At 46.5% G+C, this 288,358-nt stretch overlaps 1 protein-coding gene across 2 annotated transcripts; it reads left to right on the top strand.

Annotated features, from left to right (window-relative positions):
- Window positions 1-78,412: 78,412 nt before the first annotated feature.
- Window positions 78,413-228,509, top strand: DHCR24 (24-dehydrocholesterol reductase). 2 transcript variants are annotated; one of them, XM_086952662.1, is made up of 10 exons: window positions 78,432-78,530; window positions 78,574-78,815; window positions 99,550-99,705; window positions 151,735-151,840; window positions 158,902-159,020; window positions 159,113-159,376; window positions 185,030-185,173; window positions 200,194-200,391; window positions 203,443-203,621; window positions 225,743-228,509. In XM_086952662.1, exons 2-10 carry the CDS (start codon window positions 78,585-78,587, stop codon window positions 225,894-225,896), a joined length of 1,551 nt encoding a protein of 516 aa, XP_086808788.1. In that variant the 5' UTR covers window positions 78,432-78,530; window positions 78,574-78,584; the 3' UTR covers window positions 225,897-228,509. The 2 variants fall into 2 exon arrangements, with proteins under 2 accessions (XP_086808784.1, XP_086808788.1); XM_086952658.1 differs by having other exon boundaries at window positions 78,413-78,815.
- The last annotated feature ends 59,849 nt before the right edge of the window (window positions 228,510-288,358 follow it).

Below are 288,358 nucleotides of genomic sequence, written 5' to 3'. Positions count from 1 at the left end.
CTCTGAATCTGCACTCTGAATCTGCACTCTGCACTCTGAATCTGCACTCTGCACTCTGAATCTGCACTCTGCACTCTGAATCTGCACTCTGAATCTGCACTCTGCGCTCTGAATCTGCACTCTGCATCTGCACTCTGCACTCTGAATCTGCACTCTGCACTCTGAATCTGCACTCTGAATCTGCACTCTGCGCTCTGAATCTGCACTCTGCACTCTGAATCTGCACTCTGCACTCTGAATCTGCACTCTGAATCTGCACTCTGCACTCTGAATCTGCACTCTGAATCTGCACTCTGCACTCTGAATCTGCACTCTGAATCTGCACTCTGCACTCTGAATCTGCACTCTGAATCTGCACTCTGAATCTGCACTCTGAATCTGCAGTCTGCGCTCTGAATCTGCACTCTGCACTCTGAATCTGCACTCTGCGCTCCGAATCTGCACTCTACACTCTGAATCTGCACTCTGCACTCTAAATCTGCACTCTGAATCTGCACTCTACACTCTGAATCTGCACTCTGCACTCTGAATCTGCACTCTGCACTCTGAATCTGCACTCTGCATCTGCACTCTGAATCTGCACTCTGCACTCTGAATCTGCACTCTGAATCTGCACTCTGAATCTGCACTCTGAATCTGCACTCTGAATCTGCACTCTGCACTCTGAATCTGCACTCTGCGCTCTGAATCGGCACTCTGCACTCTGAATCTGCACTCTGCACTCTGAATCTGCACTCTGAATCTGCACTATGCACTCTGAATCTGCACTCTGAATCTGCACTCTGAATCTGCACTCTGAATCTGCACTCTGCGCTCTGAATCTGCACTCTGAATCTGCACTCTGCACTCTGAATCTGCACTCTGCACTCTGAATCTGCACTCTGCACTCTGCACTCTGAATCTGCACTCTGCACTCTGAATCTGCACTCTGAATCTGCACTCTGAATCTGCACTCTGAATCTGCACTCTAAATCTGCGCTCTGAATCTGCACTCTGCACTCTGAATCTGCACTCTGAATCTGCACTCTGAATCTGCACTCTGCGCTCTGAATCTGCACTCTGCACTCTGAATCTGCACTCTGCACTCTGAATGTGCTCTGCGCTCTGAATCTGCACTCTGCACTCTAAATCTGCACTCTGCACTCTGAATCTGCACTCTGCGCTCCAAATCTGCACTTTGCACTCTGAATCTGCACTCTGCACTCTGAATCTGCACTCTGCACTCTGAATCTGCACTCTGCACTCTGAATCTGCACTCTGCACTCTGAATCTGCACTCTGAATCTGCACTCTGAATCTGCACTCTGCACTCTGAATCTGCACTCTGCACTCTGAATCTGCACTCTGCACTCTGAATCTGCACTCTGAATCTGCACTCTGAACTCTGAATCTGCACTCTGAATCTGCACTCTTCACTCTGAATCTGCACTCTGCACTCTGAATCTGCACTCTGAATGTACACTCTGCACTCTGAATCTGCAATCTGCACTCTGAATCTGCACTCTGAATCTGCACTCTGCACTCTGAATCTGCACTCTGAATTTGCACTCTGCACTCTGAATCTGCACTCTGAATCTGCACTCTGCGCTCTGAATCTGCACTCTGCACTCTGAATCTGCACTCTGCACTCTGAATCTGCACACTGAATCTGCACTCTGCACTCTGCACTCTCCACTCTGAATCTGCACTCTGCACTCTCCACTCTGAATCTGCACTCTGCACTCTGAATCTGCACTCTGAATCTGCACTCTGCACTCTGAATCTGCACTCTGAATCTGCACTCTGCGCTCTGAATCTGCACTCTGCGCTCTGAATCTGCACTCTGCGCTCTGAATCTGCACTCTGCGCTCTGAATCTGCACTCTGCGCTCTGAATCTGCACTCTGCACTCCGAATCTGCACTCTGCACTCTGAATCTGCACTCTGCACTCTGAATCTGCACTCTGAATCTGCACTCTGCGCTCTGAATCTGCATTCTGCACTCTGAATCTGCACTCTGAATCTGCACTCTGCACTCTGAATCTGCACTCTGAATCTGCACTCTGAATCTGCACTCTGCACTCTGAATCTGCACTCTGAATCTGCACTCTGCACTCTGAATCTGCACTCTGAATCTGCACTCTGAATCTGCACTCTGAATCTGCACTCTGCGCTCTGAATCTGCACTCTGCACTCTGAATCTGCACTCTGCACTCTGAATCTGCACTCTGCGCTCCGAATCTGCACTCTGCACTCTGCACTCTGCACTCTGAATCTGCACTCTGAATCTGCACTCTGAATCTGCACTCTGCACTCTGAATCTGCACTCTGCACTCTGAATCTGCACTCTGCACTCTGAATCTGCACTCTGCACTCTGAATCGGCACTCTGAATCTGCACTCTGCACTCTGAATCTGCACTCTGCACTCTGAATCTGCACTCTGCATCTGCACTCTGCACTCTGCACTCTGAATCTGCACTCTGAATCTGCACTCTGAATCTGCACTCTGAATCTGCACTCTGAATCTGCACTCTGCGCTCTGAATCTGCACTCTGCACTCTGAATCTGCACTCTGCACTCCGAATCTGCACTCTGCGCTCTGAATCTGCACTCTGCGCTCTGAATCGGCACTCTGCACTCTGAATCGGCACTCTGAATCTGCACTCTGCACTCTGAATCTGCACTCTGCACTCTGAATCTGCACTCTGCATCTGCACTCTGCACTCTGCACTCTGAATCTGCACTCTGAATCTGCACTCTGAATCTGCACTCTGAATCTGCACTCTGAATCTGCACTCTGCGCTCTGAATCTGCACTCTGCACTCTGAATCTGCACTCTGCACTCTGAATTTGCACTCTGAATCTGCACTCTGCACTCTGAATCTGCACTCTGCACTCTGAATCTGCACTCTGAATCTGCACTCTGAATCTGCACTCTGCACTCTGAACCTGCACTCTGCACTCTGAATCTGCACTCTGCACTCTGCACTCTGAATCTGCACTCTGAATCTGCACTCTGAATCTGCACTCTGCACTCTGAATCTGCACTCTGAATCTGCACTCTGCACTCTGAATCTGCACTCTGCACTCTGAATCTGCACTCTGAATCTGCACTCTGAATCTGCACTCTGCACTCTGAATCTGCACTCTGCACTCTGAATCTGCACTCTGAATCTGCACTCTGCACTCTGAATCTGCACTCTGAATCTGCTCTCTGAATCTGCACTCTGCACTCTGAATCTGCACTCTGCACTCTGAATCTGCACTCTGAATCTGCACTCTGAATCTGCACTCTGCACTCTGAATCTGCACTCTGAATCTGCACTCTGCACTCTGAATCTGCACTCTGCACTCTGAATCTGCACTCTGAATCTGCACTCTGAATCTGCACTCTGAATCTGCACTCTGCACTCTGAATCTGCACTCTGCACTCTGAATCTGCACTCTGAATCTGCACTCTGCACTCTGAATCTGCACTCTGCACTCTGAATCTGCACTCTGAATCTGCACTCTGCACTCTGAATCTGCACTCTGAATCTGCACTCTGAATCTGCACTCTGCACTCTGAATCTGCACTCTGCACTCTGAATCTGCACTCTGCACTCTGACTCTGAATCTGCACTCTGAATCTGCACTCTGAATCTGCACTCTGCACTCTGAATCTGCACTCTGAATCTGCACTCTGCGCTCTGAATCTGCACTCTGCGCTCTGAATCTGCACTCTGCGCTCTGAATCTGCACTCTGCGCTCTGAATCTGCACTCTGCGCTCTGAATCTGCACTCTGCACTCCGAATCTGCACTCTGCACTTTGAATCTGCACTCTGAATCTGCACTCTGAATCTGCACTCTGCACTCTGAATCTGCACTCTGCACTCTGAATCTGCACTCTGCACTCTGACTCTGAATCTGCACTCTGAATCTGCACTCTGAATCTGCACTCTGCACTCTGAATCTGCACTCTGAATCTGCACTCTGCGCTCTGAATCTGCACTCTGCGCTCTGAATCTGCACTCTGCGCTCTGAATCTGCACTCTGCGCTCTGAATCTGCACTCTGCACTCCGAATCTGCACTCTGCACTCTGAATCTGCACTCTGAATCTGCACTCTGCACTCTGAATCTGCACTCTGCACTCTGAATCTGCACTCTGAATCTGCACTCTGCGCTCTGAATCTGCACTCTGCATCTGCACTCTGCACTCTGAATCTGCACTCTGCACTCTGAATCTGCACTCTGAATCTGCACTCTGCGCTCTGAATCTGCACTCTGCACTCTGAATCTGCACTCTGAATCTGCACTCTGCACTCTGAATCTGCACTCTGAATCTGCACTCTGCACTCTGAATCTGCACTCTGAATCTGCACTCTGCACTCTGAATCTGCACTCTGAATCTGCACTCTGAATCTGCACTCTGAATCTGCAGTCTGCGCTCTGAATCTGCACTCTGCACTCTGAATCTGCACTCTGCGCTCCGAATCTGCACTCAGCACTCTGAATCTGCACTCCGCACTCTGAATCTGCACTCTGAATCTGCACTCTACACTCTGAATCTGCACTCTGCACTCTGAATCTGCACTCTGCACTCTGCACTCTGAATCTGCACTCTGCACTCTGAATCTGCACTCTGAATCTGCACTCTGCACTCTGAATCTGCACTCTGCACTCTGAATCTGCACTCTGCATCTGCACTCTGAATCTGCACTCTGCACTCTGAATCTGCACTCTGAATCTGCACTCTGAATCTGCACTCTGAATCTGCACTCTGAATCTGCACTCTGCACTCTGAATCTGCACTCTGCGCTCTGAATCGACACTCTGCACTCTGAATCTGCACTCTGCACTCTGAATCTGCACTCTGAATCTGCACTATGCACTCTGAATCTGCACTCTGAATCTGCACTCTGAATCTGCACTCTGAATCTGCACTCTGCGCTCTGAATCTGCACTCTGAATCTGCACTCTGCACTCTGAATCTGCACTCTGCACTCTGAATCTGCACTCTGCACTCTGCACTCTGAATCTGCACTCTGCACTCTGAATCTGCACTCTGAATCTGCACTCTGAATCTGCACTCTGAATCTGCACTCTAAATCTGCGCTCTGAATCTGCACTCTGCACTCTGAATCTGCACTCTGAATCTGCACTCTGAATCTGCACTCTGCGCTCTGAATCTGCACTCTGCACTCTGAATCTGCACTCTGCACTCTGAATGTGCTCTGCGCTCTGAATCTGCACTCTGCACTCTAAATCTGCACTCTGCACTCTGAATCTGCACTCTGCGCTCCAAATCTGCACTTTGCACTCTGAATCTGCACTCTGCACTCTGAATCTGCACTCTGCACTCTGAATCTGCACTCTGCACTCTGAATCTGCACTCTGCACTCTGAATCTGCACTCTGAATCTGCACTCTGAATCTGCACTCTGCACTCTGAATCTGCACTCTGCACTCTGAATCTGCACTCTGCACTCTGAATCTGCACTCTGAATCTGCACTCTGAACTCTGAATCTGCACTCTGAATCTGCACTCTTCACTCTGAATCTGCACTCTGCACTCTGAATCTGCACTCTGAATGTACACTCTGCACTCTGAATCTGCAATCTGCACTCTGAATCTGCACTCTGAATCTTTACTCTGCACTCTGAATCTGCACTCTGAATTTGCACTCTGCACTCTGAATCTGCACTCTGAATCTGCACTCTGCGCTCTGAATCTGCACTCTGCACTCTGAATCTGCACTCTGCACTCTGAATCTGCACACTGAATCTGCACTCTGCACTCTCCACTCTGAATCTGCACTCTGCACTCTGAATCTGCACTCTGAATCTGCACTCTGCACTCTGAATCTGCACTCTGCACTCTGAATCTGCACTCTGAATCTGCACTCTGCACTCTGAATCTTCACTCTGCACTCTGAATCTGCACTCTGAATCTGCACTCTGAATCTGCACTCTGCACTCTGAATCTGCACTCTGCACTCTGAATCTGCACTCTGAATCTGCACTCTGAATCTGCACTCTGCACTCTGAATCTGCACTCTGCACTCTGACTCTGAATCTGCACTCTGCACTCTGAATCTGCACTCTGCACTCTGAATCTGCACTCTGCACTCTGAATCTGCACTCTGCACTCTGCACTCTGCACTCTGACTCTGAATCTGCACTCTGCACTCTGACTCTGAATCTGCACTCTGCACTCTGAATCTGCACTCTGAATCTGCACTCTGCACTCTGAATCTGCACTCTGAATCTGCACTCTGCGCTCTGAATCTGCACTCTGAATCTGCACTCTGCACTCTGAATCTGCACTCTGAATCTGCACTCTGCACTCTGCACTCTGAATCTGCACTCTGCACTCTGACTCTGAATCTGCACTCTGCACTCTGAATCTGCACTCTGAATCTGCACTCTGCACTCTGAATCTGCACTCTGAATCTGCACTCTGCGCTCTGAATCTGCACTCTGCATCTGCACTCTGCACTCTTAATCTGCACTCTGCACTCTGAATCTGCACTCTGCACTCTGAATCTGCACTCTGAATCTGCACTCTGCGCTCTGAATCTGCACTCTGCACTCTGAATCTGCACTCTGAATCTGCACTCTGCACTCTGAATCTGCACTCTGAATCTGCACTCTGAATCTGCACTCTGCACTCTGAATCTGCACTCTGAATCTGCACTCTGCACTCTGAATCTGCACTCTGAATCTGCACTCTGAATCTGCACGTTACGATCTGAATCTGCACTCTGCACTCTGAATCTGCACTCTGCACTCTGAATCTGCACTCTTCGCTCCGAATCTGCACTCTGCACTCTGAATCTGCACTCTGCACTCTGAATCTGCACTCTGAATCTGCACTCTGCACTCTGAATCTGCACTCTGCACTCTGAATCTGCACTCTGAATCTGCACTCTGTACTCTGAATCTGCACTGTGCACTCTGAATCTGCACTCTGAATCTGCACTCTGAATCTGCACTCTGCACTCTGAATCTGCACTCTGAATCTGCACTCTGCACTCTGAATCTGCACTCTGCACTCTGAATCTGCACTCTGCACTCTGCACTCTGAATCTGCACTCTGAATCTGCACTCTGAATCTGCACTCTGCACTCTGAATCTGCACTCTGCACTCTGAATCTGCACTCTGCACTCTGCACTCTGAATCTGCACTCTGCACTCTGAATCTGCACTCTGCACTCCGCACTCTGAATCTGCACTCTGAATCTGCACTCTGCACTCTGAATCTGCACTCTGCACTCCGAATCTGCACTCCGAATCTGCACTCTGAATCTGCACTCTGAATCTGCACTCTGCACTCTGAATCTGCACTCTGCACTCTGAATCTGCACTCTGAATGTGCACTCTGAATCTGCACTCTGCATCTGCACTCTGCACTCTGAATCTGCACTCTGCACTCTGAATCTGCACTCTGCACTCTGCACTCTGCACTCTGAATCTGCACTCTGAATCTGGACTCTGCACTCTGAATCTGCACTCTGAATCTGCACTCTGCACTCTGAATCTGCACTCTGCACTCTGAATCTGCACTCTGAATGTGCACTCTGCACTCTGAATCTGCACTCTGCACTCTGAATCTGCACTCTGCACTCTGCACACTGAATCTGCACTCTGAATCTGCACTCTGCACTCAGAATCTGCACTCTGCACTCTGAATCTGGACTCTGAATCTGTACTCTGCACTCTGCACACGCAATTTTGGGAGACAGGTAAAACAAAGGCATTTTGGCTTAACAAATGGGAGTCTCCCACCCAAATCGGGTATGGTGGTATGTATGCTATTACCAAGGCTGTCTAACCTTGATTCCACCTCATATCTCTTTCATGAACCACCATACATGTCCTGCCCATTTATTTCACTCATGCATGGGTTTTTTTAATCCCTGCTTTCTCCCTTTGTCAGCGTTTTACCGTCATTTTCTTTATCTTTATCTGCACTCTGCACTCTGAATCTGCACTCTGAATCTGCACTCTGCACACTGAATCTGCACTCTGAATCTGCACTCTGAATCTGCACTCTGCGCTCTGAATCTGCACTCTGCATCTGCACTCTGCATCTGCACTCTGCACTCTGAATCTGCACTCTGCGCTCTGAATCTGCACTCTGCACTCTGAATCTGCACTCTGAATCTGCACTCTGCACTCTGAATCTGCACTCTGAATCTGCACTCTGAATCTGCACTCTGCACTCTGAATCTGCACTCTGCACTCTGAATCTGCACTCTGAATCTGCACTCTGAATCTGCACTCTGAATCTGCACTCTGCACTCTGAATCTGCACTCTGCACTCTGAATCTGCACTCTGCGCTCCGAATCTGCACTCTGCACTCTGAATCTGCACTCTGAATCTGCACTCTGCACTCTGAATCTGCACTCTGCACTCTGAATCTGCACTCTGAATCTGCACTCTGTACTCTGAATCTGCACTCTGAATCTGCACTCTGCACTCTGAATCTGCACTCTGCACTCCGAATCTGCACTCTGAATCTGCACTCTGAATCTGCACTCTGAATCTGCACTCTGCACTCTGAATCTGGACTCTGCACTCTGAATCTGCACTCTGCACTCTGAATCTGCACTCTGAATGTGCACTCTGAATCTGCACTCTGCATCTGCACTCTGCACTCTGAATCTGCACTCTGAATCTGCACTCTGCATCTGCACTCTGCACTCTGAATCTGCACTCTGCACTCTGAATCTGCACTCTGCACTCTGCACTCTGAATCTGGACTCTGCACTCTGAATCTGCACTCTGAATCTGCACTCTGCACTCTGAATCTGCACTCTGCACTCTGAATCTGCACTCTGAATGTGCACTCTGCACTCTGAATCTGCACTCTGAATCGGCACTCTGCACTCTGAATCTGCACTCTGAATCTGCACTCTGCACTCTGCACTCTGAATCTGCACTCTGAATCTGCACTCTGAATCTGCACTCTGCACTCTGAATCTGCACTCTGAATCTGCACTCTGCACTCTGCACACGCAATTTTGGGTGGGAGACAGGTAAAACAAAGGCATTTTGGCTTAACAAATGGGAGTCTCCCACCCAAATCGGGTATGGTGGTATGTATGCTATTACCAAGGCTGTCTAACCTTGATTCCACCTCATATCTCTTTCATGAACCACCATACATGTCCTGCCCATTTATTTCAGTCATGCATGGGTTTTTTTAATCCCTGCTTTCTCCCTTTGTCAGCGTTTTACCGTCATTTTCTTTATCTTTATCTGCACTCTGCACTCTGAATCTGCACTCTGCACTCTGCACACTGAATCTGCACTCTGAATCTGCACTCTGAATCTGCACTCTGCGCTCTGAATCTGCACTCTGCATCTGCACTCTGCACTCTGAATCTGCACTCTGCACTCTGAATCTGCACTCTGAATCTGCACTCTGCGCTCTGAATCTGCACTCTGCACTCTGAATCTGCACTCTGCACTCTGAATCTGCACTCTGAATCTGCACTCTGAATCTGCACTCTGCACTCGGAATCTGTACTCTGAATCTGCACTCTGAATCTGCACTCTGCGCTCTGAATCTGCACTCTGAATCTGCACTCTGAATCTGCACTCTGCGCTCTGAATCTGCACTCTGCACTCTGAATCTACACTCTGCACTCTGAATCTGCACTCTGCGCTCCGAATCTGCACTCTGCACCCTGAATCTGCACTCTGCACTCTGAATCTGCACTCTGAATCTGCACTCTGCACTCTGAATCTGCACTCTGCACTCTGAATCTGCACTCTGAATCTGCACTCTGCACTCTGAATCTGCACTCTGCACTCTGAATCTGCACTCTGAATCTGCACTCTGTACTCTGAATCTGCACTGTGCACTCTGAATCTGCACTCTGAATCTGCACTCTGCACTCTGAATCTGCACTCTGAATCTGCACTCTGCACTCTGAATCTGCACTCTGCACTCTGAATCTGCACTCTGCACTCTGAATCTGCACTCTGAATCTGCACTCTGAATCTGCACTCTGAATCTGCACTCTGCACTCTGAATCTGCACTCTGCACTCTGCAGTCTGCACTCTGAATCTGCACTCTGAATCTGCACTCTGCACTCTGAATCTGCACTCTGCACTTCGAATCTGCACTCTGAATCTGCACTCTGAATCTGCACTCTGAATCTGCACTCTGAATCTGCACTCTGCACTCTGAATCTGCACTCTGAATCTGCACTCTGCACTCTGAATCTGCACTCTGCACTCTGAATCTGCACTCTGCACTCTGAATCTGCACTCTGAATGTGCACTCTGAATCTGCACTCTGCATCTGCACTCTGCACTCTGAATCTGCACTCTGAATCTGCACTCTGAATCTGCACTCTGCATCTGCACTCTGCACTCTGAATCTGCACTCTGAATCTGCACTCTGAATCTGGACTCTGCACTCTGAATCTGCACTCTGAATCTGGACTCTGCACTCTGAATCTGCACTCTGAATCTGCACTCTGCACTCTGAATCTGCACTCTGCACTCTGAATCTGCACTCTGAATGTGCACTCTGCACTCTGAATCTGCACTCTGAATCTGCACTCTGCACTCTGAATCTGCACTCTGAATCTGCACTCTGCACTCTGAATCTGCACTCTGAATCTGCACTCTGCACTCTGCACACTGAATCTGCACTCTGAATCTGCACTCTGAATCTGCACTCTGCACTCTGAATCTGCACTCTGCACTCTGAATCTGCACTCTGAATCTGCACTCTGCACTCTGCACACGCAATTTTGGGTGGGAGACAGGTAAAACAAAGGCATTTTGGCTTAACAAATGGGAGTCTCCCACCCAAATCCGGTATGGTGGTATGTATGCTATTACCAAGGCTGTCTAACCTTGATTCCACCTCATATCTCTTTCATGAACCACCATACATGTCCTGCCCATTTATTTCACTCATGCATGGGTTTTTTTAATCCCTGCTTTCTCCCTTTGTCAGCGTTTTACCGTCATTTTCTTTATCAGTCTTTACCCCGTTTCTCTCTCTTATTTTGGATGGAAGGCTGGTGTTAAAACAATAATAAGTGCGGGTTTTCAAATACGAGTGCTGGTGGACCCCTGCAACCAGCTCGGCTGCTCAAAGTAAGCACGGTATAATCTTCACATTAGAGAGTGTTGCGTGTTTATCTAGGTTCCTGATCGATACTGTGACCTTATGCCCCTATTCAGCTATAAATCCCTTTATTCCCTATATTGGCATAACCGTTCAAGTGTGATTTTCTGAAAAGTCATCTCTGGCCTCACACGAACAGAGCCACATTCCAGCATAGTTCCCTCTGCCACTTCCTTTGCGACCAATTAGTGCAATAACAGAGCAGTAGTCACTATCTGATATTCCTAGATAACACTCCGAGTTCTTCAACAAGATAAAAACTTAGCAAACCTGGAAATCCCCGCTTGCTATGTTTTGATTAGTAATGGAACTCTAATGAGCAACTGATAACTATCACTTCCTAGTGACATCTTTAATTGACGTCTGTTGGACAGGCCACATGAAGGGCTGCTCTCCCCCGGCCCGACCAGGCCCGAGCCCGGTCACGCAAGTACCACACACCACCATTGCACGTCCTCCGTCCCCTCAGGGACCCCTGCCTTCGAACATATCAACCTCGTGGGCCCGATCCACTGCTGGCCCGCGCGCCCATCCGGGACGCCATCTTGGACACTCCACCACGAGGCCGCCTGGCCCCCGATCGACCTCAACCCTGGGCCTAACCAGGCCTCAGACATCCCGGCACCACCATCCACCCAGGAGGTGAGCGGGCTACTTGGCAAGTCAATGGGAGAAAGAGGTGTCGATGGCTCTCCCCCGCCAAGTGCCGCTCGGCCATCGCCTCCCCGGGCGCTGGCTCCACCCCCCTGCTGGGTGTCGGGACACCCTCATCCCGGACCTCCCGACCTCCAGGTGCGAGGGTCCGGACATCAAAGAACATCAGCCCTATAACTGGGGCAGCTCCAGAGCAGGAGGGCAGTTGTATCTTGGAGTCGAGAGACGCAAAGAAGAACTCATCCTTGACGGACTACTGGCGCTGCCGTAGCTCTGCCTTGTGCACCTTCGCCTTTCCTGCTGGCGCTGCCGCAACCTTCGTAACCTTCCGATCCTTCATCGTCGTCGGGACCTGCTGCCGTGGCCGCGGACCGTTTGCAACCATCATCTCATCGGGACCTGCTGGCTCCGCCGCGGACCGTCGTTTCCTTCGTCCATCTCGGGACCTGCTGGCTCCGCCGCGGCCCGATCATCTAGAACGCCGAGCTCGAGGATTGAGAGCTATTTCCACCTTTTGGTAACAAGACTGTCCCGCTACCCTTTCCCCCAAACCAGAGACCAGAATCGAGGGGACCCCTGAGTCCAGACCTCCTTGTATCATTCCATCGTACTTAAAGAATTGCCTATAAAGTCTCGTTGAACTTTACCCTTGTGTGGTGTCCGTCTGTGGGGGGGGAAGTTACTTGTCTGTACGATCGCTGGAGACGGCTCTCCCCGGAGACCTCTCCCCTTATCCTCGGCCGACCCTCCCGGTCCGTCTAACATTGGTGGCAGCGGTGGGATCCGAATCACCGCATAATCGTACAGAGAGTAGCTCACCCCACGACGAAATCACGATGACGACTAAAGAAAGCGGAGCAACCGAGAAATTCCAGATGGAGAAATTGGACGAGTACAGCCATCGTGAACTAAAACAATTCTGCATCGAACTAGGTATCGCTACCACCGGACTAAGTACCAAAGACGATTTTAAGCATGCCCTAGAATCTTGGGCAGAAACCGGGGCTGCCGGAACCCCTGATCAAAACATCGCAGCAAAAACCACCACGGCCCCTGAAGAGCGAAGAACGGGTCTCTCGCAAGACGAGATCCAAGAACGAGAAAAAACCCGACTACACGAGCTGGAAATGGTCCGGCTCAAAATGGACATTGAACTTAAGTTGGCCGAACAAAAAATAAACTTAGAGCACCTGCGTCTCCGAGAAGAAAGAGAGGAGAAACAGAGACAAAGGGAGCTCGAGGAAAAGAGACTGGCATATGAACACGAGCGAAAACTAGCTGAGATCGACCTACGCAAGCAGAATAAAGAAATAGGGGTGTCCGAGCAACCCCACACCCCAGGGGCAACAGAGAAAAAAGTACACATCCCCAAGGATGTCGTTCGAGAATACTTCCGAGAGGACGACATCCAGCAATGGTTTAAGGCCTATGAAATCGCTATGACTGCACACCGGATCGATAGAAGCGATTGGGGAGCCGGTCTATGGGGGAGATTCCTCAATGAGGGCCGCGACGCCCTACTACAGCTCCCGGACCACCAGATGACCTCTTATGACCATATGAAAGCTGCACTCCTCACTCGCTATGGCCTCACACCCGAGATGTACCGTCAGAGGTTCCGAGACTGCACCCGCATCCCGGGTACAACTTGGGTGGACTATGTAAACTACTTTAGCCGAGCCTTCGAGGGCTGGATCAAAGGAAGCAAGGTCACAACCTACGAACAACTGTTCAATCTTATGGTATGGGAGCACCTGTCGAACAATTGCTTCATTGAACTCCGCCAGCACCTCCTCGACAGCAAGTTAACGGATCCCCGGCAGCTCGCAGCCGAAGCTGACCGGTGGGAAATCACCAGAGTGGGCCGGAATGGGTCCTACGAACAGAACCGGAACAACAACGGTCAGCACCGTCCCCGAGGAGGAGGAGGGGGCCAAGGACGAGGAAGAGACAACGCCCCGGTCGCCCCCGCTACCAGCACCACCCCCCCGGCCAACCGGGGCAGCACCCCGGCGCGACCGGGGTACCGAGCCAATGTTACGTGCCATCGATGCCAACGAGTCGGCCACTATGCAAACGACCCAAGCTGCCCCCAGTACCAGAGCCCCAGACCCCGCCAAGTAGCAGCTGCTGCTCTGGGGGAGGAACAGATCTCAGAGGAACAAGAGGAATATGAACAGGAACATCAAGAATGGGAGCCAGCCGCCATGGCTCTAGCCTGCTTAGGGGGGAAAGACATGGTCCCGCGGGTCCCCCTACCCGCTAACACCCAGAAGTACAGCCAATGGGTGAGCATCAATGGACGCCGGGCCGAAGCCCTTCGTGACACCGGGGCCAGTGTAACAGCCGTCCGCTGTCACCTGGTGACCCCAGAACAGTATCTACCAAACATTCTCTGCCCTGTACGTTCCGCCGATAACTCGGAAAGTCTGTGCCGGATGGCCTGCGTCCCCTTCGAGTGGGGAGGGGTCACCGGCATGTTGAAGGTAACGGTCCAAGACGATGCCCCCGTAGACTGCCTCCTGGGGAATGACCTTGAAAGCTCTCCGTGGGCAGCCGTAGAACGAAGAGAACACCTGGGGATGTTAGGCGTCCCGGACTGGGCGTGTGTCACCACCCGGTCCATGGCCGCCCGGGCCAACCCCCGCCCAGAGGAACCCGAATGGCCGGCGCCGCCGCCTCCGGTCGCCCCGGCCGAAACCACCGACCGTGACGTCCCCCCAGACCTCGCTAACCTCGACCAGTGGCCTCAAGAGGGGGGGCCCACGCAAGAACAATTTCGCCAAGAACAGAAGACCTGTCCCTCCCTCGAGGGACTCCGCCAGCAAGCGCTCGCCCAAAGAGCAGGGGATACCTCCGGAACACACTGGATCTACTGGGATAATGATCTGCTGTACAGTGAGCAAAGAATCGCGGAGCTGGGGGCCAGCCGAGTACTAGTGGTGCCCCTCCGTTTTAGAGACTTTCTGCTAAACCTGGCCCACGATGTCCCCCTGGCGGGACACCTGGGTCAAGATAAAACCTACAGTCGTCTGGTGACCCACTTCTTCTGGCCCAAAATGAGGAACGATGTACACCAGCATTGCCGATCTTGCCCCACGTGCCAAGCCAGCGGAAAGAGCGGCCGCAAATTAAAAGCCCCCCTGCAACCTTTTCCCGTGGTCACCACCCCGTTCGAGAGGGTCGGGATCGACATCGTGGGGCCCCTGGACCCGCGTACAAAACAAGGCCATCGATTCATCCTGGTGCTAGTGGACCACGCCACCCGCTACCCCGAGGCTGTTCCCCTGCGAACTGTGACAGCCCCGGTAGTCGGCCGAGCCCTAATGGGGATCTTCTCCCGTGTGGGCTTCCCCCGAGAAGTCGTCAGCGACAGAGGCACGAACTTTATTTCTAAATATATGAAGTCCCTCTGGCAACAGTGCGGGGTTACCTACCGATTCACGACCCCCTATCACCCTCAAGGAAACGGACTCGTTGAGCGGTTCAACCGCACGCTCAAAGGGATGATCGGGGGGTTGGAAGAGCCCCTCCGTCGCCAGTGGGATGTGCTGCTGCCGTGCCTCCTCTTCGCATATCGAGAGGTCCCCCAGAAGTCCCTGGGCTTCAGCCCGTTTGAACTGCTGTATGGACACCCAGTACGGGGGCCGCTCAGCCTAGTCAAGGAAGGCTGGGAGATGCCCCCTCTCAAGAACCCACCAGATGTTTTCCGGTACCTCCTAACCCTCCGCAACCAGACCCGGCGGTTCAGAGAGCTGGCAAAAGCCAACCTAGAGGCCAGTCAAGAGGACATGAAAAAGTGGTATGACCGGAATGCCTCCTCCATCGAATTTGAACCTGGGCAACAGGTATGGGTGATGTCCCCCACCGAGCCCTGCGCCCTGCAAGACAAGTGGACGGGGCCCTTCAAAGTAGTCGAGCGCAAGGGTCCTGCCACCTATCTCATCGACATGGAATCTTCCCGGAACCCCCTCCGGGTCCTCCACGCTAACAGGCTGAAGCCCCACTTTGTGCGTTCAGAACTCAGCCTCCTGATGGCCACAGACAATGGGGCCGAAGAAGACTCCGAGCCCCTCCCTGACCTCCTACGGACTCGGGAGAAAGACGGCTCCGTGGATGGGGTCCGACTGTCAGAGGCCCTCACCCAAGAGCAACGCCAGGAGTGCCGAGTCCTCCTATCACAGTTCGCCAGCCTGTTCTCCCTCACCCCAGGTGTCACTTCCTGGTGTGTGCATGATGTGGACACGGGGGACAGCCCCCCTATCCGCCACCGGGCCTACCGCTACCGCGTGCCAGATCGGGTACGGGCCTGCGTCCAGGAAGAGGTAGCAAAAATGCTCACGCTCGGGGTCATCGAGCCCTCAGACAGCCCCTGGGCCAGCCCTGTAGTACTGGTCCCCAAAGCGGCCGCCCCAGGCACCACACCGGAACTCCGGTTCTGCGTTGACTACCGGGGCTTGAATGCGGTCACCCGAACAGACGCACATCCCATCCCCCGGGCAGATGAACTAATTGACCGCATGGGAGCTGCCCGCTACCTCAGTATTTTCGACCTGACGGCGGGCTACTGGCAAATCGGCCTCACACCCCGGGCCCAAGAACGTTCTGCCTTTTCCACCCCCGATGGCCATTACCATTTCAAGGTCATGCCCTTCGGCATGAAGAATGCCCCCGCAACATTTCAGCGGCTCGTCAATCAGGTCCTAGCGGGGCTCGAAGGGTTCAGCGCCGCCTACCTAGACGACATCGCTGTATACAGCCACCATTGGCCCGAGCACCTCCACCACCTCCGAGCAGTGCTACAAGCCCTTCAGCAGGCTGGCCTCACGATCAAGGCCAGCAAATGTCAAATTGGTCAAGGGTCTGTAACCTACCTCGGACACCAGGTGGGAAGCGGCCTGGTGGCCCCTCTGCAGCTCAAAATTGCCGCCATCCAGTCCTGGCAGCCCCCCATCACCCAGACCGAGGTACGAGCCTTCCTGGGCCTCACGGGCTATTACCGAAGGTTTGTGAAAGACTATGGTACCATAGTGGGGCCCCTCACAGAACTTACGTCCAAAAATCAACCCAAGAAAGTCAACTGGACCGCAGATTGCCAAACAGCATTCGAACAATTGAAAGCCGCCATGTGTTCCGCCCCTGTGCTCCAGGCCCCCGACTACAGCAGAGAGTTCATCGTCCAGACGGATGCCTCCGACCATGGCATTGGGGCAGTCCTGTCTCAAGTGAACACCGAAGGCCTTGATCAGCCCGTGGCCTTCCTCAGCAGACGACTCCTACCACGAGAGCAACGCTGGAGCACCATAGAGAGGGAGGTCTTCGCTGTGGTATGGGCCCTTAAGAAGCTCCGGCCCTACCTCTTTGGCGCACACTTTCGGGTGCAGACCGACCACCGACCCCTGCAGTGGCTGATGCAGATGCGGGGGGAAACCCCGAAGTTACTACGTTGGTCCATCTCCCTGCAAGGGATGGACTTCACTGTTGAACACCGGCCTGGGCCAGATCACGCCAACGCAGATGGCCTGTCCCGGTTTTTCCGCCTCGACGAGGAGAGTCCCCAAGAGGATGGGTAACTCTCCCCGCCTTCAGCTGGGGGGGACGCATGTTGGACAGGCCACATGAAGGGCTGCTCTCCCCCGGCCCGACCAGGCCCGAGCCCGGTCACGCAAGTACCACACACCACCATTGCACGTCCTCCGTCCCCTCAGGGACCCCTGCCTTCGAACATATCAACCTCGTGGGCCCGATCCACTGCTGGCCCGCGCGCCCATCCGGGACGCCATCTTGGACACTCCACCACGAGGCCGCCTGGCCCCCGATCGACCTCAACCCTGGGCCTAACCAGGCCTCAGACATCCCGGCACCACCATCCACCCAGGAGGTGAGCGGGCTACTTGGCAAGTCAATGGGAGAAAGAGGTGTCGATGGCTCTCCCCCGCCAAGTGCCGCTCGGCCATCGCCTCCCCGGGCGCTGGCTCCACCCCCCTGCTGGGTGTCGGGACACCCTCATCCCGGACCTCCCGACCTCCAGGTGCGAGGGTCCGGACATCAAAGAACATCAGCCCTATAACTGGGGCAGCTCCAGAGCAGGAGGGCAGTTGTATCTTGGAGTCGAGAGACGCAAAGAAGAACTCATCCTTGACGGACTACTGGCGCTGCCGTAGCTCTGCCTTGTGCACCTTCGCCTTTCCTGCTGGCGCTGCCGCAACCTTCGTAACCTTCCGATCCTTCATCGTCGTCGGGACCTGCTGGCGTGGCCGCGGACCGTTTGCAACCATCATCTCATCGGGACCTGCTGGCTCCGCCGCGGACCGTCGTTTCCTTCGTCCATCTCGGGACCTGCTGGCTCCGCCGCGGCCCGATCATCTAGAACGCCGAGCTCGAGGATTGAGAGCTATTTCCACCTTTTGGTAACAAGACTGTCCCGCTACCCTTTCCCCCAAACCAGAGACCAGAATCGAGGGGACCCCTGAGTCCAGACCTCCTTGTATCATTCCATCGTACTTAAAGAATTGCCTATAAAGTCTCGTTGAACTTTACCCTTGTGTGGTGTCCGTCTGTGGGGGGGGAAGTTACTTGTCTGTACGATCGCTGGAGACGGCTCTCCCCGGAGACCTCTCCCCTTATCCTCGGCCGACCCTCCCGGTCCGTCTAACAACGTCTTATGTCCAGCAAACTTGCGTCAAACCCGGCACCTGTCAGGTATAAATATTACCAACGTTGCCTTAAGCAATGAGAGAGCTGTGAGCTGTGAGCTGCACGACCCCGTGTTGGTAAATCTAGCACTCTGTCGCTGCAGCCTGCTATCCTGTGGTGGTGAAGCTGCTGATACCATTATCGCCGCTAAAGCGCGAACTAAGGTGCAGTACGCTTAAGGAGCTGAACAGCCGTCCCTCTGCGAAGACATCCAACAGATTCCAGCTGCCCGCGGACGCTGTCCCCCCTCCTTCCTCGACGCGCTGAAGAGAAGCCGCTGCCTTTCTCGTGCAGAGAAATCCAGTCCCGGCGCTTCCGGTTTACCCTCGCGGGTGACTGGGATATCGAGAGAGACCCCTGAAGGAGATACCAATCCTCCATCATTCTATTCAGAGGTATGGTGTTGACTAAACCCTTAGACGAGAATTCTTGAAACAAACCTTGGCAAAACCAACTTAACTTCAGCTACTTACTTACTCCCCTTTTCACGTGTTAGGCTTAGGTCAGGCACACTGGGGTAGGCTTAGTTAGAAGCACCAGTTGAGTATGTTAGCCTTATGTATATATGACTGTATATATATGTTTTATTACTTTTAAACCATTGTATGGCTAAGAAACCATATCAATGCTTTTACAGTTCTATTTCGCAATACTTATCTTACTGTACGTACTTTTTATAATAACAATTATTGCAATTGTGGCAATACATTTCTCTTGTACGAGAAGAAAGACTTTTCAATAAATGTTAACCCTTTATTGACAAACGCCCGTCTCTCTATTCTCTACATCTCGTGAAAGTAAACTGCACTAGACTGACTGAGTGAAATACATGTCTATTGTTTCACACGACCCTAGAGATTGACTCTTGATCTGAGGAGCAAAGTTGTCATGTTGCACGGTTGTTGGAAAGCTGAATCCCTTCTTGTCTGTGCCAAGGAAGCTGATCACTTCCTATGCAGAGAAGAAAGTTTCCAGTGACCTCTGAGCTAGTTGGTAACACAACCCAATTAAGTTTAGCATAGTCAGTGGAGGCCTGGAATATCTGCAGTTCCACGTCGATACTACTGTTTATGTTATTCCAATGCGCAGGGCCTAGTGGGAAACTAGGAACTACACTACATGGCGCCCAACGTTTGGTAAGGCGATAAAGTAACGCAAGACAGTAGAGTAACTCAGTCGTGCATATTTCACACAGACCCCTTTCTCCCGTAAATACTCCAATAGACGTCTGGAGTGGGTGAAAGGTTAAAAATCCGCCCGACCTTAGTAGGAAGAGATTCCTATGTAAAGCTCCGGTTTATTCAACGTTGAAGGATACAGTGTTCCAAAATATTGTGCACCTAATCTTTGTCTCCTTGGAGACCTACTCTGCAAACCTTGCATTTTTACAAATGCCAGAAAATAACGGAACCTCTGGGGCCGCAGTAGACGCGACTCAGCAAGGTCCCGAACAAACAGACCCGGATGCTATAATCATCCCGGTCAACTTAAGAAGATCTATAACTTTAAAACTTATAGAAAACGGACTGACACCTCAAGGTGGTACAGTAATTTTCGTGATAGAGGCTCACGAGTATCGGCAGACAGAGGTATTCTATTCATGGATAAACTTTCCAGCGGCAAACGCTACAACACAAGAATTTCACTATTACAAAATAGAGGAACCTCCGGGAGAGTACGCTCCTTTCGAGGACATTGAAATCCCACTTAAATTTCAAGAGCACCTGCTCTGGTTTGATGGCGCCCTAAAACACAATGATCACATAACCAGGCTCGGTCCTCTAGGTAGACCAGGAGCCACGTGGCCGGTTCTAGCCAGCTACACACCACATCCTGACATTGCAAAAATGTCTAGAGAAGAGCTGTTAGTACAGCTAAACACATTAATAAAAATACATAGGCAATTAGTCCAATATGTAATGCGGACTGCAACAGTCCAGCCAGCTGTTAATTCACACCAGCTGACCCCTCATCAGGGGAACACAAATAAAATTACACCACAGAACATACAGTCATGTCTTGGTAAAACACCCGTAAAACGGGAACAAATTCCTTTCTGGTTAGCACAGAAAATCACTCAAATAGAGGCAGTATTTCCTGATACTACCCCTATTGAGAAACACAGAATCTTGACCATCTGCCTTCCTATGGGAATCGCACCACACGTGGAGGACTGTGACACTTGGGGTACAGTCTTTGCTTCCATTTACACAAAAACACACGGTGTTCCGTCTATGGCGGTAATACCAGAAGTGCTAAAACAGATTCAAAATGAATTCGGTCCAGAGCCCGCTTTAAATCTAGGTATGAAATTACTGAAAGACTTCAAGCAGGTCTCGGCTATATTATCAGCCAATATAAGAGGAGAAGCAGCATCTGTGGCGATCCGCCAGAAGTTGAGGGAAACAGATATAAAAGATCCTGTTGAGCTTGCAAAAATCATAGAAAAATGCTATGAAGAATTAGGTAGAGACAGCTTGGGTGGGAAACCAGTAAAACCCCAACTGCTCGAAAGTCCTGAAAAATTATTTATTAAAAATAATTTAAACACTCCTAAAAAGAGTTGGGATGGAAATATACAATCCACTCCCAAGGAAAAAGTTTTCCAGTCCAGAGGAAGGTCTCCTCGACGGAGGGAAAGAACTCCGACTCGAGAACGCCAGTCTCCCCAGAGGGAGCCCTCTGAGAAAAGATATAACCTTAGAAATAGGGATAATCTGAAAAAACCTGATAGATATCAAAGTATTGATACACGTCCCTCTCGATCTCTTCCACAGAATTCGGAAAGAAGAGGACGGTCAGACCCAGGAGAGCACACCAAGTCCAAAGACAAGGAACCTGCTCAAAATAAGAAATCTCAATTTCAGAAAAAGAAGGTAGCCAGTATTAGAGTAATCAACCATGCCGAGAATACTGAGGACACAGTTGAAAAACGGGGAGTGGGCATTGACAATGTTGGACAGTGCAGCAGAAATCAGTATAGCGCGCAAGATCTTGATGAGTCATCTGGAGACAGTGGACACGAATGAATACATTCAAGCCGAAACTGCCGACGCCAGACTTAGCGAGCCCCATAAAATATACGAAATAACATTGCGTATAGAGGGTGATAAGACTAGGAAAATTAAGGGTCTATTTTGGGATAAGCTCTCAAAAGGCTATGATATTCTGTTAGCTGAAAAAGATTGGCCCCCGGAGTTTGTCAGGGAGTGCCCTCGTGGCGAAGAAGTGATTATGCCTGCCTTCTCGAATCACATTCCGATTCACAAAAAATACACATATGCAAGGAAATGGGCTGTGGCCCAGGCACCTGCATTATATAAAAATCATGTAGGATGGGATGAGGATTCACCTCCTCACAAAATCCAATTAAAAAGTGAACCAACTGCCCAACGGCAGTATCCCATAAAGCAAGAAGCTAAAAAACAAGTCAGGGAGATCTTAGATCAACTTGAGTACCAGGGGGTGATTGAAACATGCACCTCTCAAATGAACAATCCTTTGTTTCCTGTCTCCAAGCCAGACAATTCATATCGTCTAGTTTTGGACTACAGACATCTTAATACATGTTGCAAAACTTTTGCAGTACAAAACTCGCATAGTGCAGCCCTAATGAATAATATAGTTAGGAAAAAATATAAAACGACATTAGACATTTCTAATGGTTTCTTTTGTCAAAACATTGCACCAGAAAGCAGATATTTGACCGCTTTTTCCGCATTTGGGTCGCAGAAAAAATTCTGTCGACTCCCACAGGGGTTCAAGAACAGCCCAGGACTATTCTCAGCTAGGGTAACAGAGTTACTACAAATCTATGATGATGAAGCATTATCTTACGTAGATGATATTTATCTCACAGGCGACGACTTGGATACTCACTTGAAAAGAGTGAACACCATTATACTTGGGTTCGCAGCAGAGGGTTACAAATTCAACTTTAAAAAGTCCCGAATTGCCCATCTGACAGTACTGTTTTTAGGGTACGAATTATCGAGTGAAGGGAAAAGCCTAGCGGACAACTTCTTAGAGAAGTGCGCTGTACTCCAAGCTCCAAAAACGCTGAAGAATTTACAATCCATACTAGGTTTTCTGAATTTCGGAAGAACTTACATTCTAAATTACGCAGAGAGAGTTAAACCTCTCTACGAACTAATTAAACCTGATTTTAAACAAATCAATTGGACTCAAAAACACACAGAAATTTTGAGATCACTGCAAACAGACATGTTAGCAAAAACAAAATTAGATACACGTGACAACACACGTGATCTTGTAATCCGAGTCATCCCAGGAAGATGCGGATTCACATACCTAACCTCTAATGAGGGAGAAAAGGTACCAATTTCAATTAAATCTCACTTGTACACACAAGCAGAAAAAACATTCAGTCACACAGAAAGAACTGTGAACGCAGTGCAAATCGCATTAGCAAATGAACGAGAACTAGCACACGGCAAAAGGATTAACATCCTCACAGCAGAATCCGCCTTCGAAGCGCTATTCAGCCCAGTAAACCTGCCTACAGTGTCACTGGATCCGAAATGGATACAGTGCATAGATTCTCTAGGAGCGGAAGACGTGAAATACTATTTCGCCCCACAATACGAAGAACTGAATGATTTAGAGTATGAAGAAGAATATCCTCTGCCAATCGAGATTCTGCCTCTCCCACAATATGCCTGTATAATCTATACAGATAGCTCTGTACAGCATTTCAACGTAGAGAGAAAATCCTACGATACAGCATGTGCGATCATTAAATGTCGTTGGCTGTGCGGTAAAATCAGACCGAAAGTAACAAAAACCGAATCAGTAAAGTACTGTTCGGTTCAGAGAACTGAAATTAGATGTTTAAAGATGGCGCTTGAAAATGCAGAACGTGAATTCCCGACACTTATCGTGTGCGATTCTCATTTTTGCGTCAACTCTTACAATAACAAACTGCAGAGTTGGATTGAAAACGACTACAAAGATGACACAGGTGCCACAATAAAGCATAAATTGCTCTGGAACGAGGTAGCTCTTTTAAGTAAAGAACTACAAAAGACTCACGTGATTCACGCACAGAGTCTTCAACGTGATGGCGTTCACGTTGCAGGGAATTCATTGGCTAATACAGCCACCGCGGAAGCAACTAAACCGGCTTCCGTAGCCACAAAAAAGCGTACAGATAAGTATATTGACGGGGAAACCATGCTGGCAGTAAAAACGACCGTAAAAGGCGACTGTGCAGCACTACCCGTAAACTATCCACTCAATTATGCATACATAATCGATGCAAACTCCGTTCCTTTTGCTCGAATCCCTGGAGTGGGGGACAGAGTAATTCCAAACACGAACAGGAGAATATTTTTAATAGCAGACGCACATATGGGTTTGGGTCTGAGACACCAAACAATTAAGGTTTCTCTGACTGAATTACAATCAGTATACTGGTGGCCGGGAATGAGTGTAGAACACCAAATATATGCAAACAACTGTGAAAACTGCAATAGGGATTGCAGTAGTGAACCATGCTACCGGCTACCGATCAGAAACAGCGTAACGCTGCCTGCACCCCAACCTGCGTCCTATTAATCAGTTAAGGCTAAAAGCACTTAAAAAATGAGGCCCCCAGTGCTGGGCTGACGCTAGAACGGTTATAAAAGATTTGCGAGTCTTTATCGGCACATACGCAATTACCACGTTCCATTCTGACCAGGGTCCTGCTTTCAGCTCTCGAGCTTATAAGGAGGCCATGGCTAGCATGGGAATTGGGTTGCGGTATTCTTGTCCGTCGCACCCCGAAGGGAACAGTGTGGTAGAAAGAAAAAACCGTGACATAAAGCAATCTATAACAGCGAAGGTATTAGGTTCAGGCGCTGGGTGGGTCAAACATTTAATAAGTGTCCAGACTAGTCTTAACAACATGCCAAGAAATTCTCTAAAAGGTTTCAGCCCATACGAACTATTGTTCGGAATTAGAATGCGAGTTCAGGACCTCGATAGTCAGATGTCAGTGGTACAAGAAGAAACAAAGCACTTTGATGTAAAGGATCGTTTGGCTGTTTTACAGGAACTGAATGAAACAAGAAAATCATTAAGCAACATAAAGTTAAAGCAACAGCCAAGTACCACTGACGAGGCACCACCCGCAACAGCCCCAGCAAGGCCTGTCTGTATTCCAAAGATTGGGGATCTAGTCAGAGAAAAGATCGCGGTTAAGAAGGAATTTGGGCCTTCTTACAGAAAAGCAGTACCTGTCCTAGCAGTCACCGGAACAAGATCAGTTGTGCTACCGCCCCTTGCTGGTAAAAAGGAGAACAGAGTCGTGTCTATCGATCTGGTAAAACCACAAGCATGTGGCCTATAATCAACAGTAGGCCCAGTGGACTCCCAAGAAACAACAGAATACCCAAACTTGCAACACTCCAAGAGGTTCAAACTGAAAGACTAATCACATTCGATCAGCCTGCAGTGCACAATGAAGGACTATGCAATAATGCCATGGAACTCGTGCCTCTTGAAACACAGATTGAAACAGTTCGTCAAGAAACAACACCAGTCTACAATGATGTGGCATCAGAAAGTGCTGCCGAGAGACAGATTGAAAGAACAATCCCATCAATTGACAGAACTGCCTCTGGTTATTTCATCAACTTCGACAACTTCTCTGAAGATTTGAACGACCCCGAAGTGATGCCAGAAACAAAAAAGTATTCTAAAGAAAATACAACAGGACTCCTTCAACAAATCAAAGAATTATATCTGGATTCACCGTTGATTGAGCATTGGATTATTTCAGGGGTATTCATACTCCTACTCTGCCTAATTTTAGTTTTAATTTTAGGAAAGTTCATTACAATTGAATGGACACAGCAAGTCAGAACATCAACCTAGTCCTGAAACCACACAGATCATCCCACGTGAAGAAAAGAGAACTGTCAACAGTAAATGTCACAGCAATTCCAATACCTGGTGGGGTAGTATGGGAGAAAACAGACTATGAGATCTATGGTCCGGTCGAAATCCTGAAGTATCCTCATCAACTAAAGGTTTCCTTAAGTGACTTTGTGACACCTAGTACATTCTCTGATGATTGGGACTTTAACAGTATTAATGACATGATGTCTGATTTAGTAATGTCAGCTAGATTCACAGATCATGATTATTTACAAGGTTCATCTAGTTATGAGCAGTTGTTCTGTTACACCCACTATGGGGATCATTACTTGCATAAATCTGCACAGCCTAGAAATGTTTTTATGTATAATCAATGGGAACATTGTTCTACACCTCCTAAAAGCAGTTCTAAAGCATTTTTTGAGAAATTCAAATATTTTTCAGGGTTTAACACCAGTGATGCAGAAACGTTTTATTATAAACTGTTAGATAAAACAGGCATGAAAACAATGCTGACAAATTCTAAATTGATATATTCAGAAGCATTTTATGACAAAATGATGACATTTGGTTTTGATTATTGGAAAAATAATATTGAAACGAAAACAATCTGGGGTACAAAAGATTGGCAGGTGCAAGGCATTGAAGCACTATTTAGAACCTGCATGATACCAGAACAAATGTTGTTTTTAAATGACACAATACACCAAACATCTTGTCTTGGCCTAGCTAAGAACAAAGACCTTAAAACACCGTCTATACCAAAGCCAATACCTGAAAATGCAACCGCAGATATTGGGTTAGACGTAACACAAATTTTACATTTCAACAGAACACATCCTGATTGGAAAAAGTGGTTAATCTGGCCTACTGACACAAACAGCTGTCAAGATAGATTCCTGAATAAAACACAGGGGTTAAAAATGACCAGATTAGACTCGAGATATTCCCGGAGACAACATCCAGGGATTATAACAACATACAGTGTAGGGAAACTCTGCCTCGAATGGCTAACTACATCCACACTGGCTGAAATTAAGCAACACTTGTCTTTATTAAAAGATGGTGCTGATTTGCGCGATTTCATTCTTGGACCACGCAAACAGTGTCAAAAACGTTTCATAGCGACCAGTATCTATGCTGCTTACAACGAGGCTTGGAAAGTAAAGCAAATTGAAACTGCTGAAAAAATACGAGAAATTGATCGTATTAATTTGGAGAAATCACTTTCTGTGGTAGACAATGGGTTAACGACTCTGTCTTCCAGAATATATTCGTTGGACAATATTGTATCCTCTGCCTTTGATGTGATAGACAGAGATTTGCTAATGTTACAACATGGCCAGTCTCAATTACGCTCTATTATAGAATTAGGCTGGACGCTGCAAAATCTTCGTTCAGGCTATGTGCCTTGGCGTTTAATCAACACAACGTCATTATTTTCCAGTTTTAACCTTACTGATAAACAGATCAGTTTGGCACAGAAAGGAGCAGACTATACAATCCTGAGCATCGAAAAACTCGAGAGATTACCATTGACAATGTCAGAGAGTCCTGTCATTGAATGGATAATACACGGAATTATCACAATTCCGATAACAACTTTCCGATTTAAAAAGTGCCTTGAGTACATACCTGCTGGCCAATATGAACAATTGGGTAAAGGATTTGTAAAATCTGAATGGAAATTACCATACACTCATTCTTGCTATAGTGACAGCAACAAAAATGTATTTCTTAGTGGTAACAACTGTAAACATTCACTAAGCGGTATACTTTTGTGTCAGGGTATTAATTTACACGGAGCATGTGATGGAAATTCAAACAACCTTTCATGCCACCAGCTAGTCACACCTGCAACTCAGATAGAGCCCTTCTTTTTGCAACTCGCGAACGGGAGTTACATTCTTAGAACGGATCACAGATGTTGTGGCCTCGCGCCAGGGAAAAGTTATCTAGTAGAAGTAACATCCATGGTCAAATGCTGTATGCAAGCATTGTTTCCGAGTGGGCCTCCAGACATAGTGACTCCCATCTGGCCTCGTCTGAATCTCTATTCTATACGAATTGATACATTAAGCAAAATGAAATCTGTACTTTTACAGACAACAGTGCCTATAACGTCATCTAAAGAGACGTATGATCTTCTAGTTGCAAGGACAGCTACTGAAGTTCATGACCTTTTATCAACAAATTGCCCCGTGCATTTCGTAGAAATGTTCAGCCAACTCCTTAACATGTCTAGTGCAACAAGCATCCCAGGCATATTTAAGACAGTCTTTACGGGACTGCTAACACCCTTCCAGGCAATTTTGGGAATCTTTCCTAATTTTGTGCACTCCATTTTTGGCGGCATACCATTATTTTTGGGACTCGTCGCAGGGATTCTATTTTTGACCCTCCTGCTTCGTTATGGCAAGCCTCGGCTCAGACATAGCTCCCATTGGAATGGAAGAGACAATCCTAGCAATGCGCTACCGGGACAGGATAACTAACGTCCTTGGATTGGCCAGGCTGAGAGATCTAAACATGACCTGGTTCCTTTCATTCAGACCAATATGGCAAAATTGCATTTTACCTGTGCTACGGTGTATGCTTTGCGGAGATGAATGCGTGTTGGACATCTGTCTTTCACTTCCATCAGCAGTACCAATGGACGTCGATACTTTGCTCAGTCCAATAACGGCTCACGCATTGTGTTGTCCCCAGCGGCTACCAATCCTGATGACGGCATTTGTGGAGACTCCTGTGCTACAGCCAAGTGGTAACAGTGGAGCGAGTGACAAAAGCAACATCACCTAGGTACAACGTTCTGTGAGCATTGCTGGTCCTGCCTTCGATGACAGCAATCATTCTCACACCTGCCAAGTTACAGCGCTATCTAATTTGGTTGAACTATCACCTGAATTTGTAGACCAATTCTTTGAGAGCCTGTCTGATACGATGTTCTCACCCGTACAGAAACAATAACTTTTAGAAGCTTTTCCGACACACAGCGTTCCCATGAACTCTGAATTCGGCCTTCAGTTTTGATCAACAAAAACTGCCAAGAGCTTTGGAAATCTATTTTCTTTGAATTGGACAATTTTTCTAACATTGACCCTTTTTGGCACGAACAATTCTTTGCTTAACGTAAAAACTATTCTTAGAGGACAGAAGCTTCACACTTCTATTTCTAAACACATCTAGAGACATAACAACATTACACCAGCCTCTAGCACACATGTTATTACAATGCATTTTTATGTGATGATTTATCTCGCATTTCTTCTGTCAGAGATACTTCATGTGTAATTCTTTATGCATAATCGTTCAATGATTTTATATGCAATAATCCTGTGAATGATTTCTATGCTTTTAAAAAACGTACAGTACCTATATTCCATGTATTACAAGTACGCCTATTTCGAATGCATTTATGTATTTTGGGGTGGGCAATGTTACACATGCATCTAATTGCTTTAGTTTTAGTAATTTTGATGGACATTAACCCGTGGAGTGGGTGTTGCGTGTTTATCTAGGTTCCTGATCGATACTGTGACCTTATGCCCCTATTCGGCTATAAATCCCTTTATTCCCTATATTGGCATAACCGTTCAAGTGTGATTTTCTGAAAAGTCATCTCTGGCCTCACACGAACAGAGCCACATTCCAGCATAGTTCCCTCTGCCACTTCCTTTGCGACCAATTAGTGCAATGACAGAGCAGTAGTCACTATCTGATATTCCTAGATAACACTCCGAGTTCTTCAACAAGATAAAAACTTAGCAAACCTGGAAATCCCCGCTTGCTATGTTTTGATTAGTAATGGAACTCTAATGAGCAACTGATAACTATCACTTCCTAGTGACATCTTTAATTGACGTCTTATGTCCAGCAAACTTGCGTCAAACCCGGCACCTGTCAGGTATAAATATTACCAATGTTGCCTTAAGCAATGAGAGAGCTGTGAGCTGTGAGCTGCACGACCCCGTGTTGGTAAATCTAGCACTCTGTCGCTGCAGCCTGCTATCCTGTGGTGGTGAAGCTGCTGATACCATTATCGCCGCTAAAGCGCGAACTATGGTGCAGTAGGGCTTAAGGAGCTGAACAGCCGTCCCTCTGCGAAGACATCCAGCAGATTCCAGCTGCCCGCGGACGCTGTCCCCCCTCCTTCCTCGACGCGCTGAAGAGAAGCCGCTGCCTTTCTCGTGCAGAGAAATCCAGTCCCGGCGCTTCCGGTTTACCCTCGCGGGTGACTGGGATATCGAGAGAGACCCCTGAAGGAGATACCAATCCTCCATCATTCTATTCAGAGGTATGGTGTTGACTAAACCCTTAGACGAGAATTCTTGAAACAAACCTTGGCAAAACCAACTTAACTTCAGCTACTTACTTACTCCCCTTTTCACGTGTTAGGCTTAGGTCAGGCACACTGGGGTAGGCTTAGTTAGAAGCACCAGTTGAGTATGTTAGCCTAATGTATATATGACTGTATATATATGTTTTATTACTTTTAAACCATTGTATGGCTAAGAAACCATATCAATGCTTTTACAGTTCTATTTCGCAATACTTATCTTACTGTACGTACTTTTTATAATAACAATTATTGCAATTGTGGCAATACATTTCTCTTGTACGAGAAGAAAGACTTTTCAATAAATGTTAACCCTTTATTGACAAACGCCCGTCTCTCTATTCTCTACATCTCGTGAAAGTAAACTGCACTAGACTGACTGAGTGAAATACATGTCTATTGTTTCACACGACCCTAGAGATTGACTCTTGATCTGAGGAGCAAAGTTGTCATGTTGCACGGTTGTTGGAAAGCTGAATCCCTTCTTGTCTGTGCCAAGGAAGCTGATCACTTCCTATGCAGAGAAGAAAGTTTCCAGTGACCTCTGAGCTAGTTGGTAACACAACCCAATTAAGTTTAGCATAGTCAGTGGAGGCCTGGAATATCTGCAGTTCCACGTCGATACTACTGTTTATGTTATTCCAATGCGCAGGGCCTAGTGGGAAACTAGGAACTACACTACAAGAGGAGCAGGGGCCCGGCAGCTCTGTTAAGTCTGGCTGGGCCCTGCCTATGACCTTCGGATCCAGAGCGAGCTTGCTTTCAAGTGATAGCGTCATCATTGACAACGCTATAGTCAGGAGGACTCCGACTGTCGACAGGTAGAAGAGCAGGGCCTTAAGTATGTAATAAATACCAGGTACAACTTTCATTGTAGCACTAATATAACCCGATCCTGTTGACCTGATGGTGACAAGAGTCTGACGGAGAGGGAAGACAATGCAGGCAGACACGTGCAGCGTGAATGCAGCGCTGCCCCAGGCTCTCGTCCGCCTGCCTCCTACTTTCCCTGCAGCCAACCATCTCCTCGGATGACGGGCTGCCAGCGATACCTCCCTGCAGCTTGGTTTGATGTCTCATGCCCTTTCCCGGCGGGTGCTCTCAATCCCGGACCAGATTCGGGGGCGTTCCCGAGAAGAGGCTTTCGGCTGACATAGCCAAAAGCCAAAAATTCTCGGGAACGCCCCCGAATCTGGTCCGAGATTGACGGACGGAGCCCTCTCCCAATGGCTAGCCTCCATTTATGGAGTTAGCCAATAGGAGGAGGGGGAGTATACCCGACCCACACACACAACTCAAAAGGTTTTTTGGCGCATGCGCAAAGCGCATCGCCAGCCAAAACCTAAAAAAGGAGTGTTGGTTTATTTCATTACTTACTGGTTACTGCTGTTGGCACTACCTTTATTAACTCCTTGCGTGCTCATGACGGCTCCCGGCCGTCATGAGTCATGGTAGGCGTGTGCTCATGACGGCCGGGAGCCGTCCGACCATTGCAGCTCTGCCCACACAGTGTTAATTCCCGGTCTGTGCAGGAGAATTAATCAGTGGGCGGAGTTCGGACGGCTCCCGGCCGTCATGAGCACACGCCCACCATGATTTATGACGACTGGGAGCCGTCATGAGTACCGGAGCGCCAAGCCCAACCCCGACCCCCCCTCGCACCGCGGCGGAATTTGCCCTGTGGCAAAGGGGTTAAAAGGCCTGCTGCTTCTAACTGCCTGCCTCGATGTTGTGCTAACTGCTGGAAACTCGTGTGATGCGTGTGTGCCGTGGCATGGTCCCTGGAATGAAAAAAGGTTACGCACGCTACCGCAGCCCTCTACCCCCATAGAACCAAAAAGAGCCCAATCAGTGGCCTGCCCACCGGGAACACAGAACTGAAGGCAAATTGATTTGCATGCATGGACAATGGATTTATTATTGGGTTTGCTCTCTCAGCAGCACAGCAACACTCTTCTTCACCGAGGGACTCTGGAGACTGCAACAGAGTGTGAAAAACACTGCGTAAGTTAGTCTCAATTATATTTGATACGTGATGTACAGACTGCAGTGCAGTCGCGTCATTGATGTGAGTTTGCAGTGGCAGTGTAAATAACACTGATAAATAGGTGCCGGTGCTAAGCACTGGAAAGCACTGCATAAACTAAGCACTGCCTGGCGGTGTGTGTGGACTGGCACTTAGCTGGCAGTGTACATGGACTGGCACTTTTTTAAATCTTTATTTTCAGTTTTTCTCATACATCTCTTAAACAAAAATGATTCAAGGTGGTACATTGTCAGGTATCCATTCACATAACAATCATCTTATATATAAATTCTCATGTAATGAGGCTCAATCACATGGGTATCCTCAGCCGTCACAGTATTAAATTTGGACAATGTCGGACCCTTCAGTCTCCCCCTCCCCGCCCTACGAGCAAAGAGGGCCGCCATCACCTATACCACATCCAATAAAGGAAAAGTAAACAAAGTGATAAAAAAACCCTCCTGCAATTTGGGGGACTCTCCAACAATTCACAGGAAGAAAAAACTTTATAGCATTAGAGACAAATAGAAATCTGCACACTCATCCCACCCCCTCTGGGACTATCCCGTTTTCTTTCAACCTGGGAAGCAGATTTCTGGTGCTCACCTTCAATGTGTGCCTTGTATGGTCCCCATATGTCCTTTGGGCGCAACAAACTTGGCATTAGAGAAGAATATAAATCACAGTTAACATTACAATAGGACAAACTACGTAACCAGTTCTGACGGGGAGGCACAGTGTGTTGGCCCCATAGCAACGCTATCTCCCGTTTAGCCAGCAATAGCCCTAGTGCTGCAAATCTCCTGACCTTTTTTGGGAAGTTAACTGTATAGCCCAGAAACACAAATTCCGGTGTGGGAATAAGTGTTAGCCCCACCATGTCTCCTACTGTATCATGTATTTGTTTCCAATATGTCTGTAGTTTGGGGCATGTCCAGGTAAGATGGGCAAAATCCGCCTGTGGGGGGAGACATTTCAAGCAGTGGTGGGTCTGGAGGGATCAATTTTATGTACCATGGCAGGCATGTGATATAAGCAGTGGAGAAATTTAAAATGAATAAATTTATGTCTACTGTTTAGGGATACTTCTCTCGTTGCCTTGCAGCATTTTTCCCATTGATCGTCTGTGATGGGGTGACCTAGGTCCTGTTCCCATGCAGTGCGTATTTTAACATCGGTCACTGGTCGCAGACTAGCACCTGATTTACACATTTTGGAAATGAGGTGAGTGCCCATGTCGCTCTCAATAATCAATGTCAGTGGGGCCATGGGGGCCAATGCGGCCGGATAAGTGGGTAGCGCTGCTTTCAATGCAGTACGAATGTGTTGATCTATCTTGGAATCGGGCCTCTTCTGTCAGGGAGAAGATATGTTCATCAGTGTATAGGTCCCCTATCCTTGTAATATTAAATTTGGTTAACACGCAACATACTAATGTTTTGTCTGTGATAGGGAGCCATAGAGTGGTAAAGTAGAAGTGGTAAAGCCGGAGAATGTATTGTGTTAAGTCCAAGGAGCCTCCGCAATCTGTCCCACGCCCAGCTAGTAGTTAAAACGGTTTGAATAACGCACAGGTCTCGGGGTATTCCTTTTGGCAACACAGAGCATAAATTCTGAGGAAGTACGAGGTCAGCCTCCGGTCTTAAAATCGGATGACAGGCAACCGGGTGATACCACGCATATGCATAGCTACACTGAGCCACTAAATAATATAGATAAGGGTCAGGTAATCCATAGCCCCCTCTATCACTCGGAAGAGTCAGTACCTGCCAGCGGACACAAGGATTCCTCCCCCCAGACCAATCTTAATAAATGTGTGCGTAGTTGTGGGAAAAAACCTTAGTGAGAGGGATGGGGATGTTATTGAATAAATATAAATATTTGGGAAGCACTATCATTTTAATTATGGCGACCCTACCTGCCATGGAAAACGGAAAGCGCAGCCAGTGTTCCACTTGAGCCTCTAATCTGTGTACCGCTTGTCCATAATTTAAGCTAATGATTCTAGCGACGTCTTAGTGTATGTGCATGCCTAAATATTTGACAGAGTTGTGTCACCACTTCAAAGGAAATCCACAGTCCCAAGGGGAGGTGTTTTCTGTTAATGAAAAAATGACAGATTTGTGGCAATTAATGCCTAGACTTGAAAAGCGGCAAAATCGAAGAATTTCCCTTATTATTTGTTTAAGATTCTCTTGAGGGTGGCGCACATATAAAATAGTGTAATCTGAGTACAGGGAGACCAATATGTGCCCGTGTTAAATTGTAGACCACGATGTAGATGCCTTTCCTGGAAGTGCCTGATCAGCGGATCCATTGCTAATATAAATAAAGGAGGGGAGAGAGGGCATCCCAGCCACGTGCCGCGTGTTAAAGAAAAGGGAAGCAAAATATTACCATTTATACGAAGTCTAGCCATTGGGTTAGTATACAACAGAGCAGTGTTGGCTACGAATCCCATAGGCATCCCCATACGGCGCATCACAGAGTGAAAAAAGGGCCATTCTAAAGAGTCAAAGGCCTTTTCGGCGTCCAACAGGACAGCCGCAGCAGGGACTTTAGGATCAATCCTAGAAATGACAATAAAGAGGGTCCAAAGATTAAGGGAAGTGGAACGGTGTGGGACAAACCCAGACTGTGCAGGGTATATAATAAATTCCATCAATTGAGAGAGCCTGCTGGTTAGAACCTTAGCCAGTATTTTGTAATCTAGATTCAATAACAAGAGGAGTCTATAGGAGCTACATAGTGATGTGTCCTTGCCAGGCTTGGGAAGGAGAATGATTACTGCCTCCCGAAGCGTGGGGGGGGGAGTACTTGTCTCTCAAGTGCCTCTGCATATACTTCGATCAGCTGGGATGCAAGGATATCTTTGAAGGCCTTGTAAAAGTCTCTGGTGAATCCCTCCAACCCGGGGGCTGAGGACCCACGGAATGCTTCTTTCACGCCCACTACATCTGCCTCCGATATTGGATCAGCTAGAAAATCTAGCATGTATTTTTCAAGACGTCCCAGTGCAATTTCAGATAGGTAATTTTCTTGGTCTTCGAGATCATGTCCTATTTTGGAACTATATAATGTTTTAAAATAAGCTATAAAAGTGTCGCAGATTTCCGATGTGGAGGTCACCGGTTGCTCTAGAGGAGTGCAAATCTTGGTTATATATGCCTTACTATAGGGGGGGGCAGAGCATTTGTGCCAGTACTCTTCCAGGTCTTTCGCCCTCGCCATTCCACCTAGCAGATTGATATTTCCCCAAATACAACAGATCTCTGTCCACGGCTTTGCGGAAATCGACCAGTAGTGCTAGACGCCGGGATTCAGCATCTGTTGTGGTGTTTAGAAGTAATTCAGAGTCTAGTGCAGATATATCACGTTCGATTCGGGCGAGCGCAGTGCACAAGCCTTTTGCATGCCAGCACTTTTAGCGATGCAGACATCTCTTATATATGCTTGAAAGCCCTCCCACAGTACCACCCAGGTATCCACCGATCCCATATTTATAGTAAAATAATCCTCAATGGCTTCATGTATCTCTGCATTAAAGACCTCATCTTGTAGTGCCCTGCCTGGAAACCGCCACTGTCGCTCAAAACCCTCAGGACGGGGAACAGCTAAGCAAAGGATTACCGGGGAATGGTCCGAATATGTCTGTGGTAGGGTTTCTAGGTCTCTAAATCAGCCAGCAATTCCCGGTGAAACCAACCAATAATCTATCCTGGTCCAGGTGTTATGATAGCCAGAATAATGGGTATAGGACGTATGGGTAGGATTATACATCCACCAAATGTCAATTAAGGAAAGCTGTCTACAAATCTATTGCAGTGCACGTCTGGAACATAGCTTAGAGTCACAGGACGAAGAGGTACTGTCCAATCTAGGATCTAATAATAAATTGAAGTCCCTGCCCATAATAATCAAATTAGGTTTGAGCGTCATCAAGTATAGGGAATGGAAAAAATCTGGGGTATCATTGTTTGGGCCATAGACGCCCACTACGGCTGTGGGATGACCCATGAGCATGCCAGTGACGATAAGGAACCGGCCCTCACTATCCTTCACCACTTTACCAGGGCTGAAGGGGATCCTCTTATGGATAAGGATAGCAACGCCCCTTGCGTAGCTGCTATAATTGGCAAAATATCTATGCGCCCCTGTTACGAGTCCGATAACGGACTGCGGACTTTGTTGCCCTTCGGATCTCACACCGTCATTTCAACCCCTGTACAGGAAGGAGACGACACCTTTAAGGGAATATCCGCGGATGGGATCCCTGAGAGCGTGGCCTGTGACATCACACTCCAGCTGCCAATCAGACGATCAGCAGGCGCTGGCAAGAGGGCCGTCCTTCCTTCGTGGCACGGAAGCAGGTTCCCCTGAAGCCGGAGATGTCGTGGCATGGAGCAGGGGAGGCGGAATCCAAGTAGGAAGACGAGGAGCCGGAGAAGACACCAAACCCTGGACTATGGCGGCGTGCAGAGACGACCAGCCAGGAGGCCAACAGCACCACGCTTCGCCCAGCCACCCCCCTGGAGGAGGGTGACTCACCAAGGTACGGGCGACTCTACAGGGGCTCGTGGGTCACGGGAGGGGGGTTGGACACGGTGTAGAGGGAGGAGGGAGGTCACAAGAAAGCTGAGGTGACATCTCCCCCTCACTGCTTTCCCTGAGAGAGAAACGCCGGTTTTCTCTGAAATTCACCCCAGTGTATTTTTCTTTTGTTGTCCAACCCCATCCAACCCTGATATCCCATCAACCCTGCGGAGAGAACGGCCTGGTGAAGACAGGACCCTTGTTCAACCAGGCGTTCAACCAGGAGTGCGGACCCCTGACGATCCAAAAGACTCTGATTCCATTTACTTGTATCTTCTTTTTTATTAAATAAAATAACACTTGAATTATAGCCCTCTCTCTACCTTGTGTAGTGTAGTACTTAACAGCCAGATTCATCATTGAAAATTGCGCTTGCAAAGGGCCAGATTCTGAGAATCTGGCCCTTTGCGAGCGCAATTTTTGCACTTGGGATTCATCATCCCAAATGCAAAAATAGCTAATAGCAAAATCGCAAAATTGCGAGGAATTGCATTTAAGGAATCTCTATTTGAGATTCCTTAAATGCAATTCATTAACCATTTTTAATTTGCGAATTCGCAATTTTTGGCCGCTATTTACCGCGAAGTCTGACTTCGTGGTAAATAGCGAAAACTTAGAAAAATGCACTTTAGTGCATTTTTCTAAGTTGTATGTTACACACACAAATGTCCTTTGGACATGTGTGTGCGCAACATCAGTCTACATTTTCATTTCAGGGGTGCTACAGGGTGTCCTTTGGACACCCCTGGCACCCTTGAAATCGCATCCTAATTTGCGATTAGCAAATTGCTAATCGCAAATAAGGAAGCTGTAGGAATCGCAATTTATTTTGCGATTCCTACATGAATCCCGTTTTGCAAGTCCTTAATAGCGATTCCTTAATAATTGCTATTAAGGACTCGCAAAACGGGACAATGATGAATCTGGCTGTATATTCCCAATAGGCTCTGCGCATTGGAATAATATATCCCATAGAATTGACGTAGGACTTATGTCGACTAGGTCTCTATCGAATATATTAAACTTAATTGTGAGTGCTAGCTAGCTCAGAGGTCACTAGAAACTTTCTCGAATAAACAAGAAGGGATTCGTTTCTGACAACTGCATAAACATGACAACATTGTTTCCCAAAGATAAAACGTATCTTCAGAGTTGTGGAAACAATAGATATATATTTTACTCAGTAAATCGTGCATGCTTCGTTTCACCAGAGGTGCAGAGAAATAGAGAGACTGCCATTTTCAATAAAAAGTATTTATTGAACAGTCTTCTTTCTCATGCAGAAGAAATGAACTGCTACAATCGTAATACTGGCTGTAAAGTATAATGCGTACAGTAAGAAGAGTATTATAAAATAATACTGTAAAAACATGGTATGGTTTCTAAGCCATAAAATACATACATAAATAAATAAAGACTAAAAGTACTCAACTGGTGCTTCTAAAATACGCCTACCCCAATGTACCTAACCTAAGTCTAGTACGAGGGAAGAAGTAAGTGTGGTGTAGCATACGTTTAGTATTCTTTGCCAAGGGTTAATCAGCTCTATACCTTGGTTTAGAATGAAGGAGGTCTGATATCTCTGTCTCGGGACTCGATTTCCCAACACCCCGCAAGGAGAGCTTGGAAACACTGGAGCTGGATTTCTCGGCAAGAGAAAAGACAGCGTCTCTCTCAGTGCGTCAGCTAGAGGGCCAGCTTCCATCGGCACTTGCTGTAGCGAGCTGTGTCGGGCAAGCAGATAGTCGAGCTGCTCCAAACCACTGTGTGTTTGCTAGGGCAAGTGTGGGCATATTATTACCTTGAAGGGGCCGTAAAGTTGGACATAATAACATCAAAGAATTGCAGTTATTTGAAAACTCCATGAGTTCTTGGACAAATCAATATTCAAGCAAGGGGAAGTCCCTAACTGCTGAAGATGAGTTTTCTAAGAAATTATTGTGGCTTTTCGGAACTAGTGGAAGTATCCATGCCTGTATTTGGACTGCATGGGCTATGCCTAAATATGGTTATGATTTCTATGCCTATATTAGGGCAAGGTGATTTATACCTACATAAGGGCATGAATCAGGAAAATTACACTAGGTTCCTAAAATGCTATACAACACTCACTCCACTTTCTTATGTTCGACATTACTAAATTCTGAGTATTAAAACATATCTAAAGCATGTGTTTACAATCCCACCCAAAATACATAAAATGCATTCTAAAAAATGGTTGTACACGAAAATGAGCATTTGTACTGTACGCATTTGAAAGCACTGATTTCATTTTAAGCCTATAGCACCTTGGCTACTCATGATATTCCTCTGCTGTGCTGGGCCATGATGATAATGGGTGTGGTCATGACGAGCTCAGCTCGTCATGAGCACACGAGCACCGTGCCCATGACGAGCTGAGCTCGTCATGAGAACCGAAGGTGTTAATATGATATTGGTAATGCTAACTGTATGAATAGTTCTACTTTAAGCAGATTACTTTGTGCCAAAAAAAAGTTCAATTTTGGAAAAAAGTCAAATCAAATCGTACAAAAAAGAGTTCCAAAGTTAGAAGTTTTGTTTTTGAAAAGCAAAGGTCGAATTCAGAGTCGATAGAATGCTGTGTGCTAATTTCAAAAGCTATTCTCGTTGTCTAGAGAAAACATTAAATCTTCTAAGCTGGCAAAGAAATCGTCTACCACAGTAGGTGAAAGTTGGACTACTTCATTAAGTAGATCAATAGTACACAGATGAGAAGCATCGCCGTCAGCGTCAGCCGCATTAGCAATGTTCGCAGTAGATGGTACCTGTGTGCCTGTTGGTCCACGTATCTCACCATCAGCAGATTGCATCTGTGAGATCTCAATGAATGCTGTCAAGAGGATTGGTAGCCGCTTGGGACAACACAATGCATAAGCCCTTACCGTTACCGCACCAAGCAAAGCGTCAACATCCCTTGGCAGTGCTGATGGAAGTGTTAGACAGATATCCAACACACATTCCTCTCCACAAAGCAGGCATCGTAGAACAGGTAAGATGCAATCTTACCAGATTGGTCTGAATGATAGGAACCACTTGGTATTCAGATCTCTCAGAAGAGTGTTCTCCATGGTAATCTGGGTATCGCTCATGACTGTACTTGCCATATTGGAACAGAAGGAACAAAAATAGTATTCCTGCTACGAGTCCCAAAACGAGAGGCAGGCCGCCGAACACAGAGTGCACGAAGTTTGGAAAAATGCCTAGGACTGCTTCAAAGGGTGCTAACAGTCCCCAAAAAATCATCTTAAATACATGTACAATAACACTGGTATCAGACATGTTTAAGATATGACCTAACATTTCTGCGAAATGTATGTGGCAGTTCATTGATAATAGGGCATGTATCTCTGCAGAGGACCTTGCAACTTGCAGATCATACGTCTCTTTGGACGAGGTCAATGGCACAGTTTTTTGTAAAAGAATGGCTTTCATTCTGCTTAAAGTATTAGTTTGTATAGAAGAGATGTTCAGTGAAGGCCATAACGGCAACTACCCGTCTGTCTTAGCTTTAGGAAACAATACTTTCATAGAACAGGTGACCCTGGCTGACACACTAACGAGATAGGCTATTCCTGGCATCATTCCACAACAGCTCTGATCATTCAGCATTATGTAGCTCCCATTGGAAAGCTGCCTAAAAAGTGAATCTATCACCACTGCCGAGGAACCCTGCAGGTGGCAGGATAAGTTGGTAGAAGAACCATCGCAGGTTCCATGTAAATTAATACCCTGACACAAAAGTGTACCGATTAGTGCGTTTTTGCAATTTTTACCACTAAGAAATACCTCCTTTCCCCCACTCCAACATTTGTGTGTGTATGGTAAATCCCAGGTCGACTTTATGTATTCTATACCCAACCTTTCATACAGGCCTGCTGGTATGTGTTTCAAGCAATACTGAAACTGGAAAATCGTCACCGGCAATGTAGTGGTGCCATGTATTATCAATTCTATGGCTGGTTTCTCGGAAACGGTCAATGGTAATCTTTCCAGTTTTTCTATGCTGAGCACCGTAGAGTCTGATCCCCTCTGTGCCAAAGAGTTTGTTTATCTGTAAGGTTAAATCCAGTAAACAATGACGTGGTGTTGATTAGACGCCAAGGCACATAGCCTGAATGAAGATTTTGTAAAGTTCAGCCTAGCAGCATTATAGAACGCAGTTAAGACTGTCCATGTTGTAACATGAGCAAGTCCTGTTCCATTATGTCTATGGCAGAGGATACAATACTGTCCAATGAATAAATTCTGGATGACAGAGTCGTTAACCCATAGTGAACTACAGAGAGAGCTTTCTCTACATTAATACGATCAATTTCTGGTATTCTTCATGCAATTTCCATTTGCGTTATTTACCATGCTTCATTATAAGCAGCGTATATGAAACGTTTATGACGTGGTTTACGAGGCCCTGTAAGAAGTCTTTCAAATCAACGCCATCTTTAAGTAAAGTTAAGTGTTGTTTTATATCTGGAAGTGTGGATTTCTGTAGCCACTCAAGGCATAGTTTTCCTACACTGTATGTTGTTACTATCCCTGGATGTTGTCTATGGACATATCTTGGATCTGGCCTAGTTACTGTAAACCCTTGTGTCTTGTTCAGGAATCTATCTTGACAGTTATTAGTGTCTGTGTGCCAGATTAACCATTTTTTCCAATCAGGATCAGTTCTGTTCTACGTCTACCTCCTCCTCTGTAGTGGTATTACTATCGGGTGTGGATTTAGGTAAGGACGTTTTGTTTAAGTCTTTTATCTTAGCTAGGCCAAGACAGGATGTCTGTTGAACAGTGTCAATCAAAAACATTATCTGTTCAGGGATGATGTAGGCTCTAAATAAGGCTTCTATTCCCTGTACTTGCCAGTCTTTTGTGCCCCAGACAGTTTTTGTCTCAATTATGTCTTTCTAAAAGTCGAAACCTAATGTGTACAATCGAGCATAAAAGGCAGCAGAATAAATTTGCTTAGTATTAGTCAACATACTTTTCATTCCTGTCTTATTAACATTTTTAATGTTTTTGGATTTGTGACATTAATACCTGAGAAGTATGAACATTTTTCATAAAATGTTTTTGAGCTACCCTTCGGTGGCGTTGGACAATGTTCCCATTGATTATAAGTAAAAACATTTCTAGGGTTTGCATATTTATGCAAATAATGATGACCATAATGATTAAAACAATACATTTGTTCATAATCTGATGAACCTTCTAAGTATTCATGTTTTGTAAATTTTGCTGACATTTCTAAGTCTGCCATCATATTATTAACAGTCTCAAAGTCCCAATCATCAGAAAATGTGCTGGGTGAAACAAAGTCACTCAAGGAGACCTTAAATTGATGTGGAATCTTCAACAGCTCTACAGGACCATAAATGTCATAATCAGTTCTGTCCAATGCTATACCAACTGGTATAGCAACAGCTGTGATGTTTACTGATGACAGGTCTCATTGTTCACAATGAGATGATTTGTGAGGCTTCAGGAGAAAGTTGATGTTCTTACTTGCTGTGTCCATTTTACTATATTTCCCATTTATCAGTGTTCCCAAACTTAATATAAGGATTAGCCAAAGTAGGAGTAAAAGTATAGCTAACACAATCCAAAGTTCAACCCATGGGGATACCAGATATGTATTTTCAAGTTGATAAAAGAGTTCTGTTACTTGTTTTTGGCGTTGTTTCAGGTTCACTTGGATGCTCAGAAAATGTATCAGAGTTGATGAAATAGCCAAAGGCAGTTCTGTCAATTGTTGGTATTGGATCCGGATTACTTAAAATCGCTGGAGCTGCTTGATCCCTTGTCATATTAGTATAGTCAGATGCTATATCATTGTAGACAGGAGGGTCTTGACGATCGTTATTTGAATCTCAAAAGGCACAAGTTCCATGGCTTTATTACATAGTCCTTCTTTTCGCACTGCAGATTCTTCAAAGGTGATGAGTCTCTCAGTTTGAACCTCTTGGATAGTAGCAAGATTTGGTCCTCTGCTACATCTTTGGAGTCCACTGGGCCTACTACTTATTATTGGCCACATGATGTGGTTTTACCAGGTCGATAGATACGAACCGGTTCTCCTTTCTTCCAGCAAGGGGCGGCAGTAACACTGTTCTTGATCAGTGGATTGCTAAGACAGGTACTGGTTTTCTATAAGAAGGCCCAAATTCCTTCTTGTCCACGATTTTTTCTCTGACTAGATCCCCAATCTTTGGAATCCAGACAGGTCTTGCTTAGACAGGTGGTTTTTCTTCAGTGGTTGTTGGCTTCTGTAATGTGTTGCTCAGACTTCCTCTTGTTTCATTAAAGTCCTGCAAAACAGCCAAACGGTCTTTGATATCAAAGGGTTTTTGTTCTACCACTGAAGTATGACGATCAAGGTCTTCGACAATCATTCTAGTACCAAAAAGAAGTTCATATGGAGTGATTCCACTCAGAAAATTTCTTGGCAGATTGTTTAAACTACGTTGAACACTTATTAACTGTTTGACCCATCACCCGAACCTAATACTCAGCTGTTTCAGATTGCTTTATGTCTCCGTTTTTTCTTTCCACTACTGAATTTCCCTCAGGATGGAATGGACTTGAGTACCGCATTGCAACGCCCAAACTGGCCATGGCCTCTTTGTAAGCTCGAGAGCTAAACGCAGGACCCTGGTCAGAATGCAGCGTACCAAGTGTGTATGTGCCGATAAAGACTTGCAAATCTTTTATAACATTTCGAGAGTCAGCCGAGCGCTGAGGCCATATCCAAATGAATCTTGTCCTAATAGTTGTGGGACCGCATTCGTCCATAGTGAAGTCTACTTATAGATAGTCTAATGCTGTCTAAAATGGTGTCTGTACTGGGCTGGCTATACTGTAGTCAGGTATCTGGTGGCATTCTCTGCTGTGATGTCTGTTGCAGTCATGGCAATTAATTGCACATTCGTGAATGTGGGCATTCATCCCTGGCCACCAGTACGTCTCTTTTAATTCAAATATAGATTTAGAGATCCCTTGATGTATCAGACCCTCTCCCATATGTACTTCTTGTATCAAAGCACCTCTCCGTCTCCTGTTTGGAATTACTCTATCAATTATGCATGAATATTCGAGTGGATATTTTAGCGGTAACGCTGCACCGCTGTCTTTGCTTGTGGCATTGACAGCTAGCATTATTTTGCCGTCTATTTTTGTTTTAGAACGAGTGATTGCAGCTACGGAAGCCGTTTGCACAGCTGCCTTCGCGGCTTCATCAGCCAATGAATTCCCTGCAACGTGAACGCCATCATGCTGATGACTCAGTGTATGGCTCACGTGAGTCTTTTGTAGTTCTTTCTGTAATAGAACTACTTATTCCCAAAGCAACTTATGCTTGATTGTGCCACCTTTTGCATGTTTGAAACTGTTTTGAACCCAGTTCTCCAAGTATTCATTGTAATATTGAACGCAGTAATACGAATCACACACTATGAATGTGGGCGATCAGTATTTTCAAGCGCTATCTTGAATACCTATAGTTCAGCTCGCTGAGCTGTACAGTCTCCTAGAGATTGAGTTTTTGTTACCATGGGTAGGAATTTACCATTGCGCCAGAGACCTTTACCAATCGCACACCCAGCACTATAAGCTTGTTTACCCCCAATTGCGGGTTGTGCTGATCCGTCTGTATAAATTATACATTCGTACTGTTCTAGAGGCAGAATCTCAGTGGGTAGAGGACATTCTAGTTCGTATTGTAGAAATTCTTGTGTTTTCAAGTAAGGGTCAAAAACGTATTCAACGTCTGTTGCAGCAAGAGAGTTAACCCATTGTATCCATCTTGCATGCATTTGGAATGCTTGCTTTTGTCACTACCTCTAGGGCAGGTACAGGCGTAACGACCATTGTGCATTTTCCCTTTGCGAGGGCTCTCTCTTTTGCTACTGCAGTTTGAACCGCTGTCAGAATTTTTTCTGTTGAAGTGAATTTCATTTCAGCTTGTGTGTACAAGTGTGATTTATAAGCTATTGGTACCTTTTCACCTTCATTAAAGGTTAAGTATGTGAATCCGCATCTTCCTGGAATGATTCGGATTACAAGGTTGCGTACGTTTACGCGTGTCTGTAAATGTGTTGTTGCTAACATGTCTGTTTGAACTGAATGCAAAATATCTGTGTGTTTCTGAGTCTAATTAGTTGATTAGAAATCAGGATTGATTAATTTGTAGAGAGGTTTAACTCTTTCTGCGTAATTTAGAAATTAAGTTCTTCCGAAATTTAGGAAACCTAGAATTGGCTGCAAGATTTTCAGCGTTTTTGGAGGTTGGAGCAGAGCACACTTTTCTAAAAAGTTGGCTGCCAGGCTTTTGCCTTCACTTGAAAGTTCGTATCCTAAGAATAGGACGTTGAGGTGGGCAATTCGTGAATTCTTAAAATTGAATTTGTACCCTTCAGATGCGAAGCCAAGTATTAATTTGTTCACTCTGTTCAAGTGCCTGTCCAAGTCATTGTCTGTTAGATAGATGTCATCGGCATAAGATAATGCCTCATCATCATACATTTGAAGTAACTCTGTTACTCTGGCTGAAAATAACCCTTGACTATTCTTGAATCCCTGGGGGAGACGGCAAAAATGGCCCTGTGTCCCCTTGATTGAGAAAGCGATCAAGTGCCTGCTTTCTGGTGCAATATTTTGACAGAAGAAACTGTTAGAAATATCTAATGTCGTTTTATATTTTTTACGCACAATGTTATTCATTAGTGCTGCACTGTGTGCATTTTGTACTGCAAAGGTTTTGCAACAAGAGTTTAAATATCTGTTGTCCAAAACTAAACGATATGTATTGTCTGGTTTGTAGACAGGAAACAAAGGAATGTTGATGAACGAGGTGCATGTTTCAATCACCCCTTGGTATTCAAGTTGGTCTAAGATCTCCCGGACCTGTTTTTTAGCTTCTTGTTTTACTGGATACTGCCTCTGAGCAGTTGGTTGATTTTTTAACTGGATGTTATGGTGAGGAGAATCCTCATCCCATCCCACATGATTTTTATATAATGCTGGAGCTAGGGCTACTGCCCATTTCTTGGCATAGGTGTATTTTTTATGAATAGGAATATGATTTTAGAAGGCTAGCATAATGATCTCTTCATCATGTGGGCACTCCCTGACAAATTTAGGTGGCCAGTCTTTTTCAGCTAGAAGAATGTCATAACCCTTAGAGAGCTACTCCCAAAAGAGTGCTCGTATTTTCCTAGTTATGTCCCCCTCCTTCCGGAGCGTTTCTTCATATAACTTATGGGGTACACTAACCCTGGTATTCTCAGTTTCAACTTGAATATATTAATTCAAGTCCACTGTCTCCAGATGATCCTTCAGGATCTTGCGAGCTATGGTAACTTCTGCTGCGCTGTCCAGCATTGTCTGAGCCCACTCCCCGTTCTTGAGTTGTGTCCTGAAGATCCTCGGTATGTCTGATTTTTAGACCTGCTCCCTTCTTTTTGGTGAATTTAGTTTTCTTATTTTTCTGAACGTGTTGATCGTCTTTGGACTTCACGCGTTCTTCCTTCTGCTCTGATCGTCTACTTCTTTCCGATTTCTGTGAGGAAGTCTGAAAGGTACGAGAGGAACATGTATCAGTATCTTGATATCTATCAGGTTTTCTCAAATTATCCCTGTTCCTGAGGTTATACCTCTTTTCAGAGGGCTCCTTTTGAGGAGACCTACCTCGGGACTGAGAACGCTTCTTTCTAGGAAGTGTCTATAAAGGGCCAGATGTAGGTAAATCCGATTTACCGACTTTTAAATACCGAGTCATACCAAATCGGTATTTAAAAGTCGGTAAATTGGAAGGAGGCAGATGTAGGTAAAAAATTACCGAATCTGTAAGAGTCGGTATTTACCGATTCTGTAAATACCGAATCTGTATTTCCCATTGATTCCTATGGGCCTTGAAGCCCATAGGAATCAATGTGAAATACAGATTCGGTATTTACCGATTCTGTAAATACCGAATCCTGCAAGGGTGCAGGGGGTGTCACTTTGACACCCTCTAGCTAGCACCCCAATTCTGGACTTGTGTGCAATGTGGCACACAGACATGCCCTAAGGGCATGTCTGTGTGTCACATTGCACAGGTGTGCATGCACAGATGTGCATGCACACCTGAATTCGGTATTTTACCACCCAATAGGATTGGGTGGTAAAATACCGATTTTTAAGGGCCTGTGGCACTCTTAGGAATGCCACCTACATGTGGTTTTTCCGATTCGGTAAATATACCGATTCGGTATTTTACCGATTCTGTAAATTTACCGATTCGGTAACTTTACAGAATCGGTAAAATATAGGCCCCCTACATTTGGAAACCCTAATACCGGTCGGTAACGGCCGAATTCGGCCGTTACCGACCGATATTAGGGCTCCTACATCTGGCCCTTAGTGTTTTCCCACTTCTTTTTAGGAGTAGTGAGGGTATTTTTAATTAAAACTTTTTCAGGATTTTGGGCCACATGTAGGTAGCCAAATACCGGTCGGTAACTGACCTGTATTTAGCTTTTTCCACTGTAGGTGGGAATAATAAGGATTCGGTAATTTACCCATTCGGTAATTTAATGAGTTGGTAAATTACTGAATCCTTAAGATACTGAATCGGTGAATTACCGAATCCTCAATGTAGGGAGCACTCAAGTGAGTGCATTTGTGATTTGAGGATTTGTTATTTACCACCAACTACAAGTTGGTGGTAAATATTGAAAACTATTCTAAAAGAAAATTTGTGCTTTTTGAAAAGTGCGATGTGGGAGACATGCATGCCCTTAGGGCATGTATGTGTGCCACATGTGCACACATGCATGATTCAGGGGTGCAACAGGGTGTCAATGTGACACCCTGCCACCCTTGAATATGTTCCCCCTATTACCGAGTCGGTATTTACCAAATTGGTAATAGTGAATGGCTTCCCATTCATTCCTATGGGCCTGAATGAATTGGAATTACCGAATCGGTAAATACTGAATCGGTAATACCGAGTATTACCGATTCGATAAAATTTACAGAATTTCTATCTACATACTATTTACCGATTCTGAAATACTGAATCAGTAAAATTCGGTATTTTAGAATCGGTAAATAGGGATTACCTACATATGGCCCTTTCTGTTAGTTTGGGCTTTACCGGTTTCCCACCCAAACTATCTCTACCTAGTTCTTCATAGGATTTTTCAATAATTCTGGCCAGTTCATACGGTTGCTCAGTTACATCAAGTTCTTTTAGTTTTCGGCGGATTGCCACGGATGCTGCTTCACCTTTAATATTAGCTAATATTATAGCTGAGCCCTGTTTGAAATGTTTAAGTAATTTCCTACCTGGATTTAAAGCAGGCTCTGCCCCGTATTCATTTTGAATCTGTTTAAGGACGTCTGGTATTACCGCCATGGACGGAACACCATGTGTTTTTGTGTGGATTGCAGCAAAGACTGTAACCCAAGTGTCACAGTCTTCCAGGTGTGGTGCTATCCCCATTGGTAAACAAATTATTAGAATCCTGTGTTTCTCATGAGGTGTACTATTAAGAAATACGGCCTCTATTTGAGTAATCTTTTGAACTAAATACAATGGAATTTGTTCCCGTTTTGCGGGTAATTTACCATTGACTGATTGTATAGTCTGTGGTATAATTTTATTTGTGTTCCCCTGGTGAGGGGTGTGTTATGGAATCCTTATAGTAGGTTGGACTGTTGGAGTCCGCATGACATATTGAACCAATTGTCTATGTATTTTAATTAATTGTTTTAGTTGAACCAATAGTTCTGCATCTGACATTCTTTCAATGTCAGGATGTGGTGTATAGCTGGCTAATACTGGCCATGTTGCTCCTGTTCTACCTAGTAGACCAAGCCTGGTAATGTGATTTTGATGTTGTAGGGCGCCTTTAAACTAGAACGCATGCTCTTGGTATGCTAATGGAATTTCAATATCCTCGAAAGGAGTGTATTCCGCTAGAGGTTCCTCTATCTTGTAGAAGTGGAACACATGTGTTGCTGGATTTGCTTCTGGGAAGATAATCCATGAATAGAATACCTCTGTCTGCCGATATTCGTGTGCCTCTATGACAAATATTACCCTACCACCTCTTGATGATAGGCCATTTGTTATAAGCTTTATAGTGATGGTTTTCCTTAAATTTTCCGGGATGATTATTGCATCATTGTCGTCTTCATTAAACCCTGTAGTGTCAAAACCTGGTCGGGCTGCTGCTGCAGCTCCACCAGCTCCGTTTTCAGTCATTTTGTTGACTGAAAGTTTGCAGAGCAAGTTTCAAGGAAACAAAGATAAGCTACACAATATTTTGAAACACTGTATCCTTCAACATTGAACTAAAACCAAAAACTAATACATAGGATTTTTGTCCTACTCAGTTATGGTGGATGTTATCCTTTTACCCACTCCAGACGTCTATTGGAGTATTTTACGGGAAAAAGGGGTCTCTGTGAAAAGCACGACTGAGTTACGCTAGTATCTAGCGTTAAATTAGTGCCTTACCAAACGTTGGGCGCCATGTAGTGTAGTTCCTATATTCCCAATAGGCCCTGCACATTGGAATAATATATCCTATAGAATTGACGTAGGACTTATGTCAACCAGGTCTCTATCGAATATATTAAACTTAATTGTGAGTGCTAGCTAGCTCAGTGGTCACTAGAAACTTTCTCGAATAAACAAGAAGGGATTTGTTTCTGACAACCGCATAAACATGACAACTTTGTTTCCCCAAGTTAAAACGAATCTTCAGAGTCGTGGAAACAATAGATAGATATTTTACTCAGTCAATCGTTTCTCGAATAAACAAGAAGGGATTTGTTTCTGACAACCGCATAAACATGACAACTTTGTTTCCCCAAGTTAAAACGAATCTTCAGAGTCGTGGAAACAATAGATAGATATTTTACTCAGTCAATCGTGCATGCTTCGTTTCACCAGAGGTGCAGAGAAATAGAGAATTGGGCGTTTTCAATAAAAAGTATTTATTGAACAGTCTTCTATCTCATGCAGAAGAAATGAATGGCTACAATTGTAATACTGGCTGTAAAGTATAATGCATACAGCAAGAAGAGTATTATAAAATAATACTGTAAGCCATAAAATATATACATAAATAAATAAAGACTAAAAGTACTCAACTGGTACTTCTAAAATACGCCTACCTCAATGTACCTAACCTAAGTCTAGTACGAGGGAAGAAGTATGGTGGTGTAGCATAGGTTAGTATTCTTTGCCAAGAATCTATCCAAGATTTCTCTTAGGGTCTAATCAGCTCGTACCTTAGTTTAGAATAAGGAGGTCTGGTATCTCTGTCTCGGGATTCGATTTCCCAACACCCCGCAAGGGGAGCTTGGAAACACTGGAGCTGGATTTCTCGGCAAGAGAAAAGACAGCGTCTCTCTACATGAATCCCGTTTTGCAAGTCCTTAATAGCGATTCCTTAATAATTGCTATTAAGGACTCGCAAAATGGGACAATGATGAATCTGGCTGTATATTCACAATAGGCTCTGCGCATTGGAATAATATATCCCATAGAATTGACGTAGGACTTATGTCGACTAGGTCTCTATCGAATATATTAAACTTAATTGTGAGTGCTAGCTAGCTCAGAGGTCACTAGAAACTTTCTCGAATAAACAAGAAGGGATTTGTTTCTGACAACTGCATAAACATGACAACATTGTTTCCCAAAGATAAAACGTATCTTCAGAGTTGTGGAAACAATAGATATATATTTTACTCAGTAAATCGTGCATGCTTCGTTTCACCAGAGGTGCAGAGAAATAGAGAGACTGCCATTTTCAATAAAAAGTATTTATTGAACAGTCTTCTTTCTCATGCAGAAGAAATGAACTGCTATAATCGTAATAATGGCTGTAAAGTATAATGCGTACAGTAAGAAGAGTATTATAAAATAATACTGTAAAAACATGGTATGGTTTCTAAGCCATAAAATACATACATAAATAAATAAAGACTAAAAGTACTCAACTGGTGCTTCTAAAATACGCCTACCCCAATGTACCTAACCTAAGTCTAGTACGAGGGAAGAAGTAAGTGTGGTGTAGCATACGTTTAGTATTCTTTGCCAAGGGTTAATCAGCTCTATACCTTGGTTTAGAATGAAGGAGGTCTGATATCTCTGTCTCGGGACTCGATTTCCCAACACCCCGCAAGGAGAGCTTGGAAACACTGGAGCTGGATTTCTCGGCAAGAGAAAAGACAGCGTCTCTCTCAGTGCGTCAGCTGGAGGGTCGGCTTCCTTCGGCACTTGCTGTAGCGAGCTGTGTCGGGCAAGTAGATAGTCGAGCTGCTCCAAACCACTGTGTGTTTCAAAGGGCAAGTGTGGGCATATTTATACCTTGAAGGTGCCGAGTTTGACATAAAGTTGGACACAATAACGTCATCAAAGAATCACAGTTCTTTGAAAACTCCATGAGTTCTTGGACAAATCAATATTCAAGCAAGGGGAAGTCCCTAACTGCTGAAGCCGAGTTGTCCAAGAAATTATTGTGGCTTTTCGGAACTAGTGGAAGTATCCATGCCTGTATTTAGACTGCATGGGCTATGTCTAAATATGGTTATGATTTCTATGCCTATATTAGGGTGAGGTGATTTTTACCTACATAAGGGCATGAATCGGGGAAAATTACACTAGGGTCTTAAAATGGTATACAAACTTGCAAATTTCCTTGGTTTGGCTAGTCTTCCTCTGGGAAAGATCCCCGGGGCACGACAGCCCCCAAACTGGAATCCATGTGTGTATCTCTTGCTTTGGGTAGATGTGTTTCCTGTAAACATGCAATGTTGATTTGATGGCGCACTAAATAATTGAGTACCTAGCATCGTTTGTGGGTGTTATTAAGACCTCGTACATTCCCGGACATAAGGACAAGACCTGCAGGACCCACTCTATTCCCCAACTGAGCCATAATGAGTATCTACCAAAGAACCATGTGACGAGTTGCATACTTAAAGAAAAACAAAAGTACTGACATGTGAAAGCGACCTTTTCGTACCATCAATGAAATGCATAACCATTGCAAAGCTCCCCCCCACCTCCCGCCACCCAGACTCACCCAATCCCAAGTAAGGCAGTACCATGCCCCAATGATTAACAGGAAGTGCCAACTAACAAAGAATAAACAACCACTGGAAAGCCACTTCCGCATAAAGGTAGACAAAAACAAGAATATAGTATACACCTTGAGGGGTGGCAACACCACGTTGGCCGTAACTAACTTACAACATCACAGCTGCATAATAAGCATTACCCCGTATCATCACATAGTACAATAAAAGGTTTGGGGCGCTGTGTCAGCCGGTCCCGGTGTTCGAAAGAGTTCCATGCAAGTGTCCGAACCGCTATGTGGGGGGGAAAGGCCCCAACTCCCTGCCCCATGTCCGCTGTTGTTTTTCTTGTATGTATGGCAGAACTCCTGGGCCTGTCAGGTTGTCAAATACTCGAGAGCGACCACCCACATCCACTTTTAGCCTGGCAGGATAGAGCATTCCATATTTCAAACCCAAGTTTCTAAGGGTTGCCTTCACCCCACTGAACTTGCGGCAGTCACCTTGTACCATAACAGAGAAGTCCGTAAATAAAGACAGTTTGGAGCCCTGCCAAATGGTATCACCTTGTTCCCGGGCCAGGCGCAAAGCTGAATCTCGGTCTTTGAAATTCATTATCCTCGCAATTATGGGCCTCGTGGTAAGCCAGGATTGGGTCTAGGCCCAAGGGATCTGTGCACATGGTATATTACAAATCCTAGGGTGAAGGCCTCCCTACCAAACAAATCAGATAGCAATTGTTCCACAAATTGATCTACCCTACCAGTCGTAGCTGTCTCTGGGATGCCCAAAATGCGAATGTTGTTGCGCCGATTTAGCACCTCCAAGTCCTCATTCTTAACGGCGACTTTTTTCAAAATTTGTTCCACCCTTTCCAGGCGTCTAGGCGACTGTACCGAGCTGTCCTCAATGTCCAACACGCGGGCCTCCACTACGTCGAGTCTTCGGTCATGTGCCTGGACTTAAGCACCCATGTCGGCCAAGCTTTTGTCAAGCACGTTGAATCTGCCATCAAGAGCCCTGAATCCCGCCCTCATCTCTTGAAGTATCAACGTGGACAATGAGGTGGTCTCGTCCACGTGTCTGCGCCCTGGGCGCTGCTCGCCATATTGGGAGACTACTCAGGGGTGTTGTCCGCTACTTTTTCAAAGGGCAGGGTCCTTTGCTTGCGGCACATGCCATGGCGCAAGATTGTAATGTGGACGCAGAGTGACAGTGAGACACCAAGCGCAGTCCAGAAGGGTCAGAAGAAATCAGTTGCCCACGAGAATGAGTGCTACCGTGGATGAGGGAGACACCTTTGATCCCGCTTTCGGACACAACCAGGCTATAGTGCAGGAGAGGATACTGTAGGACATGAGCTCACAATTTCATGCAGAGGGCCCTCTAAATGCAATCTGGCATGGAAGGGTGGAAATAAGGGCCCCAAAATTAGCACCACCTGGCCCGGTAGGATTAATAGCACTCCGCTGGTATCGTGGGTAGAGCACAGTGTCAACGTCACCACCGGGGGGCTCCAAACCGGATCATGTAGTGCTCGTAATCTTGGGCAGTGTCCTCCAGGTGCCCACAGTTGCCGGAAGTGGAGCACCACACTGTTCAGGGGGCACTTTCCTGGCCCCTTTGCATTACACCATGGGGTCTCACACCAGGCAGGATATCCATGTGTGGCACGTCTGTGGAGGAGTGCTGCAGCAGTAAAACCAAGGAGAAGAGTCAGTATGGCACATATCATGCTCATCTCTCAAAACTGCCAGCCCATAGAGCGAGTATCTGGAGCCGAATTAAGCCGTGCTGGGGCGGTGGCACCTCGTGTCAGCAGGCAGGTCTCCCAGGATGGGAGAGAGAAGGGGACAGCCAGCCGTGCAGCCGTTCGTACCAGGCCACAGGAGGCTGGGAGCCCCCCGTCCCACGTGCACCCGCCCACAACAGTGCCTAACAAAGACCGACGGACCTTGTCCCCAATGCAGTCACACAGCTGCGCTAATTCTTCACCACGCGGGGAGGACGCTGCGGCGCCGGAGCGGCCCAAGCGACACTATCCTGCGCCGCAAGGGGGGGGGGGAGCAAGTCAGTCTTCAGCATCCGACCGGCCTCCACGGCATCCGACCCCCTCTCATCTCCAGCGCAAGCGGATCCTCACTCTTCCAGCTCCGATAACAAGGCTCCGGGACTTCTCACGCAGTCCGCCACACCGCCAGCACGCTGCCGCGAAACACTGGGATCTGAGGCCTTGTAGCACCCCAGAATGTGATCCATGGGCTCAGGATCTCTTTAGGCTAGCAAATCTGTGTTGAACGGGTCCGGACAGTGGGGCATCAAAGGGGTAACACAGGAGTTGTTGATTCGGCGACGGAGCTTCAGCTGCAAGTGGCCATGTTGGACGCTTGCGTGGCCACGCCCCTGCATGGACTAACACTTGGCTGGCGGTTTGTGTGGACTGATGCTTGCCTGGTGGTGTTCATGGACTGGTGCTTGGCTGGTTGTTTGCGTGGACCGGCACTTTGTTGGAGGTGTGCATTGACTGGCGTTTGGCTGATGGTGTGTGTGGCTGGCAGTGTCTGAGGACGAGAACTTTTCTGGCAGTATGTGTAGACTGGTGCTTGGCTGGCGGTGTGCATGGACTGGTGATATGTTGGTGGCTGGTAGCCAGTATGTGTATTGACTTTCTGGAGGTGTGTTTGTCAGTTGTCTGATGTTTGGGTGCTAGGTGGTGTATTTAGTGTGTTAGTCCTGTTGGAGTATGAGAGTGGTGGGTCCTTGAATGGCGATGTTTGTAATTGTAAGTGCTGCATTGTGTTGGGCCTGCAGCTGGCAGTGTGAATGGTTTTCTGTCTGTAACGCTTGAAAGGCATGTGAATGGACTGTAAACCGGTTGGTACCTTCCCGTTGCTTTACAGCTGTAAGTCAGTGGTTCACTGATATGATGTTGAAATTATTACCAATGTCTTTTGTGGATTTTATTTTGTAAAGTAATTGGTGAATAAAGTTTTTTTTAATGAAGCATTTACTTACCCTTGTGCCAAATCAAACCAGTATACATGTGATTGATTGGTAGATGGGTGTGTAATAATGTTGGCTATCTAGTTTTCAGAAATGTCTGGGTTGGGTAGGTTTCCCTAGATGGCCGCCGAGCCCTGAACCTAAAATGCAGGTGCCCTCTTGCAAAACCAGGTCGTTTTGTGATAGATAATTGCAATGTTTCCACAATATGTTTTGGCCTCTTCCCTGTCACGGGTACTTGGCCCACCCACAAAAGTGAAGTACCATTTTTATCGGGAGACCTGGGGTAACGCTGGGTTATAGGAAATTTGTGCCGTCCCGGTTATCCCCAAACTTTCCCAAACAAAAATGGGAGGAAAATGTAACTTTTTAGCTAAATTTGAGGTTTGCAGGGGATTCTGGGTAAAAAACGGTGAGAGATCTAAGCAAGTCACACCTCCCTAGACTCCCCCAGGTGTCTAGATTTCAGTATTGTCTGGGTCTTGTATATTCCCTTGATGGCTGCAAAGCCCGGGGCAAAAAATGCAGATGCCCGCTAGCAAAACCCCGTCACTTTTTGATAGATAATTTTAATATCTCCACAATACGTTTTGGGCCCTTCCCTGTCATGAGCACTAAGCCGGCCCACACAAGTGAGGTCTGATTTTTATCAGGAGAACTGGTAGAACGCTGGCTAGTAGGAAATTTGAGGTTCCCTGCAGGGCTACAGGACTTTTCCACTCAGTAATGCAAGGAAAATGTTTTTTTAGGCAAAGTTTGAGATCTGCACAGGATTCTAAAAGACAAAATCCTGGTGACAGCCACACAAGTCACCTCACCCAGGACTCCCCTGGGTGTCTAGTTTTGCCGGCTGAGCTGGGGTCCAAAACCCCCAGCTACCCACATTGCAAAAAACACTTAGGGGGTCATTATGATGGCGGACGGACTTAGGTCTGTCCGCCATCGTCATGGGGATTGGGACCGGCCGCCTATATGGCGGTGGTCCCGCACATGACATTACAATGCCACCACCACTGTGGCGGTCACATTGTGCATGTTTACCATTATGGCAGGTGCTGCTGGCTGCTGCACCTGCCGCAATGACAAAAATGCATGTTGTGCATTTCCCTGCACTACTTGGCAGGCACTACACGGTGCCTGCCACATGCTGCAGAGAAATGTTGGGGGGACAACATGGGGGCCCGCAGGTGCACAACCAAAATGCTCCTGCAAAAGGGGGGCCTGCAATGGGCCCTCAAAGTACATCCCTGCCATCCTGTGAATGGCGGTTGAACCTGCTAGGCACCGCCACCGTTTTGTAGATGCAGCTTGGGTCCGAACAGCAATCGTAACGATTGCCTGTGTCGTACACATAGCGGACGGACTTCCTGTCTGCCAGCAAACCACCTGCCATCCTCATCTGGCAGGCGGAGAATGGCTGCTTGATGGCGGTGAATCCGCCACAGGCAGGCTGCAGGTGGGGATTCACAGCTATCATAATGACCCCCATAGTTTTGCAGTGGAAAAAGGTGGTGTCTACTTTGTGTTTTACGACCATTCATGTCGCGGCACCTGGCAAGTGAGGCACCATTTTTCTTGGAGATTTGGGGTTAAGCTGGGCGGTATGAAATTTGTGGCTGCTTGCAGATTCCAGGACTTTTACTCACAGAAATGCAATGAAAATGTGTTTTTTCAGGTAAAGTTTGAACTTTGTAGGGGATTCTGGGTAAAAAACACCTGGTTAGCACCACACAACTCACCCCACCCTGGACTTCCGCAGGTGTCTAGTTTTCAAAGATGTGCTGGTTTGGAAGGTTTCCTTAGGTGCCGGCTAATCTGGGGCCAAAAACTAGCCACCTTGTAAAAAACATGCATTCTGCTGGGTGAAATATGATGTCTCCTAGTTCATGTTTTGGAGTATTTTGTGTCCCAGGCACAAGGCCCAGCCACATAAGTGGAGTACCAATTTTTAAGGGAGACATGTGGGAATACAGAATAGTAGAACATTTGTTATTACCAATTGAATATCTCTATATTTGTGCCTTTCAAATGTAAGCAAGTGTGTAACAGAGAAGACATTTTACAAAATGCCCTAAGAAACAGATGCCAGTGTCCCTATCCATAAATTCAGAAATGTACAACCAACCACTGCTCCTAAACTCAGTATCTAGTGTATGTTTCCACCACAAACTGGAAGGAGGTTGAAAGCACAAACAATAGCAAACAAGCATTTGCAATGCAAAAGGTCTCGCATTTGCGAAATTTTAAGCTATTGGCATTGTAAATGACAATGCCTTTCATTTATACGTTTTGAAAACCAACACATAAATAAAAGGTTTGTTATTTACAATGCCAGTAGCTCAAAGTTTTGCAAATGTGAGACCTATTGCATTGTAAATGCTTGTTTCTTTTTGTTTAAGCACTCCTCAAGACTGCATGTGTTTTCCATCTCACTCCTTCATCTGCTTTTCTCTCCACCAAGCAAGTAGCTTTCTCTCACCCATTTGCTTATCTCCACCCATCCGCACTCATGTTGCTCGCTCTCGCCTGTGTGCTTCTCCTTTATACTCCATGCTGTATTATTTTGCCTGTGTAGCCTGCAGTAGCAAAGCAAGCGTCCCTCTCTCACAAAAGGCGTAAATACAGTCTTCCGTTTCCCGAAGAGCAGATCCAGCAGGGCAGAGTTGTATGGACTTGCACAGCTCACAGAGTATGTACACTTAAGACGTGACTGACATGTAGAGAAAAGACCTATCTAGAGCGGGGGGCTTCACTCACTGAGAGGAATGTATAGGACGAGGAGTTTGTGAATATACAAGTTGACACCACTCTCACTTAGGTGATATTCCACGTCAGCACCTGTGTTGATTCTTCAGTTTTCCATGTATTGAGACATTTCAGTAACCTAGTAGGTCACTGTCATTAGAAGACTCACCATGCTCTATACAAAATCACAGGTGCCAACCTCTTCAAAATGGTTTTGAATGTATATGTATGAGGCTCTGTGTAATCCCAGCCTCTGTGCTGCACCTGTTTAAAACGTTGAGGAACCCCAGTGATTTCAGGCTTGCTACCAAGACAAATTTATATTTATTGGCACAGCAGCTACATCACAATGCCATTTCGTTTGAAAGGATTTAGAGATTTGTTATTTTGAGTGTATTGCAACTAGGTGGCTACAGGATATCAAAGCTATGGAAGGTTAAGGGCCTATGTGCCAATAGGACTGATTCAGGCACTAGACTCCCTTTATTTTGGCTGTATTCTGCAGAAATTGCTTTGCTTCATTAGAAGTAAATGGGGAAAATAGATTCCCATGTTTGTTTTTGTTTTTCAAAATCTCCCACCTTCCTGTCCTGAAAGGCTGGCACGTAGGCAAGGGACCTTGTCGTATTTAGGGAATTGTGTCAGTCTGTAATGTACGTATTTTGGAACAAGACGTATCCCTTTCATAGATTCGTCCACTTTTCGAAAGATATCAGGTGTCGACACATTTCAGTGATCTTCACGGTACAGTTTACAATAACATCAGAGTGTTTATAACATTGACCAATTTCAAAAATATAACATTGACCAATTTCAAATATATCAAGTTCAGCATGAGTAAGCTTGCCGTCAGCGAACAACACGAGTTCCTGGAATGTGAGGATGGTGTGTCTTTGTGAAGCAGCGAGCCTTGTGTATGTGTGTTTTTTAATGTAATCTGATGTTAAGTAGGTTCTCGAAGACGTGCGACCTGCAAAATTCAACAGCTTCACAGCTTCCATGAAATCTGTGAACTTGAGCTGTGCGCGGGAAAACCGAAGATATATAAAAATAACCAGCACTGCCTCTCCCCTACCTCCTCCACCCCCGAGGAACGCGCAGGAATGACTGCAGAAATGCAAAGAAAAAAAAATAGCTGGACACGCGATAATGAATCCCGCCCCTCCCGGACTGGTGACCTGAATCATGGTTGCCATGGCGATATTTTAGAAAATACGCTTGCAACACCGTAAGTCACGTCACCCAGTCCTCGAGAGGCGGGATCACAGCCGGACAAATCATCCGAACACAGGCTTTGTCCAGTGGCAGACCTCCTTTTGGCGAGGCCGGCCAACGGAAGAAGGGGCGTGGTTTCATGCCCCTTCTTACTAACAAGAACTCTCGCCTGCAACAGCGCATGCGCTGCAACGCAGGCTTTGACCTATAAAGGGCTATCGCCCAGTAAAATGCCAAAACTGTGTTAAAAAAAAAGAAATTCTAAATAAAGTCTGTCTGTTCCTGAAAGTTAGGAAGATGGTGATTTCAGCAACGCAAACCTTTTGTTGATGCTGTTTGCAGGGGAAAAAAAACAGGTGCTTTCTTCTGCAGCACTCTTTTCCAATTTTTCCACAAAAACACCAACATTTAGCCATATTTTGACTCATTTCTCAGTCCCCTCCAGGGGAATCCACAAACCCTGGATACCTTTAGAATCTCCAGGATGTTGGTAAAAGTGCATAAATTTGGCGTGGATACCTAATGTAGAGAAAAAGTTATGGAGTCCTAAGTGCGAACTACCCCAAATAGCCAAAAAAGGTTCAGCACTGGGGTGGGGGTGGAGAGGCTCATCAGTTAAGCGGTTAATCCATCCTCCTTGCAATAAAGGATGGTATTGTGGCTTAATATGAACAAAGTCACTTATTTTTAGATCGAGCCGAGAGTCAGTGTGCATGTTCTGTTTTGCGAGGCATCCTGTATTCCATCAGTGGGGTATGGCCACACCCACCACTTTTAATTGGCTCCTTCCTGTGCGTTTCCAACTGCGTTCATTTTGTGTGGTGAATTAGTGCTATTTGTCCCTTCTTTGGGTTTGTTCGTCACGCCCATGGCGGCTGGCCCTGTTACATGGGTCATTTCGCTTCAAGGCGTTCATACTTGCGGTGGACTTTTTAACTTTTGGCCGCAAAGCCATGGCGATAATGGACAGATGGAGACAATGCTAGGAGGAAAACACCTACCAGCAGAACTACTGGTTCCGACCTTCGGAAACGTATGTTTTGTTTTTTATTTGGTGACAGTTTTTAAACAATTTTTAACACTAAATAGTCGCTGTAGGACACTATTAGTTTCAGGAAGGTGTTTTGTTATGTGTCGCCATTTAGCTCCTCCTCTCTCCCTGTACTCGCTGCTGCTGCTGAAATCGAGAAATCCTTGGTCCAGAACACACACCAGAAAACAGATAGAATACACTTCTTACATTTAGCCCTATCATAAGAAGCCTTTCTTCTTTTCATGAGTACTGCTTCATAATGAGTCTGAAAAATAGGCTTCTAATCGGCTATAAACTTGTATTAACTGATGGGTTATGAGAAATTGTCAAAGTTCAATTCACTAATGGGATTTCTTTTCCATAATGTAGATCAAGCACCTGCAAACCCAGAGACAAGCTGGAAAATATATCTCCTTCCCATGGTCTATCGTTGCCCCTCTTTCGGCTGCTCTTCTGTAGCTTCAAAGCACTATATTCTTCTTTGCCCATAACCTTCCAGTCAAATAATTTTTACTAATAATCTGGATTCAAGGTATCAAAGCCTCATAACGTATAGAATCTTTGTGTATCTATGTATAGAAAATAAGCTGTAAACATACAAGGCCATGTCAAAATGTATAGGTTTTGGTTTCACGTGAACAAAACTCCATATATTTTGCATTAGTATAGAGCAGTCCACAGCATCAAATACCCTTTCCAGCAGCTTTGTTTCAGCCCTTGCAGGCTCCACGAGGAATATTCCTTGTATTGTAGTTGCCTATATGTAGAATATACTGCATAGTGCTGTAAGTGCATTTATATAGTGCTTCATAGCCCTGACGAAGCACTGAAACACAGCTTTATCCCGTATATAACATTGTATTGTAGTTAAATTTACGTAGTGCATCATACGCCTGACGTAGCACAGAAACGCATTAGCCAATGAGAATCAAGCTGCGCCACAAGTTGTTCTTGGCTGGAAATATTTCAGATGGAGTATGGTCTGTGTTGGGAGACTTTGGCATCTTGTATGACGACCATGCGGTGTTCTTACCACGTGCAACTGTTAATAATGGTGACCAGGTATAGACTCGGGCGCACAACTGTTATTAAAAGGCAAATATTAATGAACTGTAGTATAGGAGTGCCACTAAAGGAGAAGGATATGTTACCAATCTATCCCACAAGCCCCAAAAGAATTTCAGGGGACAACAGTAATATCAGAAAGGTTCCCCTTGAGAACTCAATTATTAATGATTCAGAATACATATATTTATATCACACAATAAAATATCTGTTTCAAGTGCAAAGCAGTCCAAATAATTCTCATAGAAAGTCCAACTAGCACTGGTCCATTTGTGGAACACCAAAATCAAATATCCAAGAAAATAAGTGTATCCAACAGGAGTTTAATTGGTTGTCATCCAAAAGAACTTCTTTGCAGACAACACGTGTTTCGTCATGCACAATTAACATGCATCAAATGACATTATTTATCATAAGTGGACTAAGACACTTGTAACTGCGTTACACACAGTCATGTAGATAACCCTCATAAACGCTATGTATTGAGGTGATGCGGTTTATCTTGATTCTCCGCCCCACATAGATGTTATGGCATTTATCATTGGGTCATCTATTGTGCTGTATGCCTGCCTCAAGCCTGAGGTCAACTCTGGAGTAGCGCAGTAGTGTCCAGAGAAAAGGTGAATGGAAGCAACAGTGGTCCTATGCAAGGAAGGAATGTACTCAAGGGATAAATATAGACACAATGGAAACTATATTGTATATTGACTTGCCCAGCCGGGCAGAGGTCTAATATTTAATTTTTAACACAATTTTTAGAAAAATACCTTCAACAATTTCTTGGAGATGGGCACAAGCCTGTGCCCAAACGTTTACAAATTGTCATGGTTAGCAGAGTGGATAGAGAGTAGAAAAAGGTTTTTAGGCAAAAGCTAATATATTCTGTGCATATAGCAATAACAGAATTCACATTCACACCATTACTTGAGTTATAGTGATTAATACACAACACAGTATATGGTGTAGTGATTGTCGACGGCGTTTTGATCCCATTAGAGAGTTACAGGGATCATCATCAGGACTGAATAAAGCCTAATTATTCCTAGCCATGATAGCCTAAAGGAAAAGGGAGAAAAATAAAGAGGTTTGTCCAAGGGAGGACGCATATTAGAGATCGCTACAAGCTTACATTTGTCCTTGATCTTGATATAAGACATGAGTGACATTCAGTGTCGCCTTAAGGGCCTATGTCAAGGAATTGTGCACAAGGAGTGAAGTGAAGTTTAAAAATTAAGAGATTTAAGAGTTTTAAAAACTACCGTGGTGACAAAAGCATTTGTTTATAGCAGCAGCATTCATGCAGTACCCGCGTTTTCCATACGGATGTACCAGGTATAGTCAATGATGAACTTCACAATGCCCTATGCCCTGTGGGCGTGCAAACATACGATAGTTACAACATATTACGGCGATTGTGAATGGCCCCGTTAGCGATACTACATTGGTGGTAAACGGTTTGTGATGAAACGTGGGCGATTGGCGGTGGTAGAACGGGGTCGTGATGCGACGTGTGCGGTGGTAAAAAGGGTCGTGATGCGACGTGTGCGGCTGGCGGTGAAAAGTGAAGGGTGATAAAAACGGCGCATCAAGGGATGGGCTCTCTGAAAAATATCACCACAGGAGTCATGTATCCTTTTGGTATGCTCATGTATTTGGCTCTCACCACCTTTTAGTAGGTTTGGAAAATATTATCTCCGTTTGTGATGCCCACCTTTTGGAATATCTGTCGTTAGTTTCACGATACAGGAACCCATTGGTTTTCTGTTAAATATCATCACAGAAGCCCGCTTTTGTATGTCCAGGGTAAAAACTAAAAACTACTCTCAGAATATTTGTTGTTCACTTGTATCTTAATAATTCCAACAAAAATCGAACACATAAAGGTACTACCACGGAAGTCTGTTTTCTATGTTTAAGAGTTAAACCATCCATAGGAATGTCTGTCATCCATTTCCATGATCCTGGAAACACAAATACCCGATCCTGACGACGTTTCCGCGTCCGGGGGCAGCGCCAGCACCGGACGCGGAATACGCCTTTCACTGCGGGTAAGAAGAGACGGCTAGCGACACCAAGCCCACTCTCCACGGCTTGCACAATGGGGGCCCTCAACTCCATGACGGTAAAGTATTAAACAGCCAACCCTTCCCCCCCCTTTTCTGTTCACAGCCTGGGACTCAGAGGTCCTTTCCCCCGAGGACATGCAACCACATATAAATGAGGTAATGGCAGCGCTGCTTTGTCGCTTTATAAGTAAACAAGTAAGGCGCGCAATGTAATGAACTGTGTACGGAGAATTAACTAAAATATTGCTGGGCAACAATAGGAATGTGTAAATAAGTTTTAAAAGAGTTTATGGTGTGTGTTATGTTTACAAAGAAAACCGTAATATATATATCACCATATCACCCTACTATTGACGCTATTCATTGATTTAACATGCAGACAAATATTGTAAAGGCCAATCCATACTACCAGTAACCCCACCAGGCTTACTACACGCTAACTCGCATGACGAACTTCCCCTATGTAATTCGCCAAATAGTCTTCCATTATTGCTAAGACTTATTGAAGGAATAAGAATAAATGTGCCCGCACTGAAACTAAGAATAAAGTGCGATCAAATGCTGTATACACACAAGGTGTACTAGCCACAGAGTAACAGAAACACTGTATGTATATAATTGCGATTTCTTTTCTAGGTTTAACAGAACCTCCACTATCAAACTACAGTGAGTACAATTTGAACCACTGACATACCACACAAAAAGGGTGTGAGTATAATTTTAAATTTGTATTTGTCCTGACGAATGCTCCATAGACCCGGCTGGGCCAAGGGGAGCAGAAACATGTTGACAGTTTGTCTTTGAGTGGTATACAAGGACCCAGTAACTTGATCCAACGGTATACCCATATGTTACTTTTAACAACAGACCACATCCGCTCTAGAATAAAGTGAATTTTGGGTGTAGGTATGTCTTTTAATATTAACCCTCCTATGTGGCTTCACCTTTTCTCTGGACACTACTGCGCTACTCCAGAGTTGACCTCAGGCTTGAGGCAGGCATACACCACAATAGATGACCCAATGATAAATGCCATAACGTCTATGTGGGGCGGAGAATCAATATAAACCGCATCACCTCAATACATAGCGTTTATGAGGGTTATCTACATGGCTGTATGTAACGCAGTTACAAGTGTCTTAGTCCCCTTATGATAAATAATATTACCCTGGGGAACAGACTAGACACCAATTCCTCCTCCCTACCTTCTGATTAAAAAAATGCATCAAATAATCTTCATCAGGGCTGCAACCCAAGAAAAGTATAAATACATAATGTCACATTATTTTCCAAAATTAATTGTTATCTAAATAAATCTCCATCACCAATAGAGTTAATAAAGAAAAGCTAGCGTAAAGCGTAGGAAATTATAGTCATCCTAAGTGTTATTGAAAAGAAAGAGCTAGGAAAAAATTTCTATTGTGTTAATTCACTTACCAAAAAGACACCCTTAGTGTATTCAAGAGCCTGAAATACCAGTGTATTAAGAAAAGATAATTATGTTTACCTCGAATATTATCCATACGTATTATGAACAAAAATTGTATTTCAAGTCGATGTGAACCTGAATCTGTAACAAGAGAATGCCAGCTTAGTGTATCAAATCATGGTCCAGATTGGTTAGTAGCAGACCCTCATTTTACCACGTGCCTCTGCGCTCCAGTGTATAGTGGAAGGGAGTCCCGCATAACTTGTTGTCCTTACTCTCCTCTGGGAGTGGTACATACAGGTGCAATCCTGAATTTGTCCCTTCTGATGGAAGTTGTCTTGGAGACAGGTGCGTTGTTCATGCACAGAAACGCTGATTAGCTGGGTGGGGGTGGGGGCGGGGGGCAGGTGCTTCCCTTGCCCACTACATCTTGTCTTGCAGTTTTCGCTAGTATCTGTCTTTCATTTTTAAGCTCTCTATGTCAATCGCTCTTTTTCCTCTTTTGTTGCTTCTTTCTTTCTTTCTCTGCCTCCCCTCTTCCTTTTACTATTTCACCCACGTAATCTTTCTGTCTCTGTCGCTATTTTCTTTCTCATTCTCTCTTGAATCCTATACCCCTTCCTCACTCATTCTCTTTCTCTACCTCTCATTCCTCTCATTCACCTCGTCTTTCTCTTTCAATCACTCCCTCTCTTCGTATTTTTTCTAACTCTTTCTCTTTTTCCCATTTCTCTCCATATCTGTTTTCTCCTGGTTTACCTATCCTTCTTTATCACACGTCATCCTTTCTTGCAACATTTCTTACACTCTCTTTCTCTCCCATCTCTCTTAACTCCCACTCTTTCACAATCTCTGTCTTTCTCTCTGTCTGCCCCACCCTCATTTTCTATTTCACTCTCCAATCTAATAGCTCTTATCTTTCCTTTTCTTGCTCTTTTCTTTCTTAGTCTTCTTTATCTTAATTTTCCCTTTCTCTTTTTCATTATCTTCTCTCTCAACCGACCCAAACCTTCCCATCTAACTCTATCTCTCTCTCTCTCTCTCTCTCTCTTACTGTCTCTGACTCGCTGTCTCTGGCAGTCTATGTATCTTTCTCTATGTGGGTCTCCCGTCTCTTTCTGAGGTTGTGAGAGTGAGTGTGCTCATTCTATTTATACAAAAAACAAGAGGGGGGAGGTAGAGCAAATGGGAAATGGATTCTTGCTCCACAGAGATACTTTAATAAACAAAAAGAATCCAGCCCGCAGGTAGGGTGAAGTGTTCAACATGTGTTGGAGCACTTAGTGTTTTGTAAAATACCCCTCACACACCAACAGGCCCCTTGGTGTCATGCTTCATCATGACACCAAGGGGCCTGTTGGTGTGTGAGGGGTATTTTACAAAACACTAAGTGCTCCAACACATGTTGAACACTTCACCCTACCTGCGGGCTCCTTCTATTTACCACACTGCTATATTTAGTACCATCCAGGGCCGGTCTGAGAACCACAACCGGCCCTGGCAAAGTGCTTGGCCGGCCCCCACTCCCCAATCGCGGGGTCGGAGGCGCCGCCGAGCTCTTTGCCGGGCCGGTTTCCAACCGATTTTGTTACAGGGCCGATTTTGCAGCTAGGCTGCAAAAATGGCCCTGTGACAAAAACGGCCCACAGGGAGCCCAGAACCGCCCCCCACCCGTGCGGCGCAACGGGGGATTGCCCAATGCCCGGTATGGCCAGTCCAGCCCTGGTACCATCTAAGAAATGGCTGATAGTGTCACTATAGAGCAGTTTTGCCTCTGTTTGCACCACTGACCAGGTGTCAGAATTCATCAAGTTTAGCTGACTGACCATTTTTAGGTCGAGCCTAGAGTCAGCGCACATGTGCTGCTCTGTAAGGCATGCTGTATCCCGTCTGTGGGATATGACCACACCCACCACTTTTAATTGTTCCTGCCTGTGCCTTTCCTAATGGGTTGGTTTTGTGTGATGAATTTTTGCTATTTGTCCCTCCCTTGAGTGTGTTTGTAATGCCCACGGTGACTGGCCCTGTTACATGGGTCATTTCACTTCAGGGCATTCATACTTGCGCAACACTTTTTTAAACTTTGGCCAGAAAGCTATAACGATGATGGACAAAGGGAGAGCCTGCAATAAGGAAAACACGTACCAGCAGAACTACTGGCTCTTTGGTGGTTCCGACCTTCAGAAACATGTATGTTTTGTTTTGTATTTGGTGACAGTTTTGTAACCTTACTTAACATTTCATAGTCGCCATAGGATACTGTTAATTACAGAAAGGTGTTATGTTATGTGTAATCTCTCACGAACAGGAGGAACAAGTCACCGCAAAGCTCCTTCCCTCTCCCTGTACTCGTCCTCCGTTCTTTTAGCCCACACGTTGGTGCTCCAACACCTCTACAGCACCCTCCCACTTTCCATCTCTTCTCCCCCTGCGTGCTGTGTCCCATCACTACAGGCAGCTGCTTGCATTTAGCAATCCTGTAAATACTTAACGCACCCGCCCCCCACCCCAACCCCCACCCAAGGGTATTTTCAATCCGCACAACCCACCCCCTCGCTCTTTCTTCTAATGGTAGCAACCCGTTTATGTTCATGTTGATTTTTTAGGTCGAAGCCTGCATTGCAGAGCATGCGCTGCTGCAAGCAAGAGTTCTTGTAAACAAGAAGGGGCATGAAACCACGCCCCTTCTGCCATTGGCCGGCCTCACGAAACGGAGGCCTGCCATTGGACAATGCCCCTGTCCGGATGATTTGTCCGGCTGTAATCTCTCCTTGCCAGGACTCCGTGACCTGACTTCTGGTGTCGCAAACCGATTCCCAGAAATGTTGCTATGACAACAACGAGGCCGGTCACGGAGTCCTGGAGGGGAGGTATTCAGTAGCTGTTTCCGCCTCCCTTTTTTTTTTTGTTGGTGCTTGTGGTTTTCGTCATTGTTGCCCCGTTCTCCTTGCTGGAAGGAGGCATTGCAGTGGACCCTCCTTGTTTCTTAAAGGCAAGCGTTATTGTCCATTTCAGTTTCTCAGTTTCTCCAAGTAAGCTCATTACATTGGCAGACTTGAAATGTTTGCGGCCGTCTTTTTGTCATGACACTTTAAGATTTGTTTATTGAATATGTTTGGAGGCGCATGTTAACAATGTTTATGGGACATGTTGGTAGGTGTGTGTGACTTTCTTTCCTCCCGGGACCTGTGTTTATTTATGATTGTAATTTGCATATACTTACCAAATGTTGAGCCATGCCGAGGCTCGAACACTCCCCCAGGTCTCACGTCCGCAGCTCTAACAGCTAAACCACTGCTTCTCCATGTTGTGATAGCATCTTAGAAATGGGCGAACTGATTACGTGTTTTATTTTACTGCACTGTTTACTTACTTTTGTTACAATGGGGCACCCGCGCGGGTGCCCCAACAAAAGTAAATAAATAAAAGGAAAAAAAGTCTTCCCGACACTTTTTCCCCTCTTTGTTTACTTTTGGTTTCAAATACTGTACCAGTGCTTGAGCTTGAAAGATCTGAAGCTAAAGCACCAATGCCGGGATTACTTCAAAAGTAAACAAAGAAAAAAATGCACATTTTCTTTTTCCTTACTTTTGAAGCAATCCCGGCATGCGTGCTTTAACTTCTGATGTTTAAAGCCAAAGCGTGCATGCCGCAAACAGCATTAGGATAGTGGGGTGCCATATAATGCTTGTTTTTACTGCTATTGGAAAACATTCTTATTGTCACGCTTTTCTGGGTGCAGTGTACTTGGCATCTCTACAGCGCAAGCTCAAACACTGTTATTCAGAGATCCTTAAATACTCTTCGTTGCAGGGTGGAGAGAGACACCACGGGGTCTTGGAGCGAAAAGGGCCTGAGGGGGGGGGGGGGGGGATGGCTCGGCTAGGTAAGTAAACAAGTGCATGAAAGCGAAGGGATGAATGAGTAAACATTTGAATAGTGCTCTTTTCGATCAAGAGTACTTCTATATGCTGTAAATGCGTAATTTCAATGAGAAGAAAGGATTTTTTTTTATTTTTCATTTATTTCTAGTTTATAACAAGCTGCCCTGGGGGCTGGGGGCCGTTTTTGGAACTGAAGATTACAGAAACCAGGGTCAGGGATGGCGTGGTCAACGCAAGTTTCTAAGCACCCTTGGGTGTTTTGGATGCGCTTTAAGTAACCCTTTAACCCATCACACCAAAAATGTTGCAACACTGTCTGTTGTTGCCCTTTGTCCGGTCAATGTACGGTTAACACAATGCCATGCCAAAACCTTCACAAATGCATCCACAAACCCTCACGGTGCTTGCATGAACTGTAAAATTGCCATGACAGCAGCATAAAAAAAACTTTACAACAACATGACATTTTCTTTGTGCCAGTTTGAAATCGCTGCACATTCAACTGAAAAAGGACCACCATGGATCTTCAGACGTCACTCTCATCTGTCATGTACTTGCATCTACAATCAGCTCAGAAGTTCACACTGGCTAGTATAATGGGCTCCCTTTCGATTACAACTGCCCACATGTGTATTAAATTATTGTTATCTTCATGAAATCACCCACACTAGGATTCATAAAAGTTTTTCCACTGAGACATGAGCCCGGCCTGATATGTAACTCTTTTCAGGCTTATTTCCTCCAACAATATGGTGTGTAAATAGTTTTTGGAAACTGATTCTATGAGTGAAGAAGGTTCTATACATTGAAATTGGTAGTAAAAACATCGACTTTAAGTATTCATTTTTATTATGTTTTCACTATGTTGAGAAACTTCTTGAAATTTTTGGGGAGGGGCAACAGGGCGGAAGCAGGTGGGAATAGTAGAGAGCATTAGACCTGCAGAACACTCACTAGAAAGACAACTATTATATGCTTTGTTTGACCCCTATTTCTTCATTTTTTGTTAAAACTTTATTATTTTCAAAAATAGATACGGAGAGAATAAACTGGTCAGATTGTGCATATGTCTAAACATCATATTTTAGAATTCTTTCAGAGCTCAGCAGTTCAGGTATGACAGTAGGTGCCAAAAAAAACCATGGATTTCACATTGGGGCAGGACAATAGAGAAATGAAAACAAGCAGTGGCATAGCCAATAGGTCTCGCTTTAGAGACTCATAAGTATTTACTTATGTAGTACAATATCCTTAGTGCAACAACATCAACTGTTGCATGGCTAAACACTTATAAGATCCCAAAGGCGAGACCTATTGGCATGCCAATGTTTTTTTTTTTGTGCCCGGGCCTTTATTTGATCCCAATCCAACCCTCCTCTTTTGAGTCACTCTAAACTGTCCATCCTGGTGTTTTACGAGGGCTTTCATTTATCCCAATGTTATTTTACTTGAGGTCTACATTTGCGGCGGCATCATAACCTTTTAATTTTCTTCACTTTAATGACCCATTATAATCTGCGCATTTGGTTTTTTTTTCCTTTGAACTAATACTGATTTTCGTGAAGTGACCAAGAAAGGAGAAATGCGTTTGTCATTTAGATAACAGCGGCCGTACTCTAAACATAGTAAAACACGTCCCTAAGCTCAACTCTGCGTGCTTCATATCTGCCTGCTTCATTTCAAAGTTTTTTGATTTCTGGAAGATGAACATGATCCTGCAGCTTGCCTTTCTAGGCAGTCGACTGACATGAGAAGGCATTATCACCTGATTAATGTCCTTTATGGTCCCCCTAATGTTTTTTTTGGTCTCGAAGCTCACAATTTATATTTTGATTTGAGGTTGTACACAAACCAGTAAATACTCCGGTTCTTAACAAACTCGGCAATAACCACTTTAATGTGGAAATTGAGTGACAACACTGTCGAAATTACTAGGGGTGTCGGAGAATGAATTTCTTTTTTCCCTTGGAAAAAGTGAAAAAAGTTTGTAAGTGCAAATACACATTTTATAGCTAGTTCGACAAGTGTAGCAGTTCCCCACTTCCTTTTACATGTTTGTAATTACTTGATAATGTGGATACACTTGCAAAGCTATGATTATCAGAGCACTTTAGATCTGTTTTAGTGCACTCAGCATCAGCACAGCACCACCTCAGCATAGCACAATCTCATCATCAACACATCACAACCTCATCATCGCACCACCACCAGTTCAGCAACAACTCAGCACCACCTCCGCACCAGCGCAGAAACCACCTCAACATCAGCACAGCTTTATCTCAACATCAGCACAGCACAACTACTGCATTAGTGCACCGCCATCAGCGCTACCACACCTCAGCAGCAACCCAGCACCAACGCAGCACCACTTTAGCATCGGTGCAGCACTTCCTCTGCATCAGCACAGCCCCAACTCAGTAGAACTCCCGCGACACATGAGCACCACCTCAGTCCTACCTGAGCGGCTGTGCAGCACCATAGCACAACTCAGCATCAGCACAGCACCATGCCCTGATCAGTGCACCACCACCACCGCAGCACCACCTCAGCACCAGCACAGCACCACCTCAACATCAGCACAGAACCACCTCAACATCAGCACAGCACCACCTCCACGTCAGTGCACCACCACCAGCGCAGCCCCACCTCAGCACCAGTGCAGCTCCACCTGATCAGCAACTCAGCACAACGCAGCACCACTTCAGCATCAGCGCATCACCTCAGCACAGAACCACCTGAGCACCAGGTCAGAACCACCTCACCACGGCCACCTCAGCTTGACTCAGTACCACCTGAGCAAAAGCGCAGCACCACAACCTCTGCATGACTTGGCACCCCCATAGCATCATTCAGCACACCTCACCATCAGCACAGCACCATCTGAGCATTAGCACAGCACCACCTCCTCATCAGTGTACCCCCACTAGTGCAGCACCACTTCAACATGAGCACAGCACCATCTTGGCTTCAGCACAGCATCACCTCTGCATTAGTGCACAATCATCAGTGCAGCCCCACCTCAGCACCAGAGCAGCCCCACCTCAGCAGTAGTTCAGCACCACTTCAGCATTAGTGCAGCACCACCTCAGCATCACCTCCGCATCAGCACACCACCACATCAGCACCACCTCAGTCTGCCTTCATAATATGGCATCTGTTGCTTCTCCCCTGGTGTCTGTCCACTGCTAGTGTTGTAATTCAGGTACTATTTCCCAAACTCCATCCTCCAGTTGTTTATGTCCCCCCCCCACCCATAAGATTTTTTTTATAACAAGTCAGAATTAGAACAGGCAGGAAGAAACTGCCAGAATTGCAAGGACAAATAAACAAGAACATATTTTTTAAGTTCAGTATTTTTTCAATAGGGTTGTTCAGTTGTACATAATGTCTTCTTGGTTATATATAAAGTAACAAAATTGCTTAAAACACTGTTCAACATGCTGCACAGCAGCCATACTGTTCTACAACATAGCTTAAAAGCATTGGCAAAGCCAATAGCTCTGGCTAAACACTTATTAGGTCCCAAAGGCGAGACCTATTGGCTATGCCAATGCTTGTTACTCTCTTGTTGTCACTCTTGTGACACTTTTGACTAACCGAAATACAGGGAACATCCTGTCACAATGCTGCAAGATGAATGAGTTGGCCAATCTTTCTCTAAAATGTATTTTCTTCATCCGCACACCGAATGACAAATGTGGTATCCTGATCTTGATATGTATATATACCTTCTCAAAAGCGCCAATCATGTCTAGGGCTTTCACACCCCAACATGAATACTTTATTGTGTGAACTTCTTTCCTAATTCAGTATTAACTTCCTACTGTTAATTATACAGTAAATAATTGCTGCTGCTATCGTCTTATGTTTTTGTACACATGTACTTTTGACTCACTTGTGTATCCATGAAATGCTGATGACATTCGAGACATCTTTAGTAAAAGCATACACACAACAAATGCCAAGACTATCCCTTGACTCAACTTGTACTGTTTTTCACCCTACTGTCTCCATGTGCACAACTACAGTAGGGTAAGCATGAGTGAGATAGTAATTAGAACTGGTGCTCAACTCTTGTGTACACTAAAACACTGTCTTAGTATAACATTCAATCTTAGGTCGGCATAGCCGTAGCTTCGTCAAAAATGTAGTAGGTGTATGTCTGAGATTTCCCAGCAAGCAATGAGATGTACTCAACTGAAAAGGCTAGAGTAGGCGTGGGGCCACATCATGGTGGTAGTAGACAGGTTAGATTTATTAGTTTTCAGTTATTTCGAAAGTAAGTCCTGTCAGTGTAGGGCCTCCATGAGATAGTCTGGACTATGTTGTCCACTGTAGTCCAGCTCTTCCTCACAGCAATGTACGGCAGAGAGGCCCGGGAGAACAGGCTGGAGCCAGCCCATAACTAACATTAGCAAATAAGGTTTATGATGGTCAGCGAAAGCAGCCTTTTTAGTAGTTCAGGCCCAGCATCAGACCACGCTTGCAAGAGGAGGGGAATTATGAATTGCAGGCTAGGTGAAAACTGAAACATAGTAGAAAATGTAGCAGAAAACTTGGCAATGTGTAATGGCTTAAGGCACTTAAACTCCAGGAATTAAACTATTTGGACTATAAAACCCTTGTACACTGCGGTTATCTACACAGCAAGGAACAAGTGATCCCTATTTATTTCTCCCTTTTAATAGAAAATATATCAATGGCATCACACATTTAAAGATATGAAGAGTATGTGTGTGGATTAGTTTGGTTAACGTAATTGCAATTTGTTTCATTGTACTGGGCTGTACAATTGTCCTTTGCTTGGTATCAAGTGGTTCTTAAGTTTTGAGCTACCCTTATTATGTGGCTTTCATGGTATTCCAACTAATGGAAGAAGTTGTGGCTTAATCTATCTCCTTGACACGCTTTTTCATAAAATCCCAATTACAATAGGCATGTATATGACCATCGTTCTATGTGCTCTGCAGAGAGGCCAAGGATTGCAAAGGCATGGACGTCTGAACACCTTTATGAAACACTGACAGGCACTGTGAGAAATCCACATTACCTTTTCCACAGCTCTTACTTGTGCCTTATCATGAACATGTACCCTCAGCCAGGACTCACCCAGATGCCTAGAGGCGACTCAGTTCACAGAAAAAAGTCATATGATGCATAAAAAATTAATAAAACACACGTGGAAAAAAACAAATAGGGCATGCAAGTTGAAGGTAAAATGAAATGCAAACTGAGACTGTATCGCTCTTATGGATTGCCTCAAGGCTTTCAGCAGCCGTTGTTGTGAATTCAATAATTGTTTTTGCCCATAAAAAACATGATTTTAGGATAAATAGGGACCCATTTCAAAGACAGTTTTTAATTACCAGTGCATGTTAGAGCTTGCTGGCCCCGACCCACTAAAACCCTTGCAGGTGGTACACTGATGTAGAGTGAATGATGGACAGAGGCCCAATCAGCTCCATGCACTCGACTTTGCACAAATATCTTCAAAGGTCACTCTGCCATCCAAGGCAAAGTCGTAGAGGTGGGTGAGTTACTGAAAGCTCAAGCCAGATGTCTAGCTCTGGCTTATCTCGAGGTCCTCTTGGACCCTGAAACCCAAATTGAGCCGAGCTTTCATATGCCAACTGCCTGCCCGCACATTCTGACCTCTTGTGCCAAGAATGAATGACAAAGCAGTGGCCTTTGATGCAAAACAGCAAGAGAAAGAAATACACATCTGCTGAACTGCACAATGGGAAACCAGAAAATCTTGGATTAATCACAGCTTTCCCGCTTGAACATATTGTGTGGCCATAGGCAAATATGTTTTCACTAAGTCTCCTGTTTCTTCATTATCACATACAAGAGTACCTTTGAATGTCTAAGCTCAGGAAGTGTGCTGCACAAAAACCTGATGTTTGATTCTAATAACTATAATGTTGCGCCATCTACAATAATAATTTAGGCCATGTACAGGTTACACAAATGACAACTGACTTGCCTCTGATTTCACTCCTGGACTTCGTCAGCCGACGGAACCACTACTCGCAGTCTGTCTGGATTACTGCTACAGTTGCACTTCTTAAGGGGCTTAACACATGTCTCTTAAGTAAGCAATACATATTTTATATTCTCTGGAAATCCATTTGACTATTATGGCCTTCCAAGCATGTGCCTTGGGTCTATCACTTGTGATAGTACGTATTCTTGGTGAATTTCCACTGTTGATGTCCCGCCCATCCTTTACTGTGCTGGAGAGACCTGGATATCCTTCCAGGTCAAAACGTAGTTGATACAGAGAACAAACAAATGTAGACAACATTTAGGCTCGACATGGCCAATGGACTATATTTGAAAGTCAACATTGTTTGTTAGAAGAAACTCACATGTAGCTTTTCCTTTCCGTATTGAATTATTTTGTGGTTATTTGTTCACTGGTGGTGCACATAGTTTGATTTGAAATTATGTGATATGAAATGATTTGTGATTGTTATCTACATGAATGATTATGACACAAATGTGTAAAAAAGAAGTATGGTGATCCACAAATTGACTAGTGGAGAATCACATTAGATGCAGGGTGTTATTTTAGCACTTTCATTCCTTATTTACATTTGAGTGATACATATAACTGCAATTCTTCAGTTTAAGCAAAGATTTTACTAATGGCACTGTGGTCAGGGCAGGAAAGGCATGAATTTTTCTAAGTTAAATGTTTCAAAACTATCACTTTTAATAAATGTCTCTCAAAGCAGTGATACTATATGAAGTATTATGGCGAAACGCTTCTGCATGTTAAAGAAATATACGTTTTTTTAAATTTGAAGCAACTTTATTATGTTTTTCCATATTTTTTTGCATGATTTAACTGCCAACTATTTTATGGCTTGGCTCGTGCACTGGCTCTTAAAGCTAAGCCAGACCCTTGACTCACTTTTGGCTTGGCTCTCCATGTTGATAAGTTGGTTCGCCCACCTTCACCCAGTATTCAGCAACACTGACTTGATGAAACTTTTGCTGCAGACAGTTGATCCAACTAATAATGCTAGGCCAAGAACCACTGAGAAATGATATGGGGGGTGTCCACCCAATACATCACCTGAAGTTACGTCCCTACAGGTTGGTTGTTTGTATTTCACCTGGTAACGTCACCAACCGTTTTACTAACTCCCTCCGTTCGCCACAATTCGTCAATTTAAATTGTGAACAACACAGTTGCTAGCACAGGTTGTGCTCTTTTCCGCATAAGGTACTGTGCCCCCCATTAAGTTGGCTCACCCACCTTCACCCAGTCTGCAGCAACACTGACTTGATGAAACTGCTGCTGCAGACAGCTGATCCAACTGATAGGACTACGCCAAGAACCACTGAGAAATTATTTGTGGGGTATCCACCTAATACACCACCTGAAGTTACGTCCCTCAAGGTTGGTTGTTTGCATTTCACCTGATAACGTCACCGACCGTTTGACTACTTCCCTTCGATTGACACTATTCTATAACCTAAATTGTGAACAACACCATTGCTGGCATAGGTTGTGTTCTTTTCCGCAACAGGCACCGCGCCCCTACATCTTGCTTCATCTATTCAATGTGCTCCGGGAAGAGGGGTGGGGGGGCAGTCTGGCAGGGAACCGGGCGTCTGACAAAAAATAAATAAAAAAATAAAACGTACCTTTAGCTGGCTGCTGTCTTGGTCCCTTCTGATGCAGCCGTCTCTCCTCAGCTTCTGGAAACAGGAAGCACCCAGGCTCCCTCCCCTAAGCCAATCACAACACTGAAATGCAGTGTTGTGCTTGCCTAAGCACTGTGGTTCGACGCTGAGACAAGGAATGGGAGGCTGGGCATGTTCCCCACCAGGCTGTGTAATACAGACTGGTGAGGAACATGCAAAGTACGCATGACTGTTTGGCTGGCGCAAGACAGCTGGCCAAGCAGTCATACATATTTAGCAAGTTAAGTGGTGGTAAAACCTATGGCCCTTAAAGGATAGAGAGGTCCTCTAATACGAGGATGGAGTGTTACGTCCTCCCTGTGGTATACTATTAAACAAAAAAGTATCTCATATGGAGCGCGACCGGCTCCTTTGGAAGTTAAATTAAAGTGGGACCACTGGTACGCGTGTGATGACACGCCCACTTTAATGAGTGAGAAGTGAAAAATGACCCTTTTCTTTATATAACCCTCACCCACTCTAGTAGTGGCATGCTTCATCATTGGGTTCACTCCGACTCTTAGAGGTCAGGATGGGCTCAACCATATTCCAGGAGGCACTTTTGAAGATATACTGTATGGGGCATAACTTGAAAGATGCATTTCCTCACCCACTCTTAAAGTATCCTTTATTAGTAGATTGGGAGGGAAGGATAAAAGTATATATAAGGGTGTGAGGATGTGATGGTCCTATGACCCTAGAACACCAACATGTTTTAGCCCTTTTAGCCCTGTTCTACCAGCCTATACGCGGTCCTAGGCTTTCATCAGGGTGGATAGCGAAGAGGTCACTCTCCCCATGAGGTGACTAGTGTGTAGTTATTATTGGTAGCATGCAATTAGCATGCATAATATATTAAGATGTACCTGCCGCTGTTGGGAATTACTTAAATTAGTGGGACATGTACTCCCATGGGGCATGAGAGGGAGACCTTGTAGTCACACTTTCATCAGAGGTCCCATACCCTTCTGAATTCCTAAATACGGCTCAGCTCCCCCGCAAGCAGTTATACGCACTTGGAGTGTGCAAACCACTCCTCTCCCTGTGCCACCAGCCCCACCCTAACTCAGCCTGTAGTGAAAAATAAAATGATAATAACATAGTTATTATCATTTTATTTTTCCTGTCTCCTGCTCTAGCATTGGGGCAATGCTTCTGCGCCTTAGCAGAGGAGCCCCCACTGTGCTCTGTGATCCTGACAAGCTCAGAAACCTCTGTAAACGTGTCACCAAACAATAATTTGGTTCCCAGCCATCTAAAGTGGAGAAGCGCTAGGGAAAATATGTTTCATGTTTATAGGTGGGTGTCTTTTCATTTCATAAATGGTATATAGAGACAATAGAAATAGAAAAGTCATGAACATGAAAATAGTTACCTGCTACGTGTCCTACACTATATTAGGAAGAAGCAGGGTTGATATTCTAAAGGAAGCAGAAATTATGAGTAAGAAAGATAACAATTTGCATAGCCAGATTGTTTCAACTGCCTATAAAACCTTTACTTTAGTGAGGTTTTGCTGCCACGTTTTTAATGTGTGTGAGTTCAAAGTCTCAGCAACTATTTGGAGATTCACATTTGCTTTAATATAATATTATTTGGATATTTCATGAGTCCACACTGAGACCTTTTCCTGCTTTTTTGCGATTGTTTCTAATATTGTTCTGGAAAAATGCACCATTGGGCCCTATTTTACTTCAAAATGTTATTTAGGATAGAACCCTAATGATCCCATGTAGAGTACGTTAGTCTTACTTGCATGGCTTGCCTGACAATTTTGACTGGCTAGTTATGTCGTATCACTTTCAAAATGTACCAGTTGCCAATGCCATCATTTGGAAATAGAGAGAGCTTGAGGTCAGAGGAATACAGGGGTGGGCTTGCTGGGACTGAGAAGGGCAATGAAGGTCATGGTTGAACCACTCAGGTGAGTCAAGAGAGGGGGGGTAGAAGCTAAAAGAACAGTACCGTTTAGAGCATTGTAAGAGAAGACAGGAGAATGTGATAAGGACATGGGAAGGGGTGTTAGAGTGATTCGAGAAGGAGTCTGAAGAGATAAGGACTATTACTTTAGGAACTATACGACTTAAAGAACTGACAATGTACTAAGCAGGGGTTTGAAATGCATTACTGTAACCCAGGGACAAGCTACCTGCTGATAGGTAAACCTTAAATCCATGTTGTGATATAAATGCCAAATTATGTTAAGCATGCATTTTATATGCGTGGGTTTCCTATCTATTATCACTTATACCTGCATTTAAAAATGTTCAGTTCTGCGTGGCTATTCACTGTTTTTTAAAGAATATATAAAAGTAACCGATATTGCTACCACTTTAATTTATATGGGCACATGCAACATTGTAATTGCATCTACTGTGGGTGCTCGCGTGTTGGAGGATACAAAAATGTTCAGTGTTTCTGATGCCAAATGTAGAACCCAGAGACAAATATTATAATAATTTACTTGCCCTAATTTTTAAAGACAGATATTCATTTTGTTAGCACAATTTAAGGAGTTCAAAGCCGCCAGGGTCTTAAAACGGTTTCACTTGTGAGACACTTTTAAACTTACGTGCTAAGAAAAGTGCTCCGGGAGACAGGCATAAATAGATGAAGTTTGAAGCTCTGAAGTGATCCTCACCACTTCTGAAAATGTCAATAACAGACCACGAGGAAAGCACAACCGCCCGCCCATCGGCCTGTCAGCTGAGAGCCCGCCCACCCTGGGATGGTTGGAACCTCTCCAATCGCTTTCTCTAAGTGCGTGGTCCGAGCCTGTCGAACGAATCGATTGGACAGTTTAAGGTGCCATGCCACCCTGGTGTCACTTGATGGCAGCAGCTAAGACCAATAAGAAGAGGGGAATGAGAGCGTCAGTCTCCTCGGCCAACGGTGATTGGGTTCCTTGCGGCGTTGATGGTGGGACCTCGCGGTGCAGGTAGAACGTGAGGTGTGTTTAGTGGGGTTTCACGTTGCACAGGGATCAGAGACCGGCGAGTTAGCGACCTTGCCGTGTGTGTGAAGATACCGATCCGCTCAGGCCTCGAAAGCATGGACACGGCTGTGTATCTGGGTGTCTTGCTGCTGCTCTGCCTGCTGTGGCTCCGTGCCCGCGGGCTGGAGTACGTGCTCGTGCATCACCGATGGATCTTCGTCTGCCTCTTCTTGCTGCCCCTCTCCGTGATTTTCGACGTCTACTACTACCTGCGGGCCTGGCTGGTCTTCAAGATGTGTAGCGCCCCCAAACTACACGACGAGCGCGTGCGGGGCATCCAGGCACAGGTAGGAGGCTCAAAAAAATGAGGAAAAAAATGCTGAGCTACCTAAAAGCAAGTAGGGCGGACTGATTGATAGGGTTTATCAAGCTCAACACGGTTGCTATTGATGGCTGCAAAGGAGGTTTGGGGGTTGCCGAGGTCTGTCCTCCAGGTGATCCCTTGCCTAATGTGGCGCTCCAGTCTTGGCTTCTGCCAAGACCAGTAGTCATCCGAAGGGCACAAGTCCTAAAAAACAGAAGTGGGGGACTTCAGTATGCAAGTGAAATTATTACGCGCGCCTTCACTGCGCATAATGTCACGATTTTTTTAAAACATATTTTATTGGTTTCATGTATTCATCTTGCTCATACATTTAATCATCAGCCATCAATATGAATCAGTCCCTTCAATAGCCTTCTCCTCCTTGCCGCCCCCCCCCCCCGATCTATTCAATATTAATGCCGTAACATATTATGGTGATAATTTATACATGGTCATCATACCAGAAACCTTATGTGCCAATCCTAATTGCCGAAAGGAATACCCCCAACCGCCAGTACACCCCCCCCCCCTCACTGGTGTGTGTAAACAGCGCATAATGTCATGATGCGTGACATTACACATGGAAGTGATGTCACTGGAAGTGACATTGCAAGTAGTGACATCAGATATTAAGACCTCACACATATGTTTATCAGGTATATCATGTGTACATATAAGCGCATTATGAGAATTAACCAATTAGATTTGACGTTGGGGTTGTGCCAAAAAGCGCAATTCCGTCACAAAATCTGGCCCCCAAATAATGCATTTATGTTTTTTAAACACAGCCACAAAGAAATTGGCAACAAGGAGAAGCATGGTAGTCGATCTGTTATGTTTAATTGGTTGAAAAGTCTACATTAGATTGGGTTAAGGCATCTGCTGTGAAGGTGCCCAGTAAATCTTAGGGCATAGTAATAATGGTGAGATAACTCTGGTGGTTCATGCACTTGCTGTAGAGATTTGTGCTTTGTTAAGTCCCAGATTTGAATCCTAGTAGTAGAGAAGGTAAATGTGTCTCCTGCAAAGCACATTATCAAACACGAAGATGTCAGATTTTAATTTTATGTAGGTAGTAAAGTAGATTGTTGCATTTAACACAGAGATCCTTTGGTTACCTGCAGTTCATAAATTGTAATCCTCCTAAAAGACCACAATGAGGTATGAAGTACATGTAACACCTACATCTTGTGACCCTCACTGTCTCATGTAACTTATCTTGTACATTGATTTACACATGTAGGTGGTTTATTGTCAATGTATAATGTGTATGTTACGTAAAGAGCTCTGACACCCTGCATTGGGTTGCATAGCGCTATAAAATAAATAAAATGGTGCTATTGAAATTGATATTTGTGTAAATACTCGGACAGACAAATACACCTTACATTCTTAGAGTGCATGCATCTATTATACACAGGGCCTGGACAAAGGCGAAAGCTGCCATTCTTAAGTACTTGTGCAGAGATAACAAGCTGTGTGCCTTTGTTTCTCCTCTGTGGCATGTGAGGTTCCAGCCAGGATATTCAAACAAAAGGAGGCCTGATGGCCCCATAACTTATGCCCAGCTGGAGGTGAAAAAAAGCTGCTTGCACGTTGCTGCTGGGAATCGAAAGCAGACAACGTGCAGGCGCTGCTGAACGTGTCCTGATGTCTGAAAATTACACTCGGACAAGTTGAGCATATTTCTGTGGAGCCCAACTTCTCAGCAGTGGGGATGGTGTCAACCCGGTGAAGAGTGGGTAGACGCCTGCTATGTTTATTGTGGCTCTTGGACAGCTTGCCTCCGGCTGCCGGGCTCGTGGCATGGGACGTAGCTCTGTTGCATGGTCCGTGCTCAAGGTTCTAGTGTTTGGCAGTAGGAAGTGGGCGATTTTCCCTGGCTCATCTGATTGGGTGTCCGCGCTGTTTCTCGAAATAAAACTACATTTAATTGCACCTAAGGAATCCTCTCCGTTTATTTACAAAATTTTTGGGGGTGACCTGGAACTGAGGGAGACAGCCAAGCGGATACCCCTGCCAAATCACGAACCTATGCTGTGCTGTGCCACGCCGATCGAGTTCACCTCTACGATAGTGCCTCACTCGTATTGTCGCTGGCGGTAATTTGTTCATCCCTACCAGCACAAGGTACGTTACAAATTTTTGTGCGCTTGAAGGGATTTTAAGTTCTTACCTGCTTCGGTGCTCCTCCTGCGCTTTAACTCCAACGCTTATGTTGTGGGCAGAGGTGGGATCAATTTCTCCTCAAGTGAAGATGCTGCGCGCTCATTGGACACTGCTTTGGGGCGGTAACTGCCAGTTTGCCTCAGCAATAATTAAAGTGGCAAGGCTTGTTACCGGGTCTGCAGCATCGTTACTCTTGCCTTTATTCCCAGCTGCCCTTCTCTGTGCTGTCACTTATACACTCATCTACTCAGTCTCTGCCTTAATGTTCAAAACAACGGCAGCCAGTATTAGCGGCAACATCCATTGTTTGCTACAGCAGTGACAAACACTATATTCTTGGTATACCCGGCGTGTCACAAAGTTGTTGACATTGTGTCTTTTTACAGCGGTGACACGCACACACATTATATTTACAAACAGCGTGCCACAAGTTATTTGGAGAGCGTATGCAGCGGTGATACGCACACCAGAGCCTGTAATAATTTATTTATGTGGATCTTTAGTGGTGACATGCACACCAATTAAATTTACAAACCGTGTGTCATAAGTCATTTGGAGAGTAAATACAGCGGTGATACGCACACCAGAACCTGTAGTTATTTACTTTCTGTTATGTACACTGTATCTGCTTGTTGAAAGTTGATAACTGGTCATTTTCCTTTCTGTTTAACATGAATATTGCAAATACTTTAACTGCACCACCTCCTTTCTTTATGTCTGCTGGGGAACCATCCATGGAATGGGAGGACTGGTGTGATTATTTTGAGAATTATTTGGTGGCGCTTGATGGTACAAAGTTTTCTGCAGTACGTAAAAAAGCATTATTGCTAGGTGCTTTAGGAAAAGAGGGTCAACATACCTTTAAATACCTCCCAGCTTCTGGAGAAGATGTAGATGATGGTTACAAGGATGCTATCATTAGATTATGCTTTAGATTTGCAAAGCAAGAGAACGTTGTCATGCGAAGACACACATTTTTTACTCCACCACAAAAAGTAATTGAAACTTTTGATAAGTTTGTATCCAGGTTGAGGGAGTTATCCACCAAGTGCCAATTTGGCTCTTTGCAAGATGATATGATTAGAGATCAACTAATCGTTCAATGTTGCAGCAAGAAAGCTCAGGAGAGGGTGTGGGCCGCTAGCAATCCCACTTTAAAATAAGCTATTACTATTGCACAGCTAGCAATCCCACTTTAAAAGAAGCTATTACTATTGCTAAGGTGTAGAAGAGTCTGAAAAATATATGAAGGAAATGAAAACCATCCAACAAGATAAAGGCTTGGAGGTAGCTACTCTACACAGTGGGTTGGTGGAGGTGGATGTGGTGTGTGGTAAATACAGTAAAGGTCGTGTCACCAGTGGAAAACCTAACTCTGGTAAAAGTTTAACTTCGGTAAGACAAAAAAAGCCCAAGTCGTGTGTCATAGGTGTGGCAGTACATTTCAATGGGCTGATTCAAAGAATTGCTTTGCTAACGGTAAGGAGTGTCTTAAGTGTGGGAAGAAGGGTCACTATGCCCGCCTGTGCAAAACCACAGGGAAGAAAGTAGCACTGGTGGAGGACGAGGACAACAATGAAGTCAAGATCATGGTGGTTAAGGGAGAAAGGAGCACCTCCACTGATTTGAATAGGAACAGGATTCGTCCCAAGGCGGATTTTTTGATCAATTGGGAGATGTCTCTAATGGTGGATACTGGATCACTCTATACTATCATTCCACAATTACTATGCAACTCTTTCTAGAACGGTGCTAAGTTGATTCCATCCAATGGGATTTTGAAGGGTTATCAAGGGGCCAGCATTGGTGTTCTGGGATATATGGAGGCAAGAATTTCTTTTCATAACAGGTCAACCGAAGGGAAGGTTTATGTTGCCCCAGAAGGTCCAGCCATTTTAGGGTGGCTTCACCAGTACGATCTTAACATTAGAGTAGATCCGGTAGCTGAACAACAGATGTTGTGTATTAATGATGACTGTGTGCATAGTATTTTAGAACGACATGATAAAAGTTTTCAGCACGGTCCTAGGGGAGGTAGTTGGATTTCAACATAAGATAAGCTTAAGAAAAGATGTTATACCTGTCAAACATGTTGCTAGAAGAGTCCCTTTGGCTGCTACGGCTCAAGATAAGGATATTATCAAACAAATGTTGGATTAAAACGTTATTGAAACAGTGGAGGCGGCTGAATGGTTGTCTCCAGTCGTTGTCACACAGAAGCAAGATGGTTCACTTCGTTTTTGTGTGGACTTGATGAGTTTAAACAAGGCTGTCATGGACAGCTTCCTCTTACGAACATTAATGAGATCATCTTGAGTTTGGCTGGTGGTCTTGTGTTTTCCATATTGGATCTACGCAGTGAGGACCATCAGATCAAACTCCATCCGGATTCAAGGAACTATACATCTTTCATTACGGCTGAAGGTACTTACCAGTTTAATAGACTTCCGTTTGGTCTGTGCTCTGCAGCAGCACTGTTGATAGGCCCCTGATGGTTCCCTTTCTTTTAGTGATTGTGGTTAGACTTTGTAAGTTATGCATACAGGTGCTGAGCCATTCCATTATTTTCAGTAATTGGGTTAGACTGCTGATAGCAAGCAGGTTAACTTACCGCTTTACATATTGTAGTGTGGCGCCTTTACTGCGCTCAAAAAACACTGTGCTAAATACAATTGCCCTCCTAGTCATTAACTGGGCACTCTAACAAAATCAGATTTTGCTTATGAATTGGAACTATAGACCATCAACTTTTCTTTCCTAAATTTCTCCGGTCCATTTCCAGTTGGAATGCTCATATGGGTGTTGGCTCCTATTTCCCAACCTTCCCCCCCATATCTGCGTTACCCATTGAAGTGTGCGGACACATGTCACAATTCAAGGACCTTTCCAAGTGAGTGCCTTGACTTATATTCCCACTCGCAAGTTGGGTGGAAATGGCTCAGTTACCTACTTGTAATTTTCCCTACCACAATTCGCAGTCCTCCTTGTACCTATCCTAATAATAATGAGGCGATTCGGCCTCTGACAGGAAGTTTCACCATGCTGTAAAACCGAAGGTCCCTTTAAAAAAAAAAAACAACGAGGCTGAATTATGCCAACGTCCTGTACCTTGGTCTACCAGATTATCGAATCCAGCGGTTATAGGTTATACAGGACATGACACTTTGTCTTCTTTTTAAGATTCCAAATTGTACCTCGGCGAAACCGTTATGGAACAGACTCCATTGGTTGCAAGTCCGGCAATGTATTGGGCAGAAAGCATTGATTTTAGCACACCAAGCTCTCAACAATAGAGGACCTATGTATTTGAATGAACGTATTGTGGCATATAGCCTGGGGTGGTCTCTACGTTCTAGCTCGTTGGGTCTTATGGTGTTTCCCCGTTTTCTGAAACAACAGAGGGGAGGCTCCTTTTTTACTGTTAAAGTGGCAGGTTTATTGAGTAACCTTCCTGAATACTTGAGATTTATCTCAGATAAAGCAACATTTAAAAAATAATTGAAAAATATTTTATTCTGAGCCTAGTGATGATGGGGGGGGGGGGTGGGGGGTGGGAATAAACTTTTCAGTGCAATACCCTTCTGGATGTCAAAAAGTGCTGGGACACTCCTTGGAGTAGCTGTGCGGTATATACATTATTTCATTCATTCAAGTATACATTTTTTCTATGTCCATACTCCAATAAATACTCCACTTTGCCCACTCCATCACTATGTATGTTACAAATACTTCATTGGAGGTGCAACAGGGAGGTATGGTTGTGGATTGGTGTGATGGAGACTGTGAATCAGGGTAATGAAGACTACTTATAAGTAATTGAGCCATTGCAATCTCATCTGCATCCTCCTTGCCCCAGACCTAATATGATGAGAATGTAACAAGTGTGAGAAATTGCCAAAACAACAAGATGCTGAAGATGCTGGAAAAATGATTAAATGGGAATACCAACAATTATGTAATTGCTGACTTTAACACAGGTGCCAAAATTACTTTTGGACACCTCTATCCTATAATGGTCATAAACATAAGATGTGAGCTCCATGTCGCTGCTTGACATGTCTTGGAGAGAGACACCACCCACCTCCACCCAAGGTACCATTTCACGCAATCATTTATAGCCTTGAGCAATGTCTTGCTCGACGCAGGTACTGATGGTCTGTGATGCTGCTTTTTTACATCTATTAGTTTAACCGTAGGAATCAAAGAGTGAGGCAGATGACAAAAACTCTTAATCCAGTCAAGGTAAATGGTTATAGCTCTTTTACATCTAGGGATGATGGATCCTCCGAATCGGAGTCTTCATACACAAGAAGGACAATGTTTTGTGCCAAGTGAAAGTGAGAGAGAATTTTAGGAACAAATTCAAAATGACTCAATCAGAAAAAAATCTCAAATAGAGAAAGGAAGCTAACGAAGCACTTAACTCACAGATCCGCTTGGCTGATGTGAACGCCACTAAAAATACTATTTTTGCAGAAAGTCATGACATTTCCACTTGTTCTAAGGGATCAAAAGGATGCTGTTTAAGATCTCCTGGAACAAGAGGAAGGTCAGAAGAAGGCACTGGATTGTGAATTACTAGCTTCTTTAAACGAAAACGTTTTAGCAGTCTGACTACTAGAGTGATATTTTAGAACAGTCTTCTCTTACCCTAAGAGCTTTAAATGCTGCCCACTGACCAGTGAGGGGAGAAGGGGCAAATCCTTTTTCAAAACCTTAGAAATTTGAGATTGTTAAAAGGGTCAGGCGACGATACGTTATACGTTTTACGAAGCACCAGAGCAGCAAGTCGAAATACGCTGCTACTCTCCCTTGTCCCAAATTCACATGTTTGTTCGACTTCAGTCCTTGAAGTGTGCACTCGCTATAGGTAGCCCCTGCCCGGATGTGCAACCTTCTCGTCACATCTTAAAACAAAAACAGGAATAGTGGTGCACCAAACAAATGGTTTCCACACAAGAAAGTTCAAATCCAGCCGTGGCCGGTGCAGGTAAGAGCAGTGGGGTGGGTTGTGGAGAAGTCGGCAGACGAGGTAAAATGAAAGGTAAAAAAATAAAACCACTTACCTTGCACTTGGCGATGCGGCGAATGCATAGTAGGTGGCTTATTATTATTATTTTATTTTATTTTACCTTTTCATCTGTCAATGAACCCCCATTCTCCCCCCCCCCCCCCCCCCCCCCCGCCTTCCCCCACCTCCACCTCAACGCTCTTACCTGCATTGGCCATGGCTGTCCAAATCAAGATGTGACATATTCCATATCTTTGTTCTTTTGCTTGTATAGGAAAGACACTCCAGACATTACAGCAAACAGCCAAAGCATTTCGTTCACAACATGTGGACTTCCTCAGGGCTGTAACATAATAAATACATATGCATAAATATGAAAAAATAATATCTACAAACATTGGAAATGGACATGACAAAACCTCCAAGGCTACTACCGTTAGTGCCATAATCTATACACACAAAGCCACAAGGCCTCAAGTTTAAAAACAGTTTAAAAAGCATTATACAATACTATACTCGAGGGTAACTTGATAAAACATTTGCCCACATAACTTGTTGTGCAGCATAGAGTACCAATACCTCAGATGTGTTAGGACATGTGATTATCGTCTGAATAACATTCATGAATAAACTTGTTTAGTATTAACAGATCTCGATACAAAAACCTGCCTTCCCTGCTCTTGTTACAATTTTCCGATTTCAAAATCTATCTTGTTCCTCATAGTTTGTATTACGATGCAAAGAAAACTGAAAAAAAAACGAACTGGGAAGTGAGGGGATGGAGAGAAAAAAACAAGAAGAAGGTGTATATATACACCTCCTTTAAACTGATCAAAATTCAATTTCATTTATAGTACGATATAAGTTGCATACCATTTACAATTTTGTGTGATATTAGATCGTTCATCAATTTCTTGTTTCCACATTCCACCCTGTAAGAATCCTTTTCATACGTGGACGGGATCTTTATCTGTTTAGAACCCAAAACCAATCATGATTCTGGCCTGTCCGCCCATACAGCTGACACCTAATAATACAGTAAGGGGGCAGTGTTATAAAACTTAAAAAACAGAAACAATTAAAGGAGTACAATAAATTAATCAATATGCAGAAAGTCCACAAAATAATAGAGAATAATTAAAAAGAGAGGAGAGGTACAAAAACATTCACAATAATAATAATATGTGAAATGCTCACTATGTGGAGCCACAAATATAAGGGTGCATCCACGAGAAGAGGCATTCATCAGTACGTCGCGGAGCCAATGTCACAATATCATTCTCATCAGTTCACCTTGAAAGTGCTTACCCCGTGATATTGCGAAATGTGTTATGAGTCAACCGCATGACTAGAAGTTGACGGGAAAAAGTGGCAAGCCCTCTTAAATGTTCCAAGAGTTCCCCCGTCATCGCGGGATCTTCAATGTATACTAGCATGACGTCATCCCAAACATATTTCCAGTATGGCGCCATAAGGACCTGTGCTTGAAGAGAGAAGGTCTCAAAAATATCGGGTGTTCTGGGATCAGGTTTGTGCTGTGTTATTTACATATTTCTCCCAGTACGTTCCATTCAGAACCAAACAAGCAACAAAGTCGGCACTTTCTGTTTGTGCGCGGCCTACCCTTAAATTGTGTGACCTGAAATAATGCTGCATTCAACGATAAGTCACATTAGATCCAGAGTTCCTGACGTAAGCGTCCTGCATTTGCTGATAAAACCTGACATGCCATCACCTAAGACCCCACGCAGTGTACGCCTTACATATTCTATACCTTAATATGTGTCACTAGCCGCACATCAGCCTTCTCTCACTTTGCGTAAGTCTCAGCAAGAAAGCCCGCCCTGATCCCTGATCCCTGATCCCTGACCCTCTTAAGTTTTCAGTCAACAATCAAATCTCCTGCACCACATTTTATCAGTGTCACTGCTAGAGGTGTTATCTTAGAACAGTCTTCCCTTTCCTTAAGAGCTTTAATTGCTGCCCACTGAGAAGCAAGGGTAGAAGGGGCTAATCCTTGTTCAAAAATTCTCTTCGAAATTTGAGATTTTTAAAAGGGTCAAGCGAAGATGCTTCTAGGTTTTTCGAAACTCCACGTTTTGAAAGTAGTTTCAGTATTTTTTTTTCTTTTCTTAAATAAGAGCGTAAGGTTGATTTTCTAGAAGTTTGAATATGGAAGGCAACCAACTGTAAACAGTTTAGAGATGCTGTGTTGAATTGCTGCCATCTTTAGTGGGGACAGGAATACATGTCACTAGAGAGTGTTGATCTACACCACGATACACAAGTTTTCTTGAGAGGGTTGATGAATGGATCTCTGGTAAATGATTATGAAGCCCAGTTGGTGCTGGACTCTGGTGCCTCATTCTCTTGAGCCTTAAAAAGAGAGGGAGGAGAAAGCAACCAATCGTCAAGATATGGGAATATTGTGACTCCACAAAATTGAATGTATCCCACAACATCATACCAAAAGATAGAAAAGGAAATTATGATCCTTTACCCTAATCCAAAGAAATTGCTGACTCAAGGTTGCCATCCCCACACCTCTCACCCCCACCCCCCATACTCAGGCCTGGCCTCAAAAGGGAAAAGGTCCTTTGTCATGGAAATTCCAAGGAGGACATTTAAATATAATTGGTTTCTTACAAGAAGTCAACTAGAATGGTTTGAGAATCTTCTTTTCCTCTGCTGCTTTATGTACTGTTATCAAGATCACTACCAAACAGCTTTCCCCAATGAAAGTTACCTTTTGAATTTGATTTCTCTCAGTAGATTATATCCACAGTAGTCTATGACCAGATACTGTTAGTCCTGTAGAAGAGGATGCAGCTGCCCATAGGCTGTCTAAGGATGCATCTGAGAGAAAGTGTGAGACCAGTTCCATGTAGGCTAATATACTAGAAGGGTCTTAATTTCCCTGTAAGCATTCGTACAAGGATGGGAATCTTTGCGTATTTGAGTAGTATAAGATGCAAAGGTATTTGCTTTCAATGCAAAATTAGAGGGCTAGGATCTTTTTACGGCAGCCTCTGGAAGAGTGAAATCTTTCACTGCAGGGCTATGTGTAGATTAAATTGATCTTGTTTAGAAAGCGGGGAATGGAAGTTTTATTCGGATCTGTCCATTCAAACAAGATGTCCGTAATTACTTAATGGAAAGGCAAATCATCTGCATCATCAGTGGTATATTGAGAGTAAAAACGCTTATCCTGACGAGGTTTTGTCTATTTTGAAAACGGGGAAGCGGCACGCAATGCAGTGTTTCCTCTGTTTTTATAGTTGCATCTGCGCACAGTCTCCCTGACCATGGGCCATATTACCCCGCACGGTTTCCAAGCAGCCCAACCACCAGCAAATGGACAATTAGCACATCAACAACTACCGTGCCCAGCGACAGCAGAGAATAGCTACAAAGTTCATTCACAAAAAAGAAATAATTAAAATTGCCTCCTTTACACCGTCTGAGAAAGGACAGGAATATGCAGGAAGTAATGGCCGTCAGGAGTATGCATATAAGCATGGACATAGAAAATAACGTATACGTAAAATTACCATCGCTCTTATGGTTTTGTGAAACTTCCTTTCTGAGGCTGGACCGTCTCAGACAAGGAGGTCTTAGATGAGGGGGCAATATAAATCTGACCTCCGCTGCTCAGTATTTCCGATGGAGACTGGGCATTTCTTCCCCATTTCGGCATTGAGGATTCCCCTTTGACAGCCCTGTGCCAGTTCAGGATTGCTGTAAGAAGAGATGCGTGCATCTGGCACAGGATTTGGAGTGTGGGAAAATGTGAACCTTTTCTCTCACTAACCTTCCATAATTTGTTCAGATACTTCGACTACTACCCATAGTTCTCAGTTTCCTCCATTTGTGTTTTCACGCCAGAACCTCTTTTGAGGAAAACATAGTGCCAAGTTCACCCCAGTTTAAAAGATGCAATGATTTTGATTTGATATATATATATATATATACATTTTATAAAGCGCGGCGTCTGCCCTTGGGCTTCTTGGTGTTGACTTTCTTAATGAAGCAATGGAAGAAACTATAGGGGGTGAGTAAAGAGCCAGATCATCAATGATTTCCTTAAAGTAGAGTGGTTGGCTTGGCTCCTCAAATGCGGTGGCATTTGGTTCCATAACTTAGCAGCATTATGGACCAAACTTCTACCTCCCCAAGACACTTTCCTGATAAAATGGATCCGTACCTTATTATCCGAAGATGACCTCAGTACTCTTGCAGGTGTGTTTAAGGAGAGTTACTGTCTGAAAAACTCTGGTCCTTGCTGATGGAGCGCTCTGTGTGTTAAATAGAGAGCCTTAAAGGCCGTCCTCTTTAACAGGGAGCCAGTGCATGTTTTGTCTGTCTTTGGAAACCTGATCAGACTTTTTTGACTTAGTAAGAGCAGGACAGCCGCATTCTGCAGCCTCTGAGGTCTTGTTAGGATGCCTTGCTGAACTCCCACGTACAAGGCATTACAATAGTGTAACCCTGATAGGACCATTGCATCTTTAGAAGTCGGGTGGTAGGAAAGGGAGGGCTTTCTTGAGAATTTTTAGGATCAACAAGCCGGATGCGTGGGGCGATTTGTCTGGTCCCTTAACGTGAGGTTGGAGTCGAAGTAGACGCCTATTGTTTCTAACTTTTAGGACTAGACATGGCAAGGATCCTAAGGATTGCAGCCACTAGGATAAATTACAAAAGGAGGAGCCTCGCCCGAATATGAGAACCTCAGTTTTATCGGAATTCACTTTCAAGGCCTGTGAGTGCATCAGTCTGTTGTTGCGGTCATGCATGCGTTAAACGTAGCAGAGACTTCCTCCCAGTTCTCCTCTGCAGAGATCATGATTTGTGTGTCATCTGTGTAGGATACAGTGGAGAAGCCAACAGATTTAATCAGTTTCATCAGGGGAGTCATATAAATATTGAAAAGTGTCGGACTCTGAGATAATCCCTGTGGGACACCATATGGTAAGGTAAATGGTACTGAGGTATGCATCTCCATGCTAATAGTTTGCTCTCTATTGTCTACGAATGAGGAGAACAGTCTGAAAGCAGGATCGCGGGTTCCTATATCACACAGTCTTTGCTTTAAGTTATCATGACATACCATGTTCAAAGCAGCGGAAAGGTCTAACAAGACCACCACTGCCTTTCCTTTGCTGTCCAGGACTTCCCTAACTTCTTCTGAGACCGCAACCATCCTTAAGCCAAACTGGCATAAATCAAGAATGTGGTTCTTCTCCAGGTAGATGGTGAGGGCGGTATTCTGGTGTCATTCTAACATTTAGGATAGGAAAGGGAGTCTGGCGATGGGCAATTCTCTTTCTCCATAGGGTCGAGTCTGGGTTTTTTCAGAAGAGGCCGAAAGGAGGCTTTCTTGCAGTCTCTGGAAAAGACACCTAATGCTAAAACTGTGTTAAACAGTTGTATGAGATATGGTTTGACGTAGTCACCTAATTTGAAAGAGTCTAGCTGGACAGGGATCAGTAGGAGCGCCTGACTTTGTGCGACTTAAGAGACTACCGAGGTTATCTTTGGAGATCGCTGGGAATTTCTCAAGCACATGATATTCTACTTCCTGAGGGATTGCATGTGGTGCTGAAAGATAGTCCATTTTCATTTGAGTGGTATCTTGATAAATAATGTCTACTTTGTTCTTAAAGAATTATGTAAGGCTTTCATACATCGCCTGGGTTGGAAGTATTGTTTGTGGTGGGGGGACGGGGGATTGCTGCAGCTCTGACCTTGTCTGTAAAGTATCTGGTCTTTTCTGTGATTATTAGAGATTTGTACTCCTGTATCAGTTCTTTATATTTCCTTTTCTCAACTGCATTATATTCAGACCTCCAAATTTTCTCTTGGCATCGACATTTCTTTTTAAGACCTTCAAACGAGGGACAGTACCAAGGAGAGGATTGACCTAATCTATAGCTAATACTGCTTTTTGATGGCAAGGTGTCATTTATGGCATTGTGCATCCAGTTAGTTAAGTTTAGCACAGCCTCATTGGGATCATTCACTGCGATGGGTTTCGATTTGTCAAGGGTTTTAAAGTTAACTAGTAAGAAAAAGACATGTCCATTTTCAACACTGACTAGCACACCTAAACAGGTGTGTACGTCTACAGTGGGGATCAGTGTGAGACTATGCTTTCCAAATATAAAGTTTTACATTCACCTAACTGAAATCTGTGTTGACCCCCCTGGGAAACTATATTGCACCTTAACCGCATTGCTGCGGTGGCTTTTCCCGCTGTGTGCGGCATTTTTAAATTTACCGCGTTACATGACGAGCTCAGCTCGTCATCAGCACACGGCAGGTAAGCCTGATGACGAGCTGAGCTCGTCATCAGCATCGAAGTGGTTAACAGATCTGTGTGAAAAATGTATTTGGGGTTGTGCCTAAATGTTGCACGTGTGTACATTCTCTTTATGAATATGTTCCTGCACAAATGCACATCTTAACTGGTCTGTTAGCACAGATTTGGAACAAACATTTTTGAATCGGTCCCTTATGTTTGTGGCGACTGTGTTTGTGGGCAAAGATAAAGTTGTAGCAAGCTATCTCATTAACAAGAAGGCAGGCCTGCAGAATTGAAGTTAAAGGACTGCCAACCAACATACATCCAGCACTTGCTGTTTTTTAAAACAAAACACTTGGCCTCAAAATTTACAATCTGGTCATAGCTAGCGACTTCACCATCAGACCCTTGCCTGCAAAAGTCTCTAAAAAGCATTCTATCTACAACTGCGGCAACCCAAGCTATGAGTATCAAAAAACACTTCCCTTCCCTTCGGAACTCACAATGTCTTGCAAATAACTACTTATCAAGAACCATCTAGATCCAGCAGATGCAGTCAGCTTCAGAACAATTCAGAATAACCCGTACTTTGAAAAACTGAATGAAAGAGCAGCAAATCTGCAACATCTTGCAGAAAACAACCTGGTGTTAGATGAATAAATTGGTTCTGCCTTGGAAGAGGCACATAATCTGTACTGATCTCCATCTTGGATGATGTGAAGACCACAGAGTAAATGAATGGCATTGCTGCACTGTTTCTACTTGGGGAGGCCTCCACGTTCAACACAGTTCAACGCCACTCCCTTAACATTGCAGTAACTTGACATCAATGAATCGTTCTTGATAGGATCCCCGCTGCCTTTCAAATGTATTAGTGCTGCAGCAACAATTTGCTTATGATGGGTGTTACCCCGAAACCGGCTGTGAGAAGTTGGCCTGGCATATGCTGTCCACTAGTTCTAGTGGGCACCTTGCATCAGTCCAAACAACCCTTATTGGTGATAGGTTTAAAGACAACCTTTATTGAAAGCTATCCTAGTGGTAGCTATGGAGAGCAGCCTTCAGGGTAAGTCTTGAAGGAGTGTAAAGCAACTTGGTTTACAAGATTATAACATCTTGAATGACCAAATGAAAGGAGAACCACACAAGGTATATATAAAATATATGTATTTATTACTAAATACTCTCTACTAACCTCTTTATGAGATTAGAGAACAAGATACACAATATCAACATGATACAACTTCAGTAAATAGCACAATATACAATGGGCCCCAGGGGGAGGCCAAACCATATATTAAGAAAGTGGTATAAGAACCACGACTTGACTAGACACAGTGCCTAGAGCATGTAGAATCACTGGGACCCCAAGGAACCACCCAAGGTAGTTACACAGGGGACCCACGGGTGACGCGTGCAGTGTGAGAACACAGCTGCGAGCTCTGTACGATCCTATGGGAAAGTCGCGGTTGGAAAATGAAAGATTAATGACACTTCGGAGAGGACTTGGAGCAAACCCTATTAGACTTAGAAGGTTCTAAGGCCAGCACCCATTTGAGCACCAGAGTACTCGTGTTACCTCATCCAGGGAAGCCGGGTGCATAGGTGCCAAATGGAGTCTGGAATCGTCGCTGTTTTCAATGGCAAGTTGCTTTAAAGTGCTGCTGCTGTGGAAAGGAAAAGTGTCAGGTGTGATCCAAGCCTGGATCGAGGATGTGAAGTACCTGAAAGCAGAGGGGACAGAGTCTGGGTCACTTAAGGGTGACCAGGCGCACGGTAGACCAATGCCCACCAATGTCAGGTGTTTCAGGGCGATGAGGTGAAGCTTTACTCCGCTGCCTCGGGGACCAGGAGACGTCGACGATGACCAGGGTCTGCAGGCGAGCTGTTCCACAAAGGATGTTGAGTGCTGGGGGATCGGTGTCCGGATCTGACACCAACAAGCCTTGGCAACAAAAACCAACGTGGTGAGAGTAAAAAGGCTTCGGGATGAACCAGAAAGGTCCAGTTGTCTCCCTAAGCGATGGAGAGTCAGGGTACATCTGGAGCAACCAGGTAAGCCCGTTCAAAGTTACAGTACCCTTCTCAGGGACCCACAAGTCGACGTATAAGGGTTCGCGAAGTGACCTCGAGAGGAATCATATCTCCGCCGCTAGGACTGACGGGGAGGTATGATTCCAAGGTGTTTGACACCAAACACAACATGTTTCCTTGCAGCCATCCCAAAGTTAGCATTTACCGCAAGGTTATAATGCACTTAAGAGTATATGGTTTGGCTGCATCACAGAACAACCCCGGTTAATAGATTCCGAGGGCTGCAGAGGGGCCCTGCTCTTGCATGGGCACATGCTCACACAAAACCCAGCACCCTGCATTCAGGATTGATAAGGCCTGCCATAGGGGTGACTACTAGGTTTATATGTGTAGTGATATAATGTTGATATAGGGAACCTATATCTAAGTAAGGGGTGCATATACCACCTTACACAGGTTGCTGTAGCAGACCTGTGATGTCATTTTCAGTGGTCTCTCAGTGGTGGCATAATACATGCTGCAGCCCCTGAGAGGCCTCCTGGGTACCTATGCGTACCTATGCACCAGGCACAGGATACCATATACTAGGGACTTATGAGGGTACCCCAGAATCCAATCTGTGGTGTACATAAAGTACATGCAATAATTTTAGAGAGGAAGCAGCTAGGCTGGGGCCCTGGATAGCAGGGTCACAGCCAGACTAAATGCGAAAAACAGTGAAACATCAGTAAAAAGTGGGGATAACTATAAAAAGCAGATCCTACTCTCCTACACCGGTCACAGGATGCTTGTTTCTGGTCTAGGGAGAACCCGGCTTGGCAGTTCAAGCTGGACTGCTCCCATGAGGAGTAGGGTCAAGAGTGGTTTGCAAATGGCTGGGTCCAAACTGGGGTGGCATAGCGAGCAAAAGAACAACTTATTTAACCCAGATCACTTGACTGGGGTTATAGTGTAGTTCCTACATTCCCAATAGGCTCTGCACATTGGAATAACATATCCTATAGATTTGACGTAGGACTTATGTCGACTAGGTCTCTATCGAATATATTAGACTTAATTGTGAGTGCCAGCTAGCTCAGAGGTCACTAGAAACTTTCTCGAATACACAAGAAGGGATTAGTTTCTGACAACCGCATAAAAATGACAACTTTGTTTCCCCCAGATAAAACGTATCTTCATAGTCGTGGAAACAATAGATAGATATTTTACTCAGTCGTTCGTGCATGCTTCGTTTCATCAGAGGTGCAGAGAAGTAGAGAGACAGGCGTTTTCAATAAAAGGATTTATTGAACAGTCTTCTTTCTCATGCAAAATAAATTAACTGCTACAATCGTAATACTGGCTGTAAAGTATAATGCGTACAGCAAGAAGAGGATTATAAAATAATACCGTAAAAGCATGGTATGGTTTCTAAGCCATAAATACATAGATAAATAACAAAGACAAAAAATGCTCAACTGGTGCTTCTAAAATACGCCTACTTCAATGTACCTAACCTAAGTCTAGTACAAGGTAAGAAGTAAGTATGATGTAGCATAGGTTTAGTTTTCTTTGCCAAGAATCTATCCAAGATTTCTCTTAGGGTCTAATCCGCTCCGTACCTTGGTTTTAGAATGAAGGAGGTCTGGTATCTCTGTCTCGGACTCGATTTCCCAACACGGGAGCTTTGAAACTCTGGAGCTGGATACTCAGCGAGAGAAAGGACAGCTTCTCCGTCAGTGCGTAAGGTCAGCTGGAGGGTCGGCATCCTTCGGCACTTGCTGTAGCGAGCTGCGTCGGGCAAGTAGATAGTCGGACTGCTCCGAACCACTGTGTGTTTGCTAGGGCAAGTATAGGCATATTTATACCTTGAATGTGCCAGGTTTTGACGTAAAGTCGGACATAATAACGTCACCAAAGAACCCCAAGGGAATGGTAGTTCTTTGAAAACGCCATGATTTCTAGGACAAATCAATATTCAAGAAAGGGGATGTCCCCGACTGCTGAAGCCCAGTTTTTAAAAAAATTGTTGTGGATTTTTGGAACCAGTGGAAGTAGCCATGCCTGTATTTGGACTGGATGGGCTATTTCTAAATATAGTTATGATTTCTATGCCTATATAAGAGCAAAGCGAATTATACCTATATAAGGGCATGAATCAGTAAATTACACTTGGATCCTAAAGTGCTACACAACAGGGTGAATTATTGATTCATTCAGCATTTTATCCATCATTTGTTGCCGTAGCACTTTTCGCCAGAAGTGAGATGGGTATGCCCAGAAGTGGGTCACTTGCTTGCTGTGCCATTGGATTCAAGCTAGCCTGGCTGATGAGGGGTGTTACCCCACCAAAATGGTCCCAGTATGCTTGTTTCCGATCCAGAGAGGGCTCGGCTTGGCAGTTTGGGCTGAACTTTTCCCCATTAGGAGGAGGGTCAAGACTGATTTGTATATCGCTGGGTCCAAACTGGGTTGGCATAGAGAGCAAAAGAACAATGGATTTGAGCCAGGGCGAATGTTTGATTCATTCAACATTCCGTCCATCATTTATTGCTGCAGCACTTTTCAAATGTATTAAGCATAATCTTATGAACTCCATTCACATGTCTACCATTCAAAAGCAATGGAGGAACACCTCAAACATTGCTCCACTTTGCTTTGATGTCTATCTCAGCCCAATATTAGTTCTCATCAAATTGTTCGACCGGACGTGCTTCACCTATTCCAATGTAAGTCAAACCATCCTGAAACTTGGAGTGCAATGGATCTTGAAAGATCAAGGTTCAACAAGCCATCAACCAACGGAGCCTGACAAATGAGCGTTATGTTACTTCATCCGAAATTGAGATCCTGACATGCGGAGTTTGGAAGAACTACCCATCCTCGATAGTCTGGACCCAGGAACCTGGTACTTAACCAATGACATTGACAGAACTGAGATCTTGTGCTGATCATGGATCCAGCCTATCCCTGGATCCCAGAGTAAATCAAGCCATGAGATGTGCATGCCACAGGTAGTGCCTTCTTCCTCATGTGAATCCATTTCCCATAACTAGCATTCCCACAGAAGCTTTAGGATAACATACCACTTGTTCTTTCTTCGCTGCTGATAGTCAATACAGTGAAGAAACAATAGCATAATCCTAGCCTCCGGTCCTGACATAGAATCCGATGCACTGTAGCAAGGCAGCTACTACATGTTCAGCATAATAATCTAATTTATCTGGCCAGTGAAGCATTTGATTGACTTCTTATCACAAAATGTTCTGCTTTCAGGAACAAGTGCAGCACTCCTAGAGCCAACAACTGCAAAGGCCAAGTTTTTATCCAAATGTTGGAGCGGCAGTTTACTATCACTACTTATAAGAAGAAACACGTCAGTTGAACCACTTTCTGTATACATGCTGCTAAGTTCTGGAACGCTAACCCGACAATAACTAGAATCATCTAAAAGCACTTGGAATTGAAAAAAAAAACTGTGATGCCATGACTAGTCTAGATTATGTCTCCACAACTAGATGTAACTAACTCCTATGAATAGGAAAGAGAAACAATTATGCCATGTGTAGTTTGAATGGAATGTGGAGGACATATATTCAAAGAATTTCACAATTCTCTTTAGCACGTGCCTAGTCCCAGTAGACTGCCAAGTGAGGATTCAACCACTGGCATACTGACCCTGCCAATTGCTAAAGCACCATCCCAATCATCCATACCCTAATCATTTGCTAGCAAATGTTTCTGATTCCTGAAATATGCATTGTTGTGTGGTGCTGACTACCCTATTTAATATGTTTAAGTCTTACTATCGACTGAAATAAACTATTCACTGTTTCAGGCTCTGTGAGGGTGTCACTGGTGCATAGTGTAATTTTTCTTTCTTTTCTTTTCTTTTCTTTTCTCTATTGCTAGGAATACCAGCTTTTGTGAGTTTCTATTGCTGCATTTCTTGTGTTGTTTTGCTTTGACACAATCAATCTTCAGTTGCTGATTGAGTGACCTGAAGAAGAAATCTGAGTAACCATGTTGACTAAAGAATGTATTTGGTCTATAAACCTGAATTGTCTCTCAGTTAGAATTTTGTTTTTTTTCCAGTCACTATTATTCATAAAATAGTCCACCTTGATCATCCTTTCTGTTTATTGAGAAACCTTATGAACTGAAGGCCACCTTGCTGTCTACTCTTAGGGAATATTTTCTTTCAATAATTAGATTTAATAAATTCAAATTTGGAGGAATATCCTTTAGAGTTCTAGGTCCAAAATGGTGGAAAGAATTTCCCCAACGGTTAAGTGAAAAATCGGGTTTGCTGACATTCAGAAATTCTTTTTAAGACCAGGCTTTTTGGTCTTCCATTGTAACATTCAATTTTTGCTGTACATGTGTGGGTTGTAGGTTTGTGCTCTATAAATCTAGATGGTTAGAGAGTTCTTCCTGGAGACACAAGATCTCAAATAACGTTGGGCTCAATACAGTTCATAGTGTTTTCTATACTCTCTGGTTTGACTACTTTGTGGTATGTCCTTCTTTTAGCAGGTCGCCAGCAGGAATCACCAAAGGATAATATCCTGATCTCCTATGTAACCGATGAAAGCAACATAGCTGACTTGTCTATTTGACATCTAAACTTGGATGTAACTGCGTACACTAGCCCTGAATGGGCCTAAACTAATGTGGTGATTTTAGAGTTTTAATACCATGGTTTCCCTACCCTGCTAGTGTCTGCAGTTTCTGGGACCTGCTGACTTCAAAGGTGTCAACAGTCGTTCTTAAAGGACAATTCCCAGGTGACTGCCGAAGTTTGATCCCAATGCTCATACCTTATATTGCTACCCACCTTTAAGATGTAAAACCAGGAAGGTCTTTCATCACCTCCCCCGGGGGATCAAACTTTGGGTTGGTCTTCTGCTTTAGGCATGGAGGGATAACAATATTCCAAATTTAGGAAGCTTGTCAAAACAGTTGTTTCTTCCTCTGTCAGTGGGAGCTGAAGTTCTATCAAACAATGTATTTCCATCTACGCTTGTTGTATAGACGTGTGCTTTAGAGTGGTATATAAGACATTTGCAGTGTAGTGATAGTAAATTCAAATGAACTCAGCAGACACTGTACGTTTTTCATAGTCTTCATATGTATTAAGAGTAAACCTTGTTCGGATCAATAAGTTCTTATGGAAAATTACGACTCTTATACAAGCTAGTTAATTCTTTTTTCAATTTATAGGTTCGCGAGTGGAAGAACCAAGGGAGTAAAACGCACATGTGTACTGGCAGGCCGGGCTGGTTAACTGTGTCTCTACGTGTTGGGAAGTACAAGAAGACGCATAAGAACATAATGATAAATCTAATGGATATTTTGGAGGTGGATACAAACAAAAGGGTAAGTCTTGCATTGACAGTATAACAAAGTCTAAGGTCGCTTTATCAAATATTTATTTATTTTTATTTATTTATAAAATTTCTATAGCGCACAAATACCTTCCGGTGTCTCTGCGCTAGAGCTTACAGATTGCAAAGGGGTTGGGAGTTTACTGATTAAAAGGCCAGGTTTTAAGATGCTTTCGGAATGTTAGCAGTGATGGGCTAAGTTTGATGTAGGGAGGGAGCATGTTCCACAGTTTAGAAGCGGCAACCACAAAGCGTTTGTCTCCCCATGTGGCTTTTTTTGTGCGTGGGATTTGAAGCTGTTGGGCTGCAGATGAACGTAATGTTCGACTAGGCGTGTAAACACAAATGTCCTTTTTAAAAAATCTGGTCCAATGTTGTTCAATGCCTTATATGTGATACACAAGGCCTTAAACTTCGTGCGGCTTCTAACCGGCAACCAATGTAGTTGACGAATGATGGGAGAAATAGATGAATACTTCGGTGTGCCGGTTAGAATCCTTGCGGCAGCATTTTGGACAAGCTGTAATTTGTTCAAAACTTGCTCCTGCGCGTTCAACAGTAGGCCATTGCAATAGTCCATCTTGGACAATACCAAAGTGGACATTAGGGTCTTGCCTGCATTTGGGGGAAGAAATGGAAGCAATTTCTTTACCATTCTTAGGGTAAAAAAGGAGGCTGAGACCACTGCGTTGGCATGGCTGACCAAAGCTAGCTTGTTGTCGAATAGAACCCCCAAATTCCTAACTTTGGATACTGGTGATGGAGGGGTTCCTAACTCCGAAGGCCACCAAACTGGGGACCAAGACTGGGTCAGCGCACCAAATACCATGACCTCAGTCTTGTCAGAATTTAACTTTAGACAATTCTGATCCATCCAGGTACTGATGGCTCTCATACCCTCCTGGTTAGCGGCCACTGCTCCTCTATTTTTGTGGATCGCCAGGACCAGCTGGGTGTCGTCAGCGAATGAGGTCAGTCCAATACCAAATGACTTGATCACCCTCGCCAAGTCCGACACGTAGATGTTAAAAAGTGTCGTACTTAGCGAGGAGCCTTGAGGGACTCCACAAGGCAGAGTGAAATCAGGAGAGTAATAACTCCCCATCTTCACAGACTGCTCTCTATCAGCCAGGAAGGATGCCAGGAGGGCTTTGGCTTTGCCCTGAATGCCTATTGCAGCGACACGGTCGCTCAAGATGGTATGATCGACTGTGTCGAAGGCTGCAAACAAATCCAACAGTGGTCCATGATTATCCTGACCTCCTCTGCTGCCTTTATTAGAGCAGTCTCAGTCCCGTGGCCCTTCCTGAACCCAAACTGGGTGTCATCCAGCAGATCGTTCTGATCAATATAGTTCGACAGCTGTAAGTTCATTGCCTTTTCAAACATTTTGATGGATAGGGAAGCGAGGCAATAGGGCGATAGCTTTTAGGCTCTAATGGATTTAGGGTCGTCTTTTTTTTTTTTTTTTTTTTTAAGAGAGGTTTTACATTGGCCTTCTTCCAGATTGAGGGGTAGTCAGTCCCCTGTCCGAAACATGGCATTACAGATGTTAGTGAGCACCGGGGCTATCAGATTGGATAATGGTTTGAGGATGAATGGGGGACATGGATCCAAAGGTGATCCTGACTTAACAGTGTTCATAAGTTCTTTCATAGACAGTTGGGATAGTGGGGAGAAAGCCTCAAAGGTTGGCTTATGGGACGTGAGAGGGATCTCCAAGCAGGCTGAATCAGTAATAGTTCTTTTAGTAAAGTTGTTAAAGATGTCTTTGACCTTTGCCTTGAAAAATTCCGCTACCTTATTGCAGAAAATTTGAGACTGCTCTGTGGTGGCAAGAGCTGGTGGATTGGCTAATTTTTTAACCACCTGATATAGCTGTTTGCTCGGGTTTTGAGCTTGTTCTATTCGTGTACTATAAAAGTTACATTTTTCTGCAATTATGAGTTTTTTGTAGCTTGACAAAGCTTTCTCGTATGTATCTCTGTCATTGTTGTCGTATTTCATATGCCAACGCCTCTCCAAATTTCGGCATCGTTGTCTTTCAAGCCTTAGTGGTTCAGAGAACCACGGCGCGGAGGGTTTAGTGCGGTTTGGCCGCATCTTTATGTTAGGTGCTAAGTGGTTAAAGGCATTGTTCAGCCAAGGTCCATAGTTATTAGATGCTTCATGTGGATCAGATATGTCTTCTGGTCTCGTGGACTCCAAGGTATTATGTAAATCGGTGGGATCAATGTTTTTCCAGTCGCGACATTTAATCTGGGGGCGAATGGGAGGCGATACATTTTTATGATTCCTGACTAAGATAGTAAATTTCACTCCATATAAGCGGGAACACTGTAGGGTAAGTCATATGAGAATTGTTTGTAAATAAGCCATCCAGGATGTGGCCTGCTTGATGAGTGGCTGAGGAGACCCGCTGTTCTAAGCCAGCGGCCGAGAAGTCCGAGATAAGAGTGGCCGAGTCTTTATCTGCAAGATTTTCTAAATGAAAATTAAAGTCTCCCAATATTGTGTAGTCCGAATTGGCAGCTACTGGTTCTAATAGGAAATTAAGGGATTTCAAGAAGGGTATGCGTGAGGTAGGTGGTCGATACAACAGAGTTCCCTTGAAGGTTTGTATAGGAGAGAGAGTAATAGTGAAACCTAAAACATCAGCAAAATCGCAATCTAATGGTTCTGTTTTTATAGCTAAATTGGCTCGGTGTATAATGGCTAGTCCGCCGCCCCTTTTGCCGGATGATCTGTCTAGTCTAATCACATGATAGCCGTCCGGGGTGGCTATACTAAAATCTGGGCCAGATGCTGGATCTGCCCAGGTCTGTTATAAACAGAACGTCTATATATTGTGCACTTCCATGATGCTGTGCTTCATTTTAACAATTTATATTTTTCTGAAGATCTTTTCCCCAGCCAAACATCATCTAGATTTATGACCTTTGTCGAATAAACTCTGCAAGGTTAAATCCTGAAACTGGTGATATAGAAAAGAAAGCATTGGCAAAGGCAATAGGTATGGCTTCACTGTTGTAGCATATCCAGACACATGCTTGCGCATATGTACATTAGCAAATTAAATCCAGACCTAATGATGTACCTTTTTTAGATCTTCATTTCACACCGAAACAAAAGCCTTTATTATTTTATTGCATTGTTTCTGTGACACAGCAGTATTATTCTGAAGATATTCTTGCCATCAACTTAAAAAAGAAAAAAATAGTACATGGCCGCAGTAGCACTGGTAACTTAAATTAAGAAAAAAAGAGTGGATGTTGGAAGCTGAAAGTTTTTTAAAACTCTTGGTCCCGGCAACAATGAGGAGAAGCGGGAGGAAATTAGAATCCCCTCTTTCGAACCTAAAATGGCAGTGCCTAGGTAAAAAGTAAAAGCTAGCAGCTGTTAGGGTCAGACTATTTGGCGAGTCCTGACCCAGAAATAACAATCAATATCAATTAAAAAAGACGTATTAAGGAGAAAAAAGAAAGCTAAAAGGGATTGATTTATGTATACAATGCTTGCATATATTTATATTTGAGTATACTTTTTATGTTTCAATGGTTTTATTGAAGTTTTACATTTAAAGGCATACAGACAATGCTTGCAATAACAGCGTATCAACGTGGTTGATGACAACCCCCGCGTTTTTGAAAGAGCTGGGATTTGTCCACTATGTCGGCAATCTTCTTGTGGCTCAAAAAGAGCCACCATTTGTGAAGCCAGTGCTCGTTTGTATGAGTGGTGGGGTTCTCCAAATGAGAATGGATTGCATGTTTTGTGGCCAGAAAGATGTGAGAAGTGCGCTGGCTTACTGTGGAGTGGAGATAGTAAAAACCCAACAGCAAGTCTTCCTAAGACAGCAAATTCAGGAAGTTTGTTGCGTTTGTAGCCCTGGGAGATTGCATGGAATATAGCTTCCCAAAAGGCCACAATCGAAGGGTTTGGGACCATAGGATGTTAAAGAGTACCGCTGTCCCCTCAACCACGCTAACCTGCTGCCAGGTAGGCCACACTGATAGTGTGCAGGCAGGAGGGGGAGTGCAATGCCAGCAATTCAACATTTTGTAAAGAATTTCCCTGCCCTGCTTGTGTCTCGCAAACTCAGTGTTATGGAGGAATGCTTCTTGTTGTTATCTGGTGTTTAGGGTGAGCTGCAGGTCCCCTTGTCAGTGTAATTAGTATGGTGTTTGGGTGGCGATGTCCGTGTATTGAGGAGGCAATAGATATTGGAGACTAGACTCTTAGAGGAGGTGGCGTTGGAGGTAAAGTTTGAAGGGAGAAAGCTTCCTGGTGGCCCTCGGTTTAACAATAGAGTGGGAGAACAAATGACAGGGCTGGATATAAGGGAATCTCTCAGTTTCTGAAATCCCATAGTCTAGTTTAAGTTCCTCAAGGCCTTTAATTGGTCTCCCGTAAAGAAGTCCTAGAGGGTGAAGTAGCCTTTCTCTCTCCATATGTGAGAGTCCCAGTAAGAACTCCGGGTTGACCAGGATGGGAGTGAGGAGGAGAAGGTAAGAAGGTAATGTCCATCCTAATGGCAATCTAGTCCCAAACAGCTAGGGTGGCTTTAGTGATGAGGGGAGATGTATGAAGGTGGACCTCTCAAGGGCTTGGGGACCCATGTGATCTTGCCCAAAAGTCTAGACACCAGGTTCTGGTCATTGAAGTTCCAGTGTTTGTTAGTTTTCACCTTCAACCATTCGATCATGTAGCATAATTGGGAAGCCTGCTAGTAACAGAGCAAATGCAGCACTCTGAGACTTCCCCTTCCTGAGAGTTGGTGCAGGCTAATCTAGAGTGATGACCTCCCCCTGCCCCTCACCCTCCTCCCCAATATGTAGGCCATACAGGGGCAGTTTCAAGGCACGCAATCTTGTCTTTGGGGATCCGCATGGGAATTGCAGTAATAGGAAAAAGTATAGGATGTGGGGTAGAAGGGTCATATTGAGGGCCACAATGCATCCTACCCAGAAGAGAGATATTTCTCCATGCAAGCAAAAATTTTCTGGTTTCACGCAGGAGAGATTCAAAGCTGCGGGTGGCGCAGGTAGAGAGGGCAGGCGTATGAGGTGGATTCCCAAATTCTTTTGGAGATGGTTGTCTATTAAAATGATGTTGCTGTGGTGAGAAACTCAGTGAGGACTGAGAGGAGTTGGGGAGTGCTTATAAAATAACAGGGTGAAGATGTCTGGGATTGGGGCTTTGGAGAGCCTCCGTTGGCCTATGGCTGTGAGGATTTCAGCCTCCGCTATGGGGTGTCAAGTTCAAGGATGCAGAGAGCCTGGGGAGGGTGACCCAGTTCAGGAATGTCTCTTTACCGAAGGCGTTGGTCGTATAGAGGGATTGCTAATAGGACCAGAAAGGTTGGAGCTTGCTCCAGTGTACAGAGCTGGCCCATTTCTCCTAGTCAGAGTGTTTAAGTTGCTGTTCGGGGGTCATTAGTTCTGTGGTCCCTTTGTATCTAGTGAGGCCGCATGCCTTGCTGCCTCCTGGATGAAGTGGCCCCTAACGACTGCCTTGAGTATGTATGTAAATGTAAATGTATTGGCATTTATATAGCGCACTACTTACCCGTAGGGTCCCAAGGCGCTTCGACCGCTGCGAAACCCTTCCTGGCTTCCCTGAGAGATGGTCCCTTAATGGGTATCTCCAGGGTGAGACCAGGCATCCCCGGCGGTCTGGTGGGGCCGTTAGTGAAGATGAGGCAAGCTAATGCCCAGAGTTGCCGAGTGTGATCGCTGATCAGAGTAGGCACCGAGGCGAGAGAATTATCGAGTCCGCTGACCCTGGTCCAGAAACCTGCCGCGCCCGGAATCGAACCCTGGTCCCGGGCCGTCCTCTGCTCTCGCGTCTGCCGCCTCTAACCAGCGAGCCACACTACCATCCCAGGCCACCTGATTGTCCATATCTTGCGTGTTGTCGTGTCAGTTGTTAGGTGAGTGTCTTTTGAATTTTTGCTATCACAACTGAGTCACGGAGGAGGGAGTCATTGAGCACCAGCATCCACGCTGTGGCTTCCCGCCATCGCCCTTGTGGAGAGCCAGGGTGACAGGACCATGATTGGAGAGGGATTGGGGGTGCTGGTCTGCTTCAGCTATGACATGCTCCAGGCCTTTTTCAAGGAGAATAAGATCAATGCATGCATAAATGCATTGCACTGCCAAAAAGTAAGAATAGTCTGTTTGTCAATGGCGTGTACGCCAAGCATCTAGTGTCTGTGAGCTAGGGTCGCACTTTGCAGACAACTCCAGGGTCCCTCCATGTCGCTAGTGTGATTTTTCTGCTCACGGAGTGTCCGCTGCCTTGACCTGCGGGCCAGTCGGGGTTTGGGTGTCCTCCATGCCTGTTTTACGTTAGTGCTCTCTGCACTAGGCCTTACTATGCCCAATCTCTTTGAGACTGGGGCTGCGAAGCCGCTCACTACCCCGCATTCCATGCCAGCTGGTGCCGCAGGGTGTGGGTTGAGACTGAGAAGGTTTATCACTGTGGTCCTGGCGGACTTAGGACATGATTTCCTTTGCATTTTTGCAGCTGGGTATGTAAGCGAGAACCCCAGGCTGAGCGAAGAGGCACCACTCTGTGCACTCTTTCTCTAGGATTTGGTGCCCCTGCATTGCGCTCTAGGATGGCATCAAAGAGGTCAGAGAGGTATTGAGGGACATCAGCATCACAGACAGTAGCTGGGATTCTACGGATGGTGTTTCAGCGTCACCCTTTTTCTAAGTCCTCGCACCTCTCTTGGAGGATAATTCTTTGGGCTTCTAGGTAAAGGATCCGTCGCTGTAGGTCTTCGCTTGCCCAATGTTTGTTCAGTCTGCACCACATGGTACCCAAGGCCATCAACATCCTGTTGGAGGGCAAGGAGGTTGTGCTGGTGGTTTAATGTCCTTAAACTCTTGGACCTTTTGGTTGAGAAAGTTCTTGATGATGGATTGGTCGTTGACCGCCGCTGTTTTCCCCTCCATTGTAGATGGTTACAGGGAGCTCTGGGTGTTACTGCTGTTGGGGGCCTGGCAGATGTGTGGCGGTGCGGTGTGAATGGTCCCATCCCATAGGCAGTCTGTTCCCCACATGGAGGGCCATCTGGAATGATTAAGTCTGGCCCACTGTCTCATAGGCCTGGGGCTGCGTTTCGGAGACTCCCATAGGTCCATTGGCCCCAGAACCTGCTGGAGTATGTGGAGACACTCTGGGGTCCCCGATGCTGGCGGAGGGTCCCCAAGGAATGGACGGGAAGCTCGGTGATCACAAATCTGCTATCTGTCCAGGCTCAAACATACCCCCTGAGTATACTTTTTAGATGTAAAATAGTCCCTGAAGCATTGCAGTGGAAGCCTGAAAGATACAGCCATATAAAAACCAATAGCATGAGGTCATAAAATATATTTCTAGTGCCAAGCTAGGGCCCACTCTTTGTGTATGTTAGTCTAAAAAAATGTGTTGCAGACAGCTGCTCTTTCTGGGCAGACCTACATGATTCTTTACGTTATATTTCTTTTCTTTTTAACTTAACCAATAAAAAAAGACCACTGCATTGGATCAGTGCAGATTATTGCATAGTGCACACCTAGACAAAGGTAACCAAGCACTGTGCACGGCTGGGAGGCAAGAGTATGATGCACAGTCATTTACAGAGTGGAGGGAGGGGGCTACTCAAGTCAGTAGAATGAAAAGGACATTTTAACATGTCAAGGCTGATTTTTGTTTTTTGAAGAGTTGAGTCTCTAACTTTTGAATTGAATTGATCGAAGGTAGTTTAGGGCTGTTCTGATGGTTACTGGGATATTGTTACAGATCCTGGGTGCATAATTGGAGAAAACCTGTTTCATGTTTTTCTGTGCTTTTTTACTCTGGCATAGCTACGGTGTATGAAGATCTACCTGATTTGACTAGTTTGTTAGCCACATGGGCAGAGGGGGCCTTTCATTGTGGCCTTGTAGATGGTGAAACTAAACTTGAAAATGATGCAGATATGCAGGGAGCAAGTGTAGTTCCATTTGGGAGAGAACTGTACTGGTTTAATTTCATCGGGCCCTTGATGGGTTGTGCTGCAGTGTTTTGGACTCAACATTGTGGTTTCTGGGAGGCTGTAACATGACTGGCTGTTGCAAACTGTTGGGCTTTGTGTATTCCTCCTAGACAGCCACACACAATAGGAAACTTTGGTGTGCCTGGATGGGCCATCACTGGCAGGATGGGAAGGAGCAGCTGGGCACAGTCCCGCTTACACTTGAATAGGTTGTGTCCTGCTGCCGCTCAAAGGACTGCATACCCTTGTAGTTAGTCAGGATCCAGGGAAAGGAAGGCAGGGCATCTGTGCACCTCAAATGCATGCCTCAGGAAGTTTCTCCCACTTCAAAGCCAGAACTGGTATAAATATTGAACCTCATGCACTAAATCTTCAGTACACTTCTGGACCTGTGGATACTTCGCCTGGAAGGACTGCTGTGCTGCTGAAAGGACTACTGCTGGACTACTGCTCTGATGGACTGCTACCCTTCTGTACTGACCTGTTGCCTGCTGTTCTTTTGCCTGGGTGAGAAGGACTGGACCTGCAACTCTGAACCCAAGAGTGACTTTAAGGGCTAGTTTGCTGGCCTCCTGATTAGAAGCCTCGGAGACACGAGTTTCCAATAACCTTGAACCCAGCACCTGGACACTGTCATCTATGAGACCTGTGCTCCCAAGTACCCTTGGAAGTGGGCCTGAAGGTGCTCTGCTAAGTCCAATTGTGGTCCCTATCGGAACTGATGCGAAGCGATGTGAAGTCCCGCAAAGCCTCACCGCACAGTTGCCTGCCTCATCAGAATAGACAAGCGACACAGAGCCTCACCACACAGCTGCCAGCTCATTGAAACTGATGCAAAGCCCAGCCAAGCTAGCCCCCACTGTTCCCCCTGAACTGACGCAAAACGACTCTAAGCCTTGTAAAGCCTCGCACACATCTTCATTGGAACTGACACCGGATGACGCAAAGTTTCTCAAAGCAACCCCACCTAGCAGGATTTAAGGTACTTTAGTCAGCGGACCTAAGTGGGTCCCTCTAGTGGCCCATGTTCTATCGCTGTCGGCCTAAACTTGTGACTTTGTCCCTTTCAGGCACAACCAGATAACCACAGTTAGAACCTCGGGCTTTTTGGCACTATTTATACTAAAACCTTTGAAATTTCATTGCTCTGGTTCTACTATGTGCATTTTTGTCATTCTGGTCTTGTTTTATTAGTTAAATTAAGGTTGACTTGTGCCTGGTCCTGACGAGGATTGTCGTTGCTGCTTGGCAAAGGCTTACACCCCAGTCAACCTAATTTCTTTAAACGATGTACAATGAATTGCAAAAGTGTTTTTGTTCTGTGCACAGAAGAGTGACTCACAGATAACAAGTTTAGATAGAGATTTAATTGGATTTGCGTAATTAGTCAGTGGTGTTGATAACTGGACTATCAACAGGACTCCTAATTGGTATGAGCCCAAGAAGACCTTAAGACCATTTACCAAAATAAGCACATACATCCCTGTGATGCCAAAAAACGATTGTGGGGAATCTGAATCAGTAGAATGTTTTTACTCGCTTGAAGCGCTGGAATGAAAAAGGGCAAATTGATAAACCAGCCAAGAAGCAGAGTGAAATGCAAAAAAGTAGGTGCGACCCACAGTGCTGGGAGGCATGTGGTTACAGTGGACTGCCTCCAAAGAGGAGAAACCAACAGTGTGGGAAAGAGGCATCTCCAGTTTAAAGTACATGTCACTGAGCTAGGTTTGGATGAGTAGTTGTCTGTATTTGTTGTCAAGTAGGAAGAATTTGGTCTCGGGGAGATTGAGATGCATGTAGGTGCTTGACTGTCATGTCTAAATGAATTAGGACAGCATTGATGCTTTGCCAGAGTTGAGTGTAGATTGCTTTTTCTGCAGTCTTACCGCTGAAGGGGAGATAAGTAATATGCCCATAGCTCACAAGGTCATCTGGATCATGAGTGGACGTTTTCAAGAGTGGGAGAATTTGGCTAGTTGTCATGGGAGGGATTTGAAAAGGTAATGAGTGTAAGAAAATATTCATAGAAGATACGTTTGAGGTAGTTAAAGATTTGAGAGTGGGAGTTGAAGGATGGCGGTTGTGGGATGCTGCGCAATGGGATAGGTAGAGGAAGGGATGTTAATGCTGTCTAATTCTCCAAGTAGTGTACTGATAATGTTGAGGAGGGTCTTCTTGTTTTCTTTGTGGTTTGAGTCAACACTGGTGTCGAAGTCTCGGAGGAGGTGTGTGTTTTGAACAGATAAGGTTGTGAGGAAATCAGCAATTTCATCTGTGAAGTCCTAATTGTGTATTTGAAGCGAAATGTGGTTGATCTGGTTGCAGGAAGTGGCATGTGAAGAGTTTCACAGAACTAAGTGTTATTTCCCCATCATTGATGTTTTCCTTTTTAGGTCTCGCTGGAGTAGCATCCGAAGGATGCGTCAAGCTAGAGACGTATAGCCGTCCGTCTCGGGGGAATTTGGGACAGGAGGTTGGCACGCGCTTCTGCTGCTGGATTTGCCTGCGAGAACGCGCACTTCGGCTCCGTCCACATTCTCAGCAACATGCGTGCGCATACACACACACAGACAGACACTCGCCCGCTCACACACACCCCCACAGTCATCGGCCTCTTTTAAACACACACACACGCATACACACACGCATACACACAGACTCCAAGACACATACACGCACGCAGGCTCACACACATACAGAGCCCCCCGCCGCCGCACGCGCACACACACATGCCCCCCGCCCTCGCAGCTCAGCAAAGGCCCCCACTCACCGGTACTCGTCTCCAGCTCTCCATGCGAGGGCTCTTCGCAGGCGGCGGCGGTCTCTTCCTTCGGTGCAGGGCTCTCTTACCTCACGGGAGCCCCGCTAGCGCCAGCCGCCCTTCTCCTCCTGCCCATACGTCCCAGTGCTGGGTAGGCTCCCGCCTGGGCTTCTGGTGTGTCTTGACGTCCCGCCCCCGGCCTGCCTGACTTCCGCCCGGGATTGTGCACGCCACGCATGAGTCCATGACTTCCTGCTGTGTCTCTTTGGTATTATCAAGGCAAAAGGTATTTTAATAATAAAACGTTACAAATGTTAAAATATTTTGTGCGGTGTGAGGAGAGCTACACAATCCCTGTTCACGTTTTTCACTTCAAAGCACGCCCCATTGCACACCCAGGTGCCCCTCCGTCCCAACCCCCAATCAGTCTCCTCCATCCTAACCACGAACCTCCAGGGGCCAAAGCAGCAGAAATACACCTGCTGAGCTCCCCCTAACTCAGCAATAAAAACTCCTCGCTGCCTCCTCCCCAGGCTGCCTAAGCACGGTGTCCCCCCCCTTGCACCCTTCCACATGAGCCCCAGGACGATAAACCATGCCTAGACCCAAACCCAACCCCACCCCCTCCAAAGACGGCAGCTCCGAACCTAAGGCTCACATCCCCCCCCAACCCAACCATTCCCCCACTGTCCTGTTACGCCACACTCTATGCTCCCGAGCCCCATCTCAGCTGCTGCAACACCGTCCTCCTGTCCGTCTGTACTTTTTTCAAGCCCACAAAAAGATGTTAATATTTCACTTCTGTTCTTGGATTTTCGTCTCAATAAAATACACTGAACATAATCTTCACAAAAGTTAATTACATAAATGTACGCTAGTGCCATTATAAATTACAATAACTTTTTTCTAAGTATTAATAATAAAAAAATTAAAAGCCATTGTTATGTGTATTAACAATACATGTAAGTCATGTAAATACAACACATATTGCATTACAAATGCTATAGGTGTCACATTTGCGAAAGTTATAACTATTGGCATTGTAAATGACAAAGCTATTAATTTTGCTATTTTCAAAACCAACACATAAATAAAAATTTGTCATTTACAATACCAATAGCTCAAACTTTCCTAATGCGAGACCTATTGCATTGCAAATGCTTGTTTGTTGAGGGTATGCAGTTTATATTGTATGAGATGAGTGAAGATGTGCCTCTGGATGTTAACATGAGTACGTTATTTGTATGCATGTGCTTAGTACCTCCATATTGTTTGATTAGAAGAACACACTATTCAAGGCCCAGATCTGTTGGTTTTTTCAGTGTTTGTTTTGAGAATGCGGGTCTGCACAGCTCAGCTGAAAAATTACTGGAGTTCTTTCTTTTTGGTGGTAAGCATTCATATAGTCCTTAAAGCCAACTGCCTTGTGAAATTATAAAGAAATTAACACTATTTCTTCAGTGAGCTCATGAATGCAGGGAACTTCCAACTCTGTATGTTAGGAATGGAATATGCCATTAGTTTTATTATGATGGTGGCAAGGCATATTCAAAGCTCATGAATCTAGGAAGGGATTCCCTTACTGTAGACCTTTTCTTACAGAGAAACACAATTTCCATTTGTCTCAGATTAGTGGACTCCTACCAGGGACATGAATTGATGTGTGCCACGAATATGTGTTCAGTAAGAGTGGTTCTTACTTGTTAACTTGAAAAAGTTAATTCATATATGTTTAGCTTACGAAATGTATATTTATGTATAACCGTGCTTTGACCAGATCCTTCATATGACATACTTTTGGGAAACTAGCCAATCTTAGGGTACTTTTTAATTCCTTGGGGACTGCTATGATACGTATGAAGGTATCGGATCTGGGGTTATTGTACCCATAACACCGTACTAACGAAGAATACACTGGAATGGCATTTGGACGTTCGTATACAAGAAGGATATAACTCATTTTGAATTTTACACTTATTGATCTGATATTTGAGCTCACAGATACAAAAAGAGATGTAATAATTTGAATTCAACGTATATGAGCCCTGACATAGTTCATGAGACGAAACGCATTGGCTGGATGTTTTTGTACATAAATGGATATAAAGCAAACCAGGAATACAACAGATATTTTGTGGATATTTATGGACTATTTCCCGGGTGCACCTTTCCACTTGTGGTATTATCCCATCGTTGCTAGGACAAGAGACTTCTCAACAGACTTTTAAATTCTTGAGATTTACTGTGTTGTGTACAAACTGACACATGCTTCTTTTCCAAGACCAAAACTGCTCCAGCACCAGCTGACATTATTTATTCATTTGCATATATACTTCTGTATGCATCTAAAATCTATAACACAACGCAGACAAAAGAATCTGTACAATGGCACATGGAACAGGTTAAACACAATTCAATATTATCATAGAAGCCATGGAAAATAGGCAAGGAGGAGCAAATCTGTTAGAAATTCGATTACTGGTTGACTGGGGGGTGAGCCCTGGCCAATGAGCAACCACAGTCCTAGTCAGGCTAAGGCATAAGTAAACCCCAAATTAACCTGTGCTCATCCTCTTTGGTAGTTTGGCACAGAGCAGGTAGGCTTAACTTCGAGGCAATGTGTAACATCTTTGTGCAACACTTCAAACAGTGAAAACATAGAGTCCCACACCAGGTTTAAAAAGTAGAGCCGAATTGAATAAATAAAACAAGACCAAAGGGACACAAATCCAATCAGGAGACCCAAAGTAATACATTTGTAAAGAATATATTGCAAAATAACTCCTAAAATCATAAAGCACCAACCGCGGCTTTCAGATCAGGAGGCCAGCAGACTAGCCCTTGGAGTTACTCTTGGTCCTTAGTTCAAGATGAAGTTGCAGGTCCAGCTCTTATTACCCAGGCAAGAGGGTAGCAATTAGCATGTTTTTGCCATAAGATGCTAAAAATAACAGTAAACTTTCCAGTTACACAAAATATATCAATTAAACCCCAATAAAACAGTCCCAGTTGAATAGGATCATCATTAATCAGTAGCCGTAGTAAGGGCTGTCTGTGCCCTACTTGTGATAGATCAAGCTCCCATAATATAAATGGACACTGGCTTGTGGATGGTTTGTAATTCTGATTTGGCGCAAAGTTCTAGTGCTTTTGTGCAAGATGTGGTCAAAAATTGTTTAACCTGTAGGATAAGCCATTTAGTACATAAATGCTTAGTCCTGGTACAAAATTAGTATAAAGTGTATTGTTGAAACCTTGTCACTCACTTTGTAATCAGAGTTCAGAGTTGATGCAGCTGTTAGAGAATTTGGCTGTATACATTTTAATGGTTAAAGTGCCTAGGTGGAATTTGAGGTATAAAGCGCATCCGGGCTAATGTCATTCAGTTATTGTTCCATGCCATGGTCTGCTTTGTGTGCAGATAGTTGCAAGTTAAGAGCAACAAGCACGCTATGCCAATACGCACCTTGAGTTTAGTATGTAGCAATGCTTCTTTGACCATGGCAGCAGTGGTCCTGGTAATGTGGGCTGGCTCTAGCCAAAGATGATTGAGGCCGGTTTCTTGGCATATCTTTCCCAGAATTATGGTCGATTTTCCCTACAGGGGACACTTCAAGCTGTGCTCTCAGATTGGACTCTCTGTAGCAATTACAGTTTAGGCGTAACCAAAACAGGACTGTGGCTAGAGCTATGAGCTCAGAAATAGGGACCAAGCCCATTTCAATATACAAGGGAAGAAGTGGTTTGCCAGGGCTCCTATGTAACAGCGATCTCAAGAAAGCGTTTTCCATCTTTTGTAGCTGTTTGCTTTTGCTATACCCCCATAATTCTGCATGGTAAATTGTTGCTGCCACTGCTTTTTGCCTGTATATTTGCAGAACAACACTCAATGAGAGGCAGCTGATCTTGTTCTTGAGCCTCAGGATTGCGTTGGCAGACTGCTGTAAAGGGGTGACATATGCATTAGAAAGGAATGTTTGGGGCCGGGCAAAAGGTTTATTTTGACAGGTTGAAAGGGCAGCTTAAAGCTGCACACACACAGGCTGCAATGGCAGGCCATGAGATGTGTTTAAATGGCTACGTAAGTGGATGGCACAATCCCTTTTGCAGACACACTAGTAGCCTGGAATTCGGATGGATACATCTGCCAGTGGATTACTCACCTTGTGAACATCCCCTGCACCAGCAGCATTCGGAAGTTTTTTGTAGCTCTCCACGCCGACGTGGACGACGTCGTAGAACCTTGGCTCCGCTCGCGACTCCGCTGACGTCACTGGAGCCATAAAGGAGCCTCGTCGGCGTGATGACGTCAGTTCCCTTTTTCCGCGCCGTCGATGCTAACTGTTTTTCTGGGACGCTTCGTTGTTTGGCTTGATACTTTGTGTTTCTGGCTGTATTCCTGTGCTTCTTCTTGTTTCTTCGCAAGGATGTCGTCAAGGAAGTCCTGGTTCAAGCCCTGCAGGGAATGTGGAGGACATATGTCCATTACTTATCCACATGAAGACTGCGTCTGGTGCTTATCGTCGGATCACGACCTCGAGGGATGTACCTGTTGCAGGAAAATGAATCCAAAGGCCTTGAAAGAAAGAGAAGCAAAGCTCTTCATGGCAAAAATAAAAGAAAAAAGAGGAAGAAGAAGATCGAGGTCTCGCTCCAGGTCGAGGTCTGGCTCGAGATCGACGTCGGGGCATGCTTCAAGAGTCAAGAAGCATAAGAAGAAGGAGAGGTACTCTTCGAAACATTATTCTGATAGAGAGACTGCGCCGAAGTTGGCTTCTACAGTCCATCAACGCCGTAAGGACTTTGTGTCTCCTTCTCCTTCGGATCCAGCTTCTCCCTCGAATCCAGCTTCTCCGGAGAAATCGGCATCGCCTGCAGTTTCTCCTGTTCGATCTCTGACGCAGGTTCCTTCAACGACTTCGGGACATTCTCCGGCTCCGGTAGAAGAGGTTCCTGTGCCGGATGACCAGGTGACTCCATCAGATCTGCTGTCGGCGCCAACTGGCCCGAACACGGTAATGCCTGCATCTGGGTCTGTCCCTGGGGCATATCCTCCTTTTCCTAGCCCGAGACAAGATCCTTCGCATTATCTAAATGCATTAGAAAGGAATGTTTGGGGCCGGGCAAAAGGTTTATTTTGACAGGTTGAAAGGGCAGCTTAAAGCTGCACACACACAGGCTGCAATGGCAGGCCATGAGATGTGTTTAAATGGCTACGTAAGTGGATGGCACAATCCCTTTTGCAGACACACTAGTAGCCTGGAATTCGGATGGATACATCTGCCAGTGGATTACTCACCTTGTGAACATCCCCTGCACCAGCAGCATTCGGAAGTTTTTTGTAGCTCTCCACGCCGACGTGGACGACGTCGTAGAACCTTGGCTCCGCTCGCGACTCCGCTGACGTCACTGGAGCCATAAAGGAGCCTCGTTGGCGTGATGACGTCAGTTCCCTTTTTCCGCGCCGTCGATGCTAACTGTTTTTCTGGGACGCTTCGTTGTTTGGCTTGATACTTTGTGTTTCTGGCTGTATTCCTGTGCTTCTTCTTGTTTCTTCGCAAGGATGTCGTCAAGGAAGTCCTGGTTCAAGCCCTGCAGGGAATGTGGAGGACATATGTCCATTACTTATCCACATGAAGACTGCGTCTGGTGCTTATCGTCGGATCACGACCTCGAGGGATGTACCTGTTGCAGGAAAATGAATCCAAAGGCCTTGAAAGAAAGAGAAGCAAAGCTCTTCATGGCAAAAATAAAAGAAAAAAGAGGAAGAAGAAGATCGAGGTCTCGCTCCAGGTCGAGGTCTGGCTCGAGATCGACGTCGGGGCATGCTTCAAGAGTCAAGAAGCATAAGAAGAAGGAGAGGTACTCTTCGAAACATTATTCTGATAGAGAGACTGCGCCGAAGTTGGCTTCTACAGTCCATCAACGCCGTAAGGACTTTGTGTCTCCTTCTCCTTCGGATCCAGCTTCTCCCTCGAATCCAGCTTCTCCGGAGAAATCGGCATCGCCTGCAGTTTCTCCTGTTCGATCTCTGACGCAGGTTCCTTCAACGACTTCGGGACATTCTCCGGCTCCGGTAGAAGAGGTTCCTGTGCCGGATGACCAGGTGACTCCATCAGATCTGCTGTCGGCGCCAACTGGCCCGAACACGGTAATGCCTGCATCTGGGTCTGTCCCTGGGGCATATCCTCCTTTTCCTAGCCCGAGACAAGATCCTTCGCATTATCTAAATGCGATGTAATGAGTATTCCATAGAGCTATGTACCCCTCTGGAGCACCTGCGGGTCCTATGGGTCCATTAACATTTAATGTGGTAGTTTCTCAGGACTATGCCCAGGCTCCATTCATGCCATTCCTCCCGACAGCACAGTCTTGGCATTTCCCGGCGCCGAGGATATCAACGTCATTTCCATCCTCTCTGGCGCCGTCTGCTCGACCTCGGTTGGCGCAAGCTGTGCCAACGGATCCGTGTACGATGCCGGTTCCAGGTCCTTCTGAGTCTCTCTGCCCCTAGAATAAGATCTAGGAGAGAGGCTCAGAGTTTTGGAAGAGCAGAGATTTCATCTAGAGGAAATGGAGGAAGGTGAGGTTGAGGACTCTGATTACTGTTTTATGGAGTTAAAAGAGGCAAGTGGACTTGATATGTCTCTTGAATGGGAACTTTCTCCTGTTTCAGATGCTCCATCAAAGGATGTTGGTCCCTACCATTCAGTGATTAAAAAGGCAGCAGAACGTTTGGACCTTCAGCTTCCTTCTGTTGAATTTAAGTCTAACATACTGACAGAAGTTCTCCACTCTCCTACTTCTGTTGTAGAACCTCTGCTACCATTTAATGAGGCAATTACCGATCCTGTATTAGAAGTCTAGCGCAAACCATTCTCGGCTCCAGCAGTTAACAAAACAATTGCAAGAAGATATAGGGTGGCTCCAGGGGATCCTGAATTTTTATCATTGCACCCTTCTCCTGAGAGTCTAGTAGTCCAGACAGCCTGTTCAAAAAAGTTTACTGGTGCCTTTCCACAGGTTCCGGCGGACAGAATGTCAAAGAAGCTTGACCAGTCCGCTAGGAAGGTGTTTTCTTCGGCTAGCATGGTCCTTAAGTCAACTAAGGCCACCTGTCTTATGGGCCGCTATATCCATGCCCTTATGGAATCAGCGCAACAACTTGCCCCAAAATTGTCTGAAGATGACAGAATTCTTTTTAATGAGGTGTTACAGGACACTCAAGCTGCTGCTCGTCAGTTGCTTCAGAGTGGTTTGGATACGGCAGACTCTCGTCACCAGGATCATGGGATCTTCTGTGGTTACAAGGAGAAGTGCCTGGCTAAAATCTTCTGAGTTTTCCCCTGATGTACAGGCAACACCTTTGGATCTACCATTCGAAGGCGCTGGTCTCTTTGGCAAGAAGGCTGATGCGGCTCTGGAGAGATTTAAAGAGAGTAAGGCAACGGCCAAGTCTTTGGGCCTTCAATCTCAGCCTAGGGGTTTATCTTTTAGGAGGTATAGAGGCTTTGGGAGATCGTCCTTTCGCTCCTACAAACAACCCCAGCAGCAGCAGCAGCAAAATACCTTGTATAGAACCTACAGGGGCAAGAATAGCGGTCGCCCATGAGGTCGTCAGCCCTCCTCTTTCTCCTCCTCCTCCTCTACCTCCTCTACCTCCCCTCCACAGCAAAGCAGCCCTAGATCCGCCATTCAGGATCATGTTGGTCCTGTAGGGGATCGCCTTACTTGTTTTCTGCAAGGTTGGAAATCGGTCACTACTGACCATTTGGGTTCTCAATCTTGTGGAGAATGGGTATGCTTTTCCCTTTCGGGAATTTCCTCCAAATTACCCTCCTTGCCAAGGAGCTTGTTCGGAGGAACACCTTCTTCTCCTGCAGGAGTAGGTTCTCACATTATTAAAAAAAGGTGTGATAGAGGTGGTTCCAGGTCAGGAAAGGGGTCAGGGTTGCTACTCCTGGTATTTTCTGATACCCAAAAAGGATGGCAGGTTACGTCCAATCCTGGATCTCAGGATCTTGAACCTTTTTCTGAAGTAGAAAAAGTTCAAGATGCTCACCCTTGCGCAGGTTCTTCAAGCGCTGCAACAGGAGGATTGGATGGTGTTGATCGACTTGCAGGATGCGTATTTTCATATCCCGATCCTAAAGTCGCACAGGAAGTATCTCCGTTTCACGGTAGGGTCGCAACATTATCAGTTTGCGGTCCTTCCGTTTTGGTCTTACTACAGCACCTCGAGTCTTCACCAAGGTGATGGCAGTGGTGGCAGCCCATCTCAGATGGTCGGGGATTTCGGTTTTCCCCTATCTAGACGACTGGCTGATCAAAACAGGTTCGCCTTAGAGGGTGTGTCATCATCTGCAAGTGACAACGCAGCTGTTGTACAAATTGGGTTTTTCGATAAATGTACCCAAGTCTCACCTAGTGCATTCTCAGCGCAACCTGTTTACAGGGGCGGTACTGGACACTACTGTTTGTCGAGCATTCCCACCTCCACAAAGTATTCTCGACATTCAGGAAATGATTCCTTTGTTTTACAATGGAGCGGTTGTTCCAGTCCTGAAGGTCCTTCGCCTGCTCGGTCTATTTGCTTCCTGCATTCTGTTGGTCAACCATGCACGCTGGCTCATAAGGGCGCTCCAGTGGTGTCTCCGCAGGCAGAGGTATCAGCACAACTGAGATCTCACGGAGTCTGTGAGGATCTCCAGAGAAGCTGCAGCAGATCTGTCTTGGTGGAGCGTGGAGGGCAATCTGACTCAGGGAAAGCCCTTCCATCTCCCACCATCGGTGGCCACAGTGATAACGGATGCATCAACTCTAGGGTGGGGTGCTTATCTGGGGGTCCTGAAGATCAAGGGTCTTTGGTCTCCAGAGGAAAGGTTGCTTCACATCAACCTTCTGGAGTTACGGGCAATACGTTTAGCGCTCAAGGCCTTTCTCCCTTCCCTTCCCTTCGCAGTCAGTCAGTTCAAGTCCTAATGGACAACACTACCGCGATGTGGTATGTCAACAAACAGGGAGGAGTGGGATCGCATTGCCTTTGCAGAGAGGCCCTGCGTCTCTGGTCCTGGGTTCAGGACCATCAGATTTATCTGATGGCAAATTATCTGCCAGGAGTTCTAAACGTGCTTGCAGACAGTCTCAGTCTGCAGTTCTCTTCCGGCCACGAGTGGAGGCTTCATCCGGAGGTGGTTCGTCACATCTTCCGGACGTGGGGAACTCCTCGGGTGGGCCTGTTTGCCACTCACGAGAACGCTCACTGCCCGTCATTCTGCAGTCTCCAGTATCGATGCAGGGAGCTTTGGGGGACGCGTTTCAGTTGAGTTGGGTCTCACAACTCCTTTACGCGTTTCCTCCCATACCCTTGATTCCTCGAGCTCTGAGGAAGATTGGTGCAGACCGGGCCCAAGTCATATTGATCTCCCCGGATTGGCCAGTAAGGGTGTGGTATACAGATCTTCTCCACCTCTCCTAGTGCCCTCTGCTCCATCTCCCTCTCAGGGCAGACCTCCTCTCGTAGTCTCAGGGGCAGGTTCTACACCCCCACCTTCATGCCTGGAGATTGAACGGGGCAACCTGAATTCTTTTTCTCTTCCTTCTGACGTGGTGGACGTTATTTTGTCCGCCAGACGTCCTTCCAGCAAGTCTATTTATTCATATAGCTGGTCCAAATTTGTTCATTGGTGCGGGGAGAAATCTATTGACCCTTTAAGGGCTAGCTTGTCTGACATTCTTCAGTTTGCTCTGTCTCTGGCCCAGCAGAGCTTTGCTGTTGCTACTGTGAAAGGCTATTTATCGGCTTTGTCTGCGTTCCTTTGCTTGCCGGACCAGCCGTCCTTGTTTAAATCACCCATTGTGTTGCAAAATATTAAAGGCCTTACCAACAAATATCAGCCTACTTCTTTATTGTGCCTCAATGGGACTTAAATCTTGTCTTAACCTACTTGATGGGTTCTCCCTTCGAGCCCTTACACAAGTGTCCCTTGAGGTTGTCGTTAAAAACTGTTTTTCTTGTTGCCATTACCTCGGCAAGGAGGGTAAGTGAGCGTCAAGCTCTGAGTTCAAAACCCCCATTCTTGACTATTCATGCTGATAGAATGGTTCTCAAGACCAGGGCTGCTTTTCTACCTAAAGTGGTAACTCCCTTTCATTTGGCACAGTCCATTACCCTTCCTTCTTTCTATCCTCCCCCTCACCCTTCCAAGGAGGAGGGACGGCTTCACCACTTGGACCCAAAGAGGGCGGTGAGCTTCTACCTTAATAGAACTAAAGACTATCGTGTAGATGGCCAGCTCTTCGTGGGCTTTGCTGGCTGCAGGAAAGGCAGAGTGGTGCACAAGCGCACACTTTCCAGATGGATTGTCTTGTGCATCAAGATTTGTTACTCTTTGGCCGGTAAGGAACCTCCTTAGGGTTTAAGAGCTCATTCTACCAGTGCAAAGTCTTCTACATCTGCCTTATCTAGAGGTGTTCCTGTTGAGGACATTTGTAGGGCGGCAACTTGGGTCTCCCTTGTCGCAGGGTTTCCGTTCTCTCACAGAACTGTGCACAGAGATCTAGAACCTGGGTGAGACAGGGTGACCCACAACTCACCTATGTTTCAGAAATCCCCTTACCTAGCTAGCTACAGTGTCGCATCAGTAGTATATACTTCCCAATGTCTTAGACAATCCAGAACATGAACTTAGAATACCTCAGGTATCGTGGAACACATGAACACTCTTTCGTTATATTATCATTCCAAACCGAAACTGGGAGGCAATGAAAACACGTGCAAGTTTGAAATGTTTATTTTTCAATGCAGCATTCTCAAACGCAGTATCTTGTATAATATCAACATACATATTATAAAAATCAGAGTCAGCAGCATAGTCACTAATCCATAGTAAGCAAATGGTGATAACATATTATGATGCAAAAATCTATAGAATTCTGTATCACCTATATTTCGCGCACCCTAATTAGCATATTATATTATATCTAAGAAGGTCTCATCTGGGCTCTTAGCTGGGCGGACCCATACCTCGAATTCTCAGTAGGAGGAGATCACATCAACAGCTACCAGCTCTCAGCATGTCCAGCATCAAGTCTGTGTCTCATTCTCTGTAACTGTATCTTGAACTCACGTAAAGCCAAATGTTGGCACAAACATTATTTGTGTTATGACTAACGTGGTGCGAGGATCAGGCCTGCAGCAACCTTGTGTTAGGTTATTCGGAGAGTGTGCAGTTCTCAGTGTGCAGACAGTTGTACCAAGTGTTCCAGGCACGACTGATACCAGTGCAATAACATATTATTCTCAAATAAATCACATCTTTCGTCTAGGTTAAAAGCTGTAATAACAACTAGGTGTCGTGTGCAAAACCGAAGCAGAAAGAAAATATGGCGTTTAAACATTTAATAAGCACATGCTAACTTAACACAATATATAGAAACGTAATAACCATATGACACCCCCCCAATGATCGGAGGACGGTCAAAAGACAAAAATATAAGCCAATACTCTGAGAGGCAAGACATGAAAGCAGAGTTCAATGATATTGAGCCAAGCTAAATGTATGTAAATGTATGTAAAAATCAAAAACACAAGATTATATGTATGAATGCCTAAAGTGGCCACACAAAATATAAAAAGTCGAACTTGAGGCCTAACTTTTAATAATAGGCCTAGAACATATAAAAAAATCGAATGTTCGTATTGAAACTGGCACCATTCAGAATTACTAAAAAGTCACGTGCCATAATGATGGAAGTATTCAGAGTCATTCCTCGTTGAATGAATATGCAAAATAGGTAGCAACAGCTTCCAACATGAAATCACTGCCATCATCTGAAAACAGTTCAGCCATCCAATTAAGCAATGGGAAAGAACATACGTGCTCCTCCAGCACCGAATCCTCTAGCAACATCAGAGGACAACTCAGTGGGTTCTCGAGAACGCTCTGTGCCAGAAAGTCATGCACCGCCGCGAATATGTCCCACTGACCCATTAGTCCATGCATCGCTGCCACAGCCATAACCCTTTCGCCAGAACAGACCAACTCATGAGCCACTACGGGGGACATCAGCTGATCAAAATCGACGTCAGGAGAAGTCGGTAAACCGAGACACAAATCAATGGCCCAGTCGAAATCACAGCTCAGGCAATGAAACACAGGCTGGACACAGGTGAAATAGGAAAATCTGAAGGATAATCCAAAAGCCGTGCTTAAGGTCGCAAGCGGCAGGGATCCATAATAATCAAGCATCCGGTTGCGAAACTGCATCAGTAGGGGCTGTGCGTTTCCTTGCGCAGGATGGGCATCCATGTTTTATGAAATAAAATATCACCAGAACGCCTGCAGCCAAAGCCAGCAAAACAGGAAATCCGCCAAACAGGCTAGCGAATATAGAATGAAAGAACGCAGGGATAATACCAAATACTTTTTCAAATGTAGTCACAAGACCACTGCTAACCATTTTAAAAAAATGAGCCAGGCTCGTTGTGGAGGAGGCATTGAAGATTTGATGAACCAGCTCGCAAAAATGAAACGGCAAATCAGTACTTAAAAGTGCTTGTACTTCTGTGCGTGTGTTTGCTATGTGAAGGACATAAGTTTCGCGGGCAGAGCTCAGGGCCACCTGTTTTTGAGACAAAAGGGCTCTTATACGGCCTAAACCATTGAACTCAGCTTTCAAGGTTGGTATTCTTGGCCAAATTAAAACTTCTGAATTCCCATGCGTGGGTGGATACAACACATTCTTGCAGCAAACGACCCTTTCAGACACGGTAACCACATATGCGATACCGGCCTCTAACCCACAACAAAACTCGTTATTCAAAAGTAAATAACTACCGTTGGACAACAACGTGAACGTGGGAACTATTGCAGGAACTGGTGTCCCTTTCAAAACACAGGCCAAATTTGGTTTGTCCTGATTACAAGAACCATGCAACTGGATGTGTCTGCAAATAAGTGAGCGGTCAGGCGACTGTGTACATTCTTCACCATTCAGATTCACTTCATTCCCCTCCTTAAGGCATCTGTAAGTGTATGGTAAAGACCATGTCTCATGGAGGAAAGCGCTGCCTAATGGTTCATATCGCCCAATGGCTATATATTTCATACAATTTGTAAATTTATACAAAGCAAAAGGTAATGTTATAACACCATGAATAAGCCATGTTGCTGCAGTCACTTCAGCCACCGAAAATGGCAGGGATTCTAATTTTTCAATATGTAACATAGAAAATGTTGCATCTCTCATTGACAACATGCGCTGTTTTTCAGTCAGATTAAACGGGGCAAATAATGATGAGACGTTCATAAAAGTCCATGGCACTCGACCAGACTTAAGAGTCTGTAGTGTCCATGCGAATTGCATTACAGAACGCAATTGATTTTGACCATGATATAACACGGACACTTCATCATGTACAATGTCAACAACAGAAGACACAATATTATTTAACGTGTAAATTCGGGAAGAAAGCGTGTTAATGCTGTTATCAACTACTGCAAGCACTTTTTCTAAATTAGCTTGATCAATAGCTCTCAGGCGTTTAGCAGCCTCAACCTGGGTAACTTTCCAAATTTCATTGTAAATCGCATACAGCCATCGTTTAGATCTACCTTTAGCCGGGCCTTTTATAAAATCGTTCAAATCCACATTATCATGTAATTGAGACAGATGTAGTTTAACTGCAGCTAAAGTGGAATGTTGTAACCAATTTTGACACAGCTTCCCCACAGAATAAGTCGTGACAGTATAGTCTTCTTCAAAACGTGGATCGGGCCTGAGTTTTGTGAACCCCTCAGCCAAACCCATAAAACGGCGCTGGCAAGAATCAGCACTCTTTTGCCATACCAGCCAACCCTTGGAATCCAAACTGGAAATGTTAAAGGACGAATTGTGTAAAAGAGTGTGCAACTCTTGAATGGAGGAACCAGTGAAATTACCCCAACCTGTATATTCATTTAAATCTGGGATGGTCGGTGTATTAAATTTTTTAGAAGTAGCCAATCCAAAGCATGTTGTCTGGAAAATGGTCGAATTTAAAAACAACATGTGATTCGGGATGAGACATGCACGGTGCAAAGCCTCAGTGCCTTGTACCTGCCAATCTTTGGTACCCCAAACCGATTTAAGGTCAATTGTTCCTTTCCAGAACTCGTAGCCATCTACAGCCAACCTGTCTAAAAAGGACTTCGAATACAGCAATTTTGTATCGGTAAGTCTAACTTTGGAAATGGGCTTTTGTGTCATTTTAAAATAAAATGACTCGGGATTAGACTGATCAAAGTCTGTAAAATAGGTATATTTTTTCAGAAATGTATTGGAACTGCCACTGAATGGAGCAGGGCAATGTTCCCATTGTGTATAATTTACAGCAACCCTCCTGGAATTTGTCTTATGTAAAAAATGATTACCATAGTGTTGAAAACAAAACAAATCACCATAATTAATAGAATCTGTATACAGATCCTCCGCATCGAAGGCAGCATAATACTTCAAATCCGAGAATAATGCTTCTACGGCCTGAATATCCCAATCATCAGAACGTATATTTTGTTTAATCACATCTCCCATGTTTACTCTAAGCACATTTGGAACATTAATCACTTCAGTAGGCCCATGTATCTGAAATCTAACCGCATCCCACACAATCCCATCAAGGACAGGCCAAGCAGTAATGTTAACTGTATTTAAGTTTCGTTTCAGTCTGTGCGCAGAATGTGAAGAGGAAAGAGGGGCCAATGTTCCATTAAGGTACCGAATTTCTGTTCTTTCTTTAACGTAGTGACCATCAATCAGGCGGAAAAAATAAAACACAAAACCAATTGACATAAAAAGATAGAATGAAAATAGGATCAACCAAATGTATGTCCAAGGCGGAATTAAAAAATGTTTTTTAAACAACGTGGCATATCTTGCAATGTTTGTGGGTTTCTTTGAAGTTTCCGAAACAGAGTCAAAAGAGAATCTGGACTGGCCTGCCAAACGGGTCTGTAAATCAGGCATCAATAAATCAGCAGGATAAGTGTAGTTTAGCTCATCAATGTTAGTATCAGGAATAGTATTTAATAAAGGACTGGATATGGCAGGCATCTCGAGGGACACCTCCTGTTCTGCACCAGATGTAATAGCCAGCACAGAGTGCCTCACCATGGAAGGACAGGATACAGCCGGTGTCATGCTATGAAGAATCGGCCACCCTGTGTGTCTTGACATTGTCAATAGAAATAAATCTGTTTTCCTTACGACCTGGAAGTGGTGGTAAAATGACTGTTCTTGTGCCCTTCACTCCAAGGACTCGAACTGGTGCTCGATACGAGGGACCAAACTATTTCTTGTTATCAATCTTCTCTCGAACCAGTTCTCCAACTTGGGGTAGCCAGCCAACTACCGGGATCTGCAACGCATCATCCGATGTGGAGGGCAAATGTTCCTTTGCAAGACTGTCTCTGGTCTTTTGTAGATTCTGTAAAACATTGCAATGTTCATCTACGTCAAAGGCCCCGGCCTGGGCCTTGTAGTCCGGCCCATCAAGGTCAGGTACATACATCTTGATACCAAAGAGCATTTCGTATGGGGTCCGCCCACCCAGAGACCTTCTAGGGAGATTATTAAGCGCACGCTGCACGCCTATGAGGTGGGCTAACCAGTTACTGCCAGTGCCTATAACTCGAGCTGTCAAAGATTGCTTTAAGTCGCGGTTCATTCGTTCTACTACACTATTACCCTCAGGTCTGTAGGGACTCGAAAATTTGACTTGGACCCCCATCGAAACCATAGCATCCTTATACGCCTTAGAGGCAAACGCCGGACCCTGATCCGAATGGAAGGTACCACAGGCAAAAATTCCCACAAAGACTCGCAAATCCTTAATGACAGTACGTGAATCAGCGCTCCGATACGGCCATACCCACACAAAGCGTGTGCATGAATCAACTGCTACTAAGATGTACTTATACGCAGTATCAGAAGAAAATGGACCGCAGTGATCCAAATAAACACATCCAAGTGGTTTATTCGAGATGTACAACTGTGTCTGAGGCGGACGCTCGGCAGTCGAAGGTTTAATCTGCTGGCAAATGTCACATTGAAGAACATATTCACGCGTCTGTTTGTACAGTCCTCGCCACCAGAATCTCTGTTGTAGCTGAGTTACAGTTGCCGAGACGCCCGCATGCGCAGACGCCACACCTTCATGTGCCGCTGTAATCAAAGCAGCTCTGCGATCCGAGTTGGGAACCAAACGCTCGCCAACTTCAGGGATTTTCACATAAGGAACCTTATCGGGACTTAAGTGGTATGTGTATTTAGAAGGGAATCCCGCAGGATATTTACTTCCCTTCTCCGTTGCAGCTATAGCTGCCAAGACGTCATCATCTACTTTGCTTTTGGACCTCGTGACTGCTGCAACTAAGTATTTTGATACCGCTGACTTCGCTGCTTCATCAGCAAGCGAGTTGCCAACAGCGTGGACCCCCACGCGCTGATGACCGAGAGTATGAATTACAAACACGAGTGGCAGCTTCTCTTTAAGTTCTGCCACTCGGACCCAGATCGTTTTATGTTTTATTGTGCTACCTTTGGAGTCACGAAAATCATTCTGAATCCAAAAGAACAAGTTTTCATTGTAAGACTGGACACAGTAGTAAGAATCACTTACGATCAAAGTCGTCACACTAGGATCTGCGTACTCTAATGCAAGCATCAGAGCACGAAGCTCTGCTAATTGTGCGGTGCAGTCACCAAGCGTCTGCGTGTGCACGACACTGGACTCGAACTCATCGTTCACCATGGCACCGACCACAATGGCGCAAGCGGAAACGTAGGCATGTTTAGAGCCATGCGCAACCTGCGCCGAACCATCAGTGTAAATGATGCAATGGAAATCCTCCAACGGCCGCATTGCTAATGGAGCAGGATGAACAAATTCATACTGTAAATACTCCTGTGACCGTAAAGTGGCGTCAAAAATAAACGTGACATCCTGGGACGTCAAGGACGCAGCCCATTGAATCCACCGAGGGTGCAAAGCTTTGGAATTAGGTACACTGGCTTTCGTAACCGCCTCTAAGGCAGGACACGGGGTAACAACCAACATGCGCTTTCCTTGTGACAGGGCACGTTCTTTAAGAATTGCCATCTGCACAACCGTTAAAACTTTCTCCACAGTGGAAAAACGCAATTCAGCCGAAGTGTACAAGTGTGACTTGTAAGCAATTGGTACTGTATCTCCTGCATTAAAAGTCAGGTACGTGAAACCCACCGCCCCAGGGATAATTCTTATCACCAGGTTGGTCTGGTTATCACGAGTCTGTAAGTATTCAGAAGCGAGCAAATCAGCCTGCAAAGACTGCAGAATGGCCGAATGCTCAGGCAGCCAGCATGATTTGGAAAAAGATGGTTGTATCAAAGCATACAAAGGCATGATACGCTGGGCATATTCCGGAATGTATGTCCTCCCGAAATTCAGAAGCCCAGAAGAGATTGTAATTTTTTCAGTGTTGTCGGAGAGCACAAATGTGCGCATTTCTCCAGGAAATGGGGTGCTAAACCCTTCCCTTCATGGTTAAGCTCGTAACCTAGAAACAACACCGTGTACTCTGCAATGTGCGACTTTGCAAAGTTAAACTTGTAACCCATGTCAGCAAAGTTACAAATTATGCTATTTACTCGACACAGATGCTCCCAAAGATCGTCGTCTGTGAGATAAATGTCATCCACATACGAACAAGCAACTGGGTCGAAGCTCTCCAAAAGAGAGACTATGCGTGCGGAAAAAACTCCAGGACTGTTCTTGTAGCCCATTGGGAGTCGTTTAAACATTTTTTGCACACCGGCGCATGTAAAACTGGTCCATTGGGAACTTAGACCGTCTAATCTATGTGCATAAAAACCATTGGAAATGTCAAGCGTGGTTTTGAATCGTTTACGCTCAAGACTATTCACTAACGCAGAGCCGTGCGTATTCTGTACTGCACAGTTACGGCAATGCGAGTTCAAATGCCTATAATCCAAAACCAAACGATATGAGCCGTCCGGCTTGTTCACAGTAAAAAGGGGGTTATTCATCGGTGACACACAAGTTTCAATTACACCTTGATATTCCAATTGTTCAAGGATAGCTGCGATTGAAGCTTTCGCTTCACGCCGTATGGGATATTGAGGTTGAGGCTGTGGCTGTGACCGTAAAGGAATCTCATGGCTTGGTGACAATTTATCCCAGCCACATTGATTGCGGTACACAGCCGGCGCAAGCGCCAGAGCCCACTCTTCTGCAAAATGCAGCGCCTCCACCCTTGGCACAGTGTGCGCGAAGCTGGGTAGGATTACCTCCTCCCCTCGCAGAGCTGCGAGAACAAAAGGTGGGGGCCAGTCAGCCTCCGAAAGCAAAATGTCATACGTAGACGAGAGATTTTCCCAAAATACCCCTTTTACAGTTCGCTGCATGTCACCTTCAATTAACAGGACAAATTCAAAAAGTCGTTCAGGGGGAGCAACATGCGTATCTGCTGTTTCAATCACAACATAAGTGTCAGTCGCTGTCACCTTCAACAGTGGACGGAGGGCCTCTCTCACTATGGTAATCTCTGCTGCGCTGTCTAGCAAGGTCAGAGCCCACGTCAGATTCCGAAGCCGCGTTCTCACTATCTTCGGCATAACGATGCGCGGTCAGGGCAGCGACTTTCTTCGTGGTAAACTGTGGTCTTTTGGGCGTAGAGCCTTCCTGCTGATCTCCACTGGCACGCGGGCGGGGCTGACCACGTCCTTGCTGGCCACCCCGGCCCTTGCCGCCCCCTCCACCACCGGTTGACGGAGCCGATGAGTCCTGAAAGGAACGAGGAGAGCGTTGGTCAGAAGCCTGAAACCTCTCAGGCGATTTAATCATCGCATGGTCGCGCAAATCATAAACACGATCCGACTGCGCAGGCAATGGAGACGCAGGAGCAGAAACCTGTGTTTGTTGTTGTTGTTGCTTACCCTGATTCTGCTTTTTAGGCCAATTTTGTTTTTTGGACTTTTGTTGACCACTAGTTTCCGATGTCTGACCCTGGGGCTGTGTCTTCTCCTTGTCAGGAAAAGATTTAACCCCCTTTGCATTGCGGCCCACCATTTTGTAAGCAGTCACAATAATCTTTGCCAACTGGCGGGGTCGGTCGGCCTCGGGAACCAACGCTAATGCGTTAGCAACTTGAAAGTTCACTGCATCCCCCTTGACATTCGCAAGGATCAGATCGCAAACCACATCAAAGGAGCCACACAGGCGCATGCCCAATTCAACAGCCGCCTCCGGTCCGTGTTCGTCCTGAACACGATTAAGGACCCCACCTAGATTGGTCACAGACGGGGAGCCATAGCACCTCGAATAGACCGCTGCAAAAGTTTTTCCCCAGGTCTCACAGTCAGCAAGGTCAGGAGCCAGATCTTTCGGCAAACTCAGTGTAAGAATCCGGTGTTTATCACCCGGACTCGTATTGGGAAACACAGCTTCCAGCTGGCCGAATTTCTCAGCAAGCCAGAACGGAAAATCGTCCTTTTCCTGGGGCTTCTTACCCATCACGGAATTAACCATGACCGGGTTGATTTTCAGACCAGCATGTTCTGCTCGAAGCTGTGCGCCTCTAGGGGCCGCGTCCTGAACATTACGGCCAATGTAATGAACAAGCGCTCTAATCACTCCCACCGCGACTTCATGAAGCCGCCGCAGATCAGCCACGTTACAAGTGGCACGTTGAGGGTGAGGAGTAAATCCAGCCAAAGCAGGCCAAGTAGTGCCCGGAATGGACAAAGGACCTAACCTCGGAGCGATTAAAGCGTGCGGTAGGGCGCCACCAAACCAAACTCCATGCTGCCTAGCGTCAATAGGAACCTCCAGTGCTCTGTACGGAGCGTACGCAGCCGGTACATCTGAAGCAGTGTATGTGTGGAACACACCAGAATTAGCGTCCACTGGCGGAAATGTCACCCACGAATAAAACAATTCGTACGGGTAAGCATGTTCCGCACTCACCACCAGAATCACAGCCAAGCCTTCCACAGGAACATCATACATCCGCAAATGGTCACGCACCGCAATGCGACTATGCTGCGGGATGTCCACGGCTTGAGCCATGTTAGCACAGGAATGAGTAAAAACAAATTATACTTTGTAGCACAACTGGGTAGTAATTCAAAGAAACCTTTTTAGATAGATTCAAGCTTGAAAAGGACCTATTTCAAAAATAGGTAGGTTTTTCCGACACTGCCGCTTTCCGGAAACGGGAATGTAGGCGTTAAGGTTTGAATGATATACTACTTGAGTGTCATGTTATAAGGCCAACCAACGTATGGGCGCCATGTCGCAGGGTTTCCGTTCTCTCACAGAACTGTGCACAGAGATCTAGAACCTGGGTGAGACAGGGTGACCCACAACTCACCTATGTTTCAGAAATCCCCTTACCTAGCTAGCTACAGTGTCGCATCGGTAGTATATACTTCCCAATGTCTTAGACAATCCAGAACATGAACTTAGAATACCTCAGGTATCGTGGAACACATGATCACTCTTTCGTTATATTATCATTCCAAACTGAAATTGGGAGGCAATGAAAACACGTGCAAGTTTGAAATGTTTATTTTTCAATGCAGCATTCTCAAACGCAGTATCTTGTATAATATCAACATACATATTATAAAAATCAGAGTCAGCAGCATAGTCACTAATCCATAGTAAGCAAATGGTGATTACATATTATGATGCAAAAATCTATAGAATTCTGTATCACCTATATTTCGCGCACCCTAATTAGCATATTATATTATATCTAAGAAGGTCTCATCTGGGCTCTTAGCTGGGCGGACCCATACCTCGAATTCTCAGTAGGAGGAGATCACATCAACAGCTACCAGCTCTCAGCATGTCCAGCATCAAGTCTGTGTCTCATTCTCTGTAACTGTATCTTGAACTCACGTAAAGCCAAATGTTGGCACAAACATTATTTGTGTTATGACTAACGTGGTGCGAGGATCAGGCCTGCAGCAACCTTGTGTTAGGTTATTCGGAGAGTGTGCAGTTCTCAGTGTGCAGACAGTTGTACCAAGTGTTCCAGGCACGACTGATACCAGTGCAATAACATATTATTCTCAAATAAATCACATCTTTCGTCTAGGTTAAAAGCTGTAATAACAACTAGGTGTTGTGTGCAAAACCGAAGCAGAAAGAAAATATGGCGTTTAAACATTTAATAAGCACATGCTAACTTAACACAATATATAGAAACGTAATAACCATATGACACCCTCCACACTTTCGCGAAGCATTACTGCTTAGATTCCAAAGTGAGGAGGGACGGTCACCTTGCGCGTTCTGTCCTTCAAGATTTTCTGGTATAAAAGGGTTGACACCCTCCTCCGGGAGTGGGTACTGCTGTGGGACTCTATTCACAAGATGAGGAATCCACTGGCAGATGTATCCATCAGAAGAACAAGTTACTTACCTTCGGTAACTCTTTTTCTGGTGGATACAGTATCTGCCTGTGGATTCCTCACTGACCCACCCGCCTCCCCGTTGTCTACCCTTGTATACCTACAATGTTGATACTGTTTACTTGTACTTTCAATGGAAGTGTTTTTCTGAATTTGTTTACACTGTGTGTATTGTTTCAAATCCTGTGTACTATGTATACTGTATATATTGGTGTCGGTCCGTCCGTGTGCCTCTAAGGCACAGAAAAAAAGGCAGAACTGACGTCATCACGCCGACAATGCTCCTTTATGGCTCCAGTGACGTCAGCGGAGTCACGAGCGGAGCCAAAGTTCAAGGACGTCTTCCTCGTCAGGTGGAGAGCTACAAAAAAATTCCGAATGCTGTTGGCGCAGGGGATATTCACAAGGTGAGGAATCCACCGGCAGATACTGTATCCACCAGAAAAAGCGTTACCGAAGGTAAGTAACTTGTTCTTTACAGGCTCTGGGAACATGTATTGTAACTTTACTAGGATCTTACATGTAAAGTAAATATGCCAATTGGGTGTAGGTAAATCTAAAATATTTTAATGAGAGAATACAAGCACTGGTCACCAGTGGTGAAGAGCGGAATCCTAAGGCCAGCAAAAACGAGTTCAGCAAACTATGGAGCAGTGAAGGCAGCATGTTTGGGGATGACCCTGCAGAAAGAGCTGAGTCCCAACAAAAATGTTTTGAGAGAAGTGGAAACACATATGTATTCAGTTTCTGATGCACAGATTGGAGTAGGAGAAATGTCGCCTGTGAACAGAGAGAGCATTCCAAGCGAAGGGAGTGCAGACTGAAATAGTGGAAATGACAGGAGGCACAGGGAGTACAGGAACGTTGAATTGGGATGGCTTCAGATTCTTCTGTGATTAGTAAATATGTGCATATATTTGATTTGCAACACATTCTTTGAGAAACAAGTAGCCAAATGATGTTGGTAGAGATAAGATGTGAAGGCAGTGAGGTTAAACATGAAGGTCCCGATTCACAGAATGAACTTCAGACTCAATTCTAAACGTACTACTATTTTGGTATTCACAGAATGAATTTACTACTTTTGGTATTCACAGAAGTTAGGAGTTTGTCTTAAGTTTGACTTCAGACAGACTTATGACCGACTTAAGACAAAATCCTAACTTCTGTGAATACCAAAAGTAGCAAGTTCATTCTGTGAATGCCAAAAGTAGAAAGTGTATTCTGTGAATACCAAAATAGTAGTAAGTTTAGGATTGAGTCTTAAGTTCATTCTGTGAATCGGGCCTGAAGGGAGCTGTAGCATTTGGAGAACATACTTGTTGGAAGGAGATAGAAAAAGATACATTGTTGACTTGCTTTCAACTAAAACTGCAAGCCAGACCTACAGCGTTGACACTACTTCCTCATATGGCAGGTTCCATGCTTGCCAAAGAGACTAAATTTGAATAAACAGAATACACACTATCTTGGCCAAACATGAATTATTGAAAAGCTGCAGTCCGCACTTTTTTGATGCAGCCTGCTGAACTTTATACCATTATTTAAAGCTGTAGCAGACTTCAGTACCATAGACCATTACTAGAGGTGCCTCTAGTCAGACACAAGTCTTTCATCCAGCAGACGGCAAAACTATAGATCATTACTACAGGTCTTACAGCTGTCTATCACCTCCCCGTTAGTCCAAGGATCCCTGAGCTGCTTCACAACCAGAGCAAATACCCTTTAATGTTTTCTTTTGCTGAAGGTGAAGCAAAACAATAGCAAACAACTCTACTGTGCTTTTGTTTTTAGCACATCGGAAAATAGAGACGGTATGGCTTCAACATTTAAATTTGCACACTCACTTTCACAAACAAAATTGAAAGCAAAAGCAGTGGGAGCAATCATGCAAATTCAGGTGGGGACCAAGAAAAAGCTAAACCATTTCGGACCATGACAGAAGTGAATGTGAGATGGGGACAGGGCAAGCGAACGTACTGGGCACAATGATGAGGAGCGGGGGGAATTGAAAGCACAGAGGACAAGAATAGAGAGCACACTGAGCGAGAGAGGGTATGCAAAAGCAAGGGAGCCGTGATAGGGAGGACACTGAGGACGGGTAAAAGGGAGCAGGGGAAGCGAAAGCACTGGGACCAATGATAAAGAGGGAGAGTGAGAGCAGAGAGAGGATGAGGGCTACGCAAAGGGAATGTGTGGAGAAGACCAGGATGCTCTAGGGAAAGCAAAAGCACAGATAGGATGGAGAGCAAGTAAGGGTGGGCTAACATGGAGAGAGAAATTGAGAAGGTGGGCAGCAGATGTGCTTAGGACTATTCGAATCCGTTCAACGAAATGTAATGGGAACAGGAATGGTACAGTGTAACCGTCCACTAAGTGCCACAGCCTTGATGGACAGGTCTCCTGAGCAAAGGCAAACCCTGAAAAACTAATGAAAGCCTATGGCTGAAGGGGGTGGACCCAAAGTATTCATGGTAGGAGGTCACCTAGATCACTTAACTGTCCCTTGTGAAACCTAAAAAAGGGAGGATATGTTTTAGTTTCAGAAGTGACTAATGGTGTCCCTTGCACCAGAAAACTGAAAATGGAGGTGTACCCTTTGTGCAAATTACATAAGATGGGAACATGAAAAATTTTCAGTGTAGGGAGAATAAACTTTGAGAATTTTTCGCCAACCTACCAAATAGTTACCCCAATTTACTTGCTGGACTATGTTTCAGTTGTCTGGCTTTTTTGGGGGTCTGAAAGGTGTAGACGTTTTTGTTCCTTGCACCGAAGCCTTGCAAAGCCTGCCTGTGGTACTTGGTTAATTTACAACCAGACTGAGCCGCTTTCAGAATTTGAAAAAATAAAGATGCGCTTTTCAGCAGTTTGCATTTGGTGCTTGTTAGACCTGGCACCATTGGCGTGGGTCTCCCCTCCATCTACACAAAATTTTAAAATGTTTATGCTCATTTGACGGTCCTTGACCAAACATGCCACTGAAATTAGGCTAATCTTGGAGGAAAAGAACCCTGATGTATTGTTTCTGACAGAAACTTGGCTCAACAACTGGTCAGACCCAGTGGTTGTCCAGGCTCTTCCACCAGGCTATGCCATAATGAGGCAAGACCGTCCAAGTAACAGAGGAGGAGGTCTCGCTATTATACATAGGGTCAACTTCAGCTGCCGCGTAAAAGAGGGGTCGACCTGTGCCTGTGAAAGTCTCTCCTTCGCTATCGCCTTCTCACAAACTAGCACCTTCTCTGGGGTCCGAATCTACCGACCTCCAGGGGCCCTGGAAAATGTTATCACTGATCTTCCAGAAAATATAGCCAATGCAGTAAGCTCCCTGTCCAACTTCACGGTTCTCAGAGATCTGAATATTCACTTTAATGATGCCTCCTCTTCCAGCACAGGGGAATTGGTTGGCAGCCTAGGGGCCCTAGCACTTAACCTGAAAGTGGATGGCCCGACCACCTCAAAGGTCATTTATTGGACCCCATTTTCACCAACGCCGACTTAATAGTTGATAGCCCAACCCCTTTACCTTGGACTGACCACTATCTAATACCCTTTTCCTGGTCTGCACTGACCAGTAAGTGGTTCGAACCTTCCGTAAAAAAACATGGACGGAATTCGTCCAGGATTCCTGTAGAGTCCTAGGCAGATATTCTTAACAACACGCGACAAACGTTAATAGGTGACCCTGAATCAGCAAACCTAGAGATTAACGGTTGGCTTGAAGCCTCTTTATACATGGTGGCCCCCAACAAACTCAGGAGCAATAAAAAGGGCTTGAAAAAGATAGCATTGTTCACAGCCGGCCTTAGAGAACTTAAACTTAAGTGTAAACAAACAGAGAGACAGTGGAGGAAAGACTTTTCAGAGGAAAAAAAGCAAATCTACAGAGAAGCGGTAAAATTGTATAAACTGGAAATCCGATACTACGAAACTAAAATTTCCTCAGCCGCCAACGCCCCAAGAGAAATGTTTAGGATTTTTAAAACAATCACTACCCCGACACCACCAGCACCCCCTGTAGCTGATACACTCAAATGCTGTAATGACATAGCAGAATTTTTCCATACAAAAATTCAATCCATCTATCTAACCTTTCCTTCGCCTACCACCACGCATATTCTCACCCAGACGGATAATGAGGAGGGACAATTAGCAACCATGTTAGAAGCCTTCCCTCCCAATGGCCTGGACTCCCTAATAATTCTTTTGAATAAATTAAAGTCGGGATCTCCAAAAGACATGGCTCCACCTATCGTCCTAAATGTAGGTCTCCCATACAGTTGCCCCCACCATTCTAGAACTCATCAACCTATCCTTAAGAACAGGCAAGGGTCCATCTTCATGGAAGCAAGCCATGGTCAGAGCACTGCTGAAAAAGACAGGAGACCACCCAGAAGTGTTCTCCAACTATCGCCCCATTTCTTCGTTGCCAGGAATTGCAAAAATCACGGAGAAACATGTGACTGGTACACTGTCCTCATATCGGGAAGAGATCGGCTGTTTTCATTCCAAACAATCTGGTTTTAGACCCCAGCAGGGCACAGAGACAGCCATGATCGCTGTCACTGAGGAAACCAGAAAAATTATAGACACAGGAGGTTCGGCGGCTATTATCCTCCTGGACCTAAGTGCAGCCTTTGACACCGTTAACCACCATCTGCTTATCTCTAGGATTAGAGAGGCTGGGGTGTCTGGGGTTGCCCTTGGCTGGCTGGAGTCCTTCCTTGATGGCCGCTCATTCCAGGTCTCTGAGGAAAACTTCACCTCAAGGTCACTCATCTCTGAGCCTCACCCTTTTTAATATTTATATGAGTCCCTTGGCCAAAATCGTTGAGCCCTTTGGCATCCAAATCATCACATATGCGGACGACACCCAACTGATAGTATCCCTCAACCAACCGGGACACAACCCTGACAATCTAGCCAATTGTCTTAAAAATATCTCCGCCTGGATGGAACGCTCCTTCCTGCAACTAAATGGAGCAAAAACAGAAGTGATGCTCTTGGGTAAACCTCTTCCAGAGGGGTCCACTCCTATTTGGCCTAACGGTTTGGGCACCTCAACCACCCCATAGATCAAATAAAGAGTCTGCCTGGACAATAAGCTAAACATGAAAGTTCAAGCACAGAAGGTTGCAGGATGCTGCTTTGGTATGCTCAGGATGATAAAAGTTTTTCCGTTATTAACCTGGGAGACCAAGAAACGAGTGGTCCAAGCATTAAATCTTTCCCGCCTGGACTACGCTAATGCTCTTTATGCTGGATCACCACTGTCCACAATAATGAGACTCCAGGTAGTCCAGAATTGTGCAGCTAGAATGCTTCTGAATATTCCCCGCAGAGAGTCAGCCAGAGCCTCTCTGCATTGGCTACCTGTCGCCGAGAGGATTTCATTTAAAGTCCTCTGCATCACTCACAAGATCATGACCAAGAAAAACCCAACAATCCTACAGTCAATCATTGCCCCATATCACCCCAACAGAGCTCTTAGCTCTGTAAACAAACGCCAACCTACTATCCCGAGAATCTACAGGACCAGAAGCGGGGGCCAACACTTCTCATAAGTGGCCTCCAGAAGATGGAACACTCTCTACGACCACATTCAATTGGAAGAAAACCATTTGGCTTTTCGTAAGCAGCTGAAAACATTTTTATATCCATCCAGTTAAAGTGGACACTCTCACTGCAGGTCCTTAGCACTGGGAGGCCTCATGGTAGCCATCCGCTCTATAAGTGCCTTTTTCATTTCATTTCAGCTGAGCTGACCTATTGGCAGCAGAAAGGAGGCCCCTCCAGGGTAAAATTCTGCCGGGAGCAGAGAGAATGCCCTGGTCTTGAGGGCTTGCGGCAGCAGTTGATCCGTCTGGATCACATTGGATCTACTGGGAGAATGAGCTCCTGTATAGTGAACCTAAGGTTGCTGAGCCTGGGTCAGCCGTGTGCTGGTAGTACCCCAGAGCTTCAGAGCCTTCCTACTGGGGCTGACTCCTGATGTGCCGTTGGCAGGACATTTGGGGCAGGACAAGACCTTTGAGAGGCTTGTCACCCACTTTCATTGGCCCCAAATGTGCAAGAGTTCAGACACTCATTGCAGGACATGTCAGACTTGACAGGCAAGTGGAAAGAGTGGGAGGAAGCATAAGGCTCCTCTCCAGCCATTCACTGTGGTCAGCACCCTCTTTGAATAGGTGGGTATTGACATTATGGGGCCACTGGACCCCAAGACAGCCATGGCAACAGGTTCATCCTGGTCTTGGTGCACCATGCCACCTAGTACCCGGAAGCCATCCCTCTTAGGACAGTGACGGCCCCCGTGGTGGGACGAGAACTGATGGGAATTTTCTCCTGAGTGGGATTCCCTCGTGAGGTAGTGTCTGACCTGGCAACCAACTTCATTTCTAAGTATCTGAAGTCTCTGTGGCAGGAGTGTGGGGTAACTTACAAGTTCACCACTCCTAACCACCCCCAAGGAAATGGGTTGGTTGAAAGGTTCAACTGAACCCTGAAGGGCATGATTATGGGTCTTGAGGAACCTATGAGGCGTAAGTGAGATGACCTCTTACCATGCCTGTTGTTTGCATACCGTGAGGTGCCACAGAAATCTCTAGGGTTCAGTCCCTTTGAGCTTCTCTATGGACACCCAGTCAGAGGACCTCTGTGAGTCTGGTCAAAGAAGGCTGGGAGCAATATCCCAGGAAACCTCCCCAGGATGTATATTGCTACATTCTGGCCTTCAGGAACCAGACTCGGCGCTTCAGACCACTCGCTGAGGCGAATCTGGAAGCCAGCCAGAAGGAGAGAAGCGATGGTATGACCAGAATGCCACTCTGGTAGAGCTTCAGCCTGGTCAGAAAGTGTGGGTCATGGCCCCCAGTGGAGCCCTCCGCGCTCCAAGATAAGTGGACCGGACCATTTGAGGTTGTGGAGCGCAAGAGTCCCGTTACCTACTTGGTGGACTTGCGGTCTCTCAGGAACCCTTTGCGGGTCCTGCATGTCAACCGCCTTAAGCCCCATTTGGAGATGTCCGAAGTGGGCATGCTCTTAGCAACAGATGCTGGAATGGAAGAAGAGACTGAGCCTCTTCCTGACCTCCTGTCTGCAACAGAGCAAGATGGATCAGTGGATGGTGTTAACCTCTCTTCCACCCTGACCCCTGAGCAACAGAATGACTGCCGCCAGTTGCTGGGACAATTTTCTGATCTGTTCTCCCTGATTCCTGGTATCACAGATTGGTGCGTCCATGATGTGGATACATGAGACGGCTTACCTGTGAAGCACAAAACTTATAGGGTAACTGACAGGGTGAGGGTTTGCATCAAAGAGGAGGTCTAAAAGATTACTCTAGAAGTGCCTGGGCCAGCCCAGTGGTCTTGGTCCAGAAGGCTGCAGTGCCTGGTGCCACACCCGAACTCCGGTTCTGTGTGGACTGCCGAGGGCTCAATTCAGTCACCAAGACTGACGCGCACCCAATCCCCAGAGCTGATGAGTTCATTGATAGGCTAGGGGCTTCACGGTACCTCCACGTTTGACTTGACGTCTGGGTACTGGCTGATCGCCTTGGCTGATGAGGCAAAGGAGAGGTCAGCATTCTCCACACCAGATGGGCATATCCAGTTCCGGGTTATGCCCTTGGGGATGAAGAATGCCTCTGCCACCTTTCAGAGGTTGGTCAACCAGGTGTTGGTTGGACTGGATGAGTTTAGTGACGCCTACCTGGATGACATCGCAGAGTTCAGCGCCATTTGGGAAGAACATCTGCGCCACCTCTGGAAAGTGTTATTGCCGCTGCGGAAGGCAGGCCTCACGATCAAGGTGAGTAAGTGCCAGATCGGGCAGGGTTCTGTGGTGTACTTGAGACACCAGGTTGGGAGCGGCCAGGTGGCACCCTTACAGCCCAAGATTGAAACCATCCTGGCTTGGGAACCCCCTAAAACCCAGACCGAGGTGAGAGCCTTTTTAGGATTCACAGAGTACTACAGGAGGTTTGTTAAGGGGTATGGCAACGATGTTGCACCTCTGACAGAGCTGACCTCCAGGAAGTAGCCCAAGAAAGTGATTTGGACTGACACCTGTCAGAAAGGTTATGAGGCACTCAACTTCTCCAGAGAGTTTATCGTTCAGCCAGACGCTTCAGACCATGACGTAGGGGCTGTTTTGTCACAGCTGAATAAGGAGGGCCTAGATCAACCTGTAGCCTTCATCAGTAGGAAGTTACTTCTTTGGGAACAGAGGTATAGTGCTATTGAACGTGAGGCATTTGCTGTGGTCTGGGCACTGAAGTAGCTGAGACTATACCTGTTTAGGACTCACTTCCGGGTTCAGACCGACCATAGGCCCCTCAGATGGCTAATGCAGATGAGGGGTGACAATCTAAAGCTGTTGAGGTGGTCCATTTCCCTACAGGGTATGGACTTTACGGTGGAACACCGCCCTAGCACAGAACACGCCAACGCTGATGGTCTGTCCAGATTTTTCCGCCTTAGTGATGAGAACAGCCAGGAGGTAGGGTAGTTCTCCCCACATTTCAGCTAGAGGGGACACGTGTTTCAGACCTGGCACCATTGGCGTGGGTCTCCCTTCCATTTTTGCTGTTGCCTCGAGTGTTTTTGCTGATGTATGCTTTGGGCACCGTGCCACTGCTGTCCAGTGCCACAGTGCGAGTGCTCCCTATTGTGGATTGGTGTATAAATTGGTGATTCCATGGTTGACTGATTTGGTTTACTTGTCAGACCCTAATACAGTGTACTGAGTGTGCCCAGGGCATGTGAATCCAAGTGCTGCTAGTAGGCTTGCAGCACTGGTTGTGCCATCCACAGAAGCAGCCTTGTAAAATGTGTCTAAGGTCTGGGGGGTTGGCCTGCAGTGGTTGCCTGACTGTCAAAGAGAGGAAAATGGGACTTTGGGTACTTTCATCAACTTGTAAGGATCTCCAAGGTCTTGGAACAGAGCTTGCCTCCTGCTGAAGTCTCAGGGACAACAGACTTCAACACCCAGCTCCCCAGCGTTCCTTGGGAAGTGCCTGCTGCTGTTTTGGGCCTTCTGAGAGACTGCGTGTCGCAAGGAGCTGGAAGCACGACTCAAGAGGAAGAAGCGTGTCGCTGCTGCTGCCGTCGCATCTTGGATGTCGCCGCTGTAGCTGTCGTATTGCATCACATTGAGCGAAGCGTCTCGCAACGAAGAGGAAGCGTGTTGCCGTCGCTGCTGCTTCCGTCTCTGTAGCTGTTGTATTGCACCGCATCAAGAAAAGCGCCTCGCAGCCACAGAGAAGCGTGCCGCCGTAGGAGCTGCTGTCGTCGCCTCTTGGATGTCGCCGCTGTAGTTGTCGCATTGTCCGGAAGCGTCTCGGAAACGTCAGTGAAGAGTGTCGCAGCTGCTGCAATCGCATCACTGAAAAAGGGTGTCGCTGCTGCAGCTGACGCATCGAATCGAGACTTCTCTCATCATCGGAGAAGCGTGCCGCATCTGGAAGATCTTGAAGTCTTTATTTCTTTGCACCAGAACTTTGCTGCATTTCCATCGCTGCAACACTTACGTTGTGGAAGCATAACGCATCGGAAGGTACATTGACTTAAAGTGTCGCATTTTAAGAACTGAACAGAACTAAGCTAAAGCTACTATTTTAAGTATAGTATTGTGGATTTTTGTTGTTTGTGGTCTTGTGTTTAAATCTATATAAAAAATACTTATTTTTGATACAAAACCTGTATGGTGTCCATCTGTAGTTTTGTCACTTGGTTACTGCATGTGGTCACAAATGCTTTACACACTGCCTCTGAGATAAGCCTGTCTGCTCGTGCCAAGCTACCAAGGGGGTGAGCAGGGGTTATTTTAGGAGTGTACTCCCTTACCCTGACTAGAGGCAAGGGTCCCTATTTGTCACAAGTACCTACCTTTGCCACCTAGAGACCCCCAAATCTAACAGTGCTTAAGTTCTAAGGAGCATCTGTAGTTGAGTGGGACTTAAATTTAAAGGTAGTTCTGAAGTTCGCAAAAACCTAGAAATGCAATTGTGAAGGATATGTCCTCCGATTCATACCTCACCTCATCTTTAGCAAACATGGATTGTTTTGTTAATAGCATGTGTAGGAAGGTGGATATCTGACTATGGTTACCCCCAAACTTTTTGCCTGGTGTTTAGCTGGTTTTTGACTTAGTTGGCCTGGGATCCTGCTATTCAGGGCCCCAGGCTGATTGCTCTCTCCTTAAAATGGACTCCATGTACCTTAGGTGCATAACACAATTGGGACTGGTTCACCTTATGAGCCCCTGTAGTAGAGTACCATAGGTACCCAGGGCATAGGTGTAGCCAAGGCCTACCAGGGGCTGCAGCATGTATTGTGCCACCCCTGGCCTGGCCTCCATATTTGACACAACTGGCTGATCACTCAGCTGGGGTAAGTTGGTGTAATCACCTCTTACTTAGGTACAGTATGCCTGTGCCTAACCCTAAACTGGACACATATGTTCCTATCAGCCACTCCTATGGAAGGCCTCATCAATCCTGGAGGCAGAGTGCTTGGAAATATGTGAGATGGTGCTCTAGCATGAGCTGAGCCTGTCTGCAGCTGTCGGGAACCACTCCCTAAGCTGTTCCGGGATATTGCCATACCATATACTCTTAAGTGCATTATAATCCTCGCGGTTATTTGCTATCTTTGGTTTGGCTTTATCAAAACATGTCGAGTAAGGTGTCATACGAATTGGAATACTATCCCCTCGCCAATTCTGGCGACGGGGATAGCATTCCACCCTTCTAGAGGGACACGACATGTGTGTAGCCTTAACCCCGGTTAAAGTTAAACAGAGCCTCAGCATCACAAAATGGATGCTGCCACCACAGACACATGTCTGACCTCCTGCTGCTGGGAGTCCTTCCAGCGAGGAGGGCCTGGACAAAGGGTTTCCTGCCTGGGGAGGTGCGAGCACCACCCCAGACAGGGTTTTGTGTATTGGGTAGGACAGGGCTGAATAGATTGAGACAGTGCCTGGGGAGCACAAGGCTTCCCCTTGCATAATCCGGTCAAACCGGTTCTGGGGCAGCCCAGCCCCAGCTCCAGTGAGACCTGGACAAAGGAAAGGGGGTGTAACCACCCCCTTCCTGGTCCCACCCATAGGGGAGGGACCTAGCAGGAGATCCACCCCTCAGATTGGAATAAGAGTGGGAGCAGTGCCAATGCACAGCAGATCATCCCGAAATCAACTTAAAACTAAGAAGAAGACTGGACTTCGACATTCTGCTGCACAGAAGACTGAAGAAGAATCTCCCTTGTGGCCAAGGAGTGACCACCCTGTGAACACAGGCACCAACCAGCAACTCGACGTCTGCTTTGCCGCCGCCTCCCGCCGGAGCCCGAGCCCAGAGCCCGACAAGAACCAGATTCCCAGACCTCTCAGAGCCCGATCCACAGTCCCTGCAAAGAAGGGACCCGTGGAGGCACCGAGTGACGTGGGACCGGACCTCTTGGAAGACACTCGAAAAGCTGACTGCGCAGCTTCTGAGGCATCCTCGACGTTGTGCTTTGGGGACTGAGAACCCCCACCACCGAGCAGCCCTTGCACCGAAGATCAGCCCCCCAGCATCTCCACGATCTGCGTGGGGCCCTTTTGCACTGTGCCACTCGACGCGCCATCCCGGCCACTAGCCACGCGGCCAGCGGCCATCTTGGCGACGAACCCGAAGATTTAAACAGCAGGTCTGGTTGCTCCAGACCTACCCAAGCTCCTGTGAAAAGGAGCACTCGCTCTGACCTTGCTGGTCCGAGTGAACAGCATCTTTCAACTTCTGCGTGGCTTGCATTTGCCAAGGCCTGTTTGCTCCGATCAGGTCGCCGACACCGCCAACAGCGAGAAGCCTACGTGGGACAGCTCGTGACCGACTCCTGGACGTCCTCGACCCCGGGTATCCACGTGGCTGCGGAAAGAAGCTACCCGACAACGCCTGTTTGCACCCGACATCGCCTGGTTCCAATCTGGTTCCACGGTAGTCACTGGTTAGTGACTTTGAACACTGTCCCCTCTGCTTTCAGGTCTTCAACTCTTCAGATCCACCCTTGGATCCACCGGAACTCTTCTCATCGAGCCGCCTGCAGCATCTTCAGCTCCAAGCACCATCGACCAGCGTGACGAAACCCGACACATCTTCGACCCTGTGCACCCGCTTCCTGTGGGTGAGGTAACTCAGCTCCGCCGGTGCTCCTGCACTGGTACACATCCCAAGGGCCTGTGTTTTAAGTTTCAGCTCCGTAGGTCACTCGGAAGGTTCCTAACTTTCTAACTTTGTGCTTTTTACGCACCATAGACTTTGTATTGTAAAGTGCGTGCACTTTGAACACTGCACCCAAGTCCCGTGGGCCTCTCCCGACTTAGTTAACTCCAGTCTCGAATAGCTCCAGCGATTCCCAAGGCCCTAGGCCTCTTCACTTTCCTCCTGGTATCTCTTATACCACTTATTTAGTATATGGTTTAGGTGGCCCCTAGGGCTCATCCATATTGTGCAACTTTTGTGTATTTTAAACTGTCTTGTGATTTAACGCTTGTGCTTCTGTGCTCATAAAGAGTCCAGGGGATTTTAATAGTTAATAAATCAATATATATTTTCAATATATATCTGTGTGGTGTCCCTTTCATTTGGTATTCAAGGGGGTTGTGTATGGTATAACAGCTGGCTTCACATGCCTTTCAGAGTTTAGCCTAAGACTGCTTTGTCCACGTTACCACTAGGATAACTGGTCTACAAGGTTGAATTACAACCATCACCATAAGGGTTGCTTGGCATGGTACAAAGTGATCACTAGAACTAGTGAGCATTATATACCAGGCCAACTTCTCACATTGGTGAGCAGCGGATTGGGATCTGAGCTTGCTGTTTTACCATTACAATCTTTGAGATTATCATTTGAAAGATCATACAGGTACCTGCTAGGTACATATAAAACAAGACTAGTATACTTAAGTTCTACTGAACTTAGTTGTTGTAGAGCAAAGGGAGTAGCACACCCTAGCTACAACTACTAGATAGGTTTAGTAGGTAAACACCAGTGTAGGTAGATTGCAACACATCCACCCACACTAGAGCAATGTCTGGAGCAGAGGGGTCCAGTGGACTTACTCCTGTTGAGAGTGACCCTCCAAGGGCACCATCCAAATTTGCTATTTTTTCCTTTAAGGAATTAAGACAGCTTTGTGTCTTAAGGGGTCTGAAGACAGGGCCTTCCCCTACTACAGACCACCTAAGAGAGCTCTTAGACCAGTCTGAGACTCTAAAGCCCTCTAAAGCAAACCCCACAGGGAATGCTGAAGGAGGCCATCCCTCAGAGGATGACACTGTAGACACCCCTGCCCCTATCATCCTGGTAGATGAGGAAGCCTCCACCACTGGAGCTCCTCAGGTAGATGAGGAGGAAGAGGAAGAGGAGGAGGTGGAAAGCAGTGAGTCAGATGATGACAGAAATAGTCAGGTGCTGGTCAGTAGACTGAACCAGGCTAACTTAAGCTTACTTGGGAATGAATCAGGTAACAACCCATTCAGACCCCCAGGTGGACTTAACCAGAAGCCCAGGAGGAGAAGGACTCACTCAGGTGACTCTGACAACTCCCATGCTTCTAGAGGTTCTCATGGTCACTCCAGAAAGGTGATGACTAGCCCTCAGAGAAGGGAACATGAGACCAAATTGAGAGAATCTCAAATTAGAGAGGCTGAATTGAGAGTCCAGAGACAAGAGTTAGAAATTGCCCTGGCCCAAGAGAAACTTGCTAGAGCAAGACAGCCTAGAGAGAGTGGATTAGGATCCACTGGTGGCAGCAATATCCAGAAGGATAAAGACAGGTCCTTTGATACAAGAAACCTGAGTAAGATTGTGCCCCCCTACAAAGCTGGGGATGATATCCATAAATGGATTACTGCCATGGAGAGAGCCTGCAGAGTACAGCAGATCCCTCAGGAGCAGTGGGCAGCAATCTTGTGGCTCTCCTTTGAAGGTAGAGGCAGAGACAGACTCCTCACAGTTAGTGATGGGGATTCTAGAAACTACATGGTCCTGAAGAGTGCTCTGATTGATGGGTTAGGCTTAACCACTGAACAGTACAGGTTAATGTTCAGAGATACCCAGAAGACACAGACTCAGGACTGGTCTGAATTTGTTGAGTGTGCCACTAAGGCTCTGGAGGGCTGGTTGCTGGGAAGTAAGGTTACTGACTATACAGGATTGTATAATTTAATTATGAGAGAGCAAATCTTAAGTAATTGTCAAAATCAGCTTCTACATCAGCACCTGGTTGACTCTGATCTGACCTCCCCACAAGAATTGGGTAGGAGGGCAGACAAATGGGTCAGAACCAGGATCAGACCTAAGAACCAGGGTGGTGACCAAAAGAAAGAGACTACCAAGCCTCAAGAGAAGGGTGGGGATAAAAGTAAGGAAAAGATTTCCCCAGGGCCCCAAAACTCCAAGAATGGGGGTGGGTCCCAAGACACTTCTACAACCCAGAAAAAGCCTTATTGTCATACCTGTAAACAGGTGGGGCATTACAAAACAGATAGCTGTTGTCCCAAGAATGGCAATAAGGAGAATATACCTCCAGGTAAGGCTCCAACACCTCCTGTCACTGTTAGCAGTGGTCCCCCAGGTGGTGGGAGCACCCCCAAGAATTTGGGTGGGTTTACTTTTGGAGGACAGGTGGACTCTGGCCTATCCAGGTCCCCTAACTCAGATACTCTTGTCTATGAGACTGGCATGGGGTTTGCCAATTTCACTGCTTGCCCAAACACTTTGAGCAAGTATAGACAGGAGCCCCTCATCAATGGCTTGAAAGTTGAGGCCTTCAGAGACACAGGGGCTAGCATCACCATGGTGGCTGAATGTCTAGTCCCCTCAAGGCAACTTTTACCTGATGCCAGATATCAGGTGACAAACATTGATGGCATAGAAACCAATCATCCCATGGCAGTAGTCAATCTTAGCTGGGGCGGTGTCACTGGCCCAAAGAGAGTGGCAGTGGCAGCAAACTTGCCTGTAGATTGCCTACTGGGTAATGATTTGGAAATCTCAGCCTGGGCTGAGGTTGAACAGCAAACCCATTCTAGAATGGTAAATCTCCATGGAAAGGTTAGTGGGGCTGTGATGGCTACAGCCCCAATCCAAGATGTCCTTCCTGAAAAGGTTGGGAGGGCTGAGCAAACCTCAGCCCCATCTTTAGATAACCTCCCTCCTGAAATGAGTAGCAGGGCTGTACTAGTAACAGCCCATACCCAAACTGAGTCTCCTCCTGAAAAGGTTGGTGGGGCTGTGATGGCCACAGCCCAAACTCAAACTGATACATGGGTAGTGAAGCCTGAAATGATGGATCACTCCACCCAAACAGAGAGCATTGAGGAGGAAGAGAAATCTCCCTCCCACCAGACTTTAGGAAAGGATCAGCCTCCTCAGGGAACTGATCTTACCCCTGATGAAGGAACTGTCCCAGAGGTTGTTAGGCCTGGCCTGACAGAGCCTCTGAGGGCAGTGGACCCTTCTCAGGAGGGACCCAGTCTGGAGCAGGTAACCTGCCCCTCTCTACCTTGCCTTACTCAGCCCAGGGCTGCAGAGGACAAGAAGGACAGTGAGACCCAAAGGGCCCCCTGTCAAATAAAGCACCCCCATCAACAGATTAGGGGCACCGAAACTAGTAGCCCTAGTGAGGTGCAAACTTTAAAAACTCCTGAGGGATCCCCCTTAAAAGTAGTTAGGGACCTCCCCCAGATGGATATTGTTGGGCACAGCCAAACCTGGGACCAAAAGGCCCCAAACCTGACCTGTCCCTCCAGTAAGCCAAACAGAGGGACCCAGCCTCCAGCTTTAGGTAGCCAGAGGTTGACCCTGAGAGCACAGTGCAACTCAGTCAGAGAAAGAAAGGCACACATGGTGGAGAGTGATTGGAGGAAGCTGAGCCCTACAGAGGAAACTCACTTCAGTACTCCATCCCAACACCAGCCTTTGACTTTGCAAAGACACACCACAGGTAGAGATTCCCTATGGTGGAGACCCTCAGATACCCTTAGGGTGAGGGATTGCTTAGTGGACCATGAGACAAGGGGTTACCAAGCCAGAGCTGGTACTTCCTTATATGGCCACTTAGGCAATATAGGCTTACCTGGTCAAGGATAGCCTTATCTCCTTTCGTTTGGGGGGGGGTTATGTAGGAAGGTGGATATCTGACTATGGTTACCCCCAAACTTTTTGCCTGGTGTTTAGCTGGTTTTTGACTTAGTTGGCCTGGGATCCTGCTATTCAGGGCCCCAGGCTGATTGCTCTCTCCTTAAAATGGACTCCATGTACCTTAGGTGCATAACACAATTGGGACTGGTTCACCTTATGAGCCCCTGTAGTAGAGTACCATAGGTACCCAGGGCATAGGTGTAGCCAAGGCCTACCAGGGGCTGCAGCATGTATTGTGCCACCCCTGGCCTGGCCTCCATATTTGACACAACTGGCTGATCACTCAGCTGGGGTAAGTTGGTGTAATCACCTCTTACTTAGGTACAGTATGCCTGTGCCTAACCCTAAACTGGACACATATGTTCCTATCAGCCACTCCTATGGAAGGCCTCATCAATCCTGGAGGCAGAGTGCTTGGAAATATGTGAGATGGTGCTCTAGCATGAGCTGAGCCTGTCTGCAGCTGTCGGGAACCACTCCCTAAGCTGTTCCGGGATATTGCCATACCATATACTCTTAAGTGCATTATAATCCTCGCGGTTATTTGCTATCTTTGGTTTGGCTTTATCAAAACATGTCGAGTAAGGTGTCATACGAATTGGAATACTATCCCCTCGCCAATTCTGGCGACGGGGATAGCATTCCACCCTTCTAGAGGGACACGACATGTGTGTAGCCTTAACCCCGGTTAAAGTTAAACAGAGCCTCAGCATCACAAAATGGATGCTGCCACCACAGACACATGTCTGACCTCCTGCTGCTGGGAGTCCTTCCAGCGAGGAGGGCCTGGACAAAGGGTTTCCTGCCTGGGGAGGTGCGAGCACCACCCCAGACAGGGTTTTGTGTATTGGGTAGGACAGGGCTGAATAGATTGAGACAGTGCCTGGGGAGCACAAGGCTTCCCCTTGCATAATCCGGTCAAACCGGTTCTGGGGCAGCCCAGCCCCAGCTCCAGTGAGACCTGGACAAAGGAAAGGGGGTGTAACCACCCCCTTCCTGGTCCCACCCATAGGGGAGGGACCTAGCAGGAGATCCACCCCTCAGATTGGAATAAGAGTGGGAGCAGTGCCAATGCACAGCAGATCATCCCGAAATCAACTTAAAACTAAGAAGAAGACTGGACTTCGACATTCTGCTGCACAGAAGACTGAAGAAGAATCTCCCTTGTGGCCAAGGAGTGACCACCCTGTGAACACAGGCACCAACCAGCAACTCGACGTCTGCTTTGCCGCCGCCTCCCGCCGGAGCCCGAGCCCAGAGCCCGACAAGAACCAGATTCCCAGACCTCTCAGAGCCCGATCCACAGTCCCTGCAAAGAAGGGACCCGTGGAGGCACCGAGTGACGTGGGACCGGACCTCTTGGAAGACACTCGAAAAGCTGACTGCGCAGCTTCTGAGGCATCCTCGACGTTGTGCTTTGGGGACTGAGAACCCCCACCACCGAGCAGCCCTTGCACCGAAGATCAGCCCCCCAGCATCTCCACGATCTGCGTGGGGCCCTTTTGCACTGTGCCACTCGACGCGCCATCCCGGCCACTAGCCACGCGGCCAGCGGCCATCTTGGCGACGAACCCGAAGATTTAAACAGCAGGTCTGGTTGCTCCAGACCTACACAAGCTCCTGTGAAAAGGAGCACTCGCTCTGACCTTGCTGGTCCGAGTGAACAGCATCTTTCAACTTCTGCGTGGCTTGCATTTGCCAAGGCCTGTTTGCTCCGATCAGGTCGCCGACACCGCCAACAGCGAGAAGCCTACGTGGGACAGCTCGTGACCGACTCCTGGACGTCCTCGACCCCGGGTATCCACGTGGCTGCGGAAAGAAGCTACCCGACAACGCCTGTTTGCACCCGACATCGCCTGGTTCCAATCTGGTTCCACGGTAGTCACTGGTTAGTGACTTTGAACACTGTCCCCTCTGCTTTCAGGTCTTCAACTCTTCAGATCCACCCTTGGATCCACCGGAACTCTTCTCATCGAGCCGCCTGCAGCATCTTCAGCTCCAAGCACCATCGACCAGCGTGACGAAACCCGACAAATCTTCGACCCTGTGCACCCGCTTCCTGTGGGTGAGGTAACTCAGCTCCGCCGGTGCTCCTGCACTGGTACACATCCCAAGGGCCTGTGTTTTAAGTTTCAGCTCCGTAGGTCACTCGGAAGGTTCCTAACTTTCTAACTTTGTGCTTTTTACGCACCATAGACTTTGTATTGTAAAGTGCGTGCACTTTGAACACTGCACCCAAGTCCCGTGGGCCTCTCCCGACTTAGTTAACTCCAGTCTCGAATAGCTCCAGCGATTCCCAAGGCCCTAGGCCTCTTCACTTTCCTCCTGGTATCTCTTATACCACTTATTTAGTATATGGTTTAGGTGGCCCCTAGGGCTCATCCATATTGTGCAACTTTTGTGTATTTTAAACTGTCTTGTGATTTAACGCTTGTGCTTCTGTGCTCATAAAGAGTCCAGGGGATTTTAATAGTTAATAAATCAATATATATTTTCAATATATATCTGTGTGGTGTCCCTTTCATTTGGTATTCAAGGGGGTTGTGTATGGTATAACAGCTGGCTTCACATGCCTTTCAGAGTTTAGCCTAAGACTGCTTTGTCCACGTTACCACTAGGATAACTGGTCTACAAGGTTGAATTACAACCATCACCATAAGGGTTGCTTGGCATGGTACAAAGTGATCACTAGAACTAGTGAGCATTATATACCAGGCCAACTTCTCACAGCATGATTATATCCCAGATACAGAATTGAATGTGGCACATAGTGCTTGATGATTGAGAATACAGTTCAGGTGTAAAATAGTCCCTCATACTTTCCATTGGAAGCAGTTCCTGTAGGGTGGAATCATATGCCAAGCAGCCAATGGCATGAGGTAAGAGTAAAAGACTCCTCTGGGTGGAGAGAAAACCCACTCTAAGTATATTTGAAAGTATTTACTAATAATAAGACATGCAGACTGCTTCATTCTCTAGCCAGTCCTAAACAAGATACTGTGACAAATAGTGCCATGACCAGGCAGCTCACTTTGGAATGGTCCATCATTCATGTTGGGGCATCTGGTCTGTCTCAAAGTCTTGAATAGAACACATTAAAGCCCTAGTGGCATGCTGTGAAAGTGTGGTCTCCTCAGTCTCTTAACTGAAGATTCAGTGGGTATAAGACTCTGAATAAATTTGTTAATGTACCACGAGGAACCCTAAAGGTTCAGTCATTGTATAAATTACTCGTGAATAAATGTTAGACTTGCAGTGCCCCTCTGCGTTGACTTTTTTGTAATATAGATAAAAGTGTAATTCAAGTTCAATGGTATTCTTTAAGTAGGCGTTTTAGCCAGTCTAGGTATTTAGTGTTTTGTACAAGATGTTTATATGGGTAATTGTTATGTCCTGTATATTGTGATGCCACTGGTAGAATGTTGGTGGAAGGTTATGTGGGGAGTTTGAATGTTTCTGGGGCAGTTATTTGGTGTTTGGGTGGTGTGCCGTGGGCTACAATAAAAGACTGTGCTATGTTACTTCCGTGCTCAGATGTATTAGTCTACAACGGTTTCTATTTGTTTTCGTTATCAGATTGTCCGAGTGGAGCCGCTGGTCAACATGGGCCAGGTTACAGCCCTACTGAATTCCATTGGCTGGACTCTCCCAGTGGTACCAGAACTTGACGACCTCACAGTAGGTGAGGCGATTCAGTCTACTGTCAAGAATTGTGACTTGAGCCATCTGAAAAGAACACATTGTCTGGCATGCAGCTTTTGTTCAAAATAAATCAAAATGATGGCACATTTATCTTTAAGTAACTCCCAAGTGGCTCAGGAATGCAGAAATGATGATGCCATACAAATGAGAAAAATTGAAAATGTACTCGTGGTCCTCTGTTGCAATACCTTGATAATGGGCTGCACATTAAGAAGCTGAATACCAGTAAGACACGTAATGTCCTTGTTTCTGTGGCTTTTGCTCTTGTGGTTTGGATATGCTCTCATCCAGTAATGGGAAGTGATAGCTTAGCTATGAGGCTATAGCGTAGCTTTGCTTATAATATTGAACTAAATTGCCCCAGTGTCCTTCCATATTCTAATTTGGATACCATACATGATGGCCTTTGAGAAAGTAAGAGGATCGAGGCCTAGCTGAATATTACATGTAAATATATTAACCCATTGGAGACAAGAATTATTTGTCTAAGAGGAAACAAGGGTTGGGTGTTGCCCTTACGGAAGAGATTTAACCCTAGGATTGAATAAAATATATAAATAACACAAAGTTCATCTTATCTCCACAAAACACAGAGCTTTAATGTGAATCGCAGTGTCTTCATTGTCATTCTTCTAAGTAGAAACGACAAGCTGGAATTGTCAATGTTGTATGTACATATATGTACAATACGATACTTTGTCTACGTTCATTGTGATCAATATTGGCAATCGTGCAGCAAAGAGAAAAAAACGTTTTCTAAGAATGTATCTAGCGTATATAGCGAAATCAGAAAGCAATAATTCAGCATTAAACCACAGAAAAGTATGGCCCTAAGGACAGCACTTAACTGGCGGCTGCGAGGAGCAGTGAAGAAAGAGCAGGACTTTAACAGGGTATTGAGCACCCTGATTACATGACCTGTCATGAACTTCTTGTCCCAAGTGTTCATGGGATTTGTGGTTTGGTTAATGTTTTGACATGACTGCTGTTAAGTAGCTTAGGTTGTTTAAGGTGCTGGTAAGCTTCCTGACAGATGGTACCAAATGGTATTTTCCTAGCTTTTTGACCTCACATGCATATTGGAAATCTTATTCTGAACCTTGAAAGCTCCTGAGGCGGAAGCCGGGAGACGAATTCACTTATTTTTAAAATTGTATATGTGTCACAACCCGCCTAAATACTCTGTGTTTTAAACTATCACTCACCCGTCTGCCACCACTGGAGCGGGCTCAGAATCGACGAAACAGCGACCCCTTCGCTGCAACTCTAAAACCAGCAAAGCAAACATTTCTGCCGCCATTCACGGCGAGGGAGAGAGGCCACGCCCACTTTGAGGCCACGCCCACCCGCCGCCCACGGTATTTAAACGCTGCCTTCAGCGCTACAAATCAGAACCTTGAAAGCTCCTGAGGCGGAAGCCGGGAGACGAATTCACTTATTTTTAAAATTGTATATGTGTCACAACCCGCCTAAATACTCTGTGTTTTAAACTATCACTCACCCGTCTGCCACCACTGGAGCGGGCTCAGAATCGACGAAACAGCGACCCCTTCGCTGCAACTCTAAAACCAGCAAAGCAAACATTTCTGCCGCCATTCACGGCGAGGGAGAGAGGCCACGCCCACTTTGAGGCCACGCCCACCCGCCGCCCACGGTATTTAAACGCTGCCTTCAGCGCTACAAATCAGAACCTTGAAAGCTCCTGAGGCGGAAGCCGGGAGACGAATTCACTTATTTTTAAAATTGTATATGTGTCACAACCCGCCTAAATACTCTGTGTTTTAAACTATCACTCACCCGTCTGCCACCACTGGAGCGGGCTCAGAATCGACGAAACAGCGACCCCTTCGCTGCAACTCTAAAACCAGCAAAGCAAACATTTCTGCCGCCATTCACGGCGAGGGAGAGAGGCCACGCCCACTTTGAGGCCACGCCCACCCGCCGCCCACGGTATTTAAACGCTGCCTTCAGCGCTACAAATCAGAACCTTGAAAGCTCCTGAGGCGGAAGCCGGGAGACGAATTCACTTATTTTTAAAATTGTATATGTGTCACAACCCGCCTAAATACTCTGTGTTTTAAACTATCACTCACCCGTCTGCCACCACTGGAGCGGGCTCAGAATCGACGAAACAGCGACCCCTTCGCTGCAACTCTAAAACCAGCAAAGCAAACATTTCTGCCGCCATTCACGGCGAGGGAGAGAGGCCACGCCCACTTTGAGGCCACGCCCACCCGCCCTTTTTCCGACACATAAAAGATGTGCAACTACCGGACGTGCAGCGGACGGGCGCAGCGGGCGCGCCGTCAGCGCGCCGAAGGCGCGCCAAAGGCAAGCCCGTCTGGGCCCGTCCGGGCCCAGACGGCCCCAGGCCCCGTTACTCTGCCGGGTAGTCCTCAGGTACGAGTAACGTATACAGCGGATGCATTATGCGACTTACGACCTAAGAACATCCTTGCCTGCCACCACACGCTTACTGCAGGTAAGGCATTCTCGACCTGTCCACGATGCAATCCGAGCCCCACCCTGACATCAACCACTCTTGCTCTGAAACTGGGACTTCTTAACTGCCGCTCCCTCCCCAAACATGCTACCGAAATGAACCTCCTGCTCCAGAACCAGGAGCTTGACCTACTGTTCATAACGGAAACATGGCTTTCAGACAACACCGACTCGGACGTTGTCGCGGCCCTCCCCACCGGGTATATCTGCCAAGCTCTAAACAGACCTATAGGGAGAGGAGGCGGGGTAGCTATAATCCACAGAGAACAATTCACCTGTCGGATGACCAACGCTGGTATTGAGGATTGCGAGAGCGGCCAATTCTCCATCCAAATCTCCCCAGCTCTTACCCTGGTAGGGCTTCTGATCTACCGCCCCCCAGGGGCCCCGGGTAATTTCATCAACGCTGTATTCGAATCCGTATCACAATTAGCTTCCTCCACCCCCAATTTCCTTATACTAGGTGACTTGAACGTCCACTTCCTGGACCCCACGGATCGAGCAGCATCGGACATTAGACACGATTTAACATCTTTAAAGATTCGTCTAGTGAACAACGAGCCTACCCATGAGAAGGGCCACCTATTTGATCCTATCTTTACCAATATAGCAACAGTGACCACTAACCTACCTGTGACCCTACCATGGACGGACCACTTTCTGGTCCCTTTTTCCTGGGAAATCCCCACACCCACTTACTCAATCCCTAAAACCCAGGTTACCGACCGACAATGGCGCAAACTATCACCTGAGATATGGGCTGATTTTCTTGCAGATTCCATCCCTGAGCTCTCCTCTGACTCCAATACAGCTGATAAACAATTCAGCGATTGGATCACTTCCTCCCTTGATACGTTGCTTCCAAAAACTACCACCTTCAAACAACCTAAAAGAATACCCCCCGCTTTATGGTACACCCCAGAGCTTAAAGCTCTGCGTCAAGAGTGTAAAAAAACCGAACGCTCCTGGAGACGCGACAAAACAGGAACCAATAAGAACATCTACTCTATTTCTCTTCTGACCTATAAAACCGCTATTCGCAAATCCAAAAGCGTGTTTTTTCAGGAGAGAATAGAGAAAGCGGGATGCTCTAGTAAGGAAGCGTACGCCATCCTTAAAGAGCTCTCAAAACCCCCAGAACAAGGACTAGGACCTCCTTCCGATCCTAAAGTCGACCTGGAGAAATGCCAACAACTGGCTAATTTCTTCCACGATAAAATCCGACTAATTCTGGAATCAATCCCCCCCTCTAGCCCTGAGGAAGAAATTGCTTTCCCACACACCACCACCTGTCTGTCCACATGGGGCCAGGTCACGATAGACGAGGTGAGAAATACGTTCAACTCCATGAAGAGCGGCTCCCCTAGTGACCCTGCTCCTCTTCGGATCCTTAAGGAGGTAGCCCCAACTATCATCCCCCCCCTTACTCATCTGATTAATACTTCACTACAACAAGGAGTTGTACCCTCGAGCTGGAAGAAGGCCGTGGTAAAAGCCCTACTGAAGAAACCTGCGCTCGATCCCGAGAACCTAGCAAATTACAGGCCCATTTCCTTACTCCCAGGAGTTAGCAAGATCGCTGAGAAGCTGGTCAACAGGAAACTCTCGCAGTTCCTAGAGGCCAATAACAAATTAAAAAGCTCCCAGACGGGCTTCCGACCAGGACAGGGCACGGACATCGCCCTTCTGGCTGCGGTAGAGGAGGCCAGAGCACTATTGGATGGGGGAGGATCAGTGGCAGTGATCCTCCTCGACCTTAGTGCGGCGTTCGATACCGTAGACCACCAACTCCTCATCGAAAGATTGGCTAGAGTTGGAGTGGAAGGTACAGCCTTATCCTGGCTCTCATCTTTCCTGGCCCAGCGGTCTTACCAGATTTGGGAAAAGAACGCCCGCTCCTCCGAAATGCCCCTCCAATGTGGTGTGCCTCAGGGCTCCTCCCTGAGCCCTACATTATTTAATATCTATATGTCCACATTGGAGGAGGTTATCACCCCTTTCGGAGTGAGCGTCGTCAGCTACGCTGACGACACACAACTAGTGGTGTCTCTGGCCCATCCCAAACAACAGAAAGCTGATCTCTTCAACTGCCTTACGCAGGTCCATCGCTGGATGAACAGATCAGCCCTAAAACTAAATGGGACAAAAACCGAGGTCCTTATACTTGGCCCAAAAGGAACCTCACTTCCCCTGGACAGTTGGCCAGCTTGTCTGGGTCCTCCCCCTGACCCAAAAACAGAGGTGAAAAGTCTGGGTGTGTGGATCGATTCCGATCTCTCATTCACTTCGCAAGCAAAGAAGGTGGCAGGGACCTGCTTTGGTCTCTTAAAATCTCTGAGGAAAGTCCTGCCCCTTCTCCCCCCTAAATCCCAAAAACTATTAGTCCAAGGTCTCATAATATCGAGGCTGGATTATAGTAATGTGATTTATCTGGGCGCTCCCGAAGCGACCCTTACTAAACTGCAGAGAATTCAGAATACTGCCGCCCGGATCATCACAAACACCCCGGCCAGATCATCTGCTAAACCCGCTCTCAAACTCCTCCATTGGCTCCCCATAAGGGAGAGAGTCAAATTTAAGGCCTTATGTCTCGTCCACAAAACTCTGCATAACCAAGGCCCCCCAGTCCTCAGTAATTTTGTCACCCCCTACAGAACTTCTAGATCCCTCCGTTCCAATGCAGAAAACCTTATCAACACCCCAAGATTCAGGAAAACTCGATCAGGAGGAAGACGCTTCTCGGTACAAGCCGCCCACCTTTGGAACTCACTCCCTCGTGACTTACGACTTGAACCTCAATACCTGCGCTTCAGGAAGCTGCTAAAAACCCATCTCTTTCCCTAAACCTGTGCACCCCCCCCCCCTGTCTTGATCCTTCATCCTTCCCTCTTCCGACCTCAGCTTCCGCTCCTCAGATTTGATGATTTAGGGTTCCTCAGCGCTGGGATACCTCCGGGTGACTATCGCGCTTTATAAAAATAAATAATAATAATAATAATAATATTCCACTCCAGAAAATAACTTGGCACTGGCGTTTAATTCAAACATGCACAGGCTCTGTAGTCATTCAGTTTATTGATTCTGGGGTCAATTCGTACAGGAACCACGAGGTGAGAGACATTATACTGCTGAGTGGAAGACTAAAGAATCCAAAAGGTATGCCACTTTTGTGTGGAGCAGGTTTCAGCCACCCAAAAAGCAGAGGTGAACCTTCAATGCTTTCTGACACCCATAAGAAAATTCCATAAACAGTGATATCCACCACATTGCCACCACTTCTATTACATGTTAAAGGGATTGCATTTACAGATGATATTCAGCGGGTTGCCTACAATTCGTTTGATTTTGTCTTCAACCAACTTAGTGAAATTTACCATCCGTAGCTGTGCTGTCCACAACATTGGAGAGATTAAACCACACTTTTGTGGCCATATATTATGTCAAGATGTCAAACTGGTTTGACCCTATCAAAAGCAGCTGAGAAATCAAAAAAGACTAGGCCAGGATCCTCCCCCACCTTCAGCCATTTGCAGGGAATCTCCTGTGGGCTACCAGATTGATAGGAATGGGGAAGGTTGAGCTGTGAATAATGTCACAAAATATAGTTGCTACACATTGATCAAGAAATTAGTTCTTTGCAATGGGGAAAACTCCTAGCTGCAAAAATAAATAACTCGGCAAATGTACAGTATCCTAGTTCCATTTAGACAGATATTGAGTGTGAAAATCTTTGATGCCCAAACCCCTCTCAAAGAATTTGGGAATTTCTCTTTTCTTAAGTACTCTCTTTTATTTGTACTTACCAACGTAAAACATACAGCTAATAAATAGGCCAATGATGAGATTCGAGGCTTTTGCTGACTTTGGAAGCATGATGGATGAAGAGTAGGCAAAAACATGCTTCAGTTTATTCCATATGATTAGAAAAAGTATGGTAACACTACCATGTCTTTGTATGTTATTTATGCATTTGTTTTGCCTTAGGTTTACACAGTAAATGTGTTCTGGGATTTTGAATCTTGTTTAAGCTTATCCACTGACTATTTTTGACGAGCGCAGGGTGTCGTGCAATCACTTGAGGGACTGATGTAGGTGTTTGTGCTTCAATTATATTTTTGATGTGATATCTTGAGTTTTAAATGGTATCTTGTAGATATGTTGTAGTAATGGAAGTAGATCTGCCGAAGATCTGGTAACACCCCCGCTTTACTATACTCTTCAACATGAAACCGGTATGCGTTCTCAAATAAGCTGCTGCTCTGAGTCACACCTCACTGATGCCTATTTTGGTGAAATGTACTTCTTTATCTTTGTCGCTTTTTAAAAATCGAGAGTTTACTTTTAGCTTGCACCGATACATTTAAAGGCAGATTATCCTTCTCAGTTGTATATGGTGGTTACTCTACCATTGTGTGATGTTCCTGTGGCCTTATGCGTTCTCTTTCTATTCATATACAATATTTGCGCTTCTAAAATACAGAAACTATGGTCGAAGGAATTTTCTCAGAACAGCCCCCATTTAATGTTTCTTTTTTCCAGGTGGCCTAATTATGGGAACTGGTATTGAATCTTCATCCCACAATCACGGCTTATTTCAGCACATTTGCTTGGCCTATGAACTTGTTGTTGCAGATGGAAGCCTCGTCAGATGTACACCAGTAAGAGATTTCTTTTTATGTTATGGTGTTAAATATGTTTGTTCATTGTTTACCCAAAACCAGTATTTTAATGACTGACCTACTTCTTTCAGACAGAGAATTCTGACCTATTCTACGCTGTACCATGGTCCTGTGGCACTCTTGGATTCCTGGTTGCAGCAGAAATTAAGATCATTCCTGCCAAGAAGTATGTCAAACTGCGTTATGAACCTGTGCGAGGTCTCGAGAAGATTTGTGAAAAATTTATTCAAGAATCTAAAAAGAAGGAAAATGATTTTGTGGAAGGATTAGCATACTCCTCAGATGAAGCGGTTATAATGACTGGAGTCTTAACTGATGAGGCTGAATACGACAAGGTACATTTTTATGCAATCACCTAGTTCATTTTCTTCTGCAAAGCCAACTACTTTAGGATTACCATGATTTTGGTAAGCTTTTGTGAGTGGGTATGGTGGTTTTTGGTTTATATTCTCATACACTCAAATGTAAGCAGTGCTGGTGGTTTGTTGCTCCACTGTGATTGTTTCTCTCGTCTCAGCAAGATTCTGCACTGCACTGAAGAGTGAGATTCACCCCTCCCTATATTACCGTTTCTTGGATTCTGGCTTTTCGAAAATAATGCACTTAGTGATGGCAAAATTCAAGGCCACATTAAATATATAGATTCATGAATTCATAAGCTGGAATATTAAATTGAACTTCAAGTACGCTTCTGTGTGGTAAACATTTAAAGCATGCATTTGGTCTAAATGTATTGCAAAAGATGTATACACATTGAAACAATACACATTCAAGGCATTGGGGGATTGGTTTCCTATTTTTTTAAGCATGGAACGGTGGATAGGTCATACGCTACAATTAACAATTTCCTGGTTGATTAGCCACAAACTAATCCCTTGAGGTATCAGCAAGTGGAGGGCATAGTGTTGTTTAGTAAGCATAATAATGCTACTATCTCCACAGATTTGTATAATCTATTCTTTCACAAAATTCAGAGTGGGCCATATCTTGAGCAAGTGTGGTTAACTTGAAATGAATGGAACTTTGTACAAGCAGTAAAACCAATGCTTAATTTGAGGCGGTGGTTGTCGGTGTGGGGCACCTGCACCTGTTTTTGGGGACTGGCACTTATTTCGCCACATCAGACATTTCCCGATGCCAACACAGGGAAAACAAACAAACAAAACGAACAGACTGAGCAGAAGAAACACAGAAAATCTGTTACCAAGGGAGAAAGCATATCTCTTTAAGAGTGAGATAATATGACGGGGAGTGACTGGCAGTGAATTAAAGAGACCTGAGGTGTATTTGGGACTGTGCACCCTTGCTATTCGAACTCTCACATTTTATAGCGCCAGCCGCAGGTGTCTGAACAGCGCTTTGAGCACCAGCACCTATTATTTCACAAATAAAGCACTGACTCAAATATCCAGCAATGGAAAGCGAAATCCACTTTGCCCTAGATGGGTTCAATGGTTATAAGGCTCCCAGCCAAGATTGGTTTACCTCTGGCTTTTGAAATCTCTCATATATTTGATAGTGCATCACAACCTTAAATCGGTGTACAAGCAATTTGAGCATTGTTGCCTGGGCATCACTTGCGGCTTCGATCTCTCTCATGTTAAATCCTGATAAACCTAAAATATCTCCTTCTCCCGATCACCTGTCATTTTCATTCTGGTCCTCTCCTGTAAGGGAGCTTTGTTCTGTGGAGGTCCACTTCCTAGAATCTGAGCAGGCTCTTTTTATGATCCATCAGATCAAGTGCAGTGGTGGATACTAAACAAATATTTGATTCTGCTGATTGCCTTTTGTGGTTTTCAGTTTTGAGGAAAAGAAGAGCTTGCAACAATGTCATGTCCGATTCAATATAGTTCATATGGATACCAGTGTCTGCCATGGATTTCCCCTCCTGAGAGGCGGGATCCAGCAATCCACATTATCTTCATTGCGGTTTCTACTCACAGTAAAACATTTAGCACGCATATTAATAGATATCACTTCTGGGTAATTTCAAAGTTACCTATATATTGAAATAAAATAACTCCTTCTGTTAGCAGATATGATAGGACAAGCTGGTGGGGGGAGTGGGGGTTGGGCTACCATTGTAAGTCATACCTCTTAAACACATTTATTTAGTAGTGAGTATGGATTCAGATTTCAACGGATAGTCCTACAAATAATCTGGGCAAGCAGATGAGCCAAAATATAGTAGAATGTGCTTGTACTAAAGTGTAACAGGGGCAGCTTTGATTTTTCTTACCTTAAGAAGGAAGTCAAGTTTGTTTTATTGCAACATGGCAAGATTATATGCTTGCAATAGTGATATATTTAATTGCTGCTCGGTTACAAATACCATGTCAGTCCCTAAGAAATGCAAGGCATTTTTAGGCTTTGTCTCGTTATTATCCAAGTGATGGATTCCAGTCGCCTGCTTTCAAGCACTATTCCTGAACACAAACCCTGTTGAAAAATGTTGCTACGACAACATAAATGACATTTTGACATCTCATGGGAATCTCTAGTGTTTGAGTCCTTACCTTTCCCTTGAATTATGTATGCAAAACAGCAACCTAGTATAATGTTTTGGTGTTCATTATTAAGGGCCCAAATATTCTTTGATAATGTAACATGTTAGGGATTCAATAAATCATGTGTATTTCTTTTTCTGATATTGCACATTATTGTTTCTGTGCTGGAAGGTACATTTGTCTATGTGACGGCCTTTGACAGCCATTTTTAGGCTTCCCCTTCGCGCGCGCATGCGCTGCTTAGGCAAAAGACCTTTAGCAATCGCTTCGGCTTTTCAGCCAAAAACGTGCACGCGTTCCATTGCCTTCAATGGCAACGCGTGCACGTTTGCCGATTCCCTTGCGGGAGTGAGCTTTGACAAATGGTTCCTGCTCACTCCCGCAAGGGAAACCGGCGTAGGCCCCCTCCTCGCTTCCTGCTGCTGCGCGCGCCTGTTTTTTCTGTAAAAGGAAAGCATTTTCTCAGTGGATAAAAAACTTTCTACACACCCCACTAATTTTGGGGGAGCTCCCTTCACATACTGGAAAGTGACCGTAATTCTGCCCTCCCCATGTGTAAATTTGTTACATTTTTCAGGGAGGAAAGTGAAATTTATGGCATCCCACAAATGTGTAAGTTAGTGGCTGTGCACAAATCGACAGGACCCGATATGCAGATATGCAATGCTCACTTCCCACCTCTAGTCACTCAAAAATCATTGAGTGCACAACTAAGCTCGCTTGATTTGAAAACCATTTTTGACTTCCAAATAAGGTTATATGCAGTTTGAAAATCGGGCCCATGGTGTCTAATGGAATTATTTCAGAAACTGGGTCACAAGAGCAGCTTTCGCATGTAGCAATAATGTGCCAGCTGAATAGCAATTTGCATTTCTGCACTGACGTGCGAAACAACTGAATTCTGATCAATAGCTTTCTGTAGGCCAGTATTTATGGAATGACTTTGCTGTTGGCAAGGTAAAGCTTTTCAACGATTAAATCTTAAATTTGCTTAACCGCAGTTACCCACAATGTATCCTTAGGATGGCGTTTCTGCTAGAATGACATCCGGGTTAGCCTCCCATATCAGAAGATGAAGGCTGTTATTTTGATATCCGATTGGATAGCGCAGAAGCATAACAAGGCACTGAAGTACTTGTTGAGGGCGTTTGGAGAAATAAAGAGTCTTTATGGAAAAAATAAAACACCAGTGCACTTTCTTTCTCGTAGGCCAGTCAAATCTATAAGTAAATACATACATAAACAGCACTGTCAAAAAGTCCAGCTCTAGACTGTTGGCTAGAATAACCGAAGATGGCTGAATTAACAATGACACCATGAACAGAAAGAAAGCATTTCCTGATCTGAAAACAGGGCATTGCTGCAGAGGAGTTGGGTTTGGGCAATTGTACACCGGTGAAGTCCCACATAAAGCCCCATTACAGAGCCTATCAAATAACCCCGCAAAATAGGTCAGTGAGACATCACTTGCCATCGATATCTGCAGGGATTTCATCAAAGCATACTCCTTCCCTTCCTGCATCATTCTGAGCTCTGTAAATAGAGTACCATTACACTGGTTAAAACTAACATCTGTTAGCTGCAGTGCTGGGGCAACGCACAAGTGTGACGTGGAGCACCACATAAAGAATAAGCTATTGCTTTGAAAATAATCCTAGGTCTTCAATAAATATATATAGCAATACCTTGTACAATCCGATACATTCACAAATTGTTAAGCTTAAAGATAGCTCTGTGTGATCCCTATACCAACTTTATCTAAATCAGGCTGTTCAGAGTTGGCACTCGTCACTTTAAAAATCACAAGGCATGAAATTGTTCGAAGAAATGCAAGTGGAGTACAAGCTTTCAGTCTCTGAACACTTTCGCTATTTGCAAGCTAGAAACTCTTTACCAGCTGCTCTGCCTATAGGGGAGGAATTGCCGGAGGCCTCGCCTCTTGAGGATAGAATCCTAGATGGTCACCTCCCTGATAAAACGATCTCACTGATCTATGAGAAACTTATCAATAATAGGGTGGACTTGCTTACAGCTCTGAGGGTTAAGTGGACAAGTGATGGTTTAGAACTGGATGATGAAGATTGGCAATTAGCTGTGTCCTCTCCAAAAGTGGTAGCTATTCCTGAGAGATTGCGACTGGTACAATTAAAAATACTGCATAGGGTTTATGTTACTGGTCCCCGCCTTGTACAGATGGGATTGTCGGAAGAAGGATTGTGTAGACTGAGATGTGGATAGGTGGGTACATTCATGCATATTTTCTGGGAGTGTCGCTACATGACTGAGTACTGTGGTAGGATTCATAATGTTATTGAGGAGGTCACTGGAGTCCCACTTTTGCCGGAGGCGCGAAGGTGCCTTCTCAATGTATGGGAACCTACAGATCTGAATAATGCGCAGACACAGTGGACCACACTAAGTTATATGATTGCTAAAAGAAATATTGTCCGAAAAATGGGGTGCTGAGCTCCCTCCTACCCTCGATAACTGGAAGAAGGATCTGGATTGGAGTATGTTCAGAGAAAAAACTGTGTATATTGCGAGAGGGCGTCCCCGGAAGTGGGCTTTAATCTGAAATCAATGGAATCAGTATAGAGGCGAGATTTGCACACCACCTCGAAATGCAGTATTTAATGTACCCCCATCCCCGTGATACCCTTTATAATGTACATTTTTTGGTTCGGCTCCCCTCCACTTTTTGTTAATGTATTGCAAATTATGATGTGATTCATCTGCATTGTGTCTTTTCTGTTTGATGCCTTGATTTAATAAAAAGAATTATAAAAAAAAATCACAAGGCAGGATCAAAAGGAAAAGAATACACCTCTTCTGAGGACTGACTTCATCTCACAGGCAACAGAAAAATAAATGTGGCTAGAAGCAAGTACTGGCAAAATCAACAGCTTTGGCTTTATTGGTCTAGCAGGCAAACCAATGCATGCAGAAATGGTGTGGTAGTGAAAGTGGTGGTAGAGGAGTTGTTGGTAAAGGTTGCATTAGCGATGGTGGTAGGAAAGGTGGTGGAGGCAATAGCTCACACTTAAGCCCACACAAACAAACACAAACAAAATAGGACAAGATAAAAAATAAACAAACAAGTGACAAACATGGAGAAACAAGGAGAAGCCAATTATAATGCAAGCAGGACCACCGACAGCCCCTGCACTAAGAAGACACGTAACTGCGCATATTAAACTTTTAAATGGGCATCTGGCAAAAAGAACACATTTTTTTCATCTAGGGTTTTGCTGCAACACTTTTACTCCTAAATGGCGAAATGAAAAACCTGCTTATTATTTAACTGCCAGTCAAACGCGTCAGTAATGGTTGAATATGGGTCTTAAAAATAATGTTTTAACCTGCGCCAAAAATCCGTTATCATATTAATAATTGAATGGCATTTTGTATAAAGAAAAACAAATGTCATTCATTATCCTCTGCTTATTCGATGGGAAGTATAATGTGGCTTATTAACGGTGATTCAACGTCATGTTCAATTGCTACTATCTGCTGTATACCAAATATGCATGCTTGCAAAGAAAGTTTACCACCAGCCTTAAAGAGAACTGCAGCCAATTTTGCAGTGGTGTAGGGCATTGGATTAGTGTGCTAAATAGAACAAGCATTGCCAACAGGTCTCGCTTTTGGGACCTTATAAGTATTTAGTTATGCAGCACAATATCCCTGGTGCAATAACATTAACTTTTGCATGGTTAAACACTTATACGGTCCCAAAGGCAAGACTTATTGGCTATACCAATGCTTGTTTCATTTTGGTGTGAAAATCAATAAAGGCATGTAACTTTTATCAAATACAGAACTAATTCAATGTTTAGTGAAAGGAGAACTTAGACAATTCTTGATTCTTCACTGTACTCTTACGTTTCACATCCATCTTGTTTCATACTTATGGGATGCACTCGCCAAGGCCCATTAGAATTTTTGCACAGCATAACTGGATTTAATATTGGAAAACTTCATTTCATTAGCTCCTGTTTTTAAAACTTATTTTTATGACTTCATCTAACTTGCAGCACCACTGAGAACTGTACTAAAACTTCAGTACCACGACTAGGCACATCAACTAGAAATGCCAATATGATGAGTAAAACAGACCAATGTAATGGAGCCCTGATCTGCAATTCTCTTCATAAAAAATGATCTATCAATTACATTAGATGCGACTGGAGAGACAATGCAAGTTTTAGTGATCCATAGGTTAATAGAGTTCGCATGAGAGTTCTGAGAGGAGTGGAACAACAACACCAGTCTCTGCTTCAAAAGCAAAGTGCATTTTGGCTATTCCAAAGTAACATATTATTTTGGCCACATCTTCATCACTACCCAAACTAATGTCCCTAGGCAGATGTGAATTTCATCCCATCTTTGTCTAGTGGCGGTTATTACTGTGACATCATGTTCCAAGCCTCTACAATCTCCGGTGTCCTCTTCACTTCTCTGCTAAACTTTGCTCCTTCACATTCCGCTGATTTACTCAGTTCTTTACTTCACTTTCAAAGACATGGGCCTTCTGCATTTTTCCCAGCTCATAAATTACCAGATGCTTAGCTAATATGAACGCCAAATCCACGAATTTGTCAAAAGAAGCATGTATCTTGGTTTTTGGGTAAAGGTAAAGTAAGCAGGCCACTGGCATTTTGGAGCTATTCCTGCTAATGATTCCTTATTGAGTCGCACCATTATGCCCCACTATCATTGAGTGAGGAGACACTCCACACCATGTGCTAGAAGTCCACTCCCTCCACATTGCACCTTGAGCATCCCATATCCACATTAAATAACATGAGATTGATTCTTTTAGGTCTGATACCATTTCAGTAGCTCTTAATACTCAACCTGAAAGTTTTTTTTTATTTTTCTTTGGACACCTGGGTGCACTTTTTGCCATCAGAACACTTCCCTGATGATCCACATATTCACTTACTTTCCTGTTTACTCGGATGTTAATAGCTTCAAGAACAATGTGGTAGCAATTCTTTTATCAGCTGACTTGAATAAGCAGTGATTGGGGCTGCACCACCAGTGTAGTACTACTATTCTTTCAGTAATTCTGTTATACCGTGAACTGGCTTCACTCTCGTTACTGGTGTCAGAATTCAAGCACACATTATACGATTGGTTTTCTGACAAAATGGATGGAAACCTCACTAAATTAATACTGGCTGCAAAATCAGCCCCTGGTGTGGTTAGGCCAGGCTGGAATGTTAGCGCCAGCATTCCTTTTTCTGTTCAAAAACAGCAACTTTGACTTTGGCTACTTCCCCCAGGGCTCAATGCCAGTGTGATCACTTGGGCTAGGTTAGGATTTCCAAACTGTTGATATATTTCTCTAAACCTAAACATTTTTTGTGCTTTTTCTTCATTGCCTTTTGGACAAGCATGTACATTTCTACAGTATTAAGTGCTGTCTTAACGATAGTTTCGTAACTCTGTCCATTATACATATATAGAATACCTGTACGTCACATGTCCCACCGCCCCCAACACCATCTGGATGCGGCTGCCTTCTCAAGTGCATCTCAGGCATTTCCAATTGTTTTGCGGTCTCCTCCCCGACCCTTAATAGGCCCCAGGGACCTTATCCTTCAGCATGGGCTGCTCCTCTGTTATGGCGGAGGAGCGTACCACCCCCCCCCCGCTGAAAGTTGTCAAAGGACAAAAATAAAATAATAATAAAACTATTTTATTATTTAATTTTTTGTCCTGCAGGCTGCCAGCCAGGAAGGGTGGTGGGGGCATTCCTAGTGACGCTGCAGCACCGGGTGGGGAGGGGAGGGCACTGCTAAGTGCGCATAACCATTTGGCCGGCCAAACTGTCATGCTCACTTAGCCTTTCTCCTACCCGAGCTGTGTTGTACAGCTGGGTGTAGAACCAACACAGGCTCCCAGACCATGTCTGAGCGCCGAACCAGGGTATTCAGACCAATCCCAGCGCTTCTCTCATCCTGGGAATAGCATTCCCAGGATGAGAGCAGCGTTGCGATTGGCATCTGGGAGCCTGCGCAGTGCGCAGCAGTTCCTGGATGGTAGGCGAGGATAGGGAACAAGGCGGCGGCTGTGAGAGTAGGTAAGTGCGATTTTATATGTTGACTATTCTGTCTTTTTAGCTCTCGCCTAGGCAGCGCTCTTCAAAATATGCTCTTGTCAGGATATGGGCATAAAGCTCCATCCACTTTCCGCCCATCTTTTTAATTGTCTCCTGTCACTGTCCTTTGTAAATGGTGGCTTTTCATTAGTCAATAGGCCTATTAGTCTCTCCTTAGTTCTGCCTTTTCTCTTCTTGTATTCTCCCATAAGAACCCCCCCTGTTACATGTGTTGTTACTCGCTACGTTTTAATTATATCTTCTGAACACTATTTTCTTAAATGACTTTTTCCTGCCGGCTTTTGGAGGTAGGATACACTCTTCTGCGATGTCCTGCTTCGGCAACCTGCCCTGGTGTCTCACTGCATTGTGACTTCTCAATTAGTGTGCTGCTGAGTAACAGTGCCTGGATTAAAATATGTTATATTATGTTTTTGCAGCAGGCACACATAGTCAAATCTTTAACATGGTGGCCCCTCTTTTGTTTACGTATGCGCTGCTTGCCTAAATCAAGTTTTCTTCTTTTTTGCCAGCGCGCCATTCTGCGCTTTCACTTTCATAGTATCGCCACACCTTCCTTTCGTGCACCACGCTTAGTATTTAAAATGGCAGCCACGCTTTTGTTTTCTTCTGCGTGGTTCGCCAAAAGCAACTTATCAAACCTTTTTCTATTCTTATCAGCACACTATGCCGTGCTTTCCAGTGGTGGCTGGTGACATTTGAAAGCGGTGATGCGTAAACTTTCTGTTGGAGTGCACCATGGTGAGAGAGCTCGAACATCTTAATGAGGGTTCGGGGTGGGGGGAGGGGGGGCAGGGGGAGTTCGGTTAGTTAGCCAGGTCCTGGAGAATTGGTGCCACAGAAAATGCAGTTCCGGCCTGATACAGTCAGCCTAGTTACATCTCAAAAGTTGGAAACTTTGTGCCAGTATCTAATGCCCAACATTTTACATGTGCATTAATATAGTGGTTTGCTTCTAAAAGTGTGATGATACACCAGCATACCACAGAACAGCCCATGTGACATCACAGATCACTGATGCTAATTGTGACAGAAGACAGCTCACTGTGCCAACCAGTCACTCAAGCTGCCTGCTTTGCAGTTCATGATTCAATGCCAGGTGCAGGTAACAAAATATACAGGTTCCAGTTTCACACATTATTAGCATTCAGTAACTACACATACTGCTATGAAGCCAGCACCCACACTGCAAAAATTTGAGAAACAAAGATTGCCATTGCAGATTCTACAATTTAACATGTGTAGAAACGGCAGTGGCACTCGCCTCTAGGCCCCAGCAGTTCTGCTCAGGTGCTCTCCAGCAGGTCTGCTCAGGTGCTCGCCAGCTGGTGCCTGCTCCAGTGACCTGGAGCTGGGCCAGCACTCCCTCCCAGACTAAGCTGTGTGTAATATTTAACTATCTGCGTAATGCAACCAGTGTGCTCCACGGGGCTGCGCTCTGATTCGACAGGCCGCCCGTAAGAAGTTAAAGCAATCCGTGGGTACCCTCGCTGAAGTATTAACCCTTACAAAGTGTGGACCATATCCCTCGGCAAAGTAACACCGAGCCCTCTGCCTTCTCTCACTCTACTACAGACTCCGAGCTCCAGCACTAACTCTGCCCATTCAAGGGTCACCTCACACCCCAGGCCCCTCGTGCACCAATAGTGCCCGCTCTCAATCCACTCAGCAGTATCTTTACCTTATCTTTACAGGTCTGACAGTTCAGCGTCATATGGGGTTGATATAGCCTTTCATGCTTCTAGGGAAGATATCATGAGTACCATTGAGCCCTGCCATGAAAACACTCATTGTTTCTAGTCTGCGAAATGTAAATCTTTATAAAAACAGCTACAAGGTATCCATGATAGCAACATTGTATTGTTATTATCGGTGTTGATATTTTTAGCATTCTTATTAGAATGCTATTATTAAAATAATGATTCTCTGTGTTGTCATTAATGCTACTGGTTTAGCTTTTCGTATTAATATGTAATATTATTCCGAAACGTTTTACTGCTGTGGTTGTTCTCCTGTTTATTTCCCACCCTCAAAAATCACAGAGCACAATTTGCAAACACACACTACAATTGTGGTCCAGCGCCTTGAGTCGGACACTGGAAATAGCGCTATCTGTCAAGCATGCATGATCAAAGACAGATAATATTCGGGATTTAGAGGTGATAGTTTAGTATTTTTTCACAAAATACATTCCTATTCATAGAAACTCACATCACACACAAGTGAGCACATGTATGCCTTGTATTGTGACTAGGAGGTTTCAGTTCAGGCGTGTTGTGACCTAGATACTCTAGTGAGTTGCTGCTCCCTGCAACATAGTGAAATAATTCACTCTTACCTTATTTTCACAGCATCATACATACAAAGAGATTTACCCACTGGACTCTATCTTTGACTCACATGTACTGTTTGTGCTGTAGATATTGGGCAGGCAGCTGCCAGACAAATCCCCTTAGTGCGGGTAAAATCAAAATGACGGTCCCTCGAATGGTCAAAAATGAGGCCTGGTCACAACACTTTGCAATCATGATAAGGGGTGTAATGGCAGAGGAGATGACACCAAAAAGATTATCTCAGCAGAAGGTAAAAATCTGCTGCTTCTACAAGAGCACATAGTGCCATAAATACTGTAGCACACAAGCTACAGCAAGCTGCTACCATCTTTAATCCTTGCAAATAAACATGATCTTAGCGTGACGTGATATAATCTGCACAGGTTTTAAACCAACATAATGAATCTTCTTCAGTTGTAACATCCATGGCCAAGGGTTGTGTGTTTTAGAATTCACTGTGGCCCTTCTTCATCTTCTACTATACGGAGGAATCGCCATGGAGATAGGTACTGCACTGGGAGGGACAAGTCAAGTAGTGGTAGAGCGAGACCAACATCCAAGAGGACTGCAAAGGGCTGTGGGAGTTCATAAGGTGGGGTTTAGTAGGTAAAAGGAAGGAGGTCATTAAGCTGAAGCCATGTTATTTATTTCAGTTGAAATAGACATTTGAGCTAATGTTTGCCTGCTAAATGCTCGTCCATTCAGTTGCGTCGTGGGCCCTAGGCCCACATGATAATGAATAAAGACACAGACACCAATTAGATGGTTACTGGAACTGGTCACAAGCACGTGCACTCGGACCCTTTTATTAGCAGGCTCACATGACTCGTGACGCCTGTGAGGGATGCGTGTGGGGGTGCAAGTGTGCCCACTCCCCTAGGGGAGTAGCTATAAACTCTATGCCGGTCGAGACACTAGATCGTGTCTCACAAGACATAACATTCCTCCTAAATTTTAATAAAACAAAAGCTCTATTGTTCAACCGGTATGGATAAACAGTAACAAAGTATACACCACAGGGGCCATCAGTTGCTCAGGTCCTGCATCAGTAAGACAGTCGACAAGGGCTGGTGAGTTCGACTGTGGCAGGACACTCTCAGCAGGTATTCACCATTTAACCTGATCCGTTCAGGATACAAACTCTTGCTTGAAGATGTCATCTGCGCACTAGGACCACGCCAGTGTAAACATGTCCTTAGTCCAACGTAACTTCTGTCCGCTGACCTGGATGATAGTATGTGGCGTGTAACAATAGTTCATTAACTAGGTGCGTCAAGATCATGGTGGGAGCCCATGGTGAAAGTTCACTGGATTATTTCTGTCTTGCCTTAAGCCTCTATTAGGCTGTCTTGCTGTGTCCGGTGACCTGTCGGTGGGGCAATGTTTCTTCCCGCTCTCCCACCTGGGGAGGCCCTTCGTCGGGCTTGCCACGGGACTGCTGGTAGGTTGCGTGTGTGCCAGCTGGGGGCAGTTGCAAACCGTCGATGAGCCAGTAGCCAGTCTTGCGCACAAACCTCAAGGGTGTATGGGTCTTGGTCAGGACATGCTCTCATTGTCGCAGTTCGGATTTAGCAGGTAGACTCTGAGTTTTCTTGTTGGCTAGTTTGGCAACAATGAAGGACTCCAGTCCATGTGTATTCGAGAAGGTGTCGGTAGCCACACTTAATGAGGACTGGCATGGTAGCATTGCCAGCCATGTGGTGAATCGGGACCACAGCGGGTGATGACTGGTCTTGATGGTTGCAGGCGTTTAGTCTGGAGTCAATCACCTGAGGCAGGGAGTGGCCAGGTATCTCCATTTTCTCTGGATACGAACTTGCATCCATGTACTTGGACTTCTTGGGCCATTGGGACTTTTATGATGGAGGAGTGATGAACACGCTGAGAAACATGAGGCACGAGACTCTGTTCGCTCAGGTTGTGCGGCTTACCCTCAGACTCCGGCTTTGCGGTTGCTAGTTCCTCTTTGGGTTATCCCCCTCTTCCTTTGCTGTCGCTGTGTCAGGACTCACTCCTGTTGTAGCTTGGGTTTTCTTCTTCGTCCGGCCCTGCCACTCACGACTTCCTCTTCTGACCTCAGCTGGTTGTCCGATTCTTGGTGTAGACCCTCCAGTTACACTTCCACATTTCTAGCTGAGTGCGGTGTCATGCACATGGTATTGATGACATAGCTGACATTGGGCCTGGACATCAGGTGGCGATGATGAACTAGGAGAGGAGGTTTCTGGATGAACGTCGTAGCCACTTGCTGCCTCTTCTGAATCTTCTCTTGCACCTCTGGCATTTGCGGGCAGGGATGCAGTTCGACTCCAACTGGGACACTCGGGGCTGGACGGTCTCACTGTGAAGCGATGGGAGCAACTCAGTTTGCGCTTGCTGCGGCTTACGTGTGGTTCTCCCTTGGTGCTGTCGCCAGGGCCGTTGGTCCCCCTTGGTGGCTGTCTGGTGTCTTTGAAGGTGTTCTTGGCTTGTGGTGCTATGAGTCCTCATGCTTCTCCTCTCGTTGTCTTTGACACACCTGCATTTGTCCAGCTCTTCTAGGAGACACGATCTCCACTCTTCTTCTGCTTCTCCTCCGGGTGCAGTGACATGCACCATGTTCTAACAAGGCCAACAGGCCTATTAACTTCAATGGTCACTGGACCATACAGGCGGAGCTTCAGTCACTTTTCTCTGCTGCATGGGAGTAGCCACTCACCTTGGGTGCTCCCTCTTCAGGCAGCTTCTTGATGCTTCTGCTCCAGGTGTTCCCTCTCCAGGGAATGGCTTCCACGAGCAGTGGTGAGGACACTAGAGCGTGTCTCAAGGGCATAACACATTCCAAGCCGCATTTTTGGGGCAAATTAAAGCCAGCTCTCAGCAATAATAAATGGACAAATGAAACTCTTCAACAGTGGTTTCCATCCTCTGTGTTTGAAAAGCTCTCTGAAAACAACTAGTTTAGTGCGTGGCCATTTGCAAGTTTAACTTTTCCTGTTTAATTCGTCATAGTCTCCTATTTTAAATTCAGGCCGATTTATAAATTCACCCAACGTAGTTTGAGAGGAAAATTTGTGGTCGCTTGGGGTCAGATTCCCTTTAGCCAGAAGGACCGCCAAAGATGGACAGACAGACTTCTAGCTGTCGGAAATCTGCTACATTTGCTGCCAGCGGGAAGAGCTCCCCCACGCCCTCTAACTCGCAAGCCTAACCATAGCTTATAGATCTGAGGGAGAACACGAGAACAGTAATTAGATTTATCTACAGCATCCAATAAAGAGAAGTTCCAAGAGTAATGCAACACCTATAAATGCAAACAAAAAACATACCTTCCTGGACCCATTTCTTTATTTATATTTTTGGAGACCAAAGCATACGCAGCGGCGTGGCTTGAAACCGTTCCGAAAAAACCCACAATGCAGACCTTAGTTTATACTTATTACACCAATAACCTAATAACATTTTGCAATTCGTAAACACTGTGAATATGCAGATAACACTTGAGAGCACTGACCAGGTCATCGTTCTAGATCGCACCCTAGCTGAGAATTTACTTGATCTCTGGCATAGAGCAGGTTGTATTCTGAGACTGGATAACTTTCATGTTCCAGGGCAGGTCTCTAATCAGGACGCGCCGCCTTCGAATGCCGATGAAATATTCTATTTGCAAACCCTTCCAGTTTCTGACGAGCAGATGGAGCCCCCCACCCTGTACATCTACAAATTTGCTGTAGGTGGTTATCGGTGAACAACTGTTATTTTTTCAAACTGTGCCAAAGAGGAAGGTGCATTCTAAACAGTCGCAGCACTTAATACTCGCGGAACATGGCTTGGGGGGCTTAAAAATTAAATTAAAAACATACCTGACTGGGTCCTACTCCGCGCCGTCTCTGCTACGCTGCTTCTGAACAGGAACCAAATGCGTCTCCCCCTCCCGTAAAACCAATCACAACGCTGTTGTGATTGGCGCGGAGTCCACGACAGCGCCCAGCCGGACACCATTAGGGACACCATGTTCTCCATGTAGGCTGCAGCTAGAGAAAATGTAGAGTGTGCATGACTGCTTTGTCGGCCCCAGGGCCGACCAAGCAGTCCGGGCACTCAGAGTGCTCGAAGCCACTCCTCCCTGACATGCCCGCCTTGAACCAGGCAATCTCACCCACCTGCCACTAAGCCAGGCATACCCCTGATGTCTGCTTTCTCGCAGCACGAGAAGCAGAAAATAAAATGGTATTTAAAATACCATTTTATTTTCTGCTTCTCGCACTGCGAGAAAGCAATGGGGCGGCGCTCCAATACTCTAATGGAGCGGCCGCCTTCACTTTTTCAGTAGGTGCCACACCTTCCTTTTGTGCACCTCACTTGATATTGAAAATGGCAGCTGCGCTTTTGTTTTCTTCTTCGTGGCTCGCCAAAAGCAACGTTGCAAACATTATTTTATTAATTCTTATCCGCACACCATGCAACGCTTCCGCCTTTTGTAGTAGCAGCCACGCCTTCCTTTTGTGCACCGTGCTTGATATTTAAAAATTTGCAAACATTCGTGACAAGAATTTTCAATTCTATTAAGGACTAGGAGGCGAGGATTATGCTTTTCTCATTTCTTTAATGAAATGCTCAGCAGCCAATGAATGAACAAAAAACTACATCTCCCATGAACACCAGGGAGTAACCATAGAGTATAGCGTATAAAAGGTCAACACATTAGTCTGTCTTCCTCTTTCTTTGTGGGAAAATGTCCAAGTTAAAATAAAAACCTAAATACAACAGGAACAACAATTCCAAACAGGCCGCTGTCATCCAGAGGATCCTGAAAAAGGCAGCCGAAGAACCATGGGTCCAGAAACCAGGAGGAGCAACCGATTCCGCCGAGGAACAAACATCATCACTTCTGGTCTGAACCTGGAAAAAAGATACGAAGCCATAATATCCAAAGTAACATTACTGAACAATAAGTCAGGGAGGGAGAACAAGGAATGAAATATTTGTAACTGCGTATATACAGTCATAATACATTAGCATACAAATATGAAACACGGGTGGGATAATCCTCGCCTCCTAGTCCTTAATAGAATTGAAAATTCTTGTCACGAATGTTTGCAAATTTTTAATTCTATGTCAGGACAGGAGGCTCCGATTATGCTTTTTTAAAGCTGATCCACCACCACAGAAGCAACACTATCAATAGGCTTAAAATAAAACGTCTTAAACACAGAAGCAGATGACCAATCTGCAGCCTTCATGATATCAAACAGAGTAACACCCATGGAATAAGCTTTGGATGCCATCGCTCCACGTGCAGAGTGTGCGCCAAACACAGAAACATCAATTCCTGCTTCAGACATAAGCCCCCGCACCCAGCGCGCCAAGGTAGCTGGAGAGACAGGGCGAAAAGGTTTTTGTAATGCAATCAGAAGCTGACCCTGCATGTCTGAGCGCAAAGAAGCGGTACTCACCTCATAATCCTTCAGGCATTGAACCACACAAAGGTTGGGGTGAGAAGGAAAAGAAGGATAAGAAATAGAAGGCGTATTAGATTTGGTACGTCTGGAGAGACGAAAGGAAACTCCTTCAGGAGTGAAGCTGCGACCCGCCAGATCCAAAGCGTGTACGTCCGACACGCGCTTACATGAGACCAAACATAGCAACATAGTCAGTTTTGCAGATAGTTGCTTGCGAGATAAGGAAGCATTGGAAGGCCAGGCCTCCAAGAATCTGAGGACAACTGAAACATCCCACAAGGTAACATACTTAGGAGTGGGAGGTTTTGCAAAACGAACTCCTTTAAGTAACCTGGAAACAAAAGGATGTTCACCCGCGGGTTTCCCATCTATGTGGGCATGACCCGCCGAGATAGCCGACCGGAAACCATTGATAGTCGAATAAGCCAGACCAGAGGTGGCTAAGGAGGCCAAGAAATTAACAATCATGCTGATATCTGCTGAAACGGGATCAACTTGTTGTTGTGAACACCAATCGCACCAACGCTTCCAAGACCCCTTATACCGTTTGTGAGTATTGGGAGCCCATGCCTCACTAAGGAGCTTGGAAGCGTCGCTTGAAAGGCCTGGGAGCGACCAGCGATCCCCGAGATCCTCCACGCGAGAAGGGGGAGGGAGCCTGAGAGGATCAGGGGATGAGGATCTCCGAGAGGGTCCAACAGGAGATTCCACAATGGGGGAAGGAGAAACGGTGGAGCCGAACACATTTCTAGAAGGACCGGAAACCACGCTTGAGCCCTCCAGAGAGGGGCAATCAGAATCAGATCCGTCTGAAATCGTTTGGAGTAGGCCAATACCCTGGGAATCATTAGAAATGGAGGGAAGGCATAGCAGAGGGTCGATGGCCACTGCTGGAGAAAGGCATCCGTGGCCAGAGCCTGAGGGTCCGGCCTCCAACTGTAAAAATGCGGAAGCTGCGCATTGAGCCGTGAGGCAAAGAGATCTAGCTGGCAAGGACCCCAACGCCGATGGAGAGCACGGAAGACCCGAGGATGCAGCCTCCAATCGCTGTAATCCCGGAGATGCCTGGAGTGCCAGTCCGCTATCTGATTGTGGCATCCCGGAAGGTACTCCGCAATAACAGTGATCTTCTTCTGCAGACAGAAGTGCCAAAAATCTTTGGCGATCTCCGCCAGGACTTTGGACCTGGTCCCGCCTAATTTGTTTACATAGCGGACTGCTGATATATTGTCCATCCGGAGAAGGACACAACAACTGGTCTGTAGGGGGGAAAAACATTTGATCGCAAAGGAACCCGCTAGAAGTTCCAGACAGTTGATATGTAGTGTCAATTCCTGAGGGGACCAACGACCCCCGGTCGAGACCGAGCCGCAACGGGCTCCCCAGCCCCACCGACTGGCATCGGATTCTATCACTAGATCCGGGGACACACCGAAAAGGGCTCGGCCGTTCCAGGCCTCCATGTGGTCCAACCACCACTGCATCTTCCACCGGACCTCCTCCGTAAGAGGAATCTGATCGGAATATCCGAGGCCTTTCCGGAGATGAAGAATTTTCAGGCGCTGCATTGCCCTGTAATGTAGAGGACCCGGGAATATCGCCTGAATGGACGACGCCAGCAGACCTACTACACGTGCCAACGATCTCAACGACACAGTCGGTCTGGAAATAACAGATGTCAACTCTCTCTTGATATAACGCATCTTTTGGTTGGGCAAGAGAAGTTGACAAGCTACCGAGTCGATCTGGAAGCCCAGGAAATCGATACGTTGAGCTGGAACCAAAACCGATTTCTGAACATTGATTAGAAAACCCAGAGACTGTAAAAGAGTGATGGACAATTCCAGATGTTGAAGAAGTTTGAGTGGACAATCCGCCATAAGGAGAATATCGTCCAGATAAATAATCAGCCTGACACCCAGAGACCGAAGATGTTCCACAACCGGTCTCAACAGCTTCGTGAAGCACCATGGTGCCGACGAAAGACCGAACGGGAGAACCTGATACTCGTACCAGACCCCCTGCCAGAGAAACTGGAGAAAACGACGATGTGGTTTGTAAATCGGAACCGAGAGGTATGCATCTTTGAGGTCCAGCCGGACCATCCAATCCCCTTCTCGAAGGAGATCCCTCAAGAGATGGATGCCCTCCATCTTGAAATGTCGATAGACGACTCCGCCGTTGAAGTCTTTCAGGTTGAGAACAAGGCGAGCACCGCCCCCTTTTTTCTCGACCAGAAAGACAGAGCTGGCAAAACCCTTTGGATGACGGGTGGTTGGAACAACCGCCCCTTTCTTGAGGAGAGAGTCTATCTCCTCGGAGAGACAAACCTGATCCTGAAGAGAAAAACGTAGACAAGGAGGGGGACAAGTCTGATGCATCGGGTGATAGAATTCTATTCTGAACCCTTGAACAGTTTGTAGCACCCAAGCATCGCCGGAGAGCATGCGCCAATTCTGCAGGAAAAACTGAATGCGACCCCCCAACATCACATTGCATGCACGAATCAGGCTCACCTGTAGAGTGGGTATCCTGGTATTGTCCCTGATGACCACCGGAACGTCCTTTGCCGTACTGGCCTTTTCCTTTTCTGGAAGGATAAAAGTTGGCTCTCGATGAATAACCTGCGTCGTAGGAGCCTCTGTGCTGAGAGGAATTGCCTCTCTGGGACTGATTGGCAGAACCACGGCCGAACGAGCGTCCCCTACCTCGTCCGGCCTTTCCAAAAACCGGACGCATGGCTCGCCGCAAGGAGGCCTGCGCCTTGTCGATGCCACTGAAGGTGGATACAAAGCGCGTGAGTTCCTTAAGGAATGGCTGACCAAACAGGAGGCCGTCCGCCTCAGGGCCCGACTCTGAAGTGGCTAATTCAGAGAGTCTAGGGTCAAGCTTCAACAAGATGGACCTGCGACGTTCCGCCGACATTGCACAATTTGCATTTCCCAATTGGCAAATCGCCCGTTGCGCCCATTCGATCATCTCCTTTGGGTTCACAAGGGCAGAAGCTTCTTGTGCTCTATAACCTAGGTCCAAAATCTTAGTGAGAGGCCCAAGCAGGTCTAACATCTTATCTTGACAAGACCGCCAAGATCTATCAAGGCCTTTCTTCAGGTCCTTGGCATATTTTTTCAAATACGTGACCATCATGGGGTCAACGTCTGGTGTCTCAGCCAAATGGGCAGACAAATCAGGCCTCGGGCACTCTGAGCGCAACCGGGCGCGAACTGAAGCCTCAAAAGGCTGGCGGATATGCGCCTCAATGTAGGCAGCTACAGCTGGAGAAGGCATCCATGAGGAAGAGTTCGGATGAATGATGTCTGCAGGCTCGAAATTGAGCACCGGAGGACGCTCGGGAGCGTCTACAAAATGTTCCTTACAGACCCGTTTTTTAGGTGGAGGAGAAATATGGTCTGAAGATGCGGACGATAGCACGTTGTCCGAATCAGCATCGTGAAGACAAGAAGTTGAGGATGGCGCAGATGCCAAACTTTTCGCCAGACGCTGAAAGTCAGTCTTGTGAGGGTTAACAGGCGACTTCGCCGTTTTCTTGGAAGCAGGCAACCAGCCCTGCTGCTGTGCATAGAGATTGAGGTGACGCTTCAAAGGATTAATAGCACGTACTAGTGCTTTGTTAACGGACTGTTGAACACCCTTGTCCAGTTGTTCAACTAAATCCTGTTCCAAGGAGCCTTCCTCCTCATCAGCATAATAGTAGTCGTCTTCAGCGTCATCATAATAGTCAGCCATTCTACACCAAGGTAGAGGTAAAATGCCCACAAGACGACTAGAAAAAATATGGAGTGTTGGAAAAACACAAGTCAAGGGGGAGTGTATAAACCCCAAAGCAGGCTTAAAAGCAGGAAAAACCTGACTTGCTATCAAATAAGACGTGGAGGGAGCCAAAGCCTGCACCAAACAACACTCTAGGCAGAGCCTATGCCAGGAAAATATACAACCAAAGTCCTAAAAGACCTCGGCGTCAGACGGGGTTAATTGCACTGACAGGCCGTGGGCAAGACGTCAACAAACGCCGTCACTCAACCAGCTGAAGAGAAAGCAGCCGGAAATGGGACAGCGCGCATGCGCGACTGTCGCCTGCCAGTGAAAAACCGCCGAGAAGCGCTCGCGCTCCAAAACAAACGGAACCCCTGCTCCCGCTCCACAGGAAGCGCGCGAGCAGCTAGGAAGCGCTCGGCGACTGAAACGGAGGTGAGACACACGCTCCGGTAACCAGACAAACTGCACGCTAAAAGCGGCGAAAAAGCGCGAGGAAAAACAACGGAGACCGAGCCCCCAGACGCGCGACACACTGCGCAAAGGCAAAGCACAAAGCGACAGTAAGCAACAAGGCACAATGTAAAATATACAGTAGAATGCCAAGAGTAATAAAGATCATGCACTTAACTGGCTGCGGAGCAGCAAAGAAAGAGGAAGACAGACTAATGTGTTGACCTTTTATACGCTATACTCTATGGTTACTCCCTGGTGTTCATGGGAGATGTAGTTTTTTGTTCATTCATTGGCTGCTGAGCATTTCATTAAAGAAATGAGAAAAGCATAATCGGAGCCTCCTGTCCTGACATAGAATTAAAATGGCAGCCTCACTTTTCTTCTGTGCGTCTTGTCAAAAACAACTTTTCTCACAGCACCATTAAGCACATGGGCCCTCTCCATGTGCACGGTGTGCTGGAATTACAGAAGCATGGAGACCTTCTGCTATGGGGGACCCCAGCACTCCAGGTCCCTCCAGCCAGTCTTCTACACCGACCTGTTGGTGAGCAGTCTGCAGAACCGCAGGAAGGAAAAGGTAAATGGTGCTGGGGAGTTGGCATGAGATGTTGTGAGGCACTTCCAGGTGAATGGTGAAAGTCAACTCTGGGCTCCTGCAGTGAGATTGGGTTGATGTCTTCTGTGTTTTGTGTCTACTTCTGCCCAGCTGTCTCGTTCTCTCCAGGAGACATCTTTTGCTATTGCAGTGAGATTGGGTCGAAGTCTCCGAGGGTTTTGTGTCTGCTTCTTTGCAGCTATCTCGTTGTTCTCTCCCGGACACATCTCTGGCTGTCGGGATTACACGTTTGCGTATTTATTACTGTGATACCACAGTCAGTAGTAAACTTTGTGCAACTTTTATTGTTGATATGACCATCCTGCTGCAGATTGTAAAATCAATGAGCAATTTTAATGTAGCTTTTAAAAATTAAAAGAAAAAAAACGTCTAAAAACCCTTCATGTTTTGGTCATCCTGTCTTTGGTATTCAGAACAGTGTTCCTTAGCATATCATCTGAGTGTAAGGCAGGTTTGGAGCCATTGCAGCTTCATATGGCGGTCCCTCTCCCCAGCCCCGTGAGTGTGAAGCTGGCTTTTCATATAAAGAGTGGGGAAACTACAATATGTCGCTATGCATGCACCAAACAAAGGTCAAAAGACGGAAAGCCAGTACTCCGGCTTATTACTGGGACCTCAGGCACTCACCTCTTCTACTGAACGTACATTTCTAACTAATTAAACATTTGTTTACTATTTTTAACGTATCCGGAATCCTGTTTGGGCTCGTGTCACAGTGTTTTGTTTTAGACTTGATAAGTGCATTTTCCTTCATTAAGGGTTATTAAATATACTCACACTTCATGTTACCCAGGTTTCTGAGTTGCTGCCTTGCTCCCTCTTATGCAACCTTCCTGCGTTGCTGCACCATGTACATTCACCTTCGCATTCATTTTAGTGCTCCTTGCTTCTTCGGGCGACATATTCCTTCCCTTAGATTTTTTTTTTACTTGCTGACTTGCATGTTAAAAAAAAGCATTTGGAATGCAATAGGTCTCACATTTTTTTTTTAAGTTAAAGCTGTTGGCGTTGAAAATGATAGTGTTTTTAACTTTTGCTTTTTTATACCAATTTCAGTAGGGCTATGTAAATATAATTACTCCACTGGAAATAAAACAAGCATTGAAAATGGAATAGGTCTCGCCTTTGATTAAGTTAAAGCCATTTGCTTTGCTAATGGTATTGTATAGCAAAGCCTGTTTTGTGATCGTATCGCCGATCTGGCTGGTCGTTGAGAATGTTGCGAAGTGGTGTTGTTGCGGCTTTTTGCATGGGAACGCCTACTCTGCATCTCATTAGCGATAATTGCCGGTGTCATCTGTGGCGATGTTTTTTGCGGTTGCTATTGCAGGTAAACTGGTGATGTTGGCTGTTAGCAACAGCTTGTGAATGGGGCGATAAATTTATTGCGACTTTGGCTGCGGCAAAGGGCAGCTAATTCCGCGATAAGTCTTGAGAACATGCCCCGGGATTGTTCAAATACTGGTGCGAGCATCTGCGCTTGCGCAATACGCGTGGTCTGTGTGACGCGGTTTTTCCCCTCCTTTTTGCACACTGTGAACAGACTTGCTAAGGCTCTAGAGATAATATTGATAAGTGTCCGTGAAATGAACTGAGAGCCCTTAATCTCGTATTTTATCCCAGAATTGCAACACAATGATGGGGAAATTGTTTTCTTTTAAAATCTAGGAAAGGATTGGTGAGATTGCTTCTGATGAAGACGGACCTTCACGACTTGTTCGCCATCAGAGTTAATTGTCTCTGTCCAAGTTTAGTGCTCATGTGACTCTTTAAACGTCATTTTATTTCAAATGTGTTAATTCTGTTCGGGTAGCTTTTCGCGACGCCAGTATTTGGAAACCAGGAAATGCAAGAACAACGTAGATTAAATGAATTATCCAGAATCACACAAGCGGCCTGGCAGGAGTGAAACTAAGTTTCTAATCAGTTCTAATTCTAAGGTAGACATCTTGTCTGCTTTACACGTTTGATATCTGTCCAATCACTTTTAGCCGTATCTGGTATATTATATGCCTTTTGCATCATGAAGTTCCTCGTATTTAGGGCAGAAGAGGCCAGAATCAAATCAAATTAAATGGCTGTCCTCTGCTCCCTCAAGGGAGTGGGTGTGGGTCTGTGACGCTTGCTGTGGCGTGGGGCAGGGCATTACAACTCGGATTTGGGACGTTATTCATGCCTGGAGTTGCTGAAAACATCACACCTGCAGGGCTTTGTACCTCGCATACGCCAGAAGGTGAATGGAGGTGGGGCGGGGGGGGTTTAGAGCTGGTGGATTCAAGCACCCGGGGTCTTTGTCATGGAGGAAGTCGCATCTGCGTCCATTCTCACCTGATCTTCTTCTGCCTGAATGACAATGAGTCAACCTCAGCTCTGCGGGGCGGGGGGGGGGCTGCCGGCAAAACAGCAGCAGGAAGGGGGAGGGTCCGTGGAGGAATGGGCACCCGAGGGCTTCCCTGTCCGTGACAGGTTCCTTCACACTTTTTTGTTTAGGTAAGGAGTTTACCAAGACTGTGCTCCTGGGGTGTGTGAATGTCTCTCTATGGATGTAGCAAATTAAGTGAGACCAAATAAATCTTGATAAAATACAACTTAAGCCCCCTCCTCTTCAAGTTTGAATACACTGGCTTCTGACACATCCTGCCAATGCTTCTTAATTCTGCTGTGTGCAGTTTGATCATTTCAAGCACTTAGCCTCACAACGTGCCTAGGACCTGTCTTTCCTCTTTATTAGTTTCAGTCAAATTATCTTAGATCTGCATAGAAGTGCTGGTTGTATAAAACAAGCTGTCGCCAGTGTGAAAAATATTGTGCGTCCTTCTCACGTCGCGAGTAAAGCATCCAGTCCCAGAGTGCACATATTCTGTCTGTCAGCGTGCACATCTGGAATCCGTATTGATTCCAAAAGGCCCTCGCATGGCAAGACAGAGCATGCGCGCTGCTAACGCCAGGCGAGACCTAAAAAGGGATTGTATTGCAAATGCTTGTTTTGTTTGTCTTCACCCTTCCTGCCGCCTCACCACTTCACAATACGAGCGGCCGCTACTGTTCCCCAGGCTAAATTTCATTGAAAAGGTGAGGGGCCGAATGTCCTCCCTCACCTAAGGCTTAATAGGCCCCAGGGACCCCCTCCATGGCGCGGAATCCCTTAAAAAAGGGGAAGGCGGGCTGTGCAGGCCCCCTTTCTCAACCTTAATAGGTCCCTGGGACCCCATCTCCCGGGGCCTCTATTTCTTTTAGGTGGGTGCCCTCCAAGATCAAAAGACTTTGGTCTCTAACAGAAACTCAGCTCCACATCAGTTTGTTGGAGTTGCAGGCCATTCTTCAGGCTCTGAAGGCCTTCCTACCCTGCATCAAGGGAAGGCCGGTGGAGGTTCCCATGGGCAACAACAGCCATTTGCTATTGCAACTAACAATCTGGAGTGGAATACTAGATTTCTGTGCTCTGTTCAATGGGACTGTGTGCAATCTGGAGTTTGTTGGTGCGCTAGGATATATACCTGACTGTGAACCACCTGTTAGAGTCCCTGAATGCCATAGTGGATGAGTGGAGCTGACAACATCTGGTAGCTCAAGATTGGTGTTTACATTCTGAGGTAGTTCAGGGTATCTTTCAACATTGGGAGATCCTTGGATACAAAAATTTTCACCACTGTCAAAGCGTGATGTCACAGATTTAGCACATTGAGGTCTACCCCTCACTCTCCTGCCCCACGTTCTGAAAAAGATCAAGTGTTCCTGGTGGCTCTGGATTGGGCTTGGGGGATGTGGTACCTGGAACTTCTGGGAATGGACATCTGTCTTCTGATCAGGCTTCAATCTTGTTGGATCTAATGATACAGTAACGAGGCAATGTCCTCCACCCACATGTGCGCAATCTACAACTACATAGGTGGTGATTGGATGGTGACAACTGAAAGCTTATGATCTGCTGCCTGAGATGCTGGAAGTCGGGTGCCTTTCTATGCAATCCATTTTTGCTGGGTGCTGGGACACATTTTCAGCCTTGTATCGCGCTCGTAAGATTGAACCCTTACAGTCAAAGTTGTTGCATGTTCTTTTGTTTATTTTATCTTAAGCCCAGCATGGCCTTGAGTTGGGTCCATAAAGGTTATTTGTTGTCCCTTTCTGCGTTTGCCGGATCAACCATCCTTGTTTAAATCGCCTGTTGCAATGAGATTTACTAAATGTTTGACACATGTTCCCAAGTGTTATGTAATAGCACAGTGGGACCTTAACTTGGTCGTGATTTTGAAGACTGTCTTCCTTATCCCAATATATCAAGATCATCACATAAGTGCACTCAAGGCCAAAGATGATGTAATGCAGTTGCACTTATGTGCATCAAGATCTGCTATGAACTGGCCAAGAAGAAGCCACCAGAATGTCTGAGAGCCCTTTGCACCAAGGCTAAAACTGCAACCACTGCATTGGCTCATGGAGTGCCTTTCCTTGACATCTGCCAGGCTGCATTGTGGATGTCAGTGCATACGTTCACAAATTCCTGTCCATTTTTTATGGGAGTGAAAGAACCAAGATTATAGAAATCAACATTAGGGAACTTTTTCATCTTGGTTTCGTTTTTTTTGTAAGAAGCACATACAACTAGAAACAGTACCCATTATTACTTGCTCACTTATTACTCAGCGATTACCATTATGTACATTTTCACTCTAATGATCTGCAGTTACAAGCTGTTTTCTATGTACTAACCAGTGTTTTTCCTGTCTTTAGATTAACCGAATTGGAGACTACTGGAAGCCATGGTTCTTTAAGCACGTGGAACAGTATCTTCGAGTGAGCTATGGTGGAACAGAGTACATTCCTTTGAGACATTACTACCATAGACATACTCGCAGCATCTTCTGGGAGCTTCAAGTAAGATTCTAAATCTGCTTCTCATGTAGATGTACAGAAGTAGGAGGTGATGCATGTGCAACTAAAAGATGACCGTGTTGGATAGATAATGTTCTTCCTTCGAAGGCAAATTGCTATGTACAAGGTCACCATTTCCACCCTCCTCTCTTGCGAAATTAACTAGAACTAAATCAGTAATAAAATGCTTTCATTTAGTGCGTGCTAACATAGTTTTCCATTTCATTGCTCTGTAAGTAGCAGCTGTTCTCACCCAACTTTATGATTTATCAATTATAGAAAAATGAATTCTGCTCTTCTTGGAGTCATACCCAAAATCCGCAGGTCAGCCACAAATATCAGCAGCGAGCTCCGACCTCAGTCATTTGATTGGCTAACTTTATACTTTGTTGAGAAATACTCTGCCACTGATCCCTTTTGTGGAATTCCTGCGGCATGCTAGTGTTGAGCCTCTAAAACCAAAAGATGTAGAGCCACCCTGAATGCACAGTATTTGGCAATTTTCCTTAAAAGAGTGGATTTGGTGACTTATGAGAGTTGAACGGAAGTGGGAGGTCAATTCCCCTACAGTGATCTTTTTTGTCAAAAGGAACCAATGGCCATACAAAGCAGTGTATGTGTAGGAGGTAAAACAGTTGTCCCATTGTGCCACATAACTATCAGGATAGGGAAGAGAGGAGATTCAATGGCTTCCTGCTTAAATACATTTCTGGATACCTTATTATTGTCTTCCGCCCAAGGGTCCTTGACTTGCCTTGCGTTCCAAAATATGAAGCCATTAAAAAATAAGATCAAAATATTGTCAAAAATGGTCTAGTCTCATCCAAATTGTTTTATCTTTAGTTAAAATTTGACGTGTGTGTGTGTGTGTGTGTGTGTGTGTGTGTGTGGGGGTGTGTGTGTGTGTGTATGTGTGTGTCACATGAATTTGACTTGTATAATGTTGCTGAAATACATTGATTGAAACATATAAAGCAGAAATAAAAGGGTGAAAGAAAACTTACGAAGAATCTTTCTTACTCATGGTTGTTTCTAGGAATGCATCCCTGGCTCCCGCCATCATCTTCTGTTCTTGAAGAAGCATATATTCAGGCTAGTGACAATGGCACCTCTCTACCTGGGACCAGTGCCGAGGTCTTTTTTTAGTTTGAAGCATCAAATTGCAGTAACTGGTTGTATTGCATTTATTTGACGCAGTAGTTGTGGAATGATATTATTTCAGAGTTTGCATTGGCAATGTAAATAATGTTGCAGTGAAACAAAAGATAGCTGCACCAGCAGGGCTTTTCTGTGTCTATGCATCACATGCTCTGTAGGACATTATAAATGGTGAGCTCAGTAGGACACCCATTATGTGCGAGAAAGGCCTGTGCCTCAGCCGAAAAGCATAAATTGGCTGATTTACTGGAACAAAACGTAGTGGATTAACAGTTGGTACCCTCTGCTGTGTCGGGGCCTGTTTTCATTTTATGAACAGATTATGGATGGATTGTTTCCAGGAATGCAACCCTGGCACCTGCCATCTTCTTCTGTTCTTGAAGAAGCATATTTTATGGCGAGTCACAATGCCACTTCTCTACCTGGGACCAGTGCGCAAAGATAAGCGCATCCTGGCAGCCCCTCTCTATTGCAGAATTTTTCTGTCCACTAAAAGATATTGCACATGTGTTACCTACAGAAAATAGTCATGCCTGTTAGACGGACCTGGAGGGTCGGCCGAGATTACGGGGAGAGGTCTCCAGGGAGAGCCGTCTCCAACGACTGTACAGACAAGTAACTTCCCCCGAAATTGTTCTTGTGTGGGTCCCCCCTCTTGGGCCCACTGGTCAAGGTTAGCGAGGTCGGAAGGTTGAGCAGGTTCGAGGGGGGTGTCATGGTCGGGGGTCTCGGCTGGGGCGACCGGAGGCGGTGGCGCCGGCCATTCTGGTTCTTCCGGGTGATGGTTGGCACGGGCGGCCATGGACCGGGTGGTGACGCACGCCCAGTCCGGGACGCCCAACATCCCCAAGTGTTCTTTTCGCTCCACGGCTGCCCACGGGGAGCTCTCCAGGTCATTTCCGAGGAGGCAGTCCACGGGGGCGTCGTCTCGGACCGTCACCTTCAACATGCCGGAGACCCCTCCCCACTCAAAGGGGACGCAGGCCATCCGACACAGACTTTCCGAGTTGTCGGCTGATCGCACAGGGCAGAGAATGTTCGGTAGATATTGTTCTGGGGTCACCAGGTGACAGCGGACGGCTGTCACACTGGCCCCGGTGTCCCGAAGGGCTTCGGCCCGTTGTCCATTAATGCTCACCCATTGGCTGTACTTCTGGGTGTTAGCGGGTAGGGGGATCCGCGGGACCATGTCTCTTCCCCCTAAGCACGCGAGAGTCATGGCGGCTGGCTCCCACTCTTGATACTCTTGCTCGTCTGTTTCTTGTTCCTCGGAGATCTGTTCTTCCCCTAGTGCCGCGGCGGCCACATGGCGGGGTTTTGGACTCTGATACTGCGGGCAGCTTGGGTCGTTTGCATAGTGGCCGACTCGTTGGCATCGGTGACACGTGACATTGGCTCTGTACCCCGGTCGCGCCGGGGTGCTGCCCCGGTTGGCCGGGGGGGTGGTGCTGGTAACGGGGGCGGCCGGAGTGTTGTCTCTTCCTCGTCCTTGGCCCCCTCCTCCTCCTCTGGGTCGGTGGTGACCATTGTTGTTCCTGTTCTGCTCGTAGGACCCATTCCGGCCCACTCTGGTGATCTCCCACCGGTCAGCTTCGGCTGCGAGCTGCCGGGGATCGGTTAACTTGCTGTCGAGGAGGTGTTGGCGTAGTTCAATGAAGCAATTGTTGGACAGATGCTCCCATACCATCAGATTGAACAGCTGCTCGTAGGTCGTGACGTTGTTCCCTCTGATCCAGCCTTCGAAAGCTCGGCTAAAGTACGTTACATAGTCCACCCAAGTTGTACCCGGGATGCGTGTGCAGTCTTGGAACCTCTGACGGTACATCTCGGGCGTGAGGCCATAGCGGGTGAGGAGGGCCGCTTTCATATGGTCGTAGGAGGTCATCTGGTGGTCCGGGAGCTGTAGTAGGGTATCGCGGCCCTCATTGAGGAATCTGCCCCATAGACCGGCCCCCCAATCGCTTCTATCGATCCGGTGCGCAGTCATAGCGATTTCATAGGCCTTAAACCATTGCTGGATGTCGTCCCCTCGGAAATATTCTCGGACAACATCCTTGGGGATGTGTACCTTTCTCTCCGTGGTCCCTGGGGTGTGGGGTCGCTCGGGCACCCCTAACTCTTTATTCTGCTTGCGCAGGTTGATCTCGGCTAGGTTCCGTTCGTGCTCATACGCCAGTTTCTTTTCCTCGAGCTCCCTTTGTCTCTGTTTCTCTTCTCTTTCTTCTCGGAGACGCAGGTGCTCTAAGTTGATTTTTTGTTCGGCCAACTTGAGTTCTATGTCCATCTTGAGTCGGGCCATTTCTAGCTCGTGTAGTCTGGTTCTTTCTCTTTCCTGGATCTCGTCTTGCGAGAGACCCGTTCTTTGCCCTTCAGGGGCCGTGGTGGTTTTTTTCGCGGTGCTTTGCTCAGGGGCTTCGGCATCCCCGGTCTCTGCCCAAGATTCTAGGGCATGCTTAAAATCGTCCTTGGTGCTTAGTCCGGTGGTAGCGATACCTAGTTCGATGCAGAACTGCTTTAGTTCACGATGGCTGTATTCCTCTAGCTTTTCCATTTGGAACTTCTCGGTTGATCCGCTTTCCTTAGTTGTCATTGTGATTCGTTGTGGGGTGAGCTACTCTCTGTACGTTATGCGGTGATTCGGATCGCGCCGCTGGCCACCAATGTTAGACGGACCTGGAGGGTCGGCCGAGATTACGGGGAGAGGTCTCCAGGGAGAGCCGTCTCCAACGACTGTACAGACAAGTAACTTCCCCCCCACAGACGGACACCACACAAGATTGAAGGTTAACGAGACTTTATATGCAATTCTTAGGTTACGTTGGTATGATACAAGGAGGTCTGGACTCAGGGGTCCCCTCGATTCTAGTCTTTGGCTGAGGAAAGGGGTAGCGGGACAGTCTTAGTTACCAATGAGTAAAGAAATAGCTCTCAATCCTCGAGCTCGGCGTTCTAAATGATCGGGCCGTGGAGGAGCCAAGCAGGTCCCGAGATGGATGGAGGAAGGATGACGGTCCGCGGCGGAGCCTGCAGGTCCCGGTGAAAGATGACGGTTACAACGGTCCGCGGCCACGCCAGCAGGTCCCGACGACGATGAAGGATGAAGGTTTACGACAGCTGTGGCAGCGCCAACAGGCAGGACGATGGTGCACAGGACAGAGCTACGGCAGCGCCAGTAGTCCGTCCAGGATGAGTTCCTCTTTACGTCTCTCGACTCCAAGATACAACTGCCTTCCTGCTCTGGAGCTGCCCCAGTTATAGGGCTGGTGTGCTTTGATGTCCGGACCCTCGCACTTGGAGGTCGGGAGGTCCGGGATGAGGGAGTCCAGACGCCCAGCAGGGGGGCGGAGCCAGCGCCCGGGGAGGCGATGGGCGAGCGGCACTTGGCGGGGGAGAGCCATCGGCACCTCTTTCTCCCATTGACTTGCCAAGTAGCCCGCTCACCTCCTGGGTGGAGGGTGGTGCCGGAATGTCTGAGGCCGGGCTAGGCCCTGGGTTGAGGTCGATCGGGGGCCAGGCGGCCTCGTGGTGAAGTGTCCAAGATGGCGGCCCGGGCTGGGAGCGTGGGCCGGCAGTGGATCGGACCCACGAGGTTAGCGTGCTCGCGGGCAGGGGCCCTGAGAGGGCGGAAGACGTGCAATGATGATGTGTGGTACTTGCGTGACGGTACTCAGGCCTGGTTGGGCCGGGGGAGAGCGGCCCTTCATGTGGCCTGTCCAACATGCGTCCCCCCCAGCTGAAGGCGGGGAGAGTTAACCATCCTCTTGGGGACTCTCCTCGTCGAGGCGGAAAAACCGGGACAGGCCATCTGCGTTGGCGTGGTCCGACCCAGGCCGGTGTTCGACTGTGAAGTCCATACCTTGCAAGGAGATGGACCAGCGTAGCAACTTTGGGTTTTCCCCCCGCATATGCATCAGCCACTGCAGGGGTCGGTGGTCGGTCTGCACCCGAAAGTGGGTGCCGAAAAGGTAGGGCCGGAGCTTCTTGAGGGCCCATACTACAGCGAAGGCTTCCCTCTCTATGGTGCTCCAGCGTTGCTCCCGTGGTAGGAGTCTCCGGCTGATGAAGGCCACCGGTTGATCAAGGCCTTCGGTGTTCACTTGAGACAGGACCGCCCCAATGCCCTGGTCGGAGGCGTCCGTCTGGACGACGAACTCCCGGCTGTAGTCTGGGGCCTGGAGCACAGGAGCGGAACACATGGCGGCCTTCAACTGTTCGAAAGCCGCTTGACACTCTGGGGTCCAGTTCACCTTCTTGGGCTGATTCTTTGACGTGAGTTCGGTGAGAGGCCCCACTATGGTACCATAGTCTTTCACGAACCTTCGGTAATAGCCCGTGAGGCCCAGGAAGGCTCGTACCTCGGTTTGGGTGATAGGGGGCTGCCAGTCCTGGATGGCGGCAATTTTCAGCTGTAGAGGGGCCACTAGGCCGCTTCCCACCTGGTGTCCGAGGTAGGTCACAGACCCTTGTCCAATTTGACACTTGCTGGCCTTGATCGTGAGGCCAGCTCGCTGAAGGGCTTGCAGCACTGCTCGGAGGTGGTGGAGGTGCTCGGTCCAATGGTGGCTGTACACAGCGATGTCGTCTAGGTAGGCGGCGCTGAACCCCTCGAGCCCCGCCAGGACCTGATTGACGAGCCGTTGGAAAGTCGCTGGGGCATTTTTCATGCCGAAGGGCATGACCGTAAAATGGTAGTGCCCATCGGGGGTGGAGAAGGCAGAACGTTCTTGTGCTCGGGGTGTGAGGCCGATCTGCCAATAACCTGCGGTCAGGTCGAAGATGCTGAGGTAGCGGGCAGCTCCCATTCGGTCGACCAGTTCATCTGCCCGGGGGATGGGATGTGCGTCCGTTCTGGTGACTTCATTCAGGCCCCGGTAGTCGACGCAGAACCGGAGTTCTGGTGTGGTTCCGGGGGCGGCTGCTTTGGGGACCAGTACGACCGGGCTGGCCCATGGACTGTCTGAGGGCTCGATGACCCCGAGCGTGGGCATCTTAGCCACTTCCGCCTGGATGCAGGCCCGTACCCGATCAGGTACGCGGTAGGCCCGGTGGCGGATAGGAGGGCTGTCTCCGGTGTCCACATCGTGCACACACCAGGAAGTGACACCTGGGGTGAGGGAGAACAGACTGGCGAACTGTGACAGGAGGGCTTGGCACTCTTGGCGTTGTTCTCTGGTGAGGGTCTCCGAGAGTCGGACCCCATCCACGGAGCCGTCTTGCTCCTGGGTCCGCAGGAGGTCAGGGAGAGGCTCGGAGTCGTCTTCAACCCCATTGTCTGTGGCCATCAGTAGGCTGAGTTCTGTTCGTGCAAAGTGGGGTTTCAGTCTGTTGGTGTGGAGGACTCGGAGTGGGTTCCGGGAGGACTCCATATCGATCAGATAGGTGGCAGGACCCTTGCGCTCGATTACCTTGAAGGGTCCCGTCCATTTGTCTTGGAGAGCGCATGGCTCCGTGGGGGACATTACCCATACCTGTTGCCCCGGCTCGAATTCAATGGATGAGGCGTTCTGGTCATACCATTTTTTCATGTCCTCTTGACTGGCCTCTAGGTTGGCTTTTGCTAGGTCTCTGAACCGCCGGGACTGGTTGCGGAGGGCGAGGAGGTACCGGAAGACATCTGGAGGGCTCTTGGCCGGAGGCATCTCCCAGCCTTCTTTGATCAGGCTGAGCGGCCCCCGCACTGGGTGCCCGTATAGCAGTTCGAATGGGCTGAAGCCTAGGGATTTCTGTGGGACCTCTCGGTAGGCGAAGAGGAGGCACGGCAGCAGCACATCCCACTGGCGACGGAGGGGCTCTTCCAATCCCCCGATCATCCCTTTTAGCGTGCGGTTGAACCGCTCAACAAGTCCGTTTCCTTGGGGGTGATAGGGGGTCGTGAATCGGTAGGTGACCCCACACTGTTGCCAGAGGGATTTCATGTATTTAGAGATAAAGTTCGTGCCTCTGTCGCTGACGACTTCTCGGGGGAACCCCACACGGGAGAAGATCCCCATCAAGGCCCGGCCGACCACTGGGGCTGTCACGGTCCGGAGAGGAACAGCCTCAGGGTAGCGGGTGGCGTGGTCCACTAGCACCAGAATGAAGCGATGGCCTTGTTTTGTACGCGGGTCCAGGGGTCCCACAATGTCTATTCCGACCCTCTCAAATGGGGTCGTGACTACTGGAAAAGGTTGCAAGGGGGCCTTTAGTTTGCGGCCGCTCTTCCCACTGGCTTGGCACGTGGGGCAAGATCGACAATGCTGGTGCACATCGTTTCTCATTTTGGGCCAGAAGAAGTGGGTCACCAGGCGACTGTAGGTTTTATCTTGTCCCAGGTGTCCTGCCAGGGGGACATCGTGGGCCAGGTTTAGCAGGAAGTCTCTAAAGCGGAGGGGCACTACTAGTACTCGGTTGGCCCCCAGCTCGGCGAGTCGTTGCTCGCTGTACAACAGATCATTGTCCCAGTAGACCCAATGAGTTCCGGAGGTATCCCCTGCGCTTTGGGCGAGCGCTTGTTGGCGGAGTCCCTCGAGGGAGGGACAGGTCTTCTGTTCCTGGCGAAATTGTTCTTGTGTGGGTCCCCCCTCTTGGGCCCACTGGTCAAGGTTAGCGAGGTCGGAAGGTTGAGCAGGTTCGAGGGGGGTGTCATGGTCGGGGGTCTCGGCTGGGGCGACCGGAGGCGGTGGCGCCGGCCATTCTGGTTCTTCCGGGTGATGGTTGGCACGGGCGGCCATGGACCGGGTGGTGACGCACGCCCAGTCCGGGACGCCCAACATCCCCAAGTGTTCTTTTCGCTCCACGGCTGCCCACGGGGAGCTCTCCAGGTCATTTCCGAGGAGGCAGTCCACGGGGGCGTCGTCTCGGACCGTCACCTTCAACATGCCGGAGACCCCTCCCCACTCAAAGGGGACGCAGGCCATCCGACACAGACTTTCCGAGTTGTCGGCTGATCGCACAGGGCAGAGAATGTTCGGTAGATATTGTTCTGGGGTCACCAGGTGACAGCGGACGGCTGTCACACTGGCCCCGGTGTCCCGAAGGGCTTCGGCCCGTTGTCCATTAATGCTCACCCATTGGCTGTACTTCTGGGTGTTAGCGGGTAGGGGGATCCGCGGGACCATGTCTCTTCCCCCTAAGCACGCGAGAGTCATGGCGGCTGGCTCCCACTCTTGATACTCTTGCTCGTCTGTTTCTTGTTCCTCGGAGATCTGTTCTTCCCCTAGTGCCGCGGCGGCCACATGGCGGGGTTTTGGACTCTGATACTGCGGGCAGCTTGGGTCGTTTGCATAGTGGCCGACTCGTTGGCATCGGTGACACGTGACATTGGCTCTGTACCCCGGTCGCGCCGGGGTGCTGCCCCGGTTGGCCGGGGGGGTGGTGCTGGTAACGGGGGCGGCCGGAGTGTTGTCTCTTCCTCGTCCTTGGCCCCCTCCTCCTCCTCTGGGTCGGTGGTGACCATTGTTGTTCCTGTTCTGCTCGTAGGACCCATTCCGGCCCACTCTGGTGATCTCCCACCGGTCAGCTTCGGCTGCGAGCTGCCGGGGATCGGTTAACTTGCTGTCGAGGAGGTGTTGGCGTAGTTCAATGAAGCAATTGTTGGACAGATGCTCCCATACCATCAGATTGAACAGCTGCTCGTAGGTCGTGACGTTGTTCCCTCTGATCCAGCCTTCGAAAGCTCGGCTAAAGTACGTTACATAGTCCACCCAAGTTGTACCCGGGATGCGTGTGCAGTCTTGGAACCTCTGACGGTACATCTCGGGCGTGAGGCCATAGCGGGTGAGGAGGGCCGCTTTCATATGGTCGTAGGAGGTCATCTGGTGGTCCGGGAGCTGTAGTAGGGTATCGCGGCCCTCATTGAGGAATCTGCCCCATAGACCGGCCCCCCAATCGCTTCTATCGATCCGGTGCGCAGTCATAGCGATTTCATAGGCCTTAAACCATTGCTGGATGTCGTCCCCTCGGAAATATTCTCGGACAACATCCTTGGGGATGTGTACCTTTCTCTCCGTGGTCCCTGGGGTGTGGGGTCGCTCGGGCACCTCTAACTCTTTATTCTGCTTGCGCAGGTTGATCTCGGCTAGGTTCCGTTCGTGCTCATACGCCAGTTTCTTTTCCTCGAGCTCCCTTTGTCTCTGTTTCTCTTCTCTTTCTTCTCGGAGACGCAGGTGCTCTAAGTTGATTTTTTGTTCGGCCAACTTGAGTTCTATGTCCATCTTGAGTCGGGCCATTTCTAGCTCGTGTAGTCTGGTTCTTTCTCTTTCCTGGATCTCGTCTTGCGAGAGACCCGTTCTTTGCCCTTCAGGGGCCGTGGTGGTTTTTTTCGCGGTGCTTTGCTCAGGGGCTTCGGCATCCCCGGTCTCTGCCCAAGATTCTAGGGCATGCTTAAAATCGTCCTTGGTGCTTAGTCCGGTGGTAGCGATACCTAGTTCGATGCAGAACTGCTTTAGTTCACGATGGCTGTATTCCTCTAGCTTTTCCATTTGGAACTTCTCGGTTGATCCGCTTTCCTTAGTTGTCATTGTGATTCGTTGTGGGGTGAGCTACTCTCTGTACGTTATGCGGTGATTCGGATCGCGCCGCTGGCCACCAATGTTAGACGGACCTGGAGGGTCGGCCGAGATTACGGGGAGAGGTCTCCAGGGAGAGCCGTCTCCAACGACTGTACAGACAAGTAACTTCCCCCCCACAGACGGACACCACACAAGATTGAAGGTTAACGAGACTTTATATGCAATTCTTAGGTTACGTTGGTATGATACAAGGAGGTCTGGACTCAGGGGTCCCCTCGATTCTAGTCTTTGGCTGAGGAAAGGGGTAGCGGGACAGTCTTAGTTACCAATGAGTAAAGAAATAGCTCTCAATCCTCGAGCTCGGCGTTCTAAATGATCGGGCCGTGGAGGAGCCAAGCAGGTCCCGAGATGGATGGAGGAAGGATGACGGTCCGCGGCGGAGCCTGCAGGTCCCGGTGAAAGATGACGGTTACAACGGTCCGCGGCCACGCCAGCAGGTCCCGACGACGATGAAGGATGAAGGTTTACGACAGCTGTGGCAGCGCCAACAGGCAGGACGATGGTGCACAGGACAGAGCTACGGCAGCGCCAGTAGTCCGTCCAGGATGAGTTCCTCTTTACGTCTCTCGACTCCAAGATACAACTGCCTTCCTGCTCTGGAGCTGCCCCAGTTATAGGGCTGGTGTGCTTTGATGTCCGGACCCTCGCACTTGGAGGTCGGGAGGTCCGGGATGAGGGAGTCCAGACGCCCAGCAGGGGGGCGGAGCCAGCGCCCGGGGAGGCGATGGGCGAGCGGCACTTGGCGGGGGAGAGCCATCGGCACCTCTTTCTCCCATTGACTTGCCAAGTAGCCCGCTCACCTCCTGGGTGGAGGGTGGTGCCGGAATGTCTGAGGCCGGGCTAGGCCCTGGGTTGAGGTCGATCGGGGGCCAGGCGGCCTCGTGGTGAAGTGTCCAAGATGGCGGCCCGGGCTGGGAGCGTGGGCCGGCAGTGGATCGGACCCACGAGGTTAGCGTGCTCGCGGGCAGGGGCCCTGAGAGGGCGGAAGACGTGCAATGATGATGTGTGGTACTTGCGTGACGGTACTCAGGCCTGGTTGGGCCGGGGGAGAGCGGCCCTTCATGTGGCCTGTCCAACAATGCCGCCCCTGAAGACTCACGTAATGTTATACATATACTCCCACACCAAGTGAACTTCTCACTACTGTGAAACACTTTAATAGTTAAGGCTCACTGTTTAATTTTATTTTTAAAAGTAGTGACATAACCGTTGAACCTTGTACATTATTTCAATATGGCATTGCCTTATTATGCAAAATGGTCTTAAAGAAATGCTCATGGCGGTTTTTAAAGTTTAATTTGCTCTTTTGAAGAGAGCAGAGGCCTTGCAAATAACTCTCCGTCTTCACCCTATTTTCCTCAGTGGCAATCTGGAAGAGGATGTACTGGCGTTGGAGAATTGGCTCCAACTTCGCGCTCTAGATCTAGCCCCTGCCGTTACACAAAAGTCAATAATAAATAGAGCCTCAGCCGCTTGGTTCACGGCGGCTCTCAAGAAAAGTAAGAGCGCCTGCAAACGCCTGGAAAGGGTATGGCGTACCAACTATAAGCTGCCAGACAAAATTGTCCACAAACAGGCCCTTAAGGTGCCCTATAGGAATGTGCGTGAGGACAAAACACTTTTTTTAGCTGCTAAAATTGAACATGCAGGGAACAGAAGTAAAGAGCTTTTTAATATTGTCAAGGACTTCTCTTCCCCAAAAGCTATTAGCTGCCCGTTTTTCCCCAGTGAGTGATGGGCCTACCAAATAGCCCGTTTCTTTTATGACCAGATTAAGGCCATACAAGATTCCTTTGCAGCCCAATCATCTGCAGTTGCAGGGGATAGTGCCTTAGCTTGTCCAACCCGCTGTGTGTCAAGCCCTGCACTCACTCAGTTCCCTCCTCTAGCTTTCAAAAAGTGTCAGGCACTAATGAAAATCCTCAAATCCGGGTCACCCTCCGACTCATGTCCGGCCAAAACTCTGGCAGCCAATGCCGAGGTAATTAATCCAGCCTTTCATGCAGTTTTGAACACTGCCCTTCAGGTGGGAGTAATGCCTGAGAGCTGGAAAAAGGCCAAAATCCTCCCCCATTTAAAAAAAACCCTGCGGCCGATCCATCGGTGGCCAGTAATTACAGACCTATCGCTTCATTACCATACTTTTCTGAGGTCCTGGAGAGTTATGTCAATTCAGTGATCACTGAATATGTTGAGTTTATCTCCCTCCTCCACCCAAGCCTATTAGGCTTTAGAGCCAATTTTAGCACGGACCTGGAAGTCGTGGAAACTATTAAAATCACTTTGGACAAGGGGGGCAGGGCTGCCCTGGTGCTATTTGATCTCTCCGCGGCCTTCGATACTGTGCCCCACAGTAGACTTCTACGAAGGTTCCAAGAGGGTGGGATCGGAGGCACGGTATTGACATGGTTTGAGTCCTTTCTGAAAAACCGCCAACAAACCATCTGGTGCCCGCCTTTCTCGGTCCCTATTCCCCCAATGAATGTGGTGGTCCCTCGGGGTTCAATTCTTAGCCCAACTATGTTTAATCTTTATATGGCGCCTTTGGCGCATCTGGCTGAGAAATATGGGGCTAAGATAGTGTCATACGCTGACAACACACAATTGTTGTTCACCTGTGAGAAGGGCTCAGAATTTAATAGCAATGAAATAAACACCTGCTTATCTGAGATTTTCCTCTGTCTCAGGATAAACGAACTGAAGTGCAATCCTGAGAAGTCAGAAATAATGTTTTACTGCTCTCGGTCTTGTGACCTCTAGATTCATTGGTGGCCGCAGGACATGTCTCCTCCCACCTCAGCTATCCAGACGGTAAAAAACTTTGGAGTCAAATTTGATGACTCTCGCTCTCTATGAAAGCCCAAATTCAATCAGTGGCGGGGACCTGTTTTGGGATGTTGAGGAACTTTTTGCCTCTTCTCCCGGTCCCCCATTGGAAGATGATAGTCCAAGCCTTGGTGGTGTTGAGATTGGATTACGCTAACGCTCTGTATCTTGGCCTTTCTGAATCTTTGCTTAGGCGTCTCCAGGAGGTCCAAAATGTGGCGGCCCGAGCAATCTTCTTGTCTGCGCCGAGAACTAACTCCACCCCTCTTCTAGCCTCTTTGCACTGGCTACCGATTAAGAAACGGATCGCCTTTAAATCACTGGTGCTAGTTTTTAAGGCCTTCCATAAAATCGGCGCCCCATACCTCGGGCCAGACTGCAACCCTATATTCTATGTTGAACTTTGTGGTCATCAGCTCAGTCCGTGATCATCACCCCTCGTATTCAGCTTTCTCGGAGGGGTGGTAGATCATTCCAAGTGTTGGCTTCTCGCCTATGGAATAGGTTGCTCTCGTATTGAGGAAATCCAAGGATCTCATCACCTTCAGACAGAAACTTAAAACTTGACTATTCCAACAACAGCCTTAAACTAGAGCTCGTTGGGTTTCATGGTCTAGGCGGGTCTTGTTTGCTTTAGCGCCGGGACACTCCCCGGCGCTAAAGCAAAATAAATACCTGCTAAATAAATACCTGCTAACATAACAGGAACCAGCCACTGTGAATGAGAAGAATAACAGATTCTAATATGTAGGCAAACAATGCAAAATAAAAAAAATCATACAAATGTGAAATACCAACTATTGTGTGTGCTTACTGATTTGGGAATACAAGAGCAGTGCTCCATTTAGCATAACCTGCAGATAAGAAATTCTCTTACCGGTTTGGTTTCTTTGATTCCCTATCTAATAGATCATAGCTCCTTGGAGAGGAAGTGTAGGACATCCACTAGTTCTCCTTTTCTCCAAAATGGGTACATTTACTTTTGAGGCTGTGGAAGGAGGGGGTCTACTGACTGTGGGGTGAAGTCACATTATCTTAGTGAGTGCATCTTAGCATCTGCCTTCACCAATAATGAAAAAACGTATCTCAATTTCACCCTTGGTTTCAGCGATTGATGCTACAACAATATCTTGATGGAGGTGGATTTCTTCACCTTTTGAGGGCCTCCTTGCCTTGATCAGGAGAGTGACCTATCCAGGCAAAGACCTATTTGAGTAATATGTAGGGCTAGCAGGTGAGGGAATCAGCCTGAATTGGAGGAGATGAGCCCCTCACTAGGTAATTTAACCTACGACTGAGTTTGCACTGTTTTGTTTGGAGATTAACTAGCAAGTATCTCAAAATAGGGGCCAGCCCATAAACGTGCTTTGTCTCTTGAACAGCCTTGTTTGGATTTTCATGCCAACAGTTCCTTGTTGTATTGGAGCAGGCTAGCTTTCTCTCTACTGTGAATCTGTTTAGGAAAGACAATAAAAACAATTAGAATTCCCATCAGACTTTCACATCTATCTGTGATATTTGATACGCTTTTTGAAGGGCGGTTGCAAGAATTCTAAGTAGACCAATGACTAGAAGCGTTCAGAATCTTACTGAAAATAGTTACTCAATAATAAATGGGACGAAGGGGGAGGGGTGGGGCAGGGGGGTCGCTGCAAAAGTGGAAATCTTCATGTTAACAAGACAAAAAAACTGTTGTGTGGTGACAAACAAGGCCTTTATAGAATGCACCTGGCTCCCAGCATACGTGCTCAGTTCCCCGATTGGAGATTAAATAAAGTATATTTTTCCTTAGGTTTTTTAAAATTTCTAACACTAAGGGCCCGATGTAGGTGGCCATTTACTGCCCGGTAACGGCCGATTCGGCCGTTACCGACAGGTAAATGTTTTTTTTGGATGTAGGGGGCCTATTTTACTGATTCGGTACAAGCCTGTATTTGTGGTGCTAGAGGGTGTCAAAGTGACACCCCCTGCACCTTTGCTGCAATCAGTATTTACTGAATCGGTAAATACCGATTTGGTAATGCCCATTGATTTCCTATGGGCTTCATTACCGAATCGGTATTTACAGAATCGGTAAATACCGAATCTCAATGATTCGGTATTTACCGAATCTGAAATACCTACCTCCCCCCCCCCCCCCCCTCCATTTTACCACTTCTTAAATACCGAATCGGTATGATTCGGTATTTAAGAAGTGGTAAAACGAATTTACCTACATCGGGCCCTAAGTGTTGTTAGGGACCTGTATGACCGCTATGGAAATTTTACAGATTATGATCAAGATTCAATGATGGAGAACTAGTGTTCCATGCAAGCATGTTTTTTTTCTCTATCGGTCTCTATTGCAAACAAAAAACGGTCTGCTTCATATGATACTTGGAAGCTTGATATTTTCGGTATGAAAATAACTTAAACTTTAGAAGTGAATGATTTGCATCACAATGACCGGTTGTAAATTAACTAATTGATGCTTTTTTTCCCCTCTTGAAGGATATCATTCCCTTTGGCAACAACCCAGTTTTTCGTTATCTCTTTGGTTGGATGGTGCCTCCAAAAATCTCCTTATTGAAACTGACGCAAGGAGAGACAATTCGAAAATTGTACGAACAACACCATGTGGTGCAAGATATGCTGGTCCCAATGAAGTACCTAGAAAAATCTATCAACGTCTTTGACAGTGAAATTAATGTAAGGTTCTTTCTTTTAAAACTTTTTATTTGAAAAGGGCACTTCTGGCGAGTTACTTCACTGTTTTTTTGTTGTTTTTTTAAACAACTGCAGACTAAAGGTATAAGTGCACAGCCTAATGCTCCCTTGAGAAATGCTTCTGTTTAGTGTCGAGACAAAAGCCCTTGGTACCTTGAGTATGGGTAAAATTGGGCCCAAAGAAACCAATATCATTGCCCACAGATGACACGACTTTCCAGATTCAACAGGCCAAAGTAGAAAAAGAAACAAGGCTCTGGGACTTCATAATCCTCATATAGATATATGATTTGGACATGAAGTGGGGCCTTAGTGCATGATCCAGGCCACACACTCTCTGAGGTACTCAGTAATCCACATTGAAGATGTTGCTGGAAAATAAGGATAAAGGACCCACCAATAACCAGTCTTGGTTTAGAGCTGAGAAGTAAAACCTTACCTTATCTGGAAAGTTGTGGAGACAGAAAAGGGGTTCACATCAGAGATCCTCATGCTTGTGATGGGGCCTAATAGCAGCGTCCTTCATGTGCTTGAATAAATATGTCCTAGCCTTGGGGGAAAACAATGTATTTCAAGTAGGTGAAAGTGATTTTAAGCGTTTAACTCTAGATACTGAATTGGGGCACAGTTTGGATTCTCAGTCACTTTGAGTTATCATCATAGATTCTCAATCACAGAAGTATTATGCAGTCATTTCAACATAATTAAACAAACAGTAATTTGGCATTCAGCAGTTCACGCCATTGAAACTGTTTGAAAGATCTTATTTCCTTTCAGCCCATAGAGAAATATCTAATAAGTAGGTTGACTGAGTATAAATAAGGCACATGTTCCACCTTGTAGTAGAAGAGCAGTTCTCCGTTTTCATTCCAGGGGTCCTAGGGACTGGTGTGACTTTTTGATGTTTAGATTGGGGTCAAGAATCAGGTAATTTTAATATGAAGACCGACTGGCACCAGGTTGTCCCCCAAGAGAAGGATGTGCTCCATCTTAAATTACCTGCAGTGTGGGATGGTTCACAATATTCTGTTCAAAAGCATCGACTACATCTATATTGTCAGGTAAATAGATGAGGACTTAAGAATAATAAATCTATCCATCTCTCTCTCTCTCTCTCTCTCTCTATATATATATATATATACATATATATATATATATATATATATATATATATATATATATATATATATATATATATATATATATATATATATATATATAAAAAATTTGTGGTAGTTTATATTTTGGATGCAGTAGTTCTGCAAGTAGATATTATAGATATGTGATAGGAAATCACCAGTAGATAGCGCTCATATTTAATCACTAGCTTAAGACTTTTTTCCCTCTTCGTGATGAAAAAGAGGACATTTTCATAGTAATATAAGCAGAAGATAGGGACAAAAAACTATAAGCATTATCATGATCTAGCAAGCAAAATGCAACATTTTTATTCATGAGATTGAAGAAGAAAAAAGATAGTCTTATAGAGAATGCAGATATCTCTGGGAAGAGCGGAGGACAAAACAAGGAATAGAGCCAACAATGTTACCCTGTGTAAGTTATGATCCTTCAAGAAAGTAAACAATGTGAGGAAGATGTAAGAAGAGTGGAGCTGGAGAACAGACTGGACACATATCTCTTTGTAAAATGTGATGTGTCCGCTTGTATTAATAGTTTGTAGTTCAGCTCTGAATACCTCTTCCTTATCTTTGTCTTTCCTTGCAAGATCCTACTTCATACTATGTGGCTTTTCCAGGCTTCTCCCTTGCTCCCAGGCCTTCACATTGGAGACCATTTAACAACAGATGTAACACATGATCTTAACCTGTTTTAAGAAGAGACTTCGAGGGGAAAGTCTCTAGCTATGTAGCACAGGACATTGGAAACATTTTAAGTGGGAGAGAAGTGGAGAAGGAAGGCCTGTAATGCATTTCATACCCTGGAGAAGAAAATCATAAAGTGTGTGAAGGCAAGCAAGGTAACTGCTTGAAACCTCCAAGGATCTTGTGTACCTTATGTAACTTAAATACCTAAGGACTGAAATACTAATATACTGCTTGTGCATATCTTTTTTTAGGAGGAAACCGCAATTAACAACACCAAATGTGATCTTCAATTGAAAATCACATTGGTGCTCTAGTTGCTATGATACCCAGATTCCACATCTGGATGGCAGATCCTTTAACAAGAAGCCGATTGCTCCTATAGTCAAAAGGGCAGCCCTAAGATACATAATGGTGAGCCACTGTGTTTCTCGTGGGTGCTTACTGCAAAGGAAGTAACAGAAGGACTATTGAGCACTTGTTAGAGATACAAAGACCATTGGGTTTCCACACCTGCATGGTTGTCAACAGGTGATGGGGCCACAGCACTGCTTAGACCATGCCACTCACAAAGAGAGAGTGGGCACAGGACTCAGGCAGAACTTATGGCTCTGTCCTTATTGAAAGCCAAATATTGTTTATCAAAGGTCCGAAGAAGAAACTGAAAAGGTTACAAATCAAGATTAAGGCTTGGGGCAAAAAGGGTTGGAGAATTGGCATAGACGAAGGAGCAGCTGGTACGGGGTGAGAGAAGACATGCACAACCCCAGTCCCTTTTAAATCATTTGTGAACCCTAAAATGACGAGAAGGAACAGTATGCTATTTCAAGAAAATCATTACCAGGGGCTAAAATAAAAGACGTAGAAAGACTGCTAAGCTCTAGACAAATGGGAGTGAACCAAGTAGGCTGTTTTAGATCAGTCTTTTGTTAATTGATGCTAATGCTGGGGTCAGTAAGCGAGAGATGTGCAAAGTAAGCCTCTTTGTCTTGTATTAAAATTAAGGTACTCATGCAATAAACAATTTAAATATGACAAAGTTTGATCGCTATACCTTGGATTGTCTTTGATAGATGCCACTTCAATCTCCTGTTGGGTAAATGTAACACTTGAGCAGAAGCAACCTCAATGGGTGATGCAAGGCGTAAAGTCTACGCAGAGTACACATATAACGTCTTGCTTATATCATATCTTCTGTTAAATCTTGCAGGTTTATCCACTGTGGCTTTGTCCTTTCATATTGCCCAGCCAGCCTGGTATGGTACACCCTAAAGGAGATGAAGCGGAACTCTATGTTGATATTGGAGCTTATGGAGAACCCAAACAAAAGCACTTTCAAGCCAAGGCATCAATGAGACAATTGGAAAAATATGTGAGAGATGTACATGGGTAAGTAGAATATTAGGATTTAAATTAAAAATCTTATAAGCGAAGTATAGAATAAAAAGGGGCCAGCAAGTGACTCCTGTTCTGTTAGGGCTCTTTATACCACTAGACCTTATGAAACAAATAGAAATCATAATATATACAAAGAACAGGATATTTTTCATCTCACTTCATTGTTCGTTTAAGTATTTTACCTGAATAGATAAAGGTAGATGGTGGCTTCAGCATCCGTTTTCTGCTCATGTGGCAAATCTTTTGAAACTAAAGTTCCACCTCACATAAAACATTGGCAAAACAAAAGTAACTTTGTGTGTAACCTTGATCATGGTTGTGTATTTATTTATTCTCTCGTATGGGATTTCCATGTATCATAAGCACTTGATAGTCCCGCCCACGTGCGGGGGCCCTGGAGCACTTCTTTTACATATATCTTGAGTGGATATTGTTGGCCTTTCTTCAGCAAGGCCTGTAAAGACACTTAAGAGATGGAGACAATAATGCAGCCTCAAAACATTGGCTACACTGGTTACATCTTCCTCTTGAACTGACAAAAGTGTACCAGTACATTATATTTTGTGCAGTTTTATAGTGCTTATCACAGAATTCCCTTCACAAAACTGTTTTTTTCATGATGGAGATGAAAGACAGAGTAAAGAATAGCCTCATAGGCTGCCATTATATGCCTTGAAAATAGAAGCTGTGCCTTTAGGAATCCAGAGACCACCAGTATCCCATCATGCACAGAGCGGGGACCCACCAGGCGGTGTAACCAGGCGCTTTACAAGCTTGCTTATTACTTCAGCTCTTTTTTCCCGGTTCGTGCTATCAGGATCCTGGTGCATTCAGCTCAATCAATTTTGGCTTTTCTCTTCAAAATTCACTTCTGAATTTCCCAAATAACTACTTCACCCAGTCTTTTTCTGACAGGAATTTGTACAGGTTTCACTTTAAAGTGCCATCTCTATTTGACAAGTGTCCAGTCTGTGGTAGAAAGAAGGCCACTTCTGATCCTAACAGAGTTTGTATACTCATTTGCCTGAAAGTCATGTTCTTGACTCTTGTCTGATTTGTAAAACTTTCTCAAAGCGCACTGTCCGTGACAGAGAGACGATTCGCCTCCAAGGAGCAGAGGAGCAGCGGAATCAGCAGGGGCAATCTTCAGGTGGGACTTCAGGGCGAGGAGAGGGCCAGTCAGTTCTCTACCAGGGCTCTGTCTTCAGCCTCTCTAGGGCTCTTCAGCAGAAGAAGGGCTCAACACCGGCACCGGTTCCGGTCAACGTTGAACAATGACATTGAGAGGAGGTATAGCAATGACCTGTTCGCTGTCGAGCCAGGGCTCAGTGCCGTAAACATGTCGATGCTCTGCATTGAGAGGAAGAATTTCGACGTCGATTGCAATGCTTTGTACACCCTGTTTGACATGAACAAACTGAATGCCAGTACTGTGCAACAATTTAACAAGGGGAATGAGATAGGAATAGCTCATTCCCACAGACCACTCTTTCAGTCAAAAATGTCTTTGATCAAATCTGTTTATTTTGATTCTTTTATTTCCTTTTTTCATATAAAAGATTTTTGTTATGAAACACATACAGACTGAACAATTGGTTATGGCTTTTTTAGTCAAACTGAATTCTTCTAATTGACATTGGGGGAAGATGTCAATCTTAAAAATTAGAATTTTTCAAAAAGGGTACGTGATACAAAAATGAAGACCAATTCACACTTCAAACATTCATTGGTGAACATGAATTGACGACGGACAACAGGGGGCAGTGATAGGGAAGAGTTGAGTGAGAAAGAGATTTTTTATATATATAGGCCCTGCATAAATCCTATTTATATTAGCAGGTATAACCTAATCCACTAAATGGAGGAATACAAAAAGTTCAATTATATTCATGAAATAGACCATCGGCAATTTTTATATTTACAACACAAGTTTGTAATCGATTGGTCTACACACTCGAAGATAACAAGGTCATAACAAGGTCGACGCGTTTCGAATCACTTTCAATTAAAAGGATTTTCTTCAGGACCACACACAAAAATCTGGAAGACATAAATTAAATAACATACTGTCAGTCGCGTAAATGAACAACTCTCAACTTGCATTCAGTTCAGCACGCACTCAGGTCCTACCTGTGTTATGTTATGGAGTCTTCTCTTTCAGAGTGCTAGAAAAAGAGATGACAGGTCTAAATAGTTTGGCAAAAACAGACATGGTCGCTTTTGACGAGATGTCGTGTCCTATGAGAGCTACTCACTTGGTTGCTGATAAGCGAGGGTGCTACAGACTCCTCTGGTATTCTAGTCTCCAAAGACCATCATGTCCTCGTTTGGGAATTTTTTATTTTTGTGATAGTTTCTGGGGGAAAAAACAATTTTTGGTGAGGTTTGTGAATAACTTGATTTCCGGTTAATAAAAACAGCGTGGTACTGATATCTGGGCGCTGCACAATAGTTAAGACAGTGTCTCCTTTAAATCAGCGCTTTTTTCTCACGTTTATTTTCATTCGCGTGTTTGCGCTCAGTAAGGATAGTAACGTGTGAGTTTTGGCGAGTTGCTCGTGACCGAGCGTTTGCAGGCATCGCTTGGGGAGTTGAGTTGCAACGTGCTAAAGCGTTTACAGGCATCGCTTGAGGAGTTGAATTACAAAATTCTAAAGTTTATAAGTGCCCGTCAGAGAATGGAGCTTAAAGCAATAGTTTAAAACAGCACGCAAAACGTATTACCTTAGGTGGAAACAGTTATCCTCCAACGTCAATCGCTTCCGCGAGTGGGAGCGACATGCATTCGTTCCGGGTCGGCCAGATTAAAATAGGTCTCAGTTCCGGGTCAAAAACTGAGTATTTCTGGGAATTGTAGTTTTTGTAAAAGAACACGGATATTTGAAACTGAATCGCGAGTTTATTAAATTGAAAACTCAATGAAAGAAAGTCAAAGGGAAAGAGTGAATGCAACAAATCGCCAGGTGACTATGATTTATTTTAGAGCTTATTCTTTGAATTAATAAATTTTGACAGTTAGTCCTGCGGGTGTGGGTAGGATATATAGTGTACATCAGCTTGTTAGAAGGTGAGGGGTTGGACAGATATTTATAGATTACATAATTCTGACATCTCGTTCAAGCCACGAATGGTAGAATTGAATTTGAGAATAAGCATAGCTTCTTGCTGTCTCAATTTGGTCTCTACTTCTCCGCCTCTCGGGTCATGCTCAATTTTAGAAATTATTGTCCATCTTAGGTCATTTTCTACATGAGAGTGATCGATCCAATGTTGGAGAAGAGGGGCTGAAAGGACTTTTTAATTTATCCTGGATTTGTGTTGTGACATCCTTTTGTCTAGCTTCCTGGTTTGTCTTCCCTATATAGAGTTTGTTGCATGGGCAGAGTATTCCATAAACTATGTTTCAGGTCTTACAATTTGTAAATTGGTCGTGTTTCCATGATGTGCCTTCGTGTTGGAATAGATTTCCCTCAATGGTGGAAATGCAACATAAACATGTGCCGCATTTTCAAGTACACCCTGTTTGGCATTAAGAAGCCCATTGCCGAAGGTGACACCACACAGGTCGCCGTAGAGATCTTTATCTGCTTCGACGCATCACCGCCGATCCACACATTGCCGCAGTCGCTCGCCATAGAGACACCGCCGTTGATTGCCAAAGCACTCCCACTGTTGGTTGACGCCAAGACATCATTGTCAATCGCCATCGAGACATCACTGATTGACGTCGAGACGCAACCCATTGTCAAGGCGGTGTCAACGGTCACCGTTAACTCGTAGATTGACGTCGAGGAGAACGGAAAGATCGTCTTCAGTGACTTTGTTAGCCTCTTCAAGGCCCCAGGAAGCACTCCAATAGAAAAGACTAATATATACTTCTGATTATTCCCGGACCCATTCCTCATCTCGGGATGTCCCCACTGCGAGGTCAACGCTTCCTCCTCCGCATCCTTCACCTCTACCAGATGCGGAACCAAGACCTCCAACTCCGCCTCCAACTCCTCCTCCACCACCAACTCCTCCTCCCCCACCACCTCCACAACAAGACCATGGTCTAGGTTTCATACTCGACATCGGTCTACTCACTCAATATGCTCCCATCATCAGCGCCACGAAGAAAGTTCTCATTCGAGGCATACCAGGGAGACCGCCTCCTCAAACGCAGGGAGATCTACTCAGACACTCTCGAACTCCCCTCCCCCACATATTTCACCAGTGTTGGCATATCAACGTTTCAAGAGGTTCTGGTTCATGGTGCTTTGAAATCTAATATCCCAGTGTCCACTCCAACTCTGACACATCTGTAATATTTGAGACTCTACAGCAAAGACAAGCTTCTTGCCTTTTGTTTTGGGTCTCATAGAGACAGCTATGGACCTCTTGCTGACACCTTCTTCAATTAAGTCAGTTCCATCCAGGCTGTAGAAGAAATACCGTCTTCCAGAGCAGGACCCTGCTTTCCTGCGGACAAACCCCGCTCCGGATTCTGCCATTGTGGTGGCGGCAAAGAAGCAACATGTCACGGCTCCAGCTTTGACCGTGACACCGGACAAAGAGAGCCAAAAAATAGACTCCGTAGGTAGGAAGGTATGCAACACAGCAGCGACTACCATGACAGCAGCTAGTGCCACAGCCTTACTTGGCAGATATGACGAGGCACTGTAGGAATTGCTCCAACAGTTTGTGAACTACATCCCTCGAGACAAACAAGAGGACTTTAATGAGATCTTGACAGAAGGTCTTATGGTTTCAAATCAAGTCATCAGAGCATCAGGGAACACATCTCTTCTTGCTTCACATGACTATTGCCACAGCGTGGCTCTTCGTGGGACACTCATAGCTGCGCTTGACGTCTCTTAAACCTGAATCACAACAGCGCATCCTGAATCTCCTGTTTTCAGGGACAACTCTTTTCAGCACACACACTGTCGAAGAAATGGCCAGGAAGAAAGCAGAAATGGAGACGCTGAAAGCGTTTGGCTTAGAAAGACCTAAGGAGCAGCATAAACCTTTCAGATCCTGTCAGCGCCATTACCCCACACAGTGAGGTACGCAACAACAGTATCAACGATCTTATCAGCCTTATCAGAAGCGACAGGCCAGAGGAAGATGAGGACAGCAACCTGCGCAAGGAGGCGAACTAACAGTAGGGTCGAAACCCTGGGTCCTTTCTTCCCCCTCTTCCGTTACTCGCTCCGGGATTGGGAAGCATTCAACATTACCTGGTAGAGTGGCAACAAATCACACAAGACAATTGGGTGCTGAATATTGTTTGCAGTGGATATTCATCAGCCCTCCACCGTCAATACCTCTGAAAAATCAATATTCCAAATGCAACAATTATAGTCAGACGCCAAGGTTCTTTTACAGAAACAGTGGTGGAACCCTTACCTCATCTACAATGAGGCACAGGGCTATATTAAAGGTTCTTTTTCATCAGAAAGAAAGGCAAGAACAAGCTCAGATCCAGTCTTGACCTCAGAATGGCCAACAAGTTGATTTAGAGAGAAGGTTCCGGATGCTGGCAATGCACAAAATTTACCCTCCTTTACGCCAGGGGGATTGGCTATGCACCATCAACCTCCAAGATGCATACTTTCACATACCCATTACCAGAAAGCATCGCAAGTTCTTGAGGTTGGTTGTGGGGCACAACCACTATTAGTACCGAGTACTTCCATTTGACCTGATGCCAGCACCCAGGACTTTCTCAAAATGCAGGGCGGTAGTTGTAGCCCATCTAAGGAAACACAAAGTGTTCGTCTAACTCTATCAAGACGATTGGCTGTTCAAAGCATCCACATCTCAGGAGGCTCAACTTCACTGCAATTAGACCTCCGATCTTCTCCTTTGGCTGGGCCTTCATGCCAACCATGCAAAGTCAAATTCGATCCTAGTACAGTTCCTGCAATATTTGGGGGGCTTCATCGATACTCTCAAGGCAAGCGTTTGTTCTGAGGAGAGACGCTTTTCGATCCTTCAGAAGGCTCAGGCTCTCATGGCAGTCTCTCAGCCAACCATGAGGAAGGTCTCCTTGGCTCGAAGGCCTCCTGCTTATTTCTCGCACTGAATGCACCTCTCTACATGAGGCCTCTATAGTAAAGCCTGGAAGACCTATGGGACCAGAAAACAGGACATTGGGAAGACAGGATACAATTGTCTCAGCATGCCCTGCAGTCCGTCAAATGGTGGTGCTCTCCAGCCAATCTACTACAAGGGATTCTGTTCCACAAGTAGATGCATGTACAGACCCTAGTCATGAATGCCTCGCATCAAGGATGGGTAGCCCACAAAGGCCACCTTCAAATTCAAGGCAAATGGTCACTCAGAGAATCCACGTACCATATCAATCTACTAGGGCTATAAGCAGTTCGTCTGGCGCTGAAAGCCTTTCTCACAGCACAGAAGTTGGTTACCGGTGCGATGAATCTGATCGAGGCTACTAGCGGTTGAAGCCGAAGTCGCGGCGGGAATGCCGGATGAAACTTCTGTCTGCTCGCATGTCCAGGTTGGCTTCGTCGCCTCACTCAGCCTCTGCGAAAGGTTTTCGGAGTGCCCGTCATCGTCCTCACTCCTCTCCTGTGCCACAAGATCTTCGCTCCCCAGTGGGTAAGTGTCGCAGTTTGTCCCCGAGGGCTGGTTCCAGGCCTGTTGGGGGCGTGGGCTCTCCGCAGGTGATGCGGCCCGCTTATCGTCCCCCTATCCGCCGTCTCCCGGTGAGGGGGTGTCGAGAACCCAGATGGAGGTATATGTTGCGGCTTTGCAGGCCTTACTGGTTCCTCCTCTTCCTCCTTCCCCTCAAGAGACGTCAGCAGATCCTTGCGCGGTGCGAGGCCTTCCACTGCGTCTCCGGCTGCTCCCGCCCTGGCGCCGACTGGTTCGGATCCAGGCTTGGAGGATGGGGTGCGGCCCTTCGGGGTTTCCTCCTTAGGACCACGGCACCCCGACTTTGCCGCAAATTCCTACGGAAGTCCCTGTAGTGTCGGGGGAGGTCGCCGGGGCTCGGGTCACATCCCCGAGCCCCTCTCGGCCCTTTGACAAGGTGATTCGGGTCAAGGCTGTCCGGGGACCCTCGTCCCTCCCCGAGCCCTTCTTGTCCCTCCGCGCAGGGGGCTGCCTGGTTGGAGGTCGAGTCGAGGTCGGCGTGCCACAGGGGTAGGAGGGACCCTGGCGGGTCAAGGCTTGTGGGGGACTCCTGCTCGGTCCCCGCGTCCCTCTCATCCCTCCACGCAGGCGGATGCCTCGCCGGAGGTCAAGTCAGCCTTGGCGCCGCCGTGGGGTCGGTAGACCTCTCTCGTTCCCCCATGGGTCGAGGCTGGCGGGGGACTCCTTGTCACTCTCCGGTTGCTTCTCGTTCCTCCATGCAGGCGGCTGCCTCTTTGGAGGTCGAGCCGGCTCCGTTCCGGTGCCGCCCCTTGACCTCCTCGGCTCCATCCCAGCCCCGGTCCCCAGCGCCGTGTGAAGAGGTGGAGGCCTGTCTGGCGTCTCCTGTGGTGTTGGACGACGACGCACTGCTCCAGGTTGCGTGCAAATTCTACAGCACCGGACAGATCACGGATTCATCCTCGGACCTCCCCTCTTTTCCAGAGGTTGCGCGCCTGCTGGTGTCGTCCTCACCGGAGACGGGCCGCTGCGTCGTGGCTTTCTCCCCAACATCATCAAAATAAGGCTCCCTGCCGTCGCCACGGCTGCAGTTTTCGCCAGAGGAACCACAAGTCCCCCACTCTGCGGCACCTCTTTCTCCCTTTCGGGCCTGGCCCTTGCCCACTCCGGCTGGCTTCGGGGACGGCCGCCTTACTTTGCAACCGCTGCCCACGGAGGAGCTGCTTTTTCCACCGTGGAGCCCTAAGGAAGCAGGTGCGGCCTTCGCTCGCGCTGTTTCCACGGCTGTGGGAATTTTGAACATGGGATATCCGGCTGCCCATTTCCCCGCGGATCATCTGTTGGAGGTTCTCCACCAGGTCTCTGGTGGAAGGGAGCTGCTGCTCCCCTTTGAGGGTTCACTCCATTCTTCTCTGACGAGGACTTGGGGACGCCCCGCCACTGGGGATCCGGTGCCCCAACACCTTCTCCATTGACACCTCCTGGTGCCGCGTGACCCGGCGTTTCTATTCCTCTCTGTTGCGGACCGCCTTTCCTTCCCTACCGTCGCTGTTGGCTCCACCTTCCCAGGAGGCCCGCTGGCTAGACTCTTGGGGCTGCAATATGTTTGCTTCGACAAGTGCGGCTCTGCGGGCCCTTAACACTTTATGTTTATTGGCTAGAGCCACCTCTTGTTTGTGGGACTCAGCGGAGTCCCTTGGATCTGCAGTTTCTCTGCAGTTTCTCAGGAGGGTGCTGGTGATGATTTGCTGCACCATGCGTTAGATGGCCGCGGTTATTCTTCGCTCCGCTCTGTACATCTTAGAGGTGCTGGGTCGTGCCATGGCTTCCTCGGTGGCCCGTTCCCGCCATGCATGGCTTCGGGACAGTGTATTCCCAGAAAATGTTCGGGAACGGCTGGTGGATCTTCCCTTTGATGGCACCCTTTTGTTCCATGCCCCGGCGGACTCAGCCATCCGGAGGTTCTTGGCGGGGCTTCTCCTCCTCCTCCTCCTCCTCCTTCTTCCCCCCCCCTCAGTGACCGGTGAGTTGGGCTAGCTCTTGATGATGCTCTTCCTTTTGGGCAATATAAATGTGTGAGAAAAAGAAATATATATAACATAAAAGGTTGAAACGAATACAACCTTAAATCTGGTTTCTCAGTGGATTACAGGGTGTTATTGGCACCAGTCATCACGAGAAAGCTAGCCCCTTTCAGAGCGTCCGGAAGCTGTTCAGAACCAGTTCGAGGTACCAACGGACAGAGTAGAGCCCCCTTTTTCTGAGCTGTAGCCAGGTGAGGTGAGGCCAGCTTTCTCGTGATTCTGCGAGATGACCAGCGGTGGCTGGCAAGAAAAAGGTCACTAAGCGTACCTGGGGTGACATGTCCCTGGAGGTGGAATCACTGTGTGGATACCTGGTGAACACGGAGGGCAGAATCAAAACTCTGGAACATAGGGCGGAAGAAGCTGAAAATTGGTCCTGGCGGAACAACATCCGGGTTATAGGTCTGTTGGAACAGACCGAAGGGTCCAATATGCTGCCTTTTTGAAGTTCTGGTTGAAAGTGGAGGTAGCGCCTGAGGGTCTTTCCCCCTTCTTTGCGTTGGAAAAAGTACACCGCATCCTGGCACGGCCCACTGCCTGGAGCAGCCTCCAGACGTTTGGTGGTCCAACTGCTGCATTACAAGGACCATGATCATATTTTGAGTGAAGCTAGGCTGAGGGGACACCTGATGGTTGACAATCACAGGGTTATGATGTTCCTGGGCGTGGAGTGGTAGCAGAGCCAGAATGCTCCAATCAGATCTCTGCTGCTTTCCCTGAAATGGGAATTGACACCCCCATGCACACCGGATTGGCGATTAACAATTGAGGTGCTGGATGATCCGGTGTTCCACCAGTCGACTGGGGAGGAGATGAGGAAATACTTTTTAGAGTAACGTGGCCACTGCTTCCACGCCGCAGCTTGAGTGGGACGCTTTTAAGTTGTTATTCGGGGCGATTTATTGCTAAAGTGGTGGATGTGCAGCAAACTTTGTTGCACGAGGTTCAGTCCCAAGAGGTGGCGCTGAGAGAGGTGGAGAGAGCTAGACCGAGGAACCCAGCTTTGCAACAGATGCTGCTGGAGGCCAAAGAAGCATAGGCAAGACACGTCAAAACGCTGTGTTGCTTTGCAGGGAGTGTATGGTCAGGGCACATTCTCAGAGGGACAAAGCGGGGTCCCTCCTGGCATGGCTGGCTAATCCAACCAGGAGGGCCTCCATGGTCTTGAAACTTGAGTCAGAGCACAGGGAACACATTTATGAATAGGATGGCATTAATGCAAGGTTTGGAGAGTATTATACCTCTCTATAAATGGGAGGGCCATCTGAGGGTGCTTCTCAAAGGGTGGACTTTTTCTGAACCCATTACCCCTCCCGCGATTTCCTGGGAGGAAGCGGAGATGCTGGGAAGTGATATTAGGCTTCTGGAGATTAAAGCTACTGTGAAAAATATGGCCCAGGTGAAAGATGCCCGGGGCATTTGGGCTTCTGGTGGAGTTCTATGCTGTGTATGTTGATGTCCTTGCTCCCAAATTGGTGGAGCTATATTTGCGGTGAAATCCCTTGGCCTCTTACCGGCCTCTATCTGCGAGGTGTTGGTCATTCTGCTATTGAAGCCTGACCATCTGCCACGTTATGTGAGGGCCTGTAGACCATTGTCAATGCTTCCTGTTGACTATCAGATTCTTGGTTAAGTTCTTGCCCCACGGCTGTTGCCTTAAATGACCCAGTGATACACACAGTTCAGGCATTTTATCCCAGGAAGTAACACTGTGCTCAATATTCAGGGGCTTATGGCACTGATGGCGGACGACACCTATGATAAGAAGGCGGCGTGGTCATGGTAGGAGATATAGAGACAGCCTTTGGTAGTCTTGACTGGGGGTTTCATTATCATGTGATGGAGAAGATGGGGTTGGGGCCTGGCTGCTGTACTCGAGCCCCACAGTCCAAGCAAAGACTGGCAGAGTGATTTCGGAGGTGAATGCAGTGGTCCGGGGGACTCCACAGGAGTACCGCTTTTCCTGTTGCTCTTGGCACTTGCGGTTGAATCATTAGCCTATAGTACAGGTACTACAGGAGTTTAGAGGTCTAGGGCTCGTTGCATCACATTGCCTTGTATGTTGATGATATGCTATTGTATTTAAACGATGCAGATACGGACCCGTCAAAAGCCGTAGGATTGCTAGATCGGTTTGTGGGACTATTGGGCTTTGGTATACATTGGCAGAAGTCTAGCCTGTTCCTTATTTGTGTGTGTGTGTGTGGCCGACCCCAAACCTGGGAGGATTGATGTGGGAGGCGATTTGATTTCTGCATCTGGGGGTCAAATTCTACCATGACCTGCAGGACCTCTTAGAGGGTAATGTGGGAACCGCGGTCCAGGCTATGCAAGCCAATATGGACTTTTTGCAGTCCTTGCAGATATCTGTGGCCGGACAAGCTGCTATTGCTAAGATGGCAGCCCTTTCTTGATTGCTTTACTTCTTTTTGGTTCTGCTGCTGCTTGTCCCTTGGAGTGTGTTTCGGGCCCTTGATTCGGTGCTGATTGTCATTGTGTGGGGGTCGGACAAGCATCGAGTGGCAATGACTAATTTGCAGCACACGGTAATGGAGAGTGGTTTGGCGGCAGCGGATTATCCATGGATCATCGTTCAGCCACACGCTCTTCAATATCTACATGGACCCCGCTCACCGCCATCGTCAGACAGAATGGACTCCGCATAGTATCCTACGCTGACGACACTCCGCTTATCCTCTCCCTCACCAAGGAACCCAACACCACCTGGCTGAGCTTCCAGGAAGAAATGAAAGGTGTCGCCTCTTGGATGAACAGCAGCTGTCTGAAGCTCAACTTGGAGGAGCCTTTTCAAAAATGTATAGAGGATGCTGTAATTGAGTTTTGGCTAATTTTAATTAAAAAAAAATCCTCCTTTAATAATTGGCCACCTCTCTGTGGAAAAAACGATATGGATAGAAGAAAGAATTTATCAATGGTAAACTTGACACTACCTATATTATTTTTAAAGTTTTCACATGAATGTGTTAATCTCTGATATTAATTTTTATAACTCAAGATTTACAAAATATGGACCAAGCACTGGAAAAATGGAAACTAAGAAAAGACTATTCTAATGTATAATCTCTAGCAATAAAGTCCTATGAAGCATGAAGATTGCAGATCACATGTGGATTAGGACTCGAAGTGAAAACGAAGATGGGACTATTGAATAAGGCATTGGCCAATGTAAACATTTACTCCCAAAATGATGAATAATAGAAAACATGTATTATATTATAAAATGGGGGATGGGTTCATGGCAGCACACAGTGGGACCTTCTGGGTAGCAGAAGTGAGTACAGAAGACCGATTCAGGTATTGTATGTAAGCAGCAAGAAACCAGTAAGTGTTGTACCCTAAGATGCATTTTATATAGGATGTGGCATCTAGAGCTTAACATATTGAAGTGATAATTGGCATACATTTAGCATCTGAATATTATGCTTGCTGCTGTTGATAAGCAGTGGCAGTCATGCAATGAATTTCCTAATAGAAGTAGTAGGTACGTATTAATTCTTGGGTTATGTATGTTATACGTATACTATGTATATTTTTCACACACTGCAGTAAATAGTAAGACTGTTGTGATCCTGATAATGAAACTAGCGGACTGCTTTAGAGGATTACAGAGGGAGTAAAGACAATAAGGGTGGTGGCAGACTTTAAATTAGCTGGCCGCAATAAAGGCAGGTGGTGGACATATTGTTCACCACCAACTCTGCGGTGAGCTGTATGAGATTCTATCAACGGCCATCATGGTGATTCATATGAATGCAGTTCATATAAAGCTATTCAAAAGTTTGGTGTGGTCCTTCATGGGTGATAGCGATTAAACCAACATTTTTTAGGTTTTTACTTTTCCAAAGACAAACTCCTAAAGCATTACTTTGTTTTAAAAAACAAAAGTAAAAACAAATTGCCCCAAAACCATGGACACATTTTCCCATGATGTTGGGAGTCTTTTTTCGTTTGTGTTTACTGTTCCTCCACGCTAGGATTTTCCTGGGGGTGACAGACAGACAAGGGCTGACAGTCGTATGTATCACCACTGACGGCCCATACTCCCTCTAGGCATTGGAGGAAGATTTAAACCAACTGAATAAACTTTACTTCATCGGGGTAGACCTGGTAGTCCACCCTATTAAGAATTGTGGGGGACTCCTGCTCGGTCCCCGCGTCCCTCTCCTCCCTCCACGCAGGCGGATGCCTCGCCTGAGGTCAAGTCAACCTTGGCGCCGCCATGGGGTCGGTAGACCTCTCCCGTTCCCCCATGGGTCGAGGCTGGCGGGGGACTCCTTGTCCCTCTCCGGTTGCTTCTCGTTTCTCCATGCAGGCGGCTGCCTCTTTGGAGGTCGAGCCGGCTCCGTTCCGGCGCCGCCCCTTGACCACCTCGGCTCCATCCCAGCCCCGGTCCCCAGCGCCATGTGAAGAGGTGGAGGCCTTTCTGGCGTCTCCTGTGGTGTTGGACGACGACGCACTGCTCCAGGTTGCGTGCAAATTCTACAGCACCAGACAGGCATCAGATCACGGATTCGTCCTCGGACCTCACCTCTTTTCCAGAGGTTGCGCGCCTGCTGGTGTCGTCCTCACCGGTGACGGGCCGCTGCGTCGTGGCTTTCTCCCCAACATCATCAAAATAAGGCTCCCTGCCGTCGCCAGAGCTGCAGTTTTCGCCAGAGGAACCACAAGTCCCCCACTCTGCGGCACCTCTTTCTCCCTTTCGGGCCTTGCCCTTGCCCACTCCGGCTGGCTTCGGGGACGGCCGCCTTACTTTGCAACCGCTGCCCACGGAGGAGCTGCTTTTTCCACCCTGGAGCCCTAAGGAAGCAGGTGCGGCCTTCGCTCGCGCTGTTTCCACGGCTGTGGGAATTTTGAACATGGGAGATCCGGCTGCCCATTTCCCCGCGGATCATCTGTTGGAGGTTCTCCACCAGGTCTCTGGTGGAAGGGAGCTGCTGCTCCCCTTTGAGGGTTCACTCCATTCTTCTCTGACGGGGACTTGGGGACGCCCCGCCACGGGGAATCCGGTGCCCCAACACCTTCTCCATTGACACCTCCCGGTGCCGCGTGACCCGGCGTTTCTATTCCTCTCTGTTGCGGACCGCCTTTCCTTCCCTACCGTCGCTGTTGGCTCCACCTTCCCAGGAGGCCCGCTGGCTAGACTCTTGGGGCTGCAATATGTTTGCTTCGACAAGTGCGGCTCTGCAGGCCCTTAACTCTTTATGTTTAGTGGCTAGAGCCACCTCTTGTTTGTGGGACTCAGCGGAGTCTCTTGGATCTGCAGTTTCTCTGCAGTTTCTCAGGAGGGTGCTGGTGATGATTTGCGGCACCATGCGTTAGATGGCCGCGTTTATTCTTCGCTCCGCTCTGGACATCTCAGAGGTGCTGGGTCGTGCCATGGCTTCCTCGGTGGCCCTTTGCCGCCATGCATGGCTTCGGGACAGTTTATTCCCAGAAAATGTTCGGGAACGGCTGGTGGATCTTCCCTTTGATGGCACCCTTTTGTTCCATGCCCCGGCGGACTCAGCCATCCGGAGGTTCTTGGCGGGGCTTCTCCTCCTCCTTCTTCTCCACCTCAGTGACCGGTGAGTTGGGCTAGCTCTTGATGATGCTCTTCCTTTTGGGCAATATAAATGTGTGAGAAAAATAAATATATATAACATAAAAGGTTGAAATGAATACAACCTTAAATCTGGTTTCTCAGTGGATTGCAGGGTGTTAATGGCACCAGTCATCACGAGAAAGCTAGCCCCTTTCAGAGCGTCCGGAAGCTGTTCAGAACCAGTTCGAGGTACCAACGGACAGAGTAGAGCCCCCTTTTTCTGAGCTGTAGCCAGGTGAGGTGAGGCCAGCTTTCTCGTGATTCTGAGAGATGACCAGCGGTGGCTGGCAAGAAAAAGGTCACTAAGCGTACCTGGGGTGACATGTCCCTGGAGGTGGAATCACTGTGTGGATACCTGGTGAACACGGAGGGCAGAATCAATACTCTGGAACATAGGGCGGAAGAAGCTGAAAATTGGTCCTGGCGGAACAACATCCGGGTTATAGGCCTGTTGGAACAGACCGAATGGTCCAATATGCTGCCTTTTTGAAGTTCTGGTTGAAAGTGGAGGAAGCGCCTGATGGTCTTTTCCCCCTTCTTTGCGTTGGAAAAAGTACACCGCATCCTGGCACGGCCCACTGCCTGGAGCAGCCTCCAGACGTTTGGTGGTCCAACTGCTGCATTACAAGGACCATGATCATATTTTGAGTGAAGCTAGGCTGAGGGGACACCTGATGGTTGACAATCACAGGGTTATGATGTTCCTGGGAGTGGAGTGGTAGCAGAGCCAGAATGCTCCAATCAGATCTCTGCTGCTTTCCCTGAAATGGGTATTGACACCCCCATGCACACCGGATTGGCGATTAACAATTGAGGTGCTGGATGATCCGGTGTTCCACCAGTCGACTGGGGAGGAGATGAGGCAATACTTTTTAGAGTAACGTGGCCACTGCTTCCACGCCGCAGCTTGAGTGGGACGCTTTTAAGTTGTTATTCGGGGCGATTTATTGCTAAAGTGGTGGATGTGCAGCAAACTTTGTTGCACGAGGTTCAGTCCCAAGAGGTGGCGCTGAGAGAGGTGGAGAGAGCTAGACCGAGGAACCCAGCTTTGCAACAGATGCTGCTGGAGGCCAAAGAAGCATAGGCAAGACACGTCAAAACGCTGTGTTGCTTTGCAGGGAGTGTATGGTCAGGGCACATTCTCAGAGGGACAAAGCGGGGTCCCTCCTGGCATGGCTGGCTAATCCAACCAGGAGGGCCTCCATGGTCCTGAAACTTGAGTCAGAGCACAGGGAACACATTTATGGATAGCATGGCATTAATGCAAGGTTTGGAGAGTATTATACCTCTCTATAAATGGGAGGGCCATCTGAGGGTGCTTCTCAAAGGGTGGACTTTTTCTGAACCCATTACCCCTCCCGCGATTTCCTGGGAGGAAGCGGAGATGCTGGAAAGTGATATTAGGCTTCTGGAGATTAAAGCTACTGTGAAAAATATGGCCCGGGTGAAAGGTGCCCGGGGCATTTGGGCTTCTGGTGGAGTTCTATGCTGTGTATGTTGATGTCCTTGCTCCCAAATTGGTGGAGCTATATTTGCGGTGAAATCCCTTGGCCTCTTACCGGCCTCTATCTGCGAGGTGTTGGTCATTCTGCTATTGAAGCCTGACCGTCTGCCACGTTATGTGAGGGCCTGTAGACCATTGTCAATGCTTCCTGTTGACTATCAGATTCTTGGTTAAGTTCTTGCCCCACGGCTGCTGCCTTAAATGACCCAGTGATACACACAGTTCAGGCATTTTATCCCGGGAAGTAACACTGTGCTCAATATTCAGGGGCTTATGGCACTGATGGCGGACGACACCTATGATAAGAAGGCGGCGTGGTCATGGCAGTAGATATAGAGACAGCCTTTGGTAGTCTTGACTGGGGGTTTCATTATCATGTGATGGAGAAGATGGGGTTGGGGCCTGGCTGCTGTACTCGAGCCCCAAATCCAAGCAAAGACTGGCAGAGTGATTTCGGAGGTGAATGCAGTGGTCCGGGGGACTCCACAGGAGTACCGCTTTTCCTGTTGCTCTTGGCACTTGCAGTTGAATCATTAGCCTATAGTACAGGCACTACAGGAGTTTAGAGGTCTAGGGCTCGTTGCATCACATTGCCTTGTATGTTGATGATATGCTATTGTATTTAAGCGATGCAGATACGGACCCGTCAAAAGCCGCAGGATTGCTAGATCGGTTTGTGGGACTATTGGGCTTTGGTATACATTGGCAGAAGTCTAGCCTGTTCCTTATTTGTGTGTGTGTGTGTGGCCGACCCCAAACCTGGGAGGATTGATGTGGGAGGCGATTTGATTGCTGCATCTGGGGGTCAAATTCTACCATGACCTGCAGGACCTCTTAGAGGGTAATGTGGGAGCCGCGGTCCAGGCTATGCAAGCCAATATGGACTTTTTGCAGTCCTTGCAGATATCTGTGGCCGGACAAGCTGCTATTGCTAAGATGGCAGCCCTTTCTTGATTGCTTTACTTCTGTTTGGTTCTGCTGCTGCTTGTCCCTTGGAGTGTGTTTCGGGCCCTTGATTCGGTGCTGATTGTCATTGTGTGGGGGTCGGACAAGCATCGAGTGGCAATGACTAATTTGCAGCACACGGTAATGGAGAGCGGTTTGGCGGCAGCGGATTATCCATGGATCATCGTTCAGCCACACGCTCTTCAATATCTACATGGACCCCGCTCACCGCCATCGTCAGACAGAATGGACTCCGCATAGTATCCTACGCTGACAACACTCCGCTTATCCTCTCCCTCACCAAGGAACCCAACACCACCTGGCTGAGCTTCCAGGAAGGAATGAAAGGTGTCGCCTCCTGGATGAACAGCAGCTGTCTGAAGCTCAACTTGGAGGAGCCTTTTCAAAAATGTATAGAGGATGCTGTGATTGAGTTTTGGCTAATTTTAATTAGAAAAAAACTCCTACTTTAATAATTGGCCACCTATGGACCAAGCACTGGAAAAATGGAAACTAAGAAAAGACTATTCTAATGTATAATCTCTAGCAATAAAGTCCTATGTAGCATGAAGATTGCAGATCACATGTGGATTAGGACTCGAAGTGAAAACAAAGATGGGACTATTGAATAAGGCATTGGCCAATGTAAACATTTACTCCCAAAATGATGAATAATAGAAAAAATGTATTATATTATAAAATGGGGGATGGGTTCATGGCAGCACACAGTGGGAACAAGAGGGACCTTCTGGGTAGCAGAAGTGAGTACAGAAGACCGATTCAGGTATTGTATGTAAGCAGCAAGAAACCAGTAAGTGTTGTACCCTTAGATGCATTTTATATAGGATGTGGCATCTAGAGCTTAACATATTGAAGTGATAATTGGCATACATTTAGCATCTGAATATTATGCTTGCTGCTGTTGATAAGAAGTGGCAGTCATGCAATGAATTTCCTAATAGAAGTAGTAGGTACGTATTAATTCTTGGGTTATGTATGTTATACGTATACTATGTATATTTTTCACACACTGCAGTAAATAGTAAGACTGTTGTGATCCTGATAATGAAACTAGCGGACTGCTTTAGAGGATTACAGAGGGAGTAAAGACAATAAGGGTGGTGGCAGACTTTAAATTAGCTGGCCGCAATAAAGGCAGGTGGTGGACATATTGTTCACCACCAACTCTGCGGTGAGCTGTATGAGATTCTATCAACGGCCATCATGGTGATTCATATGAATGGAGTTCATACAAAGCTATTCAAAAGTTTGGTGTGGTCCTTCATTGGTGATAACGATTAAACCAACATTTTTTAGGTTTTTACTTTTCCAAAGACAAATCCTAAAGCATTACTTTGTTTTAAAAAACAAAAGTAAAAACAAATTGCCCCAAAACTATGGACACATTTTCCCATGATGTTGGGAGTCTTTTTTCGTTTGTGTTCACTGTTCCTCCACGCTAGGATTTTCCTGGGGGTGACAGACAGACAAGGGCTGACAGTCGTATGTATCACCACTGACGGCCCATACTCCCTCTAGGCATTGGAGGAAGATTTAAACCAACTGAATAAACTTTACTTCATCGGGGTAGACCTGGTAGTCCACCCTATTAAGAATTGGGCGGGAGGACTGAAAGTTTGACAGATAAATTTGTCATGGAGCACCCTGTCTGCTAGACTTTAATCAGGCCCTGAAAGTTTTTAAATGTATGGTGTTCAATTGTGTCATGATTACCTTTGTACAAATAACGACATGTTGACAATGTATTTGTGTGAGAAGAGAAAAAGAAATGTATTACTTTTAAACTAATAAACTTCAAGAAACAGGATGAATTAAAAATGGAATTGTGCTTAAGTTGTTCCATTGACTTTGAAAGAATCAAAGATACTCAACAATACTAGGTGTAGTCTCCTGCCTATTTGTCTGCCCAAGCTATTCTCATGAACCTTATAAAGAGCTCTGCCCGGGTGCCTTCCTGAACCTTACACCATGGCTGGACCAGGACACAAAGCAGCTGTGGAATATATATCGGAAAGAAACAGGTTAGTATTAGATTCCTTACCTTAGAATATCCCCAGGCGTCAGACTGGATCAGGAAATTTTTGCGTAGCAGTACCCATGCGCGTCGGTAGGCGTCGTCCGCGGCTCCGTGTCCATCGTCGGCGCCGTGATGACGTCGTCGGAGTACTTAGACGCCGCCTCCGTGCACTGACTTCAGTTCTTCTTTTTTCCGCCAATCAACAACACCAGTCCTAGTTCTCGTGGCAATATTTACTTATTGGTCTGTAAACATCAGTGATAGACATTCGTCACCCAGGGGATCCCTTCAATCTTAAGATAATCCAGATGTTTCAGTCTATTGCCTCATTAAAAAAATAACCTCTCTGATCTATACATATAGGACAGCACAGACAAAAAATGTGTGAAAAGCGAGATGGCACCTCACGGGCGCACCACCAATGGGACCCCTGGCTGGTACTCACCAGGTTGGCCCTGTTCTCATCATTGGTGCCAACAAGCTATAACGTAAACGTGTCTCAAACCCCAAAATAAAAAAGACAGTGAATGGTGCAGTGAACACAACTTATATGTGACACAACTAACAACATTAGACATTTAACATATAAGTCACTGTGCAACTAGGACAATCAACTTTACTCTCGTTCCTTTCTTTGTTGCAAACAGTAAACACATATACAATAAAAAAGGAGGGTGTGAATACTACCTATCGATTCACACCCTACTTACAGCCGACATGTTTCATTGCCTTGGTTTCTATCAGGCAATTTCATCCGGGCAACTCACTTTAAATGCCACTGCAAGAGACACTGATTCTCGAATGCCTTCAAGCGGTTTTGCCTCTCATACCAGACAGGAGGACATTAAAATCCGGAATCCAGCCCCCATAGGTGAGCGTGGTCCTTTCTCCCCTTAGTGAGATTATGGTGGAAGAGTAAAGGTCGGCGTCCTCTCGGCACTCGAACCGGGTTCGAGTGCCGAGAGGACGCCGACCTTTACTCTTCACTTCTACCCAGAGTGCGAAGAAGATCAAGCAGGACGGGCCCAAGTCATCCTTGTGGCTCCGGACTGGGCACGAAGATCCTGGTATCCCGAGCTACTCAGCATGTCAGTCGATCCCCCGATTTGTCTACCTCTTCAGGAGGACCTTCTGTCGCAGCAGCAGGGGACGGTCCTCCACCCGAACCTGTCCATTCTCCACCTCCATGCTTGGAGAATGAGCGGCGACAGTTTAGGCCATTTGACTTGCCTCCTGAAGTTTGTACTGTATTTCTGGCAGCCAGGCGTCCCTCCACGAAGTCGGTATACGCCTGCACCTGGAACAGATTTGTGGCATGGTGCACAGCAAAGGCTGTGGATCCACTCTCTGCCCCCCTTTCTGAGGTTCTCCTCTTCCTTCTTTCTCTTGCCCAGCAGGGCTCTGCTCTGGGCACAATCAAGGGCTACCTTTCTGCCCTTTCCGCCTTCTTGAGGCTACCTGATCAGCCTTCTTTATTCAAGTCCCCGATTGTTAACAGATTCTTGAAGGGCATCACTCATATGTTTCCCCCTGTTCCTTTCGTGATGCCCCAGTGGGACTTGAATCTGATTTTGACTTACCTGATGTGCGCTCCCTTTGAGCCACTTCATAACTGTCCTCTTCGCCTTCTTACTCTGAAGACTGCTTTCCTGGTTGCCATCACCTCTGCCAGGAGAGTGAGTGAGCTCCAGGCTCTTTCCTCCAAGCCTCCTTTCCTTTCTGTCCATCCGGACAAGGTTGTGTTGCGGACAAGACCCTCTTGCCTGCCCAAGGTAGTCACAGCCTTTCACATCGGGCAGTCCATCACCTTGCCCACCTTCTTTCCGCATCCCTCATCCCTCTAAAGAGGAAGAGCGGTTCCGCCGTCTGGACCCAAAACGTGCGCTGTCATAGATCGCACACGCCAGTTCCGGGTGGATGACCAACTCTTTGTTGGTTACTCGGGCGGGGAGAAGGGGCGGGCGGTGCACAAACGGACCATCTCTAGGTGGGTCGTGTTGTGCATCAAGGAATGCTACTCTTTGGCTAAAAAGGAGCCTCCGGTTGGGCTGAGAGCCCATTCCACTCGGGCCACGGCGGCTACTACTGCCCTGGCCTGGGGAGTCCCCTTGCAGGACATTTGTCAGGCAGCTACGTGGGCCTCGCTGCACACGTTTGCAAGACACTACTGCCTGGACAGCCAAGTCCGGGGGGATGGCTTCTTTGGCCGTTCCGTTCTCCAGGACTTTCTGGTGTGATCATTGGTTCGCAGACCCTCCACCGGGGTTGGTATTGCTGGGGTATCTAGTCTAAGGTAAGGAATCTAATACTAACCTGTTTCTTTCAGATGTACAAGTTACTTACCTTCGGTAACGATATATCTGTAAGAAACAGTAGTTAGTATTAGATTCCTTACCGCCCCACCCATCCTCCCCGTTCTGCGAACCGATATCTTGGGTTAAGGTCATCCCCTTTCAGGGCCCTAGTTTCATGGCACCATGGTTGGATTTTATCATGGCTCTGCGTTTCTGGCACGGAAAAGCTGTGTACAAGAACTGACGTCAGCGCACAGAGGCGGCGTCTAAGTATTCCGACGACGTCATCACGGCGCCGACGACGGATGCAGATTCGCCGACGACGCCTACCGACGCGCATAGGTACTGCTACGCAAAAATTTCCTGATCCAGTCTGACGCCTGGGGATATTCTAAGGTAAGGAATCTAATACTAACTACTGTTTCTTACAGATATATCGTTACCAAAGGTAAGTAACTTGTGCTTTAATACAAAAATTTAGGATTACAGAAAAGTAACTTTTTATTTTTCAGTTGACCGATCGTGTTTTCACATGGCTCTGTCATTAGGTTAAGTCCTGTGTTGCTTTGCAAATGTTCCTTAGCAAATGTTTTCCCGGAATGAATCTTGCCTAAATAGTACTTGTGCTTCACAGCCTTCCTTTTTCTGGTAGATAGCGATTTAGGCAAATATTCAATATCCAATAAGTTCTGAATTGTCATCCGCCCTTCAAAGACTGAACTTTTAGGAAATCAAGACAGCTTGTTGAGGTCTTTTACTAAATTCTTGTTGAAAACCGATTACTAAAGTCCATCTGTAAGCTAATTGATAATCACCTTTGTTATGACCATATTTGTCAATCTGCTTCTGATGCGAAAATGGTAGGTTCAAAGTCGCAAGCAGTCACCACTGCCATAAGCATAAATGTCTTTCCTTGAGGTCTACAAGCGAACTGTATATGAAGCTGCATTACTATTAGTGAAGTTAATATCATTTTTTGTGTACCAAATTTTACACGCCTCTGGACACAGTCTTTACTGTTGTATTATTTTCTCTCTTTCAGCTTTCAGATGCTTTACGCTGATTGCTACATGAATCGTGATGAATTTTGGGAAATGTTTGACGGCTCATTGTACCACAAGTTGAGGGAGCAATTGAACTGCACCACTGCTTTTCCAGAGGTGTTCGACAAAATATGCAAGGCAGCGAGACACTGACCATGTCGTGGTGGTATAGAGAAAGCATTTGTTGCAGTGGGAGAGATCGGGGTTCCTTCCACAGAGCCACAGCTTTGCTGACATTATTTCAGATGCCTGCTGGATATTTGTAGCTCGTTTTGAATGTCCAGGAATCAGTATCATGCAGTTATCTGTTTGAAGGCGACAACAGATTTGAAAAATGTCCTTGTACAAGCAGAACAGTGTATTAGATGGAAGTGTGAATACAGTCAGTAATAATTGATACTGTGTACATAATGCTCTTTTTATCACGTGAACGTTAAACAGGATACGTGAACCTTGAATCAGGTACATGGTCAGCTGTTGATCGTTTCTACTGTACTACATACTATTCTCTTCATCCCGGTAGGATGAGTAACTTGACTTCTCTGTGAGCAGATTGAACCCAATTTAATTACACATTGTGTATGTAAGTGCGCTGAGGGGTATGCGCTGTAAGTGCATTTGGTACTGCTATGCATACCCCTCAGCACCCTTACATACTCTGCAGGGGTATGCCCTGTACAGCCTACCCCTCGGCGCCCTTACATACTCTGCAGTGATTACTGATTCAATTTTACTGATTCAATTTTTTTGGACCTATTTGAAAACCACTGATTGCACTGCTGTGCATACCCCTGAGTGCCTTTACATGCTCAGAGTTTATAAGGCTTCTATATTCTGACTATGTGAGGGCACTGGGGGGTATGCACAGCAGTGCAACCAGTGTTTTTTTCAAACAGAGCCAGAAGAGGGAGCTGTCCCTCTATGTTTAAAAATCACTACAAATTAAAATGTAACATGTAGTTGTTTTCATACATGTAGGGCTGCCCCTCATCTGCAGTGGTTATTAAACATTGAGGGACTGCTCCCTAATTCGGTCCTGTTTAAAATTAAAACGAAACACTGCAGATTTGTTATCAGTAACGCTGGATTACTAAATTTCTCTGATTGTGCAGACGGCAAAAAAGTTCTGCCTACGTCTATTCATAATCTTCATCAATTTAGTAATATTGACAGTGGAGGCACTTTGATTATGGCCCTGTTGAATATTTGTCACTTACAGTTATGATCTCCGGTGAAAGAGAATTTTGAGAAACATCTAAATCATTAATTACCCTTATGATCTTGACTGCACATATAAATTTGAACAGCTGCATTTCATGTTAATTTTATAACTCTGACCAAAATGTGAAATCAGGAATGCTGTGGCAGGATTTCTTACTGATGTTTTGCAGAATTAAAAAGTATTGTGATGGGTTGTAACCTCGAATTTCTAGAATCGTATGCAGCACTAAATGCAAATTATTGTGAATACATGTAATTCTCTTTGGAACGTATGTAGGAGAGGTTTGTAATTGAAATATGGGGCTGTGGCAGCAGTGATGAAGAAAAAGGAATCAATGCTGTGAGCATGTGAATTGTCCAAACCCACTTAGAAGTTGTGAAATATAGAGAATACCAGAATTAGAATCAAGTGATTTTTGGCGTTGCGTGGGAAAAGCAAATTCTCTGTTCAGGTTTTTTGCAATTTCCAGATTTTTGGAATATTGCTATTTGTGCCCATAACCTATGACACCTACATTTATTTCTCAGAACATTTTTAGCCTGTTTATATATTCTGCTATTAATACAAAATATTTGTTTTCACAAAAGTCTTTTAAATAATACTGATATGTTCACAATATTATTTTCCTAACTTTCCAGTGGTTTGTAAATTATGACAAACAGTTCCTGTAAATCAAATGATTTATTTTTGGGCAATATTCTTGTGACGTAATACCTAGGTGAAGTAGCTTTTATTCAGAGCGCGTGCCTTGTATAATTTGATTCATCAGTGTTCAAAGTAGTCCCTTTAGCTTGTGTTATTTTCTGAGGACTATATGTTATATAGTAAGCTGTTGCATGTTTTTTTGTCTTAATACCTAAATGAATCACATTGTATTTCTTACTAAAAAGAGCAAATGCATTTTATTAGAACGGTTACAGGTTTTGCCATCATCCCTTTAGACAGAATGCAACCGTATGAAGATGCATTTTGTTTTGTAAGCTATGCGAACAACATATGTAATGGGAATATTTGGTTGTGGGTTTTTTGTGTCTTTAGCGAGTAATGTAGTAGCTGCACTTGAAGCTTTAATGTACCTTTTATATAATTGTGAAAAGCAAAATGTATCAGTTGTGGTAACTGAATATCCCAAGCTCTTTATCGTAAGTGAGCATTTCTGACTAGATTGTAAAATGGTTGTGTTTCATTATAGTGGAAATGCGATGTTTATTTGAAGATCTAATTATATTTAATATATGCTTTGATAAAAAATAAATGGTGTCATTTTTCTACACTTGTTGACAGAATTGTAAACATTTAGCTTTCTTTGGGTCTAAATGTTTATAAATTAAGTACACATTTGCCTTGTATGACCAATGTAGAACTAAAATGAATGTTGTATTAATTGCCCAAACCTTCACTATCCCAAAGAAAAGTATTTAATGTATTGTGATAAGTAATGTGTGGGGAAATAATTTTTTCTGTCAGTGTTGTGTGTTATGGAGCCTTAAAAAGAGTAATGCTAATTTTGTATTTATTTCTAAAATAAAATATTTTTCACAATCTCCCTAGTAGTTTGTTACTGATTCTGGAAATAAAGCTTTAATGAGGGAAAAATGAAGATATCTATCTGCTGGGCATGCATCTTCTAAAGACTTCTGATACTGAGTATTACAACAACGTATATGATTATGTAATTTAACTGAAAATTGTAACATAATTTGTTAATATCAAGTGCAGTGTGCACTGTCTACTTTTGTCCCAAATTGCTGAACTGTGATCAGTAATGATGGTACTTTATTGTACAGCATATGAACAAGTCAGTTTTGTTAGATAGTGGCGGGAGAGAGTGCAATGGTGTGGGGGGGGTGTATGTTGACCAGATGAATATTAGGGGAGATAGATAACGACTACCTGTCCACGGCCTTTGGCAATGCGATTTATTGTATTTTACCCACAGTTGTATCCAAGGACATGACAATGAATCTTATAAATTTACACAGGTCATATGTCGGTGAGTAATAATGCTTTTAATTTCTGTTCTTGAGGCCCATGCAATACAATGAGTACAAAAAAGATAGGAACACTGTTGCCCATATGATGTTATTTTTTTTAATTGTATTTGCTGCAATAGATTTTCTATAAAAGCAACACAAAATGAATTGTATTCTAACACCAAGAAATGGATGTATGTAGAAAATAATAATGTAAGCAAGAAGCTAACTATTTGGCGAGTTAGTTGCCAGCACCAACTTCTGTTTCTCATTCTGTGTTGTTGAACCCTGCCTTACACAGATTTGGCGCATCATACTGTTCTCTGCCAGGGGAGCCTCATCAGTCATAATCACTTGAATATTCCCGCCCATGCGCAGGGATCCCGAAAATATATTAAAATGATATATGTAAATATATATATATATATATATATATATATATATATATATATATATATATATATATATATATATATATATATATATACATTTTTTTAAACAATCAATGCAGCCTTTCTGACACAACATGCTGTACAATCTTGTCTTTGCACATATACAAACAAACCAGAGAGACCAAAATGCACTCGAACTGCTTTTTTTATTGAACAGCAGAAAAGTGGTCCTGCTTAATAAAAGGCAGGCATTGTTAGTCCATAGGCTGCATTGTAACCTCATAGAAACTGAAAACAAATGTAGAGAATCACAAAACTGGCACCGTGCCTTTATGGCAGCCATGACCCCTAGCTTCCCATCATGCCTCAGGGGTGACAGGTCAGTTGTTCTTTCCGGCTCTTCAGTCAGGACCCTCGTTAATCAGCTCCACAGATGTTTTACTTTTTGTGTCAAAAATTATCTACTCTTCTCACATAAAATCATTTACTTTGATATCTTACACCTGTTGGAGTATTCCTTTACTTTTTATCAGGCAATTTGTCATTTTGTCTCTCTCAGAAAAGCCTTCTCTGTTTGATTCTTGCCCTTCCTGTGGCAAAATGAATGCCAAAACAGAATCTCATTCTGTCTGTTGCCTATTCTTTGCCTACCGAATTCTCATGTTCCTGAGACTTGCTAACTTTCAGTCTTTATCAAGACGCACCCTCAAGGACAGAGAGAGGATTCGCCTTTATGGCATCTCTGAAAAAGGTAAAGTTTCTACCTCTAGAGGCAGATGTCCAGTGAGACAGAAGATGAAGAGACCCAGATCATCTTCCAGAAGCAAAATTCCAGTCTGTTCTTCATCTGCGTCGAAAATGCCTCCACCGGTAAAGAAAACGTCCGCGAAAATCCCATCAACAGCGCGCTCGCCATCAAGAGAACATCGCTCATCGTTGAAGACTTCCAAACACAGAGGTACATCCTCAGCATTGAATGCTCTGCCACCGTCAACCCGGCGACAGTCGGCGTCGAGGGAGTCGTTCTCCGTTGGTGCGGGATCAACCAACGTCGAAACATCGCTATCCATCGTCACCGTTGGTGCGCGTCCTACGTCGAGGGGCAGCCCTTTGTTGCCGTCAACCAGGCGTGCAGTCAAAGTTTAGGCCTAGGTCATCAACGACATTGAAAAAGGGTTTGTCGTCAAAGCAGACTCCTCCTATGCAGTCCTCAAGACTGCGCTCAATGTTGAGGCACAGATCTTCTGCGACGTCGAGGAGGGATTCAACGTCAAGTCAAGTCAAGTCAATAAATTTATATAGCGCGCTACATACCCAGAGGGTCTCAAGGCGCTTGAAGAGGGGTGGGGAATTACTTCTCGAATATCCAGGTTTTAAGTTGCTTCCTGAATGCTAGGTGGTTTTGAGTGAGGCGGAGGTGCGTGGGAAGTGAGTTCCAGGTTTTGGCCGCTAGGTAGGAGAATGATCTTCCTCCCATGGTGGTTTTGTTGACGCGGGGAACAGCAGCAAGGGCTTGGTTGGAAGAGCGCAGCTGGCGGGAGGGGGTGTAGAAGGAAAGACGTGTATTGAGACATTCGGGTCCAAGTTTGTAAAGAGCTTTGTGTGCGTGGGTGAGGAGGCGGAAAGTTATCCTCTTATTGACGGGGAGCCAGTGGAGGTTTTTCAGGTGACCAGAAATGTGATCTTTACGCGGGATGTCTAATATGAGTCTGGCTGATGCATTCTGGATGCGTTGGAGTTTTTTCTGAAGTTTTGCGGTGGTACCGGCGTACAGGGTGTTTCCGTAGTCCAGGCGGCTTGTAACCAGTGCGTGGGTGACCGTTTTTCTGGTTTCGGTGGGGATCCAGTGAAATGTTTTTTTGAGCATGCGAAGAATGTTGAAGCAAGATGAAGAGACGGCGTTGACTTGTCTGGTCATCGAGAGTGAGGAATCCAGGATGACGCCTAGGTTCCGTGCGTGATCCTTCGGGATGGGTGCTTTTCCAAGGGCCTCTGGCCACCAAGAGTCGTCCCAGGCGGAGGGGGAGGTACCTAAGATAAGGACTTCTGTTTTGTCTGAATTCAGTTTCAGACGGCTATGCTTCATCCATTCGGCTACCTCTTTCATTCCTTCATGTAGGTTGGTTTTGGCGATGTTTGGGTCTTTGGCGAGTGAGAGGATCATTTGAGTGTCATCAGCGTAGGAGATGATGTTGAGGTTGTGTTGGCGTGCGATGGTCGCGAGGGGGCTCATGTGTACGTTGAAGAGGGTGGGGCTGAGTGAAGATCCTTGTGGCACGCCGCAGATGACTTCAGTGGCCTCTGACTTGAATGGTGGGAGGCGTACTCTCTGAGTTCTTCCGGCAAGGAATGAGGTGATCCATTCCAGTGCTTTTCCTTGGATTCCGATGTTTCTGAGTCGTCGTAACAGGGTGTTATGACAGACTGTGTCGAAGGCTGCGGAGAGGTCGAGGAGGATGAGGGCGACTGTGTCTCCATTGTCCAGTAGAGTTCGGATGTCGTCTGTTGCTGCGATGAGTGCGGTCTCAGTACTGTGTTTGGCTCGGAAGCCGGACTGTGAGGAGTCGAGGGATTTGTTGGCTTCGAGGAAGGTGGCGAGCTGGTTGTTGACAGCTTTCTCGATGATTTTGGCCAGGAATGGAAGGAGCGAGATGGGGCGGTAGTTTTTGAGTTCGGTGGGGTCGGCTGTGTGTTTTTTCAGAAGGGCGCTGAGTTTGGCGTGTTTCCAGCTTTCTGGGAAGGTGCCGGAGTTGAGGGAGCAGTTGATGATGTCTCGGAGGTGTGGTGCTATGATGGAGTCTGCTTTGTTGAAGATGTGGTGAGGGCATGGGTCTGTGGGGGATCCTGAGTGGATGGAGTTCATCAGGCGGATGGTGTCCTCAGTGGAGATTGGGTTCCAGTCATTAAGGATGTTCAAGGGGGGTGAAGGTACGGCAGAGGGTTGGGTGGGTTGGTCTTCGGGTTGGTTGTCAAAGCTGTTGTGGATGTCTGCGATTTTGTCGTGGAAGAACGAAGCTAGGGAGTCGCAAAGGGTTTGAGAGGGGGTGATGTCGTTGGAGTTGGCAGTGGGGTTGGTAAACTCTTTGACGATGTTGAATAATTCCTTGCTGTTGTGGGCGTTTTTGTCTAGTCGGTCTTTGAATGCGGTTTTCATGGCAGTCCGGATCAATTGGTGGTGTATGCGGGTGGCGTTTTTGAAGGCGTCCCTGGTGTTGGTGTTTGGGTCTTTTTTCCAGGCCTTCTCAAGGGAGCGACGGAGCTTCTTGGATTTCTTAAGATCATCGTTGAACCAGGGGGCGTTTTTGCTGCCTAGTTTGATTTGACGTTTTTTCAAAGGTGCTAGGTTGTCGGTGGTGTTGGTTAGCCATTGAGTGAGGTTAATGGCTGCTTGGTTGGGGTTCGATGAGTAGGCAGGGGGGTTTTGAAGAAGCGATGAGGAGATCTGGTCGATGGTGATTTTGTTCCAGTTTCTTCGTAAGGTAGGTTGAGGATGGTTGTGGGTTGTGGTCTTATTGTAAACAAAGTGAACGCAGCTGTGGTCCGTCCATTGGAGAACTGTGGTGTGACTGAAGGAAATATGTTTGCTGGAGGTGAAGATAGGGTCGAGTGTGTGTCCTGCGTGGTGTGTGGGGGTATTAACAAGTTGTTTGAGTCCGAGGTTGGCGAGATTGTCCAGAAGAGTGGTGGTGTTGTTGTCGTTGCTCTTTTCCAGGTGAAAATTGAGGTCTCCCAATAGAATGTAGTCCTCGGAGGGGAGGGCGTGTGGGGTAATGAAATCAGTGATGTCTTCAGTGAATTGTGCACGGGGTCCTGGTGGCCTGTAGAGGAGGGTGCCTCTGAGTGTGGTCTTGGGGTCGGTGTGGATCTGGAAGTGAAGGTGTTCGGCGCTAGAGAGGTTGACGTCCGAGCTGGTTGAGATGCGGATGGAGTTCTTATCGACGATGGCGATGCCTCCTCCTGTTTGGTTGATGCGATCTTTTCGGATGATCTTGTAGCCTTCCGGGATGGCTATGGTGATGTCTAGGGCTGAAGAGGCGTTCATCCAAGTTTCTGTTAGGAAGGCGACGTCTGGAGAGATGGTGTCTAGTAGATTCCAAAGGTTGATGGCGTGGCTGTGGACCGATCGGGTGTTGAGTAGGATGCATTTTAGGTGGTTGGCGTCAGATCTATGTTTGGTGTTAGTGGATGAGGGATTGGTTTTTGTGCAGTCAAACTTGCAGGATTTGCATGTGAAGGGTCCATGGGTGTGTCCAGGTGCGGCTTGGGCGCAGTTGGGGAGTCGGCCGGGGTTTAGTGCAAGGAGGGAGGAGGAATCGTATGTAATGCGGGTGGGCTGGGACTTAAGGGAACCAGGGGGTCCGGCGCTGGGCGCGGTCCAGGCGCAGACAGGCGTAGACGGGCTTACCTTTGGCGCACCTTCGGCGCGGCCGCAGCGCGTGGACGCTGCGCGTTTGGGACATCTGACATAAATGGAGAGTGGAGGGGGGCGGAGCGTGGGCGGGTCAGCTGGGAGGCGGTAGCGGGGATGGCAGGCGGGCCAAAGGAAGGCAAAACAAACACGACAAAATGGATCCTGGGAAAGTGAAACTGGGGCTGAGGAAGATGCAATTCACAACAAAGCATACAAAGCAGCACAAATGTTAAATGCTAATGGCGGCGGTAGCTTCAATAAATCAAAGTTCAAAGCAGCACACAATGCACAATGCTAAAGGCGGCAGCAGCTTCAATTAAGGTAAAGTTGCGCTTCAAAGCAAATCGAAATCGTAATGCGAGGTTCGGCGCTATAATGCGCTATGTTGAATGTCAGTCTACGATACCACAGTGACTATCAGCCAGCTCTTGAGGCCAGGGAGCGTGGGGGGAGCGACCGCTTTCACAGAAGTCCAGACGGTCACAGCTGCAGGGAGGAGGAGGAGCGCTTAGTGTTCGTGGGTGGGTGGGTCAGCTGGGAGGCGGTAGCGGGGAGGGTAGGCGGGCCAAAGGAAGGCAAAACAAACACGACAAAATGGATCCTGGGAAAGTGAAACTGGGGCTGAGGAAGATGCAATTCACAACAAAGCATACAAAGCAGCACGAATGTTTAATGCTAATGGCGGCTGTAGCTTCAATAAATCAAAGTTCAAAGCAGCACACAATGCACAATGCTAAAGGCGGCAGCAGCTTCAATTAAGGTAAAGTTGTGCTTCAAAGCAAATCAAGGCGGACTCCTCCATTGCAGCCCACGACGGCGCCCAACGTCGAGGCACAGATCTTCTGGGATGTCGAGAAGGGATTCAACATTGACACCGACTCCTCTGTTGCAACCCAGGAGACGCTCAACGTCGAGGCCTAGCTCAACGTTGTGGAGACGTTCGACATCAAGAAGGATTTCACCATCACCTTCTCCTCGTACGACGTCGAGGCTTGGTACTCCATTGGGTACTCCTCTTCCGACGTCGATACACAAGTCACCGTTGATTGGACATCAGTCGAAGCAAAAGGAATATACACGGCCAATGTCGAGGCCGAGGTCTCCTACAATGGACTTGCAGGTCTTAGTGGCACATAGCTGGGACGCCTACGGGCAGCCATGCGCTCTACAAATCTGTAAAATGAATAATAAATAAATAGCCACTCGATGTCGAGACACACAATTATCAATGTCATTACATCCTTCGACCTCATGGAGACACCATTCCACAACAAAAGACCTCTCGGAGCCTTCAGTGTTGGCTGCAGGATCACCACATGTCATCCCGACGTCGAAAAGCTTGTCTTCTCAGTCTCCAAAACAGCGGGTACAGAAATCCATCCCGCAGATCACTGCTCAGCCTACGCAACAAGGAGAACACCACAGATCTCCCTCTGTTTATCTCTACCTGGTGGCTTCTCCCAGTCTATCACTGGCAGAAAGAGCTTTCAGCTCAGGTGCAGCAGCCTTGGACTATTCCAGTCCTCTGCATAGATCTCCTCTGGCTGGGCTGGACAAGCAGGTGACCGATCACCCACCACACCTTCCAGAGGTCTCCATAGGAACAAGTCTCCATCACGTAAATTTGCTTCTCATGGTAGTCATAGGAGAAGAAGATCGCCTTCTTGGTCGTCTTCCTCAACCCACACCTCCAAGAGGGATTATTCTCCCACTCTTACAGACAATCCACCCTCCAGAGTGTCACCTGTCGACGACATCAACATCTTCGGTAGTGTAGTTCCGATAGTACCCTTTCATGCAGGGCCTACGCTGTTTACGGATAACATATACTGTGGACTTGGTGACAAACTGAGTCTGTACACCACTACCGAATATGTCAGCCTATGTTTTCGCATTAGCTAGCTTGCAGTGCTACTAGAATCTTCTGTTATCAGAGAGATTAGTGTGCGCAACTTCAGAACATAATATCCTCAGACTCATGGTAATAATATACTACTTTTCACCCAGTCACTCGTGCTTGCCTGTTTTGCTCTCAGAGAGATACAAAGAAGAAACAGTTGAGCGTGTTTACAATAAGAATTTACTGTACCGTTGTTCTTCTCATGTAAAATAAGTGCGCTGCTACAACTGTAATACAGTAGCAGAGATATAGAACAAGAAGTACAGTGAATAGAAAGAAATAGTATTATTCTACCATTTTGCAAAAGTCATGAACACATACATAAATATGAAATGCATTTAAAAATAAAGTGCCTACTCTTAATATGCCTGTCTAGATGTACCTAAGTGTACCTAGCATGTTAGTAGGTGCGGAAGAACCTAAGTCTAAGAGCCAAGAATCCCACTATGATTTAGTCGAACCACCATACCTGAATAGTGAGAGTGTGGGACTTCGTCATGGACTTGAGCTACAGACTCCGCAAGGGATAGTCTGTTCATTGTCAGCTGGAGCGGTAGCAGGGCGGAGCTGCCGCGTCTCTGGTCAGTGTGTCGGCCTTGAAGGCTCAGTTCCCTCCTGCTTACTGATAGCAAGAGGTGCTGTATTCAGTGTGTGTATATTCCCCATTGTTTAGTATGAGGATGCCGGGGATTAATCCTTGTGCGTTGATGGGAGAGGTGAAGTGGACCTCCTGTAGAGTGTACTCCTAAATTATTCATATGTGCCTAGGATGACATCTTAGCAATATCGATTGGGAAAAACCCAGCCTTGGCATCGAACTAGGTGAAAGGTTTAGTCCATAAAAGGCTATAGTCCTTATAAGGCGTTATGTCCACACAAGGCAGTCTGTCCTTATTTGGAGTTATGTCCTTATTCAGCTCGTTCATATGAAAGGACGAGGAGATGATGTAGGGAAAGTGTACGATGTTCCCTTTACTCCGGGTACCGATTTGAAATGTAACACTTCCATGATGTCCTGTCAAGAGGAGCACAACAGTTTAACAGAAATGCCTGCACCTCAGACATCTACATCCATCATATTTGAGACTGTGCATCAAGGTCCTTTACTGCCTTTGGTCCCTGGTCTTTTACAACCAGTCATGATCATTTTTCTTACCCAAGCAACGGTAAAAACGGCTCCTGCAAGGATCTTAAAGAAATATAGACCAGCAGAAAAAGATCCCCTGTTCCACAGGAGAGATTCTCCACCGTATACAGTGATTATTGCGGCTGCAAAGAAGACCAATGCAGTGGCTTTGTCTTCAACTGTTCCTCTGGACAAGGAGAGCAGAGCCCAAGATTGTTGGGGCAATAAGGCTTGCGGCTCTGCAGCTGCATCTTTGAAAATATCAAGTGCTGCAGTCCTGTTGGGCTGTTACAATAGATCATTGTGGGACTCCCTAGTACGTTTCAAAGAAAAACTACCCAAAGAGGACCGCCAAGATTTTGGGGAGATTCACCAGGAGGGAGCCCTTGTTGCTAATCAAATGATCAGTGTGGCAGCTGATGGGGCATCTCTATCTGCTCACTTGTATTAGCATGGCATATGTGAAAGAAGATCCTCCTGGTTGCGACTTGCAGCCTTAAAACCGTAAGCCCAACAGTGCATTCTAAACCTTCCATTTTATGGAAATTCCCTTTTCGGTTCTCACACTGATGAAGAGATGGCCAGGATGAAGTCTGAACTGGACATTATTAAAGCTGTGGGTTTAGAGAAAAAGAAAGAGTTCAGACTTTGGTACAGGCCTTATGATCGTAGGGAATTCCATTAGAGGGTTCAAGCTCCTCAATGGTCCCAAAGGCAGTACCACCAGTCAAAGTCTTACTATGAGGGAGGTCGGCCTTCTAGAGGTAGAGGAGCGCCCCGACAGTCCTCAACAGCCAAGAACACTGGCAAGCAATGAACATTTACTTCCTTTGACACTGTTGCCCACAACAGTGGAAGGAAGTATCGCCGGACATGTAAAAGAGTGGCGCAACATAACAAACGATCAGATCAGTGGGTGCTGAATATACTACAGAATGGATATGCACTACGTTTTTGTGTTCCTCCAAAGTACATTCCCCCAGTAAAGTCAAGAGTTCAACAACTGCCGTTGTTGCTTCGGGAAGTATCCACTCACATACAGAAATTGGCCATAGAGGAAGTTTCTTCATTACAGCGAGGAAAAGGGGTATACTCCGGATACTTCCTAGTTCAAAAGAAGGATTAAAAAGAGTTTCAGACCTATTCTGGATCTTTTTTCCCTCAACAAAGTCATCCAAAAAGAAAAGTTTTGTATGCTGGCACTCCATCAAATATATCCACGTCTTCAGAAAGTGGGTTGGATGTGCTTGATAGACCTCCAGGATGCTTAGTTCCATGTTCCGATTGCAGCACAACATCGGAAGTTCCTGCGCTTCATTGTAGGCGCCAAGCATTATCAGTTCAGAGTCCTACCATTTGGCCTGAAATCTGCACCTAGAGTATTCACAAAATGTTTGGTAGTGGTAGCCGCTGCTTTACATCGCAAAGGTCTATCCATATCTCAACGACTGGCTTCTATTTGTATTTTATTGTTTTATAGAGTACAAACTTGTCCCTAGGGTGTCAGAGCGCTTTACAAAGGAAACATAGCAGTGTACAATAAGCAAGGAATCACAATAGTTAAGCGGACACGTATGAAACAGTTTACATATAATTAACTCCAGATAAGGCCCCCGATTTCTTGAAGAGGAAGGACGGTATTCCGAAGGGAGGCGCTAGTCCTTATTAGGTCAAGGACTGTGTATTGGTCAAGGACTCGTCTCTTCAAACTGTGAAAAACCACTATTGGATCTGCCTGAACTTACTACAATGCTTGGCATTCATGTAAACATGGAGAAATCAACACTTCAGCCCACTCAAAGAATTCGCTACTCTCTGGACTCCAGCGCAGGAAAATTGATTCCTTTGGAGGAGAGACTGTTATCAATCAAACAGAAGTGGAATCGTCTTCTTCAAGTGCATCAACCCTCAGTTCGGCAAGTTGCATCACCCCTTGGTACGATGGCATCGTGCATTTTTCTGGTCACCAACTCCAGACTAAGAATGAGACATCTGCAGGAGGACTTAGAAGACAAATGGGATCAGACGTTGGCACGTTGGGAAGACCGGATTCTTCTTTCCCGGTCTGCGAGAGCAGCCATTCCCTAGTGGACTCATCGAAAAAATCTCCTGGTGGGTCCCTTTCCACCAACCTCCTCTGACCTAATCCTTGATCACAGACGCCTCACTTCAGGTTGAGGAGACACATAGGTCTTCTGCAAATTCCGGGCAAGTGGTCGAGCAAGGAACAGACATATCATATAAACATGCTGGAGCTACGGGCAGTACATCAGGCGTTCTACCCATCGATGCAGTCCAAGTCCATATTAGTACAAACGCACAACAAGATCACCATGTACTACCTAAACAATCAGGGTGAACTCACTCTTGCCCGCTGTCCCTGGATGCTCATGCGATCTGGCATTGGCTCCTGGCCAGGCACATCTCAATCACAGTGGTCCATCTGCCAGGGGAACAGAATTAACAGGCGAACTCTTTAAGTCGTCACTTCAAAGATCAACAAGGCTGGGTATTAAATAACGAAGTGGTGGCGGACATTTTTCAGCATTTGGGGTCATCCAACCATCAATCTCTTCTTTCTTCCAACTCTAGGTAGTTAAGGATTTCCTTTAGGGTTCAATGAAGTTCCCCGACCCCCACTCCCCCCGTCCTTCTCCTTGGGAGTTGAACCTGGTTCTTTCCAAACTGATGGGTCCCCCTTTTGAACCTATTCACAAAGCGACCCTTCAGGGCCTTACATGGAAAGCTGCTTTTTTGGAGGCGATTACTTGCTCGTAGAGTAAGCGAGATTCAGGCACTCTGTTCCAAAGAACCGTGCACGGTCTTTCATCACAACAGAGTAGTTTTAAGGACTCACCCCTCCTTCCTTCTGAAGGTTGTGTCTGATTTCCATATCAACCAAGCGATCTCTCTACTTTCTTTTTTTCCAATCTATCTACGCCAGCAGAAAGGCCTGTCCACTCCCTGGACCTTAGTCTGAAATTCTACTTCGATAACTCTAAGACCATTACAAAATCTGATCAATTATTTCTAAACTATGGTGCCATCAGAACAGTTTTCCCAGCCTCCAAGTGTTCTATTTTCAGATGGATAGTGTCTTGCATCAAGCTGGCTTATCAATTGGCAAATCAACCTCTTCTGGCTTCTCCCGAACCACATTCCGGTAGGGGAAAAGCAGCTACAGTGGCTTTTTTACACAATGTACTGATGGCTGAGATCTGCAAGGCAGCCACTTGGAAATCGGTACATACTTTCACGAGACACTATTGTCTCGATTCTGATTCCAGAGCAGATACTCAAGTAGGCCAAGCCTCCTTGAGGAATTTATTTCAATGCTAAAATCATTTGATTTGGATTCTCTGATGTTACTGTTTTTTATGGTACTCATTTGCCAGCAGCAAGTGGGGATGGGATTGCTACTCGATGTGCTTATGACTATTGATGAGGATCCCCTGGAAGAGAAGGATAAGTTACTTACCTGTAATCCTAGTTCTCTTCCAGGGGTATCCTTATCAAAGTCATAAGCAACCCACCCACTTACCTGGGCAAATGATCCGAAATTGTCCTCTTTGTGCCCTGACCTCCGGGTCTCCGCAACAACAACCGACCTGTCACACCTGAGGCATGATGGGAAGCTAAGGGTCATGGTTGCCTTTTCTCTTTGCAGGACCACTTTTCTGCTGTTCATTAAAAGCAGTTCAAGTTTCTTTTGGTCTATATGTGCAAAGACACAACTTTACAGCATTGTTTAGCCTGTTGTGTATGAAAGGCTGCAAAGATTTTTTTAAACATTTATTTGTGTGTGTGTATATAGATATATAATATATATATATATATATATATATATTACCTACTGGTAGTTATAGTTAGGACATATTTTCCATAGGAAATCCGCAACATTCTATTTGGAATAACTTTGGCGCCGGTTGACGGATCTTCGGTTGACGAATCTTCGGGAAATTTTCTGAACTTACGGTCAGCTCCTGTCCACACCTATCCTGAAAGATTCACAGTGATTCATCAAGCGGGGGCCGAGAAAAAAGGGGGGTCCCAAAACTAGTTTTCCCCATGCAATTTCCCATAGGACGTTTAGCCACAGCTACAGCTTGAACTGCTGAACGGAATTACGCCAAATTTGGCAAAGAGGTAGTCCTCAGTTCAGACTTGTGCCTTTTGCTTAAATGGTGTCAATCTGTTCAGTAGTTACTGAGAAAATTACAGTTAAAATCATTTATATATCTATGGCCGCGGTGGATCCGCGCATCCTGAGCGCACCCTTCCGATCGCGCGCGGAATGCTAATTTGCTGTGAAGTGGTTGTCAACATTCGAAACCAGGAACTGTTAGCAGCCATTTTGTGCCTCGGTAGAAGCAAGGCTGAAGAAGTCAGTGGAATATGTGTGCAAAATGTAGAAAGGGGGCAAGATAGAAATACTTTTACCCTCTAGACCTGCTTAGGGGGTCCCAGAAGGACCCCCAGGGCCCATATTTTTTTGAAAATATGTTTTAAAAGACCCGGCAGGTGCATGTAGGGTACGCGGACTCTGCCGTAAAAAAATAAAAATAAAATAAAACTGAGCTTTTTTTTATAATTACCCCTGAGGGGGCTAAATACCAGGGGCAAAATTATTAAATTTTATGGAGGGCCCAGAGGGCCCCCCATAAATTGTCACCCAATCCCCGGGCTACAAAAAAATAGTGGGGGAAAGGGTCCAAGGTCCCTACAGCCCCGGGTACCACCAACCCACAGGGCTTTATGTATTGTGGGAGGGGGACTGTGTGGCCCCCTCCTGGAGCACTCAAGGGCCCCTCGCCATCCCCCCCACCCCCCGGGCTAAAAAAAAAATAGTTGGGCTGCAAGGTCTCCAAAACTCCGGGGACTACCACTCCCCAGGGCTTTATGTATTGTGGGAGGGCCAGCTCCTGCAGTGTCCCGGGGTGCCCATCCTGCCCTCCCATAGCTAGGAAATCTGTTCTCTCTTTCAAAATCTAAACCAGATTGCTTTTCCACATGGGGAGCTGCATGTTAGTAGGTCCCATGTGGAAAAGCAATGCCGGCTCAAAAACGAATAGAAGTTGTGCACCAAAGGCGCTGGAGTCGTGCACCCTACAGATTATGAGTTGTGCATCCAGCGCGTGCACACCAGGGGGCCGCACTGAGCACCACGCTGGGTGGGCGACTTCTAATTTTACCATAAAAAAATAGCCCCTATCAGTAATTTCTAATATCCCTGGGGACCCCATCCCCCAGGTCTTATAAAAAATGTTGGGGTCTGTGGGGGGAGACAAAATGTCCTCACGGTTCCGCCGGCTCCCTGCGTTCTTTGGGAGCCAGCATTGCTATTCCACATGGGTAGATGCTAACATGCATGTGGAAAAGCAATCTAGTTTTTATTTTGAAAAAGAGAACAGATTTCTCTGCTCTCTCTTTCAAAATCCAAACCAACTTTGCTATGGGAGGGTGGGAGCCGTGAGACTCCCGCCCTCTCATAGGAAACAGCAGTGTCCCGGGGGTAGGTACTATTTATTTTATAGCCCCGGGTGTTAGCTCTCACTCTTGAATAGCAAACAGCAATGTAGAAAAAATCTTCCGGTAAGATAACAAAGGATTTTGAAGTACATTTTTGCTGTTTTTGTTGTAGTTTGCTGCTATTAAAGCGATGACAATTTTAACGCAGTGTTTGTACATATGCCACTAAGTTTTGTAATGTCGACTAATCCCGTCTCCCATTTAAATAGGCACAAAGTATTTATTGAAGTGCATTGTGAATCGTGAAGCAACACTGGCTAATTGTGATCGATAAAGAATTGAAAGAGTTGTGTTCTTCTTATGCTCGTAATGTGCATAGGGGCAGATTTACAAGTTCATTGCGTTACTGTTGCATCATTTTTAAGATGGGAAAAGTGACACGAAAGTGGCTCAAGGGGCTTGTAAATCTGCTACACAGTGTTCTGTCTGACTTTGCTTTCCTTTCTGTTATGTAAAAGATTCTGGGTAAATATATTGGTTTCTGTACAGCCAGTACCCCTCAACCCTACCCACAAACTGCTTATTGCCTGTTACCATAGTAACAGTTCATGGAACAGTTAAGTGAGCACAGAGGTTAGAAGTTCACCACACAATGTTGGTAATCGAAACAGTTACTGTGCTTGAGTTTAAAAAAATTTCCATGGGAATCCTCTAGTTGTAGAAGAAGGCAGTGGAAAATATAATAAATATAATAGCAGGGGTTCGCTGGGGCTCCCACAGTTCCGGGGCTTCACTCATGTTGGGAGGGAGGTGCAGTAGGCTGTGGAAATTATATCGGGAAAACAATGCGGCTTATTGTGGCTTTTCTTTAATATAATGTGGAATAATGTTTATTTATTAGGCAGTGTTCACTTTTGTTACGGATATAGTCACTTTGGTACAAGAAATGTATTAATATGTAGGACGGCGTGTTCTGTATGTGTGCATGGAATAAATCTAACGTTTAATTGGCTAAGGTGTTCCAACAACAAGCTTAATGTTCATTGGGTGCGAACTATTGAAAGTAGAAGTGTTTTCTGCAATTCACTTCTGCTCCGGAGAGTAGCAAGGACATCTAATTGGCTTACATGTTATAAGGAGGACTTTCCTAAGCTTTATGTCGGTTGGTTGCAAACTATTGAAAGTAGAAGTGTTTCCAGCCATTTACTTCCGCTCTGTGGAGTAGGAGGGACATCTGATTTGCTGACGTGCTCCAAGGAGGTCTTTACCAAGCTTAATGTTGTTTGGCTGTAAATTGTTGAAAGTAGAAGTGTTGTCAGCGATTCCTTCCCTCTCCACGGAGTATTAGGGACATTTCATTGGGTAACGTGTTCCAAGTGGGACCTTACGAAGCTTAATGTTCATTGGCTATGAAGCATTAAAATTAGAAGTTTTGGCAGTCATTCCTCCCTCCTCTGCGGAACAACATGGACATTTTATTGGCTAAAGTGTTTCGAGCACAAGTTTGCTCCTTATTGGGTGGGAACTGTATAATGTTGTCAGTGATTTTGTGACTCACTTCCAAAGGAGTATGGGAAAAGAAAGTAGTAGAGGGGAGGCTATGAACACTATTAACTCTGTACAGTGGTCACAAGGTGGTGGGCTGGGATTTTTTTTTCCAAAGACCTTTATTGTACACTTAAATAAATACACACCACAGGGCCTACAACCTCAAGCGCTGGCCGCAAACATTTGTAGTTACTCATCAATACTTTCGAGATTGAAACACAGCCGTGTAGCCGACAACCCTAGGGTCTGGCGGCGTAATATCATGAAGCTTACACGTTAGCAACTGGGTCATATGCCGGGTAAGTCATAGGTCTAGCATTTTTCGTTTTTATTATAAGTAACTGTGCAACTAAAACTCAAGATGTCAACCTGCTCGCTAATTGGCACTATGTCCATATTTTGTTGTTGTGTGGTGGAATATTTGCGTTACTGTTACAGTCGTACTGCATAAATGCACATTCAGATAGGCGCCTAAGCCACTGTTCGGGATAAATGTTACGTTTCGCAACAGTTGTACACTCGCTTTAATGCACATAGCAATAAGGAGTGAAAGAAAAGGCAAATTATTCAGAATGGCTTAGCAGAGACGTTGATCACAATCCTGTTACAAAGAACATACAGTGGCCAGCCTCAGCCCTAACTAACTGTATCTTCAATGCATAACAGTGAAGTGGCCAGAGCAGGACACTTGCTATGTTGTGTCCCCAGTGGAAGGCTAAACATGTGCGTCAGCAATGCAATGTACATTCAGATCTTCCACGTCATAAAATGAGAAACTGTAAAGAACAACATAAGAATAAATGCAAGTAACAGAAAAAATAATGGGCTGGTGGTATCGAACGATGTGTGTACGTGTGTGGCTCACGGGGCAGGCAAGTGGTAGTCGCGCGCGGTACCGAGCCAGTAAAGGGGGCCACGTAACGCGACCAGCCAGTCATGCAGCGGGGCGGGGGGGCGAGGCAAGGAGGGGGGGAAAACAGTCGGTATAGTGCAATATGAAATAGTATGAAATATGGGTCTAAACAATGCCCCTTTGTAGGCACTCCTGGTGGTAAGCCGCTAAGACAATATCCCAGTCATGTGCTATGGGGTACATTCGGAGACCCACCGTCTCCTCCCTGTGCAGTGCCGCACTCTCCCCCTTCGCCCAATTGTCAAATGAGGTGCGCCAGTGTGTCGCCTGTGGGGATGCACTACTTTTCCATCGCTTGGTGATGAGGCGCTTCGCTGTTATCAGCTCCAGATCCCAGAACCTCGCCTGGACCTTCGTCTGCTTTGTTCGCTTAAATAGGCCCAACAGACAAGCTTCCCACGTGTGGGGCAAGTTACCTCCTGTCGCTGCTGCCAGAGTGGCAGTCACTGAGGCCCAATAACCATGCAGTGGAGGGCACGTCCAGAGTACATGTAACAGTTGCGCATCCACAAGTCCGCACCTGGGGCACGCCGATGAATCAAGACCGAAGTAGCGGTTAAGCTTATCTAGAGTTAAATACGCGCGGTGCACAATGTAATACTGTATTATCTTAAAACGGGAGTTGCGTGGAACATTCCTCGCCCCAGCTAGCACCATCGCCCACTCCTTATCTGTCCAGTCCCGACCTCTATCGACTGTCCATTTGTCTCGCAGTCGCTGCGATGAAAATTGCATATGCATGTGTAGCGCTTGGGCAAGGCAGTGGACTATGTGGGAGCCATTACCCATCAAATGTAGATATTGGATCAGCAGGTGTGTCGGTGGTTCCACCGTCAGGTCACCCCAATATTGTGTCAGTATATGTATGAGTGTCGCATGTGTCAGGAACTGCCCAGCAGGTAGTCCGGTGTTAGCTTCCAACGTTTCAAAAGCAAGCAAAGCACCCTCTACAAACAAATCTCCCAAGCTTTCTAAATCAACGGCCGACCAACTGCCTAGCGCAGTCTCCGTAAGTGCGCCTCCCTCCCAGGGCATCCCTAACAGTGGCAGATTAGGGGCGTATGGTGTGATCAAGCCTGTGAGCTTTAGGCTCCTCACGAAGCATTTCCGCGCCACCTCAAGGTGTAGTTGAACCAGGCAGCGGACCCTATCTAAAGGGTGAAATAGTGCATGTATCTGCGCAACCGTCATGACTGCGCCGTCCGAGGCTGTATCGCTCAAGTTATTCCCACTCAACTAGTAGGCAACCCATTGCAGTTGCGCAGCCAGGTAGTAGAGCTCCTGATTAGGAACAGCCAGCCCCCCAGATTCCGTCGCGGCATATAGCGTCTTCAACGCGACTCTGGGCCTCCCTGCGTTCCAGATCAGACGTCTGGTCAGTGTTTCTAATTCCCGGAAGATATGAGTTGGAACATATACCGGTAGGTTTGTGTAAAAATACAGCAATCTAGGTAGTACCACCATTTTTGTAAGTGTGATTCGGCTCGGAACATTCAACGGAAGAGAGTTCCAAAAGGTCACCTGAGCCGTAAGCGACGAAATCGTTCTCGTGAGGTTACCCTCCTGTAAGTCAGCAGGTTCGCGATAAACTTGTATCCCTAGGTAGCGAAAAACAGTCGGATAACTAAGGAGCCGTTCTCACATCACCACTATGTCGCACTCCGGGGTATCTGCAGCGAAAGAATACACACCAGACTTCGCCCCATTAACTCGGAGGCCCGACACTTCACCGAAAGTGCTGAATATGTCTGTGAGCACGCGTGGGAAACAGGTCAGGTCTCTGATATAGACCAGGAGGTCATCCGCGTATAGCGACACTGAGTGTGTCCCGTCAGCCAGAGGGATGCCCCATTCAGCGCCGGGAATACGGAGCTGCGCTGCCAAGGGTTTCATCACTAAAGCAAAGATTAAAGGAGAGAGGGGGCACCCTTGCCCAGTGCCTCTTCGGACTCAGACTGGGTCTGAGAGAAGCGTACCCGCACGAACGCGCACCACTGGGTCCTGGTATAGAAGCTCCACCATCTGAAGGTAGTCATCGCCCAGGTCGAACTTCTCCAGCACCTGCAGCAGGTAGGGCCACTCCACTAAATCAAACGCTTTCTCAAGATCGAGAACCACGCACCCCGAACGAGGCCAGCGGGCCGTAGCTAGGCTCCGCACACGGAAGAGGCGTCTGATGTTATAAGACGTGCTACGGGTTGGCACGAATCCGTTTTGGTCAGCATGTACCAGTGCAGGGACCAGGGGCGCCAGCCTCTGGGCTAGTGTGGACTCCAGGATTTTATAATCCTTATTGAGGAGAGCTAGTGGTCTGTATGATCCCATAATGAGCCTGTCTCTGCCTGGCTTCAAGAGTGATACCACATTTGCCTTATTCAGGGTGGGCGGGAGTGTAGCATCCACGAATGCCGCCCCATACATCCGCAAGAGTTCGGGTATTAGTATGTTAGAGTATGCCTTATAGAACCCCGCCGGCAATTCGTCTTCACCTGGGGTTTTGCCATTGAAGAGGGAATATATGACCGTTCGGAGCTCTACCTCCGTTAATGGCGCGCCCAGTTCCTCCCGCTGTGCATTGGTAGCTGTTGGGAGAGGAAGCTTCGATAAATATCCTGCGATATCGCCTTCAGTAACACGCAGGCGGGAGCGATAGAGATTTTCATAATGATTCGTGAAGGCAGCGTGGATCGCCCTTTGCGTGTAGACAGCGTTGCCCTGAGGGTCCCGGACAGACATAACAGGCGTTGTTTGAGCGTCCCGCCCTATTAGCCAAGACAATAGTTTACCTGGCTTGTCTCCGAGGTGGTGTGTGCGGGCCGAGTGTGCAGCATAATTTAGGTTCTTCAGCCTATCCATAAGTTGAACGTGCTGTTCTCGAGCTGTCGCCAGTCGCGTATCATCTCCCTGTGGTGGGCAGGGATTATGAAGGTAAAAATTGTTTTTACATGTTTCTAAGGGCCATTTATATAATTGCCGTGTGGTGTACAAATCACGGGGGAAAAATGACAGTGTCTTGCGGTGTTCTTTTTATCAAGTTTGCGGGTGGGATACTTCCCAGGAGCACTATTTACTTATAATGTGGTGTTTACTTTTCTGATGGGGAGGTGTGGTTGCGCAGCAAAAAATTCAGTCTAGGTTTGAAACAGTTTTTATTTAGCAAATACAAATAAACGTACCTCAGAAACTGACGCTGTATATATGAAAGGGGTGACAATTAAAAATGGAATTTAATCAAATATCCGTTAAGCGTGGCCATAACCTCCTTTTGTCTGCTATAGTTTGTAAAAGTGTAGCCCTATATTCTTGATAATGTAAGAGGGCATCAGTTACTTTTAAATAAAGTAGAATAGAAGTGCTACAACAAATACTCCCACACTACATTATCTAAGGTCAGGAGAACAAGTACAAAACTGTTAAATACAAGTGACTTCATATTACATAGAAATGTATGCATTATTATTTTTCAAATTTGTATTCTGTAGAATTCAGGAACGTTCTGTCGTAGTGCTTAGAGGTTGCACACTGTTCCGCTAACAAATAACATACTCACTTAAGAATATATAGGATAGTACTATTAAAATATACAGAACTGGTCCAATATATTCTATAGGGAGAAAGTGAATAGGAACCGCAAATAAGAAGAGTAGAAATTAGAAAATAACATTCAGAAATGTAGGGTTTATCAAATAATTAAAGTAACAAAGTATGCATGAAAGCTATATTTTTTATTCTACAATTTCGTAAAATATGCTCCCTGAAAAAAATATCTGATCAAGTACGTTCTAATGTTTCCTAAGCTGTATTACAGATGGCGCCGGAAAATCTCCTATTCCTCTTCTGTAACAATAGGACAATCTATTACAATATATAACGATTGATACCATTGTTACAGTAAAAAGAAAAGGAAAATAAAGTTATCTATTTAACAGAACAGCCATAACGAAATAATTTCGAGCTATGATTATTTTCTGAGCTTCTTTTCTCCGGGAGGTCAAAAAGTTTGATCTTTGTGGCAACGGGTCATAAACTCCTCTGAGATCATGACTGTGAAAATTATAATATATATATTCACAGTATATGATCAAAAGGGGGTGAACAGACTAAAAACCAGAAGCTAATGACGTTGCTTAAATATTTTTACTCTTTGTGCCGGCGAGTCATGTTCTCTCCTGAGATCAGCATAACTGTTAATATTATAATATACATATCTGAAAGAAACACGTTAGTGTTAGATTCCTTACCTTAGAATATCCCCAGGCGTCAGTCTGGATCCGGAAACTTTTGCATAGCAGTACCCCTGCGCGTCGGTAAGCGTCGTCTGCAGGCGTCCCCTGCGGCTCCGCGTCCGTCGTCGGCGTCGTGCGCCGTGATGACGTCGCTGGAGTATATAGACGCCGCCTCCGCGCGCTGACGTCAGTTCTTCTTTTTTCCGCGCCAGTGGACGCAGATCTGAAGAGCAGTACTCCGGTCTTTGACCAAGTTTTTCGAAGTTAATTACTCACTTGTGCCTGATAGGATGCCTGGGTTCAAGCACTGTGATGACTGTGAGCGCACGATGTCGGTCACAGACCATCACCGCCTCTGTCTCCGGTGTCTGGGCCCCGACCACGACGTGGACTCCTGCGTCGACTGCCGGGCCCTCACCAACAAGGCTAGGCGGGAGCGGTCCCGCAAGCTACTGGAGCTCCGGGTGTCGGCCCCACGTCGGGACCGGGAGCGGTCCCGGTCCGGCCGGAGGTCGAGAGAGCGTTCGAGGGAACGATCGCGGAGCCGCGCTGAGCGTTCCGGAAGTCGACACCACTCGTCAGGCTCGTCAGGTAGGAAGCATAAGAAGTCGGGGCGTCGTCATCGTACCCCCGACTCCCCCCGGCGCTCGCGCGATGCGGCCGGGGGCTCGGGTGACCCCAACCCCGCGGCTCCGCGAGAGTCGCCGGCGCGGCCTGCCTCATACCCTCCGGTCCCTGGGCACGGTGCGACGCCTGAGGAGATCGAGGCGTTCCTCATGGCCATGAGGGCGCTCGGTTCTCCGACGGGGCCTACGGTGCCTTCGGGCCCAGTGCTACCGTCTGGGGGTCCTGGCGGTTCGGGTGTCCCCGCCTCGGCGCCGTCGGGTGCTCCGGCCCCGGCGCCGCCGACGGCTCCGACCCCGGCGCCGCAAGGGCCTTCGGGATCGGCGCCGGCTGGTCTTCCGGCCTCCCCGGCGCCGTTGCCATCGGGGTTACCCCCGACGCCGCCCCCGCGCGACGCCGGTTCTCCGGTGCCGGCTCCGGCCGGCTCCGGGGTTCCGGCGCCGGCTCCGGGCGGCGCCGTCCCCTTACCTTCCCCGACGCCGGACGCGGCGCCGGACGGGCGTCGCTCGACGCCGGTCCCGGCGCCGATGGGGCCCATGAACCCCGAGGAGCCGGTCTACATCGTTGACTCCGAATACGGAGGTGATGAAGAGTTCGGTGAAGGTTGGGAGGGGTCCGAGGACCCTCTGTCACGCGAGTGCCAGTATGACCCGGACTGGACAGGTGACTTGGGGGATGCCAGTGGTCTGGACGACTCTCCTAACCCTGGTTTGATCTCTCCTCCTACCGTGGCATCGGTGGAGGGAGCTGCATATTCTGTGGTGCTGATGAGGGCTGCCAAGGCCTTACACCTTGAGCTCCCCGTCGCGGCCGTGAGGCCTAACATCCTCACCGAGGTCTTCAAACCGCAGTCATGCCCACAGGAGCCACTGCTGCCGTTTAATGAAGCCTTGTCAGACGTTCTGTTGGGCACTTGGTCCAGGCCCGCTTCAGGTCCGCCTGTTGATCCGAACGTGGCCAGGCGCCACCGTCCTTGTCCGGACGACCCCAAGTTCCTGTCTACCCACCCCACTCCTGAGAGTCTGGTGATCCAGGCCTCGACCTCCCAGTCCGCATTCCCGTCGGCCCCGCCCAATCGGGAATCCAAGAGGTATGACCAATTTGGCAAGAAGGTCTTCTCGTCCATTAGTTTGGGCCTGCGGTCTTGCAACACCGCCTGCCTCTTGGGCCGCTACACCCACCCTGTGTGGGATACGGTCGCGGAACTGCTGCCAGAATGCCCCATGGAGGTGCGGGCAAAACTCGGTCAGGCTGTGGCTGAGGGCCGAGATGCAGCGAAATATTCGATACGGTGTGGTCTTGATACGACCGACTCGCTGGGCAGAGCTATGTCAACGACAGTGGCGATTCGTCGCCACGCCTGGCTGAGATCCGCCAATTTTTCGGCAGACGTCCAAAATACACTGATGGACATGCCGTTCGATGGCTGTCACCTCTTCGGTGACAAGGCGGACCACGCGCTGGAACGCTTCAAGGACTCCAGGGTCACGGCCAAGTCCTTGGGTCTCTCGACCCAGCGTCAGCAGACGGGTTCGTTTCGTCCCTTTCGTGGCCAAGGAAGGGGCGCCCCCACACGTGCTGCCAGCCACGCGCCGCAACAATCCTTTCAACGCGGTGGCGGCCGTGGAAACCGCCGTGGCGGCGGTCGGGGACAACGGCGGGGTCAGACCACACCTTCCCCCGCAGCATCTACCCCAAAATCCTCCTAGTCCGTGCTTTCGGCCCCATGTGACGCCAGTGGGTGGCAGGGTTCGCCATCACCACGCTCACTGGCGCACGATCACTTCGGACAGGTGGGTGCTGCAAATCGTCCGAAGGGGCTACTCCCTCCCCTTCGAGACCTCTCCTCCAGCCATGCCACCGCAGAACCACCGTGTGTCGGGGGACCACTTGACACTTCTGCAGGAGGAAGTTACGGCCCTCTTGGCCAAGGGGGCCATCGAGCGCGTTCCTGGGCCAGAAGTAGGGCGTGGTTGTTATTCCCACTACTTTCTGGTGCCCAAGAAGGACAAGGGGGGCCTACGTCCTATCTTGGATCTAAGGAACGTCAACGGCTTCCTCCGGAAGGAGAAGTTCAAGATGTTGACGTTAGCTCAGGGCTTGGCTGCCCTAGACCCACAAGACTGGATGGTAGCGTTGGACTTGCAGGACGCCTATTTTCACATCCCCGTCCTGCCGGCCCACCGGCGTTACCTGCGGTTCACGGTAGGCCAGGAGCATTTTCAGTTTATCGTGCTTCCCTTCGGCCTTACCAGCGCCCCACGGGTGTTCACAAAGGTGATGGCGGTGGTCGCAGCCCATCTGCGCAGGTTGGGGGTTTCAGTCTTCCCCTACCTAGACGACTGGTTGTTGAAGGCGGGCTCGCCCCAGACAGTCGCCCACCACCTTCAGATGACGGCAGACCTCTTGCACGACCTGGGGTTCTCCATCAATGTGCCGAAATCACACCTGTGTCCCTCTCAAAAGCTCCTTTTCATCGGAGCGGTTCTGGACTCGGCGCAGTTTCGGGTTTATCCTCCGGAACGGCGGGTTCGGGATATTCAGGCTTTGATTCCCATCTTTCAGCCGCTATCCCGGGTTTCGGTCAGGTTGACGCTGCGGCTGCTGGGACTGATGGCTTCCTGCATCCTTCTGGTGCATCACGCTCGGTGGCGGATGCGGGCTCTGCAGTGGGACCTGAAGTTTCAGTGGGCCCAGCATCAGGGCAACTTGTCCGACCACGTCTTGATCTCGGAGGGCACTGCGAGACAACTGCAGTGGTGGCTTACGGACCGCGATTGGGTCAGGGGCAAGTCCCTCTCCCTTCCCCAACCGGAGCACGTTGTCGTGACGGACGCGTCCCTCCAGGGCTGGGGTGGCCACTTGGGAGAGGCAGAGATCAGAGGCATCTGGTCTCCGGCGGAGTCCCGGCTCCATATCAACCTGTTGGAGCTGCGGGCGATTCGTCTGGCACTGAAGGCATTCCTCCCCTTTGTCAACGGGAGTGTGGTGCAGGTGTTCACCGACAACACCACCGCCATGTGGTACTGCAACAAACAAGGCGGTGTGGGGTCGTGGACCCTTTGCCAGGAGGCTCTGCGCCTCTGGCAATGGCTGGAACGTCAGGGCGTGACTCTGACGGTTCAACACCTGGCAGGTTCTCTGAACGCCAGGGCGGACGAACTCAGCCGTCGGTGCTCGATGGATCACGAATGGCGTCTGAACTCGGACGTGGCGCAAGGCATCTTTCTGCAATGGGGAGAGCCTTGGTTAGATCTATTCGCCACCGAAGAGAACGCGCAATGTCATCAGTTCTGCGCGTTGGAGTTTCCAAGACGGCACTCGCACGGCGACGCCTTTCGGCGCGAGTGGAGTTGCGGTCTGTTATACGCCTTTCCGCCTATACCACTTCTGCCCAGAGTGCTGAAGAAGATCAGGCGCGACCGGGCCCAAGTTATCCTTGTGGCTCCGGACTGGGCTCGAAGATACTGGTATCCCGAGCTACTCAGCATGTCAGTCGGTCCCCCGATCCGCCTGCCCCTTCAGGAGGACCTTCTGTCGCAGCAGCAGGGGACGGTCCTCCACCCGAACCTGTCCAGTCTCCACCTCCATGCTTGGAGATTGAGCGGCGGCAGTTGAGGCCATTTGACTTGCCTCCTGAAGTCTGTGATGTTATTCTGGCAGCCAGGCGTCCCTCCACTAAGTCGGTATACGCCTGTCGGTGGAACAGATTTGTGGCATGGTGCACAGCAAAGGCTGTGGATCCTCTTTCTGCCCCTCTTTCGGAGGTTCTTCTGTTTCTTCTTTCTCTTGCCCAGCAGGGCTCTGCTCTGGGCACTATCAAGGGCTACCTTTCTGCCCTTTCAGCCTTTTTAAGGCTTCCTGATCAGCCTTCTTTGTTCAAATCCCCGATTGTAACTCGATTCTTGAAAGGCATCACTCACATGTTTCCACCTGTTCCGTTTGTGATGCCTCAGTGGGATTTGAACCTGGTTCTGACCTTTCTAATGTGTGCTCCCTTTGAGCCCCTTCATTCTTGTCCTCTCCGTCTCCTGACTTTAAAGACGGCTTTCCTGGTTGCCATCACCTCTGCCAGGAGAGTGAGTGAGCTCCAGGCTCTTTCTGTCCAACCTCCTTTCCTGTCCATTCATCCTGATAAGGTGGTTCTGAGGACTAGACCTTCTTTCCTGCCCAAGGTTGTTTCGGCCTTTCACATCGGGCAGTCCATCACCCTCCCTTCCTTCTTCCCGCCTCCGCATCCTTCAAAGGATGAAGAGCGGCTCCATCGTCTGGACCCAAAACGTGCGCTTTCATTTTACATGGATCGCACACGCCAGTTCCGGGTGGATGACCAACTGTTTGTTGGCTACGTGGGTGCGAAGAAGGGACGGGCGGTCTGTAAACGAACCATCTCTCGATGGGTCGTCCTCTGCATCAAAGCGTGCTACTCTTTGGCTCGGAAGGAGCCTCCTGTTGGGCTGAGGGCTCATTCCACTCGGGCCACGGCGGCTACCACTGCCCTGGGCCGGGGAGTCCCCTTGCAGGACATTTGCCAAGCGGCTACGTGGGCCTCGCTGCACACCTTTGCGAGGCACTACTGCCTGGACAGTCAAGTCCGGAGGGATGGCTTCTTTGGCCGTTCTGTCCTCCAGGACTTTCTGGTGTAGTTTGTATTGGTTCGCAGACCCACCACCGGGGTTGGTATTGCTGGGGTATGTATTCTAAGGTAAGGAATCTAACACTAACGTGTTTCTTTCAGATGAACAAGTTACTTACCTTCGGTAACGATATATCTGTAAGAAACATTAGTTAGTGTTAGATTCCTTACCGATCCCACCCATCCTCCCCGTTCTGCGAACTGATACCTAGGGTTCAGGACATCCCTTTCAGGGCCCTAGTTTTACATGGCACCAGTGTTGGTTCTCTCATGGCTCTGCGTCTCCTGGCGCGGAAATGCTGTGTGCAAAGAACTGACGTCAGCGCACGGAGGCGGCGTCTATATACTCCAGCGACGTCATCACAGCGCACGACGCCGACGACGGACGCGGAGCCGCAGGGGACGCCTGCAGACGACGCCTACCGACGCGCAGGGGTACTGCTACGCAAAAGTTTCCGGATCCAGACTGACGCCTGGGGATATTCTAAGGTAAGGAATCTAACACTAACTAATGTTTCTTACAGATATATCGTTACCGAAGGTAAGTAACTTGTTCATTAACAGTATATGATCCCTAGGGGAAACCACACTAACAACTGGAAGGTGCTGACGTTGATTGTAACGGTTTAGGGTTTGCACCGATGGGTCACCAACACCTCTGAAGCGAAGTGCAGTGTCTATATTGTAATATAGAAAGTCACAATATATAAGCTGAAAGGAGACAGAAAAGGAGCAAAGTTTGTTGTAATCGATCTGTTTTTGAAAACAAGCTGCTGACGATACTGAGAAAAAGGGAAAAACATGCAATAACTCTTTTTTTCTAGATATAAATGTTTACAAATTGACAAATAGCCACAAATTATAACTATCTGCTATGCCATAATGAAACAACTTACAACTCCGGAATATGTTCGTTGATGCAAAACAAGAATCCGATGCTAGAAAAGAGAACCTGCATCACAGATTGGCGACGCAGAAATAACTCTCGAAAATGAAACTAATCGCACAATAGGTATGGTTTATATAGTTTTTGGTTGTTTAGTAGTCTATGGAAGGAAGATTCGGCTCCGCCTATGTAGATGTCACGTTTTACAGTTTACATGTGCTCACGTTTTAACTGTTTTACTTGTGCAGGTGTCGGAAAAAGTTACAAACTGTGCAGCCGTAAAGGTTTCAATTTCCATAGTAACACGTATACGGTTATTATTATCTACATACGTTGGAAAGTTTTAAAAGTGTTTCCCGGTAAACTGTGTTCTTTGCATTCTCATGGTTAAAAACATCTAAACAGACATAAAAAAAAATATTGTTTACAATAGAAGAAAAAAAAAGTATTAATATTTGTTATCACTATGCTTTTTATTTAAAAAAATGCCAGCATTTGTAAAGCGTAAACTACCCCCGGAAAGGTGTGCCGGCGCTTGGGGCATTGGGAAGATTAAGCAAGGTGTTACCTACAGTGAGATAGTGGTGGGCTAAGATGCTGATGGACTTTGGAATCGAACTGTGAACGCTGTTCTCGATAGTCGGATATTATAGTTGCTGCGTCATACTTTTACCACACTTATATGTTAATTACTGCTAATTAAGTTGAAAATATTCTTAAATTATAAGTAGGGCTCCTTGATTTATGTTTTTACTGATTTTTACAGATAAATACAGACAGAAAAGTATTAATTTTCCTGTATTTATTATAAAGTGTGGATAATTGCGGAAATTGGGTGATTTTCTGAGCGTTTGTAAATGCTGTCAATGATGAGTACTGTGGCCTAAAGGCCTGTTGTTCTAAAAGTAAAAGGGTAAAAACAATAAAAGACTTTTAGTAAAGAGCCTTAAAGAGCAATATATATCCTCGTATAAGAAAACTTGCACATTTTAATATGAAGGTTGTGCATAGTTTATCATCTAAGAGTGTTTACATGAGCGAAAACGGTCAGTCTTTCAGCCATGAGTGCATATTTATCAGTCAAATAAATGTGGAAATATACTAATTTCAGATTAATTTTTTTTTTACAAAACCCGAAATATATATGGGTAAATACACATACAATTATTTTTAAAAAAATATGGATAAATATAGATGGAAATAGCCAAAAAAGAAATACCATGAAACCAGGAGTTATAATTATATGTTACAAAACACTACTGTTAAGTTTGTTTCTACTATAAAAAGTATACTCGTGTTTTTTTAAATTTTACTTAACAAGCACTATAGGTTATAGGGATATTGTAGTTAGATATTGACATTTTAAAAACTTTGAAATTCACTGAAAATAACATAGGTTTCAGGCAGCTTATAGTTAGGACTTAGCATTTAAAACACCTTAGAAATTCACTGAAAAAAATAGGTTTCAGGGGTGTTATAGTTAGCTGGACATTTCACTAATACAAAACCATTGAAATTCCTCCGTTATAATTAGTTGTGCTAAGTGTAGCTCGCGCGCCCGCAATCCACTGCTTATGATGTCACATATTACATCATTCATGACATGGTCAGTGACCTCACTGATGACATCGTTGATGTCAGCCACAGACTGCTCTTCTTTGCCAGATATTTAAGCTTTGGGGTAATTAAGTGTACATCTTGAGTAAACCAAACACTACAAAGGTGAGGGGGTGAGTAGACACAGGAAGGCGATGGACTCTGTGGGGTATCATAAAATGAAGCTTGTAATGATTGTAATGCACTTCATGGTTACCTTAGGAACGATTTATCTGTTTCATTATTTTATTACTTACTTGACTCAGAAATTGCGGTATTAGTTCAGCCTAGAAAGGTCTAAAGTATAAGTCACCTTGTTTCCGCAGGAAAGATAGTAAGCATGAAGAAACTGAGTAGGGACCTGGTATGGATGCATATATACGTCTGTTTATTGCCGTTTTGTTGCATAACTTAACAAAGAACATAACATTTGCCACCAAGACAGCATTCCCAGGAGGGCGAGGCATGCATAATTGATGCTTGCTCCAAACCATAAGGAGGAAGAGAGGACTTTATGGCATCAGCTGTATCTCCTAGGTTTTTTTCCCTCATGATGTCTGAGAACATTACGGAATGTTGGAGACCTAGGGTAGTGATGGAGCGAGCAGATGAATGAAATTTCGTTAAAACTCGCAAAGTTAAACTTCCATAACAAACGTAATTGTACTAACAAGCACGTGTGTTGAAATGATTAATCAACATAGTTTTAACTCATACAGAAAAACATGTGGGACTAATTTATATGCTCTATGTTGCAATCGCAAGTGTGTGAAAATAATAAACTAACCCTGTCTATTGTTTTTGCCAGTATTAAATGCGGCTGTTTAATTAATAGCATGTGCTTATTTGTATGTGCCTATGTTCTGTTATGTCTTTTCTGTGGCAAAAGCTTGTGGAGAATCCTGGTGGTCTAAAAGAAGAAGGTTAATATAAATGCTGCTATATGTGCTTAGCTAGGTAACATAAATTAACGGGGTAATAATTAGGAAAGGGGGTGGGTAACAGAATTGGTCTCAATTCTCTAATTAATTACTGTTTTGTGTTTGTTTATATATTAGTTTCCGTGAGAGGTCTTTAGGCCTACAAAAGATGGCATTTTCGAATCCTGTCCAGAGAGGAGCCTTGAACACACGAGAAGTGGAAAGTTTTACCACGTTGACAATTTTGTCAGAAAATACTGTTGAATAAGTTGTGCATAATGTGCTCATGGAGAGATTGTCCAAGGACAGGAAGCGGCAGGTTTTCCAAGACAAGGAAGTCACGAACTGTAGCTCGAACTTGGTTACATTTTCGAGGCAGCGAAATGACTCGAAAGCCGAGGAGGACAATAGGGCTAAAGAAAAGCCTGTTCTCGGTCTGGAGATGGATATGACTTGCTGGTGGACTGACATGGCTCAGCCAATGACAAGTCTGAAATTGTGAAGAAGAATGCAGAATTTAGTTACTTTAGCTAGTTAGAAAGGTATAAAATCTGGCTCATGGGGAGGAGGGAATCTCTCCTTGTTTTCTGATTCCTGAAGGGCGAGACGTGCTGTTGGACTCTTTGGCGCACGCAAGGACAGCAGTCTTTATGATTCTTTTTAGGTGAAGAGTGTTTTAGACAGGGAGATAGAATTTAGGGAATGGAAACTTATATTTTGTTTAAAATTCATGCTAACTGATTTGTCTTTAATATGTCAGTCTGAAGTCTTTTCCTTAAAATGATGCTTTCACCTTGCTAATAAAATAAGAAAATAAGATTCTAGTTAATAAAAATGCTCTTTCTTTGATTAAAAGTTAATAAAATTAAATTTTGAAATGACAACCTGGTCTTGTTTATTCATGGTCTAGTTATCATTAGTTGATCCATTCGCCTTTGTGACTTAATTAAATGACATATGTTTTAAACCATGGTAAGAAATTATAAACTTCAGTTGTATATAAATTTGTAAATAGTTTGTGAATAGTTCTGATTAATTAGGTCACATGATTCAGTCGCTCAAAATTGTCTCGTTGGTTATGGGCCTTGGTAAAGTGATTTATGAATAATGGTGAGTTTTGTGGAGATAGGTAGTGTTGGTGAGACCGTTTTTCATTAGGAGCGCTGGATCAATTACTTGGTAGCAGAGTTACGGTTAATATGGTAACTGACATGCTACATGGTAGTTACATAGGATACATGTCTAAAACATGTTAAGTTTGTCCAGTTGTTATATGTAGTCGAATGGTTTTTTCCAGCAGTGTGAAAATTCCTAGTTTTGCCGGCAGGAGTAGTGTGACAAGTGAAGTTACACAGTGCATTTGTTCTGTTTCAAAATAGTGGTATTGTCATATATCACAAGTGATGTGGACGTACAGCACAAGTTTAGGGATCTTAGGTATGTTAGGTAGAATGTATATTGAGGATTGTCTATGAAATTGTAGCTTTCGAGTATAGGGACAACTGTCCTGTTTTAAAACTCACTGTGAAAAGAGTAATAGAATTTTTCCAAACTTGAATGAAGGGTAAGGAAGCGTCGTCTATTCTTACTGGCGAGTGAGGATTTTTATTGGCGGGTTAAAGTCCTACCAAAAATTTCATGTATGAATGGTTAGGGTTTCTTTTGTATGATTGTGTGTGATAGAAGGGTAGAACAAGACTACTTGTTTTATCAACGAATTTAAAAATCTTGTGAAAATAGCGTCGTCTTTTTCATGCGAAAGGTTACTTGAATGATTGAGAAAGCTATCGCTTTATTTTAGCGAAACAGACAAATGGTTTGTTTATGTGAAGTTACTAACTGAATTCCATTGAGAGTTTTATAAAAATATGGCGTTGTGAAAATATTTTGTAACGGAGGTGTCAGTGTCAGAGCAGAGCGAGGACAGCGAAGTTGCAGCAGCAGCATACGTTACAGGGTTCGCACTGTGATTGGTTAGCATACGTCACAGTATTCGCGCACTGATTGGCTCATGTGACCTGGCAGGCTTGTACCTGATTGGTTCATTCTGAAATTCAGTAATTCTATTGGCTAAACAGAATAGTGACGTGACTTAACCTGATTGGCTTGTTGGTGACTTTCGCGCACGGATTGGCTAGTGTTGCGAAACACAAGGAAATATTTAGGATCGTTTCTAAGTAAGCTGAATTATTTTTAAAAATGGATTATTATCGCAGGAAAGAGGAAAAGAAGCCTTCATGGTTTCAGAAAATGAAAAAAAAAATTAAAAGTGACAAGAAAATAGAAACGGGAGTTGGAAGATTACTTCATAAGTACAAAACACCTGCAGCCTATATGTTAGGTGAATATGGTTATCATACTTGCCTTTGGATGGAGAATTGGATGGAATATACCAAATATGATGGTGTTTTGGCTTGGCCGGAAGATCGGTCATTTAACATTAAGGTGTTGAAAAACTTGAGAGAAAAAATGATGGCTTTTGTACCAAAACCGAGACCTACACAATTTGAGGCTTTAGTTGAATGGGAAGATGAGATGATAGAATTAGAACGAGAAAACAGAGGTGTAATAGGAGGCACTAGATTAGACATTAATAGAGAAACTCATGAAGACAGAATGCGTTGTTGGAGACATATGGATTTATGTAATGGTTTGTACCTAGCAAGATTTAGTGAAGAATCTGGTCACAAGAATACTGAAAAGAAAAATAATATTGGTGAAGATAGTGAATTAGAAGATTCAGTTTTAGAAGAGCTTTATAACACAAAACCGAAACCGCCACCTTATCAACCAGTTTGTTCATGGTCTACCGCGAGAATTCCTCAAGGAACCTCTCCAAGTACTCCTCCTAGGGAAAATAATGATGAGTCTCCACCTAGATTAAATCAAAATAATGAAAAATGTCCTGAGAGAGTAGAAACAAGAACTAATTCTAGTACATCTGGAGAAAGTAGAAATTATACTGAAACTCCAGTTCAGGGAAACAGAATCTCAAGAAATGTAATGGGATGTGGGGATATATTAAATGCAGAATATATTCGATCAAAAGAAGAATTAATACAGCAGTTAACTAAAGGCATGGAAGCGGTAACGGTACCAGTAACAATTGGACCTGTTCTTCCAGTTTTTGATCAGAAGGAAATTAGACATTCAGCTCTAACTGTTCCATTAAATGCAGAAATTCAGAAAGTGGCTAAAAAATTTTATTCAGATTTAACAGAAATTCACTGAGAGAAAAAGATGCCAGACCTAACTTTTAATCAAAGTTTTTCAAATGTCAAACTCCATCTGCTGCAGAATCTGATTCTGGAACTCCAGAAAAGAGCATAAATAAAATAGATTTAACACAGACTCCACAGCCCCCAGAATTTAAATTACTTGATGTTCCAAAATTGAAAGCAGATTTGGAAGAATTGATTATTGGCACAATTGAACTTGACAGTTTAAAGCTATATCAGGATGATGAATTATTATTTATTTGTAAAAGTATTCAATGGAAAACGGAAACTAAGTATGATCAGTTAGAAGTAAGCATGGGCGAATTTTGCGAATCTCGCGTTCGCGAATTTTGCGGATTTGCGAACTCTCAATCCGCAAAATCTGCGAATTCTCGCGAATTTGCGGATTTTTTTTTTTTGTGTTTGCCACTCTCTGTCACCACTGCCACTCTCTGACTACTCATGCCACCCTCTGGCCCACCCATGCCACCCTCTGTTTCATCACAGCACCCTCTGGTTGTCCAGTTTTACATTATTGTGGCAAAGCAAAGCACACCTTCCCTGCCTCAAGTGACCTGAATTAATTTGGGGCTGATTAATGTGTCACAGAATATTTTTTTAGCTGGCACCTGCTTCCTTAGTGCTTCCTGATTAGTGATCTTTTGCACTTGCTAAGTGCTTTCATTGTTGCAAAATTAGTTACAACACCTGCCCTGCCCCAACTGACAATAATGAATTAGGGGCTGATTAATGGATTTGAACTTCCAGCCTGGCTCCTGCTTGTCTCCCTTAGCTGTAATTCAGGACCTTTGTGGCATATGTGTAACTATTCTGAGGTTCAGAGCAGGGTCACATAATAGTTGCAACTGGCAACTGAACTCTGGAGGGGCCCCTCAGGAAGCACTACAGGAAATGGCTACTAATGATGAGCCTGAACTTTTGAACCTGGTAAGTAGTTTCAGTTTTGCTAAGATCGTATTTCTGCAATTTAGCACTTATTCGCGGGGCGCGAAGTTGTACTGGGAAGCCGCGAACTCACGCGAACAGTGCGAGCAAGCCATAAAATCCGCTGCTCGCGGATTTGCGGATTTTGCGGGAGATTCGCGAATCTCGCGGATTGCGAATTTACCGAAAATCCGCAAAATCCGCGAGCGAAGCGGATTTTCCGCCCATGCTTAGTTAGAAGAAATGGCTGCTGAATTAGAAATTGATTTGAGTAGACAGAAATATTTACAGAAACATTATAGAGTGGATTTCTCTGAAAAAGATATTGAAAACATGAACACCACAGGAAGAATTATTCATATAAAAGAATTAATAGTGTTTCTAAAAAGATTAGGTGAATTAAGTAAGTGGAGAGTGAAATGGACAAAGAAAAGAGAGGAAGAAAGAAGAGAAAGAGGAGAAATAGCAAATGAGTTTCCTATGAGAGAAATAGCTGGTGGAGGGTATGTTCATGTTCCTTGGACAAGGCAGGATATTTTACTGTTTACAAATGATTTTCCCCGATTGAGAAAAAAACCTGTGGAATGGTATCGACAGGTGGAAATATTTGTTAAGGTTTCAAAAGTTCTGTGGATTGATCTTGATGGATTCTTTGACATTGTTGTTCCTTCAGATCTCTGGACAGAATGTAAAATCTCTATAGATTTGGCCAAAAGAGGAACCTATTCGAGATAAAGTAACAGGAGCACCGTCACCTGATGTTATAAAACTGTACGATAAAGTGATTGTGCGGCAGAAAAACAAGATTCCCCCGAAAGAAGTAGATTGGGTTAAGATAGACAGAACAAATCAGGAGCCAAAAGAATCAGTACATTCATTCTATGAAAGATTACTGCTGGTGTTTAAACAATACAGTGGTTATGAGAAATTGAGTGAAAAGGATATGAGCCATTTCATATACAGATTTGTTTATGGCTTGAGACCTGAAATTGGTGAAATGATTAGATCAGGAATAGTTGGTTGGCAATCACTCTCAGTTGATGACATTCTGAGAAAAGCAAAATACTGCAGTGATGAGATAGATGCTAAACAAAAGAAGCTAAAAGAAAAGGCTATGTGGGCACAAGTAAAAGTGGCTGAACAACAAATTGCAACTTTAGAAAATAAAAATGTTCACCAGAATCAAGGGAAATTTAAGGGTAATTTTAATAAACCAAAATTGATGGGTAATATTGAAGAATTAAAGCAGAAACTTCCATGTTTTAATTGCGGTGAAATTGGACACTGGAAGCGTGAGTGTAAGAATCCGCCCAGAAAATAAAAAAATGCATCATTAAATCCACCGATACAGAATGAGATAAATCAGCAGCTACAGCGACAGTTAAATGAGATAAATCAGCAGCAACAGCTACAGCGACAGGTAATGAATCAACAGAGTCAGATTCCACAACCACCACTTCCAAATTGTGTTAATGTGCAGAGATACAATACAGAAACAGGATTCTGCAGAGGTGAACAGGTAAACAGATCGCCAATAGTGAATTTGTTGAATATTGGTTGAAAGAAAATGATGGAAGTGAATCTGAGGATTACTTATGACTGTGCCTGAGAGAAGAGGAAGAGTGTGTGTTTGGAGCCACTCTTGAGGTAGATCAGTCTGGTCCGTTTGTTAATGGTAAAGTGAATGATGTAGAAATCACTTTTCTTGTGGACACAGGTGCTACCCGTTCTACTGTTAGATCAGTGGAAATAGAAAACCTACCTATCTCTGGGGATACCATCCAAGTAGTTGGCGTAGCTAATCAACAGATTAAAACAGATTTAACAGAACCAGTTAAAGTTGAAATTGGCAAATTTAAAGACAAACACAGATTTGTAGTTTGTGATAGTCCTGTAAACCTGTTAGGAAGGGATATCCTTTGTAAAATAAACTGTAAAATATACTGCTTACCGGATGGTATTGAGCTTCAAACTCCAGAAGAAGATGGCCTTTATAAATTAACAATGTTAATGGTTGAAGCAGAAGAAAGTAAATTATTTCCTGCTTTTGAAAAAATGATCTACCTGAAGAATTAAAAGAGACAGTCAATACTAAAATTTGGGACTTATCTGGAGATGAACTGGGTTTGATGAAACATGTAGACCCAGTTAAAATAACAGTAAGACAAGGAGCAGATTATCCAAACATTCCTCAGTATAAAATGAAAGCAGAAGTTATTGAAGGTGGCATTCCTGTAATTGAAAAGTTCATAAAGCAAGGTGTTTTAAAAGAAATTGAGAGTAGTCCATGTACTTCACCAATTATGGGAATCAAAAATCCAAATGGAACTTTCATGATTGTTCAGGACATGAAAAAGGTTAATCAAATAGTTGTTCCATGTTGCCCAGTTGTACCAAACCCTGCGGTAATTTTATATCAGATTCCGCATGATGCAGAATGGTATACAGTCATATACCTTTGTAACGCATTCTTTACTGTTCCATTGCATCCAGAAAGCCAACAAATGTTTGCGTTCAGATTCCAAGAGCGTAACTTAGCATGGTGTCGTATCCCTCAAGGGTATACAGAAAGTCCATCTATTTTTAATCCGTTGTTAAAGAAATCCTTGGAGAATCTAGATTTGCCTGGAAAATCAACATTAGTGCAATACATTGATGATCTTCTTGTTGCTGCAAAATCACGAGACAACTGTGTGACAGATGCCATTACTCTTTTGAATCATTTGGCAGATGAGGGACATAAAGTGCCTCCAGCAAAATTACAGTTTTGCAAACAAAAAGTAAAATATCTTGGTCACAGAATTGCAAAAGGAATCAGACAAGTTACAATTGAAAGAATAAAATGATCCAAGCAATGCAACCTCCAAAAACACAGAGACAGGTCAGAATGTTTCTAGGAATGGTAGGTTATTGTCGTCAATGGATTAGTGGATTTTCAGTGATTGCAAAGCCATTACAGAGACTGACAAAAGCAGACATAAAAGACCCGATTACCCTAACGGATACTGAGTTAGAGGCTGTTGAGCAATTAAAAGTTTGTGTGAAGCTCCAGCATTAGGTATGCCAGACTATGAGAAGTAATTTGAGCTGTATTGCAGTGAAAGGGAAGGATGTGCATTATCTGTTTTGATTCAGAGACATGGGAAACTGAGAAAGCCAATTGCTTATTTCTCAGTTGTTCTTGATCCTGTTGCAAAAGCATTACCAGGTTGCTTAAAAGCAGTAGCTGCAACAAGTGTGAGTCTGGAACAAAGTGAAGGGATAATAATGGAGTTCCCTGTTAAAGTGTATGTGCCCCATTCAGTTGAAATTCTCCTTACCAGGAGCAAACCTCAAAATTTGACGAGTAATAGACTGACAAAATATGAAAACATTATTCTGGGATAAGATAATGTTTCTATGGCCAGATGTGTGAAATTAAATCCTACCACATTATTGCCTGATGGTACTGTGACAGAAATCAGGAATGAAAATGACATTGATCATGAATGCTTGGATGTTTTAGAATATTGCACCAAACCTAGGCAGGATATAAAAGATGTTCCGCTGACTGAATCGGATTTTGTTTATTTTGTTGATGGGTCTTGCTTGAGGACAGATGAGGGCATTCTGAGTGCTGCATACTCTGTCTGTACAGTTGCAGATGTGGTTGAAGCTTCCTGTCTCAAAGGAATTCGTTCAGCTCAAGTAGCGGAATTGATTGCTTTGATTCGTGCATGTGAAAGAGCAACAGGGTTGAAAATTACCATAGTGACTGAAAGTCAGTATGGATATGGAGTAGTATTTGTATTTTGTACTTTGTATGGGGTATTTCTAGAGCGCACAAACTGTCGCTCCGGAAGGAGCATCCTGGCGCTGATAGACTAGTGGGCAAACCTAGGGAGAGGATCTAGATGGCCACCATTACAAAGCCGTCCGGCAAACTGAAGATCCAGGTTTTTAACTGTCTCCTGAAGGCATTTTCCTGTACAAGTAATCAGAGATTTAAGGGCATGGAATTCCAGGCCCTAGAGGCCAATACTGTGAGAGTCGTTCCTCCTTTGGTTTTAAGCTTGAATGTCGGGATGTTGATTAGATTACCTCCCGATGACCTCAAGCATCTCAGCGGGTCATATCGAGTGAAACGTTTCCTCAGGTATTTAGGACCTGTCTTGTTGAGGGATCTAAAGGCAGTTAGCAGGATTTTAAAAAAGATCCTTTTGTGTAGAGGTAGCCAGTGAAGGGTTTGAGGCGCAGTAGAAGCAGAGGATCTTCTGGGTAATTCCTAATCTCGCTACCGCGTGTTGAACGCTCTGTAGCTTTTTTAGTGTGGATTTTTTAATACCGGCCATAAGTCGTTACAGTAATCTAATCGTTATAGTATGAGGGCCACTGCGACCGATTTTCGAGAATCTATGGGCAAGAAGTCAAAAAACTTTTAAGGGATTTAAAAATGCTGAAACAGCTTCCTGCTGTGTTCCTTACATGCTGATCGAAAGAAAGAGAGGAGTTGAATAGGACCCCTAAGTTTCTTGCAGTTTCGACTGCAGGAGGGGGTGCGGGAGAATCTTCCTGCCACCAGTCCTTTTCCCAATGGTAGAATCTCTGTTTTGTTGGCATTACATTTTAGCTGGTTATTGTCCATCCAACGGAATACATCCGTCATGCAGGTCTTAAGATTTTATTCTGCTTTAGTAGAATTTTTATCCAGAGAGACCACGAGTTGGGTGTAGTCTGCATAAGATGTTACAAATATGCCGTATGATTCTATTAATGTATTAAGTGGGATCATATAGATATTGACCAATAAGGGGCTTAAGATCGAGCCCTGGGGAACCCCTGTTAAGACCTTTTTGTCCTTGGAGAGAAAAGGAGCCAGAGAGACTGATTGAGATCTATCGGTAAGGAAGGATAATATCCAAGACAGGGCAGTGTCTGTTATCCCTATACCTCTAAGTCTATCAATCAGGATTTCGTGGGAGATGGTATCAAATGATGCCGTAAGGTCCAACAAAATCAGGACAGCCTTATTACCTTCATCCTGCAGGAATTTAATGGAATCAGTGAGCTCCATGAGCGCAGTTTCGGTCGAATGTCTTGGACGAAACCCTGATTGTTGCGGGTGTAAAATGTCATGGGTATCTACGAAATTCTTTAATTCTTGGTACACTATCTGCTTTGTTATTTTACCTAAGACTGGAAGGAGTGATATTGGGCGGAGAAAGCTTCTGAAGCTAGGAGTGTCGGCTGGAGAACTTTAGGATGTGTAAAGGATTTAACTATAGAAAAGACCGTTTTTTGCTTTTGTTGGGCATCATAATGGCCTTAATATAGTATTCTCTTTTGGCCAGCTTAATATTAGCCAAATAGAGTTTACGTTGTTGGACATAGGCCTTTTTGGCAGATTGATCATAAGATTTCCTCCATTTACGTTCCATTTTCCTACATAGTAGGTGACTTTCTGTTAGCGCCTGCGAGAACCAGGGGGCATTTGATTTTTGCTTTGTGCCCTTACAATGGTGAGCTTTAGGCGGGGTGCATTCTGTGATGACTTGGTGCATCCAATAATGGAAATTTCTAGAGTCATGAGAGGCGTCTCCCAACAGACTAGGCGGTTGCAACTGGCATGGGGGGTTAGCTTTTAGCGTCTCGGCAACCTTCCTCCAATTTGTATTTCAAGTTAACTGTTGGTGAGCAGTAGATGTTTTAGTCAGACCTGGAAAACAGATATTAAACAGAATAAAACTGTGGTCTGTCCAAATTTGTGGGACTGGGTTAAGAATAGAAAGTGCCGGAAAATTAGAACAGACTACGTCCAGTGAGTGCCCCGCAGAGTGAGTGGGTGACTCCACCAATTGATGCAGCCCAAAGATATCCAGAGTCTGGTAAAAGTTAATATCTTGAGCATCATATCTGAAAGAAACAGGTTAGTATTAGATTCCTTACCTTAGAATATCCCCAGGCGTCAGACTGGATCTGCAAATTTTTGCGTAGCAATACCCCTGCGCGTCGTTAGGCGTCGTCTCTGGCTCCACGTCCGTCGTCGGCGTCGTCTGCGCCCGAATGACGTCGTCGGAGTACTTAGACACCGCCCATGCGCGCTGACGTCAGTTCTTCTTTTTTCCGCGCCAGCTAGCGCAGATCCGGAGAAGCTCTACCCCTTAGTAACTTTTTGACAAAAACTTTTTGATCATTTTTGATCCTCTTCAAGTCCTCCTCGACTCTTCAGGTGCCGGTAGGGATGCCCGGGTTTAAACCCTGCTCGAAATGTAGTCGACTGATGTCGAATACCGACCCCCATCGCCGATGTCTGCAATGCCTAGGCCTCGACCACGATGACCGATCCTGTTCCGACTGTTGGGCCCTGACGTCGAAGGCTAGGCGGGAGCGGTCCCGCAAGCAGCTCGAGCTCCGGAAGTCGGCAATGGTCTTCTGGTTCCTCCTCAGGTAAGAGGCATGAGAGGTCGGAGCGGCGTCATCGCTCCTCCGACCGGCCCCGACGCTCGCCCGACGCGGCCGGAGTTTTGGGTGGCACCACCCACGCGGCTTCTCTGAAGTCGCTGGCGCCGCATCCTGCCCCACACCTTCGGGTCCCTGAGCAGGATGCGCCGCGGGAGGAGATCGAGCAGTGCCTCATGGCCATGAGGTCGCTCTCTTCTCCACCGGGCCCCACGGCGCCTTCGGGCCCAGTAGGCCCAGCTCCGGGGCCTAGCGGGTCGAGTGCTCCGGCACCAACGCCGCCTGCGGCTTCGGCCCCGGCGCCGACGACGACTTTGGTCCCGGCGCCACAGGCCCCGACCGGATCCGGGTCGACGCCGATCGACCTTACGACCTCACCGGCGCCGTCCCCGAGGGTGTCATTACCGGCGCGGACTTCAGTCGACGCTGGCCCCAGTCCTTCTATCGCTCCTGTTCAGCCGTCGACACGGCCCCGTTGGGCGCCGTATGAGACAGCTATTGGTACAATCCACTTCCACGAACGGGCCCCGATTGTTGATCCTGTCTACCAGGCATTGGGTGACGAAGAGGACTGGGAGGGGTCTGAGGACCCTCTGACACGGGAGTGTCCGGACCAAGCGGACTGGACAGAGGAGCTTGGGGAGGCCAGCGGCCGGGACCTCTCCTACCGTGGCTACCGAGGAGGGGGCAGCCTATAGCGTAGTGTTGATGCGGGCGGCTAAGGCCTTAAACCTTACGCTCCCCTCAGTGGCCGTGAGGACTAATCTCCTCACCGAGGTCCTCAAACCGCCGTCCAGCTCGGTCGAGCCTCTGCTGCCATTCAATGAGGCCTTATGTGACGTTCTGTTGGGCACCTGGTCCAAGCCCGCCTCAGGACAGCCTGTGGACAGGAACGTGGCCAGACGCTACCGCCCGGCTCCGGGTGACCCAAGCTTCCTGTCGACCCACCCCACCCCCAAGAGCCTGGGTATCCAGGCCTCTAACTCCCAGACCGCATTCCCGTCTGCTCCTCCCGACAGGGGATCCAAGAGGTTTGAACAGTTTGGCAAGAAAGTGTTCTCGTCCCTTAGTCTGGGACTGCGGTCAGTCACATCACATGCCTCTTGGGCCGCTACACCCACACCCTGTGGGACACGGTTGCGGTCGTGCTGCCACAATGCCCTGAGGAGGTCAGGGCTAAACTCGCCCAAGCTCTAGTGGAGGGTCGAGATGCGGCACAGTACTCTATCCGGTGCGGACTGGATACCACTGATACACTAGGCAGAGCGATGGCCACGACAGTGGCGGTTCGACGCCACGCTTGGTTACGGTGCGCCGATTTTTCGGCCAATGTCCAGGCTACTCTTCTGGACATGCCGTTTGATGGCCGTCGCCTGTTTGGCGACCAGGTAGACCACGCGCCTGAGCGCTTTACGGACTCCAGGGCTACAGCCAAGACCTTGGGCCTCTCGGCCCCGCGCCAGCAAACGGGTGCCTTTCGCTCCTTTCGTGGCCAAGGAAGGGGCGCCCCCACACGTGCCGCCAGCCACACGCCGCCCAACAGAATCTTCAGCGCGGTAGCGGCCATTGAAACCGCCCGGGAGGCGGTCGGGGACAACAGCGTGGCCAGTCCGCACCCGCTCCCACAGCATCCGCCTCAAAACCTTCCTAGTCCGAGTTTTCAGGCCCATGTGACGCCAGTGGGGGGCAGGGTCCACCATCACCTCTTCCACTGGCACACCGTCACATCGGACAGGTGGGTGCTGCAAATCGTCCGAAGGGGCTACTCCCCCCCCTTCGAGGCGACCCCTCCAGCCATGCCACCGCAGTACCACCGCGTGTCGGGGGACCACTTGCGACTTCTGCAGGAGGAAGTTACGGCCCTCTTGGCCAAGGGGGTCATCAAGCGCGTTCCTGGGCCAGAAGTAAGGTGTGGTTGCTACTCCCTCTACTTTCTGGTACCCAAGAAGGGCAAAGGGGGCCTACGCCCTATCTTGGACCTACGGAACGTCAACGGCATCCTCCGGAAGGAGAAGTTCAAGATGTTGACTTTAGCTCAGGTCTTGGCTGCTCTAGACCCACAAGACTGGATGGTGGCGTTGGACTTGCAGGACGCCTACTTTCACATCCCCGTCCTGCCGGCCCACCGGCGTTACCTGCGGTTTACGGTAGGCCTCGAGCATTTTCAGTTCACCGTGCTTCCCTTTGGCCTTACCAGCGCCCCACGGGTGTTCACGAAAGTGATGGCGGTGGTCGCAGCTAATCTGCGTAGGTTAGGGGTTTCAGTCTTCCCCTACCTCGACGACTGGTTGTTGAAGGCGGGCTCGCCCCAGACAGTCGTCAACCACCTCCAGATTACGGCGGATCTCCTGCACATGCTGGGGTTTTCCATCAACGTGCCAAAATCACACCTGTGTCCCTCCCAAAAGCTCCTCTTCATCGGAGCTGTTCTAGACTCGGCGCAGTTTCGGGTTTATCCTCCCAAGCAGCGAGTCCGGGATATTCAGGCGCTGATTCCGATCTTTCAGCCTTTATCCCGTGTTTCGGTCAGGTTGACGCTGCGGCTCCTGGGGCTGATGGCTTCCTGCATCCTTCTGGTGCATCACGCCCAGTGGCCGATGAGGGCTCTGCAGTGGGACCTGAAGTTTCAGTGGGCCCAGCATCAGGGCAACCTGTCCGACCATGTCCTGATCTCAGAGGGCACTGCGAGACAGCTGCAGTGGTGGCTCACGGACCGCGATTGGGTCAACGGCAGATCCCTCTCCCTTCCCCGACCGGAGCACGTGGTTGTGACGGACGCGTCCCTCCAGGGCTGGGGAGGCCACATGGGAGAGGCGGAGATCAGAGGCCTCTGGTCTCCGGCGGAGTCCCAGCTCCATATCAACCTTCTGGAGCTGCGGGCGATTCGTCTGGCACTGAAGGCATTCCTCCCCTCTGTCCGAGGGAGTGCAGTGCAGGTGTTCACGGACAACACCACCCCCATGTGGTACTGCAACAAACAGGGCGGTGTGGGGTCCTGGAACCTCTGTCAAGAGGCTCTGCGGCTCTGGCAGTGGCTGGAACATCAGGGCGTGACCCTGGTGGTTCACCACCTGGCAGGTTCTCTGAACGCCAGGGCGGACAAACTCAGCCGACAGTGCTCGATGGATCACGAATGGCGTCTGAACTGGGACGTGGCGCAAGGCATCTTTCTGCAGTGGGGAGAGCCTTGGTTAGATCTATTCGCCACCGAAGAGAATGCGCAATGTCATCAGTTCTGCGCGTTGGAATTTCCAAGGCGGCACTCGCTCGGCAACGCGTTTCGTTGCGAGTAGAGTTGCGGTCTGTTATACGCCTTTCCGCCTATACCACTTCTGCCCAGAGTGCTGAAGAAGATCAGGCGCGATCGGGCCCAAGTCATCCTTGTGGCTCCGGACTGGGCTAGAAGGTTCTGGTATCCCGAGCTACTCAATATGTCAGTCGGTCCCCCGATCCGTCTGCCTCTTCAGGAGGACCTTCTGTCGCAGCAGCAGGGGACGGTCCTCCACCCGAACCTGTCCAGTCTCCACCTCCATGCTTGGAGATTGAGCGGCGGCAGTTGAGGCCATTTTACTTGCCTCCTGAAGTTTGTAATGTTATTCTGGCAGCCAGGCGTCCCTCCACAAAGTCGGTATACGCCTGCCGGTGGAACAAATTTGTGGCATGGTGCACAGCAAAGGCTGTGGATCCCCTTTCTGCCCCTCTTTCTGAAGTCCTTCTCTATCTTCTTTCTCTTGCCCAGCAGGGCTCTGCTCTGGGCACTATCAAGGGCTACCTTTCTGCCCTTTCGGCCTTCCTAAGGCTGCCTGATCAACCTTCTTTGTTCTAGTTCCCTATAGTAACTCGTTTTCTGAAGGGCATCACACACACGTTTCCACCTGTTCCCTTTGTGATGCCTCAGTGGGACTTGAACCTGGTTCTTACTTTCCTGATGTGCGCTCCCTTTGAGCCACTTCATTCTTGTCCACTCGGTCTTCTCACCGTGAAGACAGCTTTCCTGGTTTCCATCACCTCTGCCAGGAGAGTGAGTGAGCTCCAGGCTCTATCTTGCAAACCCCCTTTCCTGTCTGTGCATCCGGACAAAGTGGTGTTGCGTACAAAACCATCTTTCTTGCCCAAAGTAGTCTCTGCTTTTCACATCGGGCAGTCCATCACCTTGCCCTCCTTCTTCCCGCCTCCGCATCCCTCAAAGGATGAAGAGTGGCTCCATCGTCTGGACCCAAAACGTGCGCTTTCATTCTATGTGGATTGCACACGCCAGTTCTGGGTGGATGACCAACTCGTTGTTGGTTACGTGGGTGCGAAGAAGGGACGGGCGGTGCATAAACGGACCATCTCTTGGTGGGTCGTCTTATGCATCAAGGCGTGCTACTCCTTGGCTAGAAAGGAGCCTCCAGTTGGGCTGACGGCCCATTCCACTCGGGCCACGGTGGCTACTACTGCCCTGGGTTGGGGAGTCCCCCTGCAGGACATTTGCCAGGCGACTACGTGGGCCTCGCTGCACACCTTTGCGAGGCACTACTGTCTGGACAGTCAAGTCCGGAGGGAAAGCTTCTTTGGGCGTTCCGTCCTCCAGGACCTTCTGGTGTGAGTATTGGTTCGCAGACCCACCACCGGGGTTTATATTGCGGGGTTATCTATTCTAAGGTAAGGAATCTAATACTAACCTGTTTCTTTCAGATGAACAAGTTACTTACCTTCGGTAACGATATATCTGTAAGAAACATTAGTTAGTATTAGATTCCTTACCGCCCCACCCATCCGCCCAGTTCTGCGAACTGATACCTAGGGCCCTAGTTTCTTGGCACCAGTGTTGGTTCTAGCATGGGTCTGCGTATCTGGCACGGAAAAGCTGTGTCTAAGAACTGACGTCAGCGCTCATGGGCGGCGTCTAAGTACTCCGACGACGTCATTCCGGCGCAGACTACGCCAACTACGGACCCTGAGCCAGAGACGACGCCTAACGACACGCAGGGGTATTGCTACGCAAAAATTTCCGAATCCAGTCTGACGCCTGGGGATATTCTAAGGTAAGGAATCTAAAACTAACTATTGTTACCAAAGGTAAGTAACTTGTTCTTCTAGACTCCAACTGGAGATTAAAATCCCCTATGAGTGTAAAATGAGGGTAGCGCACCTGGAGTTGTCCTAGACATTCTCCTATTGAGTCAAGAAATGGAATGGCATTACCTGGAGGGCGATAAACCAGACCCCGGAAAATGACGCAGAAGCAATCTGAAAGAAACAGGTTAGTATTAGATTCCTTACCTTAGAATATCCCCAGGCGTCAGACTGGATACGGAAATTTTTGCATAGCAATACCCCTGCGCGTCGTTAGGCGTCATCTCTGGCTCTGCGTCCGTCGTCGGCGTCGTCTGCGCCGGAATGACGTTGTCGGAGTACTTAGATGCCGCCCATGCGCGCTGACGTCATTTCTTCTTCAGATCCGGAGAAGCTCTACCCCTTAGTCACTTTTTGACTAAAACTTTTTGTTCATTTTTGATCCTTTTCAAGTCATCCTCAACTCTTCAGGTGCCGGTAGGGATGCCCGGGTTTAAACCCTGCTCGAAGTGTAGTCGACTGAGGTCGAATACCGACCCCCATCGCCGTTGTCTGCAACACCTAGGCCTCGACCACGACGACCGATCCTGTTCCGACTGTCGGGCCCTGACGTCGAAGGTTAGGCGGGAGCGGTCCCGCAAGCGGCTCGAGCTCCGGCAGTCGGCCCGCGCCGAGTCCTCGCAGCTCCGGAAGTCGGTGTGAGAAGTTGGCCTGATATGTAGTGCTCACTATTCTAGTGATCACTGTGTATCATTCCAAACAACCCTTATTGATGATTGGCTGTAAGTCAACCTTATAGACCAGCTATCCTAGTAGCATGGACAAGAGCAGTCTTTAGGCTAAATTCTAGAGGGCGTGTTAAGCCAGCTGTTATACCATCACATATACCCCTTGAACACCAAGTGAAAGGACACCACACAAGTTGTTATGAAAATAAAAGGATATTTATTTATAACAAGTCTACCCTGATCTCTTTATGAGTCAGGGAGCTAAGCACACAACAAAACTCTTAAGAAAATACTTTAAGTTGCACAATTTACACAAATGCCCGAGGGGCACGAAAAACCATATACTACAAAAGTGGAATGCGAAATACTAGCAGGTAAGTAACAAGATCCAGAGGCTTCAGGATCGCTAGGACTACACTACTGAACCCTAAGGTTAGGAGCAGGAGGCCTAGGGAGATAGGGTGCAGAGTGTGCACTCTCACGCGGGATGCGGGACAAAGTCTATGGAGGCTAGTATTTGTAAAGTTACAGTTATCGGACGAATCCGACTAGATAGGCTGAAAACGAAAAAGGATCTGCACACTTAGATAGTGAACCTACATTTGAGGACCGAAATGCTCTGGTTACCTAGCCCAGGGCTGCGGCTGCATAGGGTTCAAAAGAATTCAGGAATCCTCGTTACAGTCTATGGAGCCTGAAAGAAGAAGTTGCTGGCAGGCGACCAGTGATGATGTTCGATGTGATCCAAGCCTGGATCGATGATGGAGACGACCTGAAAGCAGAGGGGACTCAGTTCTTAATCACTAGCCAGTGATTAGGTGGGCACCAGGATGGCACCGGATGAAGTCACCTCGACCAGGTGAGTGGGCGACGCTGGGCTCTGCAGTTTCTCGGACCAGGAGGTGTTGTCAGCGACCAGGATGGAGGTGCGAGCTGTCCCATGAAGGTGTCTGCTGTTGGCGATGCTGGACCCAGGATTGGGGCAACAAACCTTGGCAAAGTCAAGCCCACGCGGTGGAGACCAGACGGTGTCTGGAGTAGACCAGGAGGGTCCGGGGTGCTCCTCTCTTGGAAGGGAGCAAGGGCCAGTCTGGAGCAACCAGACCAGCGATGTAATCGTCGTGGTTCTTCGTCAGGAGGGCTACAAGCCTGCAGGCAAGTGGCCGGACAACGCGGTGAGCAGCAAAGAGCAGAAGGGCCCCACGCAGATCTCGTGGATGCTGGGGGGCTGGACTTCGGTGCTGGAGCTGCTCAGGGTTAGGGCTTCTCAAACCCCAAAGCACTCACTCGAGGATCCTTCGGCGGTCGTGCTGGATAAGCGTCGTGCAGTTTTGAAGATGGCCGGTCCCTTCAGGTCTCGTCACACCCACGAATCTCAGCTGGGCTGATGATGTAGGTAGAGGTCAGAGGTGCCAGGGAATCCGGGTCTCGTCGAGCTGGGCAGTCTTGATCCGGAGGATGGACTTGCAGCAAACCGCATGCGCTTAGGTGGTGCCCGCTGGTGCAGGGTGGCTACTCCTTAGCCACAAGGGAGAGTCTTCAGAAATGTTCAAGAGTTCTTTCGTGGAAAGTAGTCAAGATTCAGAATTATCTAATTTGGGAAGGGGGCCCGCTCCTACCTTTATACTAAAGAAAGGGGCTGGCACGCGACTAGGTCCTGCCCATGGGTGGGACCAGGAAGGGGGGTGGTTACACCCCTCTCCCTTGTCCGGACTTTCCCCAGCTCAGGGGCTGGTGGGCTCCTGGAACTGGTTCAAGCCGACATATGCACAGTGAGCACCGGGGTGCCACTTGCAGTCACCTTCCTCTCAGCCCTGCCTACTTGGGATAAACAAAACCCTGTCTGGGATGGTGCTAGCACCGCCCCTGACAGGAAACCCTTTGTCCAAGCTCTCTTCGATGGAAGGACTCCCAGCAGCAGGAGGTCAGACTTGTGTCTGTGGTGGCAGCATCCATTTTGTGATGCTGAGGCTCGAGTTAACTTTAACCGGGGTTCAAAGTTACATACATGTCGTGTCCCTCTAGAAGGGTGAAATGCTAACCCCGTCGCCAGAATTGGCGAGGGGTTAGTATTCCAATTCGTATGACACCTTACTCGACATGTTTTGATAAAGCGATACCAAAGTTGGCAAATAACCGCGAGGATTATAATGCACTTAAGAGTATATGGTACGCGTTATCATGGAACAGCTATTAGGACTTGGTTCCGCAAGCTGCAAACGGGCTCAGCTCATGCCAGAGCACCATCTCACATAATTCCAAGCATTCTGCCTTCAGGATTGTTAAGGCCTGCCATAGGAGTGACTGATAGGAATACATGTGTCCATTTTAGGGTTAGATATAGGTATACTATATCTAAAGCAAAGGGTGATTACACCACCTTGCCCCAGCTGTCGTGCAGCCAGTTGTGTCAGATTTAGATGGCCAGCCAGGGGTGGCATAATACATGCTTCAGCCCCTAGTAGGCCCTGGGTACACCTATGCCCTGGATACAGGGACTGATAAGGTGGTCCAGTACCAATTGGTAAATGCACCTAAGGTACACGTGTCAATTTACAGAGAGAACAGCTAGGCTGTGGGTCTGATTAGCAGGCCCACAGCCAGGGAACGTCGTAAACCAGTGAAGCAAAAAGCAAAAATCTGGGGTGATCATAGGATTGCAGGCCCTACTCTCCTACATGACCCCCGCCCAAACTTTGGGACAATAATCTAACCTTGACCAGGTGAGTCTTCTTGCTCTAAGTGGAAATACCTGGAGAGCCCATCTGCATTGCCATGATCAGTGCCAGGTCTATGCTCCACTGTAAAATCCATCCCCTGTAGGGAAATGGACCACCTAAGTAGTTTGGGGTTTTCACCCTTCATCTGATTTAGCCACAAGAGGGGCTTATGGTCAGTCTGAATCTTGAAATGAGTGCCAAACAAGTATGGCCTCAGTTTCTTCAGGGCCCAAACCACAGCAAAGGCCTCCCTCTCAATAGCTGACCAATTCTTCTCTCTGGGGGTCAGCCTTCTGCTAATAAAAGCAATGGGCTGGTCATGACCATCAAAATTCAGCTGAGATAGAACAGCTCCCACACCCAACTCAGAAGCAATTGTTTGGACAATGAATGTTTTGGAGTAGTCTGGACTCTTTAGGATAGGTGCTCTGCACATGGCCTGCTTTAGGTCATCGAATGCTTTTTGACAGCTTGCTGTCCACTGAACTTTCTTTGGCATCTTTTTACTTGTCAGGTCATTAAGTGGAGTCACAATAGATCCATAATTTCTGACAAATTTCCTGTAATAACCAGGCAGGCCCAAGAAAGCTCGAACCTGAGTCTGGGTGGTTGGAGGAGCCCAGTCCTTGATGGCCTGTATCTTGCTCTCCAGTGGCTGAACCTGGCCTCCACCTACAAGGTGGCCCAGGTATACAACCTGTGTCTGCCCTATCTGGCCCTTAGTGGCCTTGATAGTGAGACCTGCCTTTTGCAGTGCCTCTAACACTTTCCTCAGGTGGACCAGGTGATCCTCCCAGGTGGAGCTAAAGACAGCCATATCATCAAGATATGCTGCACAGAAGTCATCCAACCCAGTGAGAACTTGATTCACCAGCCTTTGGAAGGTGGCAGGTGCATTTTTCAAACCAAAGGGCATTACCACAAATTGATAATGCCCACCAGGGGTAGAAAATGTTGTTTTGGGCTTGGCCTCCTCAGCTAACCTGATTTGCCAATACCCAGCTGTCAGGTCAAATGTACTTAAGTAGTTGGCAGAAGCCAACCTGTCTATAAGTTCATCTGCTCTTGGTATTGGGTGGGCATCAGTCTTAGTGACTGCATTGAGACCTCTGTAGTCTACGCAAAACCTAATCTCTTTCTTACCACCCTGGGTGTGAGGCTTTGGCACTAGAACTACTGGACTAGCCCAAGGGCTATCTGAGGGCTCAATGACTCCCAGCTCCAACATTTTCTGCACTTCTGTCTTAATGCAGTCTCTGACATGATCAGGCTTTCTGTAGATTTTACTCTTGACTGGCAGACTGTCCCCAGTGTCAACCTCATGGGTACACCAATTGGTCTGACTGGGTGTCAGAGAGAACATATGTCTAAAGGATTGAAGAACTTGTTTGCAATCCTTTTGCTTATGTTCAGAGAGGCTGCCACAAAAGACAACACCATCTACTGACCCATCATCAGGGTTCTGAGTGAGCAGGTCTGGGAGAGGGTCACTCTCCTCCTCCTGTCCCTCATCTGTGGCCATGAGCAAGCTCATGTCCTTCCTGTCGACATATGCTTGGAGCCTGTTTACATGGAGCACCCTGAGGGGGCTCCTGGGAGTTCCAAGGTCCACCAGGTAGGTGACCTCTCCCTTTTGCTCAATGATTGTGTGGGGCCCAGACCATTTGTCTTTGAGTGCTGCTGGGGCCACTGGCTCCAGCACCCACACCTTCTGTCCAGACTTGTACACAGTCAGGACAGCCTTTTGGTCATGCCAAGCTTTTTGTAGTTCTTGGCTTGCCTCAAGGTTTTTAGATGCCTTTTCCATGTACTCAGCCATCCTGGAGTGGAGACCAAGTACATAGTCCACAATGTTGGTTGCAGGCTTTTTGAGAGGTCTCTCCCATCCTTCCTTTACCAAACAATGGGGTCCTCTTACAGGATGCCCATACAGAAGTTCAAAAGGGCTGTAGCCAACCCCCTTCTGTGGGACCTCTCTGTAAACAAACAAGAGGCAGGGTATCAGGACATCTCATCTTCGCCTGAGCTTTTCATGTAGTCCATAAATCATCCCTTTGAGGGTCCTGTTGAACCTTTCAACAAGCCCATTGCACTGTGGATGATAGGGTGTGGTGAACTTGTAGTTGACACCACATTCCTTCCACATTGCAGTCAGATATCCTGACATGAAGTTTGCACCTCTGTCAGAGACAACCTCCTTAGGGAAGCCCACTCTGGAGAACACTCCAACTAGGGCTCTTGCCACAAAAGGTGCTGTAGTGGTCCTAATGGGAATAGCTTCAGGATACCTGGTGGCATGGTCCACCACCACCAGTATAAACCTGTGCCCTGATGCTGTCTGGGGTTCCATTGGACCAACAATGTTAATCTCCACTCTTTCAAAAGGTACCCCCACCACAGGTAGTGGTATAAGGGGGGGCCTTTGTTGTGCCACCTGACTTACCACTGGCTTGGCAAGTGACACATGAGCGACAAAACTCCTTGGTATCTTCATTCATGCGAGGCCAGTGAAAGTGTGAGACAAGTCTGTCCCAAGTCTTATTCTGGCCTAAGTGTCCTGCAAGGGGAATCTCATGGGCCAAGGTAAGAAGGAAACCTCTCTGAGACAAGGGGATAACCAGCCTCCTGGTTGCACCAGGCTTGGGGTCTCTTGCCTCAGAGTACAGGAGTCCATCATCCCAGTATACCCTGTGGGCACCTGTGGCGTTCCCTGCAGCCTCAGCAGCAGCCTGCTGTCTGAGGGGTTCAAGTGAAGGGCAGTCTAACTGTGCCTTCCCCAGGTCTTCCCTCGAGGGCCCCCCTGAGCCCAGAAACTCAACCTGATCAGGTTCAAGTTCTTTAGGCTCAGTTTCCCTCAGTTCTTTGAGGTCAGCCTCCTCTGATACTTGATCCACAACCTGGGGCAAGGGGGAAGGCAATGCCTTAACCCTACTGCTCCTCTCTTGGAAGGTGTCTGGTCCATTGTTCCAGGATCCAGCACCTGTTAAGTGGGGCATCTTTTGGCCTGTGACCTAGTCACAGCAAGGACATGTGCTGGCAAGCCTAACATTTCCATGTGAGTCCTCTGCTCCACTTCTGACCATAGTGATGTTTCCAAACCATTGCCCAACAAACATTCTACTGGGAGGTCTGAACTAACCACAACTTTTTTTTGGCCACTTACCCCTCCCCAGGAGAAATCAACAATTGCCATACTATGGTGGGTAGTGACATTGCTGGCATTGGTCACTAGGTAGTCTGTACCTAGCATGATCTGTCCAGGGTCCACAAAGTTAGGTGTCACCATTGTGACACTGGCACAAGTGTCCCTGTATGCCTGAGCCATTTTTCCATTAATAAAAGGTGTCTGCCTGTATTTGCCCAAAGTATTGGGACTTGCATCAGGGGATATATCCACATCCCCTGTAGAGACAAGGACAGCCTGAGTGAGTGTGCCAACTAGGTTGTCATACCCCTCAGATCACCAGGTTAACCCAACTAATCCCTTGAGAGGTGCACTACCACTACTGACTGTACTAGGGGGTGCAGGTGCCTTAGGGGCTGTAGTGGTAGGAGTTTGCCCTCCTGTCTTGGTGCACTCAATAAACCAGTGAGTTTTACTTTTACAGTATTGGCACCACCTTTTTGACTGGCCTTCTTGAGTCTTCTTTTTCTGCTGGGAAGCCTGGCCCCCACCCTCTTTGGTTTGTTGGGGACCTGTTGAAGACTTCTGGTCATTTTGTTCACTCTTGTTACTACCCTTTTAGTCTGCTTTCTTCTGACCACCCTGGTTCTGAGCCTGGTTCTGCTTGACCCTTGTTCTGACCCATCTGTCTGCCTTCTTTCCCAATTCTTGGGGAGAGGTCAGATCCGAGTCAACAAGGTGCTGATGCAACAACTGGTTCTGACAGTTATTTAACATCTGTTCTCTCATGATCAGATTATACAACCCTGTGTAATCAGTAACCTTACTACCCAGCAACCAGCCTTCCAAAGCCTTAGTGGCACAATCCACAAAGTCAGACCAATCCTGAGACTGAATTTTCTGGGTGTTTCTGAACAGCAACCTGTACTGCTCAGTTGTTAAGCCAAACCCATCAATCAGTGTATTCTTCAGGACTTGGTAATTGTTAGCATCCTCAGCTCTAGTAGTGAGGAGCTTATCTCTACCTTTGCCTTCAAAGGAGAGCCACAAGATAGCTGCCCACTGACTCTGGGGGATGCACTGGACAGTGCAGGCCCTCTCCAAAGCAGTCATCCATTTGTGGATGTCATCCCCTTGTTTAAAGGGGGGCACTATCTTACTCATGTGTCTAGTGTCTAAACTCCTGTCCTTTTCTCTAGGTAAAATGCTGCCACCAGTGGGGTCTGCCCCACTCAATTTCTGCTCTCTAGCAAAGGCAAGTCTCTCTTTGGCCAGGGCAAGTTCTTCCCTTTCAATCCTCATATTGACTTCCCTCATCATGGCCTCATGCTCTCTCCTCTGAGGGGATGTCATCCCTCTGTGAGAAGAGGTCTGAGAGCCATTGGTTCAAATTGATCTGTTAGAGCCTCTGGATAGAGACCTAACTCGTCCACTCCCAATGTTAAGCCTGCCTGAGAGTGGGCCTGGGGGTCCCCCAAGTCCATTTTCATGCCTGCTTAAATTGGTCCTGGTGAGTCTACTGACTTCTACCTGACCCTTGTCTGCCTCATCCCCTGACAACTCCTGATCCTCTTCCTCTCCTTCACTAACTGTTCCATTGAGCTTGAGGTCAGGGTCCCCAAGGGTTCCCTCTAAGGGGGGCATGCTCCCATCTGGATTAGAAGGGGCTGTGTTAGAAGCCCTACTTGCATCATAAGTCTCTAAGAGACCTATCAGAAATGGGATGGTAGGGTTAGAAACCTGTTTTAGCTTCCTGGAGGTACACACTTGTCTCATCTCATGGAAGCTAAGAGCTGCATATCTTGACATGACCTGTGGAGGGTCAACTGACATAAGGGGGGCCTCTGAGTTCCCTCCTTTGTCTGACATGCTTTTCTAGTGAGGTGTAAGTGGTGCACTTACCCACACTACTTGTTTGCCTACTGATCCCTTGCTAAGAGTTGTAGTCAGGGTGTGCTTAGCCCTGTTGAACTACAACAGCTGGTTCAGTAGAACTCAGAGTATTCTAAGCTAAGTTATATGTACCTTGGTACTTATGTGATCTTTCAAATGATATTCTTAGGATACGTGTGGTAAAACAACAGCAAGCTCAAATCCCAACCGCTGCTCACCAATGTGAGAAGTTGGCCTGATATGTAGTGCTCACTATTCTAGTGTTCACTGTGTATCATTCCAAACAACCCTTATTGATGATTGGTTGTAAGTCAACCTTATAGACCAGCTATCCTAGTAGCATGGACAGGAGCAGTCTTTAGGCTAAACTCTAGAGGGCGTGTTAAGCCAGCTGTTATACCATCACATATACCCCTTGAACACCAAGTGAAAGGACACCACACAAGTTGTTATGAAAATAAAAGGATATTTATTGATAACAAGTCTACCCTGATCTCTTTATGAGTCAGGGAGCTAAGCACACAAAAACTCTTAAGAAAATACTTTAAGTTGCACAATTTACACAAATGCCAGAGGGGCACGAAAAAACATATACTACAAAAGTGGAATGCGAAATACTAGCAGGTAAGTAACAAGATCCGGAGGCTTCAGGATCGCTAGGACTACACTACTGAACCCTAAGGTTAGGAGCAGGAGGCCTAGGGAGATCGGGTGCAGAGTGTGCACTCTCACGCGGGATGCAGGACAAAGTCTATGGAGGCTAGTATTTGTAAAGTTACAGTTATCGGATGAATCCGACTAGATAGGCTGAAAACGAAAAAGGATCTGGACACTTAGATAGTGAACCTACGTTGGAGCACCGAAATGCTCTGGTTACCTAGCCCAGGGGCTGCGGCTGCATAGGGTTCAAAAGACGTCGGGAATCCTCGTTACAGTCTATGGAGCCTGAAAGAAGAAGTTGCTGGCAGGCGACCAGTGATGATGTTCGATGTGATCCAAGCCTGGATCGATGATGGAGACGACCTGAAAGCAGAGGGGACTCAGTTCTTAATCACTAGCCAGTGATTAGGTGGGCACCAGGATGGCACCGGATGAAGTCACCTCAACCAGGTGAGTGGGCGACGCTGGGCTCTGCAGTTTCTTGGACCAGGAGGCGTTGTCGGCGACCAGGATGGAGGTGCGAGCTGTCCCACGAAGGTGTCTACTGTTGGCGATGCTGGGCCCAGGATTGGGGCAACAAACCTTGGCAAAGTCAAGCCCACGCGGTGGAGACAAGACGGCGTCTGGAGTGGACCAGGAGGGTCCGGGGTGCTCCTCTCTTGGAAGGGAGCAAGGGCCAGTCTGGAGCAACCAGACCAGCGATGTAATCATCGTGGTTCATCATCAAGAGGGCTACAAACAAGCAGGCAAGTGGCCGGACAACACGGTGAGCAGCAAAGAGCAGAAGAGCCCCACTCAGATCTCGTGGATGCTGGGGGGCTGGACTTCGGTGCTGGAGCTGCTCAGGGTTAGGGCTTCTCAAACCCCAAAGCACTCACTCGAGGATCCCTCAGCGGTTGTGCTGGATAAGCGTCGTGCAGTTTTGGAGATGGCCGGTCCCTTCAGGTCTCGTCACACCCACGAATCTCAGCTGGGCTGATGATGTAGGTAGAGTACAGAGGTGCCAGGGAATCCGGGTCTCGTCGAGCTGGGCAGTCTTGATCCGGAGGATGGACTTGCAGCAAACCGCATGCGCTTAGGTGGTGCCCGCTGGTGCAGGGTGGCTACTCCTTAGCCACAAGGGAGAGTCTTCAGAAATGTTCAAGAGTTCTTTCGTGGAAAGTAGTCAAGATTCAGAATTATCTAATTTGGGAAGGGGGCCTGCTCCTACCTTTATACTAAAGAAAGGGGCTGGCACGCGACTAGGTCCTGCCCATGGGTTGGACCAGGAAGGGGGGTGGTTACCCCCCTCCCCATTTGTCTGGACTTTCCCCAGCTCAGGGGCTGGTGTGCTCCTGGAACTGGTTCAAGTCGGCATATGCACAGTGAGCACCGGGGTGCCACTTGCAGTCACCTTCCTCTCAGCCCTGCCAACCTGGGATACACAAAACCCTGTCTGGGATGGTGCTAGCACCGCCCCTGACAGGAAACCCTTTGTCCAAGCTCTCCTCGATGGAAGGACTCCCAGCAGCAGGAGGTCAGACTTGTGTCTGTGGTGGCAGCATCCATTTTGTGATGCTGAGGCTCGAGTTAACTTTAACCGGGGTTCACAGTTACATACATGTCGTGTCCATCTAGAAGGGTGGAATGCCAACCCCGTCGCCAGAATTGGCGAGGGGTTAGTATTCCAATTCGTATGACACCTTACTCGACATGTTTTGATAAAGCGATACCAAAGTTGGCAAATAACCGCGAGGATTATAATGCACTTAAGAGTATATGGTACGCGTTATCATGGAACAGCTATTAGGACTTGGTTCCGCAAGCTGCAAACGGGCTCAGCTCATGCCAGAGCACCATCTCACATAATTCCAAGCACTCTGCCTTCAGGATTGTTAAGGCCTGCCATAGGAGTGACTGATAGGAATACATGTGTCCATTTTAGGGTTAGATATAGGTATACTATATCTAAAGCAAAGGGTGATTACACTACCTTGCCCCAGCTGTCGTGCAGCCAGTTGTGTCAGATTTAGATGGCCAGCCAGGGGTGGCATAATACATGCTTCAGCCCCTGGTAGGCCCTGGGTACACCTATGCCCTGGATACAGGGACTGATAAGGTGGTCCAGTACCAATTGGTAAATGCACCTAAGGTACACGTGTCAATTTAGAGAGAGAACAGCAAGGCTGTGGGTCAGATTAGCAGGCCCACAGCCAGGGAAAGTCGTAAACCAGTAAAGCAAAAAGCAAAAATCTGGGGTGATCATAGGATTGCAGACCCTACTCTCCTACATGACCCCCCCCCAAACTTTTGGACAATAAACTAACCTTGACCAGGTGAGTCTTCTTGCTCTAAGTGGAAATACCTGGAGAGCCCATCTGCATTGCCATGATCAGTGCCAGGTCTATGCTCCACTGTAAAATCCATCCCCTGTAGGGAAATGGACCACCTAAGTAGTTTGTGGTTTTCACCCTTCATCTGATTTAGCCACAAGAGGCGCTTATGGTCAGTCTGAATCTTGAAATGAGTGCCAAACAAGTATGGCCTCAGTTTCTTCAGGGCCCAAACCACAGCAAAGGCCTCCCTCTCAATAGCTGACCAATTCTTCTCTCTGGGGGTCAGCCTTCTGCTAATAAAAGCAATGGGCTGGTCATGACCATCAAAATTCAGCTGAGATAGAACAGCTCCCACAGCCAAATCAGAAGCATCTGTTTGGACAATGAATGTTTTGGAGTAGTCTGGACTCTTTAGGATAGGTGCTGTGCACATGGCCTGCTTTAGGTCATCGAATGCTTTTTGACAGCTTGCTGTCCACTGAACTTTCTTTGGCATCGTTTTACTTGTCAGGCCATTAAGTGGAGTCACAATAGATCCATAATTTCTGACAAATTTCCTGTAATAACCAGTCAGGCCCAAGAAAGCTCGAACCTGAGTCTGGGTGGTTGGAGGAACCCAGTGATGGCCTGTATCTTGCTCTCCAGTGGCTGAACCTGGCCTCCACCTACAAGGTGGCCCAGATATACAACCTGTGTCTGCCCTATCTGGCCCTTAGTGGCCTTGATAGTGAGACCTGTCTTTTGCAGTGCCTCTAACACTTTCCTCAGGTGGGCCAGGTGATCCTCCCAGGTGGAGCTAAAGACAGCTATATCATCAAGATATGCTGCACAGACGTCATCCAACCCAGTGAGAACTTGATTCACCAGCCTTTGGAAGGTGGCAGGTGCATTTTTCAAACCAAAGGGCATTACCACAAATTGATAATGCCCACCAGGGGTAGAAAATGCTGTTTTGGGCTTGGCCTCCTCAGCTAACCTGATTTGCCAATACCCAGCTGTCAGGTGAAATGTACTTAAGTAGTTGGCAGAAGCCAACCTGTCTATAAGTTCATCTGCTCTTGGTATTGGGTGGGCATCAGTCTTAGTGACTGCATTGAGACCTCTGTAGTCTACGCAAAACCTCATCTCTTTCTTACCACCCTGGATGTGAGGCTTTGGCACTAGAACTACTGGACTAGCCCAAGGGCTATCTGAGGGCTCAATGACTCCCGGCTCCAACATTTTCTGCACTTCTGTCTTAATGCAGTCTCTGACATGATCAGGCTGTCTATAGATTTTACTCTTGACTGGCAGACTGTCCCCAGTGTCAACCTCATGGGTACACCAATTGGTCTGACTGGGTGTCAGAGAGAACATATGTCTAAAGGATTGAAGAACTTGTTTGCAATCCTTTTGCTTATGTTCAGAGAGGCTGCCACAAAAGACAACACCATCTACTGACCCATCATCAGGGTTCTGAGTGAGCAGGTCTGGGAGAGGGTCACTCTCCTCCTCCTGTCCCTCATCTGTGGCCATGAGCAAGCTCTTGTCCTTCCTGTCGACATATGCTTTGAGCCTGTTTACATGGAGCACCCTGAGGGGGCTCCTGGGAGTTCCAAGGTCCACCAGGTACGTGACCTCTCCCTTTTGCTCAATGATTGTGTGGGGCCCAGACCATTTGTCTTTGAGTGCTGCTGGGGCCACTGGCTCCAGCACCCACACCTTCTGTCCAGACTTGTACACAGTCAGGACAGCCTTTTGGTCATGCCAAGCTTTTTGTAGTTCTTGGCTTGCCTCAAGGTTTTTAGATGCCTTTTCCATGTACTCAGCCATCCTGGAGCGGAGACCAAGTACATAGTCCACAATGTTGGTTGCAGGCTTTTTGAGAGGTCTCTCCCATCCTTCCTTTACCAAACAATGGGGTCCTCTTACAGGATGCCCATATAGAAGTTCAAAAGGGCTGTAGCCAACCCCCTTCTGTGGGACCTCTCTGTAAACAAACAAGAGGCAGGGTATCAGGACATCTCATCTTCGCCTGAGCTTTTCAGGTAGTCCATGAATCATCCCTTTGAGGGTCCTGTTGAAGCTTTCAACAAGCCCATTGCACTGTGGATGATAGGGTGTGGTGAACTTGTAGTTGACACCACATTCCTTCCACATTGCAGTCAGATATCCTGACATGAAGTTTGCACCTCTGTCAGAGACAACCTCCTTAGGGAAGCCCACTCTGGAGAACACTCCAACTAGGGCTCTTGCCACAACAGGTGCTGTAGTGGTCCTAAGGGGAATAACTTCAGGATACCTGGTGGCATGGTCCACCACCACCAGTATAAACTTGTGCCCTGATGCTGTCTGGGGTTCCATTGGACCAACAATGTCAATCTCCACTCTTTCAAAAGGTGCCCCCACCACAGGTAGTGGTATAAGGGGGGCCTTTGTTGTGCCACCTGACTTACCACTGGCTTGGCAAGTGACACAGGAGCGACAAAACTCCTTGGTATCTTCATTCATGTGAGGCCAGTGAAAGTGTGAGACAAGTCTGTCCCAAGTCTTATTCTGGCCTAAGTGTCCTGCAAGGGGAATCTCATGGGCCAAGGTAAGAAGGAAACCTCTCTGAGACAAGGGGATAACCAGCCTCCTGGTTGCACCAGCCTTGGGGTCTCTTGCCTCAGAGTACAGGAGTCCATCATCCCAGTATACCCTGTGGGCACCTGTGGCGTTCCCTGCAGCCTCAGCAGCAGCCTGCTGTTTGAGGGGTTCAAGTGAAGGGCAGTCTAACTGTGCCTTCCCCAGGTCTTCCCTGGAGGGTCCACCTGAGCCCAGAAACTCAACCTGATCAGGTTCAAGTTCTTTAGGCTCAGTTTCCCTCAGTTCTTTGAGGTCAGCCTCCTCTGAGACTTGATCCACAACCTGGGGCAGGGGGAAGGCAATGCCTTAACCCTACTGCTCCTCTCTTGGAAGGTGTCTGGTCCATTGTTCCAGGATCCAGCACCTGTTCAGTGGGGCATCTTTTGGCCTGTGACCTAGTCACAGCAAGGACATGTGCTGGCAAGCCTAACATTTCCATGTGAGACCTCTGCTCCACTTCTGACCATAGTGATGTTTCCAAACCATTGCCCAACAAACATTCTACTGGGAGGTCTGAACTAACCACACATTTCTTTTGGCCACTTACCCCTCCCCAGGAGAAATCAACAATTGCCATACTATGGTGGGTAGTGACATTGCTGGCATTGGTCACTAGGTAGTCTGTACCTAGCATGATCTGTCCAGGGTCCACAAAGTTAGGTGTCACCATTGTGACACTGGCACAAGTGTCCCTGTATGCCTGAGCCATTTTTCCATTAATAAAAGGTGTCTGCCTGTATTTGCCCAAAGTATTGGGACTTGCATCAGGGGATATATCCACATCCCCTGTAGAGACAAGGACAGCCTGAGTGAGTGTGCCAACTAGGTTGTCATACCCCTCAGATAACCAGGTTAACCCAACTAATCCCTTGGGAGGTGCACTACCACTACTGACTGTACTAGGGGGTGCAGGTGCCTTAGGGGCTGTAGTGGTAGGAGTTTGCCCTCCTTTCTTGGTGCACTCAATAAACCAGTGAGTTTTACTTTTACAGTATTGGCACCACCTTTTTGACTGGCCTTCTTGAGTCTTCTTTTTCTGCTGGGAAGCCTGACCCCCACCCTCTTTG

Source organism: Lissotriton vulgaris, chromosome 1_1 (assembly GCF_964263255.1).
Source record: "Lissotriton vulgaris chromosome 1_1, aLisVul1.2, whole genome shotgun sequence".
Taxonomy (NCBI): Eukaryota; Metazoa; Chordata; class Amphibia; order Caudata; family Salamandridae; genus Lissotriton; species Lissotriton vulgaris.
The sequence above is the reverse complement of the archived record's forward strand: the minus strand, read 5'-3'. Positions and strand labels throughout refer to the sequence as shown.

Bases quoted from the DNA above. Each gene is read 5' to 3' on its own strand.
- DHCR24 (XM_086952658.1), top strand. From the start codon at position 78,585: ATGGACACGGCTGTGTATCTGGGTGTCTTGCTGCTGCTCTGCCTGCTG. The intron at 151,841-158,901 runs GTGAGGCGATTC...TCTTTTTTCCAG, and splicing joins ACTTGACGACCTCACAGTAG to GTGGCCTAATTATGGGAACT. The intron at 200,392-203,442 runs GTAAGGTTCTTT...TAAATCTTGCAG, and splicing joins TCTTTGACAGTGAAATTAAT to GTTTATCCACTGTGGCTTTG.